This window comes from Macrotis lagotis, chromosome 6 (assembly GCF_037893015.1).
Source record: "Macrotis lagotis isolate mMagLag1 chromosome 6, bilby.v1.9.chrom.fasta, whole genome shotgun sequence".
Lineage (NCBI taxonomy): Eukaryota > Metazoa > Chordata > Mammalia > Peramelemorphia > Peramelidae > Macrotis > Macrotis lagotis.
Window position 1 is genome coordinate 94,155,075 of NC_133663.1, and position 288,358 is coordinate 94,443,432.

Below are 288,358 nucleotides of genomic sequence, written 5' to 3' on the forward strand. Positions count from 1 at the left end.
AAGACTCTCCTCTAAGCACCAGGAGACAAAGAAAGACCAAATACAGTACTACCCATTCTCAAAGAGTTCACAGACTAATGGAGTTCACAAGCTAATAATGCATATGTAGACAAATTAGAATCCCATAGTGCTATGGACCAGACCAATCAAGAGAATTACAGATTTTTTATTTAATTGCTGTTGGTTTAATTCCTTTTATTTAAGATGAAGTGCTTCTAAAACTAAATTCAGGGACATTTATGAAGTAATTGCTACATTCAAGACACTATTTACATTGTTAACTTAATTCATTCCTAAAAAATACTTTTACATGTTTAACTACCTGAAGTGAATAGGTTTTCCCCTAACATTCTATAGAAAGTCCTAAGTTGTGACTCTTCAACAAAATCAGGGCTTTCCCCCTTGGAAAAAAGTCCCACCAAAAGGTTTTTGGGATTTTTCTCTAATTAAAAAATGTTTTGAATAGAGATCCCAGAGAAAGATTTGTGATATCATGTTGGGTAACTAATGAGAAGTATGGCTTGCTCCCTCTTAGAGGAAGCGTTGATTTTTAAAAATAAGTAAAAATTACTGAATCAATTTCATGTGAAAGGATTGAAATAGAATGTAATGCAAGCTCTCCAGTTCTGTAAAGGACTGCCCCAAATGGGAGAGATTGCATGCTTAGATGAACTCCAAATCCACCTTCCTTAAGGCTTATTTTTCAATAGACTGAATGTGTGGTCTGGTTCTGTGACTTAATTCCATCTGCCAATAACCTTACACAAGATCAAAGGTTAAAATAACCACAAGAACTTGGATGGATTTATCTGGTTTTTCACTAAGCCTGTCCAGTGTCTCCAACAGACAAACTCAGAGAGTGTAGGATCTAAGAATTATAGAATGTCAGTTTTGGAAGGAATCTCAGAGGTTCAGCTGGACCTGGAAAAGAATCCTACCATAACTCACCCAACCACTGTTGAAAGATCTTTAGTGAAGGGGAACTCAGAATTCAAACAGTTTATTCAGCCAGTCTGCTAAGGAGTTATGCTAAAGTAAAAAGAAAGGAAGCCCCTGCCCACAAGGAGCTTACATTCTAATGGAGAAAGACAACTGATGAAAGATGTAAAAAGTTGGAGGAGAGAAAAAGGTGCCTGTGTTCAACTTTCAAAAAAAATTTGGGAGAAGCTAAAACACAAGGGCTCTGGGAGGATCCCCCTCAGACATTCTCAGCTTCCCTAAAATGTCACTAAGATCCAAATGACTCATGCCTCATATCTTGGGTCAAACTATATCCAACCAAACAATGCTAGGTTCTAACCTTATCAATACAGAATTTCTAAAGTGACTAATTCAGACTAATTCAAGAGGGCTCTGGGTAAATGGCAAAAATCATATTTGAACCCCAAATCTCTGATTCCAAATCCACTTCTCTTTCCACAGTACCACCTTGCCTTTGTAATTATTTGAGGATGATTCCCCTGAGGACCTGAGGTGGCAAATTTCTCATGGGGGTCTTTATCTCTCAGTTATTATTTTCTGTCTACTTTATAGACTTGAGCTTGTACACACACACACACACACACACATACTCTTACAATCAACTCCTCCCTTCCAACTCTGAGATTTTTTAAAATTGTATTGTTATTCAATTGACCCTTCTTACTTGGCTGAAATGAGTCTGGGTTCCTGTCCTCAAAGCACTTACAGTATATATATATATATAAGGATAAGACACATATACAGCTAGCTATAATACAAAGTTATTCACAAGCACATTTATAACTTCATGGAAATGACCTATCTACATTGTGGTCTACAGTTTAAGAGCTCTAATCATCACAGTGACCATTATTCTAGAGATCTCATAAAGAAACACAATACCCACTTCCTGATAAATAACAGACTCTGGTGCACAATTTGAACATGGACAAAACAGGAATTTATTTTTGCTAATGAGGCATTATTTCTTACAAGGTTTGCTTTTGCTTTTTTTTCTTTTTCAAGGGTGTAAGGAAAGAAATGGGAAAGAGAGAAAAAATATTTCCTTTAATTGGAAAAAAAATATATAAACACCGGCTAGGTTTTGGTATTAGAGAACTGGGTTTGTATCTTCCCTTTGTTAGTCACTCCTTACATGACCTTGGACAAGAAATCTGTTTTTTTTCATCTTCTAATTGAGAGGGTTAGAGAAGATGACCTCAGAGATCACTTCCAGTCATCTCTAAATCCTAGAAAAAAGAATAATAGTGCAGAGAGATTAGAAGAGAACAATAAATTAACATTTAAATAGCACTTTAAAATCTGCTATAATTTACATATATTATTTTACTTCATCCTCACCACAAACTAGAGACAAGTCGGGTTTTTGAGTTGAGGAATTGAGGTAGATGAGGATAACTGATTTAAATTCCGAGACAAATAAGACTCCAGGTTTTCTGAATGCAAGTCTAGGGTCCTATAAAGAATGAAAACCCCCAAATGAAATTGGAAAACAAAGAAACTGAGGCAGCCAGGTAGCACAATGGATAGAGCACCCCCTGTGGAGTCAAAGCCGACCTTACATACTTAATAATTACCTAACCGTGTGACTTGCAAGTCTTTAAAAATGCCATGGCAGCATCCCTAAACTCATTGAGAGGATTTCTTTGCCAGCTCCGTTTGTTTTTTTTTAATGTAATTTTCTTCTGCTTATTTCCGAACAGGCACTAAAAAACCAAAATTGAAAACAAGGGATAAAAAAACAATAAGGCAGGAATGTACAGTAATTGTAATTGCAGATATAGGATCCCTTCTCTTAAGTTCACTTCTCACTAAGTTTTGAGATGACCTGAACTAATTGAATTAGGGCTGGGCCTCAAAAGACTGATTGATGGCTAACAACTAACTCTCTCTTCCCCTTCTTGCTCCCCATTAATCCTCTCCCTGTTCCCTCCTTTTGAGGACCACGGAGAGCCCCAGGGTGGGCAGTGAGGGGCGGAGCAGGGCTGAGGCTGCAGCCACGGGGAGTTTTGACTGACTCTCCAGGTGAATGGCTTTGACAGTAACCATGACCCTTGGTCTCTTCTGAAAGAAGACTTTGGGGGCCGAGGCCACTAGCGCAGGTGGAATCCATCTTGTGGGAGGTCAGTGAGCTTGTTGCCATAGGCAGCCCTCAACTGAAGGCCAGGCAGGTGGTCACCTGGAACGAGGGGGGCGGAGGAAGCTGTTGGCGGGTGAGGGTGGCAGAGGCCTCTGTTAACAATGAGGAAGGCTGAGTAAGCTTTTTGGGTGGAGGCAGGAGGGGCAGCCGTGGAGGAAACGAAACTTTCAAGCGGGCTTTTCCCGGCTGCTGCTGTTTTTCTCTCGAGGCGGGCGTCCGGGCAGCAGCCAGCTGCCTCTGAGCCCTGCGACCCGGCCCCCGCGGAGACCCCCGACCATGTCCAGCCGAACCAGGGCTCCGTCCTCCCTCTCCTCCCCTGCGGCTTGGGGCGCCGTGGGGAGGAGGCCGGATCCTGCCGCTCCCCAAGCACAAGACCCATCGCTGCAGCGCTCCAGACCCGAACCCCAAGCGCAGTAAGTGAGCACGCTGGGGAGGGGGCACCTCCTCTCTGCTTTGTCCACATCTGGGAAGGTCTAGTCTGTTTAAAACAGTGTGACTCCTAATGAGTTGTAAATCCGTTGCAAATCACTTAACCTCCCAGGTCCTCTGTTTCCCTTTTGTTTTAGATTTTTTGCAAGGTAGTGGGGTTAAGTGACTTGCCCAAGGTCACACAGCTAGGTAATTATTAAGTGTCTCATTTGAACTCAGGTCTTCTGACTCCAGGGCCGGCACTCTAACCACTGGGCCAACTGCCTGCCCCCTCCCTTGGACTAGAGGGACAATGATTTCCTAGACAGCTTTTGACCAATGGATCATAAAACTTCACTCTTTATATCCGCCCCCCCCCTTTCCAATTGAGGGATCATCTCTTCTCCCTAATCCAGTTCTTTAAAAAAGCCTGAATTTGACCTCAGGTGAAAAGCCACCTGTGAAAGATGTGGGGAGAAGGGGTGTAAATAGGAAACAGCTTCATAAAGGATTCTCTGTTTCAAGAGAGATCAAAGATGAAATCCAAATTGACAGTAATTTTTAAAATTATTACTAACCTCTCAAAGCACTTTGTACATAGTAGGCTTTTTATGAGTTTGACACCCCTCCCCCCCCAGGACAGGTTGAAAGGTTGGGGTTAGGGAGAGAAGAAAGACAGCAGATAATGGTCTAAAACCACATAATGGGGGAAAAATGATTTCTCCCTTAAATTTCTTATAGCTCCTGCCCTTTGTATTTATTTTCCAGTTTCCTTTCTGAGAGTGGATTTTGAATTGTATTGCATTGAATTGAAATTGAATTGAATTGAAAACATTTCCCCAGAAATCTTGCCACAACCCAGCTAAACTTCTAAGAAATGTACTTTTAAATACTTGAAAAGCAGTATGTAATGTTTATTTTCCTTTTATGTGGCTCCATGGGGCAAAAGAGGACCAATTCTTGGAAATTATTGGGAATCAATCAGTCTTCATCTGAACAGAATAAAGGATCTCTCTACAATTATATCAAGATTTTGAGTTTCCTAAACTTAGAGGTGTTCAGGAGAGGTTTCATAATTAGTTTATTTCTTAGTAGTAATAGAGTGGTCCATCAGGATAGAGAAAACTGGACAACAGTTTTAAAAATATATTCTGTTTTGCTTAATCTTTTCTGGTTTTATATTAGAGGCAGTAGTTGAATGATGTATAGAGAGCTAGCTTTGGAGCCAGGAAGACCTGGGTTCAAGTCCTCCCCATTACATATTGACTGTGTGACTCTGGGGGATTCATTTAACTTCTCTGTGTTCTAGGTGATTCTTTTACTCTATGAAGTGCAGAGCAGGTATTGTTTCCTCTAGGGGTACTAGAAGCTTCCTTAGTAGGGAGTTCCCTAATGCCATTGAAATCATAGTCCTGCCCTTATTTCTTCTAGGGGATAAATAAGTGAGGTGATGTGAATTTAATCAGAAGCAGAAACCTGGATAGATTCAACTGCTAATGCTTATTAGGTGTTCTTGAATGAAAGACTGAGAGCTTTTTTTTTAAGAAGAAAAATTATATGTAGTATGCATGTGTATCTCTCTCTCTCTCTCTCTCTCTCTCTCTCTCTCTATATATATATATATATATATATATATATAATGAATACTCAGCCATAGGCCTGTGACCTGTTAGGTGTGAATGCTGAGGATTCTAGATTTGTGGGTTACTGAAAATTAATGAGGTCTCACTGTTGCATGACTTCTATTATCCTGAGGACAAGAGAAATGTAGCAATCCCTATTTGAAATTACTCAGATCACCCTTCTTATTCAAAGGGAATCCTAAACTGGATAATTTTCAAAGTTTGGGTATGCATGAATTCCTTCAAAACAGCATAGGAGGAAATTAAAAGGACTGTTTATTGGCCATTCAGATCATGTATGTTTCTCAGCAACCTGTCTCTAGCTGCCAAGTGTCTAAAAGTTTTGGATGAGAGGGGAAAAGTGAAAATGAAACTATTTGCAAGGGCCTTTAATTGTAGCCACCCTTTGGAAAGCAAGGAAAGCAGTCTCGTTCACTCTATTGCCATTTAAAATACATTCTAACTGGTGGAAGGGGAGGAATGATGCCATTTCCATGGTGTAAATTATACAACTCTGATAATACATGCTCACATACTCAAAGGTCTATCAACACCCAATCAGCCCATGTTTGTGGATACTCTATCCTTTCAGCTCCAGTCCCTCTTCTGATCCTAATTTTTGGGTACTGGAAGCTATGTGTTAGTGTCGACCTAAGTCATTCATTCTGACTCCCATTAGGATATACGGTAAGAAATGATTACAAGGCAATTAGAAAGTTCAAGGTCAATGATTTGTGCCAACACATGCCTTTGTCTGCTATGCTGCTATGATTAAGTTGAATTGAGTCTAAAAGTATTGTGGCACTAGCTTCATAGTCCATTTGGGTTACCTAGAGAAGAGGTGGGTGGTGCTTTGTCCTCATCTGAAAGTCTTGCACAGAAAAACCTGACGATTCTTTACCATTGAAATCCTGAGGGCTCTTTTCAGTTATCTTGATCTATATATGGCCACTGGACCCAGATGTCTCCAGAGGAAAAAGCGAAGCTGGTGACTTTGCACAGCCCTCCTTCACTGAAATCCAATTCACTTGTATCTCATGGCATCACATCCCTTGTCTTGTTCCTCTTTAAGTATAAAGGATGAGCAACAACAATCACAATGAAAACCTAGAACTTTGAACTTTGCTTTTCTATATAATTTGGCCTTTTATTTGTGGTTGATACAAAGATATAAGTTCTGACAGATTTTTGGTTGGTAGAGGTTTTCTCTTAGTTTTGGTTAGTAGAGAAAACTAAAGAGTCTTTGGTTCGTCTTCCCACTCTCATCCATAGAATTTAGTCAAATTTAGTTTTCAGCTCCAAGAGAGGACATTTTAGTACACTGGAATTAGAAAGATACACTGGGAAGACACTGACAGGTGGAAAAATCAGCACGTCCATCATAAATTTATTCTCATTTTACTACTAGAGATTACAGAGAATTTTCCCTTGGGTGGACTTTCACTCTTCTGACTGAGCTGAAATATTTTCCTCCCTGAGGAAGAAATTGCATTGATCTTTTCTATTGTCTGTTCTAATCCGTATAATTTATCTGATTTCTGTTTGCTATCAGCTTGGATAAACTTTCTTAAAAGAATGGAATAAATTTGTCTCTGATAGACTCATACCAAATATAGAATATTTGTTCCAACTACTAGTGTTTTAGTAGATAGAATGCTAGCCCTAAAGTCAGGAAGACTTTTGTTCCGGGATTCAAATCTGATCTCAGAACCTTATGAACTGTGCCAACCTGTATAAGTCACTTAACCCTATTTGCCTCAGTTTCCTCATCTGAAAAATGAGTTTACAAACCACTCCAGTTTATTTGCCTCAAAAACTCCAACTGGTGTCACCAAGATTCAGATATGACTGAAAAATGACTCAATAACATATGTGTACTATTTGTCATCCCCAATAGAATATAAGCTCCTCGAGGGCATGGTCTTTTTCATTTGTCTCTGACTCTCCCACACTTGGTACATGGTGCTTAATAAATGCTTGTTTATTAAAATCATCTTTCTCTGTTGGATTTGAATCAGGTAGAATCTCAATTGTTTTTAAAATCTATTTCTCTGATGATTATTTTTTTTCCATGTACTGGCTTTTTACCTTTCAAGAATGCCTATTTTTATCAAGAATTGCCTAACCTTTAAGTAATTATCCATTTGGTATTTGGACTTATTTTGAAATTTGTGTAACTTCCTTATATTCTTTAGATGTCAAACTTTTATTTGACAAATATAATCCACTGTTCAAATTATTTGCTCATTCTGGATGCATTATTTTTTTTAAGAAAGATTTTATTTAGAGTTTTATAATTTCCACCCCCCATTCTTGTTTCCCTCCCCCCCCCCCCCCCCCACAGAAGGCAGTCTGTTAATCTTTACATTGCTTCCATGGCATACATTGATCTCAGTTGAATGTGATGAGAGATAAATCATATCCTTAAGGAAGAAAAATAAAGTATAAGAGATAGCAAAATTACATAATAACAGTTTTTTCCCCTAAATTGAAGGTAATAGTCTTTGGTCTTTGTTCAAACTCCACAATTCTTTTTCTAGATGCAAATTGTATTCTCTATTGCAGATAGCCCCAAATTGTCCCTGATTGTTACACTGATGGAATGAGCAAGTCCATCAAGGTTGATCATCACCTCCACATTGCTTTTAGGATGTACAGTGTTTTTCTGGTTCTGCTCATCTCTCATGGATGCATTATTTTTTGTTATGCTATTTTTAAGCTCATATAAGAGAAATTCTTAAAACTTTGATTTGGAGGAAATTTATCCCCTCTTCACTATTGCACAAGACAATAATAAAGTACTCATTTTTATATGTGCATATTGATATAGCTAAATTGTCAATCCATTTGGAACTTATTTTAATTTGTTTCCATTATTTTGTCAGGGTGTTATCTAGCTTGTACAACAATAATTTTTGAATAATGAGTGTTTTATAATTCTAGGTTTAGCAAGCACAGACTATTATGCAATGCTTTCCTTTCCATCTTTTTCTTAATTTCCTTTGATGTTCTTGACCTTTTTTAATTTTGTATGAGTTTTATTTTTCTAGTTTTATGGAATATGCCATTGACTTTTGATCTGTACAATTGAACTCAGAATTATTTTGGCAAGTATTATCATCTTTGCTTGCTGTAACTGGTGGACCTCCTAAGCAAAGATATCCTAAGTTCAAGACACTTTGAGTTCCTCCTCCAATGTTTACTTTTATGTCAGTCAGAAGATCAATTAATTTACACAAGAAGCACCATAGCAAATGAAGAGACATAAAACTTCACTTTTGTGGAACATTCTTCCTTATAAATTAACATACTACTGTGGAGAAAAGGTACATCCGTAAACACATGTAAAGGACCATGTTTAGAAGGCACATATGTAGGGAACGTAGATGACTGGGGACATGTGAATAATAATAATAATAATTAATAATAGCTAGCCTTTATAGCGTACTTTAAGACTTGCACAGCACTTATCTCATTGAATCCTCACAGCAACCTTAGGAGGTAAAACAGAGGCATTTAGAGTTTATGTGATTTGCCCAGCATTACATAGCAAGTGTCTGAGACTAGATTCAAATTTGGATCTTCCTGACTCCTCATGAGCACTCCCTGCCCTGTGCTATCTTGTTGCTTATAGGAAAAGAAAAAATATCACAAGTCCATGAAGAAAGAATACAAGTGTAGGGGAAAATATGACCATGGTAAAGCTGAAGTTCTAATCTTGTCCTTCAACCACTTATCAATTGGAGAACAACTGTGATGAATTTGTATTAGTTCTTTTTACATTTTGGAAATCTCTATCCATTCTTCAGAGTGGGAAGAGTCTCAGTTTTTTCCATCACTTGTAGTGCTGGCTTTTGTATTTACGTAAATTATTTTTATCATGTTAAAGAAGACTCCTTCCCAATTCTTTGCTTCATAATAACACACTATTTTTCAATCATCTTTTTTTGGTATTTGTTCATGTGTATAACTTCTTTTATAGTAAATATGAATTTTAAAATTGTAGCTCTTTTCCTAATACTGAACTATTCTTGCCTTCCTAGTTTTTTCAGTTGATTGTATCTTTTCAACCTGTTTTATTTGCCAGCATATTATTGACATTTACAATCATTATTGCTCTATGACTTTTTCTTTTCCATAAGATTCTAAATTTGGACCTGGAAGGAACCTCAGAAATCTAGTTTTGACTCCTTCATTTCACAGATGAAAAATCTCATGTCTAGAGAATCTAAATGACTAGTCTAGGGTCATTTTTACCGGATTATAAAGAGATAGACCACGATACAAATACAGATCTTCTGGTCCCCAACCAGCAATCTTGCTTTTCCAAAAACTTTCTTGATTGGGGATCAGAACTATACATGTCTCTGAAAATTTTGTAGAGTGCAAACTTTAGTTTTGAAAAATTTTGAAAAGTTTTATTTCTTCCTTTTTTCTTCTTCTGTAATCCTGAACTCTAAACCTACCTTGACTGTATAATGAACATCTCTGGCAAAATATCCTATCTCCAACTTGAGAGATCCAAAACTGAATTCATTATTTTCACCCCTCCCACAAACATTTCCCTTTTTCTAATTTCTCTATTCCTGGAATAGAGAACTACTATTCTTTCAGTTAGCCAGGTTCACAACCTTGGTCTCATCCCCAATATCTCACTTTTATTCCTTCAGAATTTGTCATATCTCTTTCTGTACTGGGTTCTATGTCAATACTCTTCCCTCATGTAGCTAGTTCAAATATTTATCATCTCTTGCTTTCATTACTATAATAAACTACTATTTGGTATCCCAGTCCTGCCTTCTTCCAAAAAGTTGCCCAACTAAACTTAATTATGGCTTTGCTGCCTGTTTGTTCAAGAAACACAAGAGGCTTTCTCTTAAAATTTCTTTGTATTTAAAAACTCCTTCCCTTATTCTTAATAAATAAATTCAATAATTAATAATTCTATTTTACTCTTATTTCTACTTTCCCCAATAATAATTCTATTTTACTCTTATTTCTACTTTCCCCATAATTTTCTTTGAAATTCTAGACCTTTACTTCCTCCAAACAAATTAAGTTATTATTTGGCTTAATAAAGCAGAGCCAAGATGATCTAGGTTCAAGTCCTACCTATGTCATAAATTGTCCATATAAGTCTCAGTAAATCACATCTTTGAGTACATCAGATTTTTTCTAAAACTATAAGATGCAGAGAAGGTGATCTGTAGAGAATTTTATCATGTGTGAATTCCCTCTATTAATGAAGTCACTAGTTGAGTCATCATCCAGATCCATAAATCCCTCCCTTGGTAATTTGCCTTGCAATAAATCAATAAAATAATTTAGATAAGTATTTTAGTGTGGGACTAAGTTAGAAATATTATGAATAATATTACTCTAATTATTTGTCTTTTATTTATTTAAAGATTATAATTGCATTCCTTTAAGTTATGCTATAACTTATAATACTCGTAGTTATTACTTAAAAGTATTTTGAAATCATTCTACTAAGGCAAACTTATAAGAGCTTGTCTTGGTAGAATGATTTCAAAATTCTTTGTTCATTTAAAAATTTTTTTGAATGAGATCTCTTTTTTTGTGTAATTTCTTTCTGGTTTTTACTATTGCTATCTAGAAATGCTGATGGTTTGTTTATTTTTGTATCCTGCTACCTGTACTTTTTAATGTTGCATCATAGTAGGCAAATCTGACTCTTTGTGACCCTATTTGAATTTTCTGGACCAAGATAATGGGAGTAGTTTTCTGTTTCCTTCTCTAACCCATTTTATAGATTAAGAACTGACCTAGACAGGAAGAGTGATTTGAAGTATAGACATTGAGTTCTTGGAGACAATGACTCCAGGTCTGGCACTCTGAACTGTGGGACCACCCAGCTGTTTTACCTGTACTTACCATAGTGAATTTAAAGAGAGTATAAACCTTGTGGGGGGCAAAACTCATTTCCCCTTCTTAACTTAGTCTTATTAATAGTCTTGATAAAACTTACAGTTAATGTGATTTGTGATCACCCAGGGCTTCCAGAAAAGAAAATGTGCCTCTGAACTGAAGGACAAAACTCTATCCTATCATTTTCCCTTTCAGCTATTTATTTACAATCTATGAGTGCTCAAAGATCTCAAATTTGAGGGAAATGTTTACACATAGGTGAATATTACTTAATTGAAGTTAACCACAATCTAATTTAAGAATTCTGGCCTTGAAATATATTTGTAGAACCCATTAACACTAATTTTGTGAGAGGCATTAGTGAACATAGAGGTTTTGTGAAAACATAGGAAAAATTTTTAAATTTAAATTCTTAAATTCTTTTTTGTTTGTGAGGAAATTGGAGTTAAATGACTTGTCCAAAGTCAAATATCTGAGGCTTGATTTGAATTCAGGTCTTCCTAACCTCAGGGTGGGTGCTCTTTTCACTGTGCCATACTTATTTTTTTTTTTAGTTTTCTTTTTTTTTTTTTTTGCAAGGCAATGGGGTTAAGTGGCTTGCCCAAGGCCACACAGCTAGGTAATTATTAAGTGTCTGAGGCTGGATTTGAACTCAGGTACTCCTGACTCCAGGGCTGGTGCTCTATCCACTGCCCATACTTATTTTTAAAACTGAAAAAAATTACCATCATTTAAGATACACATCTTTATAAATTTTATACCAATAATTTCACATTACATATTCAGAGAAAATATAAACATTAACATTTTCTCACAAAACTTCTATTCAGATCCGATAGGATTTTTTTTTAACTTTCTGGAGATAGGTTGCTTCTTTTTTGTATTGTTTTTTGCAAGGCAATAGGGTTAAGTGACTTGCCCAAGGTCACACAGCTAGGTAATTATTAAGTGTCTGAGGTCAGATTTGAACTCAGGTCCTCCTGACTCCAGGGTCAGTGCTCTATCCACTGCACCACCTAACTGTCCAATATGCTAAGTTTTTAATAGAAAGTCTACTGTAGGGTATTCTCAATTATAGCTTGGATCTTGGAATATTTTGCTCTTGGCTTAAAAGACACTGGCATCCCATGACAACGTCTGTTGGGTAGCAGAAGGGTGACTATGGCAACTTCTTGATTGTCCTACCTTTCTCCTGTGCCCTCACAGAAGTGAATAAATGAAGTTGCAAGTTCAGCATTTAGAAAAAATTACCAGTTCCTAATGTGTGACAAAGGTACTGAAGGAAAAATTAATAATGTGAAAATACTGTCTTTTCTCTGGGGGGGGCAGAATGTGTCTCAAATGTTAACCTGATTTTATAACTAATTGCTGGTTCAAATCTTAGACTTTCTTGAATGCAGTTAGAGGAGTGGTGAGATGTCTTCTAATACATAGGAGGAATAGGAAATTAAAAAAAATTCTGACTTAAGCTCTTTACGGGTACTAAATAGAATTTATGTGTGCTTTTTGATTGAGAAAATCAGATCATTTAGAGACCTTGACTTATTTCAAAGTTCTGAAAGAGAAGAGTAGTGTTTTTAAAAAAAACTTTTCTGTGGATAAGTGTTGCTAGAGTATTTGAGTAATTGGGGGAACCTTAATCCTTTTGCTGATCCTTGATTAATCTTAAGGGAAACAAACACCTTAGATCTTTCTGAAGGATCAGTAAAAAGGTACTTGATATTTAACTACATATTTAAGTTGGGTGATTCAGTGAGTTAAAATGACAGAGTATGGACATTACTCTTAAATCAGCTAGGTGACATAAAATGCAGGGTTCTGGATTTGGACTCAGACCTTACCTTGGAAACATTAGCTGTATAACCCTGAGCAAGTCACTTAAACCTTTTTTTTTCCCCTTGGCCTCAGTTTCATCATCATCTGCAAAAAGGGGATGATAATGTCACCTGCTTCCCAGGGTTAGGGTTCGAGTCAATCAAGATGATATGTCAAATGCTACATAATTGCTAGCTATTTTTATTATTTATAGTTACCATATGAATGAAGCAAGACTCTACCCACTTTATTCTTCATATTGGAACACTGATAGGGCAAACTGATGAGATGAAGGTAAATGAGATTAGCTAATATTGTGGTTCTTAGGGGACAGCAGGTAATCTGGAAAGAAGGGTGGATTTGGAGTCATAGGAAACCACTACCAAATCTTGAGTCTCCCTCATGCAAGTCACAACTTTTCTGGGATTCAATTTCCTTATCTGAAAAATTATGGAAATGAACTGAGTGCCTTTAAAATTTCTTTCTGGTTTAAGTCTGTGATATCCTATGTTATATCCTTTTGGGACTAAAACTAGATGAAGGGGCTTGCTGGATTTTGCATCATTTAAGTAAGTAAAATTCCTACAATATAATGAAATAAGAGATACTGAAAGAAAAAAGTAACAAGAATTGACATGTCTCAGAACACTATTCAAATTGTATGCAATATGTATTTATGTGGCTTAATTTAAAATGGCCTGGGGAGTTATTACTCAAAATTATTTTTCTAGAACAATATTGGTCAAAGTTCTATTGTTGAGAATTCACTTATGAATATAGTGGACAGGCTGCTTGATACATTCTTAATTGTCCTTAGTTAATGAATGGTTTTAAAAGTAATGGACAGAATTCTTAGAGGGGATAATTATCAAGTAGCATTCTATTAAATCAATAAACCTCAAATTGAGGGATAGAGAGAAACTCATTTTTGTTTGGAGTGAAGTTTCAGTGGTACCAACATTGCAATTTCTTAGTATGGTTTACAGTTGTGCTCTACCAAGACTCCAGGAGTAATCATTTCAGTTCCAATGCAATATCAAAGAAAATGAGTGGGCATTTTATTTTTGAGAAGTCAGTGACAGCTGAAATAGTAAAAACAATAAATCAATGGGATGATGAAAGCTTGAAAACACTTAAAACCTATAATAATCATTTGACCCTGCCAGAACAGAGAGGGAGGGGAAAAACTTAGTTCAATTACACAGTGAGGTTACTTACTACAAAGTCCATTGAGTACTGTAAGGTTATATTCATTGTTAAGGTTAATTGCATCTATTCAGAATGTATTTGAATCTGAAACTAGAGATTAAAGTAGGAAAAAAAAAAGCAAAGGGAGCAGACTGAGAGTGAAGGCACTGGCTGTATCTGGGAATCGGCCGGATGAATGCCTTGTTCAGTCTGGGGCTCTTGTTTTTAATTTTAATTTGAGGATTAAAAGAAGTCTTTTAATAGAAAGTCCTGTAGTATAACTGTAGAAACTGGTAATCAGAAAAATTCAAGGACAAACTTTTTTTTTTAGGTTTTTTTTTTTTGGAAGGCAAATGGGGTTAAGTGGCTTGCCCAAGGCCACACAGCTAGGCAATTACTAAGTGTCTGAGTCTGGATTTGAACCCAGGTTCTCCTGACTCCAAGGCCGGTGCTTTATCCACTATGCCACCTAGCTGCCCCGACAAACTTATTTTCTATCATGTTGAAGAGGGAAACTGAATTTGGAAAGGAAATATCTTAGCAGCATGCATTCAGAAGTCTTTTCTTATTATATAGTTTATTTGTGCATCTTATTGTCATCAGAATAAATAGGAAAATTTTAGACTCACAATAATCTTCAGTCTGTCAATAAAATGAAGATTGCAGAAATGAGTCACTTTCTATTTTTAATTTATGATTTTTAAAAAAAATATTTTCATCCTTAAGCACATGTATATTTTTAAGTTATAAAATTTCCTTCCACCCTCCCTTCCCACTCCCCTTCCCTCAGTGGCAAAAGTCATTTTTGGAAATGAGGAATTAGGATTAAGGGAAAGAGATCATTTTTATAAAGTGTTTATCAGATTCTGAAGGTTTGATTTTTCTTTTTCTTTTTTGTTTTGTTTTTCTTCCTCTGGGGATAACATTGTCCATATCCAGTCTAATATGGTTGTCCTAGCTCTCTGAACTGCTGAGTGGAGCTGCTTCCATTAAGATTGATCATCTCACAATGTTTTAGTTAATATGTCTACTGTTCTCTTGGTTCTGCTCCCTTCATTCAGCATCAGATCCCGTAATTCATTCCATGCTTCTCTAGAGTCCAGTGATTTATGATTTCTTATAGAACAGTAGTATTCATGTGCCATAACTTGTTTAGCCATTCCCCAGTTGATGGGCATCCACTTAATTTCCAGTTCTTTGCTACTACAAAAGAGCTGCTATGAATATTTTGGGACATGTAGAACATTTCCCATTTTTTTATAATTTCTTCTGGATATAGACCAAGAATTGGAATTTCTGGATCAAATGCTTTTATCAGTTTTTTGCTCTTTGGATATAGTTCCATATTACTCTCCAGAATAGTTGGATCAATTCACAACTCACCAGTAATGCATCAGTGTCCCAATCCTCCCACAACCTCTTCAACGTTGATCATTTCCCTTTTTCTCATCTTGGACAATATATGATTTTTATTTATTATTTTTAAGGCAATGGGGTTAAGTGTCTAGCCCAAGGTCACACAGCTAGGTAATAAGGTCAAATTTGAAATCGGGTCCTCCTGACTCCAGGGCTAGTGCTCTATTCATTTTTTAAAGGAGAAAAGGGTTAAAAAAGTTAGTTGACATTTTCCTGTATAACTATATTTGATTTGTGACAAATAATAAATACATTGTTCCTTGAAAATGGATTTCAGAACGTTAATTTTTGAGGGGATTGGAAGAGAGGGAGAGTGGAACTGGAGAAGAATGTAAAAGAAGGGTAATAACGACTAACATGATAGTACCTTTGCATTTTTAAATTACTTAAATTTCTTATATCACTTAAGGTTTGCAAATCACCCTGAAACTTGTTACTATTTGACAGATTCAGGAAATCGAGGTTAAGTGATGTTACATAGCTAATAAGTATGTATATAACTGGATTTGAATTCAGTCTTTCTGTCTATTCACTGTTCTACTTAACTATCTCTAAGGATAGACCCCAAAATGTGTTACTGCTTCTTGAAGAGAAAAATCTTTTTATTAGTAAAGTCCCAATTCCTTCATTGAGTTTTATCCCGTATAGACTAAGAGATAGAATTGAGAATGAGGGAGCCTATCTGCATGTAACAGAGAAGTAGAACTCAAAGGAAATAGATAAAGGGGCAAGAATGCAGTTGAATTTAGAGGTGTGATTATTTTTTTTAAATGTGGAGTGGAGTATATCTGATCATATCAAATGGGTAGGAGAAAAAAAAGACCTGCAAAATAAAGTTGTTTAATGAAATTGAAAACTAGTCGAAAAATTCTGTCTCATCAAAAAAGACCAAGGGAGAGTCAAGTTAATGTCTGGTTCATGTTGGGGGGGCGGAGAATATGTAGATTTAGAGTCATAGGACTTAGATTGAAATTGAAATCCCTTTATCATCTGGGTGATCTTGGGTAAATAGGTGCCTTGGTCTCCTCATTTGTAAATGAGAGGGTTGGACTAGAGGTACCTCCTATTCTGAATTTACTTCTATGACCTCTTTCAGTAAGAACTGTTTAAAAGGACAGCTGCTATTTCTCCCCCCACCCCCCCTTTAACCCTTCCCCAAGATTTTGGCAGAGGCTAAAATGTTGCCTCTATAGTGGCATCAAAGATTTAAAAACTGGAAGGAATCTCAGATTCTTTCTAGTCCAATAATCTCCCTCTGCTAATGTAAAAAAAATGAGATTCAGGGTGACCAAATGTGTCCCAGAGTCACACAGTAAGGAAGGAAGGCAGAGAATAAATCTAATAAACTTAATAGATTTGACTGATGCTAAATTCAGTCCTGTTTACATTGCATTATGTTCTAAATAATGCTGTGAAGGGTGTTTATATCTCACTTTTGATTGTATACTCCTTAAGGGTAGAGAATAAGGGATGTTATGATATGGATCAATTTGAGTCCCTTAACATGTCCATTTACCTGTCCAGGTAAAAACTCATCTTAGTTTCATATATATATATATATATATATATATAATATATATATATATATATATATATTGTTTTTATTGTGAGGCAATATGACAATGGGCAAAGAACTTCAATGCTCCAAGTGTAAATTTCCGAAAAATAGAGTTGGTAATATTTTGCCAGAGTTGTTTCAAGGAAAGAAGCATGTAATTTTTAAATAGTTCTATAAAGATGATCAATGATTGTAATTATATTATTTTCTTTTTTAATCTAAAAGCAATTGAGATGGGTGTCGTGTCAGTTCTAGTTTTGACCACATCCTAAAAAAAAAGGAGTCTATAAACTTCTTGATGAGCTGCTTGTTTAAGGTACTGAGCAACTTGATAGTTTTAAAATTTTGCCAAGTCTTCACCCATTCTTGTCTTCTTGTTCAGTTGTTTTTCAGTCATGTCCAACTCTACATGACCCTGTTTGGAGTTTTCTTGGCAAAGAAGCTCGGATGACTTACCATTTCCTTCTCCAGCCTATTTTATAGATGAGGAAACTGGGGCAAACAGGGTGACATAACTTGCTCAGGGTCACACAGCTAATGTCTGAGAACAAATTTGAACTTAGAAACATGAGTCTTCCTTACTACAGGCATTATACTCTAAGTACACTACCCAGCTTCCCCTTCACCTATCCTACCCCCTTGAAATCTGTCCACTTGTGATCTGTCTTCATTGTCAGTTTAAATAATTGCTATAAATTCTATTTAATATGAATGTGTATTATGATAGGATAATTCTTTTTTAATCTCTAGTCAATGAACATTTTTATGGCTAGCATAAGAAGATGAAAAAATCAGTTCTTACCCTTGGGGCATTTATAGTTTAGCTATGTAGTTATGTACATACAAATTGATTTGGGGAGGAGGAAGAATCAGCAAAGCCTTCATGAAGAGACATAAGCTGAACCTTTCAGAAAATCAAGGATTCTAAGAGTGAGTAGAGGGTACATACAGAATGGGAGAGAGCTGATGCAGAGCATCAGGAATGGGAGGTGGAGTTTTATATATAAGAAATAATGAGAACAGTTTTTTTTCTGGATGGTGTAGGTAATGGGAATAATACATATCATATGGCTAAAAAGCTAGTTTGGAGCCAGATTGTGAAGAACTTTCAATACCAAATAGAAGGATTTTATTTTTTATCCTAGAGGCCCAGTAGGGGAATTACTGGAATTTTGTCTCAAAGTGGAATGACCTAATTAGACTTGTGCTTTGAGAGCTTCAACCTGACAGTTGTATGAAATCTGGATTGGAAAATAGAAACTTGATAGATCAATTAGGAGGCCAAGTGAATAGTTCAAGTGAGAGGAGGTGAAGAACTGAATGAGGTGACAGTTATGTTTGTCAAGAGAAAAGGACACATTGTGAGAGATGTTATGGCAGCTGAGTGGCTGCATGGGATGAGACTGAGGAGTGGAGGCTAATGCCAAGGATGAACCTGGGTGATTGGTATTATTGGTATTACATTGTGCTATTGACAGAACTAAGGAAGTCAGAAGAGGGTTTTGCTTTAAGGTCAGCAAACATTTATTGAGCTCTGGGCCAGATACTGTGTTAATTGTTAGGGAATTCAAGGAAGGACATGGAATATGTCATGAAAATTGCTATAGAAGATAATGATTTAAGTTGGATAATGACTTGGGGTAAATTGGACACCATCCTGACATGAGACCTGATCAAGTAATACATGATGGGACATTTCAGCAGTCCACATGACTGTGGAAATTCATTACCTGCTAGAATCCCTTTTTTTCCCCCTTGGAAAAATTAGAAACAGCTAAGTTCTTGGCTTCCCTGAATGATCATTTAATTCTTCAAAGGGTAGAAAGGTGGATGTAATTGAGACCAGTAAGGAGGAACTGGTTATTAAAAGTTAGAAGCATTTAAAACTTTGGTAGACAATGAACATAATATTTTATACAAGGAGAAGAAAAATAGTCATAAACTTACATATGGCTTAGATTTAGGAAAAGATTTCAAAGGTTTGGGTGGCTAGGTGGAGTAGTGGATAAAGCACCAGCCTTGGAGTCAGGAGTACCTGGGTTCAAATCCGGTCTCAGACACTTAATAATCACCTAGCTGTGTGGTCTTGGGCAAGCCACTTAACCCCATTTGCCTTGAAAAAATCTAAAAAAAACGATTTCAAAGGTTCAAGAAAGATGAAAGGCTGAAATTCTTATGGAAGTTAAAGACTGAGATACTGTTGAGAACAAAATTCTAATGGTACAAACACAAATGATTAAGATGTGGAACAAAAATGTCATATGGGCATGGTATTTTAAGGTTCACCATATTCTTTTCTACATACTATCTGAATTAAGAGTACATTATTATCCCGATTTTACAGAAGAGATTGAATCTCAGAAAGTTTAAATAACTTGCTTAGGAGAATTACATGGTATAGTGGATAGAATGTGGGACATGGAGTCAGGAAGACCTGAGTTCAATATGACTTTAGCTATGTCCTAGCGAGGTGACCTTGGGCAAGGGGGATATTAATTTTATTTATATATATATATATATATATATATATATATATATATATATACACACATATATATATATTTTTCAGGGTAGTTGTGAAGATCAAATAAGATATTTGTAAAGTGCTCATCATAGTGTCTCACAATACAGTGAGTTTTATATAAATATTAGTTATTTGTTATTATTATTAGGTAGCTCAGTGGATAAAGTGCTGGGCCTGGAGTCAAGAAGACTCATCTTCTAGAACTCAAATCTGACCTCAGATATTAGCTATGTGATCCGGACAAATCATTTAACCCTGTCTACCTCAGCTTCTTCATCTGTAAAGTGAACAGAGAAAGAAATTGCAATCAATTCTATGCCAAGAAAATCCCAAATGAGGTCATAAAGGGTTTGGCACAACTGAAAAAATGACTTACCAATAATAATAATAATAATAATAATAATTATTATTATTATCATCATCATCATCATTAATGTTATAATTGTTATTGGTATTGTTGAGGGTCACACAAATGTTTGAGCCAGGATTTGCATCAGAATGTTAGCGTTGGAATCTCAGAAGTCATCTGTCTAGGTTGTTCAGGATGTTTTCAAAGTTTTAATGTGATTTTTAAGCCTAACCTGAGACTACACTAACATTTTGGGGAATGACCTATGTATGTGACTGAGAATGCCTTTCTTCTACCATGTCCATCCCCCCAACAAGACCTAAAGTTAATGGCAGCACAACTAGCTCCTGAGGTACCCCATTCCCTTTTAGGCCAGTCCCAAATTATTAGGAGGATTTTCCTTGCATGGAAAAAAAATCTGCTTCTCTGTAAATTACATCCATTGTTCCTAGTTGTGCCATTGGGATCCAAAGAAGACAAGTTTAATTTCTTTTCCTTGTAACAGCCTTCCAATAATGGCTATGGAGTTTCCTCCTAAGTCTTCTCTTCATGGAGATGAATGTTTTTAGTCTTAACTACAAGTCCAATGCATGTGCTTTCCAAAGGACCTGTAAGAGAATGCACAGGAAATTTTAGCAACCAACTTACATTGAAAAGGAAAGAAAATGCCTTCTGAAATGTGGAAGCACTGAGGTTAGCAAAGATGCGAATACAAGGAGTGGCATTATAAGAAAAGTGTGTGGAACCCAAACCCAGAATCAGCCAAATGTGGTTGTGTGTTCTGAAGACCCCAACAAAGGATTTTTATAAATTATATGTTGGGAAAGAAAAGAACAAGAGTAACATCAAATAAGGTTTGGAATCTTACTTTGGGGACAGATAAATGATGAGAGATCATAGAGACAACATATCAGTACAAACGAGACAGAACCATTTACATCTCTTATTTTGTTTCTGGACAAAGCTTTTCAGACAGGGAAGGAAAGGACAAAGATGGTTAATCGTGTCAGGACCTATAATAAGAGAGTACTGGAATAACCTCACCAAACTCTGACACCTTCCATGCTAGAGTAGTGGAAGAACTGGGTTGTATGATTGCTATGTGGTCAATGATTTTTGATAAATTGTAGAGAATAGGAGAAACTCTGTAGGACTGGAGACAAGCAACTGTACTGATTTTTAAATAAGAGAAGGGAGCCAATTCTACAAAAGATAGGACTGTTAACCTAACCTTGACTCTAAGAAAATACTAGAATATACTGTAAAATGATGGGTTGTGAGTACTGAACACTCACATTTTATGTAATGCTTTAGGATTTATGACGCACTTTATTTACCAACTTCCATTGAGGGTATAGAGTACAATTATCACCTTCACTGCACAGAAAAGCCTAAACTAAAACTGAGACTCATTCATGAGAAATACAAGTGGAAAAATCTTGCCTTTGCAATTGCTAAGTGTATGACTATGGGTCACTGAACCTCTTGTGTCAGGGAGCTTTTTGCTATGCCACACTGTCTTACTAGGCTAAGAGCTGACATGTTTCAAGAACATCAAGTGAAAAGAGCCCCATTTCCTTTCTTGTCAAGGTTAAGAGATTGGCAATTTGTTGTAGATAGAATATGCCTGGGCATCAGAAGGTACTTGACAAAAAGAATCTCAAAAATAATAATTGAAGAGACATGTCTTGGATGATCATACGTTTAGGTAGAATCAGAACTGGACAAATGACCAGACCCAAAAGATATTAATAGATTACTCTCAGCCTAGAGGGAGGTCTCTCAGGGGCCTATCTTTGATCATGTTCTCTTTAATATTTTTATCAATGATATAGTTGAAGACATGCTTATCAAACCTGCAAATAAAACAAAATTGGGGATCAGCTAACCTGTTGTGTGATTATGTATTTGTCATCTAATAAGAATGATGGATGAACCAAATTCATTATAGGGATAACTGTAAGGTCTTAAGCTTGGGGTTCAAAAAGTCAACTTTGAAAGTCCTAGATGGGGAAACTGTTGGAAGAAAGAATTTTTTTTTATATTTATTTATTGGTTTTTGCAAGGCAGTGGGGTTAAGTAACTTGCCCAAGCTCACACAGCTTTTTAATTATTAATTGTGTGAAGTTGGATTTGAACTCATATCCTCCTGACTCCAGGGCCTGTGCTCTATCCACCTTGCTGCCTCCAAGAAACTTTTCTGAAAAGGATCTGGGTTGGGGTGAAGGAGTGATGTTGGTTGGTGAGTTTGAATGCTCATTTGGAGTCAACAGTGTATTTAATTTATTTGGTCATAGGCTTCATTAGGAGCAGAATAGGGTCTAAGATATTCTTCCCTGATCAGACTTACAACTTCAATACTATGCTCAGTTCTGGGTACCACCTTTTACCAGAAGCATCCACTAACTAGATAATATCCAAAAGAGGGGAACCTATATGACAAGGGGCTTATGCCATATCAATTTTAAAGGTTAAAGGTGATGGAGTTATTTAGTCTGGAAGACTTGAAGGGCTTAGAAAGTAGATGTGATTTAAAAGGTTAGATTTTTTTATTTTCTGTTTAGCCCCAGAGGGCAAAACTAGAAGGAGGGTATACAAGTTGTTGAAGTAGGTTTTGCTCTACATAAGGGAAAAAAAAATGTTACAACTGAACTGTCTAAAGACAGAGTGGTCTGCTTTGGATGGTGGAGAGTCACACATCAATGGTTTTCAAGTACAGTTAGAATGGACATGTGTCAAGAATGTTTTAGAGAGGATTACTGCTTTAGGAATGGGTTGGTCTAGATTGTATCTGACATCCCTTCCAACACTGAGATTCTAGGAACTAAATTCTCACCCGGGGGGAAATTTCCTTGGAAGGGAAGGGCTTCAAATTTATTTTTAATTTATTTTAAATTCTAAATTTAATGAATGCTAAAAAAGGAGAAACATTCCATGTAGAAAATAAAAAAAGATTATTTGAAACTGAATCTTTATGTACAAGTTGCATTTTCAGAGGATAAAATGAATTCAGTTTGTTATTTTCAGAGGTGTTCTGCTTGCCTCTTTCCCTCTGAACTTTCTCCTCTTTCCTTCTATGCTTTTTAGACATGCTTCAATGCTGTTGTTCAGTCCTATCCAACCCTTCATGACTCCATTTGGTATTTTCTTGGCAATGATCCTGGAATGGTTTGCCACTTCCTTCTCCAGTTTTTTTTACCAATGAGGAAACTGAGGCAAACAGGATTAAGTGACTTGCCCAGGGTCAGACGACTAGGAAGTGTCTGAGGTCAGATTTGAACTTAAGAACAAAAGTCTTTCCCACTGTGGCATATAGTTTCCAATAATCTTTTATATTTTTGCTACACTATCAATACTGTTCTTTTCAAACTTCCCCATAAAAAGGGGAAAATATAATCCTTGTCACAAATAAACATAATCAAGCAAAACAAATCTATGTCCAAAAAATGTAAGCCTCTTTTTGTACCTTGAACCTCAAATTATTTTTTAAATGAAATGTAGAGTGAATGTATTATACCTATTTTTTGAAATTCTTTTTTCCTACAGAAGAATATTTAATTTTTTTCTCTCTTTGTGTTTGCATATTTGCTTTTGATAGTCAGGTCAGTGTTTTTCCTAAATAGAAATTTAAATAGCATCTGGTACAGCATGTTCACACAGGGGAATATGTTTATGTAATACTTGGAGATTGTCAAGAAGTTTTTCACCACTGCCAGAGAAAATTTTTCCTAGATTCCCTATTGGTGACAAGTTCTGAAAATCATACAATGATTTCTCTGAAGGAAATCAATCTCAATGGTCCAGGGAGATCTCAGAGTGTACTAAAAATAAAAATCTTTTTTTTTAAAGGATAGGGAAGGTGGTATTCTTTTGGGAGAGAGAAACTGTGACACAACAGAAAACTTTTCTCCTTTCATGAACTCTCCCTTTGTAATCTCATTGATGTGTGCTATTGGGAAGTTAAAATAATCTTCCAAATTGGGATAATTCATTAAATTTCAATGAGATAATTAAGGAAACTCATTTCCAAAGATACACATTTATTTCTGTAGCATGGATTTTGCTTAATCAGGAAACTGACTAGAATGCTAAGTGTGGCTGGATTGGGATTTACAGGAGCAGATTTGTGAGAGATTCTTGAAATGGATGATTTGTGGCTTAAAACAACAGAGACTGTAAGTAAGATCTAATTGACTGAAAAGCATGAATAAGTAACATTGGTATTCACATCAAGAGAAAGCCAGAATAGAAGAGGTGGATGCTCAAATATTCGGAGACATTCTGTATGCTGCATAATATTGTTAGAAATGGAAGGCAGCTCATTAAATTTAAATTATTCTCTTACAACTGGCTAATAGAATAGAAAATGAATTACTTAGGAGCATGTCTTCTTCCAGATCATATGGAATATCTTAGAATTTGGTTCTCATAGAAGGTAAAATTTTGCAAATGGCAGTTGTCTCAGGAATTTCCAAACCTATAGTACGATATTGCTGATGATTGACAACCCTTCCCTCCCTTATCCCTGCTTAGAGGTTAATAATGCTTGCAGTTAATCCTCCAGAAATGATTGTTCATTACTTTTAAGAAAATTCCAGGACTGAATTGTCAACCTTCTTTTCTATTCTTCTGTTTACTATCATATTCATGCAATCTAACCCACACACTATAACCTAAGTTGAGACTAATTTCTAATATTTACATTTTCACAGACTTTCAATTTTTATTTGATAAGCAATAACTTAAAAAATTTTTTTCTTACATTTTGAGTTTTGAATTGTCTCTTTCTCACAACCTTATGTAAGAGAAAGATCAATGTTTGATATAAATGTGGAATCATAAAATAAACATTTTCACATATCATCTCTGGAGACGAATAACATTTTCTTTCATAATTACTTTGTAGTTTATTTTACTGTTCATATCCTCAAAATAACTTGATTAATCAATTACTCTTCAAACAATATTGCTGTTACTGTATACAGTGTTCTCTTGGCTCTGCTGGTCTTATTTCATGGAAGTCTTTCCATGGTTTTCTAAAACCAACCTCATCATTTCTTTTTTTCCCTTTTTTAAAATTTTTTGTGGGGCAATGGGGTTTAGTGACTTGCCCAAGGTCACACAGCTAGTAAGTATCAAGTGTCTGAGATCGGATTTGAACTCAGGTCTTCCTAATTCCAGGGCAGGTACTCTATCTACAAGGTCACCTAGCTTGCCCCTGATCATTTCTTTCTTTTATTTTCTTTTTTATTTTTTTCCCTGATCATTTCTTAAAGAACATTAGTATTCCATTACATTCATAAACCACAATTTATTCATCCATTCCCCAGGTCCCCCCCCCCCCCTTTTTCCTTGATCACCTTTTGGCACAGATGTAATGGTGGTATTGCTGGATCTAAGGGTTTTGTAACTCCTTGGGCATAATTTTAGCAATAGCTTTCAAAAAAGGTAAATGTGATCGTTGATCATTAAAAAAAAATTCATTATCATGAAATTTAGAGTTGGAAGAAACCTTAGAGATCAGTAAGGACAATTCCTTTATTTAGCAGATGAAGAAACTGAGACCTGGAATGGTTAAGTGACTTACTCAAGATCACAAAATTATCAAGGATTTGTCCAGATGCTCTGATTTCAAAAACCAGGGATCTTTTCATTATATCAGTCTTTCTCTCAGACTAATGCTTTTGTAAATCAGAAGCTTAAATTGAATTTGGAGAATAGGTGCATTCTTATACTAGAGTAGGAGTTCAAATGCATCCATGCAGTAAAAATTCATGAATAGCAGCTCCAAAGTATAGTTTTGAAGCATGGTTAATCTAGTACGATAAGAAAGACTTGTTTGGACCATGCTTGTCTTATTGACTATGCATTGCAAAGGGAATTCTGGAAGGAATATTATCCTAATATCTCTGCCTGTTCAATTTAAGAAATATATACTACTTACTATATGTAAGTCACTATGCTGAATATTATTCCTAATCTTAAGGAGCTTAAATACTTTGACCACATGATGAGAAGATTGAACTCATTGAAAAAGACTGTGATGCTGGGAAGATGGAAAAGTTTGCAGACAAAAGGAAAAGGGGGGTGGCAGAGGATGAGATGGATAGATAGTGTCATGGAAGCTATGAAATATGAACTTTGAACAGGTTTTAGGAGATAGTGGAGGATGGTCCATGGGATCAAAGAATCAGACACAACTGAACAATAAGAAGAGCAGAAAATGATGAGTAGACCAGGTTAGCTCAGATATGGAATACACAGAGGGGAATATGGTAGAAAAAGACTGGAAAAGTAGATTGAAATCTGATTGTGAAGGCTCTCAAATTTTGATAGACAGGGAAATGCTCTTGAGGCATTTATTTTTTGACAGGAGGGACTTCAGCAGACCTGAACATGCATTGATTGGATTACTTTGCCCATATTATCAAGGATGAATTTGAAGAATGGAGAGGCTAGGGGCAGCTTTTGCATCCTTTAACTGGCTCTGGTTTCCCTCTTCTCCAGTTCATCCTTCATAGTGTAGTGATGGAAGTAGATGAAGAAAGGAAGGGATGATATAAGAGATAATTCAGAGGAAAACCTGCACATCAAATATCAATCACAAACTCCTAGAGAGCAGGGACTTTGTCATGCTTTGTATTTCCTAGACACTCTCTAGCTGTATTTCCATGGGGAAGTCATTTAATCTGTTTGCCTCAATTTCTTCATCTGTAAAAATGAGCTGAAAAAAGGAAATGGCAAAGAATCTTTGTCAAGGAGCCGCAAATAGGATCACAAAGTTTGACATGACTGAAACAGCTGAACAACAGCAATATTTCCAAGAGTACCTATCTAGCGATGATACTAAGCCAGTTGACTAGCATGCTCTCCCCATGCCAGAGTAGGACAAAAGTCATTTTTATAGGGCAGATTTTCCTTTTTTAGTGAAACTACAATATAAATTACTATATGTCAGAGAAATGAGATGATACCCAGTATAATAACATAGCAGTACTTGAGTGTAGTTGGCCACAAATATGGTAGAAGACAAAGGTTTTTGCTTCTAGAAAGTATGGGATACAATGACCTCAAATTACATAAAATCTGTCATTCTGACACATCTAGTAATCATTACCTATGTATACAGTGGCCTTCATCCTAGAAAAAAAAATTTTGAGAATATCTCCCCAGGTTATGAAGAAAGGAAATAAAATCTTTTTTTTTTTTTTGCAAGGCAGTGGGGCTAAGTGGCTTGCCCAAGGCCACACAGCTAGGTCATTGTTAAATGTCTGAGGTTGGATATGAACTCAGGTCCTCCTGACTCCAGGGCTGGTTCTCTATTCTCTGGGCCACCTAGCTGGCCCTGAATATAATCTCATTTGATCCTCATAATAACCCTAGAAAATAGACAATATTATCATTTTACATTTGAGGAAACTGAGGCAGATAGTGGCTATGTGGTTTTCCTACAGTCTCACAGCTGGTAAAGTATCTGAGGTCACATTTGAACTCCAGTATTTTTGATTCCAGGTCCTATGCGCTATCTACTTTGTCACCCAGCTGCTTTGTCTTTTATCAGAGGAATGTATTTCTTAAAAATAAACATATAAAAAATCAAGGAAAAAAATCCACACTGTCAAAACAAAGAAGAAAAATGACATGAAGAGGCAGAGGGGAATCCTGTACTGTTTTAGAAGGTGGGAAAATTATCATACATAGGTGAAAAGGGAATAAGGATGATTGAATACTCGGACCTAAGTAACAGATACTGTATGAGTTTCTTCCTCAAGAGGAGAGAACTGGACCTTTCCAGAGGGAAGCAGCTAAATATGTCCTTCAAAGAATAATGATATGGATTCACAAGTACCTTCAGATGACAGATCTCCCTGTTAGGGTCAGGGAAAGAAGAGAATGGTGATTGGTGATTCCCTGCTGAGGGTTACAACTGAAGTATCAATTTGTGGACTTGGTAATAGAGAACGCTGTCTTCCCAGGGAGTGTATGTGCAGGATAAAGAACCTCCTCAAACTTGTCAGACAGAAGAAGGAAATGAAAAACTCATTAGAAGATGAGTGTCTGATAAGGGAATTTGGATTTCTGAGGCACAACTTGGTATATAGGGATGATGAACTCCTAGCCTGTGCTGTACAGATCCCACAAGGGCTGGTAAAAATGTATTTGCTGTGCCTTGCAAATCTCATTCTAAGGGTTTTAAAGTGGAAAGGAAGGTAGAAGGAGAAAATTCTGCCTCCCATCTATCTAGGATTTATATCTGCCAATATCTCCTATTGAGATTCTTCTGTGTACTTTGGTGTATAAATATATGCCATCCACATATACATATAGATGCACATATCTAGTATATGAGTGACACGCAAGTTGATCTTGAAAATCTCAATGAAAAGAAAAAAAATTTACATTTTATAGTATGTGTATATATATAATGTATATACACACAGTATATACACTATGTGTGTATATACACTATATATATATATATACACAGTATATACACTATGTGTGTATGTGTGTGCATATATATATATATGTATATATATATATATACACCTATGACTACAACATTATTCTGAAAAGATATGCTTTTTTTTTCAAAATACATAGTTAAAGGTGGAGGCTGGTATAGAGTAGCATTGCACTTTAAGATAAAACCTTCAGAAATCCAGGAATGGGGGAATAGAATTAGGAGAAGGGCAGCAATGGTAGAGAGCATTAGGTTTAAGAAATAACAGTTAATGGAGAAGTAATACATTAGAGAATACTATAGACCACCTATAGTGTCAACTAGCTAGTTAGAGGGCCTGGAGTCAAGAAGACTCATTTTTCTGAGTTCAAATCTTGCTGTGTGACCTTGGGCAAGTTAGCAAGTCACCCCTGTTTGCCTCAGTTTCCTCATCTGTAAAATAAGCTGGAGATGGAAATGACAAACTACTCCAGTATCTTTGCCAAGGAAAAACCCCAAATGGGGTCACAATGAGTCAGAATGACCTAAAATGACTGAACAAAAACTACGAAATAGTCAACCTAAGTAAAAGGAAGAACTAGAGGAAGAAGCCTTTAAGAAACATCACAAGCTTTGTTAGGGCTCATGTTGTAACAGTCATTTCAATCTTCTTGACATTTGTTGTTTTTCCTCTGCCCTAAGTAGAGCAACCAATAATTTCTTTACTTAAATTTCAAAATATATATAAGAACCAGTTAGGGCAACTTCTAGGTTCAGTTCTCGAGGTTGGGAGGAGATGACCATTTCTTGGTAGCATTTGCGATGGAGTAGAGGAAAGCTGAGTACAGTCCGACATGGACCCCAGGTTTTAGGAGACCATATTTTGAAGTAGTCAGTTAGATACCTCCGTAGACTAAATTCTTTGGGAAAATCAGCCTAGGAAAGATGTGGAAAGTCTTAAGAATGAAATTTTAAAGATAATCAAGATAATAAATCTGAGGACCAGCAAAAGGATAAAGTATTTAGGGATAAATATAAAACATTACATTTAGGCTTTAAAAAAATTAAGTTCAAGATGGAATAGGGCCAGATTCCAATTTATCTGATAAAAGGAATTTTATGGCAACCAAAGTTTCATATGGGTCAACAGGATGCTATAATGAATGACTTAAAAAAATAGATATATCATTAGTCTGCATGCTATATTCTTAGGATTTTTTTTTAGGGGTTTTTTTTTGCAAGGCTATGGGGTTAAGTGGCTTGCCCAAGGCCACACACCTGGATAACTATGAAGTGTCTGAGGCTGGATTTTAACTCAGGTCCTCCTGACTCCAGGGCTAGTGCTCTATCCACTGTGCCACCTAGCCACCCCCAGCATGCCATATTCTTGATGAAGCCAAGCTGACTCTTTATACTAAATGTTTCTGCTTTTATTAATAGATTCTAGAGTTTATTAGGAATCAGAGTCAACGTTGCTGGCCTATGCTTAGTAGACTCTACTCTCTTCTCTGTTTTGGAAAGTTGAAAAAACCTTTTCTGGCATTTATGTCAAATTCTAGGCAAAGTTTTGGAGATATAAATACAAAAGTGAGGCTGTGCCCTCAAGGAGCTTACATTCTAATGGGAAAGACTATTATCTATGTGTGTGAGTGTGTGTATCTCTGGTTCTATTCTCCATATACATCTATAAATGTTGGCCATGGAAAGGAATTGTGGAATAGAACTCAAGGAGATGACCAGTGAAACCATGAAGCAGTTCTTTTAAGTTATCTTTTCCACATCTAATGGATTATGTGTGAGGAGTATGTGGTGGTGGGACCTATAGAGTGACCGATGGGCCAAAATGAAAATGGTCATATCTGGTCATAGAAAATGTGGAATTGAATGGCTAAGTTCCTAGCAACATGGCCTCTGGTGATAGGAACTTAGTCTGCATTTCTTATGATGGGTGATAATTCTGTTGTATGTTGGTTTTATTTAGGTAATATTTGGAGACTTTATCTTTTCAATGCCCACCTTAAAATAGAATTCCCCAAAGTAGAGGGGAAATAAACTGGTGAAGGACCTTGAAATTATTAACTATGAGGATCATTTGAAGGAATCTGGGGATGAGGAAGAGAAAGAAGTCTTGGGGATAATGGTATGACCATCTTCAAGTATTCAAGTTGTCATATAGAAAAGGAATTAACCATTCTCTGCTTGACCCCAAAGATTTACTTAGAAGCAGTGGAGTAGAATTGCAAAGATGAACATTTGGCCTTTATCAGGGGGGAAAAATGTCCTAATGAGTGCTAGAATAATAATAGTCATATATAGCTAACATTTAGTTCTTTAAAGTTTGTAAAGAATTTTACATGTAAGATCTTAGTTGATCCTCACAATCATCCTATGAGGAAGGTATTATTGTTATCCCATTTTATAGCTGAAGAAACTGAGTCAAACAGAGGGTAAGGGACTTACCCATAGTTGTACAGCTAGATTGTCTAAGATTAGATTTTCTACTGGGTCATTTAACTGTTATCTAAATGTTACTTTAGAGCAGGGGTAGGGAACCTTTTTTCTGCCAAGGGTCATCTGGATATTTATAACATCATTCGTAGGCCATACAAAATTATCAACTTAAAAATTAGCCTGCTATGTTTGGTCAAACATTTAATTAATTCACCCCTAAAAAGCTCCTAGATTTATTGAATTTCAAGTCCCACCTACCATGTCAGCATACCAGATGATTTTATGGCCTGCTGACTGGAGGTTCCTTGTCCTTACCTTTGCATTGTGGCTTTCTCTTCCCTAGAGACCTTCGAACAAAAGTGATGCCTTGTCAGTATGTGGTTGAGACAGTTGATAGTGTAATGGGCAGCCTGCCAGTCCTGGAGTCAGGAAGACTTGAGTTCAAATTCAGCTTTGGGCACCATCTAGCTGTGCGACCCTGGGCAAATCACTTTTAACCCATTAGTTTCAGCTTCCTCATCTGTAAAATAAGAATAATAATCACACCTACTTCCCAGGATGAGATCCTATTTGTAACACAGTATCAGATATATAGAAAGCATTATATAATACTTATTCTGCTCCCCCTCTTACCCACTGTATTGTTATGTTGGAGTGAAAAGTTTCTCTGAGGTCTCTTCCACCTTACAGACTCTCTTAATTTGTAATACCGAAATACTTGAACATATAGCAGAGTACCTAGATCATAATTGCTTCAGAGTCCTCTCTGACTTTTATAAGATTTGGAAGGTCTTGCAGTATTTGGGGTCAGGAAAGGACCTGCCCATTTCTTGACTCTACAGACCAGAATCTACATGGGTCCTGTGGTGTTTGACCATATTCAGAATTGTAAACATTCCAGGCAGAGTTGCAACAACCAAAATCTTCTAACATTGTGGCAATTGAGGAGGAAAAAATCTTCCTTTTGAATGAACAAAGACTATGTAATGGACAAGGGATTAATTTTCAACAACAGCTTTCTAATTTTGTATTCATAACCCTGGGTGTGCTCTGGGTTTCACGTGCACCTTCTGCTGATATATGTTGGGTAATTGGGTCTCCAGCAGCCCAATTTGCATGCAACGGTGATTGTCTAACCTAATATTCACGTGCCTAAAATTACAGGCTGGTTTGAAGTTGGCTGAAACCTTGCTGGTAGGTAAGTAATGAGATAAGGAAGAAATGACTTCTGTTAATCAGCCTTTTTGGCCTCTGCTGTTCAACCTTTGCTAATTTGTACTTTGAAGTTACACATTTCTTTGTTGAATAAGGAGTTGTCTAAAGTGTAATGAGCGGTTTAAAAATCTTTATGTGCAGACCTTGATTGTTTTCATCCCCAGTATTTTTCCTTGTACTCTACCTACTCATGAGTTGCACTCTGTTTCCATACTTTCTTGATTGACTCTGAGCTGGTACAGCTATTGTCAGACACCCCCCTTTAGCAGTCATCATCTATGTGTGCCCAGGCTCCTCAGTCAGCCAGTTTACACACTTGTGGTTGGTATCATTTTATATACTTGTTTCTTTCCTTTAGAGATCCTTGTAGAATGTTTATATTGTTGATCATAATGATGAATAGCTCTTCTCAGGAAGAAGCAATTCCAAATGATTTTTAAAATAAATGATTACTTTTGCATGATATTGTAATGGAGGCTATCCTAGGAAGCATGTACTTACATAATGTTTTTCTCCCCATCATTATAGCATGTCTGGATTTACCGTGATAGCTCCAGATCAAATCCGAAGAGCCAATATAATGAAGAGTATGTATATTCAGTTATTCTGTGCTTTTTTACTTTACTTTGATTCTGGGGTTTTTCTGGGAGTGTGTGTGTATTTCATAGGTGTGTGTCTGGGAGGCTTGGGCTTTATAGATGTGTGTCTGTTGGGGTGATGGACTTCAGTTTTTGAATCTTTTATTGTTTTTAACCATTTATTTTGCAAATTATTCCAAGAATAATAATCTATGCAAACGCAATGTCAGCATGTACTCATCACCTTATCATTAGCTATAATACCCCAAAGACTGAAATACTTTTATGTATGCCACCAGGTAAAACACTGCCCCCCCCCCACCTAAAATCTTCATGGAGCTAAGAATGTCTTATTTTTTTATATAAATGAACATTTTGTGTTGTTTTCCCCCATCAGATTGTAAACTCCTTGAAGGCAGGAATTGTTTTTGCCTTTATATTCCAGTTCTTATAGTGTCTCTCCCATAGAAACAGCTTAATAAATAAATGGCTGTTGATTGCCTTTTTTCCCCTTCTGCATAGTTAGGTCAAATTCTTTAGCATGATGATGGCTACATTTAGGAAGCTCTACAGTGATCTAGGGCTTGATGTAAGCTGCCAACAGGAGCATCTGAAGAAGTTATCTATTCACTGGATGTTATCTACATCTGTGGCCCACCTCACTTGATTTATGTCTCTAGGGTAGTTGTAATGAGCAGGCTGTTAAAACCCTATTTCATCCCTCAAGGAATTTTATGATTTTAGCATGTACATGGGAGATCCCTTATTGGAAAATATATTTCAGGGAACATTTGGTTCTACTGAATCAGATAGCATATTTATAGTTTTTTTTTAAAAGGAACTCAGTGGTATTTCATATTCTCCAAACCTTTAATAATTATAGTAGCTAGAATTTATATATCACTTCAGGGTTTGCAAAGTGCTTTTTACCTATGTTATCTCATTTGATCCTCATAAGAATTCTATGCAGTAAGTCTTCTTAGTATTCCCATTTTGGAGATGAGGAAATTATGACTAATAAAAGTTGAGTGACTCACTTCAAATCATTTATAAGAATAATTTGAATCAGGGTCTTCCTGACCTCAAGTCCAACAATCTATTCACTGTATCACCTAGCTATTCAGTAAATTGGGTGACTATAAAGAGCTGTCATAGAATGCTATTTGCAAAAGTTTGTTTCTTTTCTTTTCTATTTGCAAGTTTTGTTTCATTGAAGTATGCATGTGCAGAAGAATTATTCTCATGCAGATTTTATAGAGATGGAAAAAATAGGGCTGCTAATTACTAATATTTTCTCAGGCATCTTTTTTCTTTAATTCTTTAATATTTAATACACTTTTCTAAACCTTCTCTTTTGCAAGTATCTTGAGGATTCATTTCCCAAGGTGAGTTGCTTTTTTGCATTGATCTCTTCTGTGTCATTGACTGGTTTAAACCTCCCTTTCCTTCAGTATCAATTCTGAAACTGTCAATCATGAACTATAAAGTGTCCAGAAAAATGGTTTTTTTACTAGTACCAATGGAAGAAGAGTTCATTATAGAAACTGTAAGAGATTTTTTTCCCCATTTTTGTTGTTTCAGATTTATTATCAAATGTGCTTCGGGTGAGATGGCTTAAATCTCTTACCAACTTTCTTGTTTTATCTTTCTCTTGCTGGTTTTTGGTGGGGGAGTCACAAATTCATCAAATTTCACACAATTTTTCTAAAATTTGACAAATGAACTGTTATAACAAACTAATATGTATTTTTTCAATTTACTTAGAGATCAAGCTTCCCAATTTCTCTAAAGTTGATTTAAATTTGTTAAACTAAGAAAAAAGTGATTTTTTTTTTGCTGATGTCTGAGTTTTTTAAAAAATCCAATTCTTACTTTTTTTGGCATTAATAGTTCATTTTCATTAATCATATTGGAATTGCTTCAGTTACATGTCATATCCTCTTATTTTTATTTTTCTAATTTGATTTCAATTTTGATGTATTTTCTGTTAGATTTCTCAAATTCTACACAAACCGTTGATTCAGAAATGACACTCATATTCTTAATCAGTTATATCTTTTTCTTTAAAATAGAATAGAATTTTTTTGTATATTGTTATTTGGTATCATTAAAGGTCCTAGAACCTCCCAATATTTTTTATATAGGAATAAAGTCTTTATGATATTTCAGCCTAAGGTTCTGTATAGTTTACAATTGTGTCAAACTCAAATGGAAACTGTAGAATCCACTAAACCATACATAAGGCTCCCCATAAGCTGCATGTTTACTTAGAAACCCACATATTAACATTAACTTCTATTTTTATTTAATTAAGTATCTCCCAGTTACATTTTAATATGGTTCCCACTGTATTTTGTGGAGCATTGCAGCCTTTGTCTCTATTTCTTATTCCTGATTTATATTATTCAGCATTTCTTTTTTTTCATTTTTCTCTATGTCTTCTTTTGTATTAAAATTACTAAGTTTTATAGTACTTGTGATTTAATTTGCAAAGCTTAACTTCTTTTCAGAAGAATTTCTACCTACAATCAATATTGGGACCTAGGTTACACCACTAAGGAAGCATGATGGAACTTCACAGGACCAAGGGTTATGTTGTATTTTTTGATTGATCTGTTGTTGTGCCTGAGGAATTTGTTTACCATTTGGCACAACCTGTTGGTTGTACTGTACTTAGTCAGGCCAGCCCTTGGAATGAGCACATACTTGGTCTTTGCAGTGTGGGAGTACTTCACAGAGTTTGTGCTCCACTGATTAAGCCTTCAGGAACCCAGAATGTCTTCTACACTACACTGAGACATCAGAGCATAACTCTGGTTCATTGGAAACTCCAGGGAAGAAATAATTTTCAAAGAAATTGGGCTAGTAAAAACAAAGCTCATTAGTCTTCTAGCAAGTTTTAAATATCTACAATATTACAAAACATTTTAAGGTTATTTTGAATGTTCTTATTAAAATATGATTCTCCTCATTTTTTCTATTGATTCTGTAATTGACTTCTGAGTGTTGATAAATTTAAAAGGAAAAACTAAGTTTCTGCATTTCAGTCAATGAAGCAAAATGTGGTTCTTTACATTGCTCCTCAATGTGGGGCTCATACTGAAAATATGATGTCAGGGTGATTGTGAGTTTTGGGTTCACTCTTTGGTATGAGTAATGATAAGAAATCATAGTCCTTCCCTTGTCATATTCTGTACTATCTTATACATTTAGAAGTCACAACCTTTTTTTTCTTGGTGTTTATAAGTAACTTATTTTCCCCCCTTTAACTTTGATCAATTTGTTTTATCTTTCATCTGGCTTAGTTGCTAAGAAAGAATTGGAAGATTTGGCAAAATGGAAACAGCAACAAAGATCTAGGATAATTCACACGAAGCCAAATAAACTAGGTAAGAAAACAAGAGTTGAAAGAGGGAAAACAGAAGCTTTCTTCCTCCAGTGGCCCCAGATGAAAACCCACTTGCCCAAAAGACCAACAGGATCCCCTTCCCTAACAATGTCCCCTAAGGACATTACCACTGAGCTTTTAAGGTCTCTCTGTACTCTCCTCAGCTCAACTTGCCAATGTTTGCAGTTTCCCCCAATTAGAAATATGAACTTTCTGAGAGCAGGCACATGCCTATGGCTTCATATATATCCGCACATAGTAAGGACTTATAAAGGTCTTTCCATTCCATTTCAGAGGTGGTCATAATGTTACTCTCAGTTTATTCTTTAACTGCCTACTATGTGCAGATTAAGGCATTTGTCTTACTATGAGGGATACAAAGAAGAAATAATATTGTAACCCCTTTGCTTACTGTAGCATTCCTTAAGCTATATTTGTGTGTATGTCATGAACTCCTTTGGCAATCTGATGAAGGTGACAACTCCTTTCTTGGAATATGATTCTGTTCAGTTAGAGGTGACCCTATGAAATCCATCTGGGTCTCTGGTCTCTAGTTTATTGGAGGATACAAAACAGACAAAAATTATGTACAATACAATAGAGAATCTGAGAAATGTATAAAGGGGTGGGGGAAAAAACCTGTTAAAGATTCAAAGAGGGAATAGTAATTTTTTTTTTCCCTGAGGGAATGACATTTGAAGTGAATCTTCAAGAAGGAAAGGATGAAAATGGCCACATTCGTAAGCCTGAGCAATGGAAATGATGAGTTTCCCCAGCTAAGAACCTTTCATTTGGTTCCTTTTGGAGCACTCACAGTGGGTAGCTCAATACTGTAGTGTGTGGGATGGAGTAAGTTTTTAAGTAAACACATTTCTTGTCTCTGTAGAAATTTCCCACTTTCCTTACCCAAAGCATCAAATAGATGATGCAGTGGTTGTCTTGTGAATGCCAGGGTATTTTTAAGTTGCCAAGGAAAGAAATGAAGGCTTAATCATCAAAGCATTTAGACCCCTTCATAAATGATTGCACTCTGAAGCAAAGAGCGTACCTGGGGAAGAGAATGACTCCCTGGGAGCACAAGTCAAGTTGTGAATGAAAAGACTCTTTGAGGATTTTCAACACAGGAGGAGAATACTAATCAATGTGTAAATGTAGGCAGAGAAGATTCTGAATAGGAGGTGAAGGTGAGCCAGGGACATAGTGGTAGGTGTGAAGAGAAATGTCATCTATGTTTTCATTTCTAAGGAGAGGGACCTTTGAGCCTCAAGAGGGTATGCTGCCAGGGTGATAAATTGCCTTGTCCCAGCTCTTTTGAGTGCTTGAATCATTCAAAAGGAAACCCACTTAATGGGAATCTTTAAAATCATCTTCCCTTCAATTTGACATGAGTACATAAAGGGGCAAACACTGTTGCTTAGATCTGGTTAATACAGATGAAACTAGAGGAAATTAACTTCCAATTAGAGTGGCAATTTGGGGGGAAAATATCCCCTTCTCCATACTGTGCCCCACAGAAAGTATGGTTGAAAATAAACATAATTTTGAAAAAATAGTTTGTAAATAGAATATGAAGATGCATAAGAAGGTTAACTGGAAGAACTTCCCATTTCATTGTCAAAGTTGTTAGACCATACACAAGAAAGATAAACTATTACATTTTGTAAAATTAGATTTTGGGTGAGTTTGAGGGGGGAAAAACTAATACTGAATTTGGTCCCACTTTCCCCTACCCTCATTACTTATTAGAATAGGTTTTTTTTTCTGCTTTCCCTAAATGATAGCAACTTTAGATCAAAAATCTTCAAAGTTACTTTTCCTATCAACACTTTTCTCCTGTCTCCCCTCTCCCTTCATCCAACCCTCCTCCCAAAAAGCCAAGGGAGAAATTCAAGTGATATCTTAAGTAGTTCAATTATAAAAGCTACTTAGAATATTAGTTGTTTTAATGCATTTTCTTTTTTTGGTGAAAGTGAATCTTTCAGAGAACTGAACAAGGAATTCTTTCTTTTATAATATGCATAGGTGGCACAGTGGTTAGAGTCCTGGAGACAGGAAGACTTATCTTCCTGAGTTCAGATCTGGTCCTAGTCATTTAATAGTTACCATATGTCCCCATGGGACCTGAAATTTGAAAAAAAAATGTATAACATGAAGTTATTGAATTCAAGTTTTATTCATCATGAAATTCAAGAACTGCTCCTAGCTTTCAGGCATCTTTTGGACAAGTCTGGTGCATGGACACATGTTTAGTCCATTCTGTTTCATGAGCCTGAAGCACCAATTGTGTCCTCTTTTGAAATCAGTAACTTTCTCATCATCAATTCTTTCTGTCTCCTGCTGAACCATCTTTGTGGACTCGAGAATTCCAATGGCCCTTTGCTCTTCAATCTGTATCTTTGATTCCCTCTCTAACTCAGGTCATTTAGCTGACTTGCCTCTCATGGCCTCCTTCTGCTGGGATGTTTTCAGTGAGGTTTCTTCATCCCATAGCCAGTTTGAAATTGTTTTCTCAGTTGGAGGAGGACCAAGCTGACATTTAGCAGCATGATTTCCATTCACTTTTGCAAACTGGATCTCTTTGAATTTGACTTCATCACTGTACGAAAATCTTTTCTGAGCCATTTCTGGGCAGAATGTGGCAAAGTGTAACTTAATATACTGGTAAGAAATGCTAAACAATGAGAGCAAAGACAACAAGCTCAAAAAATGGGAAATGCAAGTAAAAAAATCTATAACCACTGTATAAGACGATCCCAGTTTTTAGACCCCAAATTTTTTGGAAAAGTTTTCATCTTATACAAGGGGAAATATGGTACGTGACTCTGGCTATCTGAATTAACCTATGCCAAGATAACACTAAATGGGGTTGTGAAGAGTTGGACAATAAACATTAAGAAAATTTCCAATCACCAGTTCTAAGATGATTATTGGGCAGGCAGAATTTTGGTATTAAATTATTTTTGTGTATAACTGAGAATTCGTAAATGATCTCACTTCCATGTTTCTTTAATAATGGGGGAAACAACCTCAAATTGTGTGTATTTATAGGAATAAATCTTGCCTGAAAATTGCATTTATTTATATTTACTTAATGTGGATTTAATCTTGGGATTTGAGTTTCCTATTTCAAAAGTAGGGAATAAGAGACTCAAAAGAAGAAAGAAGAAAGCAATATGTAACTCCCCACAGAGATATTAGATCACAGAAAGTGTAGGAGGGAGAAGTGTTTTAGAATATAAGTTTCTAGAAGAGGGGAACTGTATTTATTTATTATTGAATATGGGCACTCAAATATTATTTGACAGTGGATAGAAGTTAGAAAATTTGAATAATTAAAGTTAGAGCAAAATATTAGAAATTTATCTAAGTAGACTAGCTTAGTCAAGAATCTTTTAAAACACATAGAAACCTTTATTCTTTAATGTCTTCTTAAAGAATTCAGTTTTATTTTAATGTCCATGAGCATTAAATCATTAATAAATAACACTGTTGCCTACTATGCCTTAACATCTCTTTGATGGCTGACATTTCAGTTAAATATTCAAGTTTCATTTATTGGTTCCTTGTCTCTAACTTTCATTTTTTTTATAAGGTGGAAACCAGTCTGAGGCTGAAGCTAGGAAGAAACAACAATGTCAACTCCTAGAGTCTAAATATCAGCAAAAGGTCAGAAAGAATGCATCCTGTCTAGTTAATTTTATCATTTTTTTTTGCTTTTTGAATATCAGTGCTTTTAACGAATGATGAAAAAAATCACTCAACCATTTGATCAATGTCATGAAGTTTCAAATTAATCACAAATCAGAATGAGAGAATTAAAAATGAGATATTAGTAAATTTGCCTCTCCAATTTGAATAGAAGTCTATGGGATATTTTCTGGGAATATTGCCTTGGCCAGCCTCTTAATAGGCAGCTCTGATCTTACTTTAAAATGTCTTTGGTCCAGAGACCCAGTTAAGCCTATTTCATTCCATACTACTTTGAGGAATTAGGAAATAGTTTCTGTTAAATGGTCAGTGTTTAAGGCAGATGTCCCAGCTGTTCTTTGCTTTCTAAGGAACTTGGAATAGCAATCTCTGATCACATTGAGGCTTAGTTCAAACAATGCTGTAATTTGCTTTTCATCATAATTTTGTGTTTGAAATTGGCTAAAAAATAATGCTAACTTTTTTTTTTAAACTATATCTTCTCCCTATGATTTAGGTCAAGAGAGGAAACTGTGTAACAATCCAGAAAGAAATGGAAGAGGCTAAATTCCAAACAATAAAGGCTATTCAGAGAGAAAAGGTGAGTTGAAGTTTCAACACTGAATGAAGAAGGTTGGTGTAGTAAAATGATAAGATTAAGGATCTCGGTTTAGAAGACCCGAATTTAAATACCTCATCTTAAGTTTACTACTTATGTGGATATGGGCAAGGCTCTGAGCCTCCTTCTCTATAAAATGAAGAGGTTCCCTTGGCTTTAAACCAATGACAAGAAGACATTAACTTAAGCACTGAATTTTTCAGACTAATGGTGATAGGTGCAGGTCTACATTGTCTCACACCTGGATTATCATGAGCTCCTTTTGGTTGATCTTCCTTCCCCAAGTCTCTCCACTCCAGTTTATCCTTCACTCTGGTGCCAAATGATTTTCTTAAGGTGTAGATCTAACCATGTCACACCTCCTACTCGACAAATTCCAGTGGCTCCCTGTTACTTCCAGAAGCAAATATAAAATCCTGTTTGCCTTTGAAATCCTTTCACAATTTGACCCCTGCCTACCTTTTCCAGTTTTCTAATACTTTTTTTCCCTCTCTGCATTCACTGTTATTCAGGGTTTCTCCTATAAAATATTCCTTTCTCCTGATCCTGTACTTTACTCTATCCTTAGAATAATTGTCCCTCCTCTCTTCTGCCTCTTGGAATGGTTTATTTTCTTTATGATTCTGTTCAAATTCCACCTCTGCAAGACATTTTCCCTGGTTCCCCCAGCTGCTCTGAGATTATCTTCCATTTATGCTGCTTCTATCTTACCAAATTTATTTTATTTACACATTTATTTTGTAGGTGAGCCTTTTGAGATCAGGGACTGTGCTTCTGCTTGTCCTTTTCTTCCTAATTCTTAACACAATGCCTAACACATGGGAAGTACTTAATAAAGGCTTATTGTATTCAAGCTTCTTGCTCCCCCTCCTCTATTTAAATTACTCTATGATCTCTGACTACTTAATTAATCCAGTGTCTCTTTCTCAGTCTTCTCTGAAGTTTTTGATAGTAGTGAACAACACTTTCTTGCCTGTGTGCCCCTCTAAATTTAATTTTTTTGTTTTTTATTTTTCTATGTGATTTTTTCAGTTATATTAATGTTTTCTTTCTTTTATTTTGCATCTTTATCTCCTTCCAATAGCTTCTCCTCCTTAACAATTCATTATACTCAAGTTAAACTAATGCGTTGATCTATGATGTCTCATTTTGTACCTTTAGTCTCAATCTTCTGAAATCATAGTTGATTACTTTCTATTAATGAAATAAACATTTGTTAATGTTTATTAATGAATTCATTAATAAAATTAATGAATTTTAATGGAAATTCTAAAGCCTTTCAAAGTTTTTGTCTTCTTGTGCTCATTATTCTCTTGGTTCTACTTATTTTACTCTCCAAGTTAATAAAACTCCCCAAGTTTCTCTGAATTCTTCATATTCATCATTATTTTTATAGTGCAATGATATATTACATTCCTTTGTTGCAATTCAATTTTCTCAATTAATGGGTACCTACTTTGTTTCAGGTTTTTGCTATATAACAACAACATAAGCAACAACAAAAACCACTGTTAGTTCTTCCTCTTTAGCATGGATTGTGCTGACTGGCTCTGTGACTTTGGAGAAAGGATCTTGGAAGATGCTATCATTGTGGTGGTAGAAACAAAGGTCTTGTAGTATGTCCTTTCCCTAAGCCATAGGAAATATATTTTAAGTTTACTTTCTGTTCCTGCTCTGCTGCCAGAACAGCTGCCTATGGCACCTGCTGGAGATTTAGATTGAGAAGAAAACAAGTTTACCCTCTGAGGATGACTTTTTTTTCCCTCCCTCCCCACTCCCCCAACCTCTTTTTCTCATTTTAAGTAATTTGTTTTTGGCCAGAATCTAACTTTGGCTACCAAGCAATAGATATGGTTTTATATAAAAAAAATAAATGTGGCCCAAAACTAGAATAACTACTTTTGGTACCTATAAAATGCACAAGATTTTGTTCTTTCTCTTAATTTCAGTGAGTCAATTTTCATTTGATGTTGACCACTGCATTTAGTTAAATTATTTTAGCGAGAGCTCCCAAAATTCTTTCTTTCTTCATTTATTCATTGTTCCCTTTTTCTTTTATGAGAAGGGTATATTTTCCTAGATTTCATATTATTGGCAGGTGGTCTTGATTCCCCCAGAAACACTTGACCTGGCAGATGTTCTTTTGGACACAACCTGTTAATTTTGCTAAACAAAGCCAGCAAGACTCCTGTCTGAGCTCCATACACTGTATGGTCAGCTAGAGATCAGCTAAAGCTACTATCTCTTTTCCTTTAGAGTCAAATTAATTAGCATCAAACATCTATCATTAACTAAACTATTGTTCATTCTTAGACTGTTTTTTCAAGGACCATATCACATCACAGTGTAAGTCTCTGAATCTATTCTTTTGTTTAACATTTGTAGTCAATACAAGATGGGAAGGGATCTTTCTTCTTCCCTTTTTTCCCTTTCATATGTCCTAGTTCTCAGCAGTAGTAGCAGACTTTTAGTACATCCTTATCAATTAATTTCTGCCTTCAGTTATGAGAGTGATCATTGCTGCAGGCTGACTAGGAGTGGGAATTGGATAATCTGTTATCAGGTTTCCCTTCACTCAGAGCTAAAATTACAATTCTTCCTCTCTGATAGATGACTTTAAAATTAGGAGATATTGGTCTGTCTATCTTTTGGTTATATATATATATATATATATATATATTATGTAATGTTGGTTTTATATATATAACATGTAATGTTATATATTATATACATTATATATATAATACATTATATTTTATTATATAATATGTTTATTATATAGTATTTTTTCTATTTTGACTCTGGGAATCATTAAGATGATTCTATATATATCTATATTTTTTTGGCTTAAAACTCCAGATGTAATGAAAATGGGTAAATATATGGGTAGGTTGTGATAGATTGGAGAACAATAGACAAGCCAAGTGTTAAAATGGCACCTGTGAATGAGGGGCTTTGTTTTGCCAGTTTGAATATTTCTACATCTGGTTCTATCAGCTGTGTTTATGAACACTCATCCTTTTAAATGCTAGGTTGCCAGAGATGTATATAGATGCCAGTGTGCAGAATCTACTAAACCAGAGAAGAGTTGACCATCTTTCTGTTTGGCCAGGAACCAAATAAAATCCAAGCAGGTCAGGCCCTGAGCTGCTATCCATGATTACCTCTGCATAGCTGTGAAAGGATATTATTTCCCTTCTTCACTGAAATAAGATCTCCTTAATCACATCCTCTCTCCCAATTTCTATGTTAGAGGACAGTCACCAGGGCACCAGCTCAATGTTATTAGTTATCCTCTGGTACTTGATGCAGAAAGCTGAGAAATTGATTTCTGGTGTACATTTAATTATCAGGAAATTGTGGAGGTGGCTAGATTCCCCTTGTCCTTAATATCCTTGTCTATACAGATGTAGGTTCAGGAGGGGAAATGTACCTATCCTGTATATCCATTGCAGGACCTAGGAGGAGATGGAGTTTTACCTTGGAGAACTTTAGCCAAAGTTGATAATCTTAGAGCAGAAGGTAGTTTAAATCAAATTTGAATTTGAACTATAAGAACTAATATAAGTAGTGGAGACATATAGGGGAAAGCTAGGTGGAATAATCCGTGGAGCACTAGACCTGGAGTCAGGAAGACCTGAGTTCTAATCTAGCCTCACATTCTAGTTATGTGACTTTAAACCTCATTGCATCAGTTTCTTTTATCAAATGAGCTGGAGAAGATGTGGTAAACTACTCCAATATCTTTGCCATAAAAGCCCCATGGAAAGTCAGATGCTATTGAAATGAGTGAGCAACAACAACAGAGGGATGCAATCCTAAATCAGAATTAGGAAGGAACTTCAGAAACCATCAATGCCATGTTTTCTCTGAGCATGAATCTCTTTCCTAACATATCTTTAGATCAGTCATCCAACCTACCACTAACAACCCATTCTACCTGTGAACTATTAGTTTTCCTGAAGACAAGCCTCAAAGGGAGGGAGTGGGGTCTGGGAGAATATTCCCTCCTTGCCCTCCCTGTTCCAAAACCCCAAAAAGATTAGGGCTATAAAAGAACAAAGCTTGTGTGATCAGTTTGGGGATAATATGTGTCTGTCTGTTCTGTCATTAAAAACTGATGATTGCCCATGCATAATAATGGTGAGTTAACATTTCCTACATGTGGTGTTCTATAAAGCAGAGAAAATTTGACTAAGATGTTAAAGCTACAGATTGAAAGAAGGCAAAAAGGCACTGTATAATATTAGTGGATGCAAATAACCTTAATGCTGTTCTCTGTTTCAGAATAATGAGGCCCATTTTCAGAAATTCCTTTTAAACCTGAAGACTTTCTTCTAAATTCAATTAAAGAAAGAAATGCATTTGGATGCAAAAAAGCTTTTTACATTTTGATTGGAGCTATAGGTTTCATTTGAACTCTGCTAAATTTTTATAATAGAATATCCTCACACCTGAAATAGAGTAAAATCTTCCAATTTCATGAGTAAAATTCCAGTATGTTCCACATCAGTGGAACAGAGTCAAATTATATCCCTGTTTGTGGAAAAAAAAGTGATATATGAGATATTAAGACTCTGGATAGCTCCATGTTTGGAAATGTAGTAGGATCCCTGCTGCTGCTAATGGCAAGAAATACAGACAAATATCTTGGTATGTCATAGAAAGTCTGTAACACGGGTGACTCATGTTCTTCCCTGGACCTAGTATTTTAATGGAGTCCTATTGTATCTGAATGTTTATTGCCACTTACAGTTTCTAGTAGAATTGAAGAGAATTTTTTGAAGATTACAGAATTTGAGTTTAAAAAGGACTTCAGCCTCTATCTACACATGAAAATTTTCCTCACTATAACATACCCCACCCCCCCGTAAGACATCTAGCTATTCTTTTAAGACCTCCAAAGAACCCCTACTTCTCAAGATAGCCTATTCCATCTCTGGATAGCCTCAGGTTAGGAAATTTGTTCTGCTATGGAGCCTAATTTGTAAACTCTACCTATTGCTCTTGGTTTTACCATTTCTCTTTCCACTGCACCACCTGGTTGCTTGATTGTGTCTGACTCTTTGTGACCACATTTGGTGTTTTCTTGGCAAAGATAATGGAGTGATTTGCCATTTCCTTCTCCAGCTCATTTTACAGATGAGAAAACTGAGGCAAATAGGGTTAAGTGACTTTCCCAGGGTCACACAGTTGCTAAGTGTTTGAACTTAGATCTTTCTGACTCCAAATCTCGCTGCCTGTTTTTCTGTGTTATCACTCCAAACTTTGTGGATGATCTTGTCAACTAGGCAAGTCATTAATAAGTGTGTTAACACAGGTTCAAACTCAGTTTCCATATCTTACACATGACCCTTCTCTTCTCTGACACTGCTGCCATCTTGGTATAGTTCCTTACCATCTCACGTTCTAGACTGGAAGACTTTTGGTCTTTTGCTTCATCAGAGTCTCTTCTACTTCACTAATTAGAGTGATCTTTGTGCAGAACTGATCATGCCACCCACCTATTCAATAGATTTCAATGACTCCCCATTGCCTTCAAGATCAACTGTAAAACCCCACCATTGATTTTTAAAGCCTTTCATAGTCTGATCCATTCCTACATTTCTAGTCTTCTTACATCCTAGTTTCCCTTTACGCATTCTACAGTACAGTGATGTCAACCTCCTTGCCGTCCTCACACGTGATACTCCATTTCCTCACTGAACATTTTTCACTGAGTAATTTTGATGTCTGCAATGTTTTTACCTTTGGTTTCATCTCCTCACTTCCTCCTTTCCTTCAAGACTCAGCTAAAATCCCATCTTCTGCAGAAGCATTTCCCTTTTAATGTCCTTTTGATGCCCTCCTTCTGAGAATCCCTTCAGTTTGCCCTATATATCTTGAATGTACAGAGTTTCGTGCTTATGTCATCTTCCTCATTGGACTTAAGAGCAGAAACTGGTTTTGACCCTTTTTCTTTGTTTTTTTTATTTTTAGTGCTTAGCTCAGTGTCTATATGAATTATGATATGAATTAACTTTTATAAAACAATTTAAGCTCCATCTTCTTCTTCATGAAAACTTTCTTGGTTTCTTCTAAACCTTATCTCCTAATTCTCATTCTTTCCTACCAAACTAACTGATACTTGACAATGTTTTCTTTATATTTATTCCATGTATGCCTATATCTACTTGTTATCTTTCCCATTAGACTGCAGTAGAGAGAATCTCAGTAGAGATTTCTTCATTCTGCATCTATATCCCTATTACTTAGCATGGTCCCTATGTATTTGATCAAGGGCAGCTATATACTTCTTTTACTAACCTCTTACTTATCTTCAATAAAGATTTAGGTACTGATTTTTTTTAGTCTTCTCTAGTATATAGATCATTTTCCCTGGCTTAGAAGTCACAATTAAAATTATAATTAAACAACTCTGCTTTCTTTCTCCCAGTTATTCATTCCAAGCAAAGGTCTTGTCCTTTATTCAATCTTCCTCTTTCTCCCTACATAAAGTAAAAACCAGACCTTTAATTGATCTCTCTTTTTCCCCAATATAAATAAAAATCAGATCAACAAAAAAGCCATCAAAAAACCCAAATAAACTTATTTATTATTCTCACCTTCTTTTGCCAGCTTCAGCTAATTCTGAATTTACACTCTCAATACCATTGGTACAGGATTATGCCTTGAATTTATATTTATCTTCTCTTGTCATTTTATTCTCTAATATCTCAATTTGTCATTGAATTTTCTGTGGATTCATATTGGTCTCTTTGGATATATCCCATATTCTTCCCTTTCCATTCCTATTGGGATCATACCTACCTTTTCTAAAATCCACTTTCCTAGAATCCAGAGTACATGTTAAAACTACATCTGCATTTTCTTTCCTCTATTAGAAAGTATAGGGTGGGGATCATTCACTTCCTCCAGGGTTCTTATCTCCATTTAAGGAACCAGTTCCTCCTTGTTAGTGAGAATCAGCTCCAAATTAGAATTTCCTTCTATTGGTTCCTCTTCCCTATGAAAGATGAAATCATTGAGCAAGTTAAGATGTTATTAAATGTTCTGTTTTTGCCAGTGAGAGGAAGATTTAGCAGACATTTAGACAATTGAAGTTTCCACACTTTTCTCCCAGGCTTGTGATCTATTTCCAAAACCCCTTATTTCATCTTTTTTCATCAAGAGATGCTACTGACTCAGTCATTTCTGTTTTCTTCACAAAACACTCAGTTGTCCCCCAGTTTGTGGTTAGCACAGTTTCTGGAAATAGTAGATATTTAACAAATATTTTTTGACTGACAGTCTTTGATTTCCTTTTTTGCCTTGAACATATTTTATTAATACACACACAATGCTTATCTCACCCTCTCCCATTTTTTCCTTTATTGTATTCTTTGGATTAAGATAAATACATCCAGAGACATAATATAGACGTGGGTTTTATCCTTATTTGTGAAATTAAGTTGCTTCATTATATTGTTAGTGTCTGTTGTTTGTTACCTAAATTTTGGGCACTATAGCTTTTTACTGTTGACTTCTCTTTGAATTTTGTCTACTGTGAATTTCTATGTATGTCATATATGTCACATTCTCTCTCCATCGTGTCCATTCTTTATGGTATGGGGTTTGGTGAATAGTACAGAAGCAGTCTTCTTCCTCCTTGATACTATTTAATTTTAAGTTCTTTTGATTAGCTTCTCAAGATGCCTCAAGATTTCTTCATTCAGCATCTATATCCCTATCACTTAGCATGGCTCCTATGTATTTGATCAAGGGCAGTTATATACTTCTTCTACTTACCTCTTACTTATCTTCAATAAAGATTTAGATACTGATTTTTTTACTCTTCTCCAGTATATAGATCATTTCCCCTGGTTTTCCCTGGCTATTTCTTTCTCCTTTTCCCCCCTACTGCATTATTATTCATTTTGTCAACATTTTCAATTACATTTTCACTTAGTTCAGTAGCACTTGGGAGAGACATGCCTTTGACACTAATATTGTAGACTACTCCTTTCTTCTAGATACTGTCTTTTCTAGGTTTAATTGCAAAATGTTCAGTCATTGGTTTTAATAATTTCTTTCAGATGGATTTTTCTTTGTCTCTTGTGTATTGTATGACCATTATTCACATCCTGTTTGACAAATACATTCTTACCAAAGGTTGTTAGGGATGTTCCATTTCTGGCCAGGAATCTGTCATCACTATATTTATGCAATGCTGAAAGAGTCTAAAGCCTGTCTTTATATACCATCTTTTTACCCAGTTATTCACTTATTACTTAATTTTTGTTTTTAGTAACCCCTATCTTCAATGGGCAACAGTGAAGAAAACATACCCTGTGTCTTTATGGTCTATAGGTTCTTGTCTATGAGTCAATATTTTTTTTTAGTTGTTATTTTTTTTTTGCAAGGCAAATGGGGTTAAGTGGCTTGCCCAAGGCCACACAGCTAGGTTATTATTAAGTGTCTGAGGTCAGATTTGAACTCAGGTACTCCTGACTCCAGGGCTGGTGCTCTATCCACTGCACCACCTAGCCTCCCTGGAGTCAATTTTTTTTAAAAGTTCCTTTTGGAGATAGTAGAGTAATTGGCTTTTTAATTGAGATACAAGAAATTAGCTAACTAAGGTCTAGGATTATTTTGGTAAAGATGACTGAAATTTCTCAGCACTACTAGAGCATTATATTTCCTGCAGTGTTACTGGAAAATCTGATGAAGAATTTACCATGTATGGTATTTTAGAGTTGAATATTACAATAATGGGAAGCTAAGTGGAGCAGTAGATAGAATTCCGGATTTGGAGTCAGGGCATGAATTCAAATTTGACCTTGGAAACTAATTAACTGTTTGATATTGGCAAATAACTTAAGCTTGTTTATCTCAGTTTCCTCATCTGTAAAATGAGCTAGAAAAGGAAATGGCTTTGTCATCAAAACCCTGTATGGGATGATGAAGATCCCTATTCAAATTGACTACTCAGGGGCTTCTCAAAGTTCAAAGCAAAATGTCATTTATTAGAATCTTGCAAGAAGCGGGCGGTCCTCCCGGGGTGCAAAGGGGACACCCAGGGGTGGAGGTCACCTGACAAGCGTCAGCAGCCAAGCTTTATAGGCAAAAACCACAACCTTCCTAATTTCTGTTGACCTCTCAAATGATTGGCTCAAGCCTTGCAATAGCATGGGGGATTTTTGTGGTTATGACAGCTGCAGTAATGATACCTGACATCTGTTCTGGGGGGGGGGGGCTTAGAATTTGCCCCCTACCCTTTGACCTATTTTGAAGGGACTGATAGTTCTTTTCTTCAGACTGAGAGACCTCCACTTAACCCACTCAACCCCCAAAACAGAGTCAGACACAATCAACTAAACAACAAACTTTTATAGAGCAGATAGATAGTGCTTTGGATAGAGTACTTGGCCTGGATAGGAATATCTGAGTTCAAATCTGGTTTCAGACACTAACTCTTTGATTCTGGTCAAATCACTTAATCCCCTATTTATTTCAATTCTTTATTGGAACACACTGAAGAAGGAAGTGGCAAACTATTCCAGTATCTTTGCCAAGCAAACCCAATGGACAAAGTCCATAGGATCGCATAAAGTTAGACACAGCTGAATGACTTAACAGTAATTACAACAATTACAATAATTTGTTAACAAGAAGGGAGGTTAGTAGCTCACATTTCATAGTACTTTAAATTTATAAAATTACTTTCTCACAACTCCATTATACAGATGAATAAATAGAGATTCAGAGAAAATTAGTGTCTTAACCTCATTTGCATTAGTAATAAGTTACAGGGTAAGAATTAGAACTCAAAGCTTCTGATTCCTAGTTCACTGCTCTGGCCATTCTTATCACACTGGTCTCTTTAGTGTATAAGTAAGAGTACTGTTAATTTGTCTCTTTCCTTGCATATTGGAAAGTTGTAGACTCCTCATTGACTACCACCTGGACAAATCCAGGGCAAATACTACTGCTCACTTTGACATTGCCATTCAGTTAAAACTTCATATCTTTTTTGCCTCAGAAAACTTGTTTTAATCCTCTTGTGTTAATGACCTAAATATTTTCATAAAAAAACTTCCAAGCAATGACTGTACTAGAATGGTTGGATAATAATACCCATGTCTATCCTATGTTGGGTTTAGAATCTGCCAGATCCAGACTGTATAATGATAGAACTTGTGTAAATAAGAGTTTATCTCTGGGCTGTCCTCGTAACCAATTATTTAAAAAAAAATCCTTTATTTGGATACAAGATAATAACTTGTTTTATGGAACATTCTGCTAAGTTTCCTAATTGCTATACATATTAGATTTTAAGACAAAGGTGAAATAGATATGCTTTTTGAAAATCACCTGATATAATTTCCAATTTGGTTTATCACCCATTTGAAGTCAAAGGGCCAACAAGGATAGGAAAATAATTCAGCGCTTCCTAATATGCTCATGAGCTTGTACTGGTATGGGTTTTTCTCTCTAACTCTATGGATCACAACCCATATGTCACTGCCCATCCTGTGTTATTTTTGTTCATGTTCTTTTGAACATTCACCATGAAATGTGGTTAAAACTGTGCTGTGTGGAGGTAGAGTGAAGGGTTGTTGTGTGGTTCCTTTTGTTTTTTGACATTTTGTAGCCACAAATAGAGCTTACATCATGTCTGTTGGTCATCATTGCTCTTGCAATCATCTATCATCTTTTACTGAATATCTCTATTTTTAATTTTAATTTTATTTTTAATTTTGTTTTTTATACTTTTTTTACCCCAGCTATGTACAAAAGGAATTCTCAATATTTACATCTAAAACCTTCAGTTCCAAATCCTCTCCCTTCCTCCCACCCTACAAGCCAGTTACTTGTTGTAGGGTTAAAAATGTGGAGCCATGAAACAAATTACTACAATCATGATGTTGTAAAAGTAAATATAATCCCCTCCCAACAAAGAAAGAGAAAACTCAAGAAGAATAAAGTGGGGGAGGGGGAAAGAGTGTGCTTCAGTTTGTATTCAGACATCATCAGTTCTTTCAGGTGTGGATAGCATTCTTTATCATAAGTCCATTCTAACTCTCCTTTCCCTTTCTTCCTGTACCTTTATTTCCCATTAACTCCATCTTTGTAATAGATTATAGCTTCAAATTCAATTCCCTCCTATACCTTATCTGTATATGCTTCTTCTATCTGCCCTAATAAATGAGAAAGTTCATATGAGTTATCAGTATCATCTTTCCATGCAGGAATACAAGCAGTTCAGCATCAAGTCCCTCATCTCAGCAATCCTCTTTGTTTCACCTGAGTCCTCTACTTGAAAAAATCAAACTTTCTGTTCAGCTCTGGTCATTTCATCAGGAATGTTTGGAAGTCCCTCAATTTCATTGATTGTCCCATCTTTTCCCCTGAAAGAGGATGTTCAATTTTATTTAGGTGGTTGATTCTCAGTTGTGATCCAAGCTCTTTTGCCTTTTGGAATATTATATTCCAAGCACTCTGAGCCCTTAATGTAGAAGCTTCTAAATCATGTATCATCCCAAATGTAACTTCATGATATTTGGGTTGTTTATTTCTGACTGCTTGTAATATTTTCCTCTTGTCTTGGGAATTCTCCAATTTGACTCTAATGTTCCTGGCAGTTTTTATTTTGGGATCTCTTTCAGGAGGTGACTAGTGGATTCTTTCAATTTCTAATTTACTCTCTGCTTCTAGAATATCAGGGCATTTTTCCTGGCTTAATTTTTGGAAAATGAAGTCTAGGTTCTTTTTTTGAGTTTTGGGGTGTTTTTTTTTGGTCATGATTTTCCAGTAATCCAATAATTTAAAAATTATTTCTCTTGGATCTGTCTTCCAGGTTAGTTGTTTTTCCAGTGAGATATTTCACATTTTCTTCTAACTTGGTCTTCTTTTGGCTTTGTTTTATTTTTTCTTAATTTCTCACAAAGCCCATCCATAGGTGGAACTATTGATTACAGAAAATAGAGAAGTTTTGAGTACTCTGAACAAGTTCACTTACCTTGACAGTGTCCTTTTCAAGGGGTTACACACTGACTTTAGAGTTGACACTCACAATCTCAGAGCTAGCTCAGTATTTGGGATCTCTGAATGAAAGTATGGGAGAGAAGAGGTATTTGACCGACTACCAAACTGAAGGTCTACAGAGCTGTTGTGCTGACCTCACTGTTATATGCCTGTGAAATCTGGACAGTCTACCAATGCCATGTCAGGAAACTGAATCACTTCCGTTTAATATTCCAGAAGGCAAAAGAGCTTGGGTTACAACCAATAATCAACCACCTAAATAAATGGACCAGAATCTTAGGAAGATTCTGAAGATCACTTGGCAAGAAGAGATATCAGGCACTGAGGTCCTTTCTTGAACCAAGCTGCCTAGAATTCCAACCCTACTATAGAGAATGCAACTACAATGGGCTGGACACATTGTTAAACTGTCAGATGTATGCTTGCCAAAAAAACTATTTTATGGAGAACTTACACAGGGCAAGTGTGATGTGCCCTCATCAGTGAAGGGGCTGAACTCTATGAGGAAGGTAGAATTGAAGCATCTCAGAGAAAATGTGATATCCATAAGTTTAGAGTCCCCATCCCAGGTGTTCACATGGACTACTTGTGCCCAACTTGTTGTAGAGCACTCCAAGCTCATGTTGGTCTGATCAGTCATAGTTGGTCACTCTGTAATTTGTCTCAAACATAGTGATGTCATTTTGGTCTTCAATAATGAAGGTCAAGAACTAAACAACATTTGAAGGAATTATTTTCTTCAGAGAGATTTTATATCTCTTTTTCTATCTGGCCAATTCTGTTCTTTTAAGGCATTCTTCACCTCATTGGCCTTTTGGCCTTCTTTTTCCATTTGACCCAAACTGGTATTTAAGTTGTTATTTTTTTTTCAGTATTTTTTGTAATTCCTTCACCAAATTACTGAATTGGTTTTCGTGACTTTCTTCCATCACACTCATTTCTCATCAAGTTTTCTTCCTCTACCTCCCTTTCTTGATTTTCAAAATCTTTTGCGAGCTCTTCCATAGCCTGAGATCAATTCATATTTTTCTTAGAGTCTTTGGTACAGCTTTGACTTTATTATCTTCTGAGTGTATATTTTAATGCTCCATAGGGCCAAAGTAATTGTCTATGATCAATTTTTTTTTCCTTTCATTGTTTGCTCATTTCCCCAGCCTATAGCTTGATTTTAACTCTTTGTTAAGGTAGAACTCTGCTTCCAGGGTGGAGGATGTACTCTCCCAAGCTTCTGAGGGTTTTTGTAACTGTTTTAAAGGGATCCCCCCTCCCCCCAGGGAGCTCAATTCCTCCAAGGTCTTCTGAGAGGCTCTAACTGCTCTCTTAGCCTCTGCTCTGGGATAACCATAAGCTTTCCCCTCTGCCCTGGAACTGTGAGGAGGGTCCCTGCTCCACTATGACAATAAAATTCCCTTTCCTGAGAGTGGGACCCTAGACTGAGAGGGGATATGAATAGGGGCATAGCCTTAGAGTCTACTCCAGGAACAGCAGGGAGACCTTCACAATCTTGCCCAACCCCCTTACCATCTGAGAGTTGAAAGCTCTGAAGCAGATGCTGGGTGGCTCTCTGTGCCCTTTCCTGGAACCCAGAGTCAGCTCTGCACTGAGGTCTGGCCTGGACTGGGCTCTGCTGTCACTCTGGTGCCTCAGAGTTTTCCCTATGAGCTTCCCAATTGTCCTTAGTAATCCCTGGACTGAGTGGTTTGGAAACTATCCTGGCTATCATGGATCCAGATGCCCCATGGACTGTGATTCAGGCTGCTCTGTGGCCCTTTCTAACCCTAGTGCAACAGACTTTTACCACAGATCTTACAAGTTGTCTTGGGCTAGAAAATTGGTTCACACACATTTTTTTGTGGGTTCCATCTGAGAACTCACAGGAGTTCCCGCTTCCACTCTGCCATATTGCCTCTACCCTGGACTCTCTAAACAATTTCTTGTTTTTTAGTGGGTTTTAACCTTCCAGCGCTCACCCTGTATTTCACTTTTACCCTTTAGATTATCCTCAGTTTAATTCCTCAGAGATTATCATAGTATTTTATGAGTTCTATTATACAAAACCACCAAATGTTGGTATTAAAAACCTTTTCCTGGAAGAATTTGAGGGGATATTTAAAAAAAAAACACCATGCTAAAATTTACAAATTCTCTTTCAATTCTGGGTCTAGCTTAATATTCATTTATAGGATTTTTCACATCTGGGTTCATTATTGTGTTTATGTATTAATGGACAACTCTTTAAGTTACACATTCAGTTACATATCAAAAGCTGGACCAAAAAAATAATTTTTCATCCATTTAGTTTTTTCTGTTAGGCTGAACTTTCTTGACTTGTTTTGGGTAAATTCCATAAGTATTTCTGTTGTTCCAACTTGAAGATGAAAAGTGAAGTTGCAAACTGACTATAGGACATCTGGCCTCATGTGCCAGGGAAGAGTATAGTAGTTTTCTAGAGAATGGTTTGAGATATTCTACATGAAATAAATTAGTCTCCAAAAGTATACCTATGTGTTGTGTCTTTAGGTGAATGTATATGTATATATTTTTTGGTTTAAAGTATGCCTAATAGATTGATTTTTGGATATATTTAAAACTTCAGAACAATAAAATGGAGGAAAAGAGAAGGCCTCAAGAGAAGCAAAAGAGAGAAGTATTTAATGATCAATCTCCCTGGTAAGTTAAAGTTGAGTATTTGTAAGAGTTCAAAAGAAAATGAAATTGCTTTTTAAGTCAATAAAAAAGCAATTATCAAAAGTCTACCATCTTTTAGGCACTGAGGATACATTGGTTTATGAAGAGATGGTCATTTCCTCTTTATCTTTTCTAGATGATGAGGGATTCAGTATAGTCTTACCAAAGTGGGATTTAGTGCTTTGGGCTGAAGACTTTCATACATTAGTTCTAAGATGGAACTTTGACGTGTTCATAACTGGAGTAGGATCATTAGAGTTTTGATCCAAGGCAGTAAAGAAGCTAGTCCTTCCTCTCGTTTGACTGAATTTATCCTTATTGCATCTTGTATTATTTTCATATCGTTATTACTAAAGTTGAATTGAAGGCACATTTTGGGCAGTCTGGTCTAGGTACCAAAATTGCTAGTTATAGCTCTGAACTCTGGCATTACATAATGAAATCTATCTAAAGTTATCAGTTCTTACCTTCTAAGTGAGTTGTCTTTAATATTGTATAATCCTTAAGATTCTATGTTGTTCCTCTGAATCATCTGCAGAAGATCAACTATATTTTAGTAAGTTTCTAAAAATTCCCAAGTCTTGTTGATATTCAACTTCTTCAGATTATCTAGAGAAGTTGCCAAGGGCTTCTCTCTGGATCACTCATCAGTTATGACCAAAAGGAACTAGGACTTTTAGACCTTTCAAATATAGAAAGTTGCAATCAAGTCTAGGTCTGTCCATCTCGGGAGGAGATAACTTGTGTGCCTAAGATCAGAAAAGAACAATTAAGTCTCAGACTTATGTTGGTCTAGGATATGACATGTGTTTTATCTGCCATGTGTTCATGGTCACTTGGAAAGTCATCCTTCATGGGAATTGACTTTTCTGACATTATGTACAGGGAAGAGAGTGTCTCCCTTTTAGCTGATAGGGAGAGAACCTTAATCACAAAAGACTAAACTCTCTCAGCACTATGCCATATAGTATGGTTGACTAGAAGCAGGAATGGATAACTTTGCACAGACCCAGAGTTGGTGCTGGTCACAAGTATATAAAATCTATCATCAGGCAATATTATCGGGCAAATGACAGCTACTCTGGACGTTGCCCTCATCTATAAAATGAGGGTGATAGATTAAATGATATCTAAAGGTCACTTCCTTCAGAAACACATTAGAAGTAATGAATCTGATGGCTCTTAGGTTTAGCAGATTTCTCTGAAACTCAAATGGAGAAAAAGAAAAACAACGCAAACCAATTTTTTTTAAGCCTTGTCAATGGCTTCCATATTGACACTGCCAATATTCCGCATGCTAAGATGTGTGACTTCCCCAGAATTGCCTTTTTTTAGGGAAAGTTATCCCCAATCTTGTGTCTGCTTAAGAAAATCCTCATGGTTATCTAATGGGGCCACTACCGTGAATCCTCATCTATGCACTCTTGATACTGTGCTCCCCAACTTTGTTCATTTGCTTCTGATTATTTTTAGTGTTGTCAATTATTTAGCTAACAGGCAGAAAACTAGGCTTTTATTGACATCCAAAGGGACTCTCCTGAGTGTAATAACAGAGGCAGTTTATTGAATGCCTGTGAGGTTGCTTTCTAATTGTACACATTAATCTGCCCATGCAAGCTGGCTGAAAATACACAAGCAGATTGCACATGCAGATGGAGCACACAGGATGGTTTTTATGAAAAGACCTCTAGAATGCACTTCTGCAGTATGGCCATTTCCTTTAAAAACAATAGAAAAGTGGATGGCAGCACCGGTTTCAGTGGGAGGCTGGGAGCAGGCTAGGCTTATGGTCTGTCAAGCTTAGAGTCCCGTCTTGGTTGGGGACAGACCTTAAATTTCACAATGGAGAGTTCCTTAGTTTTAGGATGCTGAACAATGACATGAAGATCAAGAGGCATAGTTGGCAACAGATGTAAACCCTATCTTGGTACTTCTAAAGATTATATTTAGTCCCTAAATCATCTCAGCCCTTTTCAAGTCCAAATGTAATCTATTTCAGGATAGTTTTATGAAGGAGTGAATTTCCCCCCGGGGAATACTACTGTACAAAATAACACTACTGTCTCCATACCCCTTCTAAAGAGAATAAATCAGACTAGATTATAGAAACTATCAAGTTTCACTTTTTAGAAAAATCTCAAGTATATTATGATTCTTGGAAGGTTATAAGATTATGGATTTATAAGTTCCCTTACATGTAGATATGGTGACACATATGTCTCTTAGACAAAACTGCACAGTCTAGATGTACATATATTCCTACATGTAGATGGGGCTACATGTTGTCTATATTTTCACAATATGAATACATTTTCACATACATATATAAGCATGTGTGTATGTATGTACTTAAAATTTCCCTAAGTTTTGAAAACTAGTTTGAAATCCCTAAGATGGAAACAGTAGAATAAGAAGTCCAGAAAACTATTTGGCCCAGGGAGGGTCTATTTTTAAATTAAACATTTGTTATTATGCCCAAAGCACTACTTAACTGGGCATACCCTTTGATCCAGCAATACCACTGCTAGATCATTATCCCAAGGACAGCAAAAAAATAAAAAGAGAAAAAGACCTATTTGTACAAAAATATTTATAGCAGCTCTTTCTCTGGTAACAAAGAATTGGGAATGGAAAGGATACCCATCAACTGGGGAATGACTGAACAAGCTGTGGTATATGATTGTAATGAAATATTATTGTACTATAATTCTGATGAGCAGGTATATTTCAGAATAAACCTGGAAAGACTTTTGATGAATTGATGCTGAGTAAAGTGAGCAGAACCAGGAGAATGTTGTACACAGTAACAGCAATATTATTTGATGAAGAATTGTGAGTGGCAGCTAATCTTAGCAATACAGTGATCCAACACAATCCCAAAGGACTAATGATAAAGCATGCTATCTACCTCTAGAAAAGAGTTGATAATGTAGATTTTCTCTTTATTTATTTCTTCCTTTCTATTCTTCTTCAACAAAATGACTAATGTGGAAATGTTTTACATAATTGCACATATATAGCCTATATCTGATAGCTTATTGTCTCAGGGAAGCTTAGAATTTGTAACTAAAAACATGTATAAAATGGTTTTAGCATTATAATTGGAAGAATATGTGTATATATGTGTGTAGGTATGTGTATATAAATGTATACCTGCATATATATTAAAAATTTGTTATAGATGATTGAGGATTGACAACCTAAAGAGATGGAAAACATGCTGATCTACAAGTCATAAGACCCATGCCCAAGTTCTATATATGTCACTTACTATGTAACTTCCCTGAGTATTTTTCCTCATCATAGAATAATGATTATTTTTCCCACCTTCATAGGATTGATAGAAGCATCTTGTGTCATTTATAATATCTAAAATATTATACAAATGTTCTTCTGTCTCTCCCCCCAACCCCAGACCTGTGATTTAATTAGTGTGGAAACTTCCTTTACTAATAAAGATCCCTGACTCATCTATAATTTATTATTACAGAATTTCCTAGGCGTGATAAGAGACTTGTTCATGTTTACCTAACTAATATGTGTCAGGTAGGACCTGAACTAAGATCTTTCCGAAGTTGAGGTCAGTTCTCTTTAGCTTCTTGCCACTTAACCTCTCCTTTATAAGTATATAGTTAGTCTTATTTTTTAATGAATTATTGCCTGTAATCACTAACCCTTATTTTGAGATCATGCTAACAGGAATTTGTTGAGTTTTTGTATTCTTCAAAATGTCAGATATCCTTTTGGCTAGATGATCTTAGTTCTTGCAATCTTTTCCCCTTGTATGTTGTAGCAAACACAGTCAACTCTTGATAGTCTGTGTCTAGCTTATTTGCAGGCAGGTGGGGAGGCCCACCTGGGTTGTGAGCTAGAGTGCTGTGAAATCACAGATAATGGAAATTTGACAGCATATAAATAGCCTAATCATCCATCTGTGGATCCTTTTCAATCTCCTTTTAGGAAAAAGTGACCATGGCTGAGTATGGGGGTTCCCAGCAAGACTTGAGAACTTGCTTTTCAATTTAGAATAGGTTTGGTGATCTCTTTTAACTTCTCATGCAGGTGCTAAACAGTGTAGTTATGCTGGAGAAATCCTCTCATTGAGTAACAAATGACCCCTTTGTCTGGATAAGCCTGAACTTAAAATATACAAATAAAAAAATTAAGTAAGTAGGAAGGAAAGTCACATAGGTGATCAAAATAATGGATATGGAATTATTAGGAAGAAAAAAAATTTGATGGCAGGGACTGTAGACTTGTGATTTCATCAAGTCTCCAGAATTTAAATAGAGATGACATCGTGGATATTCTCAATTGAATCTCAGTGATTTGGGAGTTCCTTACACTGATGCAGATCAACTGAAAACCCATCAATGCCTGCTGTTCCTATGTTACTCTTGTGCATATCCTTTCCCTACTTTTCAATAACAGTCCCTTCCTACATTCTAAAGAATCACTTACTTTCTCTTGATAATTTAAGGAGACCAGTGGAATATTTTTATTTTTTTGCCTGACTTTATTCTTATATGACCAGTACATCTTCTCTTCTTCATTGTTACTCATTGGTTAACTACTCCAATCTGCTCATATATTTCATGTGCCTATCTGTCATCCTCTGGAAAATTTTAATTCTTTGATAGTGATTTACTCTATATCGTGTTACCTTATAGCAACACTGGCTGAATATTAATCTTAAAAGGTGTCCTTTTGCTTTCATGAGAAGTTTGTCAATAGTAAAGGAACTTCAGAATCAATTCAGTTTCTTTTCCTCCTCCTATTCACCTCTGGTTGTAACTCAACTGCCACCACTATTTGTCTCAGATATACTAAGACAGGAGTTTGTGAAGGGCAACATTGATTCTATTGATTCATTTCATTTATCTCTTAAACATAACCATGTAGTATCATATCAAAATAATAGCTCAAGCTTGAGGGGGGTGTTTTTTTTAAGAGTCTGGTCTTTCTAGTGTGAATGGACAGTCCTTTGAATAAATTGAAAATCTTTGAAGAGGATTTGTGACACTTTGGGGTTGATGCAAGCAGTACAATGTTACCTGCGAACAGGAACATATGGAAGACCTCTCCATCCACTTTCACTTTGACGCTATGCTGGTTCTCCTCCATCATGGTGGCAAATACTTTTGGCAAGCATACATCTCCTTATTTTATGGCTTGTTTGATGTCCGCTATCAGGGTCATTGAACAGGGTTATTTCTGTCATATTTCCTAAGGAATATTGAGTGATATTATATATGGATGAGAAACGTGGCCTTTTCTTCTCCTGAAGCAATGCTTTTCTATAATCAATAACCATCTGTTATAGTATTTTATATTCTCCACAATTTCAGTTAATAATAAACTTGTGTGGTAGGGTAAAACAATCACAAATTGACATAAAATAAATACTGTACCATTTATAGCATTTTTTCCTTTGTGGAAAAATGTATTTGTGTCCCCAACAACTAACTTGAAAATGAATTTTTGGAATACAATATTGGACTTGGGTGTAAGGCTGATCTAAATTTAAATATTGCTTTAAATGCTGTTAGTTGTATCACTTAACTTCTCTGAGCTTGTTTCCTTATCTGTAAAATGGGCCTAATATCTGAATCAAACACTCATATACCTACATGTGGAAGAATGAGATCTCTCAGTCATCCATCTAATTAAGTCATAATCTGAACAATTGATATTCTTCATTGACTTGGTTTTTCCTGTGTGGATGATTAGATCAAACTCTATTGAAGGGTTATAAATCTTTTTTTTTGGGAGACTCTATAGTGTCTGGAGGCTTGATTTAATCGACATGCTGTTGTTCAAAAATAAAAATGTCTAAAGGACCTCAAAATCTATGGATTTTCAATTTGAATTCTGTAGTGGATTTCCCCATTACCATGGTGAGCATCTTTGGAGAACATAGGTCTCCAAGTTTAATTCTCATCTACTACTAATAATCATTGGGGGGGGTGGGGGGGAAGTTACCTCCACTAAATTTTTCCAGGAATCTTGAATAATTTTGCTGTATTTAATGGAAGAAACCTTTTTGGAAGAGAGTCTTTAAAGTGATGTTTTGGACTACTGAACAAGTTTTATTTTTATATCAAGTAAATCAGTTCAGTGAGATTTTGATTTACCTCTTTTGATCGATCATTCAATGACAAAATTGCCATGCTGTTCTCACTAATACCCTCATGAAGGATGCTCTCAAAGAATATGTGGAACTTATGGGCATATATGTGGAATACATGGTATAAACAATAATTTTGTTTTTTGCAAGGCAATGGGGTTAAGTGGCTTGCCCAAGGCCACACAGCTAGGTAATTATTAAGTATCTGAGGTCAGATTTGAACTCAGGTATTCTTGACTCCAGGGCCAGTGCTCTAGCCACTGTGCCACCTAGCTGCCCCTAAACAAGAATGAGACTCGCAGGCTACCCAGCGTATTGCACTGGTATCCTTGAGATGGCAAAGAAAAGCAAGGAAGGCTGCTAGTACCTTGGGTAGAACCATTGTGGCAAATTCATAAGAAGCCATGAGCACCACAGAAGACAGGAATGGATGGATTATGATATGCAGTGCTGGCAGAATCATCCATATTGGCAAATTCACAGGTCCACTGAGTACTATTTTTAACTTTGTCTGGATCAGTGGTTTCATCATTTTAGGGAAATTTCAGTGTGAAAACTAGAAGAGTTATCTAAATGGCTTGTCTATGGTAACACTGCTTGTATAAGTTAGAAACAAGACTTGAACCTAGATCTTTCTACGTTGAAGGTTAGCTGTCGTGCTATATATTGCTGATAATGAATGTTACTAGTATTGCAGTTTAAAATTGCTGGCATTTTCCTGGCATCAAGGTGGTTGTGTTTAAAGGTACTGAATTGTCTAAACCTTCAAACCTCCTTCACAATCCAGGAATCATTCATGTATATTGATAACAACTCACTGAAACCTCGATGAGTATGAGTCTCCTTTATTTCCATTTGAATAATTGGATGATTAGTTCAGATTAGGTTCTCATCTATTTTGGTTTCTTTGAACTCAAAGTCCAGCAACTTCTGCTGAATATGCATGCTAGTTGCCAAATTTTGTCTTCAGATATGCTCACAAAACTTATATTACTCTTCATGGGAGCTTCCTGAAGGTACTTAAGGGCTAAATTGATCCCTTATCCATATGTTAAGCTTGAATCTAGTCTCACATTTTATAATTCTCTGAAATAAGGTGAGTAGAAAGTCAGACTATTTATAACTTTCTCTACACTGCTAATGAAACTGCTGACCTCTTTTATGTTTCACTCAGAGTGGTTTTATTGAGAATACCTCTCTATCTCCCATAAGTGCGGTTGGGGACTTAAATCTTAGTCCCAGAGGCCTGAATGTTGACACATTCATGTTCTTAACCAAGTTATCCAACCCTGTCAATTTTGCTTTCTAAAGGTCTCTTGAATGTTTACATCCCCAACTTGCATCATCCCAGAATTACTTCTTACCACCTCCTTTATGGATTATTACAGTAACCATCTAATCAGGGTCTCACAGTACAAATACGAGCTAAAACACAGCTTTTGTCTTCAAGACATGTATATTCTTGGTTTCCTCACCTTTGTCTGTGCTTTTGGTATGGCCTTCTTCCTGAACTTGTGGTCTCCAGGATCTGTCCTTCACAGTCAGACTCATCTTCCTAAAGTGGTACTTTTCATTCTCTGCACAGACATTTCCAATGGTTTCCCTCTGCTTATAAATAGCTCTGCCAATCAAGCTTCTCCATCATAAAGTTCAGCATTCTCAAGGTAGCCTTCAAAGTCTTTCAATATTAGACCACTTCACTTACTCTGTCTCTTTTTATGGTAAGAATAAACTTTCTTATTCAGCCAAAGAAGTCTCCTTCCCAGAAATACAACTTTTGTATCTTCATACCTATATCTTGACAATGTTAGCCCTCCCTTCCCAAACTAGAAAGTTCTAGCTCTTACTCTTAGAGCTTCATGCTTCTTAAACCTTGAAGCTTTAGCTTCCAAAAGATTGAAGAGCACTTTGTTCAGAACTACCCTGTGAGTAGGAGGTATAAATATAGTTTATATTATAATATATCATAAATATAATATCCCCATTCTATAGGTGAGTCCTCCAGAGGATAAATATACTTACAATCCAGATTGTCACAATGGAGATTTGAACCCAGGTCATCTGACTCAAACCAGTGGTACTTCCATTATAAGCAAACCTAGGCATCTTCAGTTTTTTTTCCCTACTCTATGAAGCTTTTCTTGACCATTTTGCACTTCAATGACCTCAATACTGTTTTGATGCCTAGGGGCAGCCCCACTTAATTTTATCTTTCTCTGATTGTATTGTATTTTTCTTCCAGTTATGGAGGCAAAACTATAAGCCATAGAGGACAGAAGCCATTTTCCCAGACTACCCATTAGTCTTCCTGTCAGGCAATATTCTTTGTCTTGGTATCAGTTATGGATGCCCTTTTTCTTTCTCTTAAAAGTCTACTACAAAAAAGAAAAAAATTAATAGCATGATTCTTGGATAGTGTCATTCCTTTGGGGGTGGGATTGCTTACTCAATGAGGACCTTTATCAATAGCTTAGGAAATGAATGGAAATTTTACTTTGAACATAAATATATTCACATGCCAGGTTTTTTGATATATTATTTTTGATGAATGAATAATGTTTATGTTTGACTTGTGGGGTGGGGTTGTTGGAAAGTAGAAGAGCTAAGCAATATTGGATCTTATATATTTGAAGAAGTACATTTTTAAATATCACAAGAACCTTCTTTTGCCTCCAAAAGAAGGATCAATATATATGTTGACTATTCAGATACAGACTGCCTACCATCTAATAGAGCTGTCTGTGGGGTAGTGTGGAAAGAACACTGGGTTGGAAGTCAAAGGATTAAAATTTCATTGGGTTCAAACATCATAGGCATTTATTACCTGGGTGACTTTGGAAAAATCATGTCAATTCTATGGGCCTCAGTTTAGTCTTCTGGAAAAACAAAAGGGCACGGTTGAACTAGGCAGCCTCATTTCCCCTCTAGCTCAAAGAATCTGTGATCTAATGAGGGCTTTGTTGGCTATTATACTTCTAAGTACTGTTTTTCCACTTAATAATTCATCCTTCAACAGCTTAAAATCCCAGATCCACTGTTCTGTCTATTTTTAATCAAATAGCAAATATTAAATGTCTGTCTGAAGTTCTCTGTTGCTTCATCCAGCAAGTATTTCGTCCTTGGGCTTGAGATCATCTTTCACAAGTATTTTTTCTACAGTTGAATTTATTTTTTTCTTGATCTATTTCAATAAAGGCATGGTGACATGGTGCAAAAAAAATTCTGTCAGGAAAATCCCTCAGTTCTAGTCAAACCTTGGCTAAATACATATAATATATGTATGTACATATACAAATATACATACCAACTCTGTGATTACAGGAAAGTCAAGCAACTTAAGTTGTTCTACATTGATGAAAAGTGTTTCTCCCTTGAGAGTTCCCTAATCTGCTGAAATCTTAGGTCTGAATTAAAAAATAAAAGGTCAAAATGAAATCATGAAGAACCTTGAGTGAAAGATTAAAAAAAATCTAAGTTATTTTCTCATTAACTCTTAAGAGGACATTTTTGTGTAGTTGTTCATTTGTTTCAGTTGTGTCCAACACTTTGTAAGTCCATTTAGGATTTTCTTGGCAAAGATACTGGAGTGTTTTGTCATTTCCTTCTCCAGCTCATTTTACATAAAAGAAAATTGAGGCAAACAGGGTTGACTTGCCCAGGGACCAACAGCTAGTAAGTGCCTGAGACTGGACTCAAACTTAGGAAGAAGAGTCTTCCTGAGTCCAGGCCTGGCATTGTATCCATTGTACCACCTAGCCATTCTTTGAGAAGGACATGTTCTATTAGTTAAATCACATGCTAATTCAGGGAAAAGCCCCAACTTTGAGGATGTAAGAGTGCTCTGTTTGTAAAATGATCAGAATGCCCATGTGTCTTCAGGGCTCATGGTGTTGCTTCCTTGGATAGTAACTGGGCCCCCTAAAACAACAGCTTATTTTTAAGTTATTCTTTCCCCATAAATGCAATACAACAGCTCATGGAACCCTTTCATTTTTTTCTCCTCAGAGACTTGATTTAACCCAGTCCTCCCCAATTTGCTATAGAACATTCTCCCCAATTTGCTGTAGAACATTCTCCCCATAAACCCCAAGACACATTCATTCACAAATATTCCCCATCATCAGGGAGAAGAGTGACCCAGCATGGGAGTAGGGATGGAGATAGGTATTCATCTCATTAACCATCTAAGCCATCTCAACTTCGATTTGCCGGGCTATACCATCTAGAATGTCTCCTTGATATGGGTGAATTTATAACCCTTTAGTCAAAACCACTATGCCTATCAAGAAAAGGTAGGCAGAGTATCTTCAAATGAAGATTTGGACTTTCAGTTTTGATCTCCACATCTATGTATTATTTGGAGCCTTTTGCTTTATAGTAATTGAATGTTAGGTGCTCTTTAGATATTCCCAAGATCCTCTCTGGGATGGAGAACTGAACCAAAAGAAAAGAAAAACTAAAGGAGGCAAAGTGCATGTTATTCACCTACTCAGTCTACATTTCTATCTTTATTATGCCTCTGTCCCACTTTATCACCTTCCTGATCCCAAGAGAAAATAAGAACCAAAACTCATTAGATTCCAGCATCAGGCTAAGGTTATAGGTAGGGAATAGAACTTCCCCAAAGGGAACTCTTGAGGTTCCAAGTGTCTCAAGGATAGTGGAAAAGCAATCTTGCCCCTCTGTTAATAGGTATCTTTTGTATGAGAAAAAACATTCTTCTAGAGTGCTGACATGGTTTTAACTCTCTATCTCTTACTCTTTCTCCAAGATCATGATTTGTTAAGGAGGGAAGGAGAATCATGTGAAACTTCTGTCCCCATCTCTATTTTATTTTTTCTTTAATTTAAGAAAATTTAATTTGTTTATTTTTAGTATCAGCATTAAGGGCAGTTATGTAGTGCAATGCATGGAGTGCTAGGACTGGAGTCAGGAATACTCAACTAACCCTTCTATCAGAAGGAAGTATGGATCCTGCCTCTGCCACCTTTTAATAATTTCCCTTCAGTATTACAGATTCAAACTTTTACAGTGTTGCTCATAGGATTGCAGCTGTCCCAAAAGTCAGCAGTATGACCTAGGGCAGTGTCATTAGAGCAAACACCCATTTCTCCACCCATTCAGTGTTTCCTCAGTAGCAATAAGCCCCTGGTCCCAGGAGACTCTTGGGATGTTTGACTTTGTCTGGGTTCCTTCCTTGATTATCACTGAATTTCTTCAGTACTTTTTCATTCTTGGTCTGTATCTAGCTAAGGACAGTCAGTCAGCAATCTCATTGCAAACCTATGGTAGCTCTTTGGGGAAAAAAAAAAGCCCAAAACAAAAAAAAAAGCTTTTGACTGATGACTTCATAAAGCCACAGACAGTGGGGCAGCTTCCTGACTTGGCAACTTCATTCGTCTCCTTGTCTATTCTGGATGAGATAAGTAATTATAGACAAATGGAAAGGCTGCTACTCTCAGCTGACTTATCCTTGTATTCTTCAGAGTTATGTACTTTAATTTTTAGTTTCCCTCACTGCTCAATCCTTTTACCCTATTTGAATGCCATCATCCTGTTAAGTAGTTATTTGTAAGGATGCTGCTGCCATTTTGTTTTATTTCTAATTTCCTGTTTGCTTTTGATAAGACATTTTGTGCTTGCTTTTGGATTTTTTCCTTTTATCATTTGGGAAGGTCAAATCTGTGTATAAGTCTGTGACATTAAAGAGAAAAAAGGGAGAATGGAACCTAGGAAGTTGATAAAGAACAGGTTTGAACACAAGATGAACAATGCTTGTATATAGAAATTGAAAAATGGGATGAATTTTATAAGATGATAAATGGTTCTGCTTCTGCCTTTCTTTTTATTAGTGGTAAAAAAATAGTGATGATGATGATGATGATTTGGGTCTTTACTGTCATTTATATAGTGCTTTCAAGGTTATAGAGTATACATGTGTTATTTAATTTTCATGACAATTTGTGAAATAAGTGCTATTATCACCATTTTATAGATGAGGAAACTGAGACTGACAGGATCTCATAATACATGTCTAAGTTGGGATTTGAACTCCTTGGTCTTCTTAATTCACGTTCAGCATTTTTAACTCATTCTGTAGTCTAAGGAAGTGGAAGTGGAGCCTGGAGCAATAACTAGAATCCCATTCCATTATTGACTTGACAAAATAAGGAAGATGAGAGAGGAGATCTTAAAATCCAAACATAATCCAATCCAACAAACATTTAATTGCTTCTTCTGTGCAGAAGACCTTTTGGTATGGAGAATAAAATGAGAGGCAGTCTTAGAATCAGGAAGACCTGAATTAAATTCTCACTTCTGATGCATGCTGGCTTTATAACTGGGCAAGTCACATCTCTAAGCTCTTGGCAATTCTATAGGAATATAAGTGGAGAAAGTGCAAATATACCTTGGAAATCTCTATTCCTATCCTGCTATGTTCAAGATAGTGCTAGATCCTAGGGTTCCAAAGACAGAACAGGTCTCCCATTCCCTGCCCTCAAGGACCTTACATTTGAGGGGATAAGAGAGATAAAGAAGGGAAAATACAATTTGTAAACAGGTAAGTGGATGCATATAGTAATTTGGGGAGTGAGAGAATAATAAAGAGCTTATAGGATTATAATGTTTGCATGCGTTACCTCATTTGAATGCTACATTACCTAATGAAGCTACTTTAGGTGGATGTATAAAAGACTGAAAATGATGCTCTTAGACAATAATAAAAGGATGTCATAGATGTCTTGACAACAGTGCTAATTATTCCAGTTTTGGGTAGGTGATGGATTTGTATATATTAAATCTTTTGCAACATTGGGAGGCAGAGGGGAAATAACAGTACAAGAGAAAAAGTGCTCCAAATAGGTAAAATGATGTTTAATAGAAACCTGAGTTGGAATAGTAGATTAATCTATCACTGCAGTTGACATGGAAGTTCAAGTGAGTGGTATGAAGTGTCCATATAGGAAATTAAGTACCATTACTAGGAAAACCAAAATGAGCATTCCTTTTCATGTCGGCAACATAAGGTTCAAGAGATTGGAATTATCATGGGTTCATGCATCATTAAACAAGTGTTGAAAATTTCAAACTAAACAGTCCTCAAGAACAACTTGTAATCACAACATCACTGTGTTTTGATTTTCTACTTTACTCTGTTCTCAGCATAACCTTTTGTTCTACCTATGATATTTTTTTAGTTATCGCTCAATAAAAGTTCAGACTGAGATCCAAAGGTGCAATAAAAATGTGGTGGTATTTTCTATCTTTTCCTCCCCTTAAAAGAACTAACAAATCTATTTATATTGTCAGCAAATCCTCTGAATTTTTGAGTAGCCTGAAATCAAAGGTCCCCACCAGAAGCCTCCGTCAAACTTCTCCTGAATTCCCAATATGGGTAAGTGGGTTGCAGCATCATAGGCAGCACATTTAATGAATATGCTGATTAAGAATCATTCCATGGCTGAACCCTGGAGAAGCAGAATGTTTAGTTTCAACTATATAAGACATTGGACTATAAGATCTTAAACTGTGACCTTTGGAGGATTGCATGCTCTCTGTTTCTTCCCTTATAAATTGGGCTTAAAAACACCTACTACCTCTCTCACTGTTGTTTGTGATCAAACTGTGGCAATTGTGAAGTAACTAAAGTTTATTCTTTAGAAATAGCTTTTTGGGGGGCAGCTAGGTGGCAGTGGATAAAGCACTGGCCTTGGAGTCAGGAGTACCTGGGTTCAAATCCGGTCTCAGACACTTAATAATTACCTAGCTGTGTGGCCTTGGGCAAGCTACTTAACCCCATTTGCCTTGCAAAAACCTAAAAAAAAAAAAGAGTAGCCAGAAATAGATTTTTTGGGGGGTGGCTAGGTGGCGCAGTGGGCAGAACATGGGCCCTGTAGTCAGAAGTACCTGAGTTCAAATCTGGCTTCAGACACTTAATAATTACCTAGCTGTGTGGCCTTGGGCAAGCCACTTACTTAACCCCATTGCCTTGCAAAAACCTTTAAAAAATAGCTTTTTGGGGCAAGTCATTTATTAAATTCCAGAATGATACCTTCATATCTAGAGAGTGGACTGACCTTTTGTAGAATTAGTTTTCTAGTTCAGTACCATTCTGACTTGTCACTTTGTGTTGGCCATGATTTACTTAAGGTCCTAATCTTAATGATATTAGAAACCCTTAGAGATCATTTCTGGGTTCTATTGATACATACAGTTGCTTTTGACAGTTTCATGGTCATGGATGAGATTGACTGGCTTATCCATAAGAGACATGAATTTAGCAGTAGCCCCTTCAAGCAACTCAGAGACTGAAGATAAGATAGCCTTTTGATATTTATAGCTGCCAAACTAATACTTTGGAGTGTGTCTATATTTCCCCACCTTGTGACATGGAAGGGCTAGTTGTTAGAGACTTGATTATGGTGGAGAAAGTGATGGTTTCCAGGTTGTGGTTCCCAGTGGATGGACATTATTGGGAACTTGGGAGTTGTATCACAGTGAAATCACCAGGTCTGCTAGCTCACAAACATGGGTAACTTTTACTTTCTCTAGAGGAAAAGTGAAGTTCAGTCTGTCAAAATCTGAATGAGCCCTTTATAAGTATTGATTATTAGTGACAGAAAAAGATTAATTTCTGTTTTATGATACCTCCTATCATTAAAATGAACTGCGGCTATTAATTGAAGAATTTGTAAGAGGGAGGAATTTTAATACGTTTTTGGGGGAAGGAAAGCGGGTTCATATTTATAATTACAAATTTTAAGTGATAATATTTCTAGATTTATACCTTTATGAATACATGAAAGTCTTCTTTCAAACATTAAGGCACAGTACTGCTTGGTTCTTTTTTTCCCCTTGACTGGCTGAACTTTAGGAGCTAGCAAAAGCAAATTTTCTAAACATTCTTTATATAATAGATAGCCATGCTAAAATTTTAGGGATAATAAAGCTGAAGAGAAAAAAAGCCAAAGTTTTCTTTTTCCTCTTTTTTTAAACCTTGGGGTGATCTTTGTTCAAAACAAGAAAGGATCATCTTATTTTGTGGGATGTTTCCTCAGAGTGAAGATGAACTCCCAGGAGTGTATCATCTTCAAATTACTGTGTTCATTTCTGGTTTTTATTTTTGAGTCAGCAAAGTTATTCTCAATTGAGCTTGAGTCCTGATGGTTTAGATTTGATATTGGAAAGAAATCAGACAGCTAGCAAGGGAAATTTGCTAGGCAATATCAGAGACAGGATAGCCAATAAAGATAGAGATTGAAGATGCCCCAAGTTGATTCAGTTGAACCAAATTCCCCTGCCTGAGTTGCCTATTGTATACTTCATCAGCTAAGTTTCAGAGTACTTAGAGTTCAACAAACCTCTTCTCTACCTTGATAGAAAAAGGGTTTTTGTCAATAGCTGAAGTCAATCAAGTCTCAAGGATAGTTTCTATGCTTTTTAAGGGAAAGCTAGCCTTACTTACTTGAGGGCAGAAGCTCCTGTTATTGAGTGCCAGATCAGTTGGAGTCTCCCTTAGAAGATGGGACATCTTTCATCTCCAGTATCCCCGAGGACAATTGTTCAGTTCCCAGTGGCCCTATAGGCCTGAGCTTGGAAGTAAGCTCAAGAAAATATCATTTTGGATATGGGGCAACTGTGAAAGATGGTTGAAGCATATAGTAATAGTTTTCTTTTTGACCTTCATTTTTTCTTATTTCTTACCACTTGGGACACCTAGCCATTCTATGTGCTTTTTGCTCTATTCATTTTGGCTCATTTCTCCAATTTAATGAGATCATCCTGAATTTTAATCTTGTCTTTTAATGTATTAGCAATCCTTCCCTGTGCTGCATTTCCAGTGGCAGGTTGATTAGTGTATGAGCCACACAATCTTCCAAGTTGTTAATAGAAACCATGGAACTGCATTGGGCCTGGACTGACTTCTTATGAACTCCATCTTACCTCTAAACCATTAATAATTAGCTTGTGCTCAATACTGTTAGATAACTCTGTATCCATATTTTATTGCATTAGTTTTTGTTTAATCTATATGCATGATACAACTCTGAGTATGCTATCCTAGACCATTTTGCATGCTTTAGCAGAGAATTTGCTATGTGTAGTAAATATCTTCTCTGTTTCCTTGATTTCTTCTGTGTTTTACTGACAGCAGAAATATTAACTTGGAGATAAAAAAAAGTAGAAATTGAATATTATTGACTAGGTGGCTATATGGTGTATAGGCTAGTTACTCTTAAAGCTTGAAAGCAATTAGCTCTGAGTCCGATTATCCAGTACAGTCTTCCCAAGAGAAAATCTATCTTTGCAATGTGTTTTAATGTGTCACTACTATGTATGTATAGGAGGAATTCATCATATATCAATGGATGATATATTTTATGGTGACAGTAATTGTGGAAGGTAGACAGTCCTGGGTGTGCAAAAAAAGGTTAGATTACAAATGCAAACTAGTCTCCTTGTGTTATTTCTTTGGTAATAAAATAATGGTAATTTAAAATTCTCCTTTTTGGGGAGTTGCAGGAAAGGTAGGGAGAAGTAGAAGTGGGTGGAAATTATGGCATTCTGTTTGAATGGAAGATTTTTCAGGATAATTTACCAGTTAGGATTGGTTTTGTAGCCATGTTATTTTTTTTTTTTTAATGGGACAGCAAGTGAGTAAATTGTATTGCTGGCATGTTTCTAGGGCTTAGGCTTGGAGATTTTTAAAAGCTCCTTTTCTCCTTATTTTTGTACAGAAACTCCCTGTCCTGCGTAAGGACCACAAGTTGGTAAGCAAGCATTAGGATTACATATGGCTTCCCACAAAACTCTCTTTGGGTGCTTCACAGTTAAGGAAATATTCAGATTGTATGCTTGTGGAACCATGTAAAATGGGCTCTGCTTATGGGTATCATCCTGTTGAGGCACTGAAACTACCTACCCCTCTTGACTTATTCCACATGAGTATCCTTTCTATACTCGATGTTTTAGCTAAATTGACCTACTTTATAGCATCACCAATGGACAAAACACTTAATAGGACACAAATGACAGACTAGTCAGTTCCTCACAAAAATACCTACCGTTTTCACTTCTGCCTTCTTCTGATATTGACTGATCCACATGTTAAACAAAGAGCTTAACCTCTCCATGCCTCTGATTTTTATGTGTAGAATGAATAAACATCGATTTATCTCTAAGGGGGGATATTTTCAATATTTAATTAAATGAACTCTGAAATCGCCCACTGAAGCAAGGCTACAAAAGTTCATGTATATTGTTGTCCTTTCTTAATGTTTCTAAAAGGACATCTTTTGTCTGTTCATGTGGTGATGTCTAGTAATCAAAGAGTATTTATTATCAGTCTACCATGTTTCCAATACTGATTGCTCAGAGTTTGCCACCATGGTAGTGTGTGACACTAATGTCCTGCTTTACACATTGCAGGCCAAAAATGAAGTGCTTAAGAACACCCTTAGAGTGCAAGAAAACCAGAAACTTCACAAGATGAAGGATGAACAATACAAGAAGGTATCTATATGTAGAGGTGAAGGACTAGCCATCCTTGAATTAAAATCAGAGTCCAAATAGAGCTCTAATGGGTAGGGGTGGCCAAGGGGCTTTGCCCCAAGACAGTGATAATACTTTCAGTCCTTTTGCAACATTAATATTTAGCAAAAAAAAATTAATGTAAACAGGAAGCTCCCACAGGTTCTCAGTACTCTTTCCCTTTCATAGCAGTGCCATTATGGTGGTCCTGAGAGGTCTGACTCAGAGTAGCTGTAATATTCTGGGTCTCTTCTACCATCTCTTCACCAAATGGGTGTTTGTCCTTCATTCTTGAAAAAGATCATGACATCACAGAGGTGATACCCATGACATGCCTATGAAGGATTTGAGTGAAAGGGTGCTATATTAAAGTGAGACTCTCCTCCAGAACCATCAGAATTCAATGGCCAAATATGGATCAAGATGTTGGGAGATGGTCCTGGGTGCCAAATGAGGGTGATTTTGTTTCATTTGCCCCAAATATAGTTTGTGATTTTTGCCTAGGAATAAACATTCCAAGCTATGGTTTGGAGTATGTAGACAAAAAAGAGGAGATTGACCAGAAATTGATGACTGGCTAACCATTCAGGTCAGAGTCTTCAAAGATGTAAATGATTAAATTGTGGATGGAAAAATATTTACTGTGTCTCAGATTGTAGCTGTTTCACTCTGCCTTTCTTTTGCCATCTTCACTGACAAATTCTATTAAGACCTCCTCTATGACATCTGAGTTCTTTAAATTTTACTTTGTAACTCCAATTTGGGGGAAGATTAAAAAAAAAAAAACAGATGAAACCCCAGGACAACTTAGCTACAAGAAATTCTGTTCAAAGAAATCATGATGGCAGTATATAATCATTATTGAAAAACAGAGTATCAGGGCCTTCCAAACAAAGGTGATATTGCTATCCTTTTGCCTTTCTTGAGGTAGCTAGGTTGTGCCATAGTATATAGAATGCTGGACCTGGATTCAAGAAGATCTGAGTTCAAATCCAGCTTCTGATACTGATTTAACTGTGTGACTTGGGCAAGTCATGTAACCTCATTCTGCCTCAGTTTCCTCAACTGGAAAATGGGTACAATAACAAAACAAGTCTCACAATTAGAAAAGTAATGAGGAAGCAATTAACTCAATGTTTGATGTAATATTAATACTTCTTTCCTTTCTCTCATCCTATTGTTTCCTACCTTTTCCCTTTTCCTTTCCATTCCCCACCTTTTTATAGTAACCCAAGTCTTGTTCTCTCAAAGCTTCAACCTTCAACTTTGACTTCACCCTGGCTTCCTTGTCCTGCCCTTATAATCTGGTATCTGAAAGTTGTTATGAGAATTTTTCCCATAGTATTTTGTTTTTCTAGGGGCAGCTAAGTGGTGCAGTAGATAGGGCACTAGCCCTGTAGTCAAGAGGACCTGAGTTCAAATTTGACCTCAGATATTCAATTACCTAGATGTGTGACCTTTGGCAAATCGCTTAACCCTATTGCTTTGCAAAAAACTAAAAAACAAACAAACAAACAAACAAACAACATAAAGGTATTTTGTTTTTCTGTTAAAACTGAGCATATCATTCTACTTTTACAGTCTGGTACTATCTTTCCTTTAATAACCCCCTTGCTCACTTGTTCTCCTATTCATTATCTTTCCTCTATCATAAAGAAAACTCAATTATTGAACTCTCTATTTATTTCTTAAAGTTTTATCCTTTAGTGGTGCTACACCGCTGTCTCTAAATGAAATGAAAAATGATCTTTCCATAGATTTTATTTATTTACCAAGAGGACCCTACATAAAAAAATTAAATTCTTTAAGTGCCACCAGGAAAGTAAGTTTTCATTTCTTTGTTTTCACATTTGCATAGTTCTTTGTGAAGTTATTGAATAGCTATACACCTTCATTTCAGCTATTGACTACTTTTTAAAAATTTCATAGGACAAGATTGAAAAATTCTAAATATGGCATACAGCATTGCACTTGAAAGCCTCCTATGAGTTTCAAAAGAAATAAGATTTCACAACTTGAAATACTTTTCTCGTGCAGATCAGAACTCTTCCACTTTTTGGTAGATGGCTTAATGAGATGCTAATGGGGGAAAAAAATTTCCAAGGTTTGAGATGTCTCCTCTGCCTTTAACTGGGCTGTTCCCTGGATAATTATCCTTCATGAACCCATACTCAACCCTTTCCAGATTGGTAGTTAAGTATCAAAAATTGTACTCTACCAGAGTACTCTCTAAATACTCAGGTCAAGTACTCTCTCAAAAGGGAGACATAAGAATTGAATTGTAAAAAATTCATTATCTTGTGGCTAACTTTTTGCTCATGAATACTCCAATTTTGGCTGTACTTTAAGCAAGTCCCTGAACATGTAGGAGACAATTATCAGAACTCATGTTTTCCAGTTTGACAGATTTCATCAGAGCTTATTGACATGTTGGCAGCTTTTGAGAATTGGGAGTTATTGCTTTTACATTATGAGAGATTAAAGTAGAATTTTAATAGAATTTTACTTTCCCTTAAAATTATTTTGTTTTTTATTGGTATATTTTATTTTAACATGTCAGTTGATGATAATTAGTCACTTTGTTATGATTGAAAGACTGAAAGACTTTCAGCCCTTATAGCTTATCAGTTCTTTTTTTAAATTTTTATTTTATTTATTTGAGGCAATAGGTTTAAGTGATTTGCCCAAGGTCATACAACTAGGCAATTATTAAGTGTCTTGAGGTCGGATTTAAACTCATGCCTTCCTGACTCCAGGGCTGGTGCTCTATCTACTTCACCACCTAGCTGCCCCACTTCATCATTTCTTAACAGAAATGATTAAGGTATTTTTACTACAGCATCTGGAGCCAACATTGGCCATTATTTGTTGTCATTGTTCAGTTCTTTCTGTACTGTCTATTACTTGATGACCCTGGAGAAAACTGAGGCAAATGGAGTTAAGTGACTTCCCCAGGTTCATTCAGCTAGTAAGGGTCTGAGGTTGGATTTGAATTCAGGTCTTTCTGACTCCAGGACCAGCCCTCCACCTAGTTGTCCATTGGTCATTACATTGTACCATGAATCTCTGATATTTCTGTTTTGTCTTTCTTTACATTATAGTTGTTGTATATATTGTTCTTTTGATTCTCCTTTCTTTGCTCTGTATCATTTAATTTTCTTATTATATAGTTTTAATTTATTTATATTTGCCATTCCTCTTATGTAGCACAAGAATATTGCATTTCATTTATTTACCACTGTCATTCCCCAATAAGTAGAAACATATTTGCTTCCACAAATAGTTCTACTTTGAATATTTTGGTATTAATGGGACGTTGCTCTCATTGATTGACATCTTTGAGGGTATAAATTCAGCCAAAGGGTTTAAGCATTTTAATAACTTATCTTGCATAATTCAGTAGATTGTGTTTAATTTTATTCTTTATTTTCAAATTTTTCTTTTGTGCTTATTTTGAGATTAATTAATTTTTCTATTTAAAAATGTATGGTCATTTTATTAGCCTTCTCTTTTTATTTATTAATGTGTTCAGAAAGATAAATTTCTCCCTGAGGGCTGTTTAGCTAAATGCTGGGGTTTTTTTTGGATTTTCTTTATTGCTATGATGCTGTTTAATTTGTTTTTTCTTGACCTATTATTTAACTTTCCTTGCTTTCATTTAGATTGTTTATTTATATTTCTTTTATGGGTTACAATTTTTATTGTATTATGATCTGCATATCTGTTTAATATTTTTGCCTTTCTAAACTTATGATTTCTTGGTGTCTTAATATATGATCAAATTTGGTAAAGACTCCATGTGATGAATATATACACACACACACTCCATGATGTTGAATACATGTACAACTGTATACACATATGTACAACATATACATGCAAATAACATATACATATGTATATAATGATCTCATTCAGAAATTTCTTTAGGCATTTCAAATATTAAGAAAATCTTTTCAGATCTATATTTTTCTTTTCTTTCTGCTATATTTTTATAGGTATAAAAGAAAAATGTTAGTCATTGTCAATTCTAGTCTTACTATCAATCTCATTTTGCATCTTGATTAGCTTTCTTTAGAGTAACATAGAATGTTTTTAATAATATTTTCATTTTCTAGCGTTCCTTTAAGTACTATGTAGTTTCAATTTATGTTTCTTGATAAGTATCTATTTTTAACATCTCTTTATCTGCAATCATAATTGGAAACATTGCTTTTTTGGTTAATTGCCTGAAATATACTTTTTAAGGCAACTTCTTATGTTCACTTTCTTTTTAAAAAATAATATTTCTAATATGTGAGAATTTGGGGGTTCTTTTTTAAAATCCATTTTACTATTCTTTTTCATTTTGTTGGCAAATTTAGGACATTTGTATTAAAGTTTATAATTCTTAAGTTACTATGGCTTTTAGAGATACTGGGTGTTTTCCCTGACTTTTTTTTTTTCATAATAATCTATGACATTCCTCCACCCCTTCTTCATTTCTGAGTTTCAAATAGACCAATCTCTTGAGGAAAGGCAGTATGACATGGTGAAAAGGACGCTGTATCTGTCGGAGAACCTGAATTCACGTGTCACCTTTAGCACTTGTGTGACATTAGAAAAATAATTTAATCTTCCTGTACTTCATTTTCTTGAACTATAAAAAAGAGGATAAGATAAAACCCTAACCCTAACAGATGACTTCTGAGATTTTTTTTTCCTGTTCAGATTCTACTCTTTTGGAACATTCTTAATTACTTTAAATTAGCCCTTCCTCTTTAAAAATCCTTTTTATTTTTCTGAAAGCAAAAATTTCTGTCGTTATTCTTTTATTGATCTTTTAAACTACTCTAGAGATTCTCTCAGTTCATTTATAATTTTTATAGTGGTGGAATTTTCCCATCCATTTGGTTTTAAATTTAACTTTCTTTTGCTCCTTGATATTTATTCAGTATATTGAATATCTTAGTTGTGTGTGTGTGTGTTTTTTTTTTTGCTACAAGTACTTTTCTTTTCATGCTTTATTAGTTGTTATCTTTTATATTAGTGCATTTTTTTACTCATTTGAGATAATGGGGGGGAGGGCCTAACTTCCTCTTAGCCATTTTGACAGAAGTCTCCCAGTAACTGATTTTTATTGAACATACTGTTCAATATTAGTTATTATATGTTATATATTAGTATTGTATGATTTTGGGGGATCAGTGCTGATTCTTTAGGTGAATCCATTTAATAAGAAGGGTCTTTCATGTCAATCAATGACAATGATTAGTATTTGAGGAAGAAAGCTTTGTTCCATGCTATAACATAATATCAACTTATGACAAATAAGATAATTAGAATTTGAGAAATGGGTGGAATGGAACTTAGAGGATCAAGAGATCATTTTGAGCTATATATTGTTCAGGAAGGATCACAAAGATGTTGAAAGAAGCATTGTAATATAGTAAAAAAGTACACTGATTCTTGAGTTCAGAGGATTTGATTAAAATTCCTATTATATCTATGACCTTGGACTAGTCACTTAATTTCTCTGGATCTCGCTTCTCAGTGTAAAATTTACATTTTGGATTAGGTGACCTTTGCATTTTCATCTACCTTTATATCTGTGATTCTATGGGACTAGAGCAAATCACACCTATTGGATAGTAATAGTAGAGGTGGAGTTATTTTAGGTTATAAAGGGTACTATTCATGAATTGTGAAATCATGGTTTCTGATGGATTTGGTGTTGATGATAGTAAGGTAGGTCAGGATTTGTCTTATGAAGGGCCTTAAATCCTAGTAGGAGAAAGAAATTTTAGCCTATCTTCTTGAATATGGAAAGTTAAGAGTTACTTTTCTTATTAACACTTCCATTTTGAATGACAGACTCACCTTTATACTTAATTTAATTTTGTTCTGTTCTAGTGAAACTAATATTTATTTTGTAGAAATTAAATCTAGTATGTGACATCTAAAGGTACACTTATGGGTTTTGTCGATTAAGACAATTAAGTATCCTGAAAGAGTTAATATGCTTCCCTATGGGCCCAACTTAATAAGAGGCAGTGAGGTAAGTAATAACTTAGACACTGAGGAAAAGCAGAATCCATACTGAATAGTCTGTGATATAATTTTGATTTAAACCCTGTTCCAGTGGGTTTTAAGCATAGCATTTTATACAGTTTGGTGTATATATTTAGAAGATCTAGTTATTGCTGAGCTTTAATGAAAGCCATTAAAAGTAGAACATTTCACAAAGAGAAGGCTCAACAGATTAGAAAATCAGATACTGGGTTTTAATTTTCAGGTTGAGCAGTTATTTAAAACAGTGAAAATTAAGCTTTTTATTCCTTAATAAATCTTGCTTTTTTCCCTTCTGAGGCTAGACAAATATTGATACATACATATTTTCCAGTTATTGACTGAACATATTATTTATTACATAGCCATGCACACAAACTGGCTATTTTATTTCATTTTGTAGAGCCTTTGGATACTGAAGTGTTGCTTTTCAGGCAATTCATAGTTGGTAGTCTTCAACTGACCTGGAAAATATGCTTCTTATTCTTATTCTCTGTAATATTTTTTGCTTCTGTTTTCAATATTTAGTACTTATCATCTTTAACACATGGACTATTAAAGCTGATTGCACTTGGGAAGGGTTCAATTTTATGTGCCAAGACCTCTCTTAATAAGGGCCAAGTTAGTTGTCACTTGGTGTAATATTCACAGACTTTAAACCAAAAATTTAGGTAGGGCCATACCAAACATAAAAGACAATACAAAAATACATTCCTGACATTACAAATACTGAGTTTATATATGGGAAAGTTGGCTACAAAGCAATTCATATGGAAAAAGATATGGGAATGGGGAGGGGGGAGTTAACAAATTGCAGGGTCAGTATGAGTCTACAATGTTGACTGCTTGAAGAAGCTCATTGGAGTTTAGTCTCCATTAATATAGTGCCCAGACAATATCTAGACATAAGGAAGTAATAATCTTCTTTTCTCCTGATATTATGTCTAGTTAGACCACTTTGGCCTTATAGTTAGTCCTTCCTCTCTACTCATAAATATACCATTCTTCAGGTCCTCTTTGCTTCTCACCTGAAGTATTACAACAACGGTCTCTTAATTTGTCTTTCTGCCTCTCTAATTCATCTATCAGACAGCTGCCAGAGGGATTATCCTAAAGCAGAATTCTGATGGTCAATCCCCTACTCAATGAGCTCCAGAGGCTTTCCATTATTTCTGTGATTTCTCAGTTTGGTATTTAGTATCCTTCATAACTAAGTTTTGGTTTATCCTTTCTGTATATCTCTTCATGTACTCTGTGGCTCTCTTTCTGTTCATTTTAGAGGATGCTCCATTTTGGGTATTCATACTTTTGTATTCCCTCTTTCCCCATGTCTTTTCGTTCTGACGTTTAGCATGACCTTTCGTAATTTTCTTTAAAACTTAGTTCAAATATCACCTTTATTAACCCTTTCCTAATCCTTTTTCTATGATCCCCAGATACCAGTACCTCCTCCCTTCCAAAAGAAAAGATATTGTATTCTTTGTGTACATGTAGGGTATTCCACAAGCTTTTAAAGGTTAAAACCGAAATAAAGATTTTTAGGACTCTCTGTATTTAAATATATTAGAGGGGGGCAGCCTGGTTTCATGGCTATAAAAGGGGCTTCAGAGGCAGGAAGACCAACATTCAAGTGTTGTCTCTGACCAACATGAGCTTACATGATCTTGGGCATGTCATATATAACCTCTTGGTATATCAGGCAGCTTTTTAGACTAAATACAAACTGCAAAGCAATTGTAATTTGTGTTAGTAGGGGGATTTTCTCCCCAAGAGTTCCTTTATCATTGAAATGACAAGTTCCATCCATAGTCTTAACATTATATTTGTATCTGTCCTCATCTCCTAGGATAGTGTCTCATTCATAATAGATACTTGATAGTTACTGGTTGATTGTGTTAGTTCTAGACTCTGTATTTCAACAAGAATTCATGTTGAATAGTAAATAATTTAAACAAAACCAAATCCAGTGGATTTTCTACATTTGAATTCTTGTTATATCTGGTTCAATTTAGAAGAATTGAAGATATTAGTTGGAAAAAAGTAAATGGTGGATATTTACAGGGCTGTCCTCTGAAAGAAGGATTAGTTTTGGCTTCTACCAGAAGGCAGCATTAAGTAGGATTAATGGGTGGAAGGTACAAAGATGCAAGTTTAGTTTTGAAATAAAGAAAAACAAAACAAAACAAAAAACACAGCCACCTAACAATCTGCTCTCTCCTGAAGTATATTGGGTAGTCCTGGAAGATAAGGGGTTTTTCCCTCAGTAGAGGGAAGCAAAAGGTAGATGATCCATGATAAGAAAGGGAAATCTTTTCAGAAAAGGGAATCTTTTTTTTTTTTTTTTTTTTGGAACAGGTCATATCTCTTGGTTTGATGATCATGGTGTTCCTGTCTTAATCTGAATTCTAAAGTAATAGCCAAATTCTACATTATTTCTCATTTCCTTCTATCTTTGAAGAAGTATCATGAATTCCTTTTCCAGGTTGAATCAATTCATATCCTTTAGGACCTTGTGCCATTAATATCTTTTGCATGTGCTATCTCTTTGTTAATGACTCTTACCTCAAAAGACAACAAATATGCTTAGGTCTCTCCTCTGCAAAAACAAAGCTAAAAAAGCCTTCCTTTGACTTTGATAACTTACCAGATTATGGCTCTAGCTCTCATTTCACTGCAAAATTGTTTCCAAGTGTGATCTACCTTGTCATCCACTTATTGATTTCTAGAATCTTGGCTTCTGTCTCCGGTCAGATTTTTTTCAGTTGTGTCTAATTCTTTGTGACCCCTACCCCCACCCCACCCCTTTGGAGTCTTCTTGGTGAATATATTGAAATGATTCACCATTTTCTTCTAAGTTCATTTTATAGATGAGGAAACTGAGGCAAACAGGATTCAGTGATTTGCCTAGGATCATATATCTAGTAAATGTTGAGGCCAGATTGAAATACTCTGGAATTTGAGTCTTCTTCACTTAAGTTCCGATACTCTAATCACCTAACTGCCCCAGGCTTTGTAAGGTCTCTAACTCATGATTAAATTTCCCTTTTGAAGATAACCTCCTGCCTCTCAGTTGACAAATGAGAAAATTTTTCTTAATTCTCCTGTTCCTTGATTTCAGTATTTGGCAAGAAGTATTCCACCTCAAAACTCTCCTTTTCCCCTACATTTGTAAGATCTATATTATTTGGGTTGAAATGATTTTTCTTCTGATCTTTCTTGTCTCCTTACTGCCTCCTATTCTTTCTGACATCAAAACGTAAGTAATTCTCCTGGGTTTGGCAATTTCAGTCTTTAAATATTTACTCTTTTGAGTCTTCCCCATCTACAGGGCTTCAACTTTTATGTCTATGCAAGGATGCTGATTAAGATCTCATTATCTTTTCCAGTAGTCACATCATACCATTGACTCATCTGAGCCTTCAATCAACTGAAATCCCTCAAGTCTTTTTTTAATCTCATTTTTATTGATACATTTTGGCCTTATAGTCACATTCCTTTATGAATTTTTGCCACTTCTTCATGAAGTGATTCATCCCCTTTTAAACAAAGAATTAAAAAGAAAGGACAAAAGCTACTTGGTAAAATCAAATAGCAAATTTTTGTGGCTTGACAGTACAAGCAATTTTCTACATTCCTGGTTCTCTACTTCTGCAATGAAAGAAAAGGGAATGTGTTATCTAAATGCTTCACTAGTCCACTTGTTATGATCATTACAGTTGAACAATTTCAATTTTTTTTTCTTTGTTCATATCAGTTACATTGTTGTTATTGTCTATGTACTTTTCTTGTCTTCTTACTTTCTCTGCATCATTATTTAAGTCTTCTCAGGCTTCTCTGAATTCTTGTTCATTTTTTATCATTTTCTAGTATGGGACAGTCATTCCATTCATATACCACAGTTTGTTTAATCATTCCCTAACTTATTGTCATCTATTTTTTATTTCAAGTTTTTTTCTATTACAAATATGCTGCTTGAATATTTTAGTGAAGATAGGAGCTTTGTTTCTGTTGTCTTCTTCTCCCAAAGTATCTTTTCATGGAATTTGCTATATTTGACTTTTCTTAGGGGGTTCTAGATCTAGGGGCAGTGCAGTGGGTAGAGTGCTTGAAGTCAGGAGGACCGGTGACCTTGGGCTGTCTCTTAAACCTGATTGCCTTGTATCTAGAACCATATCCAGTCTGATTTATATCTGGTTGCTGGATGCAGATAGCTCCAGAGGAGAGAGTGACTTAGCACAACATGCTCTCACTCAAATCCAATTCATGTGGCATCATCTGCCTGTTGTCATGGTCTTCTTTGAGAATAAAGGATGAGGGGCAGCTAGGTGGCACAGTGGACAGAGCACCGGCCCTGGAGTCAGGAGTACCTGAGTTAAAATCCGGCCTCAGAGGCTTAATAATTACCTAGCTGTGTGGCCTTAGGCAAGCCACTTAATGCCATTTGCCTTGCAAAAAAAAGTACAAGAGAATAAAAGACACGAACATCATCATCATCATCATCATCTCATTATCATCATTTGCATTTTCTATTTATTTATTTGTTTGTTTGTTCTAGTTTTTGCAAGGCAAGGGGGTTAAGTGGCTTGCCCAAGGCCACACAGCTAGGTAATTATTAATTGTTTGAGACTGGATTTGAACCCAGGTACTCCTGACTCCAGGGACTGTGCTCTGTCCACTGTGCCACCTAGCTGCCCCATTGAATTTTCTATTTATACCTTCTTTGGTTCCCTTTTGTCAACTGAAGTCTTTACTTTGGCATTCAAAATCTTTTGCCTGCTGGTCCCATCTACCTTGTCTGGTTTATTTTTTGATAATGGTAATGATGATGATAATGATAATTCTAAAAATGGCTAACATTTATATAGCATTTGCTATGTACTAGGCTAAGTTTTTTTTCACAATTATTATCTCATTTGATCCTCACAACATTCCTGAGAAGATTAAAATTGATCTTGCATCATTTATTTATTGATCCTATTTATAAATAATTGATTTTGTTCTATAACTACTTTTTTTTGTATAATTGTTTAAGTCATAGCTCTTTGCCTCTGAATTTGTTTCAGAGATTCATCTGGCCTGTAATGGGTTAAGTTTAAAAAATTCAATTCTTGTTTCTTCAAGAAATTTAACTGACCTTGGGAAATGTGTGTAAACAGTCAGATCTAATAGTTTTACTCTACCAAGCTATCCTTCAAGGATGTCTGATTTGCTGTTCAAAGGTCTGGAAGTCTGTCTTGAAAGTGGACTCAAACAATGAGCAGTTCTTAGTCTCATGAGAGAAGAAAGGTGGGGGGTCATTCCAGCCTGCATTATCAAACTTCCAACCAATCAAGTTGTTCACCATGCCTCAACTTTGTAATTGATCATGTTGTCCTTCATTACATGATGTCATCTACCTGCTCTTTGTTCTGTACTCCCCAAAACCTATATGAGGGGAATTGTCCTTTTGTTGTCTTTGGCATATATGAAGGCCATCCATTGATCCATTTATTGATAGTCAAACAGCTTGGCCCCATTAATAAATGTTATCCTGTGTGGAGATTTGCCTCAGTGGAGATTTGCCTCGGTTTACCTTTTTGTCAAATTTCATTCAAGACACCTGGGAGTCAGGTGCTATTTCTATACTCATTTTGTAGATGAGTAAACCCTAGCAAATAAATGTTAAGGGATTTCTTCAGGTTCATAGAGTAAGTATTTGAAGCTGTATTTGAGTTCACTTTCTGACACTAGACCTGGGAATCTATCCATTAAACCACCGAGCTGTCTTCTAAGCACTTTGAACTCCTTTAATCTATACTAGTTTATTATTCTCCCAAAATGATATTCTCCATGCTTTCCTTCTTGCATGGCTTTATTAGTTTGCTTAAAATGGATTTGCATTCTATTTTGGTTTCTATCAGTAAATAATATGCTTTGTATTTTTCATTGGTTGCTAGGGCCATCTAGCTTATTCTTCTGACCTTATCTGTTCTTAGGTATGTTGATCTTTACAGAGAAGATAGAATCTGTTGCTGTATCTGCATTTTATTTCCTTGTAGCTCTCTTAGAGTGGTAATTAACCTTCACAGCCTGGGATCAGTTTTCTTACTTTTTTTTTTCTTTTTAAGTAACTAGTATAGAAAATTTTACTCTTGATGTTGCTGTTGTGAAGTTATTTCAGTCATATCCTACTCTTTGTGACACAATTTGGTATTTTCTTGGCAAAGATACTGTGATTTGTCATTCCTTCCACAGTTCATTTTATAGATGAGGAAACTGAGGCAAACAGAGTTATATGACTTGCCTAGAGTCACATATCTTGGCAGTGTCTAAGGTAAGATTTGAATTTAGGAAGATGAGTCTTTTTGACTCCAGGTCTGGTATTGTATCCACTGTGTCCCCTAAAAAAAATGAAAACAATTTAGCATTTGTTTTGTTCCTATGATGTGACTTGGATCTGACTTAGCTTTTTTTTATTTGTTGACATCCAGAAAGGAGGTTGTAATGTGAATGATGTTCAGCAGATTTTCTAACTCGCTAGTTGTCAAATTTCTAGACCATAAATGTCATAGGGTTAGGGAGTGCACTTTACTGAGCCCCCTCCATCTCCCTGACCTCTTTTTCTAAATTGCATGCATCCCAGAACCATTCCACTGTGCCTTCCCACAGAAAACCCTTTAGTAACTGTTTGAGTGTATAAAAGGTCATTCTTTAGACATGTCACAGAAAACTTGTTATGTCCATCAAGCTATTTCTAGTCACATCATAACACTTACCAATTGCTTATTCTTATAAAATTGGAACCCTTGATCTAATTCTTCTTTGATTTGACACGGATAATGCCTTGGGAAAGTGGAACGTGGTCTAAATGGTGTTCAGACAGGATGCAAAACAAAGATGTTTACAGAAAGAAATGGTTCCTGTGAGGGCAAAATGAAAGCTTGCTTCTTGCACTGAAAATCTGGTAATATAGACTTGGTAGAAATGATGCTTGAGTAAAAGGAATAATCTTTTATTTTTTATGGTTTTGCTGCTTCAGGTCCTTTACTTCTTATAATGGAATGGGAAGGATAAAATTGCTAAGGGCATTATAGAATTAAAGCAAAAGACAAGTGCTAAAGGTGTCATTCATGGTGGTTTGTCCTTAGAGAAATTTCTCAGTTTTTCTGGGTCTCACTTTCCCTATCTGTACAATGGGAATGAGAGTCATCTTTGATATGTGTGTGTGTGTGTGTGTGTGTGTGTGTGTGTGTGTATGTGTATAGTTTTAGAGACTTTGGCTGAGACTCAAGGTAGATATGTCAAACATGAGGCCTACAAGTGGCCTGTGACCCTCAAAACTCTTGAGTGGATACAGATTAAAATGTAATTAGGAAATATTTAACAAAATAGTAAAAAAAAATAATAAGACATAGAAAATATCACATTTAAAAATTTAGTAAATAATTTATAGCATTTAGGGATTCTTGTATACTGATTAATAGTTTCTATTTCTCTTTGAGTTTGATTCCACTGACCCAGAGATTAAATGACTTATCCTGACTCACCCAGCCAGAATGTATCAGAGGTAAGATCTGAATTCATGTTTTCTTGACTTCCAAGGGCACCCTATCCACCTGTGTCCTTCTCTATGCATGTACACCCTACGAGAACCAACCACTTTCTTATTTCCAAACTTGTCCCTTGTAAGATGGCTGCCTTCATTAAATCAATCAAGCTAAGCTACATTTTGCCATATACCTTGGGATTTCAAACATAATTTTTAAAATCTGCAAGCCAATGTTTTCAATTAAAGTATTTAAAACTTTGCCTTTGTTAGGATTACTGCTTTGAGATTAGTCATGCACTAGAGGCAATGAGTCTTCCAATGTTCCTGCCTGGTGGAAACATGGGTCTTCTTGTTGCTTTGTCATCTCTCTGTACACTGATATACCAACAGGCTGTATTTTTCACTGTCTGTAGCTGAAAGCAGAGATATAGACCTTCTGACACTTATGATAGAATATAATCCTGGAATGACCTCTTCAGTCCTGTTGGACTGGGATTTATTTTTTCTATCATAGTCCAGTTGGTCGATAGGACCTTTCACTCAATCACACAATCATCTCTGGGGAGTAATAGCAAGGCAGATAGGTGGCAACTTTTAGGGTTGTGTTGTAACAATTATGCTCACAGAAACTACTATAACTTTGTCCCAGTACTGCTGAGAACTCTGAATTGTTCCCAAAGTTGTGCAATGACAGTAAACTAAGAAAAACCTGTCATGTGTATGCTACAATTGCTAACTGTAAGTTGGATAGATGGTCAGTTAGAGGGAATATTCAATGATTTTAGGAGAAAATGTTGAAGGTTTGTAGGTTTTGGATGACAACCACAAGATATGGTTATGAAGTGTTTTTTTTATTATGTCTTTGCCCTCACTCCACTGGTAAGCCAAAATATTATTTTTATGCAGACAAAATAAATGATGCACCACATAGAGAACCAAATGGTACTATTTACCTAAAGGATTTTTGGAGAAATTCCTCTTTTTTAAAAAATATCTTCAGAGATACATCCAGGTGGCAGAGTAGATAGAGCACTAACCCTGAAGTCAGGAGGATCAAATTTGACCCCAGACACTTTTAACTGGCTCTGTGACCCTGGGTGAGTCGCTTAATCCCATTGCCATACAACTCCTCCCCCCAAAAACAACCCCAACCCACAAATATGGAAATATCTTTAGTAGTATTTAATAGGCTTTCCTTATAGGAAAATCAGGCTCCTTAGATTTTATTTTTGTTTTGCTTTGTTTTATTTTGTTTTATGTTTTTGCAAGGCAAATGGGGTTAAGTGGCTTGCCCAAGGCCACACAGCTAGGTAATTATTAAGTGTCTGATACTGGATTTGAACCCAGGTACTCCTGACTTCAGGGCAGGTGCTTTATCCACTGTGCCACTTAGCCGCCACACTCCTTAGATTTTAAAATGCAGTTTTTGTAACAAATTGCATTCCCTAGCCTGACCATGCAGTATTCTTCCTCTTCATCAATAGCTCTTGGAATCCCCGCCTCCTTTCATTCAAGAATCAGCTCAAGTGGCAACTCCTAACTAAAATGTTTTCAAGTTGAGGATTTATGAGGGTTTATTTTATATTCTGCAACTTTGCTAAAATTGCTAATTGTTTCCAGGAGTTTTATGGATGATTTCTTGGGATTCTCTAGGTATACCATCATGTCATCTGCAAAGAGTGAGAATTTTGTCTCTTCCTTCTCAATTCTAATTCCTTCAATTTCTTTTTCTTCTCTAACTGATGAAGCTAACATTTCTAATACAATATTGAATAGTAGTGGTGATAATGGTCATCCTTGTTTCACTCCTGATCTTACTGGGAATTCCTCTAGCCTCTCCCCATTGAATATAATGCATGTTGATGGTTTCAGATAGATACTGCTTATTATTCTAAAGAACAGTCCATTTATTCCTACACTCTCTAGTATTTTTAGCAGGAATGGGTGCTGTATTTTGTCAAAAGCTTTTTCAGCATCTATTGATATGATCATATAATTTCTGATAGGTCTGTTGTTGTTATGGTTGATTATACTAACAGTTTTCCTAATATTGAACCAACCTGGCATTCCTGGGATGAATCCTACTTGGTCAAAATGTATTATCCTAGTGATAACTTGTAATCATTTTGTTAAGATTTTATTTAAGATTTTTGCATCTATATTCATTAGGGAGATTGGCCTATAATTTCTCTGTTTTAACTCTTCCTGGTTTCGGTATCAGCACCACATTGGTTTCATAGAAAGAATTAGGCAGAGTTCCGTCTTCTCTATTTTTCCAAAGAGTTTAATATAGAATTAGAACCAATTGTTCCTTAAATGTGGTAGAATTCACTTGTGAATCCATCAGGCCCTGGAGATTTTTTCTTAGGGAGTTCAATGATGGATTGTTGAGTTTCTTTTTCTGAGATGGGGTTGTTTAGGTATTTAATCTCCTCTTCATTTAACCTGGGCAATTTATATTTTTGTACATATTCATCCATTTCACTTAAATTATCAAATTTATTGGCATAGAGTTGGGCAAAATAATTCTGAATTATTACTTTCATTTCCTCCTCATTGGTGGTGAGTTCACCTTTTTCATTTTTGATACTAGCAATTTGGTTTTCTTCTTTCTTTTTTTAATCAAATTGATCAGACATTTATCAATTTTATTGCTTTTTCATAAAACCAACTTTTGATTTTATTTATCAATTCAATAGTTTTTTGCTTTTGCTTTTATTAATTTATCCTTTAATTTTTAGAATTTCTAATTTGGTATTTAATTGTGGGTTTTTAATTTGTTCTTTAATTTTTTTAGTTGCATATTTAAGTTCATTGATTTCCTCTTTCTCTAATTTATTCATGTAAGCATTTAAAGATATAATATATCCCCTGACAGCTGCTTTGAGTGAATCCCATAGGTTTGGGTATGTTGTTTCATTATTGTTAATATCTAGGATAAAATAATTCTTTCTGTAATTTTTTTTTTGATCCACTCATTCTTTAAAATGTGGTTATTCAGTTTCCAATTAGTTCTGGGTTTATATCTCCCTGGTCCAATATTTCATATGACTTTTATTGCATTGTGATCTGAGAAAGATGCATTCACTATTTCTGCCTTTCTGCAGTTGATCATTATGTTTTTATTCCCTAGTACATGGCCAATTCTTGTATAAGTGCCATGAACTGCAAAGAAAAAGGTATATTCCTTTATATCCCATTCAATTTCCTTCATAAATCTATCATATCTAGTTTTTCTAACAACCTATTTACTTCCTCAACTTCTTTCTTGTTTATTTTATGATTTGATTTATCTAGATCTGAGAGTGGGAGGTTGAGGCCTCCCACTAGTAGAGTTTAGTTGTCTATGTCTTCCTGTAGTTCTTTCAGCTTCTCCTTTAAGAATTTGGATGCTACCCTGTTGGGTGCATATATATTTAGTATTGAAATTACTTTATTGTTTATGGTACCTTTTAGGAGGATATTGCTTTCTTCCTTATCTCTTTTAATGCTATCTATTTGTGCAGCTGCTTTGTCTGGGATAAGGATTGCTTTCCCTGCTTTTTTCTCTTCAGCTGAAGCAAAATATATTTTGCTCCAACCTTTTACCTTTACTCTCTGCTTCAAATGAGTTTCTTGTAAGCAGCATATTGTAGGATTCTGGTTTTTAATCCACTCTGCTATTTACTTATGTTTTAAGGGAGAGTTCATCTCATTCACATTCAAAGTTAAAATTACTAACTCTTTGTTGCCCTCCATGCTATCTTCCTTCTGTTTGTATTTTTCCCCTTTCCCCCTTATCCGTATTCCCCAGTATTTTGTTTCTGAATACCACCATTTGCTCTCCTATAGCCACCTCCTTCCCCTTTCTTTCCCCTGTCTCTTTTTCCCTTTTCCCTTACCTTCTGTTAGTTCCCCTTTTTTCTCCCTCTCCCTTTCTCTACAACCCCCCTCCCCTTTTCCCCTTTTAATACTTGAAAGGTTAGATATTTTTTAAGTTAACGGAGTATGTGTGTAAGTTAACTTTAAGCCAAGTCTGATGAGAAGATTCAGGTGTTTCTCATCTCCTCCCTTCTTCCCCTCTATTACCATAGGTATTTTGGACCTCTTAATGTGATGAGATTTACCCCATTCAGTCCCCTCTCTCCTCCCATCTCCTTCCTGTTCCTCTTTTTAAGGAGGAGGTATTTTTAAATCATTCTGAGTCATAGAACATTCTGAGTATCTATCACTTCTAAGTACATTCTATCTAATAGAGTTATAATTCTTGAGAGTTATTAGAGTAGGGTTATAGCCAGTTTCATCCCATTGGATGAAATATAAATGAGCTTATAGCTTATAGCTCATTTATATAATAGATTATTATCTGTTAGAGATGGGGTGGCATGTAGTGTTAACAATACTGAATTTTGGGGATCTGGGCTCAGATATGAGGTCTGACAGTTTGTAACTCTCTGACTATGGGCAAGTTGTTTAATTTCACCCAATATCCCACTCTCATTTCCTCTCAGAATTCTTTTTGTGTTTACCGGCTGTTGATATAAATTCATTGCCAGTATGATGACCACACCTATAGTCCCTGTTACTGGGGATGCTGAGGCTAGCGTATCACATGAGTTCAGAAATTCCTAGCTGCAGTGGGGTTGAAAACCAAGCATTGTATCAGAATTGTCGGGCACAGATGGGGTGAGCTTCCAGACTAGGGGGTGAGCTTCCAGACTAGAGGGCCACCAATCAGTCTAAAGAGGATTGGATTGGCTCAGGTAGAAAAATTGGAACAGGGTAAATTTTCTGTGTTAATCAGATTTAGGCATGTCATTGACTGCTGCACTTCCAGCCTGGCTGAGAAAGGGAGAATCAGTTTTTAAAAAAAAATGGAAGGTTCTCTGGGGTTGGAACTATTTTTATTTTTTTGTCTTTGATCCTCAGAACCTAGCACATAGAAGGGACTTAATAAATGGTTGTTGAACTGAATAAATTATTTAACATACTTGATTCTGAATAACTATTGACTGTTTCAGAAATCAAATCTCTTCTCAAATGTTTATCACTGAGGATAATAAAAAGATTTTACTGGAAGCTCTGAAAGGAATTCCCAAAGAAGAGCTTCTAAGACATTTTTAGTAATGGTAGAATCAACGAGAGTGAGCAAATAATACAAATAAAGTGATTTCTTGGAAGGAGCTAAATCATTTGAACATCTAATATTCTAATATATTTGTCTAAAAGAAATAATCTACAGATGACTTGTGCCTTTGCTCGTGCTTGGAATACTTTTGTCCTTCCTACTGATATCTGTCAGTTGATGTCAGATGGGACTTTCTTTTGAAACTTCAACTTGATATCACCAATTTTAAATTATCCTTCAATGGACAATATGAATATATTTGTTCTGATTATTTATTCAAGTTTATATGATAGAATACTATCAGTTAGAGATGGGGTTATGTGTAGTATAGTGAATTTTGGCAATCTGGGTCTGGGAGATCTTACATGTATAATAACTCTGACAGGGCAGGTTATTTAATCTCTCTGTGATTAAATGGAGATAATACCTGGCTAACTGAGAACTGCTAAGCTGAAGCTATAGGGGCTGATGACCTTTACCAATCCCCAACTTTTATCTATCCTTTCTATTTGCCCCAAGTTTATTGCTTTGGTTTTGCCTGCCTTGTAATAGGGGACTAGACTCCAAGCTTCAATTTCTTTCACTTCTCAAATGTCTGAGACATATTTCTAATTTTGGGTTCTAGTCTAAGGGCTCTTCCTCAGAAAAAGAAGAAAGTAAAATATTAAAAATTTGAGTTAGATATGGAACAAACTGTCTTATTCCCACAAAAGAAAGGGAGAAACGAAGTGGAAAAAGAATCATGAGATGATTAGTCAGTTGAGGAGCTAGTATGCAGGCATGTTAGAATATTTGCAAGACTGCTCATTAATTATTTTACAATATATCTTCCCTGAGTAAGTCCCTTTAAGTGTCAAGTGAACTCTTCCTTCTGGTGCTGTCTCTCTCTGTGGGTGACTCTTCCTTTGACCTCTCTACTACCATCTCTACTTTTGTTCTTGCCACTTCAGTAGTCAATAGTCAGCTGCTTGGGTGACTAGAAACGGGGAGAAACCAATGACCTTTCAAGATCTAAAAATGTCCTGTACTAAAGGAAAGAAGATATAAAGATGAGGTGACTACCACAGACTTATTTTCACCCAGGGAAAGTATGAACTCCACTTTGGGCCAACTTGGAAGAAAGGAAGAAAGGGCATCCTCCCCAATAATTCTAGTGTCCTCATACCTCTAGGTACGGAGTGGGACATTTTTTATTTGACAAGAACCATTTGATTATAGCATCATTTACTTGCTATAGTTGGTCAAACATTTAATTAATTCCCTCCTAAAAAGTTCCTAAATTTATTGAATTTTTGAGTCCCTACCTGCTGTTGCCATATCAGCACCAGACCAAATGGCCAGCAGGTTAGATTTTCCCTGGCCCTGTTCTAGGCCATCAGAAAGAAGATACTTGAGGTACAGAAGTTGAACCTTTAGTATATTCAGGTTCAACTGAACTAATTTAGAATGGACGTGGCCACATGATAGAGCAGAAGCTGTCAAAAGATATTCAGTTGCACCTGCTTTAAAGTTGGGGAGGATCCTTCCATTGTGCCACCCTAATGTACTATTCTCAAATTGCCCACTTAAATGTCTTGTTGTAACAAAAAGACTTGTGAATCTTAGACACTTAAAAATGTGCATTACAATTTTTATAAATCTGTTATAGCTTTCCAATTATAAAATGTGAACTTGGTAGGGGAAAAGAGTATGTCTTTTTTATCTTGGTATTTCCGACTAGCTAACAAAGCATTCTTTGATGGAGTAGAATATTAATCAATATTTGAATGGAATTCAGTGTTTGCTGTACATTATATTTTTTCCCCAAATTATCTCAAAGGTGATATTTTAATTCTAACTTTTCTGATCTTCTTTTGGACAGAGTACTTGAGTGCCGTCAGTTTCATGAAGCTTATCTAAGATTCAGAATTATGTCCATAGAAACAATTTAAACTTCTAACAGTCAGAAACTTTTGCTGGCTCCATCTTTTGTGTTTGAGAGAAAACATCTAACAATATTACAGCTTCCACAAATGCCTATGCTTATGATTCCTCCTGGCTCAAAGGGTATTTACTTCCCCCCCCCCCCCAAAGTCTGAGCTTTTGAACAAAGGACCCTATTATACATCTGGCCAAATCGATGCTGCATGTCTGTATATGTTAGCAGCATGAGTCCGGTAGGCACAGCTCATCAAGTGTACGGTGATGCTGCTGCCTGAAACAGTCATCAGTGTAACAGGACAGATTAATTTGTTGCGGGCATGCTCTTGGGTACCACAGGGAAACCAGTCTTTTCCTGGTAAACACTTTTCTGGTTATCGAATAATCATCTGGAGAGCATCCATGCACAAAGCCTTTCATTCTGCTCCCTCTGCCCTGTGGAGTCCGGCATTGAGCTGCCTCATTAGTTCCCCTCCTCTGTTCTCTCTCTGAGCTTTGTTATCTCTGCTCTCTTGTCTCTGTAATAGGATGAATGTGCACTGTCCCTCCTTCCCTCCCTTTCCCACTCTGTCCTCATACACTGTTTTATTTTAGAAAATGATATCTTTGCAGTCTTATGTTTCATGACTACAGTCAAAAAGGATGCTGCTACTTACTCCCCTTGCAGTGTTGAAGAAGTCACTTTCTCGGCTTCAGTTTTCTCATATGTAAAATGGAAAGGGAAGATGAACTAGATCTTCTCTGGGGTCTCTTCAAGATCAAAATCAATATTTTTCAATTAACATATGACAAATTTTCTATCTTATTTGAGTTCCTGGAATAGGATTCTGGGATACATCAGTTTTGTATTACAGTAAAGGTATTCTTTCTCATCATTATACTATCATCATTATTATCATCATCACATAAGTCTCATGGTTTTAGGGGAAGGGTTTGGTTTTGTTGATCCCTATTATTAGAGGTGGGTCCAATGCTAGCTCAAATTCAATATTGGGACAAAATTAGGCACTTGCAAGTTATAGAACAGTTGGCAAAATATTTACTTTGAACTAAAACAACAAGGATGAGCAGTAATGATATGGTGGCATGACTGGAAATGTTTCCTCAATTTTCCACATACAATGTATCTGGTCATCAGAGTAGGATATGGTGAGTCTTCAGGAATCTATCAAGTCGGGGGACCTTTGAGGGTAGAATTTGGTGCTTTTTGGTGACCAGGAAGCCATGTCAAGGAAGGCAGGGAAGAATTAAGTCTCAGGGACAGCTTTATTAACTTTTAAGGAAAACATTTCTATAACAGGAAGGCAGGACAAGACATGGGCCTTACCCCACATTATGGGAAAATATTGATGGAGATTAGTCATATTATATCTGTTCTTCAATAAGCATTCATCAAATCCTTACTAAGGGTCAGATGCTGCCCTGTGCTTGGTGAGAATACAAAGATAAAAATGAAAAACGTTGACCTCAAGAAGCTTTCATTCTACTGGGGAGAAAATAGTGTACACAGAAAGTAATACACAGAGGAAAAAATTATTGCCTATCTTAGCATGTTATAACATACTCAGTTAAAAAGTATTTAAGTTTAAGGCTGCATTAGCTTTCCCTGGATGCACCCAAGAGAATCTGTTGCTGATGATCCCACTGCAGCATTTTTCTTATATGCTGCTTTTTCTGGTGTATAATGAAGTATTAAAAGGTCACCCTTGGGCTTAGATGCTACCATTTAGGATATAGGCTGCCAGACTATGCCTGGGAGTCAGAAGACCTACATTTTATTTCTTTAAAAGAAAATGATGGGGGTGGCTAGGTGGTATAGTGGATAAAACACTGGCCCTGGAGTCAGGAGTACCTGGGTTCAAATCCAGTCTCAGACACTTAATAATTACCTAACTGTGTGGCCTTGGGCAAACCACTTAACCCTGTTTGCCTTGCAAAAAAAAAAATGATGATTCAAATGGCATTGTTAGGATCCTAGAATAAGAGTTGGCAAGAGATCCAAGAAAGATTGTCACTCGTTCATCTCCTCATTTTACAAAAGTGAATGACTTACCCAAGGTCATGTAAGTGTAAATCGCAGAATAGGTTTTAAACCTAGGTCATCCAGTTCCAGATTCAGCCCTGTTGAACAGAATGACCTCTCAGGCTTTCTGATAGATAATTCTACTATTTCTTGGGATTTCAGATTTAGAAGAAGCCTCAGGTAACTTATGATCCAGGGGCTCAACCTGGAGTCAATGAACTTATTTAAAAAAATAGTTCGATAACTCTCAATGTAATTGGTTTCCTTTGTAATCCTTTGTATTTTATTTTATGTATTTAGAAATATTCTGATAATGAATCCATAATCTTCATCAGACTCCCAAGGGAGGGTTAGGGGAAGTTAAGAATCCTCTTGAGTCTAGTCCAACTCATACTAAGCATGGGACCTCAAATGGATGATTCAACTTTTCAATTTCCCATCCCCTTTCAAATGAGGTTGGCAGTCTGGCTTCTTTACCTCATATCCCTATCCTAGAAATCAAGGATGTTGTGTTTGTGGAAGTACTTTGAAAAACTATAAAGTATAATATAAAAATACAATGATATTATTAGAATGTCATTTTTCAGAAAGTTATCCTCTCCTGGTGCTCTATCATTCATAGTTATAGGTAAATGATTAAATACATAGATCACTTTTTGTTGGTGTAAAGATGAAGCATTCATAATACAATAGGAAGTCATATTTGAATTTTTTGATTCACATACTTGATTGGCCCCCTGAATAATGGATGTCAAATCATTTGAAATGTATGTGTGTACAGACACACACACACACACACACACACACACACACACACACCAAATAGATCGAGGATCTTGTTAATTTGGAAGTTCCCTAAAATGATCCAGATATCTTCTATCTATGTCTGTTTATCTCTTTTTGACTACTGACCATGTCCTTTTAGGTTGCCTTAGGATGGTCCATCCACCATGCTGCAATCATTCTCATTCCTCCTGACATTGAGAGGTTACCTATGGAACTCTCTTTTTTTTCCTCAGCACATGACTAGGTCATCTTCTCTTTCTATCCTAGAATTTCTTGAACAAGAATTTTTCATTCAGCAGCATATTTTTTATCAAATGAACTCCATGTGCCTTTGGAGTACAAGATCATGTTTAACATTTGACTTTTCAGCATTCTTTCTACAAGAGCAGCTACCCATCGCTGCCACTGATTTGACTTTTGTAACTCTGTCCAAGTCATTTTTTGGATCCTATGATCCTCCTCTTATGAAATGGAGATAATGCTTAATATCTTCCTCACATATTTGTTGTGGGGATTCAGAAGATCTAAGACCTAGTTCTAGGGTAGAATATAAGGTAAGTGAAATACTTTTCTTGGAAGTTAAATGCTCACCTGTATAAAATAAATTACTACTTCCCAGAAGTCAACCAGTGGGCCTAGAGCAAGTAATTCAATTCTAGTCAAGCTTTGCCATATTTGCAACAAATTACCTCTCCAGGGAGCCTAGAGGTCTGTCTTAAAGAAGTATCTTACCTGAAATAGGTGAACCCTTATTTTCAAAGGGAATATATTTTACTCGCCTTGGTTCACTAGGAAATCTGCAAGCTGGTATGATTTCAGTAGGAGAAAGGTGAAAGAAAAATGCAAAGTGAAGTTATTTGGGGTCAAACCTGGAGAGGTTAATTAGACTCTGCAAGCCTGATGATGTATGTCCCTTACATTCTGACTAGTTGATGCTACAGATGTTTCTTTCTATGTAGATGACATCTCGTGCCTGAGAGTCTAGACGTTTTGTGCTTTGTTGAACAATACTCATTAGCTTTATATCTCAAATTTTGGAAGTCACGGAGCGGGGCTATTTTTGACTGAACCATAATTATTTTGGCTGTTGTTTTATTATATAAGAAATTAATTTCTCACAGAAACCGAAGTTAAGTAAAAGTTTCTGAAATGAAATATTACACGAGTTAAGGTTAAATATGTAATTAATTTGGTTGTCTCCTGAACAGCTATGTTAATTAAAAACCATTTGTTTGTTCCCCCCACACTTTATTGTTCCCAGGGTGAATTACTAGAACTTAAACGACAGTGGCAAGAGGAGGAAAGAACAAAAGCTCACCAACGTGAACAGAGGAGGTATAATTGGCTAATAAAATAGGCCTTCTTGCTAAAATTAACTGCCTATAACGTTTCCTTAATGCTTGGGAAAATACCACAATAGGATGAAGCACATTTGGGGATTTTGTCTTGACTTTTTATAATTTACATTATTGTGTGTGTGTGTGTGTGTGTGTGTGTGTGTGTGTGTGTGTGTAAGTAAGTAATACTATCTTCAGTGCTATTGTGATTGTGGATCATAAATGGAAATAAATGGAATTCTAAGATAAGTAGTCTGAGCTGAAGCCTAGAGAGAGAGAGAGAAGAGAGAGAGAGAAAGCGAACGACAGCGAGACTGTGTGTGTGTGTGTGTGTGTGTCCAGGTAATATTTCAGTGGAATGTCTTGTCTCACAGGGCACATACTTTCTCCTTAGGAGGCCTTTTGGGAAATAGCAATTCCCACTGTGCTATACATATTCTACTTCAGTAAAATTGATTTAACCCCAGAACCTGGGGCCTCCAAATTTCAATGATAAATAAAACCCACTCGTTCCTATTTTGACAAAGACCAAACAAAAATATTTAAATGGATATCTCAAATTCCGGGAAATTGTTTTTTTTTTTTCCTCATGAGGTAAGTATGCCTTCTGGTTTTTTTTGTTTGTTTGTTTTTTGGGTTTGGTTTTTTTTTTTTTTTTTGTTAGGCAATGAGGTTAAGTGGATTGCCCAAGGCCACACAGCTAGGTAATTATTAAGTGTCTGAGGCTGCATTTGAACTCAGGTACTTCTGACTTCAGGGCAGGTGCTCTGTCCACTGTGCTACTTAGCTGCCCCTATCTTCAGTTTTTAGAAACAATATAGTGTATTGTAGTGTATGGAAAACTGACCTTGGGGTTAAGATCTGAATTCGATTCTTGCCTCAGTCATATACTGGCTGAGGGATCTGGGCCAATCTTTTTAATTTTTCAATGTCTTGGACAACACATTCCTTGTCTTATGATTATAATTTGTAGAGTAGGTGCTGCACTTAGGAGTTACCTAAATCAATGGTGAACATTTTAAAAAAATGCTATTTAAAAGGGAAAAAGGAGAGTAAAATGTATGCTTTTTTCTAGGTTTGTTAAACACTAGCATTTAGTCTGACTTGATTATTGTACCCTAAAATCCAGTGCCCAGACAAGTCACCCCTGCCAGAGACCAACAGTATTCTCTGGAAGTGATCTAGTTAAACATGAACCACTTTGTGGGAGGTTCTGGCATTTTTAGTCCATAGAGGTAGCTTTCATGACTGGAAAGAGTAAATGTCTCCAGAGAGAGACTAGTGAGTAGAGGAAAGGGAAGAATGAGGTGCTGGTCTAATTTTACAAATGGAAATTTCAGGTGCTGCTAAATGACCTTTACATGATGGGTACTGACATCATTGGGAGGCAACACAATATAATGATTTGTACATTGGACTTGGAGGTAGAGAAGTGGGTTAAAATCCTGCCTCTGTGGGCTTTTAAGAATTCTTATGTTCTTGGTGACTTTCAGTCTGTTTTGCCATCTGTAAAAATGGTTGTTATTTCAGAGTTGTTCTGAAGATCAAATGAGAATGTGTATAAAATGCTTTACAAACCTTTAAAAGATTGTCTATCGTGATTATCATTAGAACTGGATTCTCATATTCTTCACTTGAGACTAAATTGTCTCTCACATGTGAAAAATAATAATCAATAAAAGTATTTTGTTGAATCTAAGGAAATATGGATGAGGCTGTATTGATAGCATGGTCCTGTTATTTTATTTCATGAGCCAGACTGCCTCTTAGTAAAAACTGGACATATCTAATCAGTTCAATCAAATTTCTTTTAGCTGTATTTCATTTCTTGCAAAAGTACTTTCTATTGGGGAACCCATTATTGTATTTCTTACAATCCAGTTTCCTGATAGCAAGTTCCTGTATTTCTCCTGGATGCTCTGAGGATTAATTGGATTGTGCCTGAGAGCCCTTTAAGCTCCTTAGAGAAAGTGGTCAAGCTTTTAATAGGCAGGCTCCATTTCTATGGACCTGGCCTTCAAAGGGGCACCTTAAAAAAAAATGAAATGCCTTATCAGTGGTGGAAATGTGCATCTGTATATTTTGGAAACCTAGGCTTTGATTCTTTTAATTCATTTTCTGTGCTGTTGAATTCTCTGCCTATTGGGTCAGAGAGTGGATTTTTCTGCTCCCTCCATTCTTTTTGCACTGGTTATAATTAAAAGCTACATCCAAATTTAATCCATAAAGAAATCCTCTAGAATAACAAACTCGGCCGTCAGTTTTCTTAACAGCTGATCCTGTCATTAAAGCATGTTTCATACCATGGGGCCTCATTATTGGAGCTTAAGAAATTACCTTGTCTCTTCTTTTTTAGGGCCATAGCAAGAGCTGGATGCTGTATATGTGGGAAGGACCCTAGGGAGGTTTTCTCCTGGGATATAATTTTATTAGGGTCAAAAAGGACGGTAGCTGTCTCCCTGTTAGAGGAGAAACCTTAGACCGGAGTTCCAGGATAGAGACCTCCAGGGGTTTCTCCAAACTCTTTTAGAGTGAGTTCTATAATGAGCTCATCTGACACCTGAGCCTGATATTCTGTGACTCTGTGATTCAGAGGGAGTGGAATATAAATTCCAGAAAGAAAAGATTGAACAAGGATTAGGAACCAAATGGAACCAACTAGTAACTAAGATGAAATTATTAATTTCCTGAATCTTCAAAAGTACTGAAAGGTTATTTTATTTTACTCAACTATATAAAAAATTAGGAGAGCAATGTGAACTATGACTATGCTTATATATTTTTGAATCTCTATTGAAGTTTTCCTTTGATGTACTGTGGAACTGAGCCTGGGTTTCCTTCTCCCTTCTCTTTTGACAAACCCAACTTTCTAAGGGAGATATTTGAATTTTATTTTTAATTTTGTTCTTTTTTCAATGAACAAAAATCTATTTTCTCTCTCCTGCTCTCTTTTTCCTCTCAGTGGAAAAGAAGGAAGAAAAATGAAACCCTTATAATGAAAATATATAGTCAGGCATGACAAATTCCTGCATTGGCAATGTTCAAAATATATCTATTTCTGTAGTTTGAGAACATTGCCTCTCAGTCAAGGGGAACTTACTTTATCATCAGTCCTCTGGGATCAGAGTTCTTAATTTATATAAATTGTCCTCTTGGTTCTAGTTATTTTATTCTATATCTGTTCATAGACAACCTCTTAGATTTCTCTGAAATGGTCCCTTTCAACATATCTTATAAAAAAATTAGAATTACATTACATTTATATCATCATTTGTCCAACCATTCCCCAGTTGATGGGCATCCTCTTAGTTTCTAGTTCTTTGCCAATTAGAAAAAGAACTAATATAAATATTTTTGTATGTATCATTCCTTTTTCTCTTTTTCCTTCATCCCTTTTCATTAGAGGCCTAGCAGTGTTATCTCTGGTCAAAGAGTGTAATCATTTTGTGACTTTGAGAGACTGTGGGTTCTTGAAGTCCACCAGAAAAGTGTAAATTCAAACAGGGAGATTTTTTTTTAACACACAAGTCTGGCAAGGGCCCCAGCTAAGTTTAGAGAGGCTCATCACTAGCATGTTGGCCATCAGATGATGAATTTTTTTTTTTGGCAAACATGTGGTACCCATAATAACAAAAATTATGGATCTTTTGGTTGATGACCATTTCTATAAAGACAATTTGTTTTAGTTACTTTATGAGCCACTGGGGATACAAAAATTAAATAAAAAGAAATAATCAGAGATTATATTCTAAAGTATTGAACATGTTTAAAGTGAATGTCAAAATATTTCCTGAATCCAATGATATATCCAGTTCAAATCCCTGGTGAGGTTTGAGCTTCTTTTTTTCTTGGCTTTTATAATTTATTTGTATGTATTCACATGTATGTGAAATATGTATGTAATAATACAGAATTACATACAATCTTGCCTAGCACAATCCTTGGAACATAGTAAGTGCTTAATAACTACTTATTGATTGGTTCATTACCTTATACTGAGCAGGAACACTGCCTGCTCTTGGTATCTAGGAAAAGATTAAATAATTACAAAAAGTATCCAATTTCTTAATGAATATTTTAAGGCCTTATAAGACAGTTATTCTTCTTAAAAATCACATTTTCTGAGTATCTTTTTTGTGCCTAATTCTCCAAAGCAATAATTGGACATGGACTGTTATCCCTGAGTGATCAGGCTAGTATTTTTTCAGAATTTGAAAAGAATGCACATAGAAAACAGGAAATATATCATGAAAATAGTGTTATAGTTATATATTAATATCTATCTCTCTGTCTACCTCTCCATTCTTTCATTTATAAACTTGTTTATCTGTCTATCCATCTAACTATCCATTCACCTATCCATTCTATTCATCCATTCATATACCTACCTATGTGTCTATGTATGAATGTATTTACGTTTATACGTATGTATTCATGTATGTAAGTATGTATATATGTATGTATGTATCTACCCATCCTTCCATTGCCCTACCTGCCTGTCTATCTAATCTAATATAGTATTTTACCTTTTGCCATCTTACTTGAACCTCACAACAACTTTATGGTTTAGGTGCTATTATAATTCTCATTTTAGAGATGGGGAAACTGAAACTGATGGAGATTGATTGACTTTCCCATGATCACACAACTAAGTGTCTGGGGCTGGATTTGAACTCAATTCTTCCTGGCTTTAAATCCTATGTTCTACCTGCCATCTGCCTCTTGTGCTTATGTGTTTGAGATGATACTGGTTCCTGGTTACCTTCAATGATTTTTTTTTCCCTAAGACTTTTGTATCACCAGGTACCTATTAAAAAATTCCATTTTAAAATCATTGTCCCCTTCCCCTTTCTCCCTTCCTTATCTTTACTTGGCTATAAAACTATAATCCAGAAATAGCCCACATCATTTCCTTTTAGAAATTACTATGGTACTTTGAACAAAATGAAAACATAAACTTTCTTCAGAAGGGCTCTAATAGTCATGAAAACACAAAATGACTATTAAGTAGTTGGTAAAACAAAATTTTGATCATGCTAATGATAGATCCTTCTAAGAGGAATATTTTCAAGATGTTCTCTTCCCATCATATAAGAATTGTTTTAAATCATTTCTTTTATAAGCAAGGAAATAAAATTTAATAAAGTTAGACTATTTAAAGAAAAAACTTTTAAAATGTCAGGGGTGACTAGGTGGCACAGTGGATAGAGCACAGGCCCTGGATTCAGAGGATCTGAGTTCAAATCCATCCTCAGACATTTAATAATTGCCTAACTGTGTGACCTTGGGCAAGTCACTTGACCCCATTGCCTTGCCAAAAAAAATGCATTAGTATCTTTTTAAGAGGAAAAAAAACTACATATTGAAGTTCTGGCATGAAGTACCTTAAATTTATGATAGCTCTAATCATCTGAGATGAAAAGTTCTGTTATCCTGATGACCAAGTCATGTTATAGAGTTGTTCCAACTCCAGTGTCTGACTTGAGGAAATAATAATAATGATGATGATGATGATGATAATGATAATGATAATAATGAAAATAAGAAACTTTGCAAGGTGCTTTAGTATGTTATCCATTTGTAGGGCTAGGTAGGTGCAATCATTATATCCATTTTTCAGATGAGAAAACTGAGACACAGAAGTTAAGTGACTTGTTAAGGGTCACATGGCAAGTAAGTCTCTGAGGCAGGATTCAAACTCAATTTTTCTCAACATCAAGTCTAGATCTCTATGTACTTTGCCTATCTCAATGCCTCATATCAATTAAAAGCATCCCATTACAGAAGATTATGCTAAAGAATATTAAGGTCCTACATATTGCTCTCATTCTCTTGGTCCCATGCATTTCACGAGTAGGGAATAGTGTGATATTAGCTTTCAGTTCTGAAACATCTCATATAGTCTGGGGAGAAAGAGTTGGGAAAGTCAATGCCTCTTTGTTCTCCAGCCATTCCTAGGCTTCTCTCCCTTCTTATGCTACCTTTTCCTGTCTCTCTTCAAAGCCCTGCTCCTGTGAGACTCCTCCAAAAGGCCACTATTGACTTGGGGCCAAAGGAGGAGTGTCTCTCTGTCACTGCATTGAGACCCCCCCCCAAAAAAAAAACCCAACCCTGCTCTGTTGAGCACTTCTCAGTTCAGTTTCCACTGTTTTTTTCTACGTTTTGGTCTGCCAAAGCCAAGGTTGCCCCCATCTGTTGCCTCCTGTCCTAGGACAGCCCCTGGGGTTCCTATCTGGCATGTCATATCCCCCGAGGGGTGGGATGTAGCTGTCTCTGCAGGATTATTGCGGCTCTGGGGATGGGGATGGGGCTGCCACAAGCTGGTAAGAGTGTAAAACCCAGCATTTAGGCCCTGCTGCTCTGAGCCAAGGTTGACACCAATTCCAGTGCATGGGTCTGTTATCAGCATGTTAGGATAGTTTATGTGGAAAAAAGGTTGCCACAGATTTCTCCTAAGCTGGGGCGGGGGGAAGCAATCTGTACAGTCGGTTCACATAGCACATTAGGTTCTCCAAAATCTCCCAAGCCTGCAGCAGACTTTCCACTAACTTTCATTTTTCATTGTTTTTAAGGATAAATAATGCTTTTCTGGACCTGATACAAGGCAAAAGTCAACCAAGTGGCCTCCATCCATTAGAAGACTTTGGAAATATGAATTGAGGTAGTGGCTAGGTGAGTTTTTTTACTTTCTTCCCTCCCCCTACCAAAAAAAAAGTTATCTTTCAGAGTTAAGTTAAAACAATGAGAATTTTTTTTTAATGTAGCCTTTTCCCTAGATATTAGTCACTTGGCATTTGTGATGGGCAATCAGCCAGTGTGATGTGTGATTACTATAAATTCCACAATAGCATCTGAGGGAAAGTGGCCGGGGAGGAAATAAAAGGGTCCAATTTCAACATTGGCTTATCAAAATGAAAAATGACACTTGCCCTTCATTCTCAGCTTGATTGCCTGAAATACAGGATTTTTTTTTTATCATCTCCCAGTGTCCAGACCTAAAGCAAAAATAAATGAACTTTTTAAAGGATGTTCCAGAAGATTTTTATCCAAAGATAACTGGCCAAACAGAATGATCCAGAAACACAATCTTTCAAGGAAAATGAACATTTGAGGGAATAGTTTTTCCATTGTTTAAAACAACAAAAGGCTATCAAGAAACAACCTACCATGAGGAACTTAAAAAAAAAAATTCTCAGGATGTCAGGAAAGAAAAGAACTCTGGAGTCTTTGTCACAATTTGTGGTTCACATTTAGGTGACCTGAGGAGTGAAGGCACTGAAGCCACAGTAAACTTTGATAGTGGAAATGAATCTTGTTATCTTGCCCCAGGGGCCCAAATATACTTGAACTGACTCTGAAAATTTAAATCTCTAAGTTAACAAATATGTTTTCTCAAAGGATGGGTAGTGAGGAAATAGACATCTGCAAAGAGAATGGGGGAGATTTTAAAAATTGTTGCCGAATTAGATGAACTGGCATATCGAGGAAAAAAAAACAAGTTTAAATGAATATTTGAAGGAGAAAAGTCATTATTTTGAGACTGCTTAATGAATCTAATAGGCTTACGGATTATTTAAAAGTATGTTGATTTAGGGAAGATCCAGGTAAGCACAATAATTTTCTCTATTTTGTATGTTATTTGTGTGTCCTAGAGAATAAAAACATAAGTACACAGGGAGACTGTCACATATAACATATCTCTGACCTTTGGATTGGTCAAGAAAGAAAAGAAGCCACTTCCTTTGTAACGTTGTATTTTCTATCTTCCTAGATTTGGAAGCTACATTTTTTCTTTCTTATTTATTAGATCATTTTTTTTAAACTGGGACAATTAACTTTTGTCTTATGCCTTTCTATTTATGATTTTTTTGAAATACAGCCCTGAAAAAGTAGGCTTTGATAAAGTCCATTGGTTTCAAATATAGCTACTTGACTTAAGTCTTTAAATCCAAATCACTGGCTCTCACTGACCAGTTATAGATCCTAGCCCAAGGCTCACTCACTCTTTGTTTAGGTTTTGATGGAGCAGAGTGAATGTAAACAGCAATTATTTCTGTTCTGGTCAGATTCTTTCCTTCCCAAACTGATTGATTTTTGAAGGCAAATTAGGCCATCTTTTGCCTTATTTCTTACCTAGTCTTTAACTACTGAATGGGGATCTCCCACAGCATCCAAGACCATTGCCAGTCCTCCTGAACTATGTCTTACCACGGGACTCCAATGACTCTGGAGGGGAGAAGAGTTGAGGCTGATGACTGCCCACTTTTGTCTCACTTAAATCCACTTCACTTTCAAATCAAGATTTTACCCTCCTGCTATCATTGGTTCTCTTTGAGAAGGATAAACAACAATAGTTCCATGGAGAAAAATCAGAGAATATTCAGGTCTGTCTGGGATAGCAAAGAAGGGAAGTTCAAATATATAACAACACCGTTTTCATGAAGAACCATGAATCTGCCATCTTAATTCCCCACTTACTATCTCTCACATTAGCCAAACACTTTGTTTTTACCCATACTACAACGGTGCAAAGTACCTTACCAAGAGTAACCTGTGAGGAATGGGCAAACCCATCATTTGTAGGAAAGATGTAATATAAATCCATGGGGGGGTTACTGCAAAAAAAAATGCTAACAGAAGCAACTGGCTCATGGAATCAAATGACTTGGTGTATCATTAAAATGCAAGTCTTTGATGTTGGTTCAGTTTTGTGTATTTTTGATGAATGGAGAATTGAAGCTAGGGACTATTTTTTCTGTCTCTGTTTCCCTAGAGCTTGGCATAGTGACTACAAATAATAGATATTTATTAAACGTTTGTAGAATTGTTTAAGAAAAATAGACCAAATGTCCTTGTCTATTATATTAGCCAGAAGATGGAAGGTAGCATGGTGTTTTGTTAAGAGGACTGCTTTGGAATTAAGGAATCAAATCCTGTCTCAATCAATGTGTGATCTTAAATAAATCACTTAATTTTCTGAGCCTCACTTTTATTACTTGTAAAATGAGGAAGTTGGGCTTAATGACATTTAAGCTTTTTTTCCAGCTCTAAATTGGTATTCCTATGATTTTAGTGTACATTTCCCATTTCCTCAAACACTTCTTTTAGCATTGTAGTTTCTGCCATTCCTCAAATGGCAGAAAAGCAGCTTAACTTCATTTTTTTAATGCTATCTATCACAGCACTACTATTAGGAGGAGTAATGAAAAGTAAATAAAAAGTGAGATTATTTTGTTAAGCATTTAAATCTATAACCCAGGACATCCAAATGAAGATCACTCCTCCCTGTGGTGATGTCAGGAGAAAGATTGCTGAGATTTTCTATTCAATGTTGTTGAATGATAATAATTTTAAACCCAAATCCAACAGTTTTTAAGCTACATTTTATTAGCCATCTAAAAGGGATCCTTCCCAACCCTCCCTCACTTCCATGCCAATTAATTTATTTCACAATTACTCATCTTACCAGTATACTAATCTCCAGGTTGGTGGATTTTTTTTAAGCTTTAAAAATAGCTCAGAATCCAAAGCTAATTAGGGAGCTCTATTTTTCCCCTCATAACATGAGATATTTGAAAACGAGTATAATTAAATATGAAATTTCTCTCAATCAACACAAATTCATTGCTTATGTTATATGCTTTGTAGTGACAGAAATAAATTTTGCTGTTGTTCTGTTGTATCTAACTCTCAGTGATCTTGTTTGAGTTTTCTTGACAGAAGTTCTCCATCTCATTTTACAGATGATCAAACTGAGGCAAACTGGGTTAAATGACTTGCCCAGGGTCACATAGCTAGCAGAGTATGATATCAGATTTGAACTGCCTCCAGGGTCTGCACTCTATCCACTGTGGCACCATCTACCTGCCCTTGAATTAAGTAAAAGTAGAATAAAGATGAATACAAGATTTCATCTCTCTCCTTAAGGATCTTCCAGACTATTTGGAGGAAATGAGCTACATGCAGAAAAGAGGAGGTGATTTGAGCATCATTCCCCTTGAAACACTCTCTTTCTCACCTTCCTAACACATCTTGCTCTCAGAATTCTACCCATCCTCTAAACTTCCTTCTTCTAGGAAGCCCTCCCAGATTGCCTCAACCAGAAGCCCATCTCCTCTGATAGTCCTTTGTACTTAGAAAAACACCATAACTTACATTGTTCTGGTCTTCATTATTTTAAAGGCTGTTTGATGTGTGCTGGGTAGAGAACACTGGCTCTGGAGTCAGGAGATCTGGGTTCATACCCATGCAAATGACAATCCCTAGCTGCGTGACCTTGGGGAAATCACTCCATCTCTATGTTTTCTCAACTGTAAAATGAGAGAATTTGGACTAAATGGTCAGGGAAGGTTCCCATCTAACTGTGGATCTAGGATAACTATGGCTCTTGCCTTGTAGACAAAAAGACCCACATGGCTTTAGTTTTTGCTTCTGACCTAATTAATTGATGATAATAGCTAACATACCAAGTTCTGTGCAATTATTAATTTTATCTGATCCTCACAATCACCTTGGGAGATAAGGGTTACTTTTTTTTTTTTTGCTAGGCAATGGGGTTAAGTGGCTTGCCCAAGGCCACACAGCTAGGTAATTTTTTTTTAAGTGTCTGAGGTCGGATTTGAACTCAGGTACTCTTGACTCTAGGGCTGGTGCTCTATTCACTGCGCCACCTAGCTGCTCCATAAGGGTTACTTCTAATCCCCATTTTGCTGATGGAGGAAGTTGAGGTAAATAGATATTAAGTGACTTGCTCAGAGTCACATAGCTAGGTAAGGGTCTGAGGTAGGATTTGAATTCATATGTTCCTGGGGCCTGTCTACTTTGCTATCTAGTCGTCCATTTATCAGCTGTGTGACTGTGGGCAGGTCACTTCCCCTACCCCCTAACATTCCAAGATGAGACCATTAGGTGTCTGACCTCAGATACATCTTAACTGTGTGACCTTGGATAAATTGCTTTACCTCTGTCTGTCTCAGTTTCTTCACCTATAAAATGGGTACTATAATAACCTCTACTTCTCAGAACTGCAAGAAATAATTGAGACACCATTGTCTAATAGATGCTTAATGAATTTTCCCTTTCTTTCCTACTGTAAGTTGTAGTCCAATTACGTGTACTTGCACATAGAATTCTCTTCTACCAGGAATTCCCTGGGAATAAAAATCACATGTCCAAACCCTTGAACAAAAATTATTTATATATTTGTCTTATTGCCTCTACTATTCAACTTATCAAGTTCAGGCTCTATGTGTTCTTCTTCTTTGTGCCCCAGTAGCATTCCTTACATTACAAGTAGGAACTCAGCTAACATTTAAGGTGAGCTTTACCAGAGTCCATTTTTGTAGAGTATGAGGGGAGAAGCATGAAGTTAAAACCTCACCTGGTGCCAGTTTCAAAGACCTCTCCAAAAAAAATCTGTCCACTAGATTTCAGAATTGCTCCCTTCTTTTGATAATCTTTTAAATAAAACACCCAATCATTACAACCTTACACATTTGAGAATTATTTTTCATTTAAATTGTGCTGCCCTGGGCTGAGTGTGCCAAAGTCCTCACTGTAACTGTGCTCTTGGATAGCATTATTTGTTTTGAGCACACTATTATTTATGAATCATGTTTGACCATCTCTCAGAACACAGCATGCTAGGTGTCACTCAACAAACTATTAATATGTCTGCAGACAGACCATTGGGTGAATCCAAATACAATTAGATTTCAAAATTAAATCCTTTTGGTGCTTTTACATAATTAAAAATAATCATTTAAACCTGATGAAATAATGGAGAAATTTAAAAACACCCCTTTCCTTTTGAAAGGACTTCCTTCACCTTGGGCCACAATGACTGAATTTGTTTTGCTGGTTGAGGTAATTTTCTTTCTTTTTCTTTTTTTCTTTCAGGGTGTTTGAGACATTCTGCACTTTCATCCAGCTTTAGTCAACTGACCTTGAAAAAGCCCTGGGGATAATTTTTTTCTTCTAATGCAGTCTTGTTCAGCTACATTGTGATTTTTTTTTAACCCTGGCTTCTGCATCACCCCACTTCAGTGAGCAATCTGCAATGACCAGTCTGTCCCTTGCATTATGTATGGGTATTTTCAGCAGTTGATTAGCGAGCTCATATTTAATCTTTAATGACAGTGAAATGTTTCATTATTTTTGTAATTTGTTTTGCCTCTTGTCAGAAGTATAATTATAGCAACCTTAGTGATCTAGAGGAATGGAAGAAAGAAAATATTTGTCCTGTTGCTGGTACTTAAAAGTCACAAGGGGAGCAGGTATTTATGTATACTCATCCAAATTGGGGGTCAACTTGTGGAAGTTCCTAGGATCTTTGGGGTTTTATAATTCATTCTTTCTTATTTTAGCTAAAGAATTCACATAACAGAGAATTAAGCATATTTTAATATCTTTTTATTGAAATGTATTAATAAAATTTTAACTATCTCAAAAATGTTTCTCTTTTGGGGGGGGGAGATATTTGGATTAAGTGATTTGCTCAGGGTCACACAGCTAGTAAGTGTCTAGTGTCTGAGGTCAAATTTGAACTCGGGTCTTCCTGACTCCATGCTTGGTGCTTTTTCCTACTGTGTTACCTAGCTGCACCTTGGAAATTTTTTTTTAAATTGCTGATGCCTTTTCTTTGTACCAGCCAGTTAAAGAAAAACAGGATTTCTTTGGTATTCTTTTATGAATGTCATCTAGATTAGGTATAATGCTTATTGCTCTAGAGTTGCCATCCCAGTTCCCCCTAGAATTGATCAATCTGGCCCCCAACACCTTGGCTACTAAATTTCTTTAGGGAGTCCTAGGGGACTGTGCCTGAGGGGTAAAGGAGCTATACTTTCTAATGCTGTGTATCTCATGAGCCCCCATCAGTGTGCTTTTTCTCAAGATTATCAGTTGAGGATCATTTTAGTCAGTTAACCTGAAATAGATTTTAGAAAAATAGAATATAGTTCAAAATATCCCCTAGATAAATGTTCGTTATATCCTCTTTCATCAGTACATTCAGAGCCCAGATGAAAATGGATTTAAGATTATAGAAAGCACTTATGATAAAGATACAACTCTTAGTTTCTGGATGCTAGAAGTCTTTTTAACTTCTTCATTGGGTGCTCATCAAGTTCTTCCATAGACATCATGTAGCTCTTTTATTAGATTTCTTATGGAACCATGAATCAACATTCAGTCTCTTTTTGACTCCCAATATAGACTGCTGTCAGGTGATCTAAGGACCCCTCTAGGATACTAGTAGGAACTTGGGAAATCCCAAATCCTTCAAACTCTTCAAAGTTGGAAACGCCAATCTTGGACCAAAAAGGAAAAGAAGAATGGAGGAGGAACTCATCTTTACCCTCTTTCCTCTCCTACTAAGTAAACTCTTAGGAGGTTTACCTGAAATGAACTCAGCTTTTTCAAGTTTTAAAGGAATCTGAATTCTAGGATGATTCCAGTTTTCAACTAGGTTGAAATTTTAGAGATGGACCCTGGGGATGTGACCAAGTTTCTTCAACCTCTTTAGATATGATTCCTGTGAAACAGTGATCCATTTCTGATAAATTTTCATACATAGTCTAAAACCTATGGTTAATTGGTTTAAGTAAAATCAGTGATGGAGATTCATTTCATCTGGTTAAGGTTCCAGGTTATCATATCACTTTAAATGATGACTTGATTGATTTGTTTAGTCAATTCCTCATCATTACAGGCTATATAGGGCTTTATCCTCATCTGTTTTTGCTTCCATTTTCATTAAGTGATGTTAAATGATGATGCTGATAGGGCCAATAGTGCCCATTTTGCTTTAATACCTCACATCAAATCTGATTTCATAGTACTTCTTTTTCCACAATTGGGATACTCTGTGGTTTATGGATGATCCTAGTGTCTTTAATGTTATCCTAGATAGACTTATTGTCACAAATTCAGGGAAGCTCTCCCTACCAACTCTTAAATATTGTACATTTGAACAAATTATTGAGTGGATGAGTGGATTGTGGATGAGTCTTTTATTTCAATTCCAAAGATTTTCTATGAGAAGCTGCCTGGCATGGTGGATAGAATTCTAGGCTTAGAATCATTAAGATCTGGAGAGGAGTCCTGCTAACAAAATGTGCTAGATACATGTCTGTAAGCAAGTCATTTAACCTCATACTGCCCAGGCAGCTTCCAAAGAATATACCCTACTGACAGGTACTATCTGGTAAGAATTTTAAACTGGGAGTTCTTCACACTGAAATCAAAGATACAACAACAAAGCCCTTCCATACCCTACATATTAAGATGGCTATGTAAAGAAATATAGCAAATGCCAGTCTTGTGGAGGGCAGCTATGTAATACAGTAGATAGAATGCCTGATCTGGAGTGAGTAAAACTCATCATTCTGAGTTCAAAATTTGACCTCAGATTCCTAGCTGTGTGACACTAGATAAGTCCTTTAACTCTGTTTACCTCATTTTCCTCCTCTTTAAAATGAGTGGGAGAAGGAAATGACAAACCACTTCAGTATTTCTGCCAAGAAAAACCAAAATGGGATCATGAAAACTAAGGCATGGCTAAAGAATAGTTCAATTAAAACAAAACCAAACATTTTATAGGGAGGGTAATTCATTTTAATAGCAAGTAATGTAAGCATTTTGGGAGCAGATTTGGTTATATTTCTATTGTTGCATCCCACCACCTAAAATAATGTGTGGTCCAAAGTAGATGTATAATAAATCCTTGATAGATTGACCTAGAGCACTCCAGAACTGTGCCAGGCAGAAGGATTATGATAAAACACTGGACTTCTCAAATCAGTTAGAATCCTGGTTCTGCTACTTGCTGTCAAGCTGTCTAACATCTGAGTTTTGTTTCCTCGTCTTTAAAATGGGGTCATAAGCATCAAGTCAGATTTTGTGTGTTAAGTGCTTTCCAACTCTTGCTCATAGCCATCACATTTGGACTGAATTGATACTATTCTGTTAATAATTTAAGAGCTCTATAATGTCAGCTACTCTATTAAAATAATAATTATTTTTTAAAATCTCTGCATGTTAAGAAATATCACACATTCTTGCCCAAAACATACAACCATGCCAGCTGTGTGAGGATGTGGGGACAGGAAAAAGGCAGAGTGGAAAGGGTAGTGCCAAAGTAATCACCAGGAACAGAATGTATATTGGCCAATCTCTTGGAGCAAATAATGTAACTGTTCTCTTTCTGGCTCTTGTTTGCCCATTGAGGTTTTCAGTGTTGGTGTTGCTGAGTCTCATGTAAAATATTGGGTCCACTTTGAATCTTTGTCATTTCCTTTTATGGACAAAACCAGACCCCTCTGGCTGTGTTAGAAAATCAGCCAGACGGATTCTCAATGTGCCTCTATATACTGCTTTTTATTTTAATGGCAGGCAGCCACCTTAGTTTGACACCTGCCAAGCCTGGCCACCAACTTGCTCCTTGTTCCATTACTTTGCCCTCTATGCTTGTTGATCCTTGACAATCACTTCCCCTTATAATTGAGGGTTATGGAAGGGGGTTTGGAAGAGGATAGGGTAACTGTGTTTGCAGGCACACATGCTTGAATTCCATTAACTCTCATTGGACAACGACAGCAATGAGAACAATGCAAGGAGGGCAATGGCAACAATTCTATTTGTTTAAAACCCATTATATATGTCCCAGGCAGGGTGCTAAGCATTTTACAAGTTATTATCTCATTGGATTCTTATAACCACCCTGGGAGGGACATAGTAGATTTAGAGTTAGAAGCTATCTGTCTCAGTTGCTATTTAGTACAATAACAGACCTTTTTGGGGGGGGTTCAGGGCTTTCAGAACACTTCATCCTCCCTTCCCTGAGAACAAATCTCATAAATGTGAAAGCATTCATTCAGATGTTTTATTTTAGTACAAAAAAATGCTGTGTTTCAGGCAGATCAAAATGCATTTTGACTTCAAGAGGTGTGCTGATATGGTATGCTAAGTTCCTTTTTTGCTGATATGTCTATTAAGAAAGTATAGACACTGAAGAAGAGAATCATGGGGTTGTTTGTGATAAGATCCACCACTTTTCTTTCTAAGTTGTTTCTAATTTGTCATGCTGGAGTAATTCAAATTGGGTTTGACCTGCTGTGCATTCTGAATGAGAAATCCCAAAGTATGTGTCATGCTTCTAAAAATGCCACTTGGCCAGACCAGAATATGTAAAGCAAGTTGTTGTCACCACAATCTGGCAAAATAGGGGAACACATTGTTCACTTGATATGTTACCTGATACTGCTGTAGGCAGTGTTGGACAAGATCATAGGATGTCAAGCTGTGAGGGACTGAGATTGCTGCCTAATTATTTTGTATATATGAACACATAATGTTGTTTATTTTTCCCAGTACATGTGCTTTTGGTCTTCCCATCTTTTGGTTTGAATAGAAATCACAGAGGCTTTCTCTAAGGAAGTGTTTTTAGAAGCATTATACGAATAGTTTTGTTCAAAAACGATTTAACTGCTGTTCAGATGGTATATTTATGAAATAAGTTGACATTATAGAAAATTTAGACTTAATTCTCCACCCCCTCCATCTGGTATTAATGAAAATGTCTATGACAAAATGAGAAGTTTGAGTTAAAATTAGGATGTTTGTGACTGACTCCAGCTGAAGGGTTTTAATTGATTTTAGAAAGCAAATTATCACATAGGGAAGGTGCCAAAATGGACCGGAAAGTCCTCCCTACAAGCTTAATATGAACTTCTAGGATATAAAACAGATGGGACCTGTGGTCTGTTGGTACCACTTTGCTTTGGGAGTTTGAAGACTTGGAGCATGTCTGTAGGAAAAGAGTGGGAATGTGTGTTTGCTGCTGCTGGAGAGAAGAAGATAAGAGGGGTGAATGTGTTTGTGTGAGTCTAAACCTATCTGTGTATCCATCTAATCTATCTTTCTATCCACCATGTACTATCATTGGATAATAATTAAATGATTATTATAGCTTGGTTGTTCTTCCCTACTGTGTACACCATTTTAACCTGGGGGAGCCCAAAGTCCTAATTTTAAAGATGAAGAAATTGAAATGCAAAGATGTTGCAATTTGCTCATGATCATAAAGGTAGGAAATGGGGAAGACCAGATTTGAATCCAAGCCTTGGCACTTCATATGTGGCATGAGAGCCACATTGCTGTCTTAAGTGGATTTTCTTTTTTTTTTAAAAGGTTTTTGCAAGGCAAATAGGGTTAAGTGGCTTGCCCAAGTCCACACAGCTAGGTAATTATTTAGTGTCTGAGACCGGATTTGAACCCAGGTACTCCTGACTCCAGGGTCGGTGCTTTATTCACTGTGCCACCTAGCTGCCCCTTAAGTGGATTTTCAATGCTCAATGTTATGCATTAAATACAATCGCAGTTAGTAATGCATAATAGGAATTTTTGCCAGGTAAGGGAAAATGTCTTATTTTATTTATAGGAGGATAGCAAAAGAAATAGCTAAGACTAAACTGTTTTTACATTAAAAAGCAGGAACCCTTTTCCATATAGCAAATTGGACATTGCTATATTTAAAACCAAATTGAAAAGGGATCAGAGAAGAGAGGGACTGAGAGGAGATGTTGCTTGGTTCCCTGAACGAATTGGTAACAAACTGAGAATTTTCTAAAAGGCAACTAAAGGCAAATGGAGGGGAAAGCTCAATTATATTTATAATATCGTTATGGTTGTCTCGCCATCTGCTGTGGGCAGAAAAGCTGAGGGAACCTGTGCTGCACTACCCACACCTCTTTGCAACGTGTGTGTGTGTGTGTGTGTGTGTGTGTGTGCATGTGCATGCATTGGCTCTTCCACTCCAATCTGCACTGCAGTATGGGTTGTGTGTCCTCTCCCTCCTTTCTTCTTTTCTTTCATTTGTCTTGAAGCTCTGATTACAGCTGAGCCATAGGGATGGTTCCCTTCTGCCACTGGTGGGCATCAATTCCAAGCTCGGCTTACACAAGTGATAAATAAAGAAGCAATGAACTGGATTGTAAGTTCACTTTGGGACTTCAGAAACTATTAACTAGCCAGAAATAATGATAATGAATTTTCTTTAAAAAATGTGATTGATTAGAGGAAGAGTAATACCCAATATGGGGACTCAACAATCAAATAACAATTGAATATTATTTGAATATCTATGATGTGCAAGGTACCATTCTAAAAACCATGTGGGAGAGCATATGTCCCTACTCTCAGGGGGCTTATAACCATCATTTCACCTCAGAGATGAGGGTCTAGCAGGAGGGAGGAGACTAAGGCAGAATTATTTGGTATTTTAGCCAAAGGTATGTTCTGTGAAAGCAAACAGCTGGGAGTCGGATCAGTGAAGGTGTTAAGGGACAGAAACCATGAAAGCAGAATGAGACCAAATTTCTGAAGGTAAGTTTAGTAGAGGATGAGGGTCAACATAACACTCTGAAAAACTGCCATATTCCTAATTCCATTCTATGATCAGTAAATAGCTGGGGTGCTGGCCAATTTGACACATCTGCCAAAAAGTCTAGTTGAAGAGATAAACTTGTGGAAATTTAAATAAGGGTAGATTTGATGGCTTAAAGGGATTTGACTTCTATTCCTAGCTCTCTCTGTGTGATCTTGGGCAGACATCAAAGAGCCTCTTTATTTCTTATTGGTAGAATAAGGGTGTTAGATTAGTTCACCAAAAGGGCCCTTCCAGAACTAGTGATATGATCTTAAGTAAGCTCAAAACAGAAATCTAAGAGATTCCCCAAGGCAATATGTGATTACTTGGCCAAGCAGATGCAAATAAAGTTTCTGAGCCCCTTATAGGAACAACTAGGTAGCAAAATGGATAGAGCACTGGCCCTGGAATGAGGAAGCCTCCTCTTTCTAAGGTCAAATCTGATGTTAGATACTTAACTAACTGTGTGACCCTGGACAAGTCATTTAACCCTATGCCTGTTTCCTCATGTGTAAAATAAGCTGGGCCAAAATATTCCAGGATCTTTGCCAAGAAAACTCCAAATGGGATCATGAAGAGCTAAACACACCTACGTGATACAACATTATCTCATAGACAACTGACCGGTTTGGGATGTGGTAATCACTTCTTTAGAGTAAATATGGCAGTATGAGTTAGCTGGTGCTGACAGTAATGAGAATAGATGCTATTTATATGGAGCATTAAGGTTTACAGATCACTTTGCATACATTAATTCATTTGAGAGTTCTGATTACCAGGCTTTGCCAGGAACAGCTGCAGCTACAAACTAGAAGACAGGCTTTGTGGAAGAGGCCAATGGTGATGAATGTCAACTCTGCTGTGCAATGGTTAATAAGCCCCTTAGCAGCAGTGTCTTGGAAGAGGAAGAGAAATATGGAAACAGCATCAAAAAAGGGATTCTAGTGAGGATGTGGCATGGGGGTAGAGGGGAAGAGGATGGAATCTGCTGATATTTCCTACATTTGTGACCTTGGACAAATTTATCTCTCTGGACCTCACTCTTCTCATTTGTACAAAGGAATTAAATTAGATATTCTATGAGGACTTTCTAGCTCCAAATCTATGGTCTTATAATTCTTATAGGACCTTGGACAGAGTGATTCAATTCATTTTTTCCTTACCTCTGAATTAATAATAATAATTTTTAATATATCACAAGATATTTGACAGAATCTGTTTCTCCTTTGTATGTAAAAATGCTTTAAAAAGAATAAAGTAGCATGCAAATATAAGGGGAATAACATTATATATAGTCAGGCTAAAACCCCCAGCTGTTTAATGAACACAATAGGGAAGAATTAATAGCCAAGCCATAAATTCTAGTTCCATTTACATTTTTATTGTTTGAATTTTATTTTCTAAAAGATTATGACCTTGATTAGGGTCAGTGCCTATGAGGAAAGAACATTTTTTATAATTTTCATGATTCTCTATTGTATACTAGGGATCCAAGTCTCAAGCAACACTTTCTAATGCTGACCCCTCCAAGCAACTCAAAAGATAGAATGTCAAATATCCTTTACAGTCATCAACACATTTATGGAGTCTCTGTTGCTAAGTGCTAGAGAATATGAAGAGGTTTAAGATGTTCTGTGCCTTTAAGGAACTCATAAGCTAGTTGAAGAAACAAGGTATATATATATATATATGAACTGACAAAACAAAATTGTTCCTTTGTGTCAAATGACACAAATGAAGGATCCAAGTAGTAAATGTTAAATTCTTGCACAAGATTCACCTTTTATAAGAAGCCTCTCCTGATCTCCCTTAATGTTAATGACTTCCTTTTAAGATTACCCATAGTTCTTCATATTTCTACGTATCTGAATCATCTATGATATTTATGTGCATATATATCTCTATATAGATATTGTATATATAACTGTATATAGATATATATATATATGCACATATATATTCATACTGTGTGTATCAGCTAGGTGTTACAGTGAATAGAGGGCTGAATCTGGAATGAGGAAGACCTGAGTTCAAATCTTGCCTCAAACACTAGATGTAGGAACCTGAGCCAGTCATTTAATCATGTTTGCCTTAGTCTCCTCATCTGTAAAATGAGCCAGAGAAGGAAATGTGAAACCACTAATATCTTTGACAAGTAAACCCAAAATGGGGTCATGAAGAGTCAGGCATGACTGAAAAATGATTGAACAACATACGTGTGTATGTATGTCTAAGTATATATGAATGTTTAAATTGCGATCTTGCTTCTTTCCATGTAGATTACTATCTGGTGTGAGCTGTTCTTCTGTATCAGAGGGATACTATTCATGGATCCCCAAACTCAAATTTCCATTTCTCCTTTTGCCAGTGAATTGAACTAATGCCCTCATGGTTGGCAGATAGTTCCAGTGCATCATTTTGTAGTCTCCAGACAATCAACTTTGCTAATCTATAGAATGCCAAATGATTGTACTGGTAGTTTTTCCCAAGATAACACATTTGAACCAGGACTCTATCCCACAGATGAAGTTCCTGATAATGACCTTGAATTGTTAAGGACCATAGGTGAGTAGGTCTCTGACCATGATGGTTGAATAAACCTTCTCGGTGGAAGGAGTCTGCTCTTTGCCTGGTTCAGTTCTCTATCCCAGAAAGCTTAAGTAGTTACTTTCTATGCATACTATGTTCCTAGAAGATAAGAAGTTATGTGGTTATGATGCACTTGATATGCCAGTACATACAGCCTAGCCTGAGAACAAGGGCAATACTCAATGTGCTCAGGGGATTAGATAAGGAAGGGACCTTGTGATTTTTTCAATATATAAGTTTGTACACAGCTCAATTAAATCAGATTCCCTTTTCTATCTTGTCTTCATTTATTAGTCAGCCTTCAGTCATGTAACTCTATAACTCTTTCCTCGCTCTGCCATGGGTCAATGGGGTCCCCCAACATTGAATATCACCCCATTATTCTTTAGTTGTTTTATTTTATTTTTGCAATTACATGAAAGGATAATTTTCAGCATCTTTTTGTAGGCTTTGAGTTCCACATTTTTCTACCACTCTCCCTTCTTTCCCCTCTTCTCATGGCAATGAGCAAACTGACATAGATGATACATGTACTATCATGTTTCCATATTAGTCATGTTGTGAAAGAGAGTTATAAATAAAGGGAAAAACAACTAGGAGAAAGAAAAAACATAAATTTTTTTAAAAAGTGAATTTAGTATGATTTTCTCTGCATTCAGACTTCACAGTTTTTTCTCTGGATGTGGATGGCATTTTCTATCTCAAGTCTTTTAGACCTGTCCTTGATCACTGAGCTGGGTCGTCTCACAATGTTGTTGTTTTCCTGATTTTTCTCACTTCACACAGACCAATTCATGCAAGTTTTTCCTTTTTCTGAAGTCTAGCTACTATAATTTCTTACAGAACAATAGTACTCCATAGCATTCATATACCACAACTTGTTCAGTCATTCCCCAATTGATTGCCATCCCCTCAATTTCCAATTCTTTGCTACTATGAAAAGAGCCTCTATAAATATTTTTGTACACATGTGCCTTTCCCCCTTTCTTATGGTCTTTTTGGGATATACACCTAGCAAATGACATTATTGAATAATGTTTTATTGCCCTTTGGGCATAGTTCCAAATTACTCTCCAGAATAGTTGGTTAAGTTCACAACTCCACAAACAGCATTAACTTTCCAGTTTTCCCACATCCTCTCCAACATTGATCATTTTAGTCAATCTGATAGGCATGATGTGGTGCCTCAGAGTTGTCTTAATTTGCTTTTCTCTAATAATGATTTAGAGCATTTTTATATGACTAAAACTAGCTTTAATTTCTTCATCTGAAAACTATCTTTTCCATATCCTTTGACCATATCCACTGGAGAAAGATTGTATTCTTATAAATTTGGCTCTGTTCTCTGTATAGTTTATCAGAAACAGTAGCCATGAGAATTGTTTCCCAGCTTTCTGCATTCATTCTAGTCTGAGTTGCATTGATTTCATTTGTGCAAAACCTTTTAAATTTAATGTAATAACAATTATCCGTTTGAGAGTAACCAATGGGTTTCAACTCCTACAGTGAGTTGGGGGTCTGGTATCTACCCCAAGAGTATGAAGACTTACCTTAGTGAAATGATTGGATGGGGACAATTTGTTCCAATAGCTATGAAAGCAGCTAAAGCAGGCACTGTGGAATGCTTAAACTTTGATCAGATTTTGAAGACACCAAGGTAATCCTCTGCAAATTGGATCATTGCCAGTCATTTTGACTCTGTCCTGCCATAGGGCTATGATGACTCAAGAAGAGAGTGAGGCTGATGATTTTTGCAATTCTGCTTAAATCCAGTTTATGTACCAATCAAAAGACCAGAAAAAAAAGATATCACATCTGTTATCATGACGCTAAATAGAAGTAAAGAAAATTACAAAATTGCAAATGGGGTGCAATCTCAACTTGGCCCTCTGAAACAAGGTAATTTTTCATACCTCCCTAAATGATTATTTTCATGTCTCCTTAAGCTTCCTTGGCACTCCTTCCCCATACCTTTTGAACTGAGAATTTGGTCTCATGCTTGCTTGAAAAATTTGGCGTTATTAACCATAATCCTCCCTTAGCTCTTCCCCCCCATCTCACAGTTTTTCTCATTATTTCCCCTTTACCCCATCTCACACAAAGAGGTAGAACCCAACTTATACTCACTTGATACCACTATATCCTATCTTTTCCGGGAGACTGACCTTTTATTATCTTTACTCTCTCATTAACCAGTCTACTGAATGCATCCTTGTTGCCTTTAAACAAGTCCATATCTTCCTTAAAAATGAATAAAAAATGTTGGAGAGGTTGCAGAAAGAATGGGATATTTATGCATTGCTGTTGGACTTGTGAATGGATTCAACCTTTTTGGAGAGAAATATGGAACTATGCCCAAAGAGCAATAAAACTGTTCATACCCTTTGACTCAGCAATTCCAAATGTAGGTCTATATCCAGAAGAAATCCTTAAAAATATGAGAAAAGTTCAACATGTTCCAAAATATTCATGGCAGCTCTTTTTGTAGTGGTAAAGAATTGGAAATTGAGGAAATGCCCATCAATTGGGGAATGGCTAAACAAGCTATGGTGTATGAATACTATGGAATATTATTGTTCTATAAGAAACCATAAATGGTTGGACTCTAAAGAAGCATGGAACAAATTTCAGGATCTGATGCTGAGTGAAGGGAAGAGAACCAAGAGAACAACATATATGTTAACAACATTATGAAATGATTAGCCTTGATGGAAGTAACTCCTCTCAGCAGTTCAGAGAGCTAGGACAATCGTATTAGACTGCTATTGGAAAATGTTATCCCCATTCAGAGGAAGAAAAAAAAACAAAAAACCAACCCTTCAGAATCTGATGAACATTTTACAAAAATTTTCTCTTGTATATCTCTTTCCCTTAATCCTGATTCCTCATACCAAAAATGACTAAACTGTAAATATGTTTATCAAAAAAATGCTAACCTGTTTGCTTAGGGGAGAGGGGTGGGAAGGAATGATAGAAAGAAATTTTGTAACTTAAAAATATACATATACATATGGATGAAAAATAAAGATGCTACTCAAAAAAAAAAAACCCAAAATAAAAATACTTGATCTATTCATCCCTCCAAACTCTTGTTTTATAACCTTCCTCCATAAGACTAAACTCCATAAGAAAGTTTTTTATTAGTGGCTTCACTTTGTATACTTTCATTCATCTCTAAATCTCTTGCAGTCTACCTTTCATCCTCATTTGACTTGAAACTATTCTTTTTAAATGGTCCCTTACTGACAGGCCTCAAACCCATCATGTGAGTTAGGGGAGAGGTCTACCCCAAGCACATGAAGATATCTGATGAAATAGGTGGATAAAATCAATTTATTGGCCATTAAGGCCACTGAAGCAGCCACTATGGAGCATTTAGAGCTTGACCAAACATCAGATTCTCCAAGGTCATCCACCTCATCTTGGACAATTGCAAGCCATCTTAATTTGCCTTGCCATTGGACTTTAATGACTCTGAAAGAGGTCAAATGTCATCAGTTCTCTTTGAAAATGAACAACAATGGTTTTCAAGACTCTAGCCAACTAAATTTTGAAAATAGATGAATGAAAAAAATCAATCATGAAGAAAAGGGAAACCCATCTAAAACTATGATTATGAAAAAGAGGTAATATTTAGACTGATATTGCAAAATGTCTAGTATAGTTTTCAGGGACCTGAAGAGTAGAAGAGTTGAAGTTCAGGGTGTCATATTTTCAGGACAATAGCACTTACAGCATCCTGTAGTATAACCAGGATACTGAATATTCTAAAGACCTTGACACATAGCAAAGTCTGATGGAAAAATGAGAAATTTTGAAAGGGAAATAATAGTTTTGGTCAAATATTTTAAGGGCTGTCATGTGGAAGAAAATTAGAGCTATTCCATTTGAGAAATGGTAGGGAGAAGTTGAGAAAAATTTGATATTCAAAACAAGGAAAAACTTTAAAAAATTATCTAAAATGGAATGAACTACTTTGGGAAGTAGTATATTGTAGATGTTTCTAAGTAAATCTGGAGAGTTTTGATCCACTGTTTCTGTTTTTTTTTTTAAATCTGTATCTGCAATGATCATGAGGTGGGCTAAGGATATTTCTCATGTGATTCTTGAGGTTTATATGACAATCAGCAAACAATCTCAGGTGAAAAAACTGAGAATAATGAAAGTGAGAGGGATTATGGTAAGACAAACACTAATTCACTGTGAGAGGAAGAATTAATTGATTTAATTTTTCTAAATTTTATTTAATTGTTAAGAATCTGACAAATGTTCATACTCTTTGATTCTGAGATCCTATGCTTAAGTATGTACTTTTAGGAGATCAATGATAAAACAAAGATCCCATATGTATTAAAATACTTATATAGGACTTTTGATAGTAATGAAGAACTAGAAATCAAGTAGATGCCAATTAAATGAAGAATGGTTAAACAAAATCCAATACATTTATGTAAGGGGGTAGTATTGTATTATATGAAATCATGATTTGATAATGATGGAGAAGCATAGGAAGACTTCTTTGAATGGATACAAAGTGAAGTGGGCAGGACTAGGAAAAGATGTACTATGATTACAATGATATAAATGGAAATAATACAAATAAAATAATCAGAATTGAATATTGTAAACTATTGATGACCTAACTTGGCCCCACAGAAGAAATAAGTGGATTCATCTTTTCTTTGCAGATATGAGGTATTATGGACAGGTTTGTAGGCTGGGATTAATGTGGGCTAATATGGCATTTCAGGTACAGAATTGTGAATTCTAATAGTTTACTAAGGAAGATTTACTTAGTCATAGTATAGAAAGGGTACTCAGCAAGAATTTAATATTGATTTAATTGAACAGAACTTCACTGCTTCTGTGAAGCCTAAGGAAAGATAATTCCTGCCTCCTCATGGACCAGCTTTTGTATTTAAGGCATCAAGAAACTATTTCATTAGCCTGAGTTTTAATTTCCAAGATCAATTAAGTCTCATGGATCTTTCAAATCCTTTAAAAAAATTTAGCCTAGCTTTCAATGCAGTTATTATTCTTCCCTTATGTATGAACCACAGTAGATAAGTTATGATTTGGGTGATTGTATTGGTTAGATTTAGTTTTGTTCAACTCTTTTGGTCTCTTCTTTCTTTTTTTTTAAAGAGTTTTCTCAGGATAGGGGAGGAGAGAAAGAATATAAAAACAAAAGAAATTTGAAAAATATGATGATAATGATGTTTGTCCTTCCTTCTTGAAGAAGACTGTGACATCAGGGAGGTGATACCATTTCAAGTTCATGACCTGGATTTCAGTGAGGAGACTGTGCTAAGTCAGGAGCTTCACTTTCTCCTCCAGAGCAACCTGGGTTCATTAGCCAGATATGAATCAGGACACTGGAGATGGTCCTGGATGCATGGAGATCAGAGTTAAGTAACTCGCCCAAGGTCACAGCTAGTGCCTATCAAGTGTCTGAGCCTGGATTTGAACTTGGGTCCTCCTGTCTCCAGGTCCAGTGCTTTATCCTCTGCACACCTAGATGCCCCTAAATGTACAGTATATAAGCTTTAAGACAGTATAACTTGAGAACTTGATTGGAATAAAAAAATATATTAGCTTAGTTAATATTTTTTATTAGCATGAGCCAACTATGTCTACTGAATCTCTCCCCTATTATTTAAAATTTCCTTAACTCATGTGTTTTGTAATTATGTTCTTATAAATCTAGAACAAATTTTTTTTTGGGTCAAGGTTTTTAACAATCTCATTTCAAGCTTTGGGGGGAGGGATGTACCCTTCATCTAGGTCTCTTCTAGTTAGAAGTCTTTAATTCTATGATTTATTTGAGTGAGGACTAACTACATCTTTCAACCCCTAAGAGCCATTTCCACTGACTATTCTCATCTGTTTAGGCCAAGAATTCCCCTTGAACATAAATTCACATGTTGATTCCAAGAGAAGGTGATAAAGAGGAAGGAACATACCTATTTAGTTTCTTTTATGTAGCACATCCATATTCTAATGTAGAATTTCCTGTAGTTATCAGGGAGAACTGATGTTGGCATAACAGCTGTGAGATGGCTATTCTTTCCAAAAGTCTTTTGCATCAACTTATTTGGATTTCAACTTGGGCGTTTTTAATCAAAATATCAAAATGATTTATGCCTATGCTGAAAAATTGATATTGCCCACTTTGTGGCACAGCAGTGCCCCTCATTTTTCTCCTTTTTATTCCCTCACCTGTTTTTCTGTACTACTCATGTAGCCATCCTGGCTGCCATCTAGTAACGCATCATTACCTCTTCTGGGTTTATAATTTGACTTTTTAATAGCTTGACTCTCATTCCACACCCCAGCATCATTCTTCCTAAGGCTAGGAGCAGAAAGTTTTTTCAAAACAACCATAGAGAATAGAAGCTCATCCCTACCAATCCCAGTAAAGAGCACACAGAAGCCAAAGCTATTCCAAATGACTCACTCATGCCAAAAGAGCTTCATGGAAAAGTGCTCTGATTAGCAGAGGGTTGATGGAATATTCCCTTTCATCATTAACTAAAACAGGAGGGTTGTGAGTGCAAGAGAGATGAATGTTACTTTATTTTTTAATCACTGTCATGCTTGGTGTTATGCAGTCACAGAACAGGAAGATAGGGAGGTATAAATAGAATTCACCTTAGGAAAAAAATTACTAAATTCCTACTATGTGCAGAACATTGTGCTAGGTATTGGAGATACAAATCATTTACCCTCTGACTTTTTGTAGCTTACAAGATAGTTAAACTGTAATTTCAACTCTTTGGTTTGCTGTACAACCTTGGACAGATCTTCATGTTGTCTGTGCATTAATTTCCTCATTTGTCAAATATATGTTTGGATTAGGTACCTTCCGGTGTTAACATTTTGTTTTTTATGAAGAACCTTTCTATTAATCTGCTAATTTTATCCAGCCAACATGATAGGGGAGGAGTGAAGCACTCACTTGGGAATGAGAAGACCTATATTTGAGCCCTGCCTTAGTTCCTTACTTGCTGTGGAACTTGAGAAAAGCCCCTCAACTTTTTCACCATAAAATTATATTAACTGATGCCTTACCTATGTGCCTCTCAAAGTTAGTATGGGAATCAAATTAGGTCATGTATAGGTATACTCTGTATGCAGGTGTTTTGAGCAACATTATTTCATGATAGTCTCATAAATGTAACCCAGTCTGATCATAAAATAGCTAACTTTTGGTATAAAAGTTACTAATCCTTGAAAGTAAAATTTCTTCTAACCTATGATTGGTGAGGATTCATAGTAACCCACCTAGAATTGGAGGTTGATTAGCAAATGGTTATTACATTGCCTTGGATGGCCTAACAAATCACAAGTGCTCTCTACTTTATAATACTGTTTGAAATGAGAAAATAGTGGGCCAGTGCCATTGACCACTATCTTTTTTTTATTTAACAAATTAGTTATTTATTTTTAATATTCTTTTCTTTTAAAATTTTGAATTCAAAAATTTTCCTTTATCTCCCACATCTCCCTGATACATTGAAAAGGCAAGAAAATGATGTCAGTATATAATATATGTAAAATTTATATGAAACATATTTCCAAATTTGCCATAGAAAAGCAAAAAATAAAATTATTCTTGATTTTGAACTCAGTTTATCAGTTTTCTCTGTGGAGATGATGAGCATTTTTTCATCATGAGTCCTTTGGAATTGTCTTGGATCGTGGTATTGATCAGAGTAACCAAGTATTTCACAGATGCTCATCATTACAACTTTGCTCTTACTGCACACAATAATCTCTCAGTTCTCACATCACCTCAGTTTATATAGGTCTTCCTATTTTTTTTTCCTGTAACCATCCTCCTGGTCATTTCTTAAATCACAGGAGTATTCCATCACAATCATAGGTTCCAACTTTTTCAGCTATTCCTCAATTGATGAGCATCCTTTTAATTTCCAATTCTTTGCTAGCACAAAGAGGTGGCATAAATATTTTTGTACATATAAGTTCTTTCCCTTTCTTTTGATGTCTTAGGGTTTCAGACTATTGCTGAGTCAGAAGGGAATACACCAATCCCACACACATTCACAGACTTAAATATAGAAATATCTTATCCAATTAAGGAAATAAGAGGACAATGAGATCAGAAATATGGGTTTATGGATATAAAAGGGATTGTAAATTAATAGAGGCAGTGAAGCAAAGAAGAAAAGACTTTTGAGGAGGGAGAAGATAAAGAGGGAGAGAAGGATAAACAAAAGAAATTAGAATGGAGGGAAATAACACAGTCATCATAAACTGAATGTGAAAGGAAAAGGATCACCCATAAAATGGAAGCAGATTGCAGAATGGATTAAAAACTAGTATCCATAATATGTTGTTTATAAAAGACTCATTTGAAACAGAAAGATATACAGAATTAAAATTAAGGACTGGAGTAAAATCTATTATGCTTTAGTTGAATAAGAGGATTAGTAAAAAAAAAAAAAAGGGGTGGTAACCATGATCATTTTCTTAAAAGGTACCATAGACAATGAAGTAATATGCCAAATTTCATGCAGATATATACATATTTACACACATATAATATATCCAACTCTCTCTGATAAAATCCTCATTTATCAAATATATAGAAAATGCAATCAAATTTGTAAAAATAAGAGTCATTTCCTAATTATCAAAGGATACAAACAGGCAGTTTTCAGAGGAAGAAAGCAAAATGTAGTTTCCCTGATTATTTTAATTTGGTCTATTTTCTTCTTTTACTTGTCTGAGATCATGAATCAAGATCTTTTTTACTTCCACTGAAACATAATAGATTCTGCCCCAGCCCTTTATTTCAACTGTGTATGTCTTTCTATTTCAATTGTATCCCTTGTATATGACATATTTTTGGATTCTGGTTTCTAATCCATTCTGCTATCTACTTCTGCTTTATGGCTATGTTTATCTCACTCACATTCACAGTTATGAATACTAGTTGTATTTCCCTCTATCCTTTTTTCTTCAGCTTATCTTACATTCTCCTTTTTAAGCCTCTCTCATTAAAGGTCTGTTTGCTTCAAACCACTGCCTCCTTAAATCCACCCTCCCTTTTGTTATTGTTCCTAGACCATAGCTTTTATGCCTTTCTATTCCTATTTCCCTATTAAGTGACAGATTCCTGCATTCATTTGAGTGTGTACACAAAACAGACACATTCCTATGTTTCCTTCCTTTGAACCAATTCTGATGAAAATGAGGTTCAACCATTGCTGGCTCCTCTACCCCGTTTCACCTCCATTATAAAAGCTCTTAATTGCAACCTTCTTTTACATGAGAAAATTTTCCCCCATTCTATCTCTCCCTTCCTCCTTCCCCTAGTGCATCCCTCTTTCTTGCTTATTTTATTTTATTTTATTTTATTTTTAGGTTTTTGCAAGGGAAATGGGGTTAAGTGACTTGCCCAAGGCCACACAGCTAGGTAATTATTAAGTGTCTGAGACCAGATTTGAACCCAGGTACTCCTGACTCCAGGGCCAGTGCTTTATCCACTGCACCACCTAGCTGTTCCTAAGCCCATTTATTTTTCAAATCACCATAACACAATTTGTAATCTCTATGTAGACTCCTTCTAATTGTCATAATATCATAAAATTCTCAGGAATTACATGGATCATCTTCCCATGTAGGACTATAAGCTGTTTAACTTTATTGAGTCGCTTAGATTTTTCCTTCACTTAGCTCACTCCTTTTAATGCTTCTCTTGAGTCTTGTTTTTAAATGTCAGATTTTCTATTCAGCTTTGATCTTTTCATTAGGAATGCTTGAAAATCCTCTATTTCCTAAATAACTTTCTATTTTTTTCCTAAAGAATTATATTCAGACTTCCAGCCAAGATGGTGGATAGAAGACAGACTCTGTGCTAAGGTTTCTGGATCTTACCTCATATATAATATGAAACAAACCTCTTAACAGAAATCTGATAAAAAAAAAAAAACAGAAAAAGAAGCTAGGGGAAGAACATCTACATTGAGGTCTGTCTTTGGGGATCATGGGTGAGCCAGATGTAGACATCAGAGAGCCTGCCAGGAGGGGTGAGAGCCAGACTAGCCTGGGATCAGCTGTGGAGATATTGACTGTGGGAGCCCCAGTAAAAGAGCCAACTGGAGCACAGAGGTGTTGGCTGTGGGACTGACAGTCTGGAGTGCTTGGCAGGGCTGGAGGGCGAGTTCCAGCTTAGAGAACTGCAGACATTTATCCCTAAAGCTCTTCTGGTCTTGAGGATCTCACACTCCAAACCTTTAATTCAGCTGAACCCTCTTCTCAGAACAAACACAATGATAACCCCCCCCCCCCCCAGGCTCAGGTGTGGGCAGCAGAGCTCCCTCAGCTGAATAAGGAGGGTAATTGTTTTGGCCCAGGGTATAGCTTGCATTGTTCAAAGATAAAAGTATCCAGCAGCCCTGGCCACACCCTCCAGGCCAAGGGAAAGGACCTCAAATCAAGGTCACAGACTAGACAGAGAAAGCAACCAGCATCCCTTACTGGCTAGCCCATGTAGAGTTACTAAACCCAGTGAGTGAAGCCTCTAGCACCCCTAGCACTCCAGTCCACATGGAGTTATTAAACTCAATGAGCAAAACCTCTAATACCCCCTACTGGCTGGCCTACTTGGAGCTACTAAGTCAAGTGAGCAAAGCCTCTAGGGATCCCAACACCAAGTCTCTATGAACCAGCCCCTCCCCCAACACAAGATCTTAGGAAAATGAAGAAAGGTCATCAGAAAGGGGGGTTCATAGAAAAATACCTAGAAGGTAAAGACTCTCAGAGAGACCTAGAACCTCTGAAAGGAATATGATTTGATCTCCAGACCAGAAAGACTTCATTGAAGAAATCAGGAAGGAAGTTAAAAATCAATTGGAAAATTTGGGAGAGAAAATTAACACCTTGCAACAAGAAAACGAATCCTTGGAGAATACAATTGGACAAATGCAAAAAGAAAATAATTCTCTCAAAAACTCAATTGGTCATTGGGGTGGCTAGGTGGTGCAGTGGATAAAGCACTGGCCCTGGAGTCAGGAGTACCTGGGTTCAAATCTTGTCTCAGAAACTTAATAATTACCTAGCTGTGTGGCCTTGGGCAAGCTACTTAAGCCAGTTTGCCTTGCAAAAAATCCCAAAAAAACCCCCCCAAAAATCTCAATTGGTCAAATGGAAAACTCTTTCAAAAATGGAAAAGGAGTTGCAAAAAATGAATAAAGAAAATTCTCTAAAAAAAGAATGGAGTCTGTGGAAACTGATGACTTCATGAGACAAAAATAATCTGTTCAAACCAAAAAATTTAAAAAATAGAAGAAAATGCAAAAATACCTCTTCAGCAAAATTACTGACCTGGAGAATAGAATGAGGAAAGATAATTTAAGAATCATTTGTCTCCCTGAAAATATTGAAGAGAAAAAAAAGCCTGGACTTGATATTACAGGATTTAGTGATGGAAAATTGCCTTGATATCATGGAACCAGAGGGCAAAATAGTTATTGAAAGAATACATCGATCCCCTCTGGAAAAGGATCCCAAAATGAAAACATCAAGGAATATTATGGTTAAATTCCAGAACTATCAGATAAAAAAAGAAAATCCTGCAAGCAGCCAGAGAGAAACAATTTAAATTCCAAGGAACCACAGGAAGGATTACACAGGATATGACTGCATCAACATTAAGGGATCAAAGGTCCTGGAATTTGACATTCTGAAAAGCAAGGGAGCTTGGAATGCAGCCAAGAATTCACTATCTGGCAAAACTCAGCCTTCTCTTCCAGGGGAAAAGAAGGACATTTAATGAAATAGGAGACTTCCAACTTTTTCTGATGAAAAGACCAGACCTTAATAGAAAATTTGAACATCAAACAGTAGACTCAAGAGACATAAGAAAAGGGTTAAAATAAAAAAGATAAACAAAAAACTGCTATCCATTAAGATGAAACTGCCTATATCCCTACCTGAGAGAAAGACTTTAATAACTCTCAAGAACTGTAACTCTGTTAGAGAGAATATACTTACCCATAAGTGATGGACATCCATCCATGACTTATTCTTGGAACTACTGTCCAATAAGATGAAACTGGCTATATCCCTACCTGGGAGAAAGACACTAATAACTTTCAAGAATTGTAACTCTATTAGAGAGAATGTACTTAGCCAGAAGTGATGGACAAGCATGACTTTTCTGTGACTTAGATACAATGACTTAAAAAACAATACCTCCTTAAAAAAGGGACAGTAAAGAGACAGGAGGATGGAGGTGATTAAATGGGGTAAATCTCATTACATTAAGAGGCACAAAGGACCTATTGAAATAGAGGGGAAGAAGGGAGGATGGGAGAGCCACCTTAATCTTATTCTCATCAGATTTGGCTTCAAGTTAACATAAATACACTCAGTTAAACTTTTCTTACCTTTCAAGTGTTAAAAGGGGAGGGGGGAAGAAAAGGGGAACTAACAGAAGGAAGAGAAGGAAGAGGGGCCAAAGAGAAAGTGGAGAGAAAGGGGAGGGGTTTGGATATAGGAGGGCAAACACACTGAAGGTGGTGGTATTCAGAAACAAAATACTGGGAAATATGGATAAAGTGAAAAAACAGAGGGAAGATAGTATGGTGGGCAATAAAGAATTAGTAATTATAACTTTGAATGTGAATGGGATGAACTCTTCCTTAAAACATAGGTGAATAGCAGAGTGAATTAAAAACCAGAATCCTACAATATGCTGCTTACAAGAAGCTCATTTGAAGCAGAGAGATACATATAAAGTAAAGGTAAAAGGTTGGAGCAAAATATATTTTACTTTAACTGAAGTGAAAAAAGCAAGGGTAGCAATCCTTACCTCAGACACAACAGCTGCAAAAATAGATAGCATTAAAAGAGATAAGGAAGGAAACTATATCCTCCTAAAAGGTATGATAGACAATAAAGTAATTTCAATACTAGATATGTATGCACCAAATAGCATAACATCCAAATTCTCAGAGGAGAAGCTGGAGGAGTTACAGGAAGACATAGACAGCAAAACTCTACTGGTGGGAGACCTCAACTTTCCACTCTCAGATTTAGAGAAATGTAACCATAAAATAAACAAGAAGGAATAATAGATTATTAGAAAACCTAGACATGTTAGACCTATGGAGGTAATTGAATGAGGATAGAAAGGAATATACTTTTTTTTCCTGTAGTACATGGCACTTACACAAAAATTGACTATGTACTAGGCATTAAAAACCTAATAATTGAAGAAAGGCAAAAATAGTGAATAAATCTTTCTTAGATCATAATGGAAAAAAAAATCACATGCAATATTGGACTAGGGAGATATAGATCCAAAACTAATTGGAAACTAAATAACTTCATTTTAAAGAATGAATGGAACAAACAACAAATTATAGAAAGAATAAATTATTTCATCCTAGATAATGATAATAATGAAACAACATACCCAAACTTATGGGATACAGCTAAGGTAGTTGTCAGGGGATGCATTGCATCTTTAAATGCTTACATGAATAAATTGGAGAAAGAGGAAATCAATGTACTAAACACATAATTAAAAAAATAGAGAAAGAACAAATTAAAAACCCACAATTAAATACCAAATTAGAAATTCTAAAAATTAAAGGAGAAATTAATAAAATCAGAAGCAAGAGAACTATTGAACTAATAAACAAAACCAAGAGTTGGTTTTATGAAAAAAACCCCAATAAAATTGATAAACCCCTGGTTAATTTGATTTTTAAAAAAAAGAAAACCAAAATGCTAGTATCATAAATGAAAAGGGTTAACTCACAAGCAATAAGGAGGAAATTAAAGTAATAATTTGGAGTTATTTTGCCCAACTCTATGCCAATAAATTTGATAATCTAAATGAAATGGATGAATATTTACAAAAATATTAGTTGCCCAGGTTAAATAAAGAGGAAATTAAATACCTAAATAATCCTAGCTAAGAAAAAGAAATTCAACAAGCCATTATTGAACTCCCTAAGAAAAAATCTCCAGGGTCAGATGGATTCACAGGTAAATTCTATCAACCATTTAAGGAACAATTTACTCCAATTCTATATAAACTCTTTGGAAAAATAGGTGAAGACGTAGCTCTGCCTAACTCTTTCTATGAGACCAATATGGAACTGATACCTAAACCAGGAAGAGTTAAAAGAGAGGAAGAAAATTATAGACCTATCTCCCTGATGAATATAGATGCCAAATTCTTAAATAAAATCTTAGCAAAATGATTACAGCAAGTTATCACTAGGATAATGCATTATGACCAAGTAGGATTTATCCCAGGAATGCAGGGTTGGTTCAATATAGGAAAACTGTTAGCATAATTAATTATGGCAATAACAAACCTATCAGAAATCATGTGATTATATCAATAAATGCTGAAAAATCTTTTGACAAAATACAGCACCCATTCCTACTAAAAACACTAGAGAGAGTAGGGATGAATAGATCATTCCTTAGAAAAATAAGCAGTATCTATCTGAAACCATCAACAAGCATTATATGCAAAGAGGATAGACTAGAAGCATTACCAATAAGATTGGGGATGAAACAAGGATGCCCATTATCATCACTACTATTCAATATTGTATTAGAAACATTAGCTTCAGCAATAAGAGAAGAAAAAGAAATTTAAGGAATTACAATTGGGAAGGAAGAGACAAAACTCTCACTCTTTGCAGAAGACATGATGGTATATCTAGAGAATACCAAAAAATCATCTAGAAAACTACTAGAAATAATTAGCAGCTTTAGCAAAGTCACAGGATATAACATAAAACCCCATAAATCCTCAACATTTCTATATATGACTAGCAAAAGGCAGCATAAAGAGCTAAAAAAAGGGAAATCCCATTCAAAGTAACCAGACAATATAAAATACTTAGGAGTGTACCTGCCAAGGCAGATTCAGAAACTTTTTGAAAACAATTGCAAAACACTTCTCACACAAATAAAACTAGATTAAATAACTGGGCAAATGTCAACTACTCATGGATAGGCCAAGGTAATATAATAAAAATGATAATTCTACCAAAATTAAAGTACTTATTTAGTGCCCTATTAATCAAAATTCCTAAAAATGACTTTAATGAGTTAGAAAAAAATTGTAAGTAAATTCATATGGAGAAATAAAAAGTCGAGAATTTCCAGGGATTCAATGAAAAAAGTGCAAAAGAATGTGGCTCAGCACTACTAGATCTTAAATTATATTATAAAGTATCAGTCATCAAAACTGTCTGGTATTAGCTAAGAGAAAGAGTGGTGGATTAGTGGAATAGACTAGATGCAATAGCAGGAAATGATTATATCAATCTACTGTTTGATAAACCCAAAGAGTCCAAATATTGGGATAAAAACTCTCTCTTCGATTAAAACTATTGGGAAAATTGGAAGTTAGTATGGTAGAAACTTAGATTAGACCACCACCTCATATTAAGATCAAAATGGATATAGGATTTAGACATAAAAAACAATAAGAAAACTAGGATATAAAAGAATAGTTTTACCCAGATCTATGGAAAGGGAAGCAGTTTATGACCAAGGAAGAGATGGAGAACATCATTAAAAAACAAGTTAATTTTGTTTAAAAGGCTTTTGCACAGACAAAACCACTGTAAACAAAATCAAAAGAAATGTGTCGAATTGGGAAACAATTTTTACAACTACTATTTCTGACAGAGGACTAATTTCTGAAATATTCAGAGAACTGAGTCAAATTTTTAAAAATGCAAGCCATTCCCCAAATGACAAATGTTCAAAGGATATGCAGAGGCAATTTACAGATGAGGAAATAAAAGTTATCCATAGTCATATGAAAAATTGCTCTAAATCACTACTTATTAGAGAAGTGCAAATTAAAGCATCTCTGGGGTACCACCTCACACCTCTCAATGTTGGAAGGGATATGGTAAATCTGGGACACTAATACATTGTTGGTGGAGCTGTGAACTCATCCAACCTTTCTGGAGAGAAATTTGGAATTACACCCAAAGGGCAACAAAAATGTGTGTACCCTTTGATCCAGCAATACCACTACCCTGAAGAGATTATGAAAAAGGGTAAAAACATAACTTGTACAAAAATATTCATAGTAGTTCTGTTTGTGGTGGCAAGAATTAAACATTAGATGAATGTCTATCATTTGGGGAATGGTTTAATAAGCTGTGGTATATGTATGTGATGGAACATTATTGTTCTATTAGAAACCAGGAGAGATGAGAATTCAGGAATGCCTGGGAGGATTTGCATAAACTGATGCTGAGCGAGATGAGCAGAACCAGAAGAACTTTGTATACCATAATAGCAACATGGGGGTGATGAGTAACCTTAATGGGCTTGCTCATTCCATCAGTGCAACAATCAGGCACATTTTGGAGGTACTTGTGATGGAGAATACCATCTGTATTCAGAGTAAGAAATGTGGAGTTTGAACAAAGACCAAAGACTATTACCTTTAATTTTTACAAAAGTTATCTTTTTTTATGTAATTTTGCTATCTCTTATACTTCATTTTTCTTCCTTAAGGATATGATTTCTATCTCATCACATTCAACTTAGATCAATGTGTACCATGAAAAAATGTAAAGACTAACTGACTGTCTTCTGTGGGGGTGGGAGAGGGAAGCGAGATTAGGGGAAAGATTGTACAATTCAAAATAAATTAATTAATTAAAAAAAGAATTATATAGTTTTTTTGGGTAAGTTATTTTTGGTTGTAATTCTTAGTTACTGAGATGATTGTCTGGGATGATCTTAAACAAAAGTCTTCTGGATTGTCATATTCCAAGACATTTAACCCTTTATTATGGAAGCTACAAAATCTTGTATGATCTGGACTGTGGCTCCATGATATTTGAATTGTTTCTGGCTGCTTTTGCATTATTTTTTCTTTGATCTGGGAGTTCTGAAATTTGAATATTCCATTCATCAGCATTTTCATTCAGGTGGTGATTAGTAGAGTCTAGCTTCTGGATCTTAGATATTAAAGGTAACTTTCCTTGACAATTCTTGAAATATGATGTCTTAAGCTCTCATTTTGCCTCTGGTTTTCAGGTAGTCCAATAATCTTAAAATTATCTCCCTTTATTTATTTCTTAGTCAGTTATTTTTCCCCAAAGAGTCATTTCAAATTTTCATATCTTTTTCATAATTTGGACTTTTAAAAATTGCTTCTTAATATTTCATAGAATCATTAGCTTCTACTTCTCCAATTCTAATTTTAAGGAATTATTTTCTATATTCAGCATTTTATACCTCTTTTTTATTTGGTTAATTCTGCTTTTTTTTTTTGAGAAATTCCTTTCTTCACTTAATTTTTGTAGTTTCCGTTATATTTGATCCATTCTGTTTTTAAAGGGATTCTTCATTGAATTTTCTGCTTCTTTTATACTTAGACTAATTCTGTTTTTTTAAGGTGTTATTTTCTTCAGTGTATTTTGGGTAACTCTTTTACATAACAGTTAATTCTCTTTTCATAATTTTCTTTTTTTTATCCATATTCCCCAGTCTTTTGTTGCTGAAAACCACTCCCTTCAGTGTGTTTGCCCTCCTATATCACACCCTCCCCCTTTCTTTCCCCTTTCTCTTTTTCCCCTTTTACCTTCCCTTCCTTTTATTATTTCCCCTTATTTCCCCCACTCCCCTTCCCTTTCTCCATCCCCCCTCCCCTTTTAATACTTGAAAGGTTAGATGTTTTTATAAGTTAACTGAGTATGTGTAGGTTGACTTTAAGCCAAGTCTGATGAGAAGAAGATTCAGGTGTTTCTCCTCTGCTCCCTTCTTCCCCACTATTACCATAGGTTTTTTTTGTACCTCTTAGTGTAATGAGATTTACCCCATTCAATCCCCCCTCCTCCCCTCTCTTTCCTGTCCCCCCTTTTTAGGGCGGTAGTGTTTTTTTTTTAGATCATTCTATCTAAGTCATAGAAAATTCTGAGTGTCTGTCCCTTCTAGTTCTGTGTATTCTATCGAATAGAGTCAAAATTCCTGAGAGTTATTAGAGTCTTTCTCCCAAGTGGGGTTAAAGCCAGTTACATCCCATTAGATAGTAGTCTCATGGATAGGTCATGAATGTCCATCATTTCTAGCTAGGTGTATTCTCTCTGTTAGAGTTACATTTCTCAAGGTTGATGAGAATCTTTTTTTTTACCCCCATGCTGGGATATAACCAGTTTCAACTAACTTACTGGATTGCATTTTTTTTTCTTTTACCACTCCCCCCCTTTATTTTTTACCTTTTCATGTGTCTCCTGTTGGATGTCCAAATTTTCTGTTTAGCTCTGGTCTTCTCATCAGAAATTTTCAGAATTCTTCCATTTTGTTAAATGTCCATCTTTTTCCCTGGAAGAGAAGGCTCAGTTTTGCAGGAAAGCAGATTCTTGGTTGCATTCCAAGCTCCCGTGCTCTTTGAAATATCTTGTTCCAGGCCCTTTGCTCCCTTAATGTTGATGCAGCCAGGTCCTGTGTGATCCTTACTGTGGCTCCTTGATATTTAAATTGTTTCTTTCTCGCTGCTTGCAGAATTTTCTCTTTTATCTGATAGTTCTGGAGTTTGGCCACAACATTCCTTGGTGTTTTCATTTTAGGATCTTTTTCTTGTGGGGATTGATGTACTCTTTCAATAACTACTTTGCCCTCTGATTCCATGATATCAGGGCAGTTTTTCCATCACTAGATCCTGTAATATTAAGTACAGGCCTTTTTCCTCTTCAATGTTTTCAGGAAGTGCTATAATTTTTAGGTTGTCCCCTCCTCAATCTATTCTCAAGGTCAGTGGTTTTGTTGATGAGGTATTTTACATTTGCTTCTATTTTTTCTATTTTTTGATTTTGTTTAACTGACTCTTGCTGTCTCGTGGAGTCATTGTTTTCTGTAGACTCCATTATTTTTGGGGGGGAGGAGTTTTCTTCATTAACCTTTTGCAACTCCTTTTCCAATTGGTCAATTCTACTTTTGAAAGAGCTTTCCATTTGACCAATTGCGGTTTTGAGAGAATTAATTTCTTTTTGCATTTGTTCATTTGAGGATCTGAGAGAATTATTCTCATTTTGTAATTGTCCAATTGATGATCTGAGAGATTTGTTCTCCTTTTGTGTTTGTCCAATTGTACTTTCTAAGGCTTTGTTTTCTTGTTGCAAGTTATTAATTGTCTCTCCCAAATTTTTAAGCTCCTTCCTTATTTCTTCAAGGAAGTCTTTCTGTGCTGGAGACCAGATTGTATTCTCCTCAGAGGTTCCAGGTCTCTCTGAATTGGGGTCTTTCCCTTCCAGGAATTTTTCTATGGATCCACCTTTCCGCTGACCCTTCTTCATTATGCTAAGACCTTGAGTTGGGGGGGGGGCTGGTTCACCTGGGCTTGGGATCGCTAAAGGCTTTACTGAGTGCAGTTTCTCTGGATAGCCAGTAGGAGGTGCTGGTTGCCCTCTCTGGAGTGTCTGTGACCTGGGTTGAGAGGCCTTCTCCCTTTGCCTGAAGGCAGGAGTTGGAACTATTGAATTATTTTGCCTTCAATCAATGGTGGGCTTTACCCTGGCCTGAGGTCATTCCTCAACTGGGCTGGTTCTTTGGCTCACACACCTGGGCCTGAGGCAGAAGTGGTTTGCAATTGTTTGTTTGAAAGGAGGCCTCAGTGCAATGGAGGCATGGACTCAGAGTTTCTCAGACTGGAGGAGCCCAGGGATGGCATGCGCAGCTCTCCTGCACCAGACATCTCCCCACAGCCCCGTCCCCAAGCTCCAGGGAGACAGCACCAACACCAGTGCCTCTGCTTCCCCATGGACCCAAACCCCTTTCGTCCAGCCCCACGGCTGATCCAGCAGGTCCCACTCTCCGGCCTTCAGACTCCCGGTTCCAATTCAGCTGTTAATCTGGCTCATCCGGGGCTGTTCCTCCCTTGGAGCCCAGACTCACCCACCCGAATTCTACCAAAGCTGCAATGGGAGACAGATCCCAAGGTAGATGTTCTCTCTCCTGGCTTTTCCTTCTGGGTTTTTTTTTTTAGTCGGATTTCTTTTAAGAGGTTTGTTTCATGTGATAGATGGGGAAGAGATCAGGAGACCTTAGAACTGTGCCTGTCTTCTCTCTGCCATCTTTGCTGGAAGTCCCATAATTTTCTTATATCACTCTCATTTCTTTTCCTAATTTTGCCTCTACCACTCTTATTTCTTCCTTGAACTCTTAGATTCTTGATCGACTTGGGTTCAATCATCATTTTTCTTTAAGAATTTGTTTGTAGCTGTTTTAATATTTTTGTCTTCTGAGTTTATGTCTTGGTCTTCCCTGCCATCATAGTAACTTTTTTTATGGAAGTTCTTTTTTGTAGTTTGCTTATTTTTCCAAAGTCTTTTCTTTCTTCTTTGTTTCTAGATTTTTGTGAGACAATGGGGTTAAGTGACTTGTTCAACATACCCAGTAAGTATCATGTCTCAGGAACTCCTTGACTCCAGGGTCAGTGCTCTAACCACTGTCCACCTAGCTGCCCAGCAGCCTGTTTCTTGAAATAGAATTTTATGTTAGAATTATACTCTGCTTACTTAGGTGTGAGGAGATACTTTTCTCAGCTTTGGTCTTTTTCATGCTGCTTTTTCAAATCTAATTCTGGGGTTCTGCAAGTTTTCAGTGTTTCCAAGGTAGTGTGTGATCACTGATCTCCTGATCTTACCTAGGAAGAACCCTTACTTTTCTGCAATCACAATAACTAGCAATTGTCTTGACCCTGAAACTGTGACTAGGGTTCCTGATCCCTTGTGATAACTCACAAGACCTCCTCTTCAGTCTCATTGGGATCCTGTTTATGGATAACAAAATTGCCAATCAGTGCTTCAAAAGGGTCAACCCTAAAATCTCATTCTAACCAGTTATCTTGATCCCTTAATCAATTGAGCTTCGAGTTCTTGAAGCTGCTTCCTCTGTCACTTTGCAGCTGCCTCAAAAACTTACAGCTGATGTTCCTGTCCCTCCCATCTTGGTTTCAGAGACCTCTCCTTCCAAACTCTTAAGTTGTCTCATACTGGAAAAATGTCACACTCTGATCTTTTGTTGCCTTGGCTGCTGCAAAATTGGATTTGAGGAGTTATTTCAAAGTATTTTGGAGGGGAACGTTGGGAGAATTCAACCTCTGTTATTGGTTCCCTAGGCCACTTTCTTCCTTTTCTTTTTTTCAAATAATATTTTATTTTCCCCAAATTATTTAAAAAACAATTTTCAGCATTTGTTTTTTAAAAAATTTTGAGTTTCAAATCATCTTCCTCCCTCTCTTCCCTCTCCTGTCTTTGAAGCAGTAATCAATATGATATAGGTTATATATGTGCAATCATATTAGTCTTGTAGAAGAAAACTCAAACCAAAAAAAAAAAAAAGAAAAATGCTATGTTTCAGTCTGTGTTCAGACTCCATCGGTTCTCTCTCTCTCTCTGGAATCAGATAGCTCTTTTCATCATGAATCCTTTGATATTGTCTTTGACCACTGTCTTTTCCAGGAAGCTACAGCTACCTTTGGAGGAAGGAAGAAAGTTTTCCTGTACTTTCCGTACTCTGAGGTATGTCTTTGTCCTTTTCCTTCCGGTTCACTGTAGATGAATTTTAGATGTTGGCTGGAAAGGTATATTCAAAGAGTCTCATTTTTCATGGGTCTTCCTTTCAAATGAGAAATTCCAGGGAGCAGAGTAAGTTGAGGGCAAGCTAAGTGAGAGGAAGAATGTTGGTGGCCATATTTGCATTAGAAAAAATGGTCCTAAAGACTGAAAAACTGATTTTCTTTTTTGTTAAGCCATACAGTGCAGATTTCCAATTTGTTTCTCATTTCCCAACTTCTTCGGATATTTTGACAGCATCAGTTTATGACACCACAGAGGAAACCATAGAAACTTATGCTCAAGAAGCTAAGCCAGTGACTGAGAAAAAGAAGAAAGAATACTTATATGGAGCCCTCTCTTCCTTACCCTGCCTTTAGAGTTCTCAAATGACTCATTGCTTCCTAAATTTATGGCAAAGTTTTAGGTAATGATATATTCAAATACCAAAACTTATGACCTAAATTGATGACCACACTAATGTTGGACCTAAGAAACATAAATGAGTAAAATATTTAATTAAAAACATGAAGCTAAATAAATTACAAGAAAATGACACAGATACCTAATATAATGGACATTCAATGCTCATAGAGCTATCTCCTAGCCCCAGGCAAACTTGGTATAATCACAGTCCATACATGTAATCTTATATGTCTAGATCAAGCGCTAGATCTCTAAAATCAGGACCAGGTGGGAATTTTCATTTCACAAATTCCCTCAGTACAGCTCTGGTTTCATTTTTCTTCTCTTTGCATGTGTACCACTCCTATACCTAGCTCCTTCCCATGAGATTATCCTTTTAAAAACTGAATGTACAAGAAGTCGCTGAGATCATACAGAGACTCCTGAAGAATGTAATTCCTTGAAGTAAACATGGGATTTGTCTTCATGACCCCCCCGCCCATTATGGATGCAAACTCTGAAAACCCTTCTCTCATGGGTTATTTAAATAAATAAATGTACCTCAATTTATTGAAGTGATTGACTTCCTCCTCTGCTTTTTCTTTTAGAGGCACTATATTAGGAAATCCATAAGCAATCATACTATACATTTTTTAACAGAATATCTTTTATTTCCTCTGCCCTTCTTTGTACTTTCCTGCCTTCTCTGTTTTTTTAAATTTATTTTTTCTGATTATATGTTAAAGAAGTTTTTAATATTCATCCATTTGTAACTTTATAAGTTCCACATTTTTCTCCCCACCTCCCTTCCCATGGCCCTAAAAGGTATACATATACAATCATATTTAACAGATTCCCTTATTAGTCATTTTCTGAAAGAAAAATTAAAACTAGAGGGGTGGGGGGCCATTAGAAAGAAAGAAAAAAATAAAAAAAATTTTAGAAAGTTAACATAGTATGTTTTGTTCTGGATTAAAATTCCATAGGACTTTTTTTCTGGATGTAGATGTCGTTTTCCATGACAGGTCTCTCAGGATTGAGACTGATCACTGAAATGCTGAGAGATGTGTCCATCATAGTTGATCTATCTCACAATGGTACCATTTAATTCATTTCATTCTGCATTAGTTCATGTCAGTCTTTTCATGCTTTTCTAAAATCCAACCACTCATGATTTCCTAGAGAACAATAGTATTCCACTATATTCATATACCATAACTTGTTCATTCATTCATTAAATTGATGGACATTCCCTTAATTTCGAATTTTTTACTTTTTTTTGTACATGTGGATCTCTCCCCCCTTTTTATGATCTTGTTGGGAAGAATTTTAAGGAGAAAATGTAGAAAATAACAATGAAGCAGTAATACCTGATATTACTGTGCTGTAAGAAATGATGAGTAGGGAGATTTCAGAAAAACCTGGAAAGACATATAAGAACTGATGCAAACTTAGTGAGCAGAACCAGTACATTGTACACATTATAGCAATAGTATATGATGCTCAACTGTGAATGATTCAATTATTCTCAGCAATAAAATGATCTAAGATAATAAGTCCAAAGGACTCATTAAAAATCTACCTCCAAAGAACCGGAGCATAATATTTTTCACTTTCTACATGTTTTCATGTTTTTTTCTTTGGCGGTCTTCTTTCACAGCATAACTAATATGGTAATATGTTTTGCATGATTAAACATGTTTACTGCATAACAAATTGCTTCCTGTCTTAACTGATTCAGGGAAGAGGGAAGTGAGGGAGTACAGAGAAAATTTGTAACTCAAAAATTTATTAAAAATTTATAAAAAATTGTCTTATCTTGTAACTGGAAAAAATGAAATAATATTTTTTTAAAATCCCTGAGTGAAAAGATGACTAAATTTTGAAAATTATGAAAACAAAATGAAAAAAATAGCAATCAGAATTTTAAGTCTAAATTAAAAGTTTGTGTTTCAAATCTGAACTGAGATCCTTGGAATAAGATGATAAAGAATATTAAAATAATATGAAAGGTGAAAACAAAAACATACTGAAGGATAAATCTCATAATAAACACAACAAAGAACTTGAAACAAACAGACTTAAAAGATTCCAAAAAATAGATATTTACAAGTGATTCTTGTACCTGAAATTAAGAACAAAAACAAAAAAACCAGTGATTCCACAGAAAAGAAACATTCCTACAAAAATTTATAACTTAAGCAATGACTTTTAGTAAATTGGGTATAAAGTAATGTAAATACAACCTTTGTTAATTGTCTAATTTAAGCTTTCATTTTCTGAATGTTAGCTAGTTATATATTTATAAATTTGTTCCTTTGGAACTAAGTAATATTATTTCACTTAGCAATGTGTTTTCACTATTCATATGAAAATAGATACTTCCTATAATATGGTACCTAAAAATATGTTTTCACAAATTCAATTTACTATATTTTATGTAGACCATGTTACAGAGTTTAGAGCTAGAAAAGATGGTAAAGGTCATCTATTCCAAACCTCCCATTTGAGAGAGATAGAGAGAGAAACTAAATCACAGAGATAGTAATAGAACTAAGATTTGCAATCATGTGCTCTGATTCCAAAATCTAGTACTCTATTTTCTGGACCATGATATGTTGTCTAAACAGTAATACACTTTGCAACTATAAAGTATTATATTAATGTAAATTGTTATTATGTAATCTAGTGTGTCTTTGAAAGGACAAAAAGAGACTATATAAAATGAAGTTGTATGATGTAATGAACAACTCACCTAAATGGGGAAAGCCAAGGAAGAAAGAAGGGACCAAGAACAATATTGTAATCTTACATTCTATAGCTTTGTAAATTATGACTTTTATTCCCTTTGGTAATAGAGATGACTTTATGGACAATATATGCATATCCTCCCATGTATAGAGCTGCTGATAATCTCTGAATGACTTTATTTTCAATAATGATCCCAGAAGTTTTTGGATACAGTTTGAGAAGAGGGAAATAGTTTTCTCCAGGCCTTGGAATTTTGAATTTAGGATAGAATTGATCAGAATCTATACTTACTTTTAAGAAAGTATTATAGATTCAGATTTAAAAAGTGATCTAAAAAGTCCCCTAGTCCTAATCCTTTATATTACAGATGAAGAAACTGAGGCTTGGGGAAGTTAAGTGACTTGCTCAAGGTCACTATCAGAGGGGATATTTGAACCCAGATTCCCATATTCCAAGTCCTTTTCTTTTTTCACTGTGCTTTTCTGGCTCTAGAATGCAGGACAGTCAATATATCATACATATTACAACATTTCTTCGAAAGATTCAGAATAGAGTGGGAATTATGTGAAGATCTTTTGAGTTTAAAATCAGATAATAATCACTGATGTCCTCAATCATGAAGAGAATGAGCTCTCTTGCCTGAACTGATTTCCTTATTCTGCTGATCACTACCCATCTTTTAAATCTAACTTCCCATTCTCATTGTCTTATAGACTTATTTAGGCTATAAAAGGTTTGCTGGGAGATATGCATTGTTTACACAGACTGTGAGGCTGTAACGGTGCAATATATTCATGGCAACTTCCCTATTTTTGCTTTATTAGTTCAGTCAAAACCAAATTAAAGACCCATAATCATGCTTGTTCAGGGAGTAATGAGGAATGTTTTCAAGTCTGCATTTTCATTGATCTCTAGTCAAGAGCAGGGCTGGAGTTTCCAATAAACTGCATTTTATTTAATGCATATGGCATTTCATTCCCAAATAACTGTTGTCTTTGTCACTCTGATTTGTTGTCTATGCAGGAAGAAATTAAACAATAAAGAATAAGTAGGTATACATGACATTTCATTTTGGGGATAACCAGGGACCAAAATTCACAAGCCCTAGGATTAGTACATTCATCTCCAAAGATGTCCAGAAAGGGAATGAAATGTCGCATCTAGAGGGGTGCATACTTCATTGCCAGTGTCTCTGAACTTTTCTTCAATAAAATATTTTATTAAAACTAAATGGAAAACTCATGCCTTGGATATAGTTGTTCAAGTAGTTTTAATAAGCTTTAGGATGGAGCAGACCCAAGATAGTTTTTCCCAGGGTATATTACTTCATGGGAGCAAGGTGGTTCTTTCCCATCCTTTGGACTATATGTTGAATCAGTTAGATTGCATGCATAAATTATTACTTAAAATCTACCAGGAAATAAGTTTTTTTTTTCTGTGTGCAAGCTGCAGCTTGTGCCTCCTGAAATAGCATATTTCTCATCTGCTGAATTTCCATCTTGGTAGAGTCTCATGGTTGTCTTTCCTCCCCTCCACCTCTGCAATCACCCAATTCCATTCCATTCAACAAACATCTGTAAATCACTGTGTTAGACACTGGGGGTAAAAAGATAAAATAAGATTGTTTCCCTCCCCTCAGAGAGCTTATATCTTGGAAGATGAGAAAAGAAAAGGACACAGATGGTTTGAATTGCTAATTAATTTTTGGAATAAGAGAATGGGACCCCAATGGGGTCCTTTTGAGTTGAGTAAGGAGGGGTGGGGACCATCTATTTCTTTAAATATTCACTGGGAAAGATCATGATGGCAGCAAGTAGGGATTAATGCTTCAATCTTACTTTTTTTTTTAGGTTTTTGCAAGGCAAATGGGGTTAAGTGGCTTGCTCAAAGCCACACAGCTAGGTAATTATTTAAGTGTCTGAGGGTGGATTTGAACCCAGATACTCCTGACTCCAGGGCCCGTGCTCTATCCACTGTGCCACCGAGCCACTGCCCCCCCCCCCCAATCTTATTTTAATAAGACACAGAAAGTACATGGGCAAATGGTGTGCTGTTGGTGGAGAACACAGAGGGACTGTGGGAATGCAGACGGACTGTGGAGGAAGGCAAACTGCATGGAGAAGGCAAGCAGCAATGGGAAGCAGGAAAGATACAATCAGGACTGACGTTGGGAGCAGTCAGGCAGCATGAAGTGTGATTGGGATTAGAGAGTGTTGGAGTGGGGGCAGGAGTTTGGTGACTCATATTTATTGGGATTTGGTGGAGTATAGACTTAACTCTTATCCCAGCATGTAGCTGCTGGCTACTTGAGTTCAATCTGCCTATGAGGAATCATTATTCAGACTCAGAAAAGCAAGGATGGAAATAAAACCAAAATTTATTAAAAGAAGTTACAATACATAGGAAGGAAGAGAGAGAGAGAGAGAGAGAGAGAGAGAGAGAGAGAGAGGAGAGAGAGAGAGAGAGAGAGAGAGAACAGCCAAGCAAGCAGTGTTACCTGGGCCAGCAGGTCCAAGAGGAATGTGGCCCTGAGTGGGAGTCCAACCCAGGATTTTATGTCTTGCCTCTCATCCAGAGGGCAAAAGGTGAGCTCCTTTTCTCCTACTAGACTGGGACTTAGGTAGAAAGTGAAGTCTAAGGAGATCAGGATAAAAATTTTACATTAAACAATCAGTGGTAATGGATATCTCCACCTAATTTGAGCAACCTTTTAAGATTACAAATTTTGTTTCTATTACAATCATAATTCTCTACTTCTATTCAATTTCCATCTCCATTCAATTTTTACATTCACAATTCTCTTCATCTTTCCCCTGCATCAATCATATTCACATTATCTCAAATTTATCTGCAACATTTGGTAATCTGCTGATCTTGTTGCAGCAGTTGGCTAGAATTTGTCTTTGATTTGGAAATGATGAATAATTAGTAAGACCAAAGGGTCCTTTAGTAAGGTCTAACTGGCTTCCTCTGATTTAACTCTTAGTCTCATGATGTGATTTTAGTTTAAATTTATGAGACAATTTCTTACTAACTGATGTGCTTTTGATCGGAAGGACAGTCTATATAAGTGACTTCAAGGTTCCATTTTAGAAATCTTACTTCCTGCTATTGTCACTTTGTATGGATTACTTATAAACTTACCATACTAATATGAGGGAAATCAAGAGGACCAAAATAAGATACAATTTCAACACAGCTGTGATGCAAAGTAAAGTGAACTAAGTGTAAGGTGAAGTACAAAGAACCGTGTGAGATCTCAGAGATGGGGCAGGTTAAATTTAGGAGCACAAGATTCCATTGAAGAGGCAGCCCAGAAGTGGAGCTTTGAGAAATGAAAGGATATCAATAGATAGAGGTATACATTACCCAAAAAAGCATGAGGAAATTCATAGAGACAGGAAGGGGAGAACAGGTTTGGAGAATGGTAAGTACAGTTTGGCTAGATGGTACAGTGGTACATATAATTTCCACTAATACAAATGTCATAGTGAAGGGAATCAAGTAAAGAAAGAACAGATGATGATTTCTGCCATCATAACTACACTTTTTTACTATGAACTATTTAATATTGCAAAGTTTCAATATCTCTGTCTATAGGAATTATGTTACCAACATACTTTAAACTAATATACATGCAACATATCTGCATATCTATATCTCTACATCTCTACATCTCTATCTCTATCTCTATCTCTATATCTATATATACATCTCTCTGTTGTTGCCCTATCATGTCTTAAGTCTTTGTGTCCTCATGGACCATAGCACAGCAGACCCTTCTATACTCTACTGTCTCCCAAAATTGGTTCAGTCCATCTACATTGTTTCCGAAACATTTATCCTCTTAATCTTTGCTGACCCCCTTCTCCTTTTGCCTCCGTCTTTCTCATAATCAAGGTCTTCTCCAACAAGTCATGTCTTTTCATTATGTAGTCAATGTATTTAAGCTTCAGCTTCAATATTTGACCTTCCAATGAATAGTTTGAATTAATTTCTTTAAATATTGACTGATTTCATCGTGTTGTTAAAGGGACTCTCAGAAATTTTCTCTAGCACCACAATTTGAAAGGTCAATTCTGTAATGCTCAGTTTTCCTTATAGTTCATTTCTCATAACCTGGAAACCCCATAGATTGACTATCCAGACCTTTGTGAGCAAGGTGATGTCTCTGCTTTTTAGTATGCTGTCCAGATTTGCCATGCTTTCCTTCCAAGGGATGTTTTTTAAGTTTCATGGCTTCAGTTGCCATCTGCAGTGATTTTTGAGCTTGAGAATATAAAATCTGACACTGCTTTCATTTCTTCTCCCTCTGTTTGCAGAAAGAAATGGAACCAGTTGCCAAGATCTGAAGGGTTTTTTAAAATGCTAAGCTTCAAGCTAACTTTTTCACTCTCCTCATCAAGAGCTTTCTTAATTTCTTTTTACTTTCTACCATTAGAGTGATATCATCTGCATATCTGATATTGTTGATATTCTCCCCATCAATGATAATTTTGCACATAAGTTAAATAAAAAAAATAAGATGACAACAAATGGTCTTGTGCTCCTTTCCCAATCTTAAACCAATCGCTTGTTTTTTTGACCCACTACAGGTTTTTCAGCAGATAAGTAAGATGATCTGGTAGTTTGATCTCTTTGAGTACTTAACCACATTTTGTTGTGATACACATTATTATAAGGCAGCTCAATGGTGCAGTGGATAGAACACTAGACTGAATTAAAAAGATTTGTTTTCATGAGCTCAAATCCAACCCCAGGCACTGAGTAGTTGTATGATCCTGGACAAGGCACGACCCTGTTTATCTCAGTTTCTTCATTTGTAAAATGAGCTGGAGAAGGAAATGTCAAACTACTTCTATATCTTTGACATGAAAACCCCAAATAGGTTCATAAAGAGTCAGACAGGACTGAAAATCAATTGAACACACAGGCAGATTTTAGTGCAGTCAATGAAGCAGGAGTAGGTGTTTTCTGAAACTCCTTTGCTTTTTTTGTCCTAATTCAGCAAATGTTGGCAATTTGGCCTTCCCTTACTTCCCCTTCTTTTATTTCTCCCTTCCCTTCCCTCCCCTCCTCTCCCTTCCCCTCTCCTTCCCTTCCCCTTTCTCTCCTTTCCTTATCTCTCTCTATTCCCCCCTCTCTCTTCTCCTTTCTCTCTCTCTCTCTCTCTCTCTCTCATTCTCTCTCTCTCTCTCTCTCTCTCTCTCTCTCTCTCTCTCTTTCCCTTCCTTCCCTCCTTGCATGCATGTCTTTCCTTACTTTTAAAATGCTGGACATGAACTAAATTCTTTCTAGAATTGCTTTTATTTCTGATGTTTTATGGTCGTGTATATATGTATTTTTGGTTAAAATAAGTGAAACTAATGACTTAAAAAGATGTCCATTGATTGGAAAATAGCTAAAAAATGTGGTATGTGAATAAAATAAAAATGTATCATACTAAACAAAACAATGGATATAAAAATACAGTCACCTAAGAAAAATTACATGAACTAGTATCAGCAAAATAGAACTGGAGAAAAATGATACCTAATATCTTAGCAATATAAATAAAATGCATATAGGCAAAACAATGCTGTGAAGTTGTCCTAGGTTGGGGTGAAAAAAGAAATATGAGACTGATCCTCCTTTCTCAGAAGAGATGGGAAATGAGGGATATTGACCACTGAATATGTGTCCTACTTGGTTGATGTGTTGACAAACTGTTCCTCTCCTATGTTTTTCTTTGTTATAAGAAATGGCTATTTGGGAGCAGGGAAAGAAAGAAATATATTAGGGAATATAGATGATATAAAAATAATTTAAATGACTTTAAATAACATTAATGTTAATTTATAAGCTCCTTGAGGGCAGGGACTGTTTTTTTCCTTCTTTTTTGGGTCCTCAGCAATTAATATAGTTATCTGTCACATAGTAGACACAATAAATGTTTATTGATTGATGATGAAAGTGATTGCTATCTGATATGTAGCTAAAATGAATGAGACAGCATAGCATATTATCAGCTCTTAATAAATGTTTATTTATTATTGTGACTGACAGTCTTTTCCTGGCTTTAGATATGTAAAATGTGACCTTGTGAATGAGGCTGAATGTAATATATGCAGAACCTTAGGGCAAATAGTAGATAGATTTTATCTTGCATTCTTTCTGATGCCATGGTTTTAAGAGATGTCTATTCATTTTAGTTGTGCTATTTCCTTGTGATCCATAGTTATTCCATATTGGTAAGATATTCTGGTATGTTCTTGAAGAATTGTCTTTTGGTCAGCCCACTCCCATCACTTTTTTTTATGGCTACCTTTGAGCTTTCTAACAACTACCTGATTATGCTGCCATAGGTTATCATCCTTTGTTTACTCCCATCCACCCTGGAAGAGTTGTACTAAGAAAATGAAACTATAATGCTAGCACAATAGAATTCTATCACATTCATATACCATCATTTATTCAGTCATTCCTCAATTGATGGGCATCCCTTTAGTCTCCTCAATCACAACTGTCCACTCCCTCATGCCCATTCATATCAGCCCTATCCTTTCCCTTGTACAGTGGTTTTTGGAACCTTTATTCAATTATTTACAAACTACCCTTCACATTATCTCCAAGTCCTTTTCCTGGAAATTAATTTGTAACAATTTTGTGTTTAATTTTTCATGTGAATATTGTTTTCCCTTGGATAAAATGTGAGTTGCTTGAGGGTAAAGAAAGCTTTGTTTTTGTCTTTGCATCTCAAGAGTACAGCACAGTGCTGCATAGTACATTTTTGATAATCAATAAATAATTGAATTAACTCCTATCTCCAAGGGCAATTAGGTGGTACAATGGATAGAGCACTGGTCTTGGAGTCAGGAGAATGGGAGTCTGAATCTAGCCTTCAGGCATTTGATACCTACTAGCTGTGTGGTTTTGGGCAAGTCACTTAGCTCTAATTGCCTCATATCAAGGGCCATCTCCAGTCGTCCAATTCATATCTGACCACTGTACCCAGGTGGTCTCAGGAGGAGAAAGTGAGGTTGGTGACTTGGAATAGCATCCCCTCACTCAAATCCAATTCATGTGCTTATCATAGGATAACCTCCCTGATGTGATTGTGTTTTTTGAGAACAAAGGAAAAAGATCATCATCATCATCATCATCATCCAACATCATCCATCATCATCCATCATCTGTCATCATCATCCTTCCTCCTCATCTCTAAGTCTTCCTTCTTTTCTCAACATTGGTGGAAGACAGCATTAGAACAGGTGGCCAGAGGGAAGAGGAAGATGTTTACTCCTAATACTTAAGATCCTTTTGAAGGGGTGGAATAGAGAGTGTTACCAGTCTTATCTCTGCCACCATATGGACTGTGAGATAGTTTCTCCCACACAAGCCATTTTTCTATCTTTAGATATATATTTGTTTTTGCTATCATAAATAATGCTGCAATGAATATTTGTGTGTGTGAGAGAGAAAGACAGAGACAGAGAAAGAAAGAGAGAGAGAAAGAGAGAAAGTGAGCGCTTCCTACTATTGATGCATATACTTACTGAGATTTCTGAATAAAAGAGTTTAAACCACTTAGATTCTTAGAAAATCTGAATGAATTAACACCTTTGCCTTATTTTAATTTTCTCTTCTCTATTATTATGTTTGAATATTTCTGGGATGGATGCTAATAGCTTGTGTTTCTTTTTTTTTTTTAAGTCATATCCTTTGAGGACTGGTTTTACACCGGATGTCTGTTGATAGTTCGTGTTTCTTCTTTTCAAATGGTCATATTTTTTGACCATTTGTCTTCTATATGACTTTTAGAACTCTTAAGACTATCTATTTTCTAGTTTCTTCTCTATGACTGTATTCCTCAAAGGTGAATGCTCTGAATTCTCTTTGAATTGAAAAAGTTTTCCAGATGTCTAGACTTTCACTATTCAGGCCCTTTGATATATCCTAAAACATGGAAACATAAATTATTAAATTGAGTTAGAATTCACCTATGATACATTTCTGTTTCATTGCTTTGGTTATGGGACATGTTGTCTTCTCCATTAGAATGTGACTCTTTGTTCACAGAGACAGTGTTTTGTCTTTCTTTGTGTCCTCTTTGCTTATGTGCCTATCAATATGCAAATATTGTCAATTCTCAACATTTACATGCATTCTCTTTTTTAATATAAATATTTTATATGTTTTCTAATTAAATACAATGGTAGTTTCTATTATTTTTGTAATGTTTTGAATTTTACAATTTTCCCCCAACCTCACTTCCTTCCCCCACCCCCACCCCCAAAGAAGGCAGTCTGATAGTCTTTACATTGTTTCCATGCTATACATTAATCAAAATTGAATGTGTTGAGAGAAAAAGCATATCTTTAAGGAAAAAATAAAATATAAGAGATAGCAAAATTACCTAATACATCAGACAACTTTTAAAAATAATTGAAGGTAATTGTCTTTGGTCTTTGTTTAAACTCCACAGTTTTTTCTTTGGATACAGATGGTATTCTCTATCACAGATACCCTAAAATTGTCCCTGATGGTTGCACTTACAAAATGAGTGAGTCCATTAAGGTTGATCATCAACCCCATGTTGCTGTTAGGGTGTACAGTGTTCTTCTGGTTCTGCTCATCTCACTCAGCATCAGTTCATGCAAGTCTTTTTTTTTTAGGTTTTTGCAAGGCAAAATGGGGTTAAGTGGCTTGCACAAGGCCACATAGCCAGGTAATTATTAAGTATCTGAGACCGGATTTGAACCCAGGTACTCCTGACTCCAGGGCTGGTGCTTTATCCACTGTGCCGCCTAGCTGCCCCAGTTCATGCAAGTCTTTATAGGCTTCTCTGAATTCCCATCACTCCTGGTTTCTAATAGAACAATAGTATCCCATGACATACATATACCACAATTTGTTCATCCATTCCCCAATTGATGGACATTCACTTGATTTCTAATTCTTTGTCACCACAAACAAATATTGCTATGAATATTTTTGTACAAGTGATTTTTTTACCCTTTTTCATGATCTCTTCAGGATATAGACCCAGTAGTAGTATTGCTGTATCAAAAGGTATGCACATTTTTATAGCCCTTTGGGCATAATTACATATTGCATACATTCTCTTGATTTTAACAGTAACTTTATTTTGATTTTCATGTTGACAGCCATGTTATGTGCAGAAGATAAAGAAAAAGAAGAGTGCAATGTATGTAGGTTTTTGGAGTGACTGGTCATCATTTATCCTGTTCACCCCAACAATGCAAGGAGTTCCCCATGCAGTTCTTATATGTTTTCACTGTTTACCTTTAAAAATAATTTTGTGCTGCAATTATTTCTCTATAGTATAGTTTTTTTGGTTATAGGACATGTTGTCTTCTCCATTAGAAGTATAGTTCGAGTCAGTGATGTGGCTTTATTGAGAAAATAAAGGTGTTAGATAAAATTTGTGTTGGAATGTCTTTAACCACTATTGGTACAATTTTGGTGTTAATCAATGATTCAAACAAAAAGAAGGAAAATTTTTATAGTACTTTGATTTCATGTGTTATAAAAAATTAATATTGTTTGAATTTTTTAAATTGAGATATTAGCACAAAAAAGGTCATAGAATTTTAGGGGATTACTAGCAAGAAAAAATGTTTTGCATGTTGCCAATTTTATTTTGTGTACTTCATTTTACAGTTTGTTTCATGGTTATTATGTTAAGAAAAGGATATATTATCAGAATTAATATTTTATTATATAGAATTGTGTTCAGAAAAGTGAATTTTGCTCAATTTCTAGTAAAAGATAATAGTTTTTGGTGCTCATAGGAACCTAACCTCACCATCACATTTTTGACTTTCCTGCTATTTTTTAGGTATGTTAGCCCTATCAAAATTGAGGATTGATTGTAACTATATATACATATATGATAAATGCAGAGTAGAAAGAAAAAGTAGTCAGAAAGTAATGTAAGAGGAAAGGTGATGGAAATGGATTAGAGAGGAGACAAAACATAATTTTGAGAGAAGGTAGAATTTGAGCTATCTTGACAAAAGCTAAGGAAATTGAGAGGCAAAGGTGAGTAGGGAGAGTCTTCCAAGTAAGAGGAATACTTATTGCAAAGGCACAGAGTAGCAAGACCATGTGTGCAATAGCAAATAGTCTGTTTTTACTGCATCATAAAGTATATAGACTAGAATAGAAAGTTAGGACGAGGTCAAATTGGGAAGAACTTTAAAAAGTCAAACAGAAGATTTTATATTTGAAACTGGAGATAATAGAACCACTGGAGATTATTAAGTCAAGGGCAAAGGTGTCATGATATCTGCAAGTTAGAAAAAATTCTGAAAACTGACTATAGGATATTTTATCACGTGGAAAGACTTGGGACAGGGTATTATTGGAAGGCTATTATGATAGTCCTCATGAGAGGTCATTCAGATCTATACCAGGATGGCAACTGTGTAAGAAGAAAGAAATACAAAGAAGAGATTTTGTGAATGTAAAAAGTTCAGGATTTGATAATGGATTGGATATGTGTGGTAAGAGATAGTAAGGTTAAGTATATTTCTAAGGGAGTGAGTCTGCCAACTGAGAGGATGGTGGTGTCTTTGATAGGAATAAGGGAGAAGATAGTGTTTTTTACGGGGAAGATTTTGAGTTCAATTTTGGACAATTGAATCTGAGATGCCTATGGGACATCTAGTTCAAGATGTACAATCAGTAGCTGGAGATAGGATAATAGATCTTAGGAAAGAGACTAAGTGTAGGACCATAGAGATCTGGGAGTCATATATATAAATAAGATCAATGAACCCCTGGGAGCTAATGAGATCACCAAGTGAGATAGTACAAAACAAGAAGAAAAGAGGATCTTTGGGAACACTCATAATTAATAGAAGTGATCTTGCAAAGGAAGAAGAAGATCTTACAAAGAAAACAGGTAGAGGGGTCAGAGAGGTTAAAGAGAACCAGGAGAGAGAAGTACCATGAAAACCCAGAGAGCGGAGGATTAGCAGAAGGACATGGCAACGAAGTAAAAGACTGTAGAGATCAAGGAACATCAATATTAAGCCATTTGACTGTGCAATGAAGAAACATTGGTCAACTTGAGAGGGTAATTTCAATTGAAAGATGAGGTTAAAAAGACAAATTGAATAATTTTTAGAAAAGAGTGAGGGACAAATCTGGCTTCAGACAATTAATAATGACCTAGCTGTGTGGCCTTGGGCAAGTCACTTAACCCCATTGCCTTGCAAAAAAAAAGAGTGAGGGGGACAGCTAGGTGGCACAGTGGATAGAGCACTGGCTCTGGAGTCAGGAGGACCTGAGTTCAAATGTGACCTCAGACACTTAATAATTGCCTAGTTATTTGACCTTGGGAAAGTCACTTAACCCCATTGCCTTAAATAAATAAAAATGTAAAAAAAAATAGAAAGCAGAAAAGAATGAGAGGCTACAAAATGTAGATGCTAATAGTATTCAGTTTTCATAAGTAGAATTGAAAACTGGAAGAGAAATATTAAAATCAGGTATAGGATGGTTGGATCAAGGAAAGCTTTCATTTTAATGGGTGAAGATATATATATATATATATATATGTATATATATATACATATATATATATATATATATATATATATATATATATATGGATGAGACTGTAGAGAACAAAGAAGGAATCAGTGAATATAGAAATATTGTAAATGGCAGTGGAAACAATCTACTGGAGAAGACAGGAAGAAATGAAATAAGAGGGGAATCTAAAGAAGTGTCTTGTTAAGAATGATGAGAAATAGAGGTGAAGAAAGAAATAGTGGGGGGGGATGTTGGCATATCACTTTAGGCAAATTGTCTTGGTTTGTTTATTTTTTTTAGTGGCATATGAGGTGTAGCCCTCAATTAAGGAAGTAGACTAAAGGATGTGTAGCAGACTAGAGATTAAAAGGGCTAGAATAGCCACTGTGGTGAAAGCTTTTTAAATGTTTAGAGAAAAGAGAACATCATAAATAAGAATGATGCAGAATAAATTAGGAAAGTATTTAATTTTTAATCCATTAGTTGTTATTTTAAATAGATTTAATTGATTTTTTTTTGTTTATATATTACCTAGATTTCCCCTTGCACTCTCTTTGTTCCTTTTCAGGCAGCATTTTCTTATAACAAACTTTAAAAAAAGAAAGAAAGAGAGGGGTGGCCAAGTGGTACAGTAGTTAGAGCACTGGCCTTGAAGTCAGGAGTATCTGAGTTCAAATTTGGCCTCAGTCACTTAATGATTACCTAGCTGTGTGACCTTGGGCAAGTCACTTAAGCCCATTGCTTAGCAAAAACCAAAAAGAAAAAAGAAAGAGGGAGAAGAGAGAAAATAAATTGGTAAAGCTGATTAATACATTTGTAAAAGCTGAAATTATATTCAGTGTTCCAGACCCACAGACCAGGACCTCAGTACAGTGATTTCTAATATCTCTTATTTAGGGTCCAGTTTGTTCTTTAAGATCTTGCAACAAGAGTTTTAATTGTAAGGTGGTAATATGATTTTTACTTACATTATTGTAGCCATTGAGCATAGTTTTCTGGCCAACTTACTTCTCTGCAAAAGTTAATGCAAGTTTTTCCAGACTTCTCTTTATTCATTTTGTTTGTCATTTCTTACAGTGTAGTTAAGATGTGATTCTTGTACCATGATATGTTTAGCCCTTTCCCAATCATTAAGCACATGCTTTGTTTGTAATTCTTTGCCACCACTAAAAAATTACTATATTTTGATGTATATGGAGCCTTTTCAATAATCTCTAAACCTATTAGTGGAAATCCTAGAACAAGGAGTATGGATATTTTGAATGGTATATTTGAAAAATTCCATATCACTTTTCAGAATCGTTGTACCAATTCACGATACCACCAGGGATATATTGTTGTGCATACTTTCTTACTTTTTGTCATCTTTGCCCATTTGCTAGGTGAAATGTTGTTTAATTATGCATTTCTCTCATTATTAGTATTTTGGTGCTTTCTTTCATAAGATTGTTAATTAAAAATGGAATCTATCATAATTTTTAGAATGAAGAATTGAGGCTCAGAGAAGACACATGATTTGCCAGACGGCACAGAGCAGAAAATTTAGAATTAGACCTCAAGTCCACTGACTTTCAGTAAAGTACTTTTTTCTTCTATAGCCCCACAGACAGCCCTGTGCTTTAGAAAGATTTGAATTGTTGCTACAAAAGAAAATAAATTAGAAAAGTGAAAAGTCAGGTGTTACACAGTCACTTAATTTTTATTTCGTAATTTTCACAATCTCATGAACCAAATATAATGCTCAGAAAAGTCACTAAAATGTAACAAACTGAAATTCAGTTGCTCCAAATCTGTGGGTTTGAATTTTTTGTATCCACCTCAGTTGTTTTTCTCCCTAATGTGGACTGCTTCTATAGCCCCATACTTACTTCAGTGGAAGCTACATTTCATTGCAAATTGAGACACGGCTGCATGGCTGTGATGACAAGGGAATTCAGAACTCTGATGCCAGGCCTTAAAAAGAAATACTGAAGGAAAAACCCATTTTAGTGTTACCATGCACAGATAAGTACTAGGAACAAGTAGGAACTGTTACTTCAGCAGATTGCCATTCTTTTACCCCTCATTTGCCCTGATAAGATGCCAATAGGGATTGGCTAGGTTGTAAGTTTCTTAAGCATCTTTAACCTATCCTCAGTCTCATACATATTTTGCTATAGACTAGACTTGTGGTTCCATTGCTATAGGGAATTCCTAGGAAAGATACTCCTTCTGACAATATAGAATGATACATGCTCTACAGCTTTTAAAGAGTGTTCTCTGGGGACATGGGGAAAGGTTAAGCATCTTGCTCAGAGCACCATAGTAAAGTATCAAAAATGGTACTTGAACCTATATCTTCACTGACTTCAAGGCTGGCTTTTTAAGTAGTACTATGTGCTCTCTTGTCCATAATAGACCTTCAAATCTTTTTTTTGAATGAATAACAGAATTCTTTTTTAGGATAAAGATAAATATTATTGTACCTCCTTCTACAAAACCAATTTTGAATTAGAAAGCACTTTCCTTTGCAACAACTCTGGGAGGTGGGTGTTAAGAACCTTCCCAACAAAATCTGAGCCATCATCTGGGACTCAGCTGGACAGGACCAACAAAGAGCTTCTTCCTTAGGCTTTGAAGAATTTTCAAGATTTTTTTTTCTTTCAATATTCTTGCTTTACTCTTATAATCCTAGCATGCTGGGAAATCTCATATGGGGCAGAATTTAGTAACTACAGGAAGGCTTACTCCAAAGACCTTGTATAAATATGGAAGCTGGGTGATATGGCTGCTAATGACTCTTAGTGGAACATTCCACAGTTCATTTGATTTTTTTCCTCATGAATGTTTTCCCTTCTACAGAAGGGTCTTAGAGGAATGTATGTGGAAAAGGAGACTAGAAAATTGAGCCATCCCCAGATGGAGGACTAGAAAATTGAGTCATTTCCCAGGAGAAGTACATCAAGTCAGAAAGGTTTGTTGGACCATATGGTCAGCTGGTAATTTAGAACTTGAATTTCAAAAGTATGAGTTGGCAAAGTGCTACACAGAGTTTCAGTCTCACAAATTTTTTTCATCATTTTTCTTTGTTATTAGTTGAGCAACTGACATTGCTGCTGGCACTAGACAAGAAGGCTGTCTGACCTAGTTGGATAAAGTATCCAACTCCAAAAATCACATGCCAGCCCAGAAATCAGTTTTGCTTCTCTCCATTTCTTTAATTTCTTTTCTTTCTTTTAATCCCTCCTCTCCCCCATTTATTGTATAGTTTTTGAATCTGGGAATGATTAAAAGATAGTTGAGAGAACAATATCAATAAGTAATTTAAAAGACAAATGGAAAATAATAGAAAAATTGGGAAGATGATGATCAGGGAAGTGCTAAAACTATCTTGTTAAAATTAAATTGTATTTAAAAAGTTCTCATGCTATATGCAGGAGGCAAAGAAGCAAATTTTATATACAATTCCCTTTGAGATTTTCATTTGGATATTAAAAACTTGTATTTGTTGATGTTTTATTAATTTCATAATAAAAATAGTTTTTCAAAAGAAAATACCAAAATAGCCAAGATCCTTGTTTTGTGTATTTTAGATAGATCCAGCAATACTTAGAAGATATGGATAAGTAGTATGTTTGCACAGGGTCTATGTATATGGTGTACCTGTGTGTTTTATGGAGATGCTAATGCAGCATAGATGATCCAGAGAGGCACCAGAAAGCTTAGAAGTCAGGATAAAACATCAAAAAAATAAAAATGAGAGATTGAGTATGGGGCACATTTGGTCTTAGACCTTCTGCCCATGCCACAGGTGGATTTACTTTCACCTCCCTCTCCTTTAAGAGTAGGGCATGCTATATTACAGAGACAATATTAGGAAATTATAGGATAAGAAGCAAATTGAACAGCCAGAAGAAGAACCTTTGAAACTCATGATTTTATATGCTTTTTATGTACAGTGGTTAGAACACTGGACTTGGAAACAGGATAACTGAGTTCAAAATCAGACCTTAGGTACTTACTAGCTGTGTGACTCTGGGCAAGTCACTTGCCAATTTCTGCCTTAGTTTCCTACATCTATAAAATGTAGACCATAACATCTACCTCCTACAGTTATTAGGAAGATAAAATGATATAATATAGATCAATTTTCAAATTTCAAAATGATAAATGAATGCTAACTATTATATTGACTCATTAGTAACAGTATCATTGTTCTCCTGTCCATTCTAGCTTGAATGATTTCTGTGGCTCCTTTCACCTTATAAATGATAATAATGACAGATATCTTCATCATAGTATTTTAAGGTTAACACAGTACTATTTTTCGGAAGAAGAAGGTAATGAAAATATTATGACCCATCTCTTACAAATGAGGAAACTGAAGTCAGAGACCTTAGGATCATTTAGTTGTTAAGGATTTAATTTGGAATTTGAGTCTATGGCCCCTTGACTTTCTGTCAAACCATACAACCATAATTCTAAAGTAACTTCTTGACCCTGAGGCTTATTCTAGCTCCTTTTCTGTATTTCCAGGGAAATGATTTGCAGTAATTTTCTTTGGTGGGATATTGGGTAAGAACTAAAGGAATACAATCAATTCAGTTCAATAAATATACATTAAATTCTTATATAGGAGACATAACTGATCTCTGAGTCTGCTGGCATAGTTTTTGAGATCCCAGGGTCACCTTTAAACTGTGCCATATGCTTTAGAAGAGATCTTTCTCCATTCTAGCATGTGTACCCTAAGCCACAGTTTACACATCCAAAGGGTAGGTTAAGGCATAGTAAGATTAGGCAAAAGTTGATCTTTGACCCAGCAATAGTCACAGAAAATAAGAAGATAAACAAAGTGTTAAATTAATTGTAAGGATATTTATGCCCTTTCATCCCTTTATGAAGTGTGAACAAGTTGCTTCTTCATTGAATTTGAAGGCAGGAATGCTGACAGCTACTGACAACCAGCCATGTTCCTGATGGCTTGTTCCTTAACAAACTGCCAAAGCAAAATCCTTAAGCACAGATCTGACTATGAGATTCCCTCGAGTCAACCAATGCCACTACTTTCCTGTTGTCTTTAAGATAAGATATAAGTTCCTTTATTTAACTTTTAAAGCCCTATACAACTGTCCTTAACCTATATTTCCAGCTCATTGGATATTACTCCCCTTTTCACATGCTACCATCTAAATCTACTAGCCTTCTCTCTTTTCATCACTCATAACACTCCATCTCCCATCTCAGCCTTTCTATTGAGTATTCCTTATGCTTAGATTCTCCTCCTTCCTTCTCTCTTCTCATTGAACCCTTCTTTTTAAAACTCAGAACCATCTTGTACACAAAACCTTTCCTGATTATATGATAACTAATACTCTCCCTTTCAAATTGCTTTGATTTTAACCACTTTGTTTATATATATGTTGCCTTTACTTTTATGCTGTATCTATATTAATATGTTATTTTCTCCTCCAGTTAAATGTAATCTTATTGCAAGCAGGATATTTTTGTTTTCATTCATACAGAAGAGAAAATGCTTTAGTTAGGAGACCTGCGTTTGAATTGTGTTCTTTCTCCTTTATAACCTATATGACTTCAGGCAATTCCATATTTTCCTATGCAAAAAAAAGTAGGAATTGGATGAGATGAACTTAAGTTCTCTGAAGCACTGTAGTAATAGTTGAGAGAAATCTGAACCTAAGAAGACTTATGTTTAAAATCCATCTGGATACCAACTAGCTATGTAATCACCAGTAAATTATTTAGCCTTTTTATGTACTAGTTTTTCCTTGGTAATATTTAAAGGAGGAAGTGTTAATTAAACAAGAAAAGAAAGAAAGAAAGAAATTAGCCACATTTCTTTTATTTTTTATTTGCAATTGATTTTTATTTTTAATTTTTTTTTTATTTCTGTTTTCAATTGATAAGAATTTTCATCCTCACCCTCTTTGTTTGATCCATATAAAAGAAAGAAGGAAAGAAAGACAAAGGAAGGAAGGAGAAAAAAAGAAAGAATGGAAGGAAAGAGAGAAAGGAGGAAAAACAAAACCCTTATAACAAATATGATTGTCAAGCAAAACAAATTCCTATTTTGGCCACATCCAAAAGATATATTTGATTCTGCATCATCACCATGTCAAAAGATAGGTAGCATGCTTTATTAATAGTCTTTTGCAATCATTTTTGACATTTTATTCATCAGAGTTAGTTCTTTCAAAGCTATTAATCTCTATAATGTCATTATTATTATATAAATTGTTCTGTTGATTTTCTTTGCTTCACTCTGCACAATTTTAGCCAAGTCTTCCTGGGTTTCTCTTGGAAATCCCTAATGTCATTTTGAGAAGTTCAATTGTATTCCATTACATTCATGTTCTGGATATGTTACATATTGTCTTTGTATCTCTTAAAATATAGCCTACAGGGGCAGCTAGGTGGCGCAGTGGATAGAGCACTGGCCTTGGAGTCAGGTGTACCTGGGTTCAAATCGGACACTTAATAATTACCTAGCAGTGTGGCCTTCGGCAAGTCACTTAACCCCACTGCCTTGCAAAAGCTAAAACAAAAAAAAAGTAGTCTACAGATATTGAATCATGCCTCTTTTAATGCAAGACTAAAATCATGCCCACTGTGCCACAGAATTGACTCATATTGCTCATGTACCATAGAGCATTTTTCAGATGAATTATGATCTAGTTATATCTGCTAGGCTTGATTTTTTGAAAAAACCTGCAACCCCATCTTTATCTCTATCCATCTGTTTCCTTTCAATTGGTATATGCTTAGGTAAAGTGAATAATTTAATAATTATCTATGGTGAAGCCATGTTATTTCTATTTCAATATGCATGATTTTATTCTTAAATGAATCTTTAAAAGTTGTGCTTTGTCATATGAAAAATTGCTCTAAATCATTAATTATTAGAGAAATGCAAATTAAAGCTTCTCTGAGATACCACCTCACACCTCTAATACTGGCCAATATGACCAGAAAGGATAATGATCATTCTTGGAAGGGTTGTGGGAAATCTGGGACACTATTACACTGTTGGTGGATCTGTGAACTCATCCGAACTTTCTGCAGAGAAATTTGGAACTATGCCCAAAGGGCAACAAAAATGTGCATAACCTTTGATCCAGCAATACCACTACTGGGTCTATACCCTGAAGAGATGATGGAAAAAGGGTAAAAACATCACTTGTACAAAAATATTCATAGCAGCCCTGTTTGGTGGCGAAGAATTGGAAATCAAGTAAATGTCCTTTAATTGGGGAATGGCTTAGCAAACTGTGGTATATGTATGTCATGGAACACTATTGTTCTATTAGAAACCAGGAGGGATGGGAATTCAGGGAAGCCTGGAGGGATTTGCATGAACTGATGCTGAGTGATATGAGCAGAATCAGAAAAACACCAAACACCCTAACAGCAACATAGGGGTGATGATCAACCTTGATGGAATTGCTCATTCCATCAGGGACAATTTTGGTCTGTCTACCATGGAGAATACTATCTCTATCCAGATAAAGAACCATGGAATTTGAACAAAGTTCAAGGACTATTCCCTTTAATTTAGGAAAAAAACAGATATCTTACTGTCTGATCTTGTTATCTCTTATACTTTTTGTTTCTTCCTTAAGGATATGATTTCTCTCTCATCACACTCAATTTGGATCAATGTATAACACGCAAAGTAAAGACTGACAAATTGTTTTCTGTGGGGGGGGTGGGGGAGGGATGTAAGATTAAGGGAAAAATTGTAAAACACAAAATAAATAAAATCTTTAATAAAGCTCAAAAAGAAGAAGAAAAAAAGTTGTGCTTTGGTATGTGTGGTTTTATAGGTCCAAATTTATTCACAAAGTCATCTTCAATCTTATACTGGGAATATTAGAAATACTAGGGAAAAGAAAAGAAAAGAAAAGAAAAAAAACTTGGTGACCTGATTCTTTCCTTGAATATCTTAGAATACTTTATTTGACCTTTCCTATACTTCATCATGTTTCAACATGTAATTATTTGTGTAAGCATTGCAACCCTTTCTCAATGTCATTTTTGTGTAAACTCCTTGAGGGTAGGACCATGTCAATTCATTTTTGTATTTCCTACTCCCCAACACAGTGTCTTGTCCCCTCAAATGAAGTTAGGATTTATGACAGTTCTGATTTTAAAGGAAAAAGAGCTAAAGCTGATAAGGGGAAATGGCTCCCTTCTGATTGACAAAAGAATAATAGGATTTAATGCTAGTAACTTGATACTCTTTCTCTTTTCTTTTCATCTGCTGCCAGAATAAACAAAAGATTCATGAACTGAACTCATAGTTCTGAATATGAGAAGGAAAAGGCAATGAAGTGTAGAAGAAAGAGAATTAATTGGAGTCAGGAAACTTGGTTCAAGTCTTGACTTCACAGCTTGTTAGTTATTTTCTTTCTTTAAAAAAATGGTATGAAAAGCATTTGGTTTTTACATTCTCTTTAATTCTCTATCTTTCCTCCTTTTCTCTCCCAGAGAGCCATTCTATAAAATAAACTTTTAAAAAAAAGAAGAATCACTTAAATTAAATGATATGGGGGGGGTGGAATCTGAAAACATCTGCACTATTCCACATTTATGGATCTCTATTTCTGTAAAGAAGTAGGGTAACATACCTTCTGATATATTTTCTTTGGGGGAATTCTTGCTTTTTGTAATTTTGTAGTATCTACTTGCAATTGTTTTGAGATTTTTTCCTTTGTTTTGGTTTTATGCAAGGCACTGGGGTTAAGTGACTTGCCCAAGGTCATACATTCTGGACTTGGCATACTTTACAATGTATCAGTTTGTGTAAATATTCCATGTTTCTCCAGATTCATCATTTTCATAATTTTTTATATTGCAGCATAATTTTTTATATTCATGAACTTTTTTTTAGCTATTCTTCATTTGATAGGCATGTACTTTTAAGTTTATATCATTAACATAGTCATCATTTTCTTAAATAGATAAGAAACAATAAATCAAGACTTTATTTGAAGGTTTGCCTATTTCTGGGGTATAAAGTTTTGACATTTGTCTTTTTTGAGATGGTTAGATGCAATTTCTACCCTGGATTAAGCAGTACCTGATAACAGTTCAGGATTACTGCAAAAGACACTAAATTCTAGCCTGTTGCTTGTGTTGTTTGTATTTCTTTGTATCTTGCTCTGTTTGTAAAAGAATTAACATTGTGGAAAATTATGAAAACTGGAATTTCAGATAACTAGCTGTCAAATTCACCAGATGGTAACAACTATGTTAATTATAGCCAAACTAGGAGAAAATGAACAGCTTCTGAGAGATACCTGGCCTTACAAAAATCAAATATGCAAGGTGATAGCAAGCATCTATCTTCTAAGAAAACATAATTTGGAAAGTAAATCTGCTGTCTGATACTTCAATTTATCTGTGTGATCACTTTATACATACATACAAACACATACATTATTTTCTGATTATCCTTTAGAGAATGTCTATGACATTCTTCTCTTTATTAATGTGGATAATTGAAGATTGACTGATAATTGTTAAGCTATTTAAAATCTGAAAAACTGAATATAATTATCCCTGCCCTCACAGTCATTCAAATGAAATTTTCCTTTTATTTAAGATTTAAAGCTATTAAATTTAGGTTCAAGACTTAGTAATAAAAACTCTTGCATGCAGATAAAAAATAACTTGCAGATGTTTGAATGTGCTTCCCTGAGAAACTGCCAAAATTGTACTGATCCCAAAAATGACATTTGTTTTATGAATAGGATCTCACAGTTCTAAGTTGGAGAAGAGAAGGGTAAAAGGGAAAAAAAAGTGAGCCACATCTAAATTTTTGCATTCTAATTGGACACATTTTCTCTGTACCTTTCTTTTCCTTATCATGCATGGGTGCCAGCTGTCACTGAAAGCTGTTTCCAAACCAATTACCATTTCTTTATCAGAAAGCAGGGTAAAAATCTTAACAAAAGAACAGATGAATGGATACTATGGGTACCTCAGAAACTGTAGCTGCTCTTGAAAGGAAGTTGCATCTTTGCAGAATTATTATTATCAATCAGCTTTTATTGCTTCAGCTTTCTTTATTGCACGCTTACCCACAAAGTAATGAAAACATATAATAAAGATAGTAAAACACATAATATATCACTGTGCAGATATTGCAATCATAGCAAATCCAATGTAAATGCCCTATAGGGAATACTTGTGCTTTCTGAAACATTGCTAACAGTTTGCACGATGCAACATCACGTTATTTATCTACTAAACCTGTCACACTCTGCTAAATATCTTGTGAGCACCAGCCCCAAATAATTGCTATTCTTTTCTATCCTCAGAACAAACTGCATATTTCTTTTCTGTAGCTGGTTTTAATATTCACAAAGAATGGTTCCCACTCCTGAATAATTAATACCTAATGATTACTAAGCTATGGCATTCTTCACCTATGTATGCATTCTGATTCTAGCCTCTCCGATCTTGCCAGGCTTTTTGCTCCAACATCTATTTGCAGTCAGGAACTAAGAGTCAGTAAATGACACGAAAACAACAGGCTCGACAGCATGAAATTCAGTCAGTAATGATTTACAGGAATTGGATGGATCCTGTGTACTTTATTTTTGAATCTCAAGCCCCATCTGCTGCTCAGTCTCCAATTTGTTCTCCCTTCAGTAAATGTCTCTTGGATGACAGAGTTCTTTTTCTTTGTTTACTTTTTATGAAAAGCATTGAGATTCATGAGTTCAAATCAAGTACACAAATCTATATTTCTTTTGGAATATTTCCAGGTCTGGACAACATTAGAAATGTTGAAAGTACACTTAAGAAAAATCTGCCAACATCTTATGATCACATACTGAGAATGCTTAATAAATATTGCATAGTGATGATAATTAATGAGTGTGAGTCACCCTAGGAACCACAGTAGGGACTTTAAGATAACATAAAAGGACTAGCAAAGAGGGAACTGGCAGCTCTCTTTTGGAAATCAAAGCACAGTGATGTCTCAATACTATTGGAACTATTTGTTGGTGGTTTCTGCTCCATAGTACTGTTACAGTGCAGCCCAGACCTTGGGTGATTCTGGAATGATGAACAACAGAATTTTTTAAAAAGGCAGAGATTGGGACACTTTAGTAGCTTGACCCAATGAACTGAATTTAAAGGATGTTTCTAAAGTTGGCCTTGGGGGGAAGATAGAATCCAGCAGAATCCCAGTGAGTAATGAGAAGAGATGAATGTGTTAAAAGAAGTAGTCCCTATGTAGCAAAAAAAATATAATGCAGAAATATGATTATAAGCTTCTTGCTGGCAAGGTCACACTCTAATAACAAGAACTAAAATTATATGGGACTTTGTACTTGCCAGTTAATTCATATTCATAATCAGAATCGAATTTCATTACAATCTTATGAACTAGATAGTGTATTATTTTTATTTTCAAATGATTTTATTGATAGTTTTTATATGTAACCAAATTTTCTCTGATTTTCCCTCTCCATCCTAGAGAGCCAAACTTTCTTTTAAATATATATATATATATATGTATATATATATATATACATATATATATATATCTTATTTATTTGTTTTTCCAACTACATGCAATGGTAGTTTTTACCATCCATACTAAGTTTTTGTCTTCATTTGAATTCCCTAGTTCCTTCTCTGGATATGGATGGTATTCCATCATAAGTTTTTAAATTGTCTTTGATTATTGTACTGCTGAAATGAACAGGTCCTTCATCACCCCATGTTGTTGTTAGTATGTATATTCTTCTAGTTCTGCTCATTTCACTCAGCATCAATTCATGCAAGTCTTTCCAGGCCTTTCTGAAATCCCATCCCTCATAATTTCTTACAGAACAATAATATTCCATCACATTCATATACCACAATTTGTTCAGTCATTCCCCAGTTGATGGTTATTCTCTCAATTTCCAATTCTTTGCCTCTACAAAAAGTCCTGCTATGAATATTTTTCTATTTCTATTTATGTATTTATATCCTTTTTTCATGATCTCTTCAGAGTCAGTAGTGGTATTGCTGGATCAAAGGATATGCACATTTTATGCCCTTTGGGCATAATTCCAAATTGCTCTCCAGAATGTTTGCGTAAATTCACAACCCCACAAACAATGCATTAGTGTCCCAGATTTCCCACATCCCTTCCAACATTGATCATTTTCCTTTTTTAGTCACATTGACCAATCTGAGAGGTGTGAAGTGATACCTTAGAATTGTTTTAATTTGCATTTCTCTAATCAATAATGATTTAGAGCAATTTTTCATATGACTATAGATAGCTTTGATTTTTTCATCTGAGAATTGTCTTTCTACATCCTTTAATGATTTATCAATTGGGAAATGAATTGTTTCCTTATTAATTTTCTTATACATTCTCTATATATTTTAGAAATGAGTCCTATTTCCCAACTTACTGCATTCCTTTTAATCTTGGTTGCAGTAGTTTTGTTTGTGCAAAAACTTTTTAATTTAAATGTAATCAAAATTATCCAGTTTTTTTATAATGTTCTCCATCTCCTCTTGTCATGAACTGTTCCTCTTCCCATAGCTGTGACGGGTAAACTATTATTTGTTCTCCTAATTGGCTTATAATATTACCTGTTATGTCTAAATCCTGTAACCATTTTGGCCTTACCTTCATATAGTGTGTGAGATGTTGGTCTATATCTAATTTCTGCCATACTATCTTCCAGTTTTCCTAGCAGTTTTTATTGAAGAGTGAGTTCTTTTTGAAAAATGAGTTTTTATCCTAGAAGCTACAATCTTTGGGTTTATTAAACAATAGATAACTAGAGTCATTTACTGCTGTCTCTTTTGTACCTAATCTATTTCACTAATCCACCACTGTTTCTTAGCCAGTACCAAACAGTTTGATGACTGATGCTTTATAATATAATTTTAGATCTGATATGCTGCTTCACCTGTCTTTGCATTTTTTTCATTAATTCCCAGGATATTCTTGGATACTCCATATGAATTTAGTTACTATTTTTTCTAGCTCACTAAAGTAAATTTTTTGAAATTTTGGTTGGTGTGGCACAGAATAACTAATTTAATTTAAGTAGAATTGTCATTTTTATTAAATTACCTCAGCCTACTTATGAGCTATTGACATTTGTCCAGCTATTTGTATTTGATTTTGTATGTGTGAAAAGTGGTTTATAGTTGCTTTCATATACCTTTGAAGTCTGCCTTGGCAGGTAGACTCCCAAGTATTTTATGTTGTCTACTGTTACTTTATTTATTTATTTATTTTTGTTTATTTTTGCAAAACAGTGTGGTTAAGCGACTTGCCCAAGATCATACAGCTAGATAATTATGAAGTGTCTGAGACTGGATTTGAACTCAGGTCCTCCTGACTCCAGGGCTGGTGCCCTATTTACTGTGCCACCCAGTCACCCCATACAGTTACTTTAAATGGAATTTCAATTTCTATCTCTTGCTACTGTGTCTTGTTAGTAATATATAAAAGTGCTGATGATTTATTGGGGTTTATTTTATATTTTGAAACTGCAAAAATTTCTAATTGTTTCAAGTAGTTGTTTTATGATTTTCTCGTATTTTCTAACTATACCATCATATCATCTGCAATGAGTGAGAGTTTTGTTTCTTCACTACCTATTTTAATTCCTTCAATTCTATTTCTTCTCTTATTGCTGAAGCTAACATTTCTAATACTATGCTGAATGATAGTGGTGAAAGCAGACATCCTTGTTTCACCCCTGATCTTATTGGGAATACTTCTAGCTTTTCCCCATTACATAATAATGTTTGTGGATGGTTTTAGATAGATACATATTTTTTTAAGGTTTTTTTTTTTTTTTTTGCAAGGCAAATGGGATTAAGTGGCTTTCCCAAGGCCACACAGATAGGTAATTATTAAGTGTCTGAGACCGGATTTGAACCCAGGTACTCCTGACTGCAGGGCTGGTGCTTTATCCACTGCGCCACCTAGCCACCCCTAGACAGATACATTTTAAGGAACACTTCATTTTTTTCCAATGGAGAGCAAACCATCTAATAAAACAAATATTTCTAAAGGAAAAAAAAGAGAAAAATAAGCAGAAGTGAAAAAATACAACAATGTACCATTAACCCCATTTTACAGAGAAGGAAATTGAGACTTAGAGAAGTTAAGTGACTTGCCCACCATGATAAATGATTGGTAGAGTTGGGACTCCAACCCAAATGTGTAGGATTTTATAGCTAGAAAGGAATTTAAAAGTCATCTAGTCCAAATGCCTCATTTCATAGATGAGAAAGCTGAAGAAAATTGAACAAGTTTATACAACAGGAAATCTAAGCAATATCTTCTGATGACATACAGTGCTCTTTTCACTACCCTAGGTCTTCCCATTCATGTCTTCCAAAGCATCTAATCACATAAAGTATGCACAAGATTATTAGAATGAATTTTATGAAAAAAGGAAAATATCAATCGCTAATAGTCAAGTGAATACCATTCATTCACCCCTGACTGTTCAATGACATGAGTTTCCAATTTATCAGTTATGCATTCTCTTCTTTCCTCCATATCTTCAAAATGTCAAAGAGAGATATAGTTGACACTTTATGAATTAAAGACTCTGAGACTGATTCTATATGTGAGATATTTATGAACTTGTTCATTATAGGGAATGATATTTATCCCTATTGAAAATTTCCGTTACTAAGTGGATCCTGGTGAGAAGAGTACTAAGGGTTACTCCCTCATGAAGTATGAGAACTTTACTTCATATTTCATTGAAAAAATTGAGACCATTCCCTGAAAGCTTTCTACTATCTCAAATTACTTGCCTTTCTTCACAATTTTCTACTTTGCCTTGGTCTTGAATGAAGAAGTGTCTCTTCTTGCCAAGTAAAATTCTTCTCTAAGCACAAATGATCCTATCTTATTTTGTTTTTCTAAGAGATTTCTCCCTCTTATTATGATTTTCTTCAGTCTTCATTTATTGACTGCTGCAAATAAACATGCTAAAATTGTCCTAAAACTCTTTCTTGGTTTGTCTGTCTCGTCTAGCTAACATCCTATATTTCTTTCTCTTTTTCTCATTTACTGCCTTGAGAAAACCAACTATGGCTCTACTTCCTCTCCTCTCCCTCTCTTCTAAACTCTGTAATCTGACATTATTTCATCCATAGTTGAGATTTTTAATTACTATATCAATATCCTTTTCTCAATCCTCATCTCTCTTGACCTCAATACTGTCTTCACCCCCTTCAATATGGTCACTTACCCTCTCCTTTTAATATACTCTTTCACGATTTTCATGACTTTACCATCTGCTGAATCTTCTTCTAACTATGGTATTGCTCTCTAGGGTTGCACCTGCTAAAGGTGGGCATTCTCTAAAACTATGCTTGGCCCCCTTCCTTTCTCCCTCTATACAATCTTATTTATCGATCTCATAAACTCCTATGCATTCAATTATCATCTCTTTGCATATGATTCTCAAATACACTTAACTTGCTCTGATCTCTTGTCTGACTTCTAGTCTCATATCTTCAACTGTATATTAGTTATTTTAATGTGTATGTCTGGTAAACTTCTTAGATCCAATGCATCTCAAAATGGAACTCATTGTCTTTCTCCCCAAACCCTCCATTTTTCTTTACTTCCTTATTACTGTCAAGAAAATTTCCATTCATCCCAGTTATTGAAGCTTACCACCAAGGTGCCATCCTTGCATTGTCATTCTCTTTGAACCTCTACAGTGCCACTTTCTGTGAATTTAACCTTTGTAGCCTCATATTTAATGTTTATATGTGAGCATGTGCATGTGTGTGTGCATATATATACTTCCCATTTCTCTTTTGACATTACTACCATTCTGGTAGTGGCCTTTATAATGTTATTCATGCTTCAAGTTTCTCCATATTCCAGTTCATAGTCCTCTTAGATGCCAAAGGGATCTTCCCAAATCACATGTCTACCATATCTCTACCCCATTAGAATTTTAGTTCTTGGGGATAGGGACTGTTTTTGCCTTTCTTTGTATTCCTATGGCCTAGCATAGTGCCTGGAATATGGTAAATATGGATTCCCTTCCTATTCTCCCCTACTCTTGTTCTTCTACTAAAGCACTTCAATATTCATGTAGATGTTCTTTCAACTCTTTAATTGTCTATTTCCTTAACTTACTTAAATTATATGACTCACTCCTTCACTCCATCTCAGTCACACATAGGGATGATCACACATTAGATCTTGTTGTAATCTCTAAGTTTTCCACTGATATAATTAGAAATTCTAAATTTTCCTTAGATAACCACAGCCTTCAATCATTCTACTTCTTCATATGTTTCCCATTTCTTACATTTGTTATTCAACCTCATTAGAACCTCCATTTGCTTAACCCTTCAGTACCTTCTCAGATTACATCTGCTCTGATTTTCTTCTCCTTCCTTCATCCTCACCATAATAGTCATTTCAATTCTATGCTGTTCACTGCTATTGAATCCCTTATCCCATTGTCCTATAATTATTCTTCTCTTTCCAATCGTTAGCTTTGGATTACCTCTAACATCTACCTCCTCTGCTTCCACTCATAAGTTGTTGAATGAATCTGGAGGAAATTCCACAACTGTGTTGTTTGGGTATATTATGGATTTATATTATCCAAACTCAATTAGAACCTCACCAAATAAAGGTAGTTTTTTCTTTCCTCCTTGAATTATTTCCTCACTCCCTACAAAAGCTATTCCAAACCCTATCTTCCTTACAGAATCTCCACCAATTCCATACTTAGTTTTATTATTTTTTACTCTAATTTATTAGTAATTTATTCTTGGCTATAGACCTTTATCTTTTGTATATAATATTTCTTTTTTTTAAGGTTTTTGCAAACCAAATGGTAGTGGCTTGCCCAGACAGCTAGGTAATTATTAAGTGTTTGAGGCCGGATTTGAACTCAGGTACTCCTGACTCCAGGGCCGGTGCTCTATCCACTGTGCCACCTAGACGCCCCTGTATATAATATTTCAAGCTTAACTCTCCTTTATTGTGATGGTTGTCAAGTTCTATGTATTGAGGTTACTTTGCACTTAAAATGTTCCATTCTAGATGCTTGTTTTCCCAATTTTGGCTTAAAAGTTCAAGATTACTACTATAATATTCCTGAAAGTTTTAATTTTGGTTTTTCTTCTGGAAAGTGACCACTAGATTCTATTTTTTACTTTTCCCTTCTTTAATTGTTTCTTGAAATATAGTAACTACTTTTGTCATGATTTCAAAGTAATATATTGATTCTTAGATTGTTACTTCTTGATAACTTTTCCAAGTCAGTTGTTTTTGATAAGAAATAATTTTTTTCTTCTATTTATTTAGTCTTTTGATTGTTTTATATTTCTTCTTTTCTTATGGATTTATTGATTTGTTGATCTACTCTAATTTTTATGGAGTATGTTACTTGGATAAGTTTTTATTTTTCCCATATTAATCTATTCTCCTTCTAACTCATTCTATGGAGATCTCATTTCATTTATAAAATTTAAAAATGCACTATGTAGACCTTATGGTCAAATTGTGTGTGTGTGTGTGTGTGTGTGTTTGTGTATCTTTATTTTCCTCTAAATTTGGTGTCTCTGGATCTATATTTCTTTTATGAACAGTGTTAACATGTTGCTTCAATTTTTATCATCAGTGTCTTCTGTTTATTCATTTTCCCCTGAATTGGGACTTCATATCTGGGTCAGACTCTGCTCACTTCTAGAAGGAATGATAGGGCCTGATTTGATCATCATTTTTATTATCTGTTACTCTAGTGTTTCATCACTAAGTATAGTTCATGTACATGAGTTCCAAAGTTTGAGTTCCAAAGAATGAGCTAATATATTAGGAGTCCTTTTTTTCCCATGGTCCGTGTTCCTATATTCTTAATGCCAGATACACAGCTGCAGATGCAGTTTCTGGTTATCTCTTGTTTTCTTGTTAGATTTCTTACATATGCTGTGATAATAGGCCAAGAATCTATCTCCTCTCAGTCTCATTATAACGCCTTACAATGCAACTTCCACCCTCATCATTTCACTGAAACTGCCCTCTCCAAAGTTACTAGTGATATCTTATTGCCAAATGCAATTGACTTTGCTTAGTCCTCATTCTCCTTGATCTCTCTTTAGCCTTTAACAAACTGTTGATCACCCTCTTTGATATTCTCTTCTCATTAGTTTTTTTGGGACATTAATGTCCTCCAGTTTGCTTCCTACCTATTTTATTACTCCTCAATCTCCTTCATTAAATCTTCTTCCAAATCATAGCTTCTAATTTTAGGTGTCTTAGAGGGTTCTTAGATGAACTTTTTTCTCTTAATTCTCTAACTGGTAATCTCCCATGAATTTAATTATCATTTCTCTACTGAAGATTCCCTATCTATCTATCTATCTATCTATCTATCTATCTATCTATCTATCTATCCTGACTCAATCTCTCTGCTGGCCTGTAGATTTTGAATGCTTAGCAGTTCAGCTTGAGAAGGGACCTCAGTATTCAGTACCTTGCCAGCTAATCTTCAGAATCTTCCTAAGGCAATTCAAGTTGAAGCAATGCAGTTTTTTTTGGCTTGGCTCTGATATACAGTCTAAGTTTCCTAGGCATGCAACAATGAAGTCAGAACAAAGGATCTGCAAACCTTCAGTTTGGTAAGCAATCTACTTCTCTCCCACATTTTCTATTGGATCTTTCCAAATACTGAGTTAATTCTGGCAATGCATGCATCAACCTCATCATCTATGTGGATATTCCTGGAAAGTATATTGCCAAGATCATTAAACTTAATCACAGCCTTCAAAATTTCTTCATTTATTATAACCAATGATTCCATATGGATGGTATGCTAATTAGTGGAAATCTCCTTTTTCATGATGTTAATTGTCAGGTCAAAATTAACACAAGTGGTAGGGAATAAGTACTTTAAGTTTATTGATTGACTATTTCTTGGTAAATCCCTTCCCCAGTGCCCATAAGTTTATGGATAAAAATTTCTATTGGCTTGGACAAAGATAAAAAGTATATTTATTGTAAATTTTTCTTTAATTTTTAATCATTTCTTAGTCTAGTCCTCTGTCTTGCTGAAATAGTTACTGGAGAGATGATTTGCTTTTGGTCTCTGGTCACTTTATCTGGCACTCCCTAAAGAAAATTTTCAATTTTCAGCTGTCTTTGAGGTTATTTGAGATACACTGAGGGGGAAAAAGTTCACAGAACTAAGGTCATATTAACATATTGTCCATTTTAAAATCATACTTTTGACTATGATGTCACATGATGCTAGTTATTTGAGGTATTATATCATTAACTTCAGAAAATAAAAGCATATTACTCCTTCCAAATCATTAATAATATTGAATTCTACATTGAAGTAAAATGAGGTCAAACCAACTCTACATTGAAGTATAATGAGGTCAAAGACAAGGAACCTGGATGACATCCCTGATCACCACCATAATGATTTGGAAATATGTGATAAAACATTTTCCCTTTCTGTAAACACAACAAAATTACATATGTATTTCCAGGGGCAGATGCATACCAGCTGTCAGAGTATAGTTCTTAATTAATTTTTATTTGAATATTCAAATTTGGAGAATTATTGTATTGGCATATGAATCTCTCTAACTTTTTGGCTACATAGATATTTATGGGTATTGTTGGTGAAAAATTTAAATGAGTTCTTAAATACCAATCTCTATGACTTTTAAATTTTGAGGAAGTCACATGACAAACATCTGGGTTTTTTTTTATCTTATTCACTATAATCTATTCCATAGTAAAAGTCAAGTATCCAAGCTAAGCATTCCACAGGACTTCAATCCAATCCAACAAAGAGAGGTGAATGGAAGTTTTTCTCACAAAGAGTGAAAAAATCATTGATTTGCATGTATAATATTCATTTAGTATACCTCAGAATCTTTTTCCATTATAAAAAGAAGACACTATTGATTCCTTATTCTTTTGTACCCCATGTATACAATGTGTTGTCAACTGTTATAATTTTTACCTTTACATCTTTAGACTTTTTTCCTAAATCTTTTAATATCATAACAGCACCAATTTTGTACTAGGTTGATCTAACTGTTGGCTTTCATTCTTCTATATGACTAGTACTCATAATTTTGCCATAATTTTCATGCCCATCCCCAACCACTTTGTTAATGCTATTTCTCTTACAAAAAACCATCACTGCAACATGACATTAACCACTTAAATCTATTACATATCTCTCCACTGATCTTTGGGTAATTTATAATTTTGATTTTCTAAGAATGTTTCATGTTACAATATGAGAGAATGATGATGATAAAGAGATTTTTATGGAAACAAAAATTTTGAGATTACCTAAAGTCTTGTAAAGTTTTCCAACTGTGATCCAATGTGATGGTCTTGTATCTGAAATCTGGACTCAATATGTTGTCTAAATTGAGCAAATACACAAGATAAATGCACTGATAGACTAAATGAACAGGCTGTGCTTTTAACTACCATATGGGCAATATATATTTTTTTCATTTCTTTCTTTCAGTGTGTATAGTTAGACCTTTGTCTTTCACATTGGCATGAATTTCACTAAGGATTTTTTGTATTGTTTTGGGACCTGTTGCAATTAGTACAATGTCATCTTCAAAAAGGAATATTTTGAAACTCTCAAGAGCAAAAGGAAATTCCTGGATGCTGCTCAAGATAGCTTCCGAGACCAATGTGAGTTATTTCTCTCCTTGTCTTACACCTCTTAAGATAGCAGTTCTCAGTAGATTTGCTGGACAAATTTCTGTTTTCATATTTGTTTTAGTCTTGCATATATATATATATATATATATACATATATATATGTGGGAAATCCTGTTTCATCAGAACACTCTAAGTTCTGTTTTATTTTATTGAGTCAGATTTCTAAAAAAGTCATTAAACAAGTTATAAATACTATGGAATACTATTGTTCTATAAGAAAGCATAAAGGGTCAGACTCTAGAGAAGCATGGAGCGCCTTATGGGATCTGATGCTGAGGGAAGGGAGTAGAACCAAGAGAACAATGTATACATCAATAACAACAACATTGTGAGATGTTCAGCCCTGATGGAAGCACCTCCTCTCAGCAGTCCAGAGAGCTAGGGCAATTGTATCTGACTGATTATGAACTTTATTATCCCCAACCAGAGGAAGAAAAACAAAACAAAACACACAGAACAAAAACCAACCCTTCACAATATGATGAACATTTTATAAAAATTATCTTTTATGTATCTCTGTTAATCCTAATTCCTCATGTCAAAATTTACTAATTTGTAAACATGTTTAACAAAATATGTATGTAAAATGCTAACCTGACTGCTTCCTACTGAGGGGGGTGGAAATATGCATGTACATATGGATAAAAATAAATTAAGTAATTAAAAATTAAAAAGTCAATGAACAGTATATTCAAGAAGTATATTCATGGGAGTAGCTAGGTGGCGTAGTGGATAGAGCACCAGCCCTGGAGTCCGGAGTAACTGAGTTCAAACCCAGCCTCAGACACTTAATAATTACCTAGCTGTGTGGCCTTGGGCAAGCCACTTAACCCCACTGCCTTGCAAAAACCTAAAAAAAAAAAAGAAAAAAAGAAAGAAGTATATTCACTGCACCTCCAAATGTCTGTAAGCTTTGGCAATTATTATGGAATTTATTGAGTCCCTTAAGTTATGAATGAATAACTTAATAGAGTATTTATTAGACATTTACTGTATATGCCAAGCTTGGGGTTACATGTAGAAAAGTAAGACAGTCCTTCCTTTTAATGAGCTCACATGCAAATAGAATAGACAACACCTATTTTCACCTATGTTTGACACTATTGGCAGAGTCATTGAATATAATGTTTGTCCATTTTTTTTGAAGAAGAAGACTACAATATCAGGGAGATGATGCCATGACAAGCATGTGAATTGAATTTTGAGTGAGGGGGAATGCTGTGCTAAGTTACCACCCTCACTTTTTCCTCCACAGCCAGCTGAGTCCAGGGGCCAGATGAGAATCAGGATGACTGGAGATGAACTTGAATGAAAGGCAATCAGGGTTAAGTGACTTGCCCAAAGTCATACAGATAGTAAGTGGCAAGTGTCTGAGGTCAGATTCCAATTCCCATCCTCCTGACTCCAAGGTCAGTGCTCTATCCATGGCCTCACCTACCTGCCCCATTGAATATTAAGTTTAGGAAGTATCTTAGAGGTCTTCTAATACAACCACTAAGTAAATATGAATTCTCCCCATGATATCCCCAATAAATGATCATCTATCTTCTGCTTAAAAATCTTTAGTAATGATGGACTCTAGTGGTGATCTCTTGAAACATCCCATTTCCCTTTTGTATAGATAAAATTTTTCAAAAAATTTTCTTTACAACAGATTGAAATCTGTCTTCCACATTCCATTACTGTTCTGCTTCTTACATTCAAGTGGAATGATGCTAATTCAAATGATAGTCCTGATAATAATTCCCAACTGTTTATATGATTCTCCTTCCCTTTTTCACCCTCATACACAACTTCTCTTCTTTGAACTGAAGGTCTCCAGTTTCTGTATAGGGATCCTTATAGGATATAGCTTCCAGCCTTGCTAGGTGGTGTAATAAACTGACTCTGGGTATGAAATCAGGAAGACTCTTCATGATGAGTTCAAATCTGACTTCAGACACCAGCAGCATGACCCTAGGCAAACTACTTAACTTTGTCTCCATTTCTTTTTCTGTAAAATGAACTGGAGAAGGAAATGGCAAATCACTCCAGTCTATTTGCTAAGAAATCCCCAGATGGAACTACAAAGAGCTGGACATGGCTGAAAGGACTGAACAACAACATCTTTTCATCTTCATTGCCTTCAATTGGATGTATTTTTGTTCTTAAATATTCTCCTATAAACATGGCACTCTGGAATGAGCAAAATACTCAAGTTGTGATATGATTGGAGAGAATATAGATTTATTAAGTCTGCATTCTGGACATTCTGTTTTTATTCATGCAGCTTCCATATTTTTAAATTGAATAACAATTATGTTTCTCTCATGGCATTGTTACGAATATCAAATATAGTAATGTAATAAAATTAATGTTATTAATAAATTAATTGATTAATTTATTAAAGTGTTTTGCAAATGTAAGCCACTGGATCCAGTTGTCCTCCCTTAATCTTATTTATTTTTATTATTTTTACAAGGCAATGGGGTTAAGTGAATTGCCCAAGGTCACACAGCTAGGAAATTATTAAGTGTCTGAAGTCACATTTGAACTCAGGTCTTCCTGCGTCCAGGGCTGGTGATCTATCCACTGCACCATCTAGCTGCCTCTTCTTGTTAATTTATTTATTCATTCATTCATTCATTTATTTGTTTGTTTGTTTATTTATTTATTGGAGTGCTCCCTTAATCTTACTTCAAATTCAACATCCCAAACTGAACACTTCATCTTTCCCCCAAACCTTCCTCTTCTCCTACTTTCCTTCCTATTAATGGTATCATCTTCTGCTCTGTCATCCAAACTTAAAATCTGGATATTTTTATAGCCTTAAAGTTCTAAGTTCAACCTGTCTTTTCACTATGCCAATTCTACCATGCAAACAGCATATACATGGAACATTTTCTCTTTTCATCTCTACCTCCTGACTTCTAGGGCTTCCTCAAAGTTTCAGTTATTATCTTCTACAAGAAGTCTTTTCTAGGCCTCATTAATCTTAGTGCCTCCCATCTCAAAATTATCTCCTTTAATTTATCCTGTAAATGTTGTTTTTGTTGTGGTTTGTCCTTTCTTCTCAAAAAGGACCATGACATAATATATGGTGCCAGAACATGCAGGGTAATTGGATTTAAATGAGGGAGGGCTATGCAAAGTCATCAGTCTCATCTTCTCCTCTGAAGCCATCTGGATCCAGTGGCCAGCTATTGATCAAGACAACAGAAGAAAGCCTTGTATGCAGTGGGATATCTTAACTTTTTTAAACTAAGGTCTTTCTCATACAAAGGTCATAAAGGTAACTGAAAGAGGTGCTGAAGATTGCTTAGAGCTTAGCTAGCTATCAAAGATGCCAACATCATCCACTGTATCCCAGGCCACTGCTAATTTTCCTGACTTTTGTCTTGCCATTGGACTTTGATGACTCAAGAAAAGAGTATGAGACTGATGACTTTGAGCAACTCTGTCTCACTTAAGTCCATTTAATGGAAAAATCAAGACATTAAACCCCACCCCGTTTCATTGATCCTCTTCAAAAACAAAGAACAAACAATATCTTTCTATTTATCTTGCATTTTTCATATATATATATAGATATATCTATATCTATATCTATCTATCTATCTATATATATCTATATATATATATCTATATATATCTATATATATATATATCTTGTTCACACAAGTTGACTTCATGTTGCCCCCCCCCATTGAACTATGAGCTCCCTGAGGACAGGGTCTACCTTTTGTCTTTCTGTCTTCCATACTTATCACAATACTCTGCACATAGTAGGAGCAAATAAATATTTTCTGGATTGGATAGATGTGTTCCTTAAAAACCTCAAATGTTGAAACTGTGCCTTCACCACCTTCTTTGAACCTCAACTGTCTCTTCTATAAAAACAGAAAAAGATAAAAAAGGAAAAAAATAGATTAATTAACTTTTAAAGTCTATCTCTTCTCAAAAGCCTATGAATCTGGTAGTTAAAATTTCTTATTGACTGTGTTTCTTAAGGACCTAATAATTATTGACCTGAATCAGAGGTGAATTAGTACAATGACTTGGAGTCAGAAGACCTAATTTCAAATCCTATTTCAGAAACTTTCTATTGTGGAAGCAAGCACTGACTAGAAGTTAGTCATTTAACCACCTGAGTCTCCATTTGTAAAAATGGAGGTAATAATAGTATCTATTTCAAGGTATTGTTGGGAGGGTCAAATAAAATAATGCGTATAAAGCAATAAATATCAGCAATTGTTAAAAGAAAATATTTTGACTTAAATTCATCTACCTTAATTTTTCTCAGTTTAAAAAATGAAAGAAATTTTTATATGTGTTTATACTTCTATATTAATTTTTAAAGCTTCTAGTTTGTCATTGATTTAGAAGTGGAAGGGATTTTGATAATCCCTCTCTTCTCTTCCCCTATCCCCACTTTTACAGAGTGTAGACTGAATTCTGTCAGCTAATACCAGAGTAGCTCATTGAAATCTTTAGAAGATATTCCTAAATTAATGCAATTCAGGGTACCTTTATTATTGGGATAGACTGTAACTTTTGTCTTCTCCAGCACTTATCTCAGTGAAATATATTTCAATCTAAAAGAAAATAAGGTGCCCACCAGCTGTGGGTACAGTCTTGCCTTTTAATTGTGGCTTGTCCCCATAGAACTGGGAGGAAATAAACAGCTTATCCCATGGGAAATATAAAATATACACCATGAGAATAAATCTCTTTGGAGTGAGTTATACCTAGAGTTCTTTTCCATTGTGTACTTTGCAGCAATTCCACAATCCTTTTTGGTTTATCAAGCTTCTCTTTATTTGCTAAGTGGTGATGGTAATGCATATGTTTGCCTTTTCCAGTAAATCATCTTTTTACAATTTGGCTTTCTTTCAATTTTAGATTCCCATCAGAAGAATTTTACCTCTAGGCATATTGCAACCAATTTCCTTCGTAATTAATACCATATCGGTCTCATAGTCCATTTCAACTCCCAAATGAAAATTGATGAGGCAGTCAACCACAAATAAGTATCACATACCACTGATTAAACTATCAGTCTAGTTTCTAGGGTATCATGCTGCAACACTGAATCATAACCAGTGTCTGAGTTTTCTGTTGTTTTGCAATTCATGTTGCTCATAAAGTCCATAAATTGCCATTAAGAGCCTTAAACAAGGATTTTATATGATCTCTTTCAAAATTTCACCAAGAAGTCTAAGGTTAAAAAAATGATTGCATTACCAAAATGAGAGAGCACCCCACAGGACAAAATATCTTTGAATTTCAAAGAGTTCCCAAAATCAACTGTTAGCAACCAATAAAAAAAGGATTGGAAAAAATGGTTCAGCAAAATAGTTTTTCTGTATTTGGGATGTCAGTTGAGTGATGAGGGTCAGTTAGACCTTCCAGGGTTACTATGACTATGGAAAAGAAGCTATTGGTTTGGTTTTAGTCATCAATATCCTAGCTTCAGCACCAACAGTCATTTCAATCTGACATTTCAGAAGCTTTCCTCTCTGGTACTCTACACAGCTCTAGTCCTTAAAACAGAGTGATAAAGAAGAAAGCTCTTTCAGAGTCAAATTAGCAGAGCTTGAGGAATACTCTGGAATTTACTCTTAATTTTTCCTCTTGTTTTTCCTCCTTTCTCTCCCCATTCACTCATTCATTAATCACTCATTCATTAATCTAACTAGCTCATAAACTAAACAAATGAAACAGAGCTTTTCCTCTATATAACTCTTCACTACTCATCAGTTGACCAAGGTTATAAAGCAATGCTTCTCTCCTTCTTCAGAAAACTTCATCCTGATGACAGGATCTTAGATTTAGAATGGGAAATGATCTTGTCATTTAAGTCATTTAAGAGATATTTTAGAGATTAAAGTAATAGAGGCCCAAGGAAGTTATGGCTTGCTTAAGATGATGTAAGTAGTTAAACATGGCAGTCAGATTTTGAACCCAGGTCCTCAGGCTCTGAATATAATATCTTGGGGATTTCCTCATCTCCCAAGAGTATAATTTTTAATGTCTTTGTTGTTGTTAGTTCTTAATTTTTGAAGAGGACCAATGGCATCAAAGATGATGTCTCAATTTGCTCATGAACTAGATTTAAATAAGGCAGTTACATAGTCACCCTTACTCTCTATTCTAGAGTCATTGAAGTCCAGTAGCAAGATAAAAGTCAGGAAGACTGGTGGTGCCTGAGGAAATTATATGACTGGTGTCTTCAATGTCTGATCATCCTCTAAGCACTCCATAGAGCCTGCTTCAGCTGCCTTCCTGGCTGCTGGAACAAATTGTTCTCATGCACCCATTCCTCTGCGGGAAGTCTTCACATACTTGGGGTAGACATCCCCCTAACCCCTCTTGGTTACCCTCAATCTAGTTTAGCCATCTGCCAAAATAGTTTTACCATGATATGGTCTCTCTACAGCTTCTTTGATCAGATTGATGAGGAAGGAGGAGGAAGAGAGTTCAACACATCTCATATAAAAACATAATTCAAAGAAAAAAAAAACAACAAACAAGCAACCCATAGAGCAAAGCTCCCTGTCCTAACTATGCCCTTTACTCTTCTATGAATATTGGTAGGGTGGCTAGGTGGTACAGTGGATAGAGCACTGGTCCTGGAGTCAGGAGTACCTGAGTTCAAATCTGGCCTCAGACATTTAATAATTACCTAGGTGTGTGGCCTTAGGCAAGCCACTTAACCCCATTTGCCTTGCAAAAACCCAACATATATATATATATATATATATATATATATATATATATATATTGGTCTAAGAGTTTATCCCTGGAATGGGATTAGTTTCAGCAACCTTACATGCATGGAGATTTTCACAGCAAAGGCTGATTCAACATTAATAGTCTGTCGGTGGTTAGACCAAGTCCATAAGTCAGCCCTATATTAGTTTTTATTATACAACTTTGAAACCCTTCCAACTGTTTGAACTTCTTGAAGTTAAAAAGCTAAAAACTACATATAATACAATATGCCCCACAGGATATCTTTAGAATTTTCCAACTCCTTAGTTTTTGGGTAAAGCCAGTCCAACCTTTCATCTTGATTTTATTTGTATTCCATCCTTGGAAGTGCTTTTAATTATCTGTCACCACTGTCACTGTCATTATCATCATCATCATCATCATTTTGTTTTAAGGTCTATTTAAGAGACATGAAAAGCTTATTTTTTCAGATTGGAAAGAAATTTTTTCCTAAAAAAAGTAAAAAAAAAAAGATGAGCTTATTAAATATAAGAAACATAAGTCTAGGAAGATCATGGATTTAAAGCTGTAAGGAAACTTAAATATCATTTGGTCCAGTTCCTTGATAAGATTATTAGATAATAGAATCAATCCAACTAATTTCTTTTGATGAAGAAATGGAGAAACAGAATTATTAAGTGACCAGAGTCATGGCTAGTGAGTGTCTGAGGAAGGATATGAATTCAGGTCTATATGACTCCAGTACAATGTCATACTACTATACTGATGATTATGTTTGTCCTTCATTCTCAAAAAAAAAAATGTCATCGGGGAGGATGCCATGACAAGCAGACAAATTAGATTTGAGTGAGGGGATACTGTGTAAAGTTACCAGCCTCACTTTCTTGAGTCATCTGGGTCCAGTGGCCAGATCTGAATCAGGATGACTAGAGATGGCTCTGGTTGTAAGGCAATCAGGGTTAAGTGACTTGCCCAAGGTCACACAGTAAGTGTCAGAGGCTGGATTCAAACTCTCAATCTCCTGATTCCAAGGTCAGCTAGATGGCACAATGGATAGAGCATTGATCTACTGTACTACATATCCTCTGAAGCAATTCTATAGCCTAAAAAGTTTAGAAATTAGGGGATGCCCATCAATCGAGGAATGACTGAACATATTGTGGAATATGATAGTGAAAGAATACTGTTATGCTATAAGAAATGGCAAACAACATACACTTGGAAATACCTGGACAGTCTTACATGAACTGATGCAAAGTGAAATAAGTAAAACCTGGAGAACATGGTACATAGTAATAACAATATTGTCTGATTCATTGTGAATGACTTAGCCATCCTATGGAATACAATGATCCAAGGACCTATGAAAAATGTTATTTACCTCCAAAGAAAGAACTGATGTGATCTGAATGCAGATTTGTTTTTTTTCCTTTCTTTACTTTTATCTTTTTTATCTGTGTTTTCTTTCCCACCATAATTGATACAAATGTGTTTTGCATGACTGCACATGTATGACACATCAAATTGCTTGCCTTTTCAAAGAGGGGGAAGGGAAGAAAGGGGAGAGAGAGCATTTGAACTTAAAAAAATTTTTAATGGTAAAACTGCCCTTTTGTTACATGTAATTGGAAATAAATATATTAAATAATCATTTAACAATAACAAAAAAGAAACAAACTATAGACTGAGGAGCTTAAGCCTTGGATTTAGCAAAAGTCTTGCAGGTAGCCAGGTTTTAAGTGTCTGAGATGGGATATAGCTCAAGGCACATTAACTCTTCTTTCTTTTGTATCTCTCTTTCTGTACTGACCTATTTAGAAGCATAGAATAAATGGTTGGATGGGATCTTGGAGCTTACCAAATTCAACCACTTTATCTTCCAGAGGAATAACCTGAGGACCAGGAGAGGGTCAAATACAATTAGGTTGTAATAGAGGCAAAACTAGAGTCCAGGTCTACTGACTCCAAGGTCAATACTTTTTCTCACTATGCCCCACTTTGCCTAAAGCAACATGGTGAATATGAGTGGGTAGCAACAGTCCCTTGAAGAAAATTTATGGGAAGCCATGGAAAGAGCAAAGAAGTTGGGCTGGAATAGATGTAAAATAATCTTCCTCTCTTGTATAAGAGGATATATTTATATGGAAATGCTTATATATCTTTTGAAATGATAGGCTAATTTTTTCTCTAGTTTTTTTGGTCAATCATTCAGCCACATTTACTAATTGCCCACTGTATACAAAGCAGTATTCCTTGGGTTAGGATTTTTGATTTAGCTTTGTATTCTCAGTCATATAACACCATGCCTTGACTATGGTAAACATTTGATAAATGCTTATTGAATTGAATTGAATTGAGTTAATTGAATTGAAGATAGAGAAAATACTATTTCAGCAATAAAAGAATGAAGAGCTTCCATGGAAGGTATACACAGCCACATAGTGTTCAGTTACAAGAGGCAACTGAAAAATTGAGTACCATGATGAAAAATTTGGGTTATAAGTAAGTACATTTCTTCCTACCGCAAGGGTTATATGAATTCCATGGAAGTGGTTGCTTTCTCCACTGAAGCAGATTACATACCTCATGAGATGAACTTTTTAAGATCCTCTGCTCAAAGTTATTTTGTTTCTAGCCAAACTCCATTGAAGATTACTTCTAATTATGACTAGGCTCTTCCTCAGATAAACAGATACAGACCATATTCACCTCCAAATGAATGCTTTAAAAATTTTATTTTTAAATTAAACCTAATTTATTTTAATATTTATTTAAAAAATTAAATATCAAATTATCTTCAATCCTACACCTATTAAAAATGATATGATACCAATTATATATATGAAGTTATGCAAAATTCATTTCTATATTAAACAAATTAAAATTAATAAAGAAAAATAAATTATGTTTTAGTTTGTGCCTAGAGTTCATCAGCTTTTTCTCTGGATTAGATGGTATTTTTCATTGTAAGTCCTTTGGAACTGTATTGGTTAATTGTATTGATACGATTAGCTAAGCCTTTCACAGTTGATTGTCATTACAATAATGCTGTTCCAGTGAATATTTTAAACTTTTGTGATTTAATTCAATCCATTTAAATTTTTTTTTTAATTGAGAAATTATTATGCATAAGGTCCAGCATGGGAGATATAGAATCAAATAGATATATAAAAAGATATTGCCCTCAAGGAGCTTATAATATGGGTGGGTGGGGGAGGAGATGCCAAAGATTCCACTCAGGAAACAGCAATTCAAGGTCATTTCTAATTTAGCACCTAAAAAACTGATACAGACAATTTGGGCTCTGAAAGCAAGTCTACCTCCATTGTTTTTTCTGTTCTTTTCTAATGCTCAGAAAAACAGAGAAGCCTTTATATCCTTGGTTTCTTTTGGGTATAGGAGCAGTGTGGATTTAACTCTTCCAATGAAAAAACATTTAAATGATTTGCATTTTAAATACAGTGATGGTCACAGTGTTCTCTATATGATCATATATGGGGTTTTTTTAACCCTTTGGGAGCACAGTTATCATGGAAAAAAGAAGGTAACCTCTTGATTCTGTTGCTGATCCCTTATTCTTTGGGAATCTGCTACAAGTGAGAGACATTAAGGATGACTACAACAATATCTATTTGTATATTATATAATATATGTAAAACATTTTATATTATCAAATGTATATATATGTACATGTGTATAAAAATATAAATACATATGTATATACATATAATACATATATGGAGAGAGAGAAGCATAAACTGTTTTCATGACTCTGCTTACTTCACTTTGCATCATTTTATGTCTTTCCATACTTTTCTATATTCATCATGCTTGCTGTTTCTTACAGCATAGTAATAATTATATTCATTTAATCAGCCTGTTTAGCTACTTTTCAATACTTGGTCATCTACTAATAATAACAATAGTAATAGCTAACTCTTATATAGTTTAGTTGAGCTATTTCTCAAGTCATCTAATAATATTTTTATTATTCTAATAGTATAGTACTTATTATATGCTAGGCACTGTGCAAAAAGCTTAATAATTATTAACTCAATTGAATTTCACAACAACCCCGGGAGGTAGCTGCTATTATTGGTCTCATTTTTTACAGATGAGGAAACTAAGGCAAAGGTTAAATGACTTCTCCAAGGCCACACAACTTGTGTCTGAGACTGGATTTGAACTCAGATCTTTCTGACTCCTGGCCTGGCACTCTATTCACTATACCAACTAACTGCCATCTTTTTTGTTTCTGCAAAAATGGTTCTATAACTATTATGATATATGTTGAGATGTTCTTTTTTATCAATGACATTTTGGGGGGTATATGCTTAGAAGTGAAAACTTTTGAAAAGTTAAGGACATTTGACTACAATACTAACATAATTCCAAATTGCATTGCAGAATATTTATATTAATTCACAGCTCTACCAACAATGAATTGTGTTCCTCCTCTCTTTCCACAATTCTTTCTTCAACACTGTGTTCCTATTTTGTCATTTTTTAACAATTTGCTGAATGTGAGGTGAAACCTCAGTACTTAATCTCAAGTCTCTTGAATCATGTGTGGCAAGGACTGCAAATATCTTACTTTCTTCTATCTTTACCCCATGCTAAGAGCAACAGACTCTTTCTCTGCCATCTCTTTCTCCTCTTAACCTGTTTTCACAAAAGCAGTCCTGAGGTAATTTGAATAATTGGCCCCCAGAGGAAGATGGGGAAAGAGGATCAATAGATGAGTGATGCTAATCTCTGAATGAAGAACAGGAAGGTGCTGAATATAGACAGTTTTTATATGTTGAATGATATAGTAGATAAATGGTAATGATTCACCATAACTCTGTAAGAGGTTGAAGACAAAGACTCAGTTGAACAATGTCAGATGGAAGATTTTCAATAACATTCTGAATGACCCTTGGTGTAGGAACATAATGTCTGTAGGGCCTGAAGTAAACCTAACCAAGTTTCAAAAGAATGGAGATTGACCTAAGTTTATGAGTTGTAAACATTGGCTGGGAAGAGGCTCTAGGATAATATTTTTCAATGGATTTTTGGATTATAGTTTGTCACTTGAAGAGAAGATGAACCATGTCATCTACTTGGGAGTGTAAAACTTATATAAAAGACATACATCAATCATAGATTACAGTAGATAAAATTTTGGGATTTACTGATTGGGACTGCTTGACATGGAAAGCAGAGGGCAATGAGAGCAGAGATGGTGACATGCCATGTGAAATGATATTATATTGCAAGGAAAACTTCAAAGAGGATATCAATGTAGAGGAGAAAATCTTGACCTTTCTTGCTGAAATCACAATGGTAGCTAGGTGGTACAGTGAATAGAATTCTGGCCTTAGAGTTAGGAGAATGGTAGTTCTAATCCAGTCTCAGAATTTGATACTTATTAACTATGTGTGACCTTGGGTAAGTCACTTAACCCTGATTGTCTCATATCCAGTGCCATCTCCAGTCATTCTGATTCATCTCTGGTCACTGGACCCAGATGGCTCTGGAGAAGAAAGTAAGACTAGTGACTTAGCACCCCCCCCCAACTCAAATCCAATACATGTACTTGTTATGACATCACCTTTTCGATTCCATGGTCATCTTTGAGAACAAAGAACAAACATCATCATTCTCATACTGAAACTCCAATTGGGGCTCTTCCATTTGGGGAGATGTAGTAAGTTGCAAAGACTATTCCGATGAACTCCTCTAGCAAGAATGCCTCTTGAGTCTTCATTGTCTCAGATGTAAGGTCATTCCATGTCTTTTTAATTTAGAAAGAAACTATGTTTTGAGGCTTGTAAGTCTAAGTGCTTATAATGGGAAGATAATAGCTAATTATCATGCCAGATACTGTCACATCAGAGTTTGATGTTCCCAGGGTCTACCTCAGTCAGTATAACAAAGTAAAGAATTTAAAGGTCCTCAAAATGTATGTGGGCTTTATGTGACAAGGGCAAACTGATATTAAGATTACACAGGGAAATTAGATCTGGAAGGAACTACTGAGGTCCAAAGATTTAGAGCTAGAAGAAAACTTTAAAATTATCTAATGCAACTCCATGCAATTCCAATTCCTTCATCTTTTAGGCAAGAAACCTGAAATCCAAGATATTAAATAACCTGCCTAAATCATAGATATAATAAGGAGCAAAGGCACAGCTCAAGTCCCCCTAAATACAATGCACTTTCATATTTATTCAACATCCTTAACAAGTTGTCATCTAATTTCTGTTCCCTTTCAATGAGATAGGAAATTCACTAACATATAAAGTAGTTCATTCTACTTGTGAATTGTCCTAATTCAAGAAGTTTGGTCTTTGTTTGAGTCAATGAAAATTTATTAATTGCTCATTCTATGACATTGTACTTTATATATAATTCAGATATAAGGAAAGAAAAAAAAACAACTCTGCTCCTAAGTGACTTAATACTAATGGGAAAGAAAAATGTAAAGAATTATGTGCATCCAAGATATATACAGAGTATATGAAAGTTATTTGAAAGGGGAAGGCATTAGCAGTTTGGAACCCCAAGAAAGACCTTCAGACAATGAATTTCCCCATGGAGCAAAAGACACAGAGAAGGGAGAAAGAGGTTCATGTTTGAGGAATTGCACAAAGGTTCATGAATTTAGCTGGTTATAAAGTTCATAAGGGATAAAAAAGGTAGAAAAGTAGAAAGAAGTTAGGTTATGAAAAATTTTAAATGCCAAAGGACTTTAAATTTGATCCTAGCTATACTAGGGAACTACTGGAGTTCATTAAAATGACATGTGTTGGAAACATAGATGTATGGAGTTTATAGACTTGAGGTAGGAAACCTAGATAGAATACTATTGTAGTAATACAAGCAAGAAGTGACAAGGACCTAAAGTAGTTTGTGCATGAATTAAGAATATGGGATTTATATGAAAGAAGTCCTAAATGTAAAAATGACAAGATTTGGCAACAAATTGATAGCTGAGTAAAGAGAGAGAGAGTGAAGAGAAAGGATAACTCCAAAGTGGCAGAGATCTAGATAATTTAGGAGAATGGTGATTCCATTACAATGGTTTGGAAGAAAAGAATAAATCTGAATAAATTAGGTTTAACCTACCCCCTAGGACATTTACTTTAAGATGTCACAAAGGTAGATGGAGATTCGTGACTAGTTTAGTAAAGAGATTAAGATTAGATATGTTGATATGTAAATCATCTGTATAGATATAATAACTGAATCCCTGGGAGTTGGTGATATCAAATAACAGAATAGAGTGAAAAGAGAAGGGAACCCAGACCAGAGCCTTTAGGGGCACCAAGGGGTAATAGATATGACTTGGATAAACAGTTGGCAATGGAAACTAAAGATTGGTTGGCCAGATGAAAGTAGAAATAGGAAAGAAGGGTGGCATAAAAACCTAGAGAGGACAGAGTATCCAGGAAGAGATGGTGTTCAACAGTATCAGATGCCACAGAGAGACCGTGAGATTTGGAAATTAAGAAATCATTGTCAACTTTGAAAAGGGAAGTTTCAAATGAATCATGATTTCAGATTTCAAGTTTAGAAGAAAAAGAGAAGAAAGAATCTGAAGGAACAAATTGTAGATGGGATTTCTTAAGGAGTTTTGACATGGAGGAGTAGATATAAGACACAAGCTAGTAGATCAGATCAAGTAAAGATTTTGAGGAATGAAAGAAGCATGAATTTGTCTTTAAGAGCTAGTACAGGGGTGGCCAGGTGGCGCAGTGAGGGGATGGCTAGGTGGCGCAGTGGATAAAGCACCGGCCCTGGAGTCAGAAGTACCTGAGTTCAAATCCGACCTCAGACACTTACTAATTGCCTAGCTGTGTGGCCTTGGGCAAGCTACTTAACCCCATTTGCCTTGCAAAAACCTTTTTAAAAAAAGAGCTAGTAGATATGAAAAAATGAAAATAATTTCCTGGAAAATTTTCTGGGAAAATCAGTAGGGGCAAGGGTAAAGGTTTGCCTTGGCAAGGAGAAGGGCTACGTCTTCATTCATGAAGCAAAGGAAGAAAAAGGGGAAGATGTATGAGAAGGAAAGGAGAAAGGAGGCTTCTTGACAAATAGTTTTGATAGTTTCAATGAGATTTGACCATAGGTTCTTAGTTGAGGCTATAGGTGTAGGAAGCATGATGGGAGACTTTAAAAAATATACATTTGGGAACAGTTGTAAAGAATGAGTTAATAATCAATGGAGGTGGGACAGTGGATACAGCCCTGGAATCAGGAGGACCTGAGCTCAGATGTGACCTCAGACATTTAATAATTACCTAGCTGTGTGATCTTGGGCAAGTCACTTAACCCCACTGCCTTGCAAAAAAACAAAAAATAATAATCAATGAAGCAAGAATAAGATGTTTACCTTGCAGTAGTGAGGATCTAGTTGAAATTGGATAACAATTATTATAATTATATTATAATTATATATTATATTCATTGTGTTTTCATGAATTCCTCCACCTCTATTCAACAATATGTGAAAAACAACGAAAGAGGCAGATTATAAGAATAATCTAGCAAAGGAGCTTGTTGAGCATGATTAAATAAAAACTGAGGGTGAAAGATGGTATAAAGTTGAGTAGATTCACCAAAGCGTCAAGATAGAAAAAGGAGAAACTATTAATCTTATGTTGTTATTCAGTTGTTTCAGTCATGTCCAAGTCTTCATGATCCCATTTGGGGTTTGCTTGGCAAAGAGACTGGAATGGTTTGTCATTTCCTTCTCTAGTTCATTTTATAGATGAGAAGACTGAGGCAAGCAAGACTTACCCAAGGTCACATAGCTAGTAAGTGTCTGAGGTCAAATTTGAACTTAAGAAGATGAGCTTTCTTGAGTCCAGGTTTGATGCTCTACTTAACTGTCATCTTTGTAGAGTAAGCTGAATTCTCACAGAGTCAAAAAGTTGTTGGAACTAACTCAAACTGGTGCAAGGAGAGCCAATAGTAAAATTTTCATTATGAGGTATACTTTATATTCTAGAAATCAGCAAACACTACAGATCAGGACTTAAATTATTATTTTGTTGATTGTCTAGACTTAAGAAAATGATGGAGAAAATATTAACGATGCAGACTTACTGAAAATTCATTGTGCATGATTTTGGGGGGGTTTTGGTAGGAAAAAAGCTGATGGTTAAACATCTCTGAGCAGAGTTGACATTTATCTTTCTGCAATTTCTAATTATTTGTCTGAGTCAGATCCTTTGGGAATTCACAAAACAATCAGTTTTGTAACAATTCCTCAAATCCCTGGAAATAACCATTATGTTCTCTCTGAGTCTTTTCTCCAAAGTACCCCCATTAAAAAAAAAAATCTGTCTCCTCCTATTCTGCTCCAGCCACATGGTGAGGAAATTACAGAAAATTCCAACCTGCATTTTATGCATATTCTCTAGGCCGATTTGGGAGGAAAAAGCGAAGGAAGAAGACCAGGGAAATATCAGTTTAGGTTAGAAAGCCAAAAAAGGTCCTGAGTTTGAGCCTGATCCCCCTTCAAGAATTTTGTGAAGTGAAATACAATTTTTTTGTGGGACCCACTGGGGTTTTTTCATATTAGGGATCAAAGAATCATGGGATATTGAAGGTGAAAGGGACTTTGTGGTCCTGGGGAAAAACAAAGAAATGAAATCACTGCATGGAATCATGCAAGTTGCAACAGAATTTGAACTCAAGCCTAGACCTTCTGACTCCAGGTCCTGTGTTATTTCTTCTAGGACACACTCCCACTTAGTCTTCCCCTGCATCTTCCATGGGATGACTCTTTTTCAATGTTTTGATGCTTTTTGATTCTAAGTGGAGACTTGTTGAGGGAAATGAATTTATCAATCAATGTTTTAGTGCCTGATTACTTATGTCACTGTTTTCCCACCTTCCTAATAGAGAATTTTAAAAAATTATTGAATTGATACATTTCAGTTGTTTTTCATTTGTGTCCATCTCTTTGTGACTCCATTTGGGCTTTTCTTGGGAAAGACATCAGAGTGGTTTGCCATTTCCTTCTCTGGCTCATTTTACAAATGAGGAAACAGAGACAACAGGGTTAAGTGTCTTAACAAGGGCACATAGCGAGTAAGTGTCTGAGGCCAAATTTAAAGTGTCTGAGGCCAGATTTAAACTCAGACCTTCTTAATTCTAAGCCCAGCGTTCTAGCTACTCTATCCACAGGTGGCCGGAAAAAGAACATCCACTGATACCATTCACCAAAACAATTTTTAAAAAATCTTTCTTTGGTTTATCAGAATAGTAAAAAGCTTCTATACACAAAAATACTCTTTAATTTCTACTCAAATTACCCTTATCCTTGCCCCCCCCCCCAAACCCATACAGATACATGGAGCTCAGGGTGACAGACTAGAACTGAGGCCTTGAGCAAAGCTTTGAAAACCATAATACCTGTTTATCTCTGTCCCAAGTTGCCATTATATGGCATATGACTTTGCTTATGAGAAAGTGAATGACTCCTCCTCTGGAGAACAAAATTTTCAGGTATTAAAAAGAGATGTATATATCAAAAGTAAAATTAAAGAGCATTCTTCTTTGGTGCTCCTGCCTAATTGCTCTGGGACAGGGAGGGCAGCTTCCTGGTTTCTAGGCCAGATTGGTCTGACTGTTGCCAAGGCAGTCACTTGTGGGACTCAAATTCAAATAATCAAAGGAGTGAATTAATTGTTTGACCAAATAGAGCCAGCAAATGATGTTGTAAATATTCAAATGACCTTTGGCAGATAAAAGTTTCCTTATCCCTCCCATAGATAGTAATATGCCTAGAACTCAAGTCTAGAGTTGACAGTAAGAGTAGAGGAATCAAAGAAAGTTCTTGGATTATTGAGAAAAGAGAATTACTCCTTGGCATCACATTCTGTTTTGAGATGTGTTCTACCTGATCACAAGAGTAACAGGATTTAGAACTAAAAACAAAAACAAGACCAAAAACCCTTAGAGCTTGTTGCTTCCCAGTTTTTCATTTTGATCTGGGGTATCCCCATGGCCCAGTACATAGAGTAATGAACTTGGAATTGGGAAGAACTGAATTCAAATTCTTTCTCCAATATTTTCTAACTATGTGACTTTGGGCAAGTCACTTATGGCATAGGGCTCTTATATGTAACAGAAGTAAAATGCTTTACACACTTTAAAATTCTATATAAAGTTATTAATGATGGTGACAGAAGGAACTGAGGCTTACAGAAGGGAAGAGACTTACCCAGGGTTCTACATCTATTCCAGATTTGACCCCAGATCCATGATTTGACCCTCTGTCCTCTGAATTGAAATTCAAGTGTTCTTTCCAGTAAACTTACATAAAAATATCAGGCTGGAAGATAACCTGTCCTCTTGCCCTGCCCACTAGAATGTGGTAGAACCTGAAAAGATTTAGCTAGAGAGGATTATAGAGATCATTTAGACCAATTCTTTCATTTTGTAGGAAAGAAGCTGTCCCCCTGCATTAGTCCAGTTTGTTGTGGATGCAACATTTTGGAGGACTTATAGAAGATACAGACTGGTCAATGAGGCTAAAAACAACAGATACTTTAATCTTTCCATAGAGGAAGGTATGAGATGACACCATTCCTGACCCTTGAGGAAGAATAGGGATAGAGAAAGAGAGAGGTTTCAGGATGACAGATACAACTAGAACTTGGTTATCAGACAGTCAAGGCTATAAAGCCATCTGGGTCAGTGAAGATGTGTTGCTGGGCCTCAAATGCAAGTAACTTTTCAGCAAGGAGGCAGTTTAGGTGGTGTAGTAGATGGGTCCTCCTGATTCCGGTGCCAATGCTCTGAGTTTAAATGGTCTCAGATTTGACATTTATTAGCTATGTGACCCCGGACAAGTCACTTATTCCTGGTTGTTTTACAAAATAAACAATTTCAGGAGGAGTAGAAAGGAGGTAGATGATCTTGTGAGAGACCTCTCCCTAGATCTGAGCACCTGGTCATACCAGAATTTTATCATGCTTCCTACTTCAGTGTGTTCATGTCAGGCTGCTAGCCTACACATTGATATGAACAGGAGCCAGTGATATTTTTTAGGGAGGGGTCAAGTTTCACTCATGCATGTCTTACTGGCTCACTGCCTCTGATGTCACAGACAAATGGGTGTCAGAAAATAGTCATATTTCATTCCTTTTAGGCTACCCCTCCCCACAACTTGCCCTTGAAATTTGGGTCCCCTGGCAGGCAATTACTATAGATTCAAGGGTATCTGTGGGTCTATAATCCTGTAATAAAACTGGAATATAGGGTATGTTCAAGGAAGATTAGTACCTCTGGTGTGAAGGCTGCTTATCCACCTTTGGTGTCTACCTAATTCATCCAATTCTTAACTTATGGTACCAAGAAGCTACAGCATGTATCGAGGTTATACCCTGGCTAAACTAGGCTGAGGGTAACTGAGGGGTCTTAAACCCACCAATGATTTAGGGAGGTATCTGTCCTAAGCATGAAGGCACTGGGGAATGCTTAGAATTTTATTAGACATCAGTGATGAAGATTGTTCATTGCAGCCTGAATCATTACCAATCATCCTGATTTTGTCTCTGATGACCCTGGGGGAGAGAGTGAGATTGGCAACTTCTCACAACTCTGTCTCACTCAAATCCAATTTATGAATGATTCAAGAGATATCATCCATACTATTTTATGATTTATTCCCACCACCATCACTCCTAAAACTATAAATCATGAGCCCCAACTGATACCTGTAATAGTAAGCCAGCAGATATAATTAGTACAAAGCCAATGCCTTTATTGGGATAGTATTATAAAAAAAAAGTAAATATAAACCATAAAAATACCCCACAAACTTGAAATTCTTCCACAAATACACAGAGAAGCAGTGGGAAGTATGTGTGTGTGTGTGTGTGTATATGAATAGATGTATGTTTGTATATAAGTATTTGTATATATATATATATATATATACATATACATACATATATTTATACACAGTGTGAAAGAGAGAGTGGGAAATATATATACAGAGAAAGAGAGAGTGGGAAGCATATATATACATAATAGATATATAGATATGACTATCTCTCTCTACACACACACACACACACACACACACACAGAAAGAGAAAGAGAGAATATTTATGGTGAGGCGCAAACCAAGCAATCACATGTGAGCAAGGCTACTCACATCATTGACATCACAGGTTCCCTTTTACTTCTTGTGGAGAAGAAATCTGTCTCTGTGGTGCAGGTCACTCAGTGGTTCTCCCTGGACCTGCTGATCTCTGCAGCTCACTTTCACATGCCATGGCTAATTTTCTCTTGAATCCATAACTGGTTTATTTTCTTCTAACAGAAGCTGTATTTCTTGAGGTCATCTCCTACCTCAAATTTTTTTCTTTTTCTTGCTGTGTAGAGGCATAGACATAAACATAAACAGTTTGCACCTTTAAGGAGCTTGCATTCTAACTGGTGAAACAAGATGAATGTATGTAATCTATACAAAATAAATATATAGGTAAAAGATAGTTTTTTGGGGGGTGTACCTGCTCGAAAACTTGAAGAAAATTAAGAATGGGAAAGGGGGTATTGAGTAGAGAGTCAACTTGTTCATAAGGATCAGCTTGTGCAAAGAAATAGAAATCCTTTGGCTGGTCTGTAGAATGCAATTAGGGGAACAATGTATAATAAGGCTAGAAAGATATGCTGGAGCTTTAAATGTCAAATAGAGGAGTTTGTATCTAATCTTAGATATAATAAGGAGATGTAATAAAAGAAGTTTATTGAGCGATAAAAGGACATGGTTCTTCTGTGTTAGTCATGTGTGAGCAGGACGACTTGTGAATATCTTGAAGCCCAGTTGTACAATTCATTTATGCCAGAGTCTAGACTGGAACCCATTTCTCAAAACTGAAGGTCTTTCCACTTTCTTCCATTAAAATGAGTGTCTCCTCAACTAATTTTCAGTTATCTATCCCCTTTATGATCCAGAACAGAGATAAACCCAAAAGAAAATGAAGAAATCTTGGAATAGGAGCACTTCTTTCAGGCTTCATTGTTGGGGACTAAAGGGACTCTTACAAAAGAATTAGATGAACCAGTCAATGTTGTAATAAGTTATTTTATTTGGCATATTTAAAGATAAAGTACATAGCTTAAGTAGTCACTCAAGAGAGTTGGGGACAGAGATAACAAAGAAAGGGTACCAAGAGAATCCACTATCGTCCTCCAACACAGATACACCCAAGCTAGAGCAGTAGCCAGCCTCCTCCCTCCAATTACAAAACTAACAATAAAGTCAAAGTTCCTTGGGCTTGGTAGGCTTCAAGCCATTGCAGGAATAAAAAAGGTGAGAATGTAGCACGGTGTCTTCCAAGATTTGGGCCAATATATCAAGCCTTCCTTGGGTCTCTGGGTACAGGTTTCAATACAGCTCAAGTTTCTCCAGGGTCCGGAAAGGCTATGTAGCTCTAGGGTTATGGAAGTTTTCTTAGGTAATGGTTCAGGACTGCTCTTCCACCAGAACAACTCAAATTTTTTTATAAGGAGAAGAGGGGTCCTTTTTTTTTAATTGCAAGGCATTGGGGTTAAGTAACTTACTCAAGGTCACACAACTAGGTAATTATTAAGTGTGTCTGAGGTCAGATTTGAACTCAGGTCCTCCAAGGCCACTCTTCTATCCTCTGCCCCACCTAGCTGTCTCTGAGAGCTCCTTCTTGAGGGAAAGATTGCCTGATTGCTTTCCCATACTTGGGATCATAAATCGGGGATCACCAATTAGTAGGAAATTAGAAACTTTTAGCCTGGAAACTTTCAGATACATAAAATCCAGAATTAAGGGGTTGGGGGTGGGGCGTTCAGGGAGAGAGTTAGGACAGAAGTAAGTGGGTGCTTGGTGGTAGACATGGCTAGGGTAGACTTGGCTAGGAAATATATAATGTGTTGGAAAGAGAAAGACTAGAATTTTTGTTCCTTTTTTTCTTTTGATTAAAGAAACTCTTAAAAAATTGTAAAGATAATACTTTTACTGTAACCTCCAGAGTTGGCTTGAGTCTGTTCTCCAACACTAGATTTGTTAAAGGGTTATAAGCATAATTGATTATCATACTGAGCCCACCACTTTGCAAAGATGGGAATAAAGATAAAACTGTATATGCATCAAGGAGATCTGTCTTACTCTCAAAAGAGCAAAAGATGGCTTAATTAAGTCAGAAGCATGATTATTGGTCCCACAGAGGATACCACATAAAACTTACCAAGGACCCAAAGGCCAGGTGTAATTTGCATAATGTTACCCAGATTGCAGAGGCTCTTATTTCATGATTGCTATTTAATAACATTTGAGTGTTGGATGTCACGAGGACTTGGAAGGGACATGGAAGAGAAGCTAAAAGCAGACTAAACTCAAGCTCTTCTTTAAAGTGACCCCTAAATTCCAAGTAATTCATGCCAAAGCTGAATTAGACTCATCAGCATATACCTGACATGCCCTTTGCAAAGTGAGTGAACATTTTTATTTAAGAAGTGGCATTTCAACTTGGTTTTCTCATTTGCATACTCATGACTTCATTTGCATAGCCACTTGAGTATAATGTTAACATATATTATTTCTCTTGCATCTCTTGAATTCCTTATACCTTTTCTTTGGTATGATGGTATATCCAAATATCAAGGAAAAAGTGTTTGTTGGGAGAAAAAAAATGTTTAAAACTTCTCTACCAAGTCTATCTCCAATCCTGTCCTTTGTTCCTTTGAAATGTCTCTCTCTATTTCCAGTGTCATCACTCTGGTCTAGTCCTTCATTTTTTTCCCCCTCTTTTTTACTTTCTTTTTTTTTGATAAATAGTATTTTAAAATTATATGTAAAGGTAGGTTTAAACATTCATGTTTTATAAAATTTGGGGGTTTCAATTTCTTTCTCCCTCCCACCTCTCCCCAAGATGGCAGGCAATCTTATATAGGTTATACATATGCAAGCAAGAAAACATTTTTCCATATTAGTCATGTAAAAGTTAACAGAACAAAAGGGAAAAACCACAAAAAATAAGAAACAAAGTGATAATAGTATGCTTCAGTCTGCATTCAGGCTCCATAGTTCTTTCTCTGGATGTGGATGGCATTTTCCAGTACAAGCCTTTTGGAATTGTCTAAGATCACTATTGCTGAGAAGAGCTAAGTCAATGTTGGAAACCAGGTAACACAATGGATAGAACTCTGGCCCTGGAATCAGGAGGACCTGAGTTCAAATCTGACCTCAGAAATGTGGTGCTATCTATATGACCTTGGGCAAGTTACTTAATACTGTTTACCTAACATCCAGGGCTATCTCCAATGTTCCTGATCTAAATCTGAACCCAGGACCCAGATGACTCCAGAGGACTGGTGACTTAGCACAGCACCCCCTCACACAAATCCAATTCATGTGCTTGTCATGGCATCATCTCCCTGATGTCATGGTCTTTGACAACAAAGGACAAATGAACAATATTACTACTCACTTCACTCAGAATCAGGTCATGGAAGTCTTTTTAGGTTTTTCTGAAATCCTAGGCCTTCATTTTTTAATGTCAGAACTACTGCTTAACCTTTGTTTCAGAGACTACCTCCAATCACAAAGGGAATGGATATACTTGGGAAAATTTCTCATCTCTCTGTCTAGAATATAATCTGGGAATTTCAATGTCTCTCTCTCTCTTCCTTATCTTTGGGTAGCTCCCCTTATAAGCTCATGGGCTCATGAGGTTTATTTAATAAGTTAATAGATATATCACATTCCCTAGCTATTTACAATATAAAAGTCTGGCTGAGATTCTACACATTCAAATTAAAGTGCATGAATCCTCAGTCTTCCTGAATTTCTCCATCAAAAATTCAAATTGTTTCATTATCAGCTAAATGATATCACACAGTAGTGATCAAAATGGATCATTTAATTAAAATAGAAAATGAAGGGGGAAAAAGTCACAGCAATCATTCTCAAAAATCTGTTGCCCAAATTAAACTATGTCTACATGTAATTTGGGAGGTGTGATGTTTCCAAAAATAACCAGTCCCAGCCCATTGATTCAGGCCTATGGTTTGGTCTTAGGTCAGTGTTCAACCAGGAGAAACCAGAAATGCCAACATAATATTTATTCATTGCCCATTGCTGAAAACTACTTCTTGACATGGAAATACATCAGGTGTCATAAATGAAATCTTCTACTGCTCCCCATAAAAATGTCAGTCCTGTTATAGGAGGGGTAAAACCTGTAGCAACTGGAGAATTGTAGGCCTCATTGAATCCAAAGATAGTAACACAAAAGTCTTCCAGAGCTGTGGTCACCCCTACCCAGTCAGATCTCATTGTCTGGCCATGGCAGGAGAAGTGAGGAAATTCTAAAATTCTAAAGCTTCCTCTTGTATAAGATTTGTCCTACCATTTTTATTCTCTCTGATTCTCTTCTACCTGACATAGTTTTGTGTATAGTTTCTCAAGTGAATTTCTAGATTATTTTATTCTCAGCTGTGGATTTCTGTAGTTCTGTAGAACTCTGGGTGGTGCTCTGTGCAAAATAAAATGGCACCCCCAACCCTCAGTCAGGAAAATGTCTATACACACACACACACACACACACACACACACACACACACACATATACATATTTGCCTTTAATTCATCCAATTAAAAAATGCAGTCCTTTTAGGTTACCTGAGGCACATGAATAATCCTAAGCATTTATAAATTAGAATCTAACATCACAGCTAATTATCCTGAATACAAAGGACTTTTTACTGTACATTTAGTGCATAATAACTATATCATAAATATATATGGCAAACACTATCATACACAACAAAACTGAATACATGCATGAAGGCCTCATGTAATACAGGACATATATAACATCATGAATCAGAACTGTAAGCATAACCAGTTGGTAATAGGAGAAACATAATGTAGGCAAAAATAGTAATAACACTTGAAGCAAACATACTTAATGGAACAAACAGGCATATTGTAAACCAAATAAACCGAGCATATAGAATACATGCATCTTATTTGTGATTATATTATTCTATCAGTGCCCAGTATAAAGTTCTTCCCATTTGCCTGAAAGCTCTGGATAGGATGCTGAACCTGGAAAAGAACCTGAGTTCAAATCCTACCTTAGACACTTCCCAATTAGGTGACCCTGAGTCTAATACTCTTTCCACTATGCCACCTCAATTATATTGTCCTTTTAACAACTCTCTTTATAAAATATAGGCTTTCCCATGTCTGTGTCTTTGTACAAATGATCCCCTTTATCTAAAATCTCTCTTCACCTCTGACTTGGAGATTCTTTATTTTCATTCAAAACATATCTCAAGTATGTACTGTTCCATGGGCTCTTTTAGGATTTCCCTACTATTGGTTCCTCTCTCTTTAAAACTACTTTGAATTTCCTTAAATATAGCATATACCATAAGGAGATCAAAGAAAAATGGAAAGATTTATACTTTCAAAAATATTTGCAACAATGTGCTTTTGTCCTTTCGTTGCAGCCATGAATTGAAAACAAAATACCCATCAATTGGAAAGTGAGTGGACATATCATGGCATGTAAAGGAAATGGAAATGATAAAGGTGCTGAATCCAGAGAAACCTGGGAAGGCTTTTAAGAAGTGGTAGTGAAATAAGCATAAAAAAGAGAGTAGTTTACAAGATGACTACAATTATGTTTTAAAAAGAACGGTTAAAAAAACAAAAAGAAACAAAAAGAAAAACCCACACAATTCTCTGACCAAGTATAACTTCAGAAACCTTCTGCTGATGAGTGCCTAGAAAGGTGGTGGACTGCAGGTGCAGAATGAGATGTACACTCTCAGATACAGCTAATTTGTTGAATTGTTTTGCATGATCACTCTATTATAAAAGAGGGCTTCTGTTTGGTGGGGATATGGCTGAGTTCATGGACTCCAGTTGTGATGTTTTAGTGGGTTGAATTTCACTATCTTTTTCCTAAAAGAACTTATTATCTTGTGATGAGCTACTTTATTTTTTTCTCTTCTGAACCATTCTGAGTTTGTGACATTTGGGAAACTCTATATTTATTTATTTAAGAGACTCAGGAGGGTGGGGTAGGGAGAACTCTCCTTAGGTTACTTCTCATACTATTCCCCAAAGTCCCGGTTTGCCATATTAACTAAAACATTTCAATTTCAATTTGTTGTTCATATTTTTGACTTGGGTTAGAATTCCAGAATTTCAGAGATGAGAGGGACCCTTGTCCGGACTATCTTAATCCTTTGGTATATTTGTCAAATTTTCTTCTTAAAGATCTCCAGGGCTAAAAGTACCAGAACTTCACTCAGTGGCACATTCTTCTGTTTTTAACTTGGAAATCAAGGTGTTTTCAGTATGAAAGCAAAATCTATGTGGTTTTGGTTTAAGCCCTCCAAGGTAATAATCAAATCACTCCTTCTAATTTAATCTGGAAACTTGAAGACAGAATAGACACCCTCAGTTCTTTGGGGAGATAAATATTTAGTAAAGACAAGGCACCCATCCTCAAGGAGCTTAAAGTCAATTAAGAAATACTACACATGGGGTGGCTAGGTGGTACAGTGGATAGAGCACTAGCCCTGGAGTCAGGAGTACCTGAGTTCAAATCTGACTTCTGACACTTAATGATTACCTAGCTGTGTGGCCTTGGGTAAGCCACTTAACCTCATTTGCCTTGCAAAAACCTAAAAAAAATACTACACATACTCACACATATTACACATACAAATATGCATAATAGGTACATGCAAAGGGCCTCTAAAGTGCATCTTATGATGGCAAAACTCTGATGTAGTACCCAAGAAAATTAATAGGATTTTTGGCTGCAGTAAGAAAGACAGAGTTTTCAGCATCAAATACCCTAAATATTTTCTGCCTTGGTCAGACCATATCTAGATGACTATGTTCAGGGATTAGAAGCACATGGTAGAAAGGACATTGATAAGGACCAGGTTGGGCCTTGAATTAATGACATATTAGGATTGATTGACAAAATTAGGGATGTTCATCTTGGAAAACAGGAGAGGAAGAGGGAAGAAAGGATTTTTATTATCTGTCTTCAAGTATTTAAAGGACTATTGCCTAATTGTATAAATTCCTAGGTCTCTTTTGTTCAAGAGGATATATGCCTGTGTTGCTGGATGATAACAAAACAGCATGATGATTAACAAGAGAAAGAAAAAATGGTGGCTGTGACTGGACTTCTGACCATATGAGGGGCTGGCCATGTTTTTCCAATACCAGGGGTTTTGCTTGCCAAAAAATACTATATTATGGAGAACTCACACAGGGGTCAGAAAAATGATACCAAGATACCCTGAAGATCTCTCTTAAGAATGTTAGAATTGATCGTGCAGCATGAGAGACACTGGCACAGGACTACCTAGCATGGTGTGCCTTCCTCAGGGTACTGTGCTCCATGAGCAAGACAGAATTGAAGCAGCTCAAAAGAAGCATGAGATTTATGAGTTTAGAGCAACCATCCCAGGTGTTTACATGGATTATTTGTGCCCAAGTTTTGGTAGAACATTCCAAGTTCAGATCAATCTGATCAGCCATGATCAGGTACATTGTAACTCACCTCTAATGTAGACTTCTTTGATAACAAAGGACAAAAACCAACTAACCAATCAATCAAGAGCCATATACTCTTTTAGGAATAAATAGGAGCCCTAATTGGTATTGATGTAGTACAAAACAAGGACATTAGTAATCCTAGCCAAGAAAGAGCTGGACACTGGATTCTGTGCCAGGAGCTATGTTGGAGAGGGTGACAACTAGCAAATAATTGATTACCTCCTAAACAGAGTTGTCCCTTCTTTGGGACCAAATCGGGGTCCATGTAGGAACACAGTCAAGTCAATATGCTTCCCCACTGGAGGCTATGAGTCTTTTGTACTTATTTTCCTTGCTAAAAATCTGGGAGTGAGTAAGGCACTCATTTCAGAATGTGAGTTGAGATTGGTTTTTGATTGTATTTCTTTGCAATTTTGCTTTGATTAAATTTTTTATGATTTCATTACATATTCCTTGCCTGGTGTATTATCATGATGACAAACTGAATATGGTTGACTTTGTAAGTTCCCCATCAATCTCAATAAATGCAAAACATGCCAAGCCAGGTGATTTACCAGATAGAGCAAATTATAATTGGAAATATCCTCACTATCTGAATTGTCATTCACGTGATTAGGTAGATAAATGGAAAACGAATTAGAAAGACCATAAGGAAAGAACTTGTACAAAGTTGGGAAGCAATGGATATGCATTGTAGATTTTGAGCTTTGTCTCCCAGGTTCACCTTTCTGGTTAAGCCTGTTGGTGTTCTCTCAGAAGCCTTATCAATGTTGTTTTCCCTCTCTTGGTTTGACCCCTATTCTGATTCTTTACTCCAACTTTGCATGCGGGTGCTACTTTGTCTACGCTTTGTCCATTGATCCTGATCTAGGTTCTGCCCTTGTTCTGTAACTTGATTAGAATTTTGGCTTTGATCATCTGTCTTGGTCACTGATTCTTAGATTCTAGTTCTAAAATATGTCCTGGAATCAATCTCATTTTTTAGGTGTTCAGTCTGGATATGTTTCACTACAGATTCAATTTTCTATTTTCTCAGTCAATCAACATTTATTAATAATGTGGCACTGTGCATGGTCCTGGGCATTCAGAAACTTAATAGTACTTCTCTCAAGGTGCTTATGTTCCTTGGAAAGAATGTGACATGAGGGGCAGCTAGGTGGCATAATGGATAAAGCACTGGCCCTGGAGTCAGGAGTACCTGGGTTCAAATCCGGTCTCAGACACTTAATAATTACGTAGCTGTGTGGCCTTGGGCAAGCCACTTAACCCCATTGCCTTGCAAAAACCTAAAAAAAAAAGAATGTGACATGTATACATATAAATATAAAATATGCAAAGTGACATTCAGATGCATGTGTGTGTGTGTGTAGGTGTATCTTTGTATAGGTTAAGATATTTGACTTGCAGTCTCTACCATGCCCTTAAACTTTGGGGGATGGGAGGTCATGGGAGGCAGGTTATTTAGGAATGTTTTATTATTTATATAACCATTGGTATCCCCTGTAAAGAACTTTTATTCACAGAAACTTTCATTACAGTTTAACCAGTTGTATCTGCTTTGGGAACCTCCATGTGCCGGAGCACATTATAGGAACTTACTAATGATTTGTTGACTTAACTCAGGAAATAAAGTACTGGAAATTGGCTCTAAAGTCAAACAAATAAACTGATGAGATAAAAGATCATTGAATTATAGAACATTAGTATTTTTGTTTTTGTTTTTTGCAAGGCAATGGGGTTAAGTAACTTGTCCAAGGTCACACAGCTAAGTAAGTATTAAATGTCTGAGGCTGCATTTGAACTCAGGTCCTCCTGACTCCAGGTAGTGCTCTATCCACTGTACCTCCTAGCTGCCCCAGAACATTTAGTATTGAAAGAATCTTTAAGGGTCATTCAAATCAACTTCTTCCTTTTACAAATGAAAAAACTGAAGCTTATAGAAAGCCCCAATCAAGAGGAAAGTTAGTGACAGACTGGTAGTAGAATCTTGCAGTCTCAACTGTTCTTTTGAATGTCAATGAGATTCTTATCGATTCAGCTCAACAAACATAAAGTTTCTTTGCAAGGTTTTTGAAATGCAAGGATGAAAATGAAACATTTTCTGGCTTCAAGGAGTTTGTATTCTTTCTGAGGTTGGGGCTGGAGATGAGACAGTGGATTTATTCAGAGAGAATATTAAGGGTACCCCAGGGAAGATCGCTTTCTCAAAGTAACTTCAACTCTGGAGTCACATGGACTGAGTTCCTTCTTGGAGGAACTTAACCCTTAAAAGAGAGGAATCAAGTTTTTCCTGTACCCTTTGGTTTACCACCCTACTCAAAATTAGGAATTTCTAGAGGGGGTAAAAATTTCATAAATAAAAATTAGATGTTGCTCACACCTAAGGTCTCTTTTAAAGAGTTTATTCTAGAGAAGGGAATATATATTCATAAAATATCATATATTTTCTCATTATAAAATGTTGACATCAGATATGACAGCTATTTATTTCCTAAACTACAAAAGACTAATAAGCATAAATTTAAAATATTTAAGATGTAAACAATAATTCATCATACCTCTCATACTCTTCCTGCTGCAAAGACAACTTTGTAGCAGTGATATTTCATATTCATCTCTGATCTTCCTCTCTGAGCAGCAACTCACAAGTTCATCCATGTCTCCTGCCAGACCACCCAAACCAAAAAAACTGCCATTCCATCCTTGCTACCTGGACACGAATTTGGAAATATGAGATTTCCAACTCCCATTTCTGACTGGTTATAAATAAAATCTTTTTAATAAATATGTTTTGGACATGGAAATCTTGTGGACTGATTCCCTTTCCCCCAACTAGAGAGAAGACTAATTTAGAGATATATTTATTACCAAATAAAAGAATTGAAATGGGTAACAGAAATTTGTCAATTCTCTGCATTCTTAAATTCCTTCAACCCATGGGACACTCATGAGTCGTTACAATTTGTCCTGCTGTTTTCATCAGGTATTGGGCTATTATCTAGCCTGTTCCTATATAGTAAAATAAGGAGTGTGCCCTCATGTTTAGCTTCATGAAACAACTAAGTAGAGCAGTGAATAGAGTACTGAATCTGGGATAAGGAAGACCTGAGTTCCAATCTTAACTCAAGACACTAGTTGTGTGACATTGGGCAAGTCACTTAACTACATTTGCAAAATAGGGATAATCTATCTTGTGAGAATCAAGTGAGATAATATTTGTAAAGTACTTAGCAGTATCTGACACATGGTTTAGGGCTCTATAAATATTTGTTCCCTTCCTTCCTAACATGAAATCATGACTTTTTTTTTCAGCCTTTACCTACTATCTCCTAGTCTATTGCAATAGCCTTCCCACTTCCAGTCTCTAAATCATCACCTAGACTGATAGAACAGCTAGATGGTGCAGTGGGTACAGTGCCAGCCCTGGGGTCAGAAAGAGCTGAGTTCAAATCAGATCTCAGACATTTGATATTTACTAACAGTGTGACCCTGAGGAAGTTACTTAAACCCACTGTCTTGCAAAAAAACAAAAACAACAAAAAATCCAAACAAAAACCCAAACAAAAAAAGTTTCAGCAGTTCCCTTTTGCCTTCATAATAAAGTATAAATTCCTTTGTTCAGCATTAAAAGTCCTTTGCATTCTGACGCCAATCTATCTTTCCAGATTGATTTTACATTATTCCTCTTCAAAATCTTTATGTTCATCCACTCCTTTGCACAGGCTACTCCTCAATGTCTGGAACGAACTCTCCTCATCTTAAAATTCCTTTCCAAACTCAGCTCCAGACTTAATTTCCTCAGTTACTAATGCAACCCTCCTCCAATAAATTAATTATTTTCTATTTATTTTCTCCTGCTCCTTTGTGTACAAAGCTCCCTCTATTAGAATGTAATTTCCTTAAGGAAGGTACAGTTTCATTCCTATCTTTGTATTTCCAATGCCTAGCACAATTCCCAATATACAGTAGATATTCAATTAATGCTTGTAGAATTGAATTGAATTGATTTTTGTAATGCAAGACTAGTTAAAGAAGCCAATAGACCTTTTTAAGTGTTTTTGGAACCTTTTTCTCCTGTTGCTGCTAAGAGCAGCTCAGACTAAACTTTTGGAGTGATGGTCTATAGTTTCCTTTAATTAATTCATTCAACTGAGTTATAGATTTAGAGCCGAAAAGGATTTGATAGTTTACAAAAGCCAACCCTCTCTTTTTACAGATGAGGAAATCCTGACCCAGAGAGGTTAAGAGATTTGCCCTAGGTCACATATTATCAGAGGGAATATTAGAATTTGGATTTTTTTTACTCCAAATTGTTGTCATTTTTTTCAGTCCTATCCTACTCTCTGTGACCCCATTTGAGATTTTCTTGGAGTGGTAATTAAAAAGTTAAAAAGAATTAATTTCTTAGTAATTTTGTGATTTTATTAATAATGCCAGAAATTTGATAAAAGGATGATTATTTTGCCATCTCTCTGTCTTTGACCAAGCACAATCATAACAGCAGGCACAAGGCTTATAAACCCATTGGAATAGATTCCAAGGGTGATGATCAACTTTGATTGGTTAACAACTGGTGAGAGAACAAATGTTACAATGTCAGACAAGCCTATTTAAATAAACTCTGATTATGTCATTTACTTCTAAGTTACCCCCAACCTTGGGCAATCTATTCAAAGAATTTATGCCCATTCATACCTGAATAGATCACAATAATGTCCCCATCTGGATGAGGTCTGATAGAGGAGAACCTTTAGAGACTGAAGTTTTGAAATAAGGATAGAAGAAAAAGGGGGGAAATTTGAATCTCCTCAAATCATTTTTTCTTTTTTTATTGATATTTTATTTTTTAAATACATGTTATATGAAAGTTTTTCAAAATCCATTCATCTGCATATGTATATTTTTAAGTTACAAAATTTCCTTTGACCCTCCCTTTCCACCCTGTTCCCCTCAGTGGTGAACAGTCAGGTTAATATTGTACATATATATTTGTGTAAAACATGTTTACAGATTAGCCATTTTTGGTATGAGGAATTGGCTTAAAGGAAAGAAATACATAAGAGATATTTTTAATAAAGTGGATGTAGTGTTCATCAGTTTCTGAAGGGTTTTTTTGTGTTTTGTTTTGTTTTTCTTCCTCTGGATGGGTCCATAGCAGGTCTAATAGAGTTGTCCTCACTCTGAATTGCTGAGAGCAGCTATATCCCTCAGGGTTGATCATCTCACAATGTTGATAATGTGCATATTTTTCTCTTGGTTCTGCTCCCTTCACTCAGCATCAGATCCTGTAATTCATTCCATGTTTCTCTAGAGTCTGACCATTTATGGTTTCTTATAGAACAATATAGTATTCCATAGTATTCATGTACCAAAACTCTTTTAACCATTCCCCAATTGATGGACATTCCTTCAATTTTCAATTCTTTGCCACTACAAAAAGAGCTGCTATGAATATTTTGGAACATGTGGGACTTTCTCATTTTTTATGATTTCTTCTGGATATAGGTCTAGAATTAGAATTGCTGGGTCAAAGGGTATGAACAGTTTTATTGTTCTTTGGGTGTAGTTCCATATTGCTCCCAAGGATGGCTGAATCCATTCACTACTCTACCAGCAATGCAGCAATGTCCCAGTCTTCCCACAAACTCACTAACATTGATCATTTTCCTTTTTTTCTCATCTTGGCCAATCTGATAGATATGAGGTGATATGTAATAGTTGTCTTAATTTGCATTTCTCTAATCAGTAATGATTTGGAGCATTTCTTCAACTGTCTGTTCATATCCTTTGACCATTTATCATTGGGGAATGACTTGTAACCTTGTAAATTTGATGATATTCACTATATATTTTAGAAGTGAGACCTTTATCAGGACTCCTGTGAAGATTGTTTCCCAGCTTTCTGCCTTCCTTCTAATATTGGCAGCATTGATTTTTATTGGTGCAAAAACTTTTTAATATAGTCAAAATAATTCATTATACAGTTTCTAATGTACTCTATTTCTTGTTTGGTCATAAATTTGTCCCCTTTCAATAGACTGATACAGAGTATTTCTTGGTTTATTAATATATCTAAAGTGTTGTACTTTATGACTAAAAGCCTAGTTTTTGCCATACTATTTTCCAATTTTCCTAACAATTTTTGTCAAATAGTGAGTTCTTATCCCAGAAGCTGGTGTCTTTAGCTTTGTCAAATAGTAGATTGCTGTAGACATTTATTACTGTTTCTTTTGAACCTATCCTAATCTACTGCTCCATTAATCTATTTCCTAACTAGTACCAGGTAGTTTTGATGACAGCTGCTTTATAGTATAGTTTTAGATCTGGTAGAGCTAGACTACCTTCCTTTATATTTTTTTTCATCAGTTCCCTTGCTATTCTTGACTTTTTTGCTTCTCCAGGTGAATTTTGTTACTATTCTTTTCTAGCTTGGTAAAATAATTATTTGGTAATCTGATTTGTATGGCACTGAATAAATAATTTAATTTGGGTAGAATTGTCATTTTTATTATATTAGCTCAGCCTAACCATGAGCAATTAACATCTTTCCAATTATTGAGATCTGACTTTATTTGAGTAAAAAGTGCTTTATAAGTGTGTTCATACAGTTTCTGGGTTTGTCTTAGGAGGTAGATTCCCTAGTATTAAATGTTGTCAAATCATTAATAATTATTTCTCTCATTTGTAGAGTAGAGTAGTTTACCATTTCCTTTTCCACTTTGTTTTACAGATGAACTAAGGCAACAGGATTAAATGACTTGTCCATGGTCAGTTGTCTGTGTCTGAAACTGGATTTGAACTCAGGTCCTCCATACTCCACCGCCAGAATTGTATCTCCTGCCCCACCCACCTACCTACCTACCACCCTCCTGCCTTGCCTGTAGAATCAGTGCTCTTTCTACTTCAATTCAGGAGTGAGACTAAAAAGTACCAAATGGGCCTAATAACTTCTATTTTATATATGTTCTCAGAAGTGACATTTCTGCTAGGAACAAAAGTGTCATTCCTCTTATAGGAGTCTGTATTTCCCTAACATTGCTCAATTTAACAGCCATATATATAGCTGTTAAATACATATATATATATATATATATATATATATATATATATATATACATATACATATATAAACATAAAATACACACACACATATATCTATGGAGAAAGGCATATACTCGTGTGTGTGTGTATGTGTGTGTGTGTATGTGTGTGTGTGTGTGTGTGTACACTCCCCAAAAAGAGGAATCATCCATGTTGAATTTTGACATGTTGGAAATAAGTATGTGTTGAACTTCCCAGAGTTTGTCCCAATCAAGAACAAATAGTACCAGGGGTTTTGACCTTAAGAAAGAGCAAAGTAGGTTTAGGTTAACAAGCACATTTATTTATATTTCTCTAAGTCCTGGACTTTGCCAGCATGAGTATGAGGGGTCTAACTAGAGAGCCAGACTCCCCAGTCTACTGTACTCCTTAAATAGTCTTGTTTAGCAGAAGTGTGATTTGCAATGTAACCTCTGACTTGTGCAATCAAAGACAGGTACAACCAATCTGTAGGGGTCAGGTCAAAGTGGGAAGAGGCTGTGGGAAGGAGGGGACTGACATCAGGCATTCAAATCACTGGGGAATAGCTAGGGTACTCTGTAACTATCACAGTATTGGTACTGTGTATGCCAGGGTAGATAAAATTCCTCTATAATTTTATACATATGATTCTAGTAGCTTCCCCACCCTTCTGAAAGAAACAGCCTCAGGAAAGCTCAGAACCTTTGAGTCACTTTGTTAGCAATAATGGTGGTCTATGGTCCCTTTTCTGATTGGGGAGGAAATAATCAACAGTTCCCTGGAGGTTTCCCTGGTACCAGTCCCCAAGACCAGGCTTCTTGCTTCTTTGTTCAGAAGCAAAATCCTTAGATTTTACTGATTATGAAAGGTGTCTCCAATGAGTTGCTCAATTCTATCTACAGGACCCAACATACTTGGCCAGTTTTTACTAGAATCCCTATCTGCCTTTCATATTGTATTTCTCCTCAGTAATGTTCCCTTGCTTTACTATCTTGATGGGAGCTCTGTGTTTTCTTGAACTGGATTTTTACTAATCTGAGCCTCAGAAACCTCTAGGCAGCTGGGTGGCACAGTAAAGAGAGTACCAGCCTTGGAGACAGGAGGACCTGAGTTCAAATTCAGCTTCAGATTCATACTTAGCTTTGTGACATTGGGACATTCATTTAAGCCCATTGCCTTGCCAAAAGAGAGAGGAAATGGTCTTGGGAGACCAAAAAAAGTCATCACTTTGAAAGAAAACTAGTACTGGATCTGTTCAAATTTAGCTAGCTTGGTTTTGGAATGTCACATGCAATCTATCAGTCACACTGTGCTCAAAGCCTCTCTAGCCCAACCTGCTCAAACTGTCATAGACTTCAAGAAGTTAGGGTCACTTCCATGGATTGATGAAGAATCAGAGTCATTATTAGAATTCCATAATTAAAGAGACAAAGGGAGAGATCACTAATCAAAGTTAATATGAATCAAAACGAACATTTCCTAATCTTCAGTATGATTTAAGTCTCAGAATCTCCCAAGGAGGTTCTAGGGTTAAGGGGAGTCCATGGGACAATATAAAGGGAAGTATTGGAGACATGGTGTATGTTAGCTTAAAGGAAGCTTGGTTTCTTTCAGAGTAAAGAAAATCACCCAATCTGATGTTGAAAATAATAGCTTTGTGTTCAAAAAAGGAAAAGGCTATCCTCTCAAGGTTAGGATCAAAACATTCAGAAGATATTACTATAGTTAGTATTAAGGGGATTTCTTCTTGGCATCTACATATATTTAAAAAATGTATATTTCAAGGTTTTTGGCTAAACTTGGGATGTCACAGTTCTGAGCTGTTGTGGAGGTATTTCAATATGTTGAAATAACAGTTTTTTGAAACTCAAGGACAAAACCCTCCCCACTGTTCTGATTGACCACACCCTGCAATGCAGTTTGGCTCCACTTCAGAGGATTTCTCTTTGGTACTCTCCTTTCTTCTCTATAATGCACTTCTTCTAATTGTTCCTTTTGTACCCCATACCCCCTCCCTATCTTTTGTTGAGTAATTTCTAGTTTTTATAACGGCTGCATCTTAAATCACTCATTTTCTCATTTGCTAAGTGCTCATGATTGTCATCTCCTTGCATTTACTGAAATTAGCATGAGTTTCAGAAACATTCTTCCCCAAAGAGGATTGTTTTAAAAAACGACATCCTGCTGTTTCTCGTGGATAAAACTATTGACACTGTTGACAGATTGTAGTCCTCTTTAATTCCCTGGTTTGAATGTCTTCTTACCAGTTATGAATGACAATGGTTTGTCTTAAATGGGAGCATATCTGATGCAGCTTAGTTATATGTGGCCTTAAAACAGACCATTTCATTTCACACATGATTGGCAATCCTGAGCATCACCTTTACTCATTGTAACATCTCTCTCTACTAAAAATGATTGTGTGACTTTGAATTTCCACATCAGGGAATCAGATGCCTTGAACTGCAGTAGTAATTGTTCCTAAGTACATATTTTATAATGTATTCTAATGGAGCAATGAAATGTATTGCAATAACAATATGCTTTGCCTGATAGAGTTTCATCATAAGCCTCCATCAAAATGTTCAGCCAGTATCTGGGTGACCATTATACTGGGGTGATGAGGGAGGAGGTGAAAGGAGACTATGGATGAACATGGAAACCACAGAAATATTTTCAGAAAATATATGGGCTAATGATAATTCAGAGCTCAGTCTGATCGTAAGCCAATCTAAATTTACAGCTTTCTCTGTGATCACTCTAGGCTATCCCTTCCTCACTGCCTGTTCAATTTTTTAATCCCTTGTCCTGTTTCTTCTGCTTCTGCTCCTAGAATGAAACTATTGATTGGAGTTCATGAGCAACCCACTAAGTGTCAAATCCTTGAGCAACAGAGTTTGACTGATATTTGTATAGGAGTTCTCATGTGTTATGGAAAGCGGCCCCTTGTGTTGCTGTCCCTCATAAAAGTCATGGAAGCTGAGTGTTCTTGTGTGTGTTACTCAAAGTGAGGTAGAAGAGATCCATTTAGCCTCTTGTCTCCCCCCCCCCCAAGGGAGACTTTCATTCTTGCCAGGAGGGGAAGAAGAGATTGGAACAGGAGGCTGCTCTGCATTCATAGAATTATATCTGCTCCCTTAAATATTCCTAATCTAGAGATTATGATCAGGTTCAGCCTTATTGATCACTGTGGTTAAATTGGTGGAAGGAAGACACCAAATTATATATCTAAGTCTTGACTCCCTTCCCACCTAATACCAATCCAACAATGGACACACATAGTGAATAGCAAAGAATTCCATTTATCCAAATCATAGCCAAACAGAAATCAGAGAGGGAATACATAGAAGAATAAATATCAGACAATGCAAAGTAAATGAGCTCTCCAGTCTGGAGGAAAATAACTTATCTCAACCAAGGAACAAAGGATCTCACCTAGTGTAAACTCCAAGAAGTCTGTAGTGTAGCAAGCTGGAAATAGGGGATGGAGACTACCAGCTCCTCTCATGTCTTCCCAGAATTTTCTTTGTTTAGCAAATTGAAATGAAGATGACCTCTTCCATTTTACTTCACAAAACTGAAAATCAGAAGTGCCTGATGTTTGGAGAAAACTTGAAGAGATCTCAAGAACTCTCTTCTCTCTGGTGCTCTCCTACTCTGTCAAACCTCCACCCCCCAAAAGGCTTAGGACATTCATTACACCAAAGAGATTACTATGCCAATGGGCTTTAGCACAGGGATTACATTCATTAAACACAATGTTTTTCACTATTTCTCACCTATGTATGCCCTGCTCTCTTCTGCTTCAAGGAATCCCTGACTTCAAGACCTTTCTTCCTGATCCAACTTGTAGACAATAACTTTTGCCTAATTTGTCTAATTCTGTCCTGTGACCTTGACCCACCAACTGCTAGAGCCCCCTTTCCCAAAATTGCTGAGTACATAACAACTTGTTATTTATTTTGTACATATTTATTACATATGAACAAGAGTAAAGGAGCAAATGAGTGATAAAGTGACTAGATTGCTGGGGCTGGAGTCAGGAAGACTGAATTCAAAAACAACCTCAGAAATAAACTAGTTTGACTGGGAAATCATTTAATCTGATTGCCTCAGTTTCCTCTTCTGTAAAATGGCACTAATAATACTTATCTTGCAAAGTTGTTGTGAAGATTAATTGTAAATTATTTGAAAAGATTGTGAAGATTAATTGTAAAACCACTTAATACATAAATATTATATATTATATGTTATGTGTTATATGTTATATAACTGTTAGTTATTATTATAAATCATTTAATTATCTTGTATATAGATAATCATTTGCATATTGCCTTTGCTACTAAAATGTGAGCTCTTTGAGAGAAGAGACTGTTTTTGGCCTTCCTTTAATCTCTAGCACTTTAGCACAAGCCTCGCTTATAGTAAGTATTTAATAAATGTTTGTCAACTAATTGCAATGTTGTTACCCTTCTCCTGAAATATAAGCTTTTTGAACTAAAACTGTTATATTTTTGTCTTTGAATCCCCTTTGAATCATTTGCAAGGCAAATGGGGTTAAGTGGCTTGCCCAAGGCCACACAGCTAAGAAATTATTAAGTGTCTGAGACTGGATTTGAACTCAGGTACTCCTGACTCCAAGGCCGGTGCTTTATCCACTGTGCCACCTAGCCACCCCTCCCCAGTGATTTTTAGAGAGCCTGGCACATGGTAAATAAGTGATTTGCTGATTGATAACTGAATAGTCCACTCCCTAAACTTATTCTGAATTATTCTTCTTTATTCAGTTCCTTTTTACTACTCATATTTATCTATAGAAATTTTATCAGGTATGTTCTAATAAGTATTTAGCAATCAGCTCTCTGGAAAAAAATCTGTTTGATACTGTTAAGTTTAATCTGCATTATTTTCATTTTCTACATCACTTTCTTAAGTCTCAATGATAGACAAAACAATAAATCAAAGTGTGTTTTATAATTTTTTCTGATTTCCAGATTGATTTCTCAAAGTATAAATGCTCACACTGAAAATTTAACAATCTACTTTCTCTTTTAAGCTGGCTCCAGGTCACCCCAGAATCTTACCCTAGACTTTTACCTTTCTTCAAGAAACTACTCAAATGTTGCCTTCTCCACGAAGCCTTTCATGCTGACCCTAGGTTTTTCTCCCACTTCCAATCTGTTCTGTACATTTTTGCCATTCATCTTCTCAAAACCCAGTTCTCATTAAATCATCCCTCCTTCTGTCTCCTCCCCCAAAATCCAACAAATATTTAATGTCTTTTCATTGTCTATAGCATGTAGTCCAAAGTTCTTATCCTAGCAAAAATCTATATCCGGTCCACCTCTCTAGCCTAGTCCTCTTCACATAATTTGTGGTCAAATTGAAAAATTCATTATTCCTGCTATGTTTGGTGCTTTTTGGATACTGTCATCTGTCTGGAACGCCCTCAAATAATGATTTCTTTTGATCAGCTAAACTTTGTCTTCTGTAACATATTCCATAATGTCTGATTTGTACCTCCTCTCTCCTTTTCTATATATGTATGTGTGTGTATCTATCTATCATCTAGATATTTAACTATATCTATATGAATATAATTGTATCTTACTTTTTTCATTTTTTGAATTTTTGTAACTGTATATGAGTATAGGGAGTCCCAAAATTCTTTTGGCAGTTTTAAGGTTTAATAGCCTTAAATTACATAAGCCTTTTGGAATATCTTATATATATCTATTGATACAGCTGGTTCAAGGCTATATATCTAGATTCTCACAATTAGCTTTAAGTTGATATCTTTTCCTTCTTAATGATATAAGACCCTCATGATATTTCTCTCCCTAGAAACTAGAATAGCATTCACATGCAGAAGAATCCCATGGGAAGCTATAATTCTTTAAAGCAAAGAACTATTATTTTTCAAAGGGAGATGTTTCAAGGTCATTCCCCTTGACTGTTGTCAAAACTCTATAGAGATAAGAGAGTATAGTAACAGATTTCATCTTAGAAATTTATTCTAATCAAGTTTACCTGTCTAATCTGTCACTATTTTGCTTTATGCCCCATACTGGTGAGATCTCTCTCTCTCTCTCTCTCTCTCTTTCCAGCAAAATTACAACACTGCTCATCTCGACCTAAAATTAAAGTGTTTTTCTTTTAAAATATATTACCTAGTTTCTTGGATTATAAACTACAGGTTGCCACATCTTGAATTTCACTTCCATTCTTAACATCTCATTTAGCCATTAGCTGCCCTAGAATCCCAAAAGAGGAAAATGGAGACATCACAGCATTCATCTGAGTTTGGAGTCTTTAAACATAAGAAAAAAAAAGTTTAATGAATCATCTTGAGTTCTTGTACCAAATCAGCACTTTTAGGACTCTGACCCAATCTTTACTGTTAAAACCCCTATGAAATACCTGGTGACAAGAAGAACCAGTTTCAAAGTCCACCTCCACCATTAATTAGCCATATGACTCCAGGTAATTTTAAAATCTCTAAGCTTCACAAAATTCTCTAAGACTATTTATAAGTGCCATGTGAGCAACACAAGTTGATAGAATTCTTGAGCCAGCAAAATCTTGAGTTCTTGTCTATTGATGTAAAATGAGGCTTAAAATAATGAAGGATGTGATTAAAGTTCCTATCAATCTGGAATTGTGGAATCAAACTTATATGAAAAGAATCATGGCTATTGGATGGATTTCCTTAGAAACTGGAAAATTTTGACGTGATAGGAAGAAAAGCTTATCTAATAATTGGAGCTGTCCAAATGCAGAAGGGGTATATTCAGAAAAAGTGGTAAGAGTTCTTTGCTCATTAATTAGAGGATGTACAAGATATAGAGACAATCTCAGATCAAGAAGGAGAAACAATGCAGCCCAGTAGATTACAAGCCTTGGATTTAAGATGATCTAGTTCAAAACATGGTAGTTGTGAGGCATTTCAGAACCCCACATCATGCTCTAAAAATATCATTATGGGACAGTTGTGCTCTACAATGGTAGATGCAAATGAGTCAGAGTAATGTATAAAATACCCTGAATCTGGAGTTAGGAAGACCTGAGTTCAAACTTCTCAGGACACTTACTATGTGCCCCTAAGCAAATAACTTAACCTCATTCTACTTCCCTTTACTTGCCTTGTCCCACCTTCTTTTCCCTTCCCTTCCCTTCCCTTCTTTTCCCATCCTCAGGGAATTCTACACAAATAAAATCATAGTTACATTCTGGTAAAAGAGGGGAGTTAGATTAAATGACTTCCAAGGTCCCTTCCAGCTCTGAGATTCTATGATTTATATATTCTGTTAGTTACCTGGCAATTCTCAGCTGGGTTATTAAAACCTAAAAACAAGTGCTTCTACAAAGCCTGGTAAGCCTACCATTAACTGATTGTAATGCCTGGAATCTGAATATATGAAACAAAACAGTCTTTCTATTTGGGAGATTTCAAGTGAAATGAGTTTGCTGAGAGAGTTGAAATCAATGGGAGGATACTGTGAGTTGGTAAATAGAAAGCTAACTATTTATAAATTCAAAAGTACATTTGAACACAATGATTATTAAATGAATAACATGTGGAATTGATAAATAAATGAACCTGACAAATAGAATCACTTAATAGTATCCATCTAAGACAAGATAATAAAATACATGAAATATTAAAATGTTTTGTTAAAAACTTGATTCTTTCCTAGTTTCTGTTCTATTAAAGTTTCTATCAGAATTCAGCTTTATCATTCTTTAATACTTCTGTTAGCCAGTCTTTCCAGAGTGCAATGGAAAGAAGAATAAGGTGGAAATCCAAAGTCTGAGATTCAAATTTCAGTTCTAACTACTGCATATATGACCTCAGGCAAGTAAGTCCTCCTTCCTCCTTTACTTTCAGGTTCCACATATGTAGAGTATAGAGGCAAGGTGGCTAGGTTGAGGCAGAGGATATCAGTCAGAAAGACCTGAGTTCAAATTCAGCCTCAGGCACACTAATTGTCCTTATCACTAATCAATGTAGCTCCATCAGCTCTAAGTAACTGAGATGCAACAAAGATCTTTTAGCTCAAAAATAACCTTCAGGACATCATAAAAGTGCTCTGTATTGTTACTACTAGTGTAAAACTAATTTCATCTGCTTCTTACTGAGCCACTGTACTTTTGATAGAATTAAATGCTGCCTTCTTAGAGATGGATGAACTATCCTAATAGACCCTGTGGAGTTCTCATTTTTTATTTAGTAATCTCTGAATTTCCCCATCATTTTCATCAAACCAGTCTTGTTGTTTGTTGCAAAGACATGGGGTGAGGGGGAAGCACGTGATTTATCACAGTACCACTCTATCAAATCTAATGCACTTGCTTGTCATGGCAACACTTCCCTGATGTCATGGTCTTCTTTGAGAATGAAAGACAAACATTATTTCAAATATATGTGTACATATATGTAGGTACATATGTATATGCAAATATAAAAATATAAAATAATGTTTGTACATTATACATAGACCTTTCTCATACATCTATTCATATCAATACATACACACAAATGTACTTGTATAGGAATATTGTATATATACAAATAAGCAGAATTTTGTTTAGTGAATAAAGAACTAACCCTAGGGACAGGAAGCTTTGCATAAATTGAGGATCAATTAATGTATACATATGTGCTACAGAGAATTTTTCTATATCTCAAAATCAATTATTGTAATGCAATATCTTGATATCTTCATGAGATGAGAAAATCCCCTTGAGTTATTGAATCAAGCTAGCAAAAGTGTATGATAGATGTGGCTAATTACTAGACCCTTCTATTGAATAAATAATTCAAGAGTACACACTAGGTGTGAACAACCTGGTTAATCAAATTTGGAAGAAATGAAATACTTTGAACCTTTAGAAGAAAGCAGATGACTAAATCTATGAAGATTGGCTAAAAGGATTATTTACACTCTGGACATAGGATTATAAGAGAAGGAGATTGCAGTAGATAACATTCTAGCAATTATTTCAGAGTCAAGTTATAAGAGTATTTTGAGAAGGCTGAGAAATTATACATGTGTCAAAGGGCAACAAAGGATGGGACCTAGTGAATCCAAAGAAAATAACGCATTTCTTCCCTTCTTTTCTCCATCTTCAATGGTCATATGATTGGAGACTCAACCATGAATGCAGCCAGGAACTTCATCAGGATTCCACAAAGGGAGAAAGTCACAGCAACTGTGACTCAGCCCTCTGGCATATGTACACTTTAAGCAAAAATCCACTTTCCTTTGGATTCTGTATTTTCTTGTTGGATAATGTTTACCAAGAATTCAGAAGAAATGCTTTGATACCAGTTGTTCTTAGCAAGCATTTGTTTATAATCTGATTTGATGGATAATTTATATCAACTAATATCAGTAGGATAATTCATTCATCTCTAAGAAGGCAGCGTTTAATTCTATCAAAAGTACAGTGGCTCAGTAAGAAGCAGATGAAATTAGTTTTACACTAGTAGTTACACCACAGAGCACTTTTATGATGTCCTGGTTATTTTTGAGCTAAAAGATCTTTGTTGCATTTCAACTGATAATCGGTGAGGAGCACACTAGTTGGGGATTCATGAGATATAATATAGAAAACTACCCTTAATCCCTTGGAGTTACCCATATAACTCTGAAGGGAGTGATAGTAGTCACCCTCTGGAGTGTTAGTGGCTTTGGAGTCAGGAAGTCAGGAGTTCAAATCCAGCCTCAGACATTTACTAGCGGGGTGACTTTGAGCAAGTCACTTAACCCTGACTTCCTCATATTCTGAGGAATCAGTCATCCTGATTCATATCTGGCCACTGGATCCAGATGATTCTGGAAGAGAAAGTAAGACAGATGACTTAGCACACAGTGCCTCCTCTCACTCAAATCCAATTCATGTGCTTGTCATGGCATCACCTCCCTGATGTCGTGGTCTTCTTCGGGAATGAAGGACAATACATTAGTTCGGTCATGTTGGTATGTGAAGTAGGAATTTGGAAGTAGCCTCAGAGTGTGTGTGTGTGTGTGTGTGTGTGTGTGTGTGTGTGTGTGTGTATAATCTCACTACCCATTACCCATATACCCTCACACATCCACATATATGTGCATGCACATAACTTGACTCTCTACAAAATGTTAATTAGAAGAAATAGACATTTCTCTTTATTCTTTCGAATAGGTTTCGATGCATTTCTGGACACATGAAATTAAAAAAAAGTAGGAAGATCTTTTTTTAAGGACTCCTTATTCATAAATAAGCAGCTATTGGTGTTCTTAAGTTTACTGGTTCTTCATGTGACACAAGGATTAAAAAAAGTCAGCCTCAGCTCTGTCCCCATGCTTTGCCTTGGATCCATTTAGATAATTGCATCTGCCTGGCTGCCTAAATCTATAGTTTCCAATAGATGCACGATTTTTCCCCCTCCACTTCCAGTCTAAATGAGTCTATTGTGTGGCTGGCACACTCTGATAGCTCTGAGATGGTCCAGAAAATGAGTGACAATTTTCCAGGGGCAGACAAGTGATTGATTTTTCAGCTCAGGGATTGTATTTCAAATAACTGACTGTAATTTAGGGCAGAAGACAGGCTCAATGAGCCCGATAGAATGATTTCCTTCCACTAGCTCTGATGCAATTAGCAACTTCTTTTAATTGAAAAGGTACAGGGATTCATGGTCATGCCCTTGTGGCCTTCATCAAATAACAGGGAAAGGTAAGGAAAGCTAAGACAGGCCTTATTTCAGTAGAATGGAAAAACATCTCCCTTAGTAGCAACTTAGATAAAAAGAAACCATTTTATGAGCCTGAGTTAATTGGTTATATCACACCTGCAGTTAGTGCTTACCATATATGGAAGGATATAACAATAGTTGCCTCAATGGGTTGATTGGAAGGGTGCCACAAAGAGTCTCCCAACCCACACAGTATAACCCCCATATTTCCTGAAATTCAACCATATTTGAGTTAAGAATATGCTCATATTATTAAAATAGTTTCAATCTTCAAAGTGACTCCCCCCCACTTCACACACACACACACACACACACACACACACACACACACACACACACACACAGACTCCTCATCTCCAGCAGGATTGTGCTATAGGTAGGTCATGTAAAATCGTGTCTATTTGATACCTTTGGAAAGAGATATCAGGACAATAGTTAGAGCACTCAACTTTAAGGTCATAAAGACCTGGATTCAAATGTCCATCAGTCCATCGGTCCATGAACATTTATTAAGTACTGGGGATATTAAGAACTGGGTACACACACACAAAAAGGTAAAATACAATCCTTGCCCTTGAGGAGCTCACAGGCTATGCAAGTCACTTAACCTCCATTTTACCTTATTAGGAGACTCCATGAAGACCATCTAGTCCAACCTTTCTAATTTTTCCAATGAAGAAATTAAGGCCCAGAAAGATTTCATGGTATGGATAGAGCCAAACAAAGAGTAAGCAACAGAGCTAAAACTCTTATCAGTTTCATAAATTTATTAAATAATGATAATAATAAATGGAATTTACATGTTTTATTTTTTCCACTTTTTAACATTTGTTTTTTTAAAATGTTGAATTCTAAATTCTCTCCTTTTGCCCTTGTCAACCCGCCTCCTTGAGAAAACAAACAAATTTTTATTGTATATACATATGAAGTCAGGCAAAATATATTTCCATATAAGTCATATTGTAAAAGAAAACACAAACAAAATGAAACATAAAAATAAAGAAAATTTTAAATTTGCATATTTTATTTTTTCCCCACTTACATTTAAAAACAATGTTTAACTTTTTAAAAAAATCTTGAGTTCCAAATTCACTCCCTATGCCCCTGTCATTCCCCTTCCTTGAGAAAGCATATTGGTTATACACATGAAGACAGACAAAACATATTTCCATATTAGTCATATTGTAAAAGAAAATACAAACAAAATAAAACTACAAGTAAAGAACATTTAAAAATTTTAAAAATTGAGAGCTCATTAGATTAGAAGATGGATAGTATTTTTTTCATCACAGGCCTTTTAGAATATTTTTTGAATCATTGTCTTGATCAGAATAGCTGAGTATTTTATAGTTAATTATCCTTACAATATTGCTGTTACTGTGTAAAATGTTTTCCTGGTTCTGCTCACTTCACCTTTGTACCAGTTCATAGAAGTCTTTCCTGGTTTTTTTTCTGAAATGTATTTGCTCCATCATTTCTTATGGTACAATATTTCATCATAATTACATATCACAATCTCCTTTTGAGGAACATCGCCTCAATTTCCAATTCCTTGTTATCACAAAAAGAGTTGCTATATGTGTATGTGTGCATATGTTTATTATATATATGTAAATGTACACACACACACACAAACACACACACACACACACACACATGTCCTTTTCCTCTTCCCCCCAATCTCTTTAGATACAGACCAAGTAGTGCTATTACTGGGTCAACCCTCTGGTCTAGTTTCAAATAGATCTTCAGAATGGTTGGATCAGTTCACAACTCCACTAACAACATTAGTGTTACAATTTTCCCACATCCCCTCCAACATTTGAGATTTTCCCTTTTCTGTCATATTAGCTAGTATTGATAGGTGTAAGGTGGTACCTCAGAAGTGTTTTAATTTGCATTCCTCTAATCAATAGTGATTTAGAGCATTTTTATATGACTATAGATAGCTTTGCTTACCTCTTCTGAAAACTGCCTGTTCATAGGTAATTGATAAATTAAGGAATGATTAATTTTCTTATGAATTTGACTCATCTCTATATATTTAAGAAAAGAAGCATTTATCAGAGAAACTTGCTACAAAATTTTCAGTTTTCCTTGTTACATTAGATTTATCTGCAAAAATTAGAATGTAATCAAAATTATCCATTTTTATATCCCATAATGATGTCCATTTCCTTATTTTGTCATAAATTCTTCCCTTATCACATAAATCTGACAGGTAAGATGTTCCATGCTGCCCTAATTTGCTTATGGTATCACCCTTTATGACTAAATAATATACTCATTTTGACCTTGTTTTATTATCTTGGTCTATACATAGTTTCTGCCAAATTGCTTTTCTAGCAATTTTTGCCATATAGTGAGTTCTTGTCCCAAAAGCTTAGGTCTTTGAATTTATCAAACACTAGTTTTATTGGAATGCTTCACAAATTTGCATGTCATCCTTGTTCAGGGGGCCATGCTAATCTTCTCTATATCATTCCAGTTTTAGTATATGTGCTGCTGAAGCGAGCACAAACACTAGGTTATTATAGTCATTTACTAGTGTGTATCTAATCTTTTCCACTAATCAACAACTCTATTTCTTAGCTGGTATCATATTGTTTTGATGATTACCACTTTGTAATACAGGTTGAATTCTGGTACTACTGGGTTACATTCCTTCCCATTTTTTCCATTGATTCTATTGATGTTCTTTTTAACTCTTTTAGTTGAATTTTATTTTTTCTTCCTAACTTTAAATTTTTGGTAGTTTGATTTGTATAGCATTGAATAAATAAAATAATTTAGGTAGATTATCATTTTTATTTAATTGGCTTGGCCTACCAATGAGAAATTAATATTTCTTCAGTTGTTTAGATCTGACTACTTGTGCTTTTTTATTTACATTCATATAGCTTCTGGGTTTGTCTTGGCAAGTCGTAGTCCAAGTATTTATTTTTAATGGATTTTCTCTTTCTCTTGTTCCCTGGATTTTCTTTTTTCTTTTTCTTTTCTTTTCTTTTCTTTTTTTTTTTTTAAGGTTTTTGTAAGGCAAATGGGGTTAAGTGGCTTGCCCAAGGCCATACAGCTAGGTAATTATTAAGTGTCTGAGACCTGATTTGAACTCAGGTACTCCTGACTCCAGGGCCGATGCTCTATACACTGTGCCACCTAGCCACCCCCCTGGATTTTCTTGATATAGAAATGTTGGAAACTTATGTAGCTTCTGTATCCTGCAACTTTGCTAAAGTCATTAACTATTTCAATTTGTTTTTTAGTTGTTTCTTTAGGATTCTCTAAGTGTATCATCATGCCATCTATAAAGAGTGATAGTTTTCTTTCCTCATTGTCTATTCTAATTCCCTCAATTTCTTTTTCTTATTGCTATAGGTAAAATTTCTAGAACAATATTGAACAAGCATGGTTAAATAGACATCTTTATTTCACTCCTGATCTTATTGGAAAGGCATCTAACATCTCCATTAATGCTTGCTGATAATTTTGGAGAGATATTACTTACCATTTTAAGAAAAGTTCCATAAATTCTTATACTTCACAATATTTTTTTTTAAATAGGAATGAGTGTTATATTTTGTCAAAAGCCTTTTCAGCATCTATTAGATAACATGATTTTTGTTGTTTTCATTATTGGTATGATCCTGATATATATGATATCTGTCTGGTTAATAATGAAAGTTTTCCTAATATTAAGTCAGTCTTTCATTCCTGGTATAAATCCCATCTGGTCATATGATCCCATATGATCCTTTTCATATAGTTGTAATCTACTTGTTAGAATCTTATTGAAAATTTTTGCATTGTTATTTATTAATTTTTAGTATTCTTTTGCTGTTTTTGCTCTTCCTGATTTAGGTATCAACACTATATTTGTGCTATAAAAGAAAATTTGTAGGACTCCTTTGACTATTTTTAACACCTAGTTTAAATAGTATTGGAATTGTTCTTTAAATATTTGGTGGAATTCCCTTGGGAATCCTTCTGGTCCTGGGAGTTTTTTTCTTGGGGAGTTCATTTATAGCTTGTACAAAGTGGGAAGATGCTCTTTATCCAAAATGAAAGGGGTGTTAAAGAAAATCTTGAAATGTTCCTTGGCAGATGTGTACACCTGTGACCTCTGTGATGGGCACCTCTCTTGAAAGTCCCCTAGTTTTGGAATGGAAAGACCTGCATCAAAGACTCTTACTAGCTGTGTGACCCAGGGAAGATTATTCATCCCCTAATATTTAACCTCTAGGCTGTATCTCATTTCCTTCATTTGCAAATAATGAGAATAAAATAAAATTTACACTATCTGTTTCAAAGACAGGTTGTGGAAAAAAAAGTGGTTTTCAAAACTGAAAGCCATATTAGAAATAGGCACCATTGGGATTCCCAAAAAAGAAAGAAGAGTAATGAAGAGTGGTACCCATTTGTTTCTCTACTACCTGTGAAACTGGGGGAAATGATCAGTGTCTCCTTGAAGGCTGGGAGCCCAAACTTATGCCTGTTTTCTTTATTATCAAACTATGCTGAATGTGGGTTGATAGTAATTCACATAATGACTTTCTTCACTTACTTCATTGCTTTCAAATTTTTCAGGTTTCCTTAGTGGTGTATTACTTATACACACATGCATAGGCAGGCCATAACCCCTTCACCTGCCTAAGTGAGTAGATAATAACAATCACATTTTACATTCATAAGGGATTGGACAGTTTTCAATGTACACATTTTCTCACGCACATTTAATTTGCTCCTTAAAACAATTCTATTTTGGGCAGCTGCTTCTATCCTCATTGTACAAGTAGCAGAACTAGGGCTAATTATTCCATGTCATTTTCTGTTTATGATAGTATCTTAATTCATATAAAAATCTCAGTTCTTGTTATTGTTGCTCAGTCATTTCAGTCATTTCTGACTCTTCCAGACCTTAAGTGACTTGCCCAGGGTCACCCAGCTAGTAAGGGTCTGAGATCAGATTTGAACTTAGGAAGATTTTTTCCAAGTCCATAAACTGCTTTCAGTTCTCTTATCAAAATGGATGTTTAGAGGCAGATTATAAAGATATTGCCTTCTTTGAGTTTTGAAAAGACAGGAATTCAGAAAAATTTCTATTTTTTTAATCTTTGTTTTGTGCAGGTGCCAACTGGAGGCCTTGGGAAACACAATTCTATTGTCACAAAGTTTGTGACAGCTCCTGGGGTTTTCTCACCCCAAGCAAGTTCAATTACCCCCAGCTCAGAGCTGACCCAGCTGGAGGAGACTGATAAGTCCAGTGTCAAAATGATGCAAAAGCTTATGAACAAATTTTAATGTTCACTGAATAGAAAGAGAATAATAATTTGGAAATGTAGAATCCAATGACTTTTGGAAGAAAATCTCTTTCTGCTTGGCTGCAATTGGTTAATATGTCCTAGATGTTCAGAAAGGTCAATGTGGTAGTTCCTCAACATTTCACACATTTTAAAAGTCCCTCACAAATCCTGAGCATGGGATGTATCATCCTATATCGCATAGAGTTCTGAAAAGGACTGGACCTTTTTAAGACTTTCTTGCAAATGTCAGTTTTGAGAAATACAGGGCCTGTTATTTGGGAGGAGATGGTAACATTATACCCTGACCCAAGCAGACCACACCTGGACGACTTCTGAGTGCCTCTATTTAGGCAGGACACTGATAAGTTACAGGTCGTCTAAGGGAGAACAATGAGGAAAACAAAGGGACTTAGCTTCATCCCAGAGGGGAATCAGTTGAAGGATTTATCTGATAGACTTTCCTGAAGAAGTAGAGTTAAATAAAATTGGTTGTCTGGCCCTAGGAGACAGAACTGGGAAGTTGAAAAAAGGGAAAGGCTTTTCTTTACATTCCAGTGTGATGTAAGAAAAAAATTTCCTAACAATTATAATTATGCAGAAGTAGGAGGGGTTGTTTTAGAGGCATCCTCTTCACTGGAGACATTTGAGCAGAAGCTGAATGACAACAACCCCCGCCCACCAAGCAAGTTTTTGAAAGAAACCTTACTAAAGTAAACCTTGAATCTCATGGCCAATGAAGTTCTTTCCAATTTGGAGGGATTATTGACTATGCCAGAAGCTCTTGGTATTCAGGGAGGTCCCTATTTAACTGAGTCAGTTCATTTTACAACCTTTATAAGTGGTTTTATTTTACTGAAACTCCCGGTACAGACAGATTTGTTTATTTCTGGGCTTCTTTAACACCTCCCAACCATGTTGTAAAAGCAAAGGTTAAGGTAGATTAAAAGTCCTTTGTTTGTAACCTCTATCATACTAGTACAACTAATTGAGTAAAACTATTAATCCTATGACTCTTCTTCACAATCAATGTGAATAAAATTTGGAGAGATCTAAAAAAAGTTTAGGGTCTTATGGAGTCAATGTGGCCACAATTGCTATGTGCCATCTTGAAATGTATTCAGATCCTTGCGCTTAATGATAGTGCTTAATGACAAAACATAATTGTGAGGGTTTAGAATTTGTCAGAGAGGAGACCTTAGAGGAGGGAGTAGATTTCTTCTCAAAGTTGGATTTTCTCACTTTGTACTTGGTAGGTCCTTTTTTAGCATATTGACTCATAACGGATAAATAAGGCAGGATGCTGTCTTTGGAAATATAACCTGGGCCAAAAGGTAAGGAGAAAAGACAACAGCTATAAGTAATATCATACCAGCTAACATTTACATAAAGTTTTCTGTTGAATGTCATAGAATCTCAAAGAGAATCTTTGGCATCTCTGCAGAAAAGTGGCCAAAGGCCATCTAATGTAATCCGTTCTACACAGAAATCCCTTTCATAATATCCTAACAAGTTGATCTCCAACTTGTCAAAAAACTTCCTAAAATGTGTCACCCAAACTAAATGTCAAGAGCCCTCTATACTTCCAATGGTGACCTCTCAATTACCACGGGGACTGAACCATCCCAGAAGGCAAGGATCACGTCTTATTCTAATTTTGTATTTTTCACATCTATACCACAGTTTCTTATTCTGTTGATTATAAACAGCAACAGTCTAATATTTATTGAGTGTCTATTATGGATCAGACAAGATCTAAGAACAGGAAGAAATCTGATCTGATTCTTTTTTCCTCAAGGGATTGTTTAGTTAGGGAGATAGGACATACAAGTAAAAAGATAGACTGAGAGGAAGGTAATTTGGAATTTTTGAAGAGTTTCTATAAAAGTTATACGTTAAAAAAATTTAGATGTGTAGTCAATATAAATCAAAGTTATAACTTTTCTTATGATGAATTGCCTGCATTTATCTTATTCTCATTTGTTTCAATACCAAGACTTTTTCTTTTTATCCCTCATGCCTTTTCAATCAATTTTGTAATTGTCATTCTTCAGAATTTTCAGCTGTGTCTACTGTCATTGCTGTCTCCACCAGTGTCAGCATTTCAGACTTAAGTGTCTTCAGTACTATGTGCTGAATTTGAAATTTGGTATTTCTAATATTCTTCAATTCATTCTTTATAATGACGATCAAGACTTGGACTCCCTCAGAAGAACTGAACTCAGGGGCGGCTAGGTGGCACAGTGGATAAAGCACTGGCCTTGGAGTCAGGAGTACCTGGGTTCAAATCTAGTCTCAGACACTTAATAATGACCTAGCTGTGTGGCCTTGGGCAAGCCACTTAACCCTGTTTGCCTTGCAAAAAAAAAAAACCTTAAAAAAAAAGAAGAACTGAACTCCCTCAACTCTGTTGAGTCCTGCAGTATCAGAACTATTGATTGATTGATTCTAAACCTTATGTGGTCCTGCCAGCCCTCTTTCCTTTGTTGAGTCTCCAAAGAAGAGACAGTTCCTCTTACCAGAGGCCTTAATAGATGTTTAATTGAATTGAATGAATAGGTATCAAATAACTTTATAAATGGAATGACAAAGGTTAGAGATTGCTGAAAAGGACCCTTCAATACGGATACCTTTTAACTTTTTGCTGCTTTATAAACTTTAATAACAGACTGTGTTATTCTTATTACCAAGGCCACTATCAGTTCTAAGAACCTACTTCCTGATCTTCTGGCCACCTCTATCCAATCATTCTTCATGATGTTATCCTAAGGATTTAGTATAATACCACACTGATAAAATTTCCTTGCTAAAAAATAAAAATTCATAAGGGCCCATGTTGTCCACTGAATAAAATGTAATCCTTGGAATTCAAGTGTTCTATAATTTGGTTCCAACCAACTTTCCCACCTTTATCTTAAAAAACTCTCCTTATTCTCTATATTCCACCTAACTGGATCATTCACTATTCCCATTTCTTATCCTTCCTTCTTGACAAACTTGGCCAGCCTGCCACTCATACTTTTACTCCTTCAGTCCACCAAGCTTAAATGGTTTGGTTCAATACATATTTGGTTTCAATCTATATTTTTGAAGCCTCTCTATCTTTTTTTTTTCAAGTCCAGCTTGTCCAGCAAAACCTACTCTTGAGTTCCCTATCTCCAAGCTTAAAATAATCACTTCCCCACTTTCTCATTTTCAAATTTCTCTCAGCATATTTTTCTGGACTTCTCTTTTGTATTTATTACTCTTTCCTTAGTATCATGGTCATTTGGTATTGCTCTCCCTGACCTTAAAGGAATGAACTAGGTCATTTTTCATTTTTGCAGCTCTGGTGTCTAACATCATATCTGGCACAGAATGTATATTGTATGGAAACCTCTGGATTGATTGAATTCCATGCTATTTTTTTTAAATTGGGTAACCCAACAGTTATCCTACACTTACCTTCATTTGTTGTTAGATGAACCATATTTGTAAATTTAATATGACCTCCATATTTAACTATTTTTTGAGGGGGAGAAACCTAAACTCATTTTATTTTGGGAAATTTGCTGCAAAAAACAATACCAAGAGTGACATCTAATTGCTAGGTGAGCAATATGGAATGGAAGGGCTATAGGATTTTAGAGAGGGGATCTCAGGGTTTATGGGAGGAGGCATCAGGGAAGGTTTCATGGAGAAGGTGGGATTTAAGCTGTGCATTGAACACCTTATACAATTCCCTGGCTCATAATTCCCTTCCTAAAACTCTCCTAATTTACCCCCTGAGACTTTGTTCCTGGGACTAATTGATGTTTGGTCAGCAAATCACTAAAATTACTGCCTCAGTGGTTGAGGAGAAGCTTCTGGGATTGGTCTCTGAACTTGACTTCAATTGCAGAATGCAAGTGATTTCCTTAGGTTTTTGCTGGAGGTTGGATAAATAATACTTACCTAGGAGATATTTGTTGACAAGTTTGGAAATATACAGCTTTTCCATTTCCTTCCAGCGGGGCTTGGTATCATAAAGTTTCATCATGTCCTTTAGGTAGAGTTGTCGTCTTGAATTTAAGCCCTGGTAAGAAGAAAACAGACACTGATGATAAGCCAGCTCTTGGAGGGCAAAGAAGGTGATAAATTCTAAACTGAATTCTACAGAAATGAGTCTATTGCAAAAACATTTGAAATATTTTAACAGTAAAATTTGGGGAAAATAGTTTGGATGAGTTTCCTCTGTTCATTACTTAAACAAATTTTGATTAGCTTATTTTCAAGATAAAAGATTGTCCAGAAGGAGTAGGGGTTCAAGGCAAGTCTCTGTTCTCAGAGATGCTATGGAGATCTGTTTATGTTACTATGATCCTCTAATCCTGAGGTACATGGAAAGGGGGGGGGGGGGTTAAATGTGGACAAGATTCTATTTCCAGTTAAATGTAGGCTTCTTGAGAATAAGGACTATTTTTTATTTTTATCTTTGTATTCTTCATTCCTACCACAATGCCTTGCAGCATAGTAAACCTCAATAAATGCTTATTGAGTGGAATTTCTTTTTCCCAATTCAACTTGAAATTCAACAAGCATTTATCAGGTTCCTATTATAGGCAAGGAACTAAGAAGTCAGGCAGAACAAGGGAAAAAAACAAAACCCAACTTTGCTTGCCCTAAGGAATCTTGTCTTACTGGGTTATATGCATAATCAGATAGTGAAAAGATAATACTTTGGGTAGGAAGTGAATATTAATGGTGGAAGATGACAACCAGACTGAATCCTGAGGGAAGTTAAGTTTTTGTTTTAAATAAACCTGGGAGTAAGAGAATGATCTATGACCTCATTCTATTTCCCTTAAGGCTCCTTAAGTGGTTGTGAAGTGATAGAAGGACTAGTAGAAGGAATAGGTTACAGCCATCCCACCTTGAGGAGAAATAGATCTACCCAATAGATTGTGTGTGCATGTGCTGTTTATATATTTAAAAGCCCATCAACTAAGGCATGGCCATATCCCCCTCCTTCCATGCAGAGAAGTGAAGCAACTGATGGCCAAAGTCAGAGACAAACAGAAATGAGGTCCTGCCTTGTGGGCTTGGACACTGACCATGGTGGAACCCCTTAAGGGCCAGGCTAGAACTTTCCATAGGCAAGTTGAAGGAACCAGAGGGCATGACTGGAATAGGAAAAGCTGAAGCAAAAGAGGAAGGGCCTGAAATGAGGAAGCATGAGAATTAATGGAAGCAGGGCAAACTAAGAGGCAGATGTGAGGATGCTGCCCTCATGTATTCCAGACACCAGGAGCAGCCCTCAGGATGAGAGGTGCAGTGCTGTATATGCCAGTGGCTAGATCATAGAAGGCAAAGAGAGCTAAGAGTAAAGAAGACCTCAAAAGTAAGAAGAGAAAAGGTTATGATGATCTTTATTTTTTTATTTTTATTTCTTTAGGTTTTTGCAAGGCAAATGGGGTTAAGTGGCTTGCCCAAGGCCACACAGCTAGGTAATTATTAAGTGTCTGAGACTGGATTTGAACCCAGGTACTCCTGACTCCAGGGCTGGTGCTTTATCCACTGTGCCACTTAGCCGCCCCTATGATGATCTTTAAATACCAGATGGAGAACTTTGTATTTGCTTGCCGAAATCATGGGGAAGCTTCAGAGTTAATGAGTAAGGAAAGACTCAGATCAGTGTTTTAGGAGAATCATTTTTACAGCTGAAAAGAGGATGGATGGCTTTAGGAGAGACTTAATAAAGGGAGACCAATTAGGAGGCTATTAAAATAGTCTAGGTGACAGGAAATGAAGGCTTGAATGAGGGTAGAGGTTATGGAAGTAAGGAGAATAATATATATTGCAGTGATATTATGAAGGGGAAAATGACATTTGATGACAGATTAGATTTGTGTGAAGTGAGTGAGAGTGAAGATCAGGAATGACACTGAAACTGTGAACTTGAGTGACTGGGAGGGTGGTGGTGCCCTTCACAGTAAAGGAAAATTGGGGAGAGGGGAGGGTTTAGGGGAAAAGATGTTATCTATATTGGATATGTTGAGTTTGAGATGTGTAAGGTATGTTCAAAAGTTTAATGATAAAGAACTGGAATTCAACAGAAATGTGCAGATGTAGGAATGTACAAATCTAGGAATCATTTTCATAGAAGTGATCACAGAACCCATAGAAGCTCACCAAGTGAGTTCATTATAAGGGAGAAGAATGTCAGGACAGAGACTCAGGAGACACTTATAGTTACTATTTCAAAGATGAAGGTTCAGCTAAGAAGACTGAAAAAGAAGCTAGAGAGCAGAGACTATCTAGGAAAGGGTGATGAACTGTGTCAAATACTGCAGACAGTTTAAAAAATATTAAGAGTAATAAAAGATCATTGGATTTGGCAAATTAGGAAGTTTTTGGTAACATTAGAGTGGATTGTTTCATTTGAACAATAAGAAAGGATTTAGGAGAGAGAAGATAGGCTTTCTCAAGGAGTTTTCTATCGGGTTAAGAATAAAGGATAAGTTCCTCTTCTGATGATTTCTAACTTTCAGGAAGGAACAGAAGAAATGAGTATAGAAAGATAAGGTATAGGCAAAACAAATATTCATGAAATAATTTATGGTTCATTTTTAGCACTAGGTAAAGGTGCTTGGGATTTCTAGGGGTGGGATGATCTTTCCTTTGTTCTTTAATTTTTAGAAACCACTGGATTTCTGGGAATTTTATTCAGATTTCTCAGGTATTTCAGTACATTCTAGATAACCCTCTGATCTCACAGAATTGGTCACTCTTCTTGAGATGTCAGAGAGCTGTGGTTTTGCATAAACAGCATGTCAGAGACCAGCTTGGAGTGAATTACAGCTAGGTCCCAATTAGTGACCCAATTAATGTGTAAAACGAATTCTCTGGAATTATGTCATGTAATTGAATTTTTATTATTTGAAGTTATAATCAAGTAAAATATAATAATTGACTTGAACCTGATACAGATATGTTATTCAAATTCAAGTAATTTGATCACTTCCCAGGATTCTTTATTTGTACTAATTGGGACATAGCCGAAGAAACTAAAAAAAAACCCCAGCTCAATCAGCTATCCATGAAATGATCTCCCTCATTAGATATTGGAGGCAGACAATCATACCATGGAAATAGCGCTGGGCTTGTAGTCAGAAAAATTTGAGTCCAAAACTGGCCTCAGGAACTTACCCAGGTGACCATGGGGGAGTCATTTAACTTCTGGTTGGGTTTCCTCAGCCATAAAATGAGAATTATAATAGTGCCTAAATTTTCAGGGGTTTTGTGAGGACCAAATATGGTACATGTTTAAGTAGAATCTAGATAACCATTCTTCAAGGACATTGTAGAAATGTTGCCTGTATTTGTCAAATAACTGGATGATCTTACTTCAAAGAGCCCTTCCAGTTCAAGGCTCCACAATTCTATGACTCTACCTTCAGAAATGGAGGTTCCAACAAAGAGGAAGGGGTTGTTTTGTAAGAATTTGAACAGATTTCTTTGCTAGGAATTATTATAGGATAGCTGAATCGCACATGTTTTCTCTTTTTGTCATTCATTTTTTACCTATAGCTGAAAGGAAAAGAAAAGAAACAATTTCAGTTTCAATGGATTCTTTACCTTCTAGATATACATGAATATGGAGAAAAGAAGAACTAGTAACTATATCACTTATCTAATGATTAACCTATGATGTGATGAACTAGTTCATCCTGTCATCCCCCATCATGTGGTTAATTTTGGCAAATTCCCTTCTTGTTTCCCTTTATGTTTGGTCCAGTAAGGCATATATACTTTGCATACACACACACACATACATATATATATATATATATATATATATATATATGTATGTATATATATATATATATATATATACCTCTAAATAGATACAGATATATTGGATACACACACACACACACACACACACACACACACATAATCTTTATTTCTGAGGATGACTGCTTGATAATTTATTGTTTCTGTTGTTCAATCATGTACAATTCTTTGTGACTCCATTTGGGGTTTTCTAGGCAAAGATAATGGCATGGATTTTCCATTACTTTTTTTCTGAATGATTTTACAGATGGTGAAACTGAGACAGAGTTAAATGATTTGTTCAGGGTCACATGTCTAGCAAATACCTGAGGCTGAATTAGAACTCAGAAAAATTACTTTTACTGACTCCAAATCCAGTACTCCTTCCACTGTGACTAGCTATCTTATGATAAATTATAATGAGCAGCAATGGCTGGCCATCTTCTTTTACTTTTTCCCTTTTTCAGAGATTCCTAATGAGAGATTCAAAGTAGCTAAGAATAAGACTTCACTCTCTTAAAGCAAGTAATTCAGGTAAAATCTCTAATATCTTTATTTGAAAATCTTCTTTTTCTATCTTTTGATGAGCAAGGGAGAGTGGATTTGGGAATCATTTTTGATTTTGATAGGATAGATAACTAGAGTTAATGAATTCTGCTTCTCCCCAACCTACCCTCAAAACTTTGTTTGTTGTCTCTACTTTTGAATTGCATAAATAAATTCAGTAGAAACAAATATAATATGCAAAGTGCACTTTGTGATGCTACATCTTAGACTATTAACCAATCAACCAGTCAATAATCATTAGGGAGCTAGGTTGCTAGGTTGATGTGGGCAATAGAATTAAGTGACTTGCCTAAGGTCAAACAGCTAGTATCAAGTGTCTAAGGACAGATTTGAACTCAGGTCCTCCTGATTTGAGGGCTGGTGCTCTATCTACTATACCACCTATCTGCCCCTGAATTAGATTTGAGTGAGAGTATGTTGTGTGTTGAGTGGTTAGAATATCAGGCCTGGAATCAGGAGAACTTGAGTTCAAATCTGTCCTCAGACATTTGACATATGCTAGCTGTATGACCTTGGGCAAGTCACTTAACACTGATTACCTAACATATAGGACCATTTCGAGTCACCCTGATTAAAATCAGGCTGTTGGACTCAGATGACTCTGGAGGAGAAAGTGAGGCTGGAGACTTAGCACAACATACTCTCACTCAAATCTAATTCAGGGGCAGATAGGTGGTATAGTAGATAGAGCACCAGCCCTCAAATCAGGAGGACCTGAGTTCAAATCTATCCTTAGACACTTGATACTAGCTGTTTGACCTTAGGCAAGTCACTTAATTCTATTGCCCACATCAAAAATTCAATTCAGGGGCAGCTAGATGGCACAGTGGACAGAGAACAGGCCTTGGAGTCAGGAATACCTGAGTTCAAATCTAGCCTCAGACACTTAATAATTACTTAGCTGTGTGACCTTGGGCAAGTCACTTAACCCCATTGCCTTGCAAAAACCAAAAAAAAAAAAACAAAGAAAAGAAAAATTCAATTCATATGCATGTCACAGTATCACCTGTCATGATCTTCTTAGAAAACAAAAGACAAACAATAATTGAACCCCCCCACTAAATGTCTCCTGTGTTAGGTACTGGGGGTACAAAAACAAAAATGAAAAAAGCCTTGGCCTTCAAGAGCTCAAGTTTTATAGCAAACAAGTCAACTAAAAGTCTACTAAAGGGGAAAAAAATCAGTTCTATGCTGTAGACTTACCTGATTTAAATGAGATTGAGCTGAATAGAGAATATTATTACCTTTTATCAACACAATAGAGTTAGTACTTAGGAAGTCTGTTAATTGATGTACAATTGCCTGAGAAGAGAGGACCCACTTGAATTTTAAGTTCACTTTTAATTCTGAGACCTTAGGGAAAAAAAAAAAGAATGCACTTGTATCCTGTATCCATGACAGAAAATTGTAACTCATACTTTGGAATGGACAATGGGCACCCTGCTGGCTGTGATACATTTTACTTTAAAGACTTTCTGCTTCAAACTTCCCTCAAACAGACATCTGTAACATCTCAATCTCCCTTCTCCATTTTCCAGTCCTTTAGAACAGAGGCTGAATATTTTCAGAGTCAAAAACATTTCTCTGCTCCTATAGTTCAAGGACACTACAAGATTCTGGCTACATTTTCTTTCCTGAGAAAGCTAATTTTTATATCAAACAAACTTTTCCTAGGTCATTGCTGAGGAAATGTTAGTTTCTAATTTTTCATCTAATGGCTCATATCCAATGAACTTTGAAGGAAACACTAGGGAAATGTATATATATATATATTGCTTATACATTTGACAAATTATTCTAATAAGACTTACCTTGTTTTACAAATTATCTTTCCTCTTAAATTCATTTTTAATTCTGTTTCTCCTCATGATCTACAGTGCAGTTCCCTTCTTGGTCTTTCCATTTTGTAGCCATGATGGTAATGCTTCATTCTGTTGACAGCCTAATATCCTAGCAACATTGTGAGGCAGAAAAAAATCAGCCGGTACCCTGGCTAACTTCCAAGCAGCTGCCCACTTTTTTTCTCGTTATTTTCTTTACCCGAGATGATCAATAAGTTTTGAGTCAAGCAATAGATCAATCACCAATCACTTATGATGCTCCTACTATGCACTAAGTGCTGGGGATATGCTTTAAAGAGTGAGATTGAAGTGAGGAATTAAAAATTGAGGAAATTAGGCTAAGCCTCCAGAGCTGTAATTTTTAAGAGGCAGAGCTGAGGAAAGAAAACATTTCAGGAATTGAAGGATAGATTGTTCAAAGGCACATGGTGATGGTGGAGAGGGCAGCAAGGGAAGGGGAATGGGAGGATAGAATGTAATAGATATGGAATCTCTGTCTCAATTTTCTCATTTGATTGGAATGTAGAGAGTGTCATCATTAGAGTGTGCCTAAACTTTGCATTAACAGTTGAAGAAAGAAGGCTGACCTTAAGCCTTAACCTTACTGTGCAAAACAAGTGGAGGTTTGGTACCCAGAGAGAGAGAGAGAGATTGAATTGAAGGTCAAAAATTCCAGGAGCATCCCTTTAGATCAAATTTGTTCTAAACTTGGTTTTATATACTATCTCTGCTGCCTCTTAGCTGTGTGACTTCAAGCCTTTTTGAGTTTCACATTTCTTCACCTATAAGATGAAGTGGCTGGATGGCATAATCTCTAGGGTTTATTTCTAACTGTAAAACTGAGGATCTGATCTTCTTTTCATCTGCTCCTCTCCCCCACTGTCCTTTCTGTTCTCTACCTGGCCCTGTCATTCTAAGCTTTGATGGGGAAAAACAAAATAGAAAAAAAAACCCCACATAGCTCTTATTTTGCTTTTGAAGTAAATGAATCCAAGTAAAATGCTTCTCCTTTCCCTTCCCCTCTGACTTTAGGAAGGCATGCTGATACTTTTTTGTCTTTCCCTTTGGGCAATGTGAAGAAGAGAGGGTCATGGAGGCTTCCAAGTGGTGGCTGAATAAAACAATTTGAGAACAAACCAGTATATTGGGATGGGAGCAAGTGAAGAGGAAAAGGCATCTGGAAGGATGTGATGTTCAGGAGCACAACAGGGTGGTAATAGAAAGCAAAATTCGCCCCAGTAGCCCAGTAGGCACCCTCTTCCTCACTATGGGTCATGTGGTGTTAATTGAATAAATGAATGAATGAATATAGTAAAAAAGCAAAACTGTTTTGCCACTTTCAGAGAATCTTAGATTCTTTGCCACCACAAAGAGAGATCCTGCAATTTTTTTTCCCCCTGATCACCTTGAGAAACAGACCCAGTAGTGGTCTTGCTGGGTCAAAGGGTAACCATAGTTTTATAACTCATTGGGTATAATACTATATTATTCTCCAAAATGGTTGCATCAGTTCACAGTTCTACCAGCAGTGATTTAGGGTCTCATTTTTTCCCACATCTTCTTCAATATTATTCATTTATACCAAACTATCTATTCTCCTATCAATAGGTAGGAATCTATTTCTTCTTTAATTTTTTAACTTTTTATTAATCGTTTTTATCCATATGCACATGTATATTTTTTAATTACACAATTTCCTTCCTCCCTTCCTTCCCACCCCCCTCCCCTCAGCTGTGAACAGTCAGATTAGCATTTTACATACATATTTTGATAATCATGTTTACAGAAGGAATCTATTTCTACCTGGATAGTTATCTAGCCTATGTTTTCATACTTTCAGTGACATGGAGTTCATTAAATAGGCATGCTATTCCATTGTTTAACAACTCCATTTGACTATGCTTAAATAAAATCCAGGCTCCTTCTCTGCACTTCTTCACTCATGATCTCCTTTCCCCTGGTCTTTCCTTTTTTCTTTTCTTTTCTTTTCTTTTCTTTTCTTTTCTTTTCTTTTCTTTTTTTTCTTTTTTCTTTTTTGCTTTAAGTTAGGGGTAAGCTTAAAGGCTATTTTGTTGTCTTTAACATTTTGTATTAACCTAATCATATTCTGGGCCATACTCTTCCTGTCATTATTTCTTATAAGTCATATTACTCTTCATTTTTGGCTTCAAGTCTTTTACTTCTATGCAATACATGTGCAAGTCTACTGTTAGTGATTCAACTCAGGGCAAAATTGTGAAGTAGATAAAATTCCTTTCCATTTTTTGTCTTAGTAACTTTTTTCTACCTTCAGGAAGCTTCTTTACCAAATTTGTTTTCTGAGTCCCATTAAAAAAATATCCGACAACTATTTTGTGTCCCTTCCTGGTTTCAACTGGCTATTAATTAATACTTGACAAGATATAAACCGATAATTGAAATGTTAGCTGATAACAAAGGTGTGATCCCACCTAGAGATTTTTGCATTTTAAAAGGGAACTCTTGCAGAGATAACAATCTTTCAAAACTAGTGAGAAGGAAGGCATATTGACACATCCGAGGCAATGTTTTTAGCTGGGGTTAGAAAGGGTTAAGAAATCCTCTAGTTCATTTTCTTCTTATAGGGAAGGAAACAAGACAGTCACTAAGTTTAAACTTTGATAAAGTCAGGAATTTGGGTATCTTGGTGGCCCAGTGGGTAAGGTACTAGACCTGAAGTCAGAAAAATTCATTTTTCTGAGTTCAAATATGATCTCAGATATTTCCTAGCTGTGTGACCCTGGTCTAGTCACTTGTTCCTGTTTGCCTCAGTTTCTTCATCTGTAAAATGAGTTGGAGCAGAAAATGGCAAACCATGCCTGTATCTTGGCCAAGAAAACTAAAAATGGGGTTATAAAGACTCAGACAGTGACTGAAAACAATTGAACAATAACAAGAGAGGCACAATTCAATCCTCTTGGCACCAGAGCCATCTTCTCTCTCTTTCCACCGTGTCAAGCTAGGCTGCTGATTCTAACCTCTTAGTTGGTTCAGCCCCTGTTTTTGACTCACTGTTGTAATTACTCAGAAATTACTCCCATACTTACTCCATTTCTTTGAGAATAGGAAGTTGACATGGCAATGGCAAATCATTTATTTATATTTAATATTTTGTTCTCTTAGCTATACTGTCATTCTCCACAAAACCAACCCCAAGGAGGTTTTCCCAAGATTACATTTTGGGAGGGTTAAAAAAGAGAAACCTTTCCTAAAGTCCTTTGCAAAAGACTCCCTTTTGGAAGGAAAGTCAGTTGGAAACTACCATCCATGGAGTTCTGAGATACTGTATTTCAGAGTCTACTTTTTTCGCAGCACAGGGTGGTAATTAAATGTTAGGCAGTGCTATTAACCTAGTGATAAAAAATGAAAAGAAAGGATAAGGAAACAATAGCTGAAAAGACTTGTCAGGGAAGTGTTAAATGAACCTTAATGCTTATCTATCCTACAGCCTTTCCATTTTTAACCCTATGCAGTGCCATTCATGAGGACTGAGATAGAGAAATTTTAGACATTATCCAATTCAGGTCTTTCATTTGACCTATGAGGAAACTGAGATGTTAAAAGGTTAAATGACTACTGGAAGTGATTGGAAGAGCCTAGATTGAAATCCAAATCTTAGTCTTTCTCAAAGACTAAGACTTCCATGATACTCTTTGCCACCCAAGAATCCCTTTATTTTAGGCCCTCTGCCAGAAGTGTGTTAGTAAATGATTAACAATCCACTCTCAGGGAGATGTACATATGATATATTTTTAAGTTTAATTCAGATTATTAACATTTTCTTCATCACTTTCTCAAGTCTAGATAATCAACAAAACAATAAAACCTTCCCTGATTCGTAGCCAATTTGTTTCCCAGTTTCTGAGGCATCAATGATCACGCTAAAAATTTAGCTCTGTTTAGCTGACTTTGGCATACCCCTGTCCAAGCTTCAGTGTTGACAGCTATCAAATGAGAGTGTTATATTGGATGATCTCTACGTCCTTTACAGATCCCATAGTCGATGATTCTACAGTTCTATGATCTGTCCTTTTTTTTTCTTGTACTGCTAGGTTTTTGGTGTAATGGAAAGAGCCCCAGGGTGTACAGTGAAGAGATCAAGTTTCTAAGTTTTACTTTAAAAGTGACTCACTATGTGACTTTCAACAGTTCCCTAAAGCATCACTTATGTCATTGGTAAAATGAGAAGGTAGAGGGTCTCATGGATCTCTTGACACTCTAAAATCCCAATGATACAGTGAGAGGCACTGAATGAATAAGGTCACAAGTTAAGGGTGATGAGTTAAAGGAGGTTAGGGAGGTCACATGTTTTCAGCAACATTTTGAAGCAGGAAGGGATGTCCTTTAATGGACATAAGAAAAGGTATTTTTGGTGGAAACAGCAGGAAAAAAAAACACCTGCGTGGCTAGAGTGAGTATGTGATGAATAGATGAGTGTATAATGAATAGAGGAAGGAATGGTGGATTTTTATGGAACTGAAAAGAAGTCAGCTTTAAATGAAAACTTTTAAGGTTTGCAACTTTAGTTTAGATTGAAGACAATCTACACCAAACCGTGTTGATCCTTTAATGTGAAGTAGAGGGCAGGGACAGTTTCATTTTTGTCTTTACAAATTATACATTCAACACATAGCATGCCCTAGAGAGCTAATAAAAGCATGTTGATAGAAATAACTGAAAGGCAAACTGATTGGAGTGCTGGACTTAATCAGGAGACTTGAGTTCAATTCCTACCTCAGAGGTTTATTAGGGATGGGACTCTAGGTAAGTCACCTCCAGATTCACTCTTTGAAGTAAATTTTGACTCTTCTTGGGCAGTCAGATGGTTCAGTGGATAGAGTGCTAGGTCTGGAGTCAGTACTTCCTATCTTACTGAGTTGAAATCTTGTCTCAGACACTAACTAGCTGTGTGACCCTGGGCAAGTCACTTCATCCCATTTGCCTCAGTTTCCTCATCTGTAAAATGAGCTGGAGAAGGAAATGGTAAACCACTCCAATATCCTTGCAAAACAAAAATACCAAATGGGGTCACAGAGTCAGGTTATGACTGAATTGTCTGAACAAACACAATCACAACTGACTATTTCCTATTCCGAAATCTCCTTATTCCATTAGTTGTCAAGTCTTGTTGCTACTTCATGGCCACCTTCATGTCTGTTCCATTCTCCAGTTATTATCATCTCCTATCTGGATCATTGTCTCCTAATGGCTCTCCACATTACTCTTTTCTCTCCTTTTTTAATCTGATCTCTGCAAAGCTGCTAAATTGATATTCTTAAAATAAGATCTGATCATATCACCCTTCCCCTCATTCAGAAAGCTTCAATGGCTCCCTTTGGCCTCTTTGGATAAAATGTTGACTCCTCTACCTAACACTTGAAGCTTTCCACGTTGCTCTCTCCCTCCTACCTTTCCAGTCTTGTTTCATGTGATTTCCCCTTCCTATATGCTATATTCCAGTTAGTCTGACCTGCTAATATTTTATATATATAAGGTTTTGCCTCCTGTTACCTAACTTTGCCCAAGTAGTCTCTCTTGCCTGGAATGATCTCCCTCTTCATGCCCATCCTATAGGTTCCCTATCTTTCCTCAAAGCACAATTTAAATATTCCCTCCTTCACAAAGCCTTTCCTTTTCCACTGTTAGCGGTTTTTAAAATTACTTTGGACTTCTGGGTCATGTGACCAACAAGAGGGAGGACTAGAAACTCTCTCTAGTCTAGTCCTGTGGATTCTAATCTAATCCTGTGATCTCTTAGGAAACAGAGGTTATTCTTTCATATCAAAAAAAAATCCTTTCAGTTACTAAACACATCCTTCATATCTACTGCTATTTTTGCTTCAGAGACTGAAGAACTTCTGGGATGCAGAGTTAAGAATGATAAATAGATTGGTCTTGGAGTCAGTGCGATAGATAGATAGATAGATAGATAGATAGATAGATAGATAGATAGATGATAGGTATAGATAGATGGATGGATGGATGAGTGATGGATGGTCACATGACCAAAAGATGAAGGACTAGATATTATCTCTGATCTTTATGACCTTTCAAACCTCTTCAAAAGAGGAATTATGAACCAGAAATAAAATAATTTCAGCTGACTTCATTGTTTTGGACACCAAAAACTCAAAATTTATGAATTAAGCTCAGAGAAGGTCAATATTCTCTAAGGAGCCCCTAAGGAGCACTCATTCAGCTTCTCCTTCAGTATTGACCAGCATTCTCCCAAAACCAAGGCTTCATGAGCTGTCCCTTGAGCTTGCCACAGCATTCAAACATGATCCAAAACCTTCTTCCTCCCAGTGCTAAAGGGCAGAAATTTGTTTAGGCTTCAATAATAACATGGTAGTACATTATGTCATTGGGCCAGATAACAAAAGAACATAGCAAATTGATAGGGCACATGCATGGGAATGCTTTGTAGTAAGCCATCTGGGGCTAATTCCTTCCTCCTAGAAATCACTCAGGGTAACAAACCTAGGCTGGTGAACCATAAATTGCCCCCAACAAGAAAAGACTTAGAAGCTTTATGACATAGCTTCCAGGGAAGGCACCAGAAAGGAGGGATTCAGAATATGAGCAGTAGGAGAAAATTGGGGGGGGGGGGGCAAGAGAGTCAGTATAATATATATTATTATTATTTTTTTTGCAAGGCAATGGGGTTAAGTGGCTTGCTCAAGGCCACACAGCTAGGAAATTGTTAAGTCTCTGAGGCCAGATTTGAACTCAGGTACTCCTGACTCCAGGGCCAGTGCTCTATCCACTGCATCACCTAGCTGCTCCTATAATATATATTATTAAAGAAGCAAAATATGTTGTGGCTTTTTGCTTCTAGCAAAGCTCCTAATTATTTTCTGGCTTTTATAAAAGTAAAATGGAAAATTTTAAATCTATGTGTTTGTTCAGCAAACTATCTTTCCTCTTTCCAAAAGAATGAGTACCAAGTCCTCATTGTATAGGTGCTTATCTCATTTGGAACTCAACAAAAAGTCTTGCAAGTGCCAAGAGCTATTCATTTGTGATATTAGTCCAGATATCTAACTATAGAGTGGAACTCTTTACAAATAGGTAAAATGAGTATGAAGTTTTGCTAGGCTTGTACACATTGTTAATCCTTGCAATTAGTATGAGCAAGAACTTCATAATTTTAGTAAGTGCTTACTTGTAGTTATTATAGGTGCACTTTGCTTTTTGACTACTATTTGTTGTGTTTTTGCTTTTTAATTTTTTCATTGCCTAGTTATAAAATGAAAAGGAAAAGGAAAAATAGTAACTTGCTTAAAGCCACAAAGATTTCAGTTGAATATAAGAAATTTTTTACTCATAAGGAGGATAAAAGATCAGGGTCTTCCTTCCTAGAAAAACAGACAAGAGATCTTAGACAAAATAGCTGAAGTCATTGGTTTTTTCCTAGAAGTCATCCTAGAAATATTTTTGGTTTATTTTTCTTCTTTGATGAATGCATACTGTAATATATACCTCAGTAATCTATGACAGATCATAAGAATTGACTGAATAAGACTTTGTTTTACAATACTAATGCCTCTGATGGTCAGTAATATTTGCTAAAGGAAGATTTATAGAAAATGTAATAGTTCTTCTGTGGCTACAAGAAGAGGTTAGAGATAGGAAGTCTATTCTCCTTTGATGCTTTCCCATCCAACTGAAGTTCATTTTCTCTATGTGGTAATTGAAGCCTGAAAAGGGGAGGTGTTCTAGACTGGACCCAAACTAGACCAGTCCCTTGCTAGTTGAAGTTTAATACTGAAACAAAATAAGACCATCAAAGGTCATTCAATAATTAACAAAATGATTGCTTAGCAGGAAGGTGTTCAATTGGGATGAGCACAGAGGGCAACACCTTGAGTTTTAGCTGAGCAAATCTCCCAATAGTGGCTTCCTTGGAGGAAAGAGCAAATGATATAAGACTTTTAAAGAGTTTTTAGTATTGTGGTTGGTGCATAGTTAGTAGTGTTCTCTTTCTCCACTATCTCTTATCCCAAATTATCCAAGACTCAAAAAAACTGAGTGTATCTAGAACTCCTCATGACTGTTTTTGTACTCAGTGACTGAACATTTATTAAGACCCTAAGAGCTGTGCCAAACTCTGGGGATGGACTTGGGTGATGAAAGAGTGATATCAACAGTCTGATAATTCAGACTTATTCAACAAAGTCTTAAGGAAGGTGTCAATTCCTTTTAAGGAAACATTAAACTAACTTGCATGGAGGGAGGGGTAATGATATTTCTGTTACAAAAGGAGAGGATTTGCTTAAGGCCAAAACCAGCTGGTCAGTAACACAGCCAGCATTGGATCAGTTGGGTTATTCCTAATATGAAGCTTTCCTTCATCCTTAACCCTGATCTCTTATCTATTTTTTTTTTGTAGGAAGGGAGATCCTGAGGTTTTATCCTTTTATCCATTACTTATTGAAATCTTTGTTGCTTTGAACACAGTGCTATTTTTTCCCTTATCAAGCTATATATATATATATATATATATATATATATATATATATATATATATATATATCACATGTACACATAGGCAATACCAAAAAAAGGACAAAACATAAATAAAAGAAAATAAAGTCATCTTGTGCAATTCCAGTGAGGAAGAAAAGGTGACTGAGCAAAGCAATTAGCAATAGTGATGATAGATTCCATTTATATAGTGTGCTACAGTTCATAAAGTTGTCTTCTGACAGCAGTATGAGACTTCTACCTTGTCTGGCATGCTTTTTCTCTTTTGTCTCTTAGTCTCCACAGTTCAGTCAAATGCCAGGCTCTTTATGGAGCCTTCTCTGCTGTTTTTACCCCTCTATTTAGTTCCCTCCTACCTCCTCCTCCAAAGACTCAGCATTGAATTTGCAATATATTTTCCTTTTTTTTTTCAAAATAAATGTTATTTAATTTTTCCAATTACATGCAAAACAGTTTTCAACATTTATCTTTTTTGTATGATTTTGAATTTCACATTTTTCTACCTCCCTCTCTTCCCTCCCCTCCCAAGAACAGCAAGTAATCTAATATAGATTATACATTTACAATCAATTAGTCATGTTGTGAAGGAAAAATCACAACCAAAGGGGGAAAAATCATGAAAAATAAAAACATAAAACAAGTTTTAAAAAGTAAGACTAGTATACTTTGGTCAGGATTCAGTCTCCATGATTTTTTCTCTGGATGTGGATGGCATTTTCCACCACAAGATTTAGGATTGTCCTTCATCACTGAACTGCCAAGAGGAGTTGAGTCCATCAAAGTTGGTCATCAGACAATGTTGCTGTTAACCAGTACAACATTTTCCTGGTTCTACTCACTTTGAAGTCAGGGAAATATTTGACAAGAGTCCATTACCTCCCATCTTCAACTTCACTTGGAATCAGTTCATGCAAGTCTCTCCAGGCTTTTCTGAAGTCTGTCTACTTATGATTTTTTCCATAACAGGAGTACTCCATCACATTCATATGCCATAACTTGTTCACTCATTCCCCAATTGGTGGGCATCCCCTCAATTTCCAATTCTTTACCACAAGAAAATGAACTTTTACATATACTTTCCATGGACTCACCAGTACTGACTGTTTTCTCTCAGCACAATACAATTCCTTGAAGGTGGGAACTGGAATTTTTTTGGTCTTGTATATCAAACTTTGCAAACAGTAAGTAGCTGAATAAATGCCTTTTGAATTCCTTTTGTGTTCATTCAGCAAATATTTGTGACTAGTTGTGTCTTTGTACCCCTGTTCTCCTTGTCTTAGGAATCTGAAATCCTCTCAACTCTCCCCTCCATTTATTCTAAGTCTATTTGCTTTTCTAGGTCCAACTTAAATTTGAACTGCCTTTCAACAAATTTGTCCAGACTATTTTTCTCTTGCATTGATCTTCCTTTCCTTAGAGCTTCTCTAGTGCTTAGAGGCTGTACCACATCATTTAACTCTTAATTGAATTCTGCTATATTATTTACTATAGTTCATGTTTGTTAATCATGTCTTCTTCACTGTCCTAGCAAACCTGAGTAGCTACTATGTCTTTTTTATCTCTCATTGTACCTAGTTCGTGCTGGATACCTAACATATACTCAATAAAGACAGTTTGGTCAATCGACAATTCTCCCTTAAAATTCATTGAATTGAGCTTTGCATAAATCACTGCCAGAGTCTATAAAATATCAACATATGTGTTTCTTTTTCAGCAGCTATCTGTTACTAATAAAATGTTGCTGTGGACCAAGAGAGACCAAAAGGACCACTGTGACAGAAGGATTCTTGTAAGGAGTTAAGTCCAGTCATGAAAGTTCTGTGTGTGTGTGTGTGTGTGTGTGTGTGTGTGTGTGTGTGTGTGTATAGAGAGAGAGAGAAAGAGAGAGAGAGACAGAAGCAGAGGCAAAGAGAAGACAGAGAGCAAGAGTGAGAGAGAAAAGAGAGAAAAACAATGGAGAGAGGAGAGAGACAGAAGAAAAAGAGACAGAGGAGACACAGATCTTACTTATTTTCAGACACTGAACAGTCACAACTTCCATGGAAATGCTGAATATGTCATTTTGAAAAATAATGATGTACAATCTTGTCAATAAGAATGTATTCTGCAAAATTAAGTCAAATGTATGATTATGGTAGGTTAAAATAATAAACTATTCTTTAGTGAGGTCCTCTCTGAAACCCAATGGCTTTGTTTTTCTTAATTACAAGAAAGGCAGAATGGTATAGTGGCTAGAGAATTTCCCTGAGGGTCTAGAAGACCAATGTTCAGGTCTTGCCTCTGAATCATACTGGCCATGTGACCCAGGGCATTTTATGTCAACTTTCAGTGTCCCAGGCAACTCTATCTCTATAATTGCAGAACAGTTGCTAAGCTGCATGGATAAAGAGAATTTCTTAACTAGAGCTTCTTGTACTGATAAAATTACAATCCACTTAAATTACCAGAGCTCTTTTTCATTAATCAGAAGTCTATTCTAATTGTGTCTCACCTTGACAAGAAACAAAAATAAAGAAACAACTTAACTATAGCAACAAACCACACTTTAGCTTTAGCCAAGAGGCTATTTAGCCCATACTTATATCATTACTTATATACCTTTTTCAGTGGTTTTTCTTACCATCCCATTTCTTGCTATTTGTTCCTAACATCACTCATGTTTTCTCAGTATTAAAACTAAATTCTTTCTTGGTTTCTGGCCATTGTATTTTGCTTTTCTAAATTGTATGGGTAACACTAATCTAATTTGTTGCTCTACCTTCCAAAGCATTTTAAATTGGACTCCCTCTTTCTAAGTCCCTTGTTCAGAGTCAAAGAGACTTTAGGGAATAGTGATTTTCTCTCTTGTCATTAAATCAATAACTTGTCATCATTTAAAAATAGCTGGAATTCTTAAGAAATCAGGCAAGCAACTTTACTGAACCCTGTGAGGTTATAGGTAATTCTATGGATGTCAAAAATCAAGTTTTCCGTTCTGCAGACCTGAAGTTTCTTCTTTTATTTTAAAATCTCAATAGCTTCCAACTTTATCACTTCCATAAATCACAATAAATGATTTTGGGAGTTTGTTTATTTGTTTAACCACCACAGAAAAATCTCACTCTAGTGACTGAGTGACAGATGGAGGGTAGATGTACTTGACCCAATCTGGGACCCTGAACTTTCCCCAGAATAATTCCTAATTCATGACTTGGGTTTTGAAACCATAGGGGCAGGTGTCTTGGGAAAAGATAATGACTCATAAGGACCTTTTGCTTCTAAATTGCTTCCTTGGATGTTGCCCTAGTTTTGTAGGATTGAACATTATTTGGTTATAGCTTGTAATAAAGAGATAGGTATATCAGAAAAGGGAGGTCTCACTAGGGTAAACACAGAATGGATGTAAAATTATCACTATGAACTTTCTCAAGCAAACACAAATGGGAATTCAGAATCTCAATCAGATGGCATCTCTTCTTCAGAGAGCAGATGATAATTCCCTTGATTTTTATTTGTTGGGAACTTACTTAGAAAGAATGAAAAAGATACACAAGCTCCTTTGATGTCTAATTTGGGCCAGGAAACAGGATTGACTAGTCCAATCTGAGGGATGGAGCACTCACTCTGGAGTCAGGAGGACAAGAGTTTGAATGCAGTATCAGACATTTATCACTTACTAGCTGTGTGTCCTTGGGCAAGTCACTTAACCCTGATTGTCTCTCATTCAGGGCCATCTCATCATCTTGATTCATATCAGGCCATTGGACCCAGATGGCTCTGGAGGAGAAAGTGAGGCTAGTGACTTAGCACAGCCCCCCCCCCCCCCACTTAAATCTAATTCATGTGCTTGGTGGTATCAGCTCTCTGATGTCATGATTTCTGATGTTCTTTTCAAGAACTAAGGACAAACATCATCATCATTTAAGAAGTGGCAAAACAGTGCAACAATCAGGGGTAGGGTCCAATCCAGAAGGCTAAAAATGCTGTTCCACAGAGTAATGGGAGCTGTTCACAATAGCCACAGCTACATAGTCACAGCCACATAGAGAGGCTACCTGTGCATTCAGAGGAGTATTAGGAACTCCATGGAAGGGTCATAAAAACCTCTTTTCAGGTCCCTCTTACAGATCAATAGTTACATCTTCTGGACATGGAAAGTTTATGACAGCCTAAGACAATCTTGGATTGCATTCCAGTAATATAAAAAGGTCACCATACTCTTTTAGAGTACAGCATTCATTTCTGGGTACCACATTTTAGGAAAGACTGATGTGCTGAAGTGTATCCAAAGGAGGGCAATGATCCTATCCATGGTGAAGAGATTAAAATTCTTTCAATATGAAGATTAGCTAAAGTTGCTGAGTGTGTTCACCTGGAGAAAAGAAGACTGTGGGGATGGGTTTGAGGGTGGGAATGGTACAAGATAGCTGCATAGTAGTATTTGAAAGATGGTCAGATAAAAGACAGATTACACTTTATCTATTATTTCCTAAAAGATGTATAACAATGACAACTGTGGCTATCAGTGACTGGAAAGTTAGATTAGATTTCACCCCATCCCTAGGGTTTTACTGGTACTATCAAGGTGCTTTTGGTATTCAGACTCCTCCAAGTGCTAGAGGGGTCTCTTAACCCCTATTATGTTGGTCTCTAACAGGTGGATTTTAACATTGCAAGGAAATATTAATCAAAAGTATAATTACTTGATCTACCAACATGTGAGAAACAAGGTACCCCCTCATCCTTATATCACCTCAGTCTTTGAACAGTGGAAGGCAACAGATTCATTACTTAGCTGAACCCAGTTCAAGACCCAAATACTCTAGGAGCAGCTACATGGTGCAGTGGATAGAGTTCAAATCCAACCTCAAACACTTAATAATTACTTTGGGCAAGTCCTTAACTCCATTGCCTTGCAAAAACCAAAACAGCAACAACAAAGTCCAAGCATCCTCTCAGTCTAGGGCCCTCGGCACCCTGGCTTCCTGGATTGGCTGGCTGATTTCAAAGTCCCTCCTGCTATCCTGACTCCCAAGTTGCTATGATTAGATCTCCCTAGTCCATGGGGATTACTCCTGGCCACTAAAACTAGGAAGGACAAACAGAATGGAAACAAAGACCCCTGGGCTGATTTTTCTGAGCTGGCTAAAAGATCGAAAGAGAAGGCAATTTTTTCCTCCTCTCACCAGTCTCCTTAGCTTTAGAATGAGGGAAAATAGTAGTACCTACATTATAGGGTTGAGGTGATGATTAAACAGGATAATATTTGTAAAGCAGATGTTTCATGAATGCCATTTTCCTTCTTTCCCAATAAATACTGTTGATTGATTGACTAGTTGGTTGATGCATGTGGGGATGTTATGTGCAATAGAAAGAAAAAGAGGAAGTATTTATAGTTTCAAAAGGTTGTCAATCAGCCAAGAAGCATTTATTTAAATACTTATATGCTAGGCATTGTGCTAAGTAGTGGGGACATAAAAAAAAAGTAAAAACAATAAACAGTTCCTGACTTCAAGGTGATTGTGTTCTAAAGGGGGAGACATAAATAACCAGATCAAGCAAAGATTTCCTATCTTCTAACTATATATAAACATAAGTATAGATAAATATTAAATAGAGAGAAGATATATAAAATGCAGATCTAGGTATATATATATATATATATATACATATATATATATACATATATATATAAAATGGAGAGAACATAAATAGTAAATGGAGACCTATATCTATATCTATTTAATGGAGAGAAAGGTATATATTAAATGGAAATCTAGGTATAGCTATATTTAAATGAGAGAAGATAAATATATATATATATATACTAAATAGAGATCTAGGTATAAATATGTATTAAATAGGGAGAAGGTATATGGTAAATGGAGATCTAAGTATAAATATATATTAAATAGATAGAAGATATATATTAAATAGAGCTCTAGGTATATATTAAATAAGAGAAAATCTGTATTAAATGAAGAGAAGGTATACATAAAATAGAGATCTAAATATAGATATGTGAAATAGATAGAAATTATATGGTACAGATATGTATTAAATGAGAGAAGTCACTAAAGTCTTAGGGAAATGAGCCTTGAGCTGAGCCTTGAAGAGTCAGGAAAGCCAAGAGATTGAGGTGAGGGTAGTAGGCAGGTCATTCCAGGATGTGGAAGGTAATCAGAAGGATAGGTGAATAGCGTATTATGTTCAGTGCATTGCAAGTAGGTCATTGTGACTGTATCTCAGTGTGTGTGTGTGTGGAAGGGAGCTAAGTGGAGGGGGAAGCTTAATTTCTAATTGATTCTCTTGGAGAAACTGGAAGAAATGAACAGAAACCTTTCAAAAACTCAACCACAAATGTTTCTTCCATGGTAAGGTTTTTTCTAAAGTACTGTGCCTTTTGTTTTCTCAAAACCTCTTAGCCACCCATGGAACAAACTGTGTCAACACTTCTTTGCTCTGAGTGAGATTATAGGAAATGCAATAAGTGGGGTGGGGGAAGGGAGAAAGCAATCTGTTTTCCTTATGTGATACTATTCTTGAATTAGCACAGTATCTGGCACTAGCAGGTGCTTAAAGAATGTTTGTTGATTGATTGATTGATTGATTGATAGATTGAGTGAGTGAATTAAGATGTAGTAGACTTTGTTTTCAACTAATTCCAATGTTGTTCTTGTGTAATAAAAAAAAAGAGGTAAGAATATAATACTGTCCCACTGTAGGCACACTGGAATCTTTAGAGCCAAGTTTGCTGGTAAGAGCACTGGCTCTGGAGTCAGGAGGACCTGAATTCAAATACAGCCTCAGACACTTAATAATTACCTGTGTGACCTTGGACAAGTCACTTAATGCCATTGCCTTGCAGAGAGAGGGAGAGAGAGAGAGAGAGAGAGAGAGGAAAATTTGTGGATAGCTTGGAGGGAAATCTGAGGAAGAACAGGGGAAGGTGGTGGCATTGCTGACCCATCTAATCTTGTTGATAACTCATTATTAATCTCTTCATTGGTCTATAGAATTGATAACTTTATGGGAGTCTGCCTCTCTTTTCTTCCTAAAAGCTATGGGATAGTGGTTCTTTCTATAGGATATGCTCCCAATTCATGGAACTTACATCTTAGTAGGTAGTTCTTGAGAAAAATTCTGAATGTGAAATTGTGAGCATTATTTCTGTGTTATTTCATAGAAATTTTCATCTTGATGGAATCCCTACCTCATAGGCAAGCAAACTCTATGAGCTCATATTACAGAAGGACTCACCTCTTGGTAGAAATCTCCCCATGCCCCAGATAACACTCCCTGCAATAATCCTTCAAGAGAGGCAGACCTGCTACTCCATGGTCCCTAGGGAAGCAGCACAGAAACAAACCACCATGTTGAGAAAGGGAACTACACTTTCAAGCATCCAGGGAATGTTTACATCGCTTCTCAGGTCTGCAGTTGATGGTGGGGTTTAATGAGCCAAGATGTATACTAGAAAACCTTGCTCTAACATGTGTTTTCTCTGTGGTCAGGGAGACATGACCTTTGGGGTAATAGGGCTCCCTAGACTTTGAACCTCCTCATGTTAGAGTAAACATAGCTCTTGGGTTCAAAATGGTAATGCTTTCTTGATATTTTCCCCCTCTTACAAAACAATATGGGATCATTCATCATAGAAGGACAAGTAAATAGAGAATTTTTTAATTGCTTACAGTATGGTACAAGATATTATATTAAATGCTAGGGATATAGATCCAAATAGCAAAAATATAGAACTTATATTCTAATGAGAAAAGGCAATAATACATAAAGGAAAACTGAAGAGAAGGGGATGGTGGGGTATATGGCAGAGTGTTGAGTATAGAGATGGGTGTGGAACGCTGTAGAGACCTAGAACCAAGCCATAAAGTGTTTAATCTCTTCCTCAGACTCAGATTAGTCTTAGCTACTCCCTACTATTTAGACAAGAGGAAAATATGGAATTATTGAATGTTATAGCTAGGAGACAATTAAAATATCATCTAGTTCAAAACAGTTCCTCATTTTTACCAATAAGGAAACTGAGACCCACAGGAGAGAATAGGTTTTGCTAGAATACTTGCTTGCTTAGATTTTGAGATGCTTCATAGAAACAATAAGGTTTGGTATTAGAGGACTTGCATTCTCTTCCCATCTCTGACTTTGGCTCTTACATTTTTGGGTGACCTTGTTGTTGCTGTTGTTGTTCAGTTATCTTTTTTCAGTCGCATCTGACACTTTGGGACTTTCTTGGAAGTGATACTGTAGAGATTTACCATTTTCTTCTTCAGTTCATTTTACATATGAAGAAACTGAGGCAAACATGGTTAAATGACTTGCCCAGAGTCAGAGACTGGTTTTGATCTCAGGTCTTTCTGACTCCAAGGTCAACTCTCTATCCACTGTGCCACCTAGTTGCCCCTTAGTGACAAGGCAAATAATTTTCTTTCTACCCAATGTCTAGCCTCCTTAACATAACATGAAAGGATTGGATTAGATGGCCTTGAAGGACTTAGAGTTAAGAAGTCAACATCTGACCTCAATTTAAATATTGCTTGGCAAGTAACTTAACCTCTGTTTGCCTCAGTTTCCTCATCTATAAAATGGGGATATATATACCCTAAAGTGGTTGTGGGAATAAAAATAGAAAATGTTTATAAATCTTAAAGCAGTATAAACATATTAACTATTGTTACTTTTGTTGATATTCTATATCTAAATCTATGATCTTATAACTTGGGATCTAGGACTCCACAGTTTTGTTCTCTTGGCACTTTACCTTGTTACTTCCACTGTAATTCTTTCCCCCAAGCTCTTTCTGTAGTGGGAAGGGAACTACGTGCCTATGGTCTCTGAAAATGGAAAGGGTGTTTTCCAGGCATATGTCATCCCCCTCCAATATATTGCTAATACAAAGACATTTCAGAAATGGCACAGAAGGCAACTTAAATTGTGATTGGGTCTGAACATAATGGAGGGAGGGAAGGAGACAGAAGCTGTCAATTAGTCAGAAGCTAATTAATCTTCCTTTTTGCAGCACAGACGTTGGCAGTAGCTAGAAAGTGATGTTTTCCTTGGAACTGCAGGAGATCTCACTATGGAAACAACATACAATTGTAAGGTTGATTTCTTGACTGTGCAAAAACCTGCAGTGTTGGACATTTCTTGCCACTGGTAGTGCCTCATCATTTTATTCAACACAGAAGCATAGATTAATGATGTAACTATTACTAATATTTCTATGCATTTGTGATCTCACCCATTTGACAATTCCACTCTTCCCACCAGTGATAAAGATGGAAACCCAATTGGCTGTCCAGTCTGTGTAACTCTTGTCCATTTTGCCCCATGAATCTCCTTTGGGATGCCTACCCCATAACATGCCAGAGATATTCCTCAAGATCTCTCATCATTGGGTGAAATTTAATGCAGCGCATGGCTGTCTATCAGTTATGTCTCTGTTCTTATATAACTAGCCCTTCTTTTCTAGTCATGGAGATATATGGTGGGTTGTTAGCAATCAATAAATCAATTAACAAGCATCTATTAAATACCACATGCCAGGCCAGAAAATAACAAAATAGTATCTAGCCTCAAGGGATGACAACATGAACACAAATAGGTTAAAAACAAGATATGTGCAGGGTGAAAGGAAGGTAACCTTAAAAAAGAACCATTAGTGGGTTCTGAATAAAAGTAGCCTTTGAGCTATCTTGAAAGAAGCCAGAGATTCTAAGAGGGAGAAGTGAGGAAGGGGACCGTACAAAGGAAAGGATAGAGGAAATGTATCATTCAATGAAAAATAATGTGTTTTTTCCACAAGGATCAGGCTATGAAACATTACAAACAGGGAATTAGAGAAGAGAAGCAACACCAAGAACAGCAACCGAGAAATGAATGACTACAAAATATTGTCATACCGATAACTGTCTAAAATGACAGGTTATCCAAAATAATCTGGTCACTACAAAATAGGATTATTATTTTAGAGCTAGAAGGGATATTAGAATCCATTGACTCTAGAAATAATTTAATTCTTTCATTTTACAGAGGGGGAAATTAAGGCACAGAGAGATTAAGCAATTTACCAAAAGGTAGGGAAAGCAATGAATTATTCTCAATTCCATTCCAAATATAATGGCCTCTTTTCTTGCTAATGGTTGACCAATCAATGGCTGCCTCTGTCAAGTTCTAAACAAGTTCCCAGCATCTCAAAACATTACTATGGAAAGTCAACTTTCCATAGAAATGGAAATAGAAACTGGAACCTAAAGTCAAAATAATGACTTACTGGGGCATAATAATTTCATTCACAGATGGAAATATTGAGCACATATTCACTGGGCATCTGTACTGCACAAGGGAATATGAAATTCTGGCTTTGCTACTTATTATCTATGTGTCTTTGGGGAAATCATTGAAGTTTTTCTGTGTCTCGGTTTCCTCAACTAAAGGATGAGGAGGGGAGGACTAGATCACCTCTAAAACACCTTCAGTGTGGGGTCTATGAACCTAAGAAATAGATATAAAATAATTTAAGACACTATCTTACCGGCTCTCAGAGATCATACAAGCTCTCAGCATGAAACTCTTAAAACAAAGAAGATGGTAAGATCATAGGATTTATAGCTGAATGAGAACTTGGAGGTCATCTAATCATTTTACAGTTGAGGAAACAGGTCCAGAGAACTTAAGTGATTTGCTCAAAGTCACAGAGACAGAAGGTTAAAAAACCTGGCCTATAAATTCAAGTCCTCTTGCTTTCTAGGCAGGGTTCTTCCCACTACACAATATAATCAGAGTTACAATGAGAGCTACAGATGGGGAAGGCAAATAAGAGTTCAAACAAGAGAGACATCATTATAGACTGTAATGAGAATTTTCAAAAAAAAAAGGTTCCATGAAACAGATGAGACTTTAGTTGAGCTTTAAAGAAATGACTCAATCTTGGTGGGAGTGGGAATAGGGTCAAAAGTATGCTGGGAAATTTTAAGAGCTGACAAGTAGCTCTCAAAAAGAACATGGTATACTCAGCTTTAATCTGCATTATTAATATTTTCTCTATCACTTTTTTAAGTCTAGACAATCAACAAAATATATCAAACATTGATTTATAGCATTTGCTGATTTCTGAGGTGAAAATGTTCATACTCAAAATTTATGACTTGGTTCACTTAACCCCATTGCCTTGTAAAAACCAAAAAAATAAAAAAAGACTTCATTCTGTGCTTGTAAAGGTAAGTTGTGGTTTATTATTATTTATGTAGTTCAATTCAAAAAGCACATATAAAATAACTGCCTTTCCAATCTTGCTCTGCCATTGTTTCTGATTTCTTTCTGATGCCCCCATTGCCATATGAAACTTAATCCCTCATCTATCTTTGCACTGATCATCCCCATTTCACGTCATAGAATCACCTTCTACATGTAGCCCTTCTTGATTCCCTAATCACTAGTGCTACCCTAAGCACCTTGTATTTATTTTGCTACTGATTAATCATACTTACACATGTTCATGCTTTCTCCTTTTGATGAAACTCAAGATTCTTAAGGGCTAGGACTGTTTTTTTTTCTTTTTTTGATATTCTCATAGACTAGCACACTAGCCATTGCCCTAGGTTCTCCGTATACAAAGTCATGAACCAGATAGTCTCTGCCCTCAAGGACTTACAATCTACTGGAGAAGCTTACAATCATCGTTTCTTAGATCCTTTTCCTTTCCCTTTTTATTCTTGAACTAAGTAATCTCTTTTTAATTGCAGATGATTCCCAAATCTTTGTATCCAACCTTCTTTATCTTCAGTTCCATGTTGCCAGCTTTCAACTTGGATGTCTGACAGGCAACTCACACTCCACAAAATAGAACTCATTATCACCCTTTCCAGATCCCTGATACTCCTGCAAAATTTCCTGTCTTTGAATATAACAGCACTATTCTTCCAGTTTTATCTATTATACCATACTATCAATGAAATCAGACCTAAAATCATGCTGAAGGAGAGGTGTCAGCTATATTAGGCATAGTCCCAAAGGGAGCACAAAAGGATAAGATATTATGGAATAATATGGTAATAAAAAGGCTAGGGTCATCTAAGTGGCAAAAAAGATAGGCCTGCATTTAGGAAGACTCTTTTTGAGCTCAGATCTGACCTCAGATACTTATTTTGATGTGTGACCCTGGGCAATTCATTTAATTCTGTTTGCCTCAGTTTCCTTATCTACCAAATGATTTATAGAAGGAAATGGCAAACCATTCCAGTATCTTTGCTCAGAAAATCCCAAATGGTATTAGGAAGAATTGGTCACAACTGAAATGACTAAACAACAAAAACAACAAAAAGGTCTAATTTCTTGAAAACAGCTTCTCCACCATTCAACTGTCTATTGATGATCTGATTTGATTGTCTCCCTATTAGAGTCACCAAGTCATTAGTAAAACCAAGAGCATATTTCTAGGAAGTCCTGTTGAAATGAACTCATTATTTGAAAATGGCCTTTTATATCCCTTTCTTATTTGCATAGAACTGAACAAAGAGAATGATTTAAAGGTGGAGAGAGTCTCAGACACCATGTAATCCAATTATCCCGTTTGAAATAAGAGGAAAGAGACTCAAAGAACTCAATTGTAACTGGTCATTGGAGTTCTGAAACTTAAAAATTTTAACTCTTTTAACTCTAACTCTAAATCTTTTAACTCTAAATCTACCAGTTTCTTTCTGATGTACAGTTTTATAAAGCATCATAATGAAAATCTCTTGGGACATCATGAAGGACCAGAGCAGATGCCTCTTGTGAGGCCATGTGAGTGAAAGTAGGGCAGGAGGCAGGACACTGAACACTAATCTTGTATCACAGTTTTGCATAGTCAAACTTTTATATAAAATATGATAGATTAACTGATTTTTTAAAAGTCATCTTTTTCAAGCAAGTCTGTAACTGTTATAAAAAAGTACTTTGATAAGTCTCTTGCTAATGTTGTCAAATAAAGAGGAAGAAGGAGAAAAATAATATAGAGAAACATTGAAAGTGGATGTTCTCAGAGTCTGAGTTTCCCTTGAACATTTTCAGAAATATTAAATCACAATTACAGGTAAAGCAATGAAATGAAAACTATTTCTCAATGTAATTGGCTTTCCAGTAACTATATTGAATTAAGAAGATGAGTTTTATATTGATGACCACTCCAAAAGATTGATTTAACAATCTACACAAGAAAAACCAATAGAATAGAGTCTATCTATTTTCCAGAGCACAATGTGAATTAGAATAGGCAACTCAATGAGTTAGTTCAGCAATATGTGTGTTTATGTATGTATTTAGATATATGTATATATTTAGACACCTCTATCTATATGTGTATACACACATACATATGAATACATTGCAGATGGACTTTGAGCTTGGTACCAGAATTAAAAAGAACAAAGAACCCAGATTAGATTGCATTCGGAAAAAAAGTTTTTTTCTTTTGACCAGTTGCTTCCTAATTTTAAAAAGGAATCTTTTTCAATTCTATTATTCAGATAAAAACAATTCAGTTCAATTCAACAAGAAAAACTAACTATTCTGTGCAGGACACTGAGTGCTGGGGATATAAATACTAAAAAGAAATCCCCTGACTTCAAGGAGCTTACATTCAACTGGGAGGGAAAAAACCCTGTGCCCAATGAAGTCAATACAAAATTAGATAAGATAAATGTAAAATAATTTGGGGTGGGGTGGAGAGGAAGTCAGCACTAACAATTAGGGAACTCAGGAGAGGCTTCTGGAAGGAAGTGACACTTGAACTGAGCCCTGAAGAAAGTTAAGAATTAGAAGGTGAATATTGCCACCATGAGGGACACCTTGGGAAAAAGCAAATGGAGGCAAAGGATAGAATATATTTTACAGTGAACAACAAGTTTACACAGTTTGGATGGACTATAAAGTGAACAAAGTGTGAGTATATATGGGGCGGGGGATATGAAATTATCCTGGGAAGACAATTCGAAGCAAAATTATGAAGGGCTTTAAATGGTAAACAGAAAACTTTGTATTTTATCCAAGAGGTAATAGCGAATGAAGCCTCTTAAGGGAATGCCATTCTCAAAGCTAAACTTAAAGATAATCGCAGCTATGTGGATGGTTAACTAGAGGGTAGAGGCTTATATTGCCAGAGCCCAAACAAGAGGAGATGAAAGTCTGAACCAGGGTGGTGACTGGATGAAAACCGAGGAGGAGACTAGTTTAAGACCTATTACAGAGATAGAATTTGCATGATTTAGCAAGGAGAGTGAAGGTTTGTGTATTCTCCCAGTGGTTCACAAAAATCACGGAAGAGAGGAATATCTGAGAAACTAAAATTGTGGGGACAGAGAGAAATACAAGTGGATATAAATAGGTTACAGTAAAATAACAACAATCTCTTGCACCCTGGATGGTGTGAGAGATATACTGGGAATGTAATAACACTAAAGGAGAGTGAGCACAGTTTGGTAGACAGTGATGGTTCTATATTCTGAGGACTTAGGTTCAAATGTTAACTCTGCTACCTACTATCCAAGACCTTGGACAAATTCACTTCATTTCTCTGGGACTCAGTTTTCCCATCTGTAAAATGAAAGGGCTGGACTAGATGATCTTTAAGGTCCCCTTTAGTTTTACATCTATAATTCTAGAATGTTGGTCAAAAGTGAGGGTTGAGGCCTTAGGAGAGGAGTAATTCCACTCAGCTATAAAATTGATTATCTTAAAAAGCACAGGTCTGATAATGTCCCCACCTCTTCTCTCCTTATCCAGTAAAATCCAGTAACTCCCTATTGTTTCCAGGATCAACCATAGAATTCCCTGTTTGACTTTTAAAGCTTTCTATAACCTGACCCTTTTCTATCTTTCCTTCACCTCCAAGAAGCTGTAGCCACACCCCAGTAAACCAACTCAGCAGAAGGGTTAAACCAGGTTGAGGGTAGCCAACAGATTTTAAACCTGGTGAGTTAGGAGGATGCCTATCCCAAACATGCTGACTTCTCCTGAGGGAATGGATAGACAAGGAAAAATTTTTTCCAATAGCATTAAAGGTGACTGACACTGGTGCTGCGGCATACCTAGAGTTTGATTGGACATCAAAGATGCCAAGGTCATCTACCTGGTCATTTCTGGAAGTCCTGCCTTTTTTCCTGCCACTGGACTCTCAGGAAGAGCGAGTAAACTAATGATTTTGTGCAGCTCTGCCTCCCTTCAATCTCATTCATACACAAGTCAAGACATCATTCCTTCATGGTCCCCCTTTGAAAATGAAGTTGAAAAACAACAATCTAGTGACACCTGCCTCCTTGGTATTCCTTACTGGACATTCCATCTCCTGATCTAGTTCCATAATCCTGGAATTCCCTTCCTCCTCTTGCCTTCCTGACAGCCTTCAAATCTCAGCTAAATTTCCCATCCCAAGAAGCTTTTCCCAATCCTCTTTAAGGATTTTCACTAATTTATCCTGCCTCAATCTTGTTTGTAATAATTGTTTGCTTGCTGTCTCCTTCATTAGACTTTTGCCCATCTTTGTATTCCCAGAGTTCAGCACAATGCCTAGAAGAGAGTGACTTTTAATAAATATTTGTGAACATATATCACAAAAAGACCTAGAGAAGAAATGCTAATACATTGAGTTGATCCTCCATGGTGGACAATGGGCAAGAATCTCCCAGACAAGGCCTTTTCTATAATGGGTTATCCCCAAATTGTTGGAGGGAATACCTCTAATAATGAACTTGTAGATTTATTCATTAATGTATTTTAAATGTGTATAGTATATTATTAAAATCTTTGATGAAATTTCTCTCTATTTCTCTCCAAGAAATATTTATTGGGTTCCTTTTATATGTAAAAGATTGTACTAGGTAGTTTGTTCTTGTTCTCGTATATATAAACTTTATAAATACAAATACAATATATACTTTAAAAATCATTGATTTTATTGTTGAGAAAAATGAATGTTGGATTGTATAATTTATTACTTCTATTTCTCTGTGAATCTATTCATTTTTGTCAGACCTTACTTCTCAAGGATAAGCAGTTTTTCTGAAGGGCATAACAGAATAAGGTAATTATGCCCAGTTCAGAAAGCACCTGCTCAGTAACTAGCTTGGTTAGGGCTCCTTGCTTCTATTTACCAGCCAATTTGAACTAAACCCTGGGTTTAATTTCTTGCTTTTCTCAACCTTTCTCCACTCCCAACCTTACTTTCCCAATGTAAGATGAAGGAGGAGCTAAAACTCTTAGCCTAATTAAAATGTCCATCAATCATGGTTGCCTTACATTAGCTTGGGGAGGTCCAAATGATGTACTGTCATGCCAATATGAAGGAAGACACAACTAACTATAAAAGATGCTCTTGACCTTACTCTGGGTATTTAGGTCTACATGGAGGCAAACCATAAGATCCCTTTGTTACTAGACTGCATTTCTCTGCTAGTAAAGACTATTTTGCTTGGAGAATTGCCTCAGTTGGCCGTTAAATTCTAGCTTGCACTTTCTATTGATACTAAGTTCATTGATACAATAATACAATTCTATTCTCAGGAAGCTTGGTGATATAGTAGATAGAGTGCTAGGCCTGAAGTTAGGAAATCTGAATTCAAATCTACTTAGATACTTAATTGGCTCCGTAACCTGGACAAGTCACTTAACTCCTGTCCACCTCAGTTTTCTGTTAGAAAATGGGAATAATAATAATAGCAACTGTCTCACAGTGTTGTGAGGATCCAATTTAGTATTTAGTAGTTAGTATTTATAAAGTGCTTGGCATACTTAATAATTCTTCCATTCCATGTCTTAACAGATAATCTTTATCAGTTGTGCTGACCAAAAATATTCATTAGCTCTTCGACAACTCTTTCTGAATAGCATTGGTGCTGAGATAGCTTATTTTTCCCTGTTCTTAACAAAATCCAGCTGCAGCTCCAAGCCCTGATAAGGGGTTTTCTTTTCATCTCACACATGTCCTAGACACAGTTTGATTTTACTGCACTTGCATCATTTGGAGGAGAGGAAAGGAAGGGGGTAGGAATCTGATGTCACCAACAACATCAAAGGGAAGCAATATCACACTTTTACTGTGATCTTACATTTAGTGTTACAGATCAAACCAGAGTGTTTTTTGTTTGTTTCTTTGAGAAGACAGAATTAATTTATTATGATGAGATAAAAGGTCATTTACAGTTTTTGATATGAAAAAAATAAAATTAAACCTTGCTGAATGTAACACATCAACTCCTTTGTTGCTTCCTCATCACTATTTTTTACATTTACATATTTTTTTATGCTCTCTGTAGCATAGTATTTGCAAGTTGATTACACAATATGCTGCATTCAGGTAGTTTATAAGACAAATTTGTGAGAATGGCTTCTCCCCTTATCACTCATATATCTGGCATAATCAAGTCATTCCAGAAACCTATCTCCTACTCCTTCTAGCTCTAAGGTTCTATGATTCTAAAACAGGTTGGTGAATCTCTGGCCTACAGGCAGTATTGTTCTGGCAAGTGTGGGGGAGGGAGGCACTTGAAATTCAATAAATCTAGGAACTTTTTAGTTATAAATTGTTTTTAGTTATTAATTGATTAAATGTTTGACCAAATATAGCCTGTGAATAATGTTATAAATATCCAAATGACTTTTGGCAGAAAAAAGTTCCCTACCTCTGTATTTTTAAAAAAAAGGGTAAAGCTATGAGGATTTGAGTTGATTGGTCTGGGTTAAAATCTTGAGATAACCAATGACCAATGGTAAATGTTTAACATTATCTCTCTGGTGAAAACAATGTATTCATGATATACTTTCAAGTTTAATCTGCATAATTAACATTTTCTCCAATCTTTAAATAATTCTTGGTAATCAAGAAAAGAAATCAAGTTCCAATTTGTTGGCACTTATGAGCAGGTTTGAGTTGGCTCCAGCACACCTCTGTTTATAAATATATAATTCAAATCATTCCTGCCATCTTGAATGATATATATTGAAATGTTGGAAACCAAAGAGAGACTTCTCATGATTAGGTGTTCATAATTTTGTTGAGTATTTAAGATATAATTATTATTTGAAGGTCATTGCTCAGAATTTAAAATGAGCATATATATATATATATATATATGTATATATGAAATGTTCTTTCATTTTTTGTAAATCTTATACAAAATGACCAATATGGAAATGTTTTACATAACAAGATTAGAATTTAGAATTAAAACCTTAAAAAATGTTTAAAAATTGATAACATGTAATTGGGGAAGATATTATTTTTTTTTGCAAGTCAATGGAGTTAAGTGGCTTGCCCAAGGTCACACAGCTAGGTAATTATTAAGTGTTTGAGGTCGCATTTGAACTCAGGTACTCCTTTCTCCAGGACCAATGCTCTATCCACTGTGCCACCTAGCTGCCCCAGGGAAGATATTATTTAAAACAGAATGAGTACATTTATGTATATACATATTACCTAGATACAAATTTTTTCAATCTTCTTCAACTCATTATGACCCCATTTGGGTTTTTTTTTGACAAAGTTACTGGAGGAATTTGCCACTTTCTTCTCCAGTTCATTTTACAGATGAAGAAACTGAGGCAAACAGGGTTAAGGGACTTCTATAAGGCCCCACAGATAGCAAATAAGGCAGAATTTGAACTCAGGAAGATGAGTTTCTGACTTCAGGCTCAGCACTCTATTTATTGTGCCACCTGATTGCCTTACATAAACATATACACACATTTTAATATATATAGGGCATCCAAAAGTCTTAGTCTACTTTAAACCTATTAAAATTATTTAAAAATGCACATGTTAAATTTATAGGTATAACAATATATCTTTTTTTATATCTATATATAACTCGTATTTATTGACCATCCCCTCACTATGATCCTATTCTTCTACCATCTTTTTGCCACTGGACCTACCTCTGGGTCCCCCAACTCTATTGGGTGGCCTTGTCATAGTTTGGGTGACCACACCACTTCCTCAGGGCCCCACCTTCTAGCTTATATTACTATGCTTTTCTTCTCCATTCAAATGTAAGCTCCCTGAGGGCAAGAACATCTACTTACTTGCATTTACATGCCCAGAACTTAGCATAGCATCCCACAATAGGTGAATAATAAATGTTTCATCATCTATCTATCATCACTCTATCATCTATCTATCTCTATCTAAAATTGTTATACATACAAATATATACATCAACTCAATGTCTGTTTGTATATAGCTGGATCTATTCATTCATAGATCTATCTCAAATTGTTATACATACATATAAAAACCCATATACACACACACTAACTGTGTGACCATGGCCATACATGTTCCTTATGAATTGTATTCTGTCATGTGTATTTCCTGGTCATGTGTATTCCCTGTATGCCCTGGTATAGGAACCTATGAAAAAATTGTCCCTTGTATGCATAGAGAGAGATTTTTCTTGTTGTTTATGCTATGCTGTTTCATTTAAATATCTTTTGCTTTGAACTAAAGTATCCTTTGCTAAAAGAAGTAATTTGGTGTGAATGACTTTGTAAGCACTAGTTTTGGTTGGATGTTGCCCCCCCACCAAATGAGTTGAATTTTAATTAGCTTTCAGGAAACACATGTGAAAGGAGGTCATGGGTGTGTATCTAAAGACAGATACATAGAATAGATACAGATATAGAGGTAAATGGATAGTTACATGGACTAAATATTTTATTCATATATGAGAACACTCATACACACATATATGTGGATACCTGTAGGCATATATGTGTATATAATATATATGCATCTCATTAAACATTCATGTATGTTTACATCTATGCATGTACATTGCAACATTTATATACATGTGTGTTTATTTGTGTATACACATAGCTCCTCTGATCTACCAGTCTATTTATCAAAATAAGGAAAGAAGGAAAATTCGATATGATCTGTTTTTGATGAAGCAGCCATTGGTTCTTTGTGGATATTTCTTACTTTTCTAGATAATCACTAGCTACTCATTTGCTGTTATGCTTGGAATCAGCCAATCTCACTGGCACATTCCAAATTCCATTGTCTCTCCATTTTGGAAAGTTGGAACATTTGCTTGCCTAGAATCCTACATCACCTCACCCATTCTCCATGATCTCTAAAAAAAACCATCAAGCATTTGGCAATCACATTTGTCAATTGTTTCAAAGTACTTGGATATTGTTTATCTGGACCTAAGGATAAAATAAAAGCTTTAAATTTCAGTAGCCTTTTTCAAAATATATAGCTGATAAAAGAATGGAAGCACTAGTTTTTGAGCAAAGAAATGAATAAGGTTGTTAGCTTTTAGCCAGAAAGATGGTAGTTTAAGAAAAAGGAAAAAGAAAAGAGAAAAAAAAAAGGAAGGTGAATCCAGTAAATTTAAAGTTCAATAGAAACTATGCCCTGTTTGTTTCCTTAGTAACTATGTCTATTATAAGAAACACTAGAAGAGAAGTGTTTACTTTGTAACTAAAGTACAAAGCAAAAAGTTGGGAAAAAACAAAACAAACAACATAAAAACAACAATTATAGAAGTTGGAGCAGGAAGAAAGCCATGAAATATCAAGAGTCATTCTGAATCTAAGGTAATAAAGCGTTACCTGGTTACCATCAGTGAAATGCCAGAACATTACTTTAGCAACATATAAATGTTGAGGCATAATAATGGTATCTCTGGAATGCCTGTTGAACAAAGATAGCAGGGCCTTTGGGAGACAATAAAACACTCTGCACAGGTCTTTGATAGGTCTCCAGTGAATCATACAAGGTCCCCCGAGTGGTTCCATCCAGTCTGGAGATTTAAAGGGGGAAAAAAAAAAAGAGAAAGGGAGAACATTCTTTCTTTCACCTTTTTTGGTGTTCCCATGGAAACATCGGACTTAACAAAAAAAAGTAAATATTTAATGAATATTTTAATGATACAGATTGTGTGAGGTACTATGAGAGATAAAGATAGATAAGATATGATCCCTGAATTCAAAGAGTTTATAACTACATTGGCAAGAAAAGACAAAACACACATCTTTATATTGTTGAACTAAAAGAAAATCTATGAGATCCCTCCTAACTCTAAAATTCATTAATTCTCTGATTCCAACTTCTAAATAATTTTAAAATAAATTGTGAGGTACAAGTTGTGTGTCATAGAGGTTGCAACAAAAGAGAGATTAATGAAAGCTAAAGCATCAGAGAAATTATCATGGAGGACTTGAGTTGGCTGTTAAGAGCAGATCAGCTGAATCTGGGTAAAAGCTGCAAAAGTGGAGGGGTGGGGTGGGGAACAATGTGAGCAAACCCCCCAAGTTTTGAATGGATGTATCACTGATCAAGTATAAGATAGGACAGTCACTTGAACAAATGAATTAAATTAGTCCTAATACATCTAAGGTAAATTCTAAGACTTGGTTACCTTAACCAATTATAAATCAAAAATCAATTAAAGACATCCCAAGTAACTGTGAAAGGACTTGATAAATTTTGATGTCTCCAATGAGCTATTGCTTTTGATGAGAAGAGTATTCAAATTGAATGAGAAATTTTAGTCATATCCTGTGTCTTCTATAAAATAGTAGACTATTACAGAATAAAAAGATAGAGATTCCAATAGGTGTGAGTTTGGCTACATCCAATGAGATAAGGGAAGGGCGTTAGCCTCTTCATCTCTTCCACACTTGAATGGAGAACCTGGTGAATTTTGAGGATCTATTGGACTTCTTATCAGCATCTGAAAAACTAAGGACATTGAAGAACTGATACCATGCCTAAGAGGAATGTTTTGAGTTCCTGTGAAGGGGAAAAAAGTACATCTAGCAATCAACCCCTAGAGATACCACTTTGTTATATATTCTCTCTAATTTTAAGCCCACTTTGCTCTTGTGGGAGAATATATCACAGACTTTGAAGGGGGATATTTCGTGCCAACTATAATGCCACCTTAATAAATACCCTTTTCTAAAAGTTACATAAGTCTTCCAGACTAAATCATTTTTCACTGATAATCTTATGAGATGGGAAGCACATTTGAGCTACCATATTTTCCCCATGTATAAGATGCACCTTAATTTTGGGGCCCAAAATTTGAAAAAAAATGTATTACATCAGATTATTGAACTCAGTTTTAGTCTTCCTGAAATTCAAGGACTTTCTGCTCATAGTTTTCAGGATTTTGGGGGCAAGTCTGGTGTGTGGATGCATACTTAGTCCATACTGTTTATGAACCTGAAGCACCAATTGTGTCCTCCTTTGAAATCAGGAACTTCTTTTTCATCAGCAATTCTTCTGGCCTCCTGCTGACCCATCTTTGTGGACACAGGAATTCTACTTGCCCTTTGCTCTTCAATCCATCTCTTCAATTCCCTCAGACCATTTGGCTGACTTGCCTTTCAAGGCCTTCTGCTGTGGCATTTTCAGTAGGGTTTCTTCTTTCCATAGTCAGTCTCTGATTGTTTTCTTAGTTGGAGGAGGAGCAAACTGACATTCAACAGCATGACTTCCATCACTTTTGCCAAATCGGATCACTTTGAACTTGAATTCAGCACTGGATGAAAATCTTTTCTGAGCCATTTCTGGGCAGAATGTGGCAAATCATAACCCAATACACTGATAACAAATGGGAAACAATGAGCACAAAGTCAACAAGCAAGAAACAGCAGGAAATACAAGTAAAAAAACTGCAACCAGCTTCCAGCTTTTAGACCCCAAATTTTTCTTTAAAAATGGTCCTTTCTTATATATGGAGAAATAAAGTATATAGAAAAGATAGCCCCCAATACCTTAAAGATAGCTTTAGAGCCATGAAAAGATGTGATAGCCAGTTCTGGGAACCTGACTCATCAGGGAAAGTAAGAGTTGGGATAATCTCATCAGAGCATTGCAGTATTCTTGTTTGCATATTTTTCTCCCTATTACAGGGAATTAGATGGTACAGCAATTAGAGCATGAAAGACCTGAGTTCAAGTCTTGCCTCAGGCACTAATTCGCTATGTGATTTTGAGAAGTCAATTAACCTGTGTTTGCCTCAGTTTCCTCAATTATAAAATGGTGATAATAAGAACACCTACTTTACAGAGTTATGTGTCTCACTTGAGATAATAATCAGCTTGACTTATAGTAGGTGTTATATAAATTCTTTTTCACTTTCCCTTCCCTTCCATTAGAATATGCCTTTTTTTTCCCCTGGTCTTCCTTTCTTTTCACTACACTTGGCACAATGGCTGGTCCATAGTAAACTCAATATATGATTGTTGATTAATTATTAATATTGGCCATTTCCCCCAGAAACTGAAAGGCTAGATAGAATATTTTGTAATTTTATAAAACTCAATTTAACAGCATACACACACACACACACACACACACACACACACACACACACACACACACTTTTCCAATATCAAAAAACCATCTCACTTCCTTTTATTAACAATTAATGGTACAGCTCATATTTTAATGGTTCCTCAATATGGACACTCCCTCAAAAGGTACAAATGGATTGGTTACCATCATGGCCTTTCTCTCTTTTCACAAATCCTTGGAAGAATACTTATTCCATGAATGAAAGATGCTTCTTTTTAGTAACATGGTGTAATTGAATAGTGAACATGGAGTCACACATTTTGAGTTTGAATTATAATCCTGCCATTGACTATCTGTGTGGCCTTGTCAAGTTACTTTATTTCCCTTGGAAGGAGTCCCCTTCACTCCAAAATGAAGAGGTTGATGATCTCTCAGTTTCCTTTCAGTCTCACATCAATGATCCTATGATTCTTCAACATTATGGATAATAAAAATGAAAAAAACAATGAGATAAATAGGTTTCAGTTCATCAAAATCAAAGCATATTTATTAAATGCTCTCATTTGCCTACAGCTATTCTGGAACCAAGCAAAAAAATGCCTGTGCTTCACTCCTGTCCTGACAACTTTACAATATGAAGTGAGCTGAATCAATATTGAAAAAGAAAAAAGAAGGCAGGTAGATAACCACACAAAAATAGAAATAACTTAAATCAAGTAACTTAAGAGAAATAAAAATAAACCCTTAATAGTTGGGATGTTTAAATATCCAGAATTTTTCTTTCTTTTTTTTTCCTCTTTTAGGAAAAAAAAATTAATGACAAGCAATCAATCCATATAAAGTATTTTCATTTTCAGAACACATTTATTAAGTGCCTATTGTTGGGACTGTGTTGTAGGATGGGATATGGGCAATTCCTACTTTCATGGAGCTGATGACCTAGTAGAGGAATATTTGCATTCCCAAAGGAATATAAAATGATTTACAATAAGTGCTTAAAGATCTACAAAGGAAATGTAATATGCACTCTAAGAATGGTAAAGGATCACAACTGAATGGGAAGGTCAGGGAAAGCTTCATGCAAGAGATATCTAACTAGATCTTAAAAGAGGTATTGGATTTCAATTGGTATAGAAGGGAGAGCAAAGGAGAGACATGGAATACCCAGGGAGTGTTGGGAGCAAAGGAAGAGGTGAGATGAATATGGGAGTCATTGTATCCTTACATTTGCTCTTGTAGATTCTAACAAGTGACATCCATCTCTCATCTCTACATCTTTGTATAGGCTGTTTCCCAAACACAGAATGCTCGCCCTCCTCTCCTCTGCTTCCTCCCATTCAAGATTTCTCTGAGCTGCTAACCCCCAAATTTCTTTGAATTTACTTTTTTGTATAACTTACTTCACATGCTCCTTCAGGACAAGGATTATCCGTATCTGTCACTAGCTTAGTGTCTACTGCTTAATAAATGCTTAATATTGTTCACTGAAAATTAAAAATAACTCAGTTTGCCTAGAGTCAGAATACATAATAACTGACACTTGTATAATGCCTTAAGGCTTCCAAAGCCTTTTATACATAATCTCATTTGTTGGGGAAGGGAATAAGCATTTATATATCACCCACTTCCTGATAAGAGATTTTTACAAATATTATCTTACTGAATCCTTGCAACTCTGTTGTTATTATCCCCATTTTACTCTTGAAGAAATTTAGGTAAACAAGGGCTAAGTGATTAGTTCAGAATTGTGCCAGATTTATACTTGTTTTCTAGTCTCTTAGACTCTTTGCTTTAACCACTGCACCACCTAGTTGCCTCAGACACCCAAAGGCTCTTTATTCTTATTTTAAGATGAAGAAACAGAAGCTGAGAAATTCAATGATTCACTTAGGGTCACATAGTAAATTCTTGTGGGAGGATTGAAACTTTTATCTTCTTGAAGCTAAGTACGATGATGCTTCGATTCATCCTGCCATTTCAATACCTTTATATTAAGAATGTAAGATATGAATAGAAAATTAGGGAAACATCCATTTTTGGAACACTAGGCAACAGAAAAAAAATTCTTGAGGGTTTCTGAGCAGTGACTCTGTCCAGATTTGTGCTTATGTATCTCACAGTAAGGGATAAAATGGATTAAAATGGAAGATAGTGGAGTCAGGAAGATCCTTTAGGTAGTCATTGTTGTATTTTAGAAAGATGGCTGTGGGAGTAAAGAGAAGGAGCTGGATTTGATGTTTTGGACTTAGAATAAAAGTCACCACCTGAAAGTGATTGTGTAAACACAAACAGGATAATAAACAATGTCAAAATCAACTGAAGGATGCCAACTTAGAAGAGCCAGATTTCAAGACTGATGAGGTCACTTGTCAGCTTAATGGTAGGCATAGAAGTCAATTATAAGTTTGAGAAATGAGTAAATGGTGAAGAAGGAGAAATATCAGGCTTATAATTTTTTTCAAGACAAATTGTAGTGAAAGCAAAGAGAGAATGAACAGGATTTAGTTTTAAAATTCAAATTCCCTGGCAGTGTCTCCAGGGCAAAGACACATTTAGCAGAATCTCATACATCTACAATGTTCTTTCTTTAGGGATCATTGATATTCTGAATGATGACCCCTGAGCTGCTGTGAAATAAATTATAAGTAGCCAAAAAAAACTTATATTGTTTTAATGTTATAACTAAGGCAGGAAAGGGAACTGGCAGTTTACAAAGATTTTCAAAAATAAAATTTAGAATGAAAAGGGATTTCTGGGAAATTATAAAATCAAAAAATTGAATTCACCCAAAAACTCCTGCTACCTATGCTTTCAGAGTAATGGGGGTTTTATGATATTTACATTGTACAAAAACTATTGGTAGCACCACATAAGGGAGACCTCATCTTTAATCAGGCTCCTCATGAAATTTCTTCTCCCAACATGGGAGTTGTAAGAAGAAATCTGGGAATGGATGACTTAAGAATAAGGAGAGTTTGAGTGGTAACATATTGTTGGTAAAAAGCCAGTTGGCTATAAGTGAATAATGGATTGGGGGGATTTGTCTGTAATTAGTGTCCATCTCAAAGTGGCTTAGAATAGGATGGATATAAGTCAAAGAGGCAAGAACTAGAGCTAACAAATGTTAGAGGAAAATCTCATGTAATTGGAAATAATAGGAATTCATCCATCCTTCCAAAAGTCTATTTTTAACTATAGCTTTCTCATTATATTTAAGTAAAAGAACCCCCCAAATAAAAACATCACTTGAACTAATAAAGTCTCCAAATCTAAAATGTTCATAACTCTTGACATACCCATATAAAAGGCAGTAGTTAATAAAAGTATGGTTCAGTGAATAGAACAATGGGTCTAGAAAGAGTAAGGAAGACCTGAATTCTGATCTGACTTAAGACATTCAGTTCTGTGACCCTGGACAAGCCATTTAACCTGTTTACTTTAATCCACCAGAGAAAGAAATAGCAAACCACTCTGGTATCTTTGCCAAGAAAACTCCAAAAAGGTCATGAAGAACCAGACACCACTGAGTCACAAGAAGTTAGTAATCAAAGAAGGAGGTACATATATTGTATGAAACTTTGGGATAGAGCAAGTCAGTAATTAAACCATATTACAGGTTTACACTAATGGGCAGGTAGAGGCCAAAGATCTAAAGATTCTGATCCCTGAATGTCTCATGCCAATATAATAATAATAATTAATAATTTATAGAGCTATTAAGTGCCATATAGTGTGTAAGTGCTTTGAAATTATTTCATTTGATCTTGACAGCAATCCCGGGAGGTAGGTCCTATTATTATCCTCATTTGACAGATGAGAGAACTAAAGCTAATCAAGACTAAGTGACTTGCCCAAGGTCACATAGTGAGTGCCTGGGGCAGTATTTGAATTCAGGTTTTCCTGGTTCTAGACCTGATGCTCTATCCACTTCACACCTAATTGCATTGGTGCTAATCCCAAAATTAGGAGTACCTCTCACCCATTCCCCTCACCCATGCTGCTATTAAAACTAGCTCCCGGATTCTGGAAAAGGACTCAGTGACTGAGCAACCTTTGAGTGGGAGGGAAATGACGATTGAACCAATTAGCCATTTTATAACCTACCTCTCCTTTGAAGGCAGGTTTTGTTCTCAATTTCTTTAGGCTCAGCAATTTTTATATGGTAATCATTATTCCATAATTACACTAAGTGCTAGTCTCTGCGATCTCTCCTGAACCTTGAAAACTTGCAAAGCCATCCATCCAGGTCAGGTTGAATTTTGTAAATGAGGTACCAGATACCGATTTCAGATGGATAATGCCACAGGGATGCTTGGGGGACCTGACTGATTATTTGTGGTTCCCAAAGTAAACAGATGAACAATGAGGAAGGCTTATTTACTTCTGCAAAACTCCTCACTTAGCTTCTTATTAGGCAGACTGTACAAGCCCCTGGGTTGGAAGACCACAGTATTATTACTACCATTTTGGAGGGAGGAAAAAGGAAGCTTAGGAGGTAAAAAAGATGGCACCAAAATTTCAGGATAAATAAAGAGCAATATTTAGCTGAGGCTCAAGTTTGGAAACCTGTAATATTATTAAATATTAGAACTGAAAGGGACCTTAAAAGATCATCCTTCTCTCCTGATTGCCTCTATGGGGCAGGTGGTTGAAATCCAAAGAAAGCAAGGGACTTGCTCAAGAGCATACAGTCAGTGGATAATTGTTATCCTTTGTAATCAAAGAGATCATAACATCACATGATTGATAGCATGACTTGCACATAGTGAGGGGAATATTGTGCAGACATCCTTCTCATTGCCTTGTCCAGAATTGTTGTCATCCCATGGTCTGATTTAATAAGAGACAGAACTTCTATTAATGGTCTAGCTGCTGTGGGTGACCTTGGTCTTATGGAGATTATTCCTTCCCACATATCAGCAAGGATACCCCAGCTAGGGATAATGGAAGAGATCCTGGTTCTATTTTGCTCATTTTCAGAAATGGGGCCATGATTAAGTAGAATGGTTGGGAGCGTCCATATCGTGCCACTAGAGGTTGGATAGGCTCAGGATAGACCAGAGTAAAAACATTTGCCAAGAATGTTTTTATTAAGAACAGCTAATGGGTAATATGGGCAGGATTAACAGAACCCAGGTGCCCTGCTTGCTCAGTCCAGCTTCCTTTCCACTGTCCATCCTGCCTTCCCTTTTATTAGGCAATCTATATTCAACATCATGAAAAGTGTTTCCAGACTGTGCAGTTAATTCTCTCACAATTGGGGCATCATTGTCAATAAAAAAATTAATGGGGAAGGGGGGACCACACAAAGCATCTCTCTTTAAAATGGAATACATACATTGTGTGTTTTTTGTTTTATTCCAAAGGCATTCTTGTTATTTATCCTTTCCTGGGGCTTTTTATGCATAACTCACTTGAGTATGGGATGTAGTGATCTATTATCAACTCCTGCCCATTTAACATCGATTAAACATGAGATGGTGCTGCTGTATGTCATTAGATATATGCTATCTAATTGGTAGATTAAATATACTTATTAGTTAAAATTGCAGAGATGTCGGGGGAATGAATGGCTTCTCAGAATATATAGCTCATAAGAAGTCAGATTCTGATTACTGTAATTATTTCTTTCAAAATGTAAGGTATGTGCATTATTCACATAAGTGGGAAAAAACAGAAAAGGAGTGGGGGAAATGAATCTTATTTGTCAGCTGGTCTTTGTCTTCACACACTTGAAACTGAATTGCTATTATTAAGTTTTGCTGAATTTGGCTCATTTTTGTCAATACTTTGGAACTGTGTATGGGGTGAACAAAGCTGCATTATCACCATGAATTCAATTTGAAAACTTCATAAGGAGAAATATTTATGTAAATGTAGAGTTCTGAAGAAGCCGATCCCTGTCATTTCCTCTTAGAGGAATTTCTAAGACTCTTTTTTGAATAATTCCCATTATGCCCATATTATTTTCCTGAGTCTGTGAGCAACCAAACAGAATACAAGATTGGATCTGTTTTCTCAGCATCACCATCAACAGCCATCATAATAATTGTATATAAGAATTAAATTACTAACAAACTTTTTAAAAGCATTAACAAACTCTCTTCTCCAATCTTGGTTTATGTGACCAGTCCTAGACTTTATTGTTCCTAATATATGAACTCATAGTGGAAAAGGGTTCAAATTAGCTGTGCCCCAAAGATATGTGGAGACAGTTAAAATGGAACTGTCTCTTAAAAGGAAAGACCTGATCTCCTTATTACCTAGTAAGCATTTAATAAATGCTTGCTGACTTGACTTGATTTTGTACTATGTGATGATTTCCATTTGAGCTTATAATTTTACCAAAAGAAGATATTATATTTAAGTGGCTCATGACTAGTGTTCTCAGTATTACATATGTAATGAAACAAATTTTAAATTTTATAAGTGAAGTTTTTTAAGCTTGTATTGATGTTTTTTGTTTTTATACTGCCTTTTTTTTCTGAATGTATCCCTCCTCTAGTCACTTATTTAACCATCTCTTGTAATAAAGAATAAAAAAGAAAGATATTTTAAAAGCAGTTGAGCAAAAGTAATCAATCTATAAACTGAGATTGGTAAGTGTATGCAGTGTCTCATACTTATAGGCTACCACTTCTGCAAAACAAGGGAGCTCTTCTTGGAGGCCAAATTTGGATTTTATAATTATGTATCACTCAGTTTGGGTTTTTTTTTCCCCTTGGAGGGAGCTGATGTTGTTTCCATTTATATTGTTGTAATGAGTAAGTGTATTGTTGTAATGAGTAAGTGTATTGTTTGCCTGTCTTTCTTATTCACTTTATTTTAATTTACAGGTGTTCCTATACTGGTCAAGCAACTTTTTTATGAAGAAATGAAACTCATTTAAAGGGAAAAGAGGGGGTGGGGAAGTTGGAACTTTAGAGTGTCCCTTCATGTGTTTCATATACAAAAGTGTTGAATTGTTGTTTAAAGCACAAAAAAATCCACCATAAAATATCAGGATTGCCATACTGCTAATGTTTTTCTCTATCAGCATAACAAATGCTAGTAACAATAATAACAGACATTTACATAATTCTTTAAAATTTACAAAGCTTTTTACAAAAATTATGTTGTTAGAATTTTTCCATAATGCTATGATGTAGGTGGTATTCTCATTCTACAAATTAGGAAATAGAAACTCATAAACCTTGAAATTTACCAAAAGAGACACAGCTAGGAGACAGAGTCAGGATTGACTACAGTTCTTCCAAATGCAAGTTCCATTATCCTTTCTACTTGCACCCCAGCTGGCATCCAAAGACATTCATAGACATACATCACAAAAAATTAATAATGGTTATTTTTAGTTCCTTTTGGTTCCTCTTGACTATTTCTTTGAAATAGTCCATTTGGGCAGCCAGAAAGGCAGAGATACTCAGCAACCACCACTTTAATGATCTAATCTAGGATTATACCAGGAATTGAAATCATGCTGATAAAGTCATAGATTATAGACTTATCAGATTTACAAATATGACAAAACCAGAGGAGATAAACAGCAAATCCATTTGATGGCAGAATCCAAAATTGTCTCAATAAGCTAGTACCCTGGGATGAATCTAATAAGGTGAAACTCAATAGGGATAAATATAAAAACTTAATCTTGGCTTCAACAATCTGACTTTACAAGTACAATATGGAGTAGTTATGATTAGATGGCAATTTATCTGTAAAATATCTGGTAATTCTAGTGAATTGTAAACTCAATATGGCATAAGTGTGACATTACAACCATGTGATCTTGTAACACTTTCCAAGAACAAAGAGGGGATATTCATGGCACATTGTATTCCTATTAACACTTGCCTGAAATTCAAGTAAACTACCACTGAGTTTCTTTCTGCATAACGATGCTACAGTTATGTACAGATGGACTTCTAAGTGTAAGACTGAAAGACATAGTTAAGAGTGAATTTTCATTCACTTATGCTAAGCTCTTTCACACAGAACTCTTATCCTAGAAGCTAACTATAAATAATCACAGAACTTTATATTTGAAAATAATTAGAACAAGATTTAAAGAAATATAGATTACTAAGCATAATTTGTGTTACTCCCCCCCCCATCTTCTACCCCTCATTCCTCTAAGATTCTAATGATAGAAGTTGTTGGGGTGGGGGGTAGGGAGAAGGGAGAAGAGAAAATGATCTTTATTAGATATTTAAGATGAGAGTCTTTTAAGGTGCTTCCTGAATGGTGGGAGCTCTGCTCAGTTTCTGAGTGACATTTCCACCTGACCAAAGATAGTTAAGATACTTGGTAGGAGGGAAAAAAATATACTGATTTTCCCAAGTCATCTTCACACCAGGATCATCACACCAGCAAAACATACTGACAAAGAAGGGAAGACCAGTGCAGAGTCCAAATCACCACTACCTCCCTCCTTTCTATTTAGTTATTATTTTTGATTTGTACTTATGGAAAGGCTAGTCTCATAGATGCTTCTATGCTATTACTTTACATCCTTAAATTCTTTGGCTAAAAATATCTCTGAGCATGAAAAGGAGGACTTTAGAGAAAAACATTTCCAACTTTTCCTTTTCTTTGGTACCAATAATTGTTAATATGGCAGGTGTCCTACTCAACTCTAGACTGACATCATTACTTGGGTATAATGTTAAGGCAGTGATATCAAATTTAAATAGAGCTATTTGAGATTTTCAGGCACATATTGACTTAGAAAACCACACATTGACATTATCTATGCTTTATTGTATTTTTATTGCTCTCTTGGATATTTCCCTAATTCCATTTTAATACGGTTCCTGCCTGACTCACTATTATTAAAAATGAAATCTTGAAAACATATGAACTGGAGAAGAATAAATGAGCTGAACTAGGAGAAAAATGAATATAATAACAATAATATAAAAAATAAGCAACTATGAAAGCTTTAAGAACTCTGATAAACACAATGACATTCATGATTCCAGAGCATTGATAAGGAACTGTACTACCCACCTCTTCGTAAAAAGATAATAGATTCAGGACACCACATGAGACTTAAATTTATAGACACAATTAATGCAGGAATTTGTTTTGTTTGAATACATATATTTGTTAGTCTTTATATTGTTTCCATGGTATACATTGATCTAAGTTGAATATGATGAGAGAGAAATCATATTCTTAAGGAAGAAAAATAAAGTATAAGAGAGAGCAAAATTACATAATAAGATAATGGGTTTTTTCCTAAATTGAAGGTAATAGTCTGTGGTCTTTGTTCAAACTCCACAATTCTTTCTCTAGATGCAAATTGTATTCTCCATTGCAGACAGCCCCAAATTGTCCCTTATTGTTGCACTGATGGAATGAGCAAGTCCATCAAGGTTGATCATCACCCCCCATGTTGCTATTAGGGTGTACAATGTTTTTTTGGTTCTGCTCATCTCACTCAGCATCAGTTCATGAAAATCCTTCCAGACTTCCTTGAATTCCTATCCTTACTGGTTTCTAATAGAACAATAGTGTTCCATGACATGTGTATATCACAGTTTGTTAAGCCATTCCCCAGTTGAAGGACATTTACTTAATTTCCATTGAATACATATATTTGTTACGAGAGTTTGTTTTTCTTTCTTTCTCCACCCTACCCCCCATAGATGGGTGGTGAGGAGATAAAATAGATTTCTGTTACTTTAAAATTCTTTAAATTAAAAAAAAGAAAATGATGTAAAGGAGTCAATCACAGTTCACCACATATGGACTCATTGACTAGTAGGAAAACCAATGAATCTCTTCCAAACTCAGTAAGAAGTAAGAAAAGATTTTATTTTTCATTTGTTTGCTCTAATTCCACAAATGGGAAATTCTTTCTGCCTGAGTCCATTTAACTATGTCTTACCTCCATTCCCCTTGAAAATGGAAAACTCATTACTTTGCTATTATGTCTGAAATTCCTCACTGATTCTGACTTCCTTCCTTATTCTCTGCAGTACTTTGGGTCTTTTAGCCACTATCAGTTATGATATTCCTGTTTCCATTACTTCTGAAAAGTGTTATCTAATTGCTATTTCAAAGTGAGATTATGTAAAACATATACCTCAAGAAACTCAACAAATCCAAAACCAAGCTCCCACCCTCCTAGCAAAGAAAAAGGACACATCATGTAGCTGTGAGAATTTTTTTTTTGCTCTTCTAAATGGAAGGATTTTCCTTACCTCTCCTACTCCCCCCCCCAATTCTTAGTCCTAGATGATTTAGTAAATTTGTTTTATTTTTTTCCTGATTCATAGTGGAGGTTAAATCCATAACCACCACCCTTACTACAGAAAGTCTTCACTTTGCCTTTTCGAAGTTGGAAATGACAACTTTTCTATTCGTCCCTTCAACTCTCATCATACTCCTGAGCAATCAGCATCAGACCATGCAAATTACCTTTACATTCCTTTCAAATAATACCAGAAACACTAGGTAAGGGCAGAACTATCAGATTCTACTGGCATCCCTAACACTGTGGGCAAAGGTCTCTCTGTATCTAATGTACTAACTTTCTTAGGTGTCTAAAATTTCAGCCGCTAATTACCATTCCCTATATCTCAAGAAAGTACCACAACTCTACTGGGAGGAAATAACATCAAAGGAGCACTCTTTTGAGGCAAATTAAGTTTTGGAAGGAAGATTCTAGGATCTGGACCTCAAGACACAAGAGTTCATGGAGACAGAGTCCCTGGTTCACTGCCCTAAGGTGAGGACAAAAGAGAAGAGAAAGAAACCTCTGGGATCCTGTAATTCCAAGGAAATCACTTTTAGGTAAGGGAAAGGAAGGGTTATTGGGAGAGAAAAATCACCCGAAGTATGATTGACAGGGGAAAGGGAGAGAAAGTAGGCCATTTAGTTGCTTCTTATTTTGACTAATTATTTTTGCTAAAGGAGTGTTAAATTTAGTTATTTCTGCCTCCCAAAGAGCACAAAGCTGCAAATATCTTCAAGATTTTGGTACTCTGGGGTAAAGCTTCCACTAAATCACCCTAACAATTTTATTGTTGCTCAGTTATGTTTGATTCTTTGTAACCCCATTTGGGATTATCTTGGTAGAGGTAATGGAGTGTTTTGCCAATTCCTTCTCCATCTCATTTTACAGTTGAGGAAACTGAGTCAAATAGGGTAAAGTGACTTGTCCAGGGTCATATAGCTAATAAGTCTCTGAGGCCAGGTTTGATCTCTGGAAAATGAATCTTTCTGAGGCTTAACTGCTCCACCCTAATAAAAGTTCTATTTAAATGTTTTGAGGTACAATTGAATCTGTTTTCTTTTCTTCAAAAGCTCAGTAGAACTCAATCACCTTGAATCTTTAGGACTCTAATCTCAACTTCCTGGTTGCTTTTCCTTCACAGCTGCAACCTTACTCTTATTTCCACAATTTTCCTTTGCTTAAATGCTGAAGTGATTCCTAGAGTTATTAGCTCCTTCTCCTTTACCATCTGTAATCAAATTCTCTAAGGCTTGGAAAAAAGCCAAAAGAGAGAAAAGATGAGGGCTACAAATCTGCACATCATTCTCAGTTTTTCTGATGATTACTTTTTTCCCATTGTGGGAGGTGCCATTTTTCCCCTCTAGAAAGGGCATTTCTCTCAACTCCCCCCCCATTACCAGATATTTCATGCAATTGATTCTGTTCCAAGTACTCTCCATAAAAGTATTCTTTGTAGCTTTGGACATGTCTTTTCCTCTTCACTTGAATGCTTATATCTGGGGATTTGAAGGCTATGAGTACCAGTTAAATGCATTCTAAGAACTCACATGTATATAGTGGTTTGTCATTTTTGAGTATTTAAACTGCAAAAATTCTGTAGGGTAGATCATACAGGTCCTGTTTGACAGATGAGAAGACTCAGTAAAATCAAGTGAATTCCCCAGGACCACAATTCTAGAAAACATTAGATTTGGGTCTCCCAACTTAAAGCTTCATTCTCCTTCCATCACATTCATTATGTCTCTAATTGGATATCCTAACACATCAAATGTAAATATTGTAATAGTCAATGTATATATTCAACTTTATAATCTAAAGAAACTAGAAGCACATTCTAATGGAGAAAAAACAAACAAATATGAGAATTGGAATCATAAAGGCTTGAATTCAGACCTTGATTTAACACTAACTCACTAGATGACTGTTACCTTTTTACTTCTCTAAGGCTCAGTTTCCTAATCAGAAAAGGGAAACAGTAAAATTTTTCTTTTAACTCCCTCAGAGGGGAGTTTCTTAGGAAATTCTCTTATAAACATATGTTTATAAATATAGATAGATGTAAACATATATATATATATGTAGATATATACTTAAGTAGATATAGGTGTATATTATTAGATATTATTAGATATTACTATGTGGGGACTGTAATGGTATAATGAATCTCCAGGGTGGAATCTCTTCATTAGTACAGATGGGCAACTAGTATAATATGGCTTAGTATATCATATAAATTTGCAAATTATAATCTTTTAAAAATTAAATTGAATTTTATTTTATTTTCAGGTTTTCATTCTTTCTCTCCCACTCCTGCTCCATGACTGAGAAAGCAAGAAAAATAAAATCTGTTACAAACATGTATGACCAAGAAAAACAAATGTATATTTTGTGTGTGTGTGTGTGCTTCATATGCTTCAATCTGTACTAATTATTTCTGCTCAATCTGAAGGTAAGATATTATATCATGAGTCTTCAGGAATTTTGATTAGCAATTGTGTTGATTAGAGTTCCTAAATTTTTCAAAGTTGTTCATCTTTATAATGCTGTTGTTATTATAAAAATTATTCTTCTGATTCTATTAACTTCACTTTGCTTCAGTTCATTTAAGTCTTCCTGGGATTCTCTGAAATTTTCTCCTTTAGAATTTATTACAAAATGATGGTAATTCATCATTTTCATATACTATAACTAGTGCAATTTATGGTTTTATAAAGTTGCTTAGGACAAGTAGAAATTAAATGAATTATTGTCCAGGGTTACCCAACCAGGATGTGTCAGAAATAGGAATTCAACATAGTTATTTCTCAGGCACTTTTTACCTAAGGGACACCTGGAAAAATCACCACTAACCTCTCTGAACTTCACTTTTCTCAGTAGTAAAATGAGAAGGAGGGTGGGAATAAATGTCAAATAAAATGTGGTAAAGTGTTTTGTGAGCCTTAAAATGCAATAGAAATGTGAATTATTTGTATTATTACCTCATTCTCATCTTCTTTTTGATAAAAAGTCAGATAGATAGATTATGGAATTAATCATTACGCTGCTATTCTTCTTTGTTGTCATATTTTTCATTCTATTACACAGACAGAAAAAACAATTCTTTATAACTAAATAAGAGAATTGGGATATAGGCTTATATTCTCTAAACTCTAAAGGTATCTTCTAGATGACTAGGTTAGCATATGTACTTCTTCCAATCCCCAGGTAGGTTTGATTTCTTCATTCCTTGAAAGCTTTTCATTTTATGTTACTTAGACATTATGAGTATATGTTATAATAAAGTTATTAAAATAATTATTTTTACATAATCAATATGGAAATGTGTTTAACATGATTATGTCTGTATGACCTATATCAGATTGCTTCCTTCTTGGGGACCAGGGAGGTAGAAAATTTTGGAATTCAAAATTTTACAAGAATGAATGTTGATATTGTTCTATTAGAAACCAGGAGGGATGGGAATTCAGGGAAGCCTGGAAGGATTTGCATGAACTGATGCTGAGTGAGATGAGCAGAACCAGAAAAACACCGTACATCCTAACAGCAACATGGGGGTGATTATCAACCTTGGTGGACTTGCTTATTCCATCAGTGCAACAATCAGGGACAATTTGGGGCTGTTGGCAATGGAGAATACCATCTGTATCCAGAGAAAGAACTGTGGAGTTTGAACAAAGTCCAAGGATTATTTCCTTTGATTTAGGGAAAAAAAACTGATATCTTATTGTCTAATCTTGTTATCTCCTATACTTTATGTTTCTTCCTCAAGGATATGATTTCTCTCTCATCACACTCAATTTGGGATCAATGTTTAACATGGAAACAATGTAAAGACGGGCAAATTGTCTTCTGTTGGGGGTGGGGGAGAGAAGCAAGATTAGGGGAAAAATTGTAAAACTCATAATAAATAAAATCTTTAATAAAAAAAGAATGAATGTTGAAAACTATCTTCACATGTAACTGGGAAAAATAAAATACTATTAAGATAAAAACCCAATTGATTTTAAATTTTTATAACTCAATAATCAATTTTTGTCTCTATTAATACTCTGGTTTTATTTCAATTTATTTTGCTCAATTTTCAATGACATTTTGAGGTTTTTGTATTTTGGGAATTGGTAGCTTATAAAATATAAAATATAAAATTCTGATATTCAATTGTAGTCACTAGGTCATGTCTTTCTAAGTATTTAGTAGGCATCAAATTTTTGCAGCCTGAAGTGATATAAGGCACGATTTTTGCCATTCTCCTATATAAACTGCATCGAGTCCTTAAGGATGCCTCCATCTGTCATTTCTGGTGTCAATAACCAGATCCTACAATGCTGCCATAAACCCCTCCATTTCTATAAAACAAATTCATGTAGCTCAGCTATTAATTTGTTGGGTCTTTGGTGATAAATTTTTGGTTGTAAGACTTTCATCCATGGAGGGCCTTTTGTTAACACTCTAGAATCTTAGCTGTTCACGAGTTTCATTCAGAAGTTGATTACTTTCATTTATATTCAACTAAAGCATTAATATGTACATATTTTTAACCTTTACTATTGTTCAGTGGAGTGGTCAATGTGGTTAAAAATTTTTTTGTTAGTTTTTTTAAGAATACTAAAAATGTCTATAAGTTAGTTCTCTTTTGCTTTTTTTTTTGACAGTGGTCAGCTTTCTATCGCTGCATTATCATCTGTGCTTCATTAACAATAGATGAATTTTTGATAGCAAACTTTCCAAATGTAGCTTTGTTCATTTTATAGATTCAAAAGTATATAGGATTTGTTGAGATTGGTGTTAATTGTGCAGGTATTCATTGCTTTTTTGTCGTTCAGTCATTTTTAAGTTGTATCTGATTCTTCATGACTCCATTTGAATTTTTCTTGTCAAAGATACTGGAGTGGTTTGCCATTTCCTTCTTTTACAGATGAAGGAACAAATGGTGTTAAGTGAATTGCCCAGAGTCACAGAGCTAATAGGTATTGCAAATAAGATTTGAACTCAGGTCTTCCTAACTCAAGTCCCAGTACTCTATCCAATGTTTTGTTGCACTGTTAATTGCTTTAAATGTAAGTTTGGATTTCAGAATACCAAAACAATTATGGGTTTTTCCTTGATAATTTTATGCACAAAATGGAGTATTGCCTTCAACTTTTGGTTCATTTTGACCATTCAGTTTCTATTTTTCATAGAGTATACTAATAACTTTGCTTTGAGTTCAAGAAAGATTCCATGAGATAAAGAATCTGTTTATTGTATACATTATTATTATAGGTCAGCTAGGTGGTGCAGTGGATAGAATGCTAGTCCTGGAGTCAGGAAGTCTCATCTTCCTGAGTTCAAATCTGGACCTCAGATACTCAGTAGCAGTGTGACCCTTGGCAAGGTACTTCACTCTGTTTGCCTTAGTTTCCTCATCTGTAAAATGATCTTGAGAAAGAAATGGTAAACCATTCCAGTAGCTTTGACCCCCCAAACCCCCAAACAACCAAATGGGGATCAAAAAGAAACAAATACAATTGAAATGATTTTTGTTCTAATCTTATTCTTGTCTTTTTGAAATTTTATTATTACTATTCTTGACTGCAGGTCTACTACATTATCTACCCTGCTGGGCTAATCCCTCATTTTGCAAGTGAAGAAACTGAAGCCAAAATGGATGAAGGGAATTGTCTGATCCTTTTTCCATTTCCTTCAAAATTTCCAGGAAGATTAATATGGAGTTTAGAGAGACTAAAGTATAACTTAGAATGACTCTCAAAATGCATAAACCATCTGATTCCCCTTAAGATTTTATAATGATTAAGAATGATGAACAGAAGAAACACCAAATCAATGGTTTACATCATAGTGAAATAACATCTTGTTTCTCTTTCCTCGAGGAGACCAAACTGGATACTTCATTTTCTTTAATCTGCTCTAACCTCACCATATACCATTGTTTATGATACTAACAATTACAGCAGCAATAGAGCTTTCTATGACTCATCAGCCCAAACCTTCCAAGACTTGGTTTTTCACATCCCTTCTGAGTAATGGTTTATAGAGAAATTGCTTAATATCTGTAATCAGTTTTAGTCTGGTGTGCTTCTCAAAAAGCATTCTTCTTTTCCAATAAATGCAAATTATAATACTGCTGCCTGGCAAAAAAAAAATCATTTTCCCCCCAGTCAAAGATTTCTTTCTCAACCAACTTGTTTTTGTATTCCTGAATGCCATTTCAAGTATTTTTTTTCTAAAGCCCTAAACAAGTACCTGCCAATCATTCTGACTTGGTAGGGATGATGCCAGAATAGTTTTGTTTTCATTCTTTATGGCAAGCATAGGAAAGTGTTCTTGGAAAAGCTGTAGGGAAATAGAATTCAGAGAAAATAATAGGAAGGAATTAAAGAGGATATGAAAGGGGACAAAAGGAAGATAGAGAACCAAGGAAAATCTCTTACAGTTAAGATATTTTCATATTTTGTTTTAAAAAAAGCCAGTTAATTTATTTGAACCCCACTAATTTAAAAATGTCGAGACATTTAAATGGGTTAAAATGGAAATTTACCTTTGTACAATCAGTGAAAACAGAGTTTACTAAGCAAATTAATAGCAGGAGCAAGAATGCTATATGAAGACTATAGATTAATAGAATACATTTTCATAATAAAAAGCATCATGCACATTGGATGTGCTTTCTATCTATTCATTAAAACAGAACTCTACCTAGTTAGTCATCATCAAAATCACTGAATTGCATTTCTTTTCAAATACCAAAAATTCTGAGTTTTCTCAAATCAAAACTGCCTCTTCCATCAATTATTCTCAACTAATGAATTTTGGAGTGGTTTGTTTCAAAAGCTAGCTCAAGAAGTATTTTGAGGAATAAACTTCTACCTAAGCCAGCATGATAAATATGCTCACAAACCATTTTTTAATTCCATTACTTTCAGCTGTTTGCTGCTGAGGGAAATAGAAAGGGTTCTGGAATATATATACAGGATTGGGGCAGATGTATAAGTATATTTTGGTTAAAAATTGCTACTTAGCTCCAGAATTCTAATCCATTTCAATCAGTGTATGACCAAGTATTGATCCAACACCTGCTGCTTGCCCCTCATTGTACTGCTCACTGTGGGGATATGAGAAGTACTGGTCAGTTAACAAAATTTATTAAGCACTTACAATATGACATGTGTGTGTTAAGTCTCGTTCATTCTTTTTTCCAGCCATGACCCCATCTGGGGTTTTCTTCACAAAAGATATGGGTGTGGTTTGCCATTTCCTTCTCCAGATCATTTTACAGATGAGGAAACTGAGGCAGACAGTTTAAATGACTTGACCAGGATCAAGCAGTCAGTAAGTGTCTGAAGCTGGGATTTATCTCCTAGTCAGACACTGCTCCATAGCACCCCTGAGTACTGTGTTAAGTACAAAGAATCAAAGTCCCTGCTCTCAAGGAGCTTACATTCTGTTGGGGAAAGACAACAAATACCTATATTGATATATACAAAATATGCTCAAAGTAAGGATAAGGTCATTTGGGAGAGATAAGTTAAGGAATAATTTTTGGAATAGAAAAAAAATCATTCCTAGTGCTATCCTTTTAAAAAAAGATAGATCTTTTGCCTTCTAAAATGCCAAGCTTAACTTGCTTTTATGACACTAGCATGTATAATGCTACCTATTTCAACTTCATCAGTATGTTCTGCCATATCTGAAATGCAAATCACATGAGGTGACAAAGACTCAGCTATCATAAATCATAGCCTTCCATTCTAACAGGGGATAAGAAAGAGCAGGAATGCCTCTTTTTTGTGTGTTGACACATCAGCTCCAACCTGGTCTCCCTTCTAGTTGCAGTCCTCTCCTAGGGAGTATTAAATCTCATCTCCATCATGAGCCTCATCATTGGAGATTAAATAAATTCAGGGAGGGGCATAAAGACATTCTCTATGGTTTGAGTTCATTTAACATTTTGTCTAATGGTGTTTTCCCTCATACATCTTATCAATTAGGCGGTGATTTTAGATAAGTGAGTATCATTAGGGAGAGGAGTAATAAGTGCAGCTATTTAAATACTTATATTGGCCAGAGCAAGAATAATTTGATTAAATCATTTGGCCAGATTCATTCTCTAGATAACTCTATGAAGAGCAGTTACAAAGGGAGAGCATCAGCCCCCTGAGGGATTGAATGGAATAGATAATCTTGTGGTCAAACAAGCAAAGAGAAGCACTTTCCTGGAGATGGAGGTTTCTATCTTCATTAGAAAAATTGAAGATGCTCTAAAGGATTCCATTAAGGATAATGCTATCTCTTTGAAGAGCTTTGTGCTTCATGCTTTAGATACTTGATAAAATGGCTAATTCACCCTCTGTTTATCTAATTGATCTTGTTTTCTCCTCCTGCATCCTGCCCTGGAGAATATCCAAAAGTAAATTATAAGTCCGGATCTATGTTTTCTTCCTCTCAGGCTGAAAAAATATGAACTGCAGCTTTTCAATTTGACAGATGCTTTCAGGCTCAGTGTGTTTGCGTGTGTGTGTGTGTGTGTGTGTGTGTGTGTGTGTGTGTGTGTGTGTGTGTGTGTTTATGCAATATATATGAGTGGGATGATTGTATCACAATCTAGGAGGGTTACTCCTCCCCATTCCCCCACATAAGTTAGGTTTGTTTTTTCTTTTGTCCCTGTTATTTTATTTGGACCAGAAGCCTGAAGCTCAAATTGCTGTCTCCCTTGGTCTTGGTGGCCTCTGGTCATAGCAACATGACTTCTTGGTCACCTAAGAGCATTAAAAAGTCTCACAAGAGCTGAAGCCATACACACTTGATAGATATCTAGAGACCGGGGAGTCAACATCCTCGACCTGATAATGAGACATGTTTCTAAAAGAGATGACAGGACCTGGGTCTACCCATGCTAAGTATTTGAATATCTTGAATAGTTTTTCAAGAATGCTATGCTATGACTAAGTTAACCCCCTTTTATTAACTATTAAATAACCTACAAGTGGTTCATTTCTTTCCTACACTGAACCTACTCTAGCAAGGAACCTGATGCAATCAAAGCTAATCATTACAGGGGAAGCACTTATTTGTTATCTTTTCTCTATAATGGGGGTCTAAAGGTTCATAGAATCATATAACACCAGAACTATCTCAAGACTATCCAGTCCAAAGATTCTTATCTATTTTATAAGATGCTCTTTCTTAGAGAATTAAAGGTTATTGAATGTAAGGATGCATTTTTTTCCTATCCAAGTTTATAAACAGCCTAGAATCTCTTCAAAAGATAGTATAATTAAGATCCCTGTCCTAATCAAATCTCATTATTTTACATATGAGAAACTGAAACTTAAGGAGACAAATTAATCTGCCCAAGGTTAAAAAAAATGGCAGAGCCAGAATTCAATTCAGGATTCCTTCTCTGACTCCAAATCTAGCTCTCTATACTACAAGGCCTGGATGGTAACAGAGAAGGTATTGAGGAATTCTGCAACATCAACCTCTCCATTAAAGAGAACCTTTAAAACAAAGTCCTGGGGCAGCTAGGTGGTGTAGTGGATAAAGCATCAGCCTTGGAGTCAGGAGTACCTGGGTTCAAATCCAGTCTCAGACACTTAATAATTACCTAGCTGTGTGGCCTTGGGCAAGCCACTTAACCCCATTTGCCTTGCAAAAAACATAAAAAAAACCAAACAAAAAAAACAAAGTCCTTTTGTTATAATTTGACTTTCATTGGTCAGATAAGGAACTTGGCAGCAAGATGATGCAGTGGATAGAGCACCAATCCTGGAGTCAAGAGGACCTGAGTCCAAATCTGACCTCAGACACTTGACCCTTAGTAACTGAGTGACCTTGGGCAAGTCACTTATCCAAGACCATTTCCAGTCATCCTGATTCTTATCTGGTCACTAGATTCAGATGATTCTGGAGGAGTAGGCGAGGCTGGTGACTTAGCACAGCACCCCCTCATTCAAATCCAATACACATGCTTGTCATGACAGCATCTCTTTGATGTCATGATCTTCTTTTAGAATGGACAAAGCATTATCATCAAGGAACATGGCTATTGAATATATTGGGAATGTATACATGAAGAGACACATCATGCCTTCCATACTGAAGAACTGCTGATATGTTCACACTGTTCCTGATGGTCTGTGGGTTGTTCATTCTCTACAAGTTGCACTGTTTTATGATGATCTCTTTTGGTCTATGTTGGATGATGGTTACCTTGTCTTTTGGCCGTCAAGTTTCTCTTTGCTACTAGTTTTGAGTTTCATCTCTTCAACCAATTAACATTTATTAAGTCCTCTGGTGTTCTAGGCATAGTGCTA

General features: G+C 35.9%; 2 protein-coding genes, 1 long non-coding RNA gene and 1 other non-coding gene across 8 annotated transcripts; 1 reads left to right on the top strand and 3 right to left on the bottom strand.

Annotated features, from left to right (window-relative positions):
- Positions 1-1,898: 1,898 nt before the first annotated feature.
- Positions 1,899-3,103, bottom strand: LOC141491114 (uncharacterized). Its single transcript, XR_012469464.1, has 3 exons — positions 3,000-3,103; positions 2,559-2,687; positions 1,899-2,210 (listed from the first exon to the last, which is right to left on the bottom strand). It is a non-coding gene; the product is annotated as an uncharacterized LOC141491114 (long non-coding RNA).
- Positions 3,104-3,154: 51 nt separating this feature from the next.
- EPSTI1 (epithelial stromal interaction 1) lies at positions 3,155-125,901 on the top strand. Of its 5 annotated transcripts, none has more exons than XM_074191723.1 (12): positions 3,161-3,534; positions 32,528-32,586; positions 35,883-35,966; positions 39,558-39,631; positions 40,170-40,253; positions 54,895-54,968; positions 68,425-68,509; positions 71,853-71,885; positions 72,544-72,627; positions 97,319-97,392; positions 103,967-104,066; positions 109,293-125,901. In XM_074191723.1, exons 1-11 carry the CDS (start codon positions 3,398-3,400, stop codon positions 104,052-104,054), a joined length of 876 nt encoding a protein of 291 aa, XP_074047824.1. In that variant the 5' UTR covers positions 3,161-3,397; the 3' UTR covers positions 104,055-104,066; positions 109,293-125,901. The 5 variants fall into 5 exon arrangements, with proteins under 5 accessions (XP_074047826.1, XP_074047824.1, XP_074047825.1 ...); XM_074191726.1 differs by lacking the exon at positions 3,161-3,534 and adding an exon at positions 11,650-12,313; XM_074191725.1 differs by lacking the exons at positions 103,967-104,066; positions 109,293-125,901 and adding an exon at positions 86,175-86,239 and having other exon boundaries at positions 3,155-3,534; positions 97,319-97,393.
- Positions 125,902-221,291: 95,390 nt separating this feature from the next.
- Positions 221,292-236,426, bottom strand: FAM216B (family with sequence similarity 216 member B). Its single transcript, XM_074191728.1, has 5 exons — positions 235,987-236,426; positions 235,379-235,528; positions 233,227-233,362; positions 229,748-229,868; positions 221,292-227,136 (listed from the first exon to the last, which is right to left on the bottom strand). The coding sequence occupies exons 3-5, from the start codon at positions 233,347-233,349 to the stop codon at positions 226,949-226,951; spliced, it is 432 nt and encodes a 143-aa protein (XP_074047829.1). The 5' UTR covers positions 233,350-233,362; positions 235,379-235,528; positions 235,987-236,426; the 3' UTR covers positions 221,292-226,948.
- On the bottom strand, positions 222,928-223,035 carry LOC141492468 (U6 spliceosomal RNA). The gene has a single exon (XR_012469933.1). It is a non-coding gene; the product is annotated as a U6 spliceosomal RNA (small nuclear RNA).
- Positions 236,427-288,358: the final 51,932 nt, after the last annotated feature.

Coding starts and splice junctions, on each gene's coding strand:
- EPSTI1 (XM_074191723.1), top strand. CDS start 3,398: ATGTCCAGCCGAACCAGGGCTCCGTCCTCCCTCTCCTCCCCTGCGGCT. Junction 3,535..32,527: donor AGACCCGAACCCCAAGCGCA/GTAAGTGAGCAC, acceptor CCATCATTATAG/CATGTCTGGATTTACCGTGA. Junction 71,886..72,543: donor TGCGTAAGGACCACAAGTTG/GTAAGCAAGCAT, acceptor TACACATTGCAG/GCCAAAAATGAAGTGCTTAA.
- FAM216B (XM_074191728.1), bottom strand. CDS start 233,349: ATGAATGACAAAAAGAGAAAACATGTGCGATTCAGCTATCCTATAATA. Junction 229,869..233,226: donor TGGAACCTCCATTTCTGAAG/GTAGAGTCATAG, acceptor TCTTCTTACCAG/GGCTTAAATTCAAGACGACA. Junction 227,137..229,747: donor TGTCAACAAATATCTCCTAG/GTAAGTATTATT, acceptor CTTTTGGCCCAG/GTTATATTTCCAAAGACAGC.